Source organism: Vulpes lagopus, chromosome 10 (genome assembly GCF_018345385.1).
Source record: "Vulpes lagopus strain Blue_001 chromosome 10, ASM1834538v1, whole genome shotgun sequence".
NCBI lineage: Eukaryota > Metazoa > Chordata > Mammalia > Carnivora > Canidae > Vulpes > Vulpes lagopus.
The window spans coordinates 15116347-15382924 of NC_054833.1; the positions used below are offsets into that span (position 1 = coordinate 15116347).

The window sequence follows — 266578 nt, forward strand, 5'->3', positions numbered from 1 at the left end:
TAGAACTCTCACTGTGCCACGTGAGAATACAAGAAGGTGAACCAGGATGAGGGTTCTCACATAACCTGACTGTGGTGGCACCTTGATCTTAGATTTCCAGCCCCAGTACTATGAGAAATAAATGTTTCTTATTTAAGCCTCTGAACACGGAGTGATTTGTTTTAGTAGGCTGAACTGACACACTGTCTTTGTGTGCCTAACTTCCACTGATCCTCAATTTCGGCTTACTGGGCACTTCCTTTGAAAAGTTAATGGTTGACCCTGCCAGTCAATATTAGGATCCTTTATATGTGAACATATCCTCCTCTACCATAACACTTATTGCATGTGTTTTGGGGACACTGTATTTTCCAAAGATGGCCACAACTGTGACTCCTATCCCACGTGCTTTTACTTTGTTGCCCTTCATTAGGAGGTTGAGGGGACAGGTTGGAGGAGCCTAATTCTCCTTCCCCAGGATCCAAACTGGCCTTAGTAGCCAATAGAACGTAGTAGAAGTGATGGTTTCCAAAGCTGGATCAGAAAAGTCCCTGAAGCTTTTGTGTGTTTCTATAAAGACACTTGCTCTGGGGAAAGCCAGTTACCATGTGGGAAATCCAATCGCCCTTAGACTGTCAGACTGGAAAGGACACATATAGGTGTTCCAGACAACAGCTCTCAGAGACAGCTAAGCAAGAACTGCCACCAAGAGAGTGAAGACATCTCCATATAATTTCAACTCCTGGCTATTAAGTCATGTTCAACGATTGAGTCTTCTCAGCTAAGGCCCAGACATCATGGAATCCTGCATCCTGTTTAAATCCCTGAGCTGCAGAACCATGAGCATAATAAAGTAGTGGTTTAAGCTGCTAGATTTGGGGGTAATTTGTTATGCAGCCATGAATGATCTAGGCTGTGAGATCTTGCACCAGACTTTACAAGCGTGAGGACAGGGATTGTATCTGATTTGTTTACCATTATAACCTCAACTTTTGGCTCAATGCCTGGCATATAATAGAGTACTGAATAAATAATCTGAACTAAATAAACAGGTGAATGGAAGGATGCATGCCATCTTCCGCTAGCTTTGTGTTTATCCACCTCTTTCTCATATTGTAAGTTTGGTGATCTAGTTACAACTGGTTTGCCCAAGACACCCTTTTTCTTCTCTGTCAAGTTCTGTATCATTAATTCCTACAGCGTTCCTCTCAACCATTTGTTGACTAGTGTTTGGAATAATTCAATGGCTGTTGGAAAGGCCTTGTAGCATGTAGGCCTCAGAAAGCCCATCTGGTTCAGCCTCCAAATGGCCCTACTATCCTCAGAATTGGACTGAGGTGAAGCGAGGGATGACTGGAGGCCATTAACCCTCCTAAGCCCGTAAACTTGACAGTGGTCTTCATGAGGATGCAGAACCATTCATTCGCAGGGTACTGCCTCTTTCCACTGACCTTCCCAGGGCAGGGGGTAGAAGAGGCTGTAGAGAGATAGAAATCATACCAAAAACACCTTTAGCTCTGTGCTCCAGGAGTGTTAGCTGGTGTGGCAGGAGGTTGAAGTAAGAAGTAGTGAATTCAGACACTCTGCTGTATGAGGTAATATCCATGCCTTAAAAAGTCTGTCTTCTTCCCCTGCCACCCAAAACCTTTCCCCACTCTTACACTTGTGTGTGTGCACAAGTGTGCATGCATACTTGCATGTGTGTGCATGCACGTGCGCACACACACACACACACACACACACACAGCCAGGAGGAGGTCTAGTGCCCTGAATCCCATCTGGTTGTATGTAGGATGGGTGAAGCCTTCCACATATAACCCGGTCATAGAGATAAAATAAAAATAAGAATAAGGAGAATGTGAAGAGAAGGGGGAGGAAAGGGAGGAGGGCTTTTATTTCAGGTCTGCTATATGCCATAAATTAAAATACAAACTTTTGGGGAACCTGGGTGGCTCAGTGGTTGAGCATCTGCCTTTGGCTCAGGTCATGATCCTGGGGTCCTGGGATTGAGTCCTGCACTGGGCTCCCGATAGGGTGCCTGCTTCTCCTTCTGCCTATGTCTCTGCCTCTCTCTGTGTGTCTCTCATAAATAAATAAATAAAATCTTAAAATGGCATAATGCCATTTAATTTGAAACAACAATTCACAAAATAGGCGTAATTTCTTACTTGCAGACAAGAAAACTACTGTTCTAACAGTTTAAGTAACTTACTCAAGATCACATGGTAAATGTGGGAGCCAGAATTTTTACCAGATCTGGGTATCTCTGAATTCCATGCTCTTTCCATTCAACCTGTCTACAGGGGGTTCTATTATCACCAAAAAGTATCCAAATAGCCTAGAGGGAGAGTGTTCAGGAAGCATCATGACATGCGGTCACTTTGATTCTGACTCTGTCCAGATTTGGATCCCATGTTACACCAGCTGCTTGAATTCTACTGCCCCTTACACAATTACCAGGGTGTCTAAACATGGTCAGGAACTCTTAACTGATTTGGAGTACAGCGTCTTGGCTGCGCCATGAGGGTAAAGAATTCAGGCCATGAGATTCCAACACAGGGCGTTGCACCATAGAGGAGAGGGTTGAGAAATCGAGTTGATGGCTTTCAGCCATGCATTGCTTTATGCCCAAGAGTGCATTTCTGTTTCTGGCAAAAGAAACAGGACTCTCTAAGATCCATTCTGGTCCACCACATTAGCTGTTCTCATCATAGCAGACACTGTGAGTTGAACTGTCTTTCTTAACTCCCTTTATACAGTGTATATACAAGCTCCGTTTGCTAAAGTAACACACTGTGGGTCATTTCTTCAACATTTACAGTAAATGATAAGAAAACAGAGGACTGGAATCAAGGGCCTTGGTTCCGGATCAAGTTACTCAAAGATTACAAGGAATTCCCAGAAGTTTCAGGTGTATGCTTCCTTGAAACACAGGCTTGAGCTGCTGAGAACATGGCCAAGGATCTATGATGATTAGCCACATCCCAGAACTGTAAAATAAGGAATGACCCTCCAGCAATTACTTTTGTTTGTTTTAGTTTCCAATGCAGCAAACATTTCCTGATCATCTGCTGTCGCAGAGCACTCTGCCTGGCCAGTGAGCCCTATTGAGAACATCAAGACGTAGGAAACGTGATCTGTACCTTCAAAATATTACAATATGTGGACAAATGATAAGTAATCAACTAACATATGTTCCAGTATTTTTTGCCCTTGTCTGTTTTCATTTCCACTTGAGACATTGATTGTATTTGTATGGGGTATTAGGGGAGCAATGAGAGATACAAAACTGGGGGAAAGACACCAGATGTTGCAGGTGCCCCCATAGAACTCCCCATTCTCATCCTCACCATCCATAGACTCTGCGCCCACTTTGTAATAATCCTTCTCCAGGGAAGCCGGGTCCTGCCCTAAGAACATTTCTGAAATTCAAGGGAAACAAGTGGAAGGGAGAAGTCGATTACAACAGTTACATATTTGATTTTGATCAAGGGTTTACTCCTTCAGTTTGATTTGGTTCAACTTTCAAAGCCTCATTGTAAACTAGACATTAAGCTACAGAGTAGAAATAAATGGTCCTACATCCTGAGTTTAGCTAGCTCACCGCATCTGGTGATTATAGAAAAGAAGTTCCATATTTCAACAGATTGATTTATCATTTACTACTTTTCGTTGGGTCAAATATAATTGTTCATAACATACGCATGGTGCTTTTTAGATCTCAATGTCAGACAATACGGTTGAATGTGTAATTATCGATGACAACTTACCTATCAGTGACTGTGCTAATAAGTGGTGTTTGGCCCCTTCTTTTTTAACACGTTTGACATGGTCACTTTCTCCTACATTGGGGGAAAAAATTCAAAGCCTTTCTCTACAAATCCTACTCTAGAGTATGCTGTAAGAAGTTGAATTTTACCCTCAGAGTTGCTTGACTAAGCCATATTACTCGATGGAAAATTCTGGACTTCGCAGGGGGGGGGATGGTTCACATTAACTCCAGAGAGAAAAGGGACATATTGGAACAAGTGAGAAGGAAAGAAACAAAAGAAAATAAAACGTTGGCTCCAGAAGAAAAGGCAGAGGAGGTAGGGAATTTCAAAATGGAAAAGAACAGGGCACCCCAGTGGCTTAGCGGTTTAGTGCTGCCTTCTGCCTGGGTTGTGATCCTGGAGATCCAGGATTGAGTCCTAGGTCGGGCTCCCTGCATGGAGCCTGCTTCTCCTGTCTCTCTCTCTCTCTCTCTCTCTCTCTCTCTGTGTGTGTGTGTGTGTTTCTCATAAATAAATTTTTTAAAATCTTAAATCTTAAAAAATAATGGAAAAGAACAGATGGAACACTATTAGAAAAAAAAGCCAATCTGACCAGCAGCCTGATTTATTATAATCCATCATATCTTTGCTCATATCCCTAAAATAGGACTCCATGTAGCTCTGGGCAAATGACATCAAACACCAAAAGCAACAAATGACTCATAACTTAGAAAATCAGTTGAATGAGCTATAAAAATGGGCCCAAGTTTGTTTTTAGAACTTCATGGGGCGGTTTCATTTTCTTTTAATAATATGTCAGAATATACAATAGTATTCTCCAGGGTTCCGAAAAATATATTTAAAGATATGGTGAATTCTATTGTAACACGGCACTCCCCTCTTGTGAAATATTTTTTCAGTTGAGCGTGGTGTGCATCACAGAGGCACTCAAAGAGCCATCTAACCGTGGTGCTTGAGAAAGAGAAATGAGGTGTAATTGTGGTATGATGGGAGAATGAAACACAGAATTAGTTACTCAGTGGGGACAGTATCACAGATGGTGCTTCTCACTGTAGGGCCTTAGTAGTTTTCCAGAGTTCATTGTCAACCCCCCGACTGTGGCCCACTGTGGTGGTGGCCACATTTTAATGGGTTCTGCTTTCCTGAGCCTGTGTTTCATTTCTCCACCGATGCCTTCCTCGCTTGACTTTCAGCTTGTAGTCATTCACCACATAAAAATACCAGAGCTAATAAGATGATTGGATGAAAATGCAGGATAATAACCATGTAATATGTAATGTGCCATAAATGCAGCGGACACATATTATATATTACGGCAATTGCCTGTCTGGTTTAATTTTCAGCTGAGTAAAGGGAAAAAAATCTGAGGCTGTGCTATCTTTTACTCTACTACTATTATTATTATTATTACAAATAACTGTATTGGTCAGGGAACCACATAAATCCATCACTGAGTTTTATAGTTTTCAAAGATTCTGGAATTAAAAGCTAACCTAAGGTAAAATACTTACCCGAACACGGCTTTCCAGAGCTTTCTTACTTTTCTCATCCGAAATGAATTTCAAGTTAACCTTTAAATAATAAGAAACAAGAGTTCCCTAGGAAATTGTGGGGTAGCGAAACCCCAGGGTAGGGAGGAGGCGGGACACAGGGTGAAGACATCATGTTCTTACTTATCCCTGTTAACAGATGCTTTGAAGACAAATGGCCCTGGATCCTGGCATCTTGGAGTCTTTCCTCTATGTCCGAAGAAGGAGAATATCATGATTTAGGAGATGGGGGGGGAGTGGCAACAGTTAAAGCTTGGGCAAAATTCTGGCTTGTACCAATTCCAGCCTCTCACTTTTCTATCCTTTCTAGCTCCTATCTTCCAACTTAAAGTCCAAAGAGAACTTGGCCTGAGAAGGCAGCTTGAGATTTCTATACACGTCTGGTGGGTATGCCAACCTCTAGGGATTTGAGGATAAAGGACCCCAAGTCCCTGCCTGCAGGTAATTTAGAGTTTAAGTGGAACAGTTTGTACCAGTTCCCCAGAGTTTTCAGTAACAAAGCACCACAGACGGGTAGTTTTAAGAACAGAAATTTATCCTCTCACATTCCTGGAGGTTAGAAGGCTGACACCAAGGTTGGCTGGGTTGATTCCTTCCCGGGACTGGGAGGGAGAATCTGTTCCACTCTGTTCTCCTAGTTTCTGGCAGCCGTGGGCATTCGTTGGTTGGTTGATAGTCTTCTCCTGATGTCTTCACATCATCTCTCTGGGTCTGTTTCTGTGTTCAAATTTCCCCATTTTAAAAAGACACCAGCCACATTGGATTAGGACCCGCCCTAAGGATGTCACCTTAACTGGGTCATCTGCAAAGACTCTGTTTCCAAATAAAGTCACATTCACAGGTGCCGGGAGTTAGAATGTCAACATCTTTTGAGAGGACACAATTCAACCCAAAACAGAGTTGCCATTCAAACGAACAAAAATTCTACAGTCTCTGACCTTTCACATGGAACTTCCTCTCCTCCTGAGACCCTGAATTCTAAGTTTCTACAACCCGGTTCCATTCCAAACCCTTCTGTTACTTTCCTGTGTTTGTCTTCAACAATTCCAGCAGGGTTTGGGGGTCCTGTTCTGATTTGCAAGTCCACACTAAACCCCTGGCTGCTCCCTAGTGTTTGCCAGCATGTCTTCCCCCATCCTTCCCTGCAAACACTACTTTACACTGACAAGTTAAGATCTCTATTCAGAAGGATTTTCTGAAAAACATATTTCACTCAATAAAGTGCCTACGGCTTCCACTCCAGGTTCGCTGCTTGAACTCAGCACACACCCTTGCCTTTGATGAGAAATTCAGTCTATGGAGGGACTGAGTAAAAAGTAAAAAGCAAAAAAAAAAAAAAAAAATAGAGGCTTTGGTAGGAGCTACCATAGGCAGTGCATAGAATCCAGACTGGGGGTGAAGGAGAGGAGGGCAGGGACGGCTCCATGGAAGAGGGGGCACTTGAGTTGAGTCTTGACATACGTGGAGTAGCATTTAGTAAGGCAATGATGTAAAAGTGAAAAAGGTGGGCAGTGGGGTGGAAAAGGATATTGGGACAAATAAAAGAATACAGTTGACCTCTGAACAGTGTAAAGTTTAGGGGTACTGACTACCCCCCATTGGTTGAAAAGCATAACTTTTGACTCCCCCAAAACTTAACTACTAATAGCCAGCTGTTGACCGGAAGCCTTACCAATAACATAACCAGTCAATTGACATATATTTCATACACTATATGTACTATATACTGTATTCTTATTTATAATCAAGCAAGCTAGAGAAAAGAAAGTGTTGTTAAGAAAAACATAAAAAAGAGAAAATACATTTATAGTATGGAACTGTATTTATCAGAAAAAATTCACAAGTGGACTCATGTGGTTCAAACCCATGATGTTCAAAGGCCAATTTTATACACTACAAGATACTAATTAAATACTGGAAATATTAAGTAAATATGGAGAAGAGAGGTTGGTACATTTAGAGTTGAGTATGAGCAGTTTTCTATTCAACGAATACAAAGAGCCTGTCTTAGCATGGGCTGCTACCACAAAACACCATAGATTGGACAGCTTAAACAATAGACATTTATTTCTCATAATTCTAGAAGCTGAGAAGTCTAAGATCACCATTCTAGGAGATTCGGTGTGGTGAGAGCTCTCTTTCTGGCTTATGGGTGATTGCCTTCTCACTGTGTCCTCACATGGTAGAGGGCAAGCTCTGGGCTCTTCCTCTCACAAGGGCACTAATCCCATCTTGGGGGCCCCACCCTCATGACCCCACCTAAATCGGGTGACCTCCTAAAGGCCCTACATCCAAATACCAACACATTGGGAAATAGGGCTTCAACATAGGGGTGAAGCACATTCAATCCCTAATAATAGCTTCTGCTGATGTTAAGAGGAGAAATGAATGCATATTGCAGAAGAATTGACTGACAAATTCTTTTGTCCCGCACCCCTATGCCCACGGACCTGGTCAAAATAAACCCCAAGACTACATTTTAGTGGGTCAAATGTCTGATCAGCTAGCAGAGCTCTGATAATGGTCCATCGCACAATTTAAGAGTAGACCTATCAAGACCACCTTTTATTATTTAGCCATGCCAACAGAAGCTTCTCCAGAAACCCCTGGTTTGCCCGGCTTGTTGCTACAGAAGGGTGGCACCACTCTTTCCCAGTCTGGGCATTAACAATCTCAGTTGGATTTGGGAGAAGTGTTCCATTTCCTCCCCAGCTGTCACGTGAGTCACAGACTGCTATGGCCCCTCATTCTGGTCACCTGGTGCCATGGACCCCCCCCCACCAGGCCTCTGATGTATGCTAATTTAAGATGGAAAACCTATCCCATATGGCCTCCTTCACCTCACAACTGAACTCATCATTCCCTGATGCCTTGAAATGCACACCCAACCTCAGGATGTGATACAAGTTCACCAGATTGTCCAATAAACCACAAAGATTAAAGAAGATTATATGAAGGCCATGAAGTTTAATTGAGCCTGCACTAAACAAAATAAGGTAGGTCTCACTGGTTACATAATCATCAGTGTATTTTTACAAACAAAACCTCGGCATTCCTTTAAAGTAGTAGTAATCAGGCAGGAAATAGACACAGTCATCTGTTTTTCTTTTACATCATCAAGAGTCTTGACTGTGCCTTAAGCCATAGAAAAATGCTAGGATACGTGCCATTTGCCATCTTTTGGTATAAGCAGTGTTGGTGGGAAGTTGGAGACTGGTCAGAAAAAGCGAAGATACAGTGTACCCATAAAGCACTACGTGCCAAAGAAGAAGGTCAATAATAAAGCCATGTGGCTAACCATAATTTGGCTTCCAAGTTCCAGATTCTGGGCTAGTGAGCAATTGTGTTCCCCTCTGCTGGGTCCTGTCTTTTTCCATCCCCTTTGCTAGTGGTTTGTGGGTTGAGCTACCTCCTGGTCCAGCACTAGGCATCACGCAGAGGGTCTAAACACACAAATGCCCTCCCTCAGGGCTTAGCTTCCCTTCCATGGGGAGGGAGCAGAGAACTGGTATTTCGCAGGTCAGGGCTCTGGAATTCCGCAGCTTCTCAGCAGGAAGAGGAGATGTTTACAACCCCTGTCTGCTTTGGAGGCTGGGGTGTTTCTCTGAGACGTGTGTTTGATAAAACCGGAATTCCGCATTTGATACAGAAAACAATCACTTGATGTTTTTTAATAAGAATGGAATGTATTCCTCTTCTTACCCCATTCAGCCTCAGATGTTTAGAGGGGTTATTTAGTGTTGATGCAAACTCTGTATGGCATCGAGGGAAAAGATGAGTGAATTCATTAATCAGTTCAGTACATTCAAATGGATTCTTACTGTATTCTGGGGGATCCAATGAGTGTTCAACCCAGGTCTCCCCTGTAAAGAACCCACAAGCAGGCAGGGCACCAACCACAGGACACAAAGCTTGTTCTCTGTCTCTGTATCTCCCACACTGGGAGCACTGTTTATTTAGGGCCTTCTAGGTGTTCAACAAATATTTGTCAAATGAATCAATGAGATCAACACTGCAAGGAAGGCAGTAAGTCCTTCTCAAGCTGAGAAGTGAGCATTCCTGGCTTAGGTGATGAGGGCAGGACACAGGACGTGGAATTTCAGCAATGCTTTCAAGAAGGGGTAGGATGCAATGCAGCTGGAAGAGGGTGGGCAGAAAGGGCTCCTTCTTGTAGGTAGGAGACAAAGGTGAGTCAAACCAGGGAATGGGGAAACACAGAGAATTTTCTGGAGGGGGAATGGCTGGGGCCGCGGGGTGCGTGGGAGAAAAGCCTGCTCGGTGAGGAGGGCACCTGGAATCACCTCTGGATTTGACTTCACCACGTAGCTGAGAAAGGCAATCATGGATATAGTAGGTAAACCACCGAGAGCTGTGGTGAGGGAAAAACACACAGACAAGCAGCCTGGGCCTGGGTGTCCCCGCTGGGCCCCAGAGAGTAATGTTCTGCTCCTCCCTGCTTTAATTTTAACCTTTAGAAAAAGGAAATTGAAAAACAAACCTGACTTCCTATGTACTTTTGCAAGTGAGTCATAAGGATTATTAAGTTCATAGCCAGTTTTGATGAAAAGATATGAATGGGAATGAGAACAGATCACACCCCCCCCCCCCAGGAGGCTGCTCTTAGCCATAAAATGTCTGAGGTCAGAGAAACAGCCTCCCCGTGTCCCTTCTTCCCATAGTCATGTTATGGGATGGAAGGCGCCTGGTCAATCAGGTCATTGCATATTAGGACCTCCCAGCACAAGGCATGCTCAGGTATTCACATGTGTGTGCGTGCGTGTGTGTGCATGTGTGCATGTGTGTGTGTGTGTGCATGTGTGTGCGTGGGTAGAGGGACTGTGCAGGGGTGTCCAGGCACTAAAAGGGTTTGGGGAAGAGCAAAAGGGACATGGGACTCAGGCTATACCAAGTTTCTCCAGAGCAGACTCTGTGTATGATAATCCCAATGACAGTTAAACACACACGCACACCAGAGAAACAAATTAGTCAGGAAAGGGACAAAAGAAAATCCTCGTGAGATTAGATTTCTCAATAAAATACTTACAGGAAATTGTTTATATTCCAGGAGAGATGAATTTTTCTATAATTAGCTTTCACGTCAATGTTGTAATCATCTCGTTCATCTCAACGGGAGCTGTCTACTCCCCTCCACCCCCAGCACCACACACCGTGCATCCCTCTGCCTTCATCTTCTCTGGCCTCCTGGAAGTCTGTGACCTCCTGGTTGGGGGGGGGGACGCATTCACTTACAGGGAACACTAACTTGGCACAGAGTGGGTGCTCACTGAGTGTTTTGACTGAATGGGATCCAGGAGGGGCTTTAAAGCAGCGTGAGCCACAGATAACCCCACAGATAACTCTGGAATCAATTGCAAGTATGCACGTGCATGCACGCACATACACACACACACACTTCTAAAAATAACCATTACTCTTTGAAGTCATGTGATCCTTTTCAGTATCCAGGAATGAGCATGTTTTCTGAATACAGCGCAATCCATTCCATGCTAATGCAGTATGATTTTATTTTATGGAATTTGTGCCTGACATCAATGTACTGAAAGGTGTCAAGTGTCATCCCCCTCTGCTACCCCAACCCCCCTACTCTGTTCCCCTCAGATGGACTCCTGGCCCCTGCTTAAGAAACCACGAATCAGGGGCGCCTGGGGGGCTCAGTGGTTGGGCTTCTGCCTTTGGCTCAGGTTGTGATCCTGGAGTCCCGGGATCAAGTCCCGCATCGGGCTCCCTGCATGGAGCCTGTTTCTCCCTCTGCCTGTGTCTCTGCCTCTCCCTGTGTGTCTCTCATGAATAAATAAATTAAAAATCTAAAAAAAGGAAAAGAAAAGAAAAGAAACCAAGAATCCGTCTGTCTAATCATGAATGGCTACAGCTTTGCAATGCTGCTTTAGTGTGTTAGGCCACATCGCCGTCCTAGGGGGTATCTCAGACTTTCCATTAGAAAAAGAGGGGGTGTGGGCAGCCCAGGTGGCTCAGTGGTTTAGCGCTGCCTTTGGCCCAGGGTGTGATCCTGGAGACCTGGGATCGAGTCCCACATTGGGCTCCCTGCATGGAGCTTGCTTCTCCCTCTGCCTGTGTCTCTGCCTCTCTCTCTCTCTGTCTCTGTGTGTGGGTGTGTGTGTGTGTGTCTCTTGAATAAATAAATAAAATCTTAAAAAAAAAAAAAGAAGGGGGGTGAGGATTTATGACCCTTCTGTGTAAGAGCCACACACTGCAGCGCTGACTTCATTAGGGTGGGAGCAGTGGGGACAGTAGAGTGAAGAGATGGTTTATTCCACTCTTCTAGGTACGAGAAGAAACTTCTGATTATAAAAATGGATTAGCACAACATGTCACAGATGTTTAGAGACAGCACAACGTGGAACACTGTGAGATCTATAGGGACGAAGTCTCCAGGCGCCGGGACTGGAGCCCAGATGACTGGCCAGGAGGATTGCAGGTAGGTGGGGTAGGAGCAGGGAGTAGGGAAGGGGAGGGAGGCATCCCTAGCATCCCTCTCGGAGGGTCAGCTGTGATGGGAGCTGGGAAGGGTCTGGGCAGAGTTCATGGGGTCAGTGATCCTGTGGGATCCAGAGAGGAGCGGTTAGAACATGAGAGCCGTGCAAAGGCAGTGTACACAGGTGTGTGCACACATGTGTGCAAGCCGACCCTCGCATGCACACACACGTGCTTTAGTAGAAATCTATCTGCTTGCTCTGCCTTGGAAATCTTTTTACCTCCTTTTCTTAATCTGAAAAAAAATGTCTGAGTGATAACAGTATCTCAGATGTGTGAAAGGGCAAACAACTTAAAAATGGCTTTTCATACCTTTGTGTCGTTTGTTAGAGTATATTATTAACTCGTTTGAAGTGCTCCTACCCACTCCTGGAGGCGTCAGGAATGCTCATCTGAGTAATCCTGCATTTTTGCTGTGCCACTTATTTAAAATGATTGGTAAAATAGCCTTTTGGTGCCTTGAGAAGCAGATAAGATTATGCACTTAACACTCACTCGCTTTCAGAGATATGCTTCCTCCAAGGAGGGTCTCTGGAAGAGAAGCAAGAATGCTGGTATCTCTTCTTCTCCGGGAGGTAAGGGGTTGGTCTGGGCTGTTGTCACTCTAACTCTGCTCTTGCCACACTAGGGCTGGGAAGGAGCTGGCAATCAGGGGTGTAGAAATGAAACCCCCACCATGTGCCCCCACCCCAGCCCTCTTTGACCAAAAAAGGGCAAAACCCATTTCAGCAGACAACTTGGTAACACCCAGCCAGAGGGGGCTAAACCAAACTTTTCCCTTCTGTTAGTTGAAAGCCACAGGCCGTGGGGTATCATGAGCCCCCTCCCCTGCTCAGACACCGTCTCCACTGGGCTGGGATATGAAGCAGGCTTGCAGCTCCTGTGTATGGAACAAGGGATCCCTGACGACTGTGTTTTGATTTGCTGGAAAGCACTACAGCAGGTTCCTGCAGCCCTAGAGGCCCTTGGCACCTGTAACCACACCCAAATCTTGGTCCTCAACCCTTGAAGGAACAGAACTTAGCCCTGAGGCTTAAGCCTCCATGGGTGAAGTTAAGATTCTGAGATCTAACCACCTTCCAGGTAAGGAAACCCTGGAACAGTGATGCTTTTTTTGCTGTTGTTCAAATAGCCACTCTTTCCCGAGTGCTCACTGCCCGCCCAGCCCCATGCTTAGCTGAGCATTTGACATCATCTAATCCTCAACCAGCCTGTAAGGTACAGAGGATTGCTCCATTTCATCCCTGAAAAACCTGAAAACCAGAGAGCTCCAGCAGCTTTTTCAAGATCTCACAGCCCATCAACTACAGGGATGGTAACCGAGGCTTCTCTGACTCCACTGAACCCTCTGGAAGAAGGTGGGGTTTTTGCATATGTGGCACGGAGGTTACATGCTAGTGGGTAAAGACAGAAAAGTGACAGATATGGGACACGCTATGTGGTGATGAGCACCATGGGGAAAAAGAAGCCGTGGTAACCAGAGAGAAAGGGCTGGGGGTGGGGTGGCTCCACTTACATAGGAAATGACGTATTCCTGGTGTGAGGACATGAAAATGCTTCCCACCACGTCAAGAACAATTTCTAAACTCCTGGAACCTGTCATATCCAGCTGTGATGACAGTATGATGGCTCCCTGGCCAGCGTGAGAGAAGTCCCTGCCAAATAGGTGCATTTCAGCTTATTGGAACATTGGGTCTGAATGGAAGTGATACAGCCCAGATGGACTGAGTGACACTTCCTCCCCCAACCTTGATAGGGAACTAATCCCCTCCCCCTCTTTCCTTACTGGGAGCTTTTGAAAACTGACCCCCCCCCCCCAATCTGGAAGCCATTTGGAGATTTCCCAAGAGGAAGGGGCTACGTACCAATGTGATTACTGGTACTGTTTTCATTAAATATGACATGATTGGGAATTCCCGGAGAACATTCCTACCCATGAAGGAGGGGGTTTTAAAAGATGTGAGAGATTAACATGTCTGAAGATTGCCCATAAAATCAGGAGGTTGATGAACTATTAGTGTTTCTAAGCTGCATAAATAAGCAGTTTGATAAAGCAATGTGATTTATTTAGAGACCTTGAGAGATGGTGGTCCCATGCTTTAGGAAGCAAGTGATTTAGTAACGTAACAATATACTTCGAGAGGATTATTTTCCCTGGAAGTAGCAAGTATCATTAATACCTACACAGCGGACAAGGAGTTCTTGCATTTAAACAGATCTATCTGTCTGCCAGAGATACTTGGGGTGCCAGACCGTAAACAGCCTATCAAAACCATTGCTACTGGGATCCCTGGGTGGCGCAGTGGTTTGGCGCCTGCCTTTGGCCCAGGGCGCGATCCTGGAGACCCGGGATCGAATCCCACGTCGGGCTCCCGGTGCATGGAGCCTGCTTCTCCCTCTGCCTGTGTCTCTGGCTCTGTCTCTGCCTATGTCTCTGGCTCTGTCTCTCCTTCTATCTCTCAAGAATAAATAAATAAAATCTTTAAAAAAATTTAAAATTCAAAACCATTGCTACAACACTCAGTAAAACCAAATACCTTTGTCTAAGGGGGAATTGAAAATTAATCTCAACCGAAGAAACTCCGTGTAACCCATGAAACTCCATCATATCTTAAACTTCTGATTTTTTTCCAATCCTTTCCAGCACCCTCCAATGTCTTTTTTTGAGCAGGAAATAGAGTTTAACTCCTTAATTAACTGATAGGTAATTAATGTGATGACTATTTCAAACCTTATATATTGTCATTTCATGTCACTCAGAAAAACAAAAACTTTGATTTTTCAGAAACCAGTTTTCCAAGACTCATAGCATAAATAGTATTTGTTTATACTGTATGTTTGCACACATAAGTCTTCTTGCTTTCTCTTCAAAAAGAGAAAATAAGAGTTTTCCAAGTGTACTAGCATTGTGATGACAAATAGAAGAGAAGAACACACACCTTTTGAGGCCATCTAGATTTTGCTTTGGCGGGAGTGTTTTAATTATTTAATGAAATTCTTGGAACAAAAAGGGTGAAAAATCCAAAGTGGTACGTGGTGCTGACTAAATTTACTATCGTTTTAATACATGCTATAAATCTGTACCGTCCAATATGGAAGCCACTTAGCCACACATGACTATTCAAGCATTTGAAATGTGGCTGCTCTGAATTGAGGTGCACTGTAAGTACAAAATACACACCAGATTTCAAAGACTTGGTATGAAAAAAGAATAAAAACATCCTATGAGTTTTATATTGATTTCATTTTGAAATGATAGTATGCTGGATATACAGATGGCCCCTGAACTATGAAGATTCAACTTACAGTTTTCAATTTTATGATGGTGTGAAAGTGGTACACGTTCAATAGAAACTGTGCTTTGAATTTTCAATTTTGATCCTTTCCTATGCTGCCATTTGCAGTGAAATAGTCTATCATGGGCAGCTGCCACAGCTCCCAGTCAGTCACCCAACCAGGAGAGTAAACAACTGATAGACTGACTACCATTCAGTCCCCGTAAAACCATGCTGTTTTTCACTTTCAGGACAGTACTCAGTAAATTACATGAGATAGCCACTTTTTAATAAATTAGGCTTTGCAGGGGTACCTGGGTAGCTCAGACAGTTGAGCATCTGCCTTTTGCTTGGATCATGATCCTGAGGTCCTGGGATAGAGCCCCTCATTGGGGGTCCTTGCTCAGGGGGGACCCTGCTTCTCCCTCCCCCTCTGCCTGCCGCTCTGCCTACTTGTGCTCTCTCTCTCTGTCAAATAAATAAATAAAATCTTTTTAAAAAAATAAATAAATAAATTAGGCTTTGTGTTAGAGGACTTCTTCTAACTGTAGGTTAATACAAGTGTTCTTAGGACGTCTGAGTTACAACGTTCTGTAGGTTAGTTGCATTAAATGAATTTTCAACTCGTGATATTTTCAACTTAGATGTCTTATCAAGATATAAGCTCATCATAAGTTTGAGGAAGATCTGAATGGGGTTAAATAAAACATACGAGAATTAACTTTCTTTTCGTGTTTTTGTTTCTTTTTGTATTTTTAGTGTAACTACTAGAAAATTTTAAAGCATATATGCGACTTGCATTTTATTTCTATTGGACAACACTGCTCTAAAAGAAAGGGTTCATTTTGGTTGGGCTGAAGTTATTTTTAAAGCAATTTGGAGGGATCCCTGGGTGGCTCAGTGGTTGAACATCTGCCTTTGGCTCAGGGCATGATCCTGGAGTTCTGAGATCGAGTCCCACGTGGCATGGAGCCTGCTTCTCTTTCTGCCTATGTCTCAGCCTCTCTCTGTGTCTCTCAGAAATAAATAAATAAAACCTTTAGAAAATAAAGCAATTTGGAGATTGTATTTAAAAATAATCACCCTAAGGAGGCATCAAGATTAGTTCAGTAAGTACATGCTTTGTATGCCCACCCCCTTCTTCAAATGAGAACAATGACAGGCACAGTATAAATAAATAAGTAAAACAATATAAGCGGTTCAAACCATGATAAACATCTATGTGGATCAGGTACATGGTCCAGAAAAACAAGGCAACTGGTAGCACACAGCACAGAGATCCGGACTTGCTTCTGGGGCAGGAAGCAGGCCATGACATCTGGCAGTTTGGATGATCTGAGGTAATGGTAACTAAAATTACTTTATAGAAAATGGCAATAGGAATCGAGCTGGAGACCCGGTGGACCTCCTTCTGAATTTTTTTTTAAAAAGTGGAGGTGCGGGGTTGCTGAGAAGAGCTCTGCTAATTGTTGCCTGGCAATGTTGCTTCCTCGTATGTACTGGTAGGACATAAGAACAGCCTCATCGCCAGGTCTGAACGACACTAACTGCTGGTCCTAGGATCAGATTGGCCATGAACCTTAATGCTTGAAGCCACAATCCTTAAGGTATGTGAGCTCCAAACCTTCACCCTAAGACTTACTTGGTCAGCAAGCCCCAAGGAGCCAGATGGGGGCAACTTAATAAGCTAGAAAAAGAAGAGCAGTCCCAAAGGAATTAAAAATAAGGAAAGAAAGCAGAAATCCAAAGTATATAGAAAAGAGAAACAGTTGAGATGATGAATAGAATCAAAATCTGCCTTTTAAACAACTCTACTAAAATTTACATACCGTATGGCTCAGTCACTTGCAGTGAACAATTCAATGTTTTTACTATATTCACACAGTTGTGCAACCATCACCACAACCTAATTTTAGAATACTTTCATCATCCTAAAAAGAAGTCCTCTGCCCCCTTGCCACCACATGGCAATCAGTCACTACCTTGTGGTCATCAGGCAACTGCCAAACTACTCTCTTCTTCTCTGCACATACAGTCCTCAAAAAACTCCATGAGAAAAAGCCTGGGTCCAATGGGTTCTATCAGATGTTTAAAGAAGAAATGGCTATCCTTCAGAAACTTCTCCAAAAAGTGAAAGATGAGAATCCACTTTCCAACTCATTGTATAAAGCAATTCTTACCCTGACAGCACAAGCCGACAAAGACATCACAAGAAAATAAAACTCTGTGTGCAAGTGTTTGCATCACCAGACTCAAAAGTCAAATCTGTAACCAGCAGCAAGGAGGTTGCCACGAGCATTTGTAAGAGATACAACTAAGACCTCTGAACGGAAGCCATGTTGGCTTGCCCACATTGACTTCCATTGGTGCACACCCACAAGTGGGGGCTTCCAGAAATGCAAGCTGGTCTTGGATTCTGTGACACCCTAGATTCCATTCCTAGCTACAGAAAACATACTCAAACTTTGGAAGTTCCTCCTCTTTGAAGAATCTGCCCTAGTTTCATCCTGAGGGCGAGGCCATCCCACACACAAATCTGAAATTAAGCAAAGTTGGGACTTACTCATTTTCACTTTCAGAGAATCTTTCCTCATCATCACCCATAGCAACCCAGTACACTGAGCTCTCGTCTCCGCTCTGCACCACCATCTTTCAGAATCTTCATTCCCATGAAGGTCAAAAGGAAAGGTAACAGTATAAAGAAAGTTTCAATCAGACTATGTGCATTTTACCGGAGAATCGAGAAATTGGTCATTTCTTGTCATCAGACAGTTTTTTGGGAAATAATTTACGGTGCAAGATCTCACGAGTACAGAGGGGCTCTGGATTTTCCGGGCCCCTTAAAAGCAGTGCATATATCAAGAATCCCCTTGAACTCTTATGTCAAGTTCTAGGCTGTGAGAAAGAAAGAAGTAAGCCCTATAAGTATGCCCGTTTACATAGAGTTCCTGAAATTTGTCCAGGATATATGGAGAGAGGTTCTGTAAGCCAAGTAAATAGGACACACTAAGGAAATATATCTAAACACAGGTTGTGCTTTCTAGAAGTAAATTTGCTTTTCCTTCCAGTGATATATATATATATATATGGTCAGCATTATTGAAAACCTCTGTAGATACAGCTTCAGAAATGTATATAAATGACTTTAAAACTCATTAATTCCAGTAACATGGAACCCTTAAGAAGACCCTTAAATCCTTTCATGATTTAGAAGATGTTTCTAGTATCTGATAACCAGTCACTTTGAATCATGAGTATTTGGGACTATAATCCCTGGGGAATGTGTGGCGAGGCCTCAGAAAGCCTTATTTCCCTCATTTGCCTCTGAGATTAAGAGCATCCAAACGACAGGTATTGTGTTTGCTCTGGGACCATGCAGTGCCTTAATTCCCATTGGCACCATCTGGGCTGATTCCATTTTAAGACCAACTAGGTGAGGTCTTCTAATCACTGGCAGGTCTCTTATCACCAAGTCAGATCTCTGTAACTACCAGAGCCTGGCCTTCCCTACAATGCAATAGAAAGTTTTCATCCTTAACTTTGTCGTTGGAGAATGAGCAGAGGGTTATAGTATAGGAAATCTGATGAATCATCAGGGTGAGCTCATGGGCTAAATAGGGACAACTAAAATCCTAAATGAATGGTGGAAAGAACTTAAATTTCTCTTCACATCCTTAGGTTATAAAAGCGGGGCATGTGAATAAAAAAGGCTCTTACAAAAGAAGGCAAACATGAAGGTAGAAGCAGAGAAAAAGAACGTTCAATTGAGGAATGCAGCCAAGAGACGACACTGGGAGACTGCTCATTTTATTTTATTATGTAATAAAAAGGAAAAATGAAGTTTTTTTTTTTTTTTAAAGATCAGGCCAAAGGACTTTGTAGCATGTGTGATGAACTCAGTCATAGAGGCACCAACATATTTTAGGGCACAGTTGTCTAAAAATAACTCATTTCGTCAGTTCTGGGACATTTTTGCAGTTGTTTGCCAAGAATCCAATTAACGTGTGTTGTTTTTTTCCCCCTTTCAGCAATTTCATGTGACTTTCATATTTTGTACTCTTTTATAAAGAAAATTCCTAAGGCCAAGTGGATGTGAATAATATGATATGTGAGTAGGTAATATGCTAAGGCTCCTAATGCTATTACTTGAGTCCCGCTGGCCCAGGACATTTATAAAGATCAATTAACTCAGCTAAACTACTCTTAATGAGCTCTTCCTCTCTGCTCCAGGCCCCACCATACTTCACTTGCATAGACAGCTGGTGTTCAGACTCCCTGCCTCTAGGAAGCTGGGAGTGAATGGGCAAGAGAAGCTGAACCAGGCAGTGGGAGCCAGCCAAGGACTCTCATCTTTGGTCCAAGCTTATGGAAGTAACTACCTGCAAATTTTTAAATCTAAAGGATGAAGCTGACCTATCTGATTTGGGTATCAAAGAAAAATGATTAAACATTTTAATAATAATAAACCATGTCCAATATATTAAGGACTGGGCTGCACATGAACTTTTAAGGTAAAACATAGTAGACTGCAAGGATATTTCATGATTATTTTTTTCTAAGTGGGTCACTTCAGCTGAGCCTCTAACCTCCTAGAAGCTCCTCACCACACAAGATAATTATAGGAAACAGCTGTGGTGCAATATTCATGGGGAAATATTATTTTCAATCCAACAAAACATTGAAGATGTTAGAACACAGGAAAGGAAACATTAACTCTACCTGGGTGAGTAGAGAAAAGTGATGAGGATGCAGATCCTCATCAGCTATGGATTTTAATATTGGAATAGACTTTAGAGATAATCTGGCCTAAGCTATTATTTTAAAGATGAGGGGCACCTGGGTGGCTCAGTCAGTTAAGCGTCTGCCTTTGGCTCAGGTCACGATTCCAAAGTCCTGGGATTGAGCCCTGCATCAGTCTCCCTGCTCAGCGGAGAGGCTGCTTCTCCCTCTCTCTCTGCCTGCCACTCCCCCTGCTTGTGCTCTCTCTCTCTCTCTCTCTGTGTCAAATAAATAAAAAATAAATAATCTTTAAAATAAATAAATGAAGATGAGATGGAGAGCAAAGACAAAAGGTAGAGAAAGGTCTTGGGTGGATTTTCCCTTCTGCCTAACAGAATCCAGGGTTAGCATTTGCCATGCCCTGAGCTATAGACCATTCTCCAAATGCATCATTGTGTGTTTGCTTGCAATCTTCCTTTTGTATGCAATGTCTTCTTCCTTTGGAAAAGTTTGACTTGCTACTCAAGACCCAGCTCAAAACCATCACTTTTCTCTACTCACCCAGGTAGAGTTAATGTTTCCTTGCTGTGTTCTAATAGATATTTAAATATAATTTTGCTTTAGTCTCTCTCATCTTAAAATAAATATAACAATGTCCCTTTCTGATCTCCCTGTCCAGGGCCACCCCCTCTATTTCCTCCCCTTCCCAGCCATAAGTCTCAAAAGAATGATTTACATGCTCCAACTTCACTTCTTCACCTCCATTTACTCCTCAATCACTGCAACTGGCACCTGACATCTCTCTCCTCTTCACGGAGGTTATTTGTGGTAAACGCACCAATAACTTTTGTGTTGCTCATGGCTGCTTTCCAGTTTTTATCGTACTTGTCCTCTCTTCAACAATCTACACAGCTGACTACCTTATCTTTGAAATGCCCTTGGCTTCTGAGACACTACACTACTGGTTTTCCTCTAATAAGGCATTTCTCTCAACTTCCTTGGGAGTTTACCCTCTTCTCCTGGATCTCTTGTGTTAGAGTTCCTCAGAGCCAAGACCCTAGTACTCTTCTCCTTCTTTGCTATCTTCCTTGGTAAATTTGCCCACTCCTTGTCTTCAATTTCTATATCTATATCAACAACAACCCTCAACAATCTAGAAGTACGATCTCTTTCACTGGGTTCTAGATTGTAAATCCAATTGCCTACTTACATTACTAGCATTGTCATGATTTACAAGTGATAAAATTGCACCAGAAACTAGCTAAGATAAAAAAAAAAAACATACAGAGAAAGAAAAACAGAGAAAAAGAGGCAGGGACAGAGACAAGACAGGGAGACTGGTTAATAAACAGATACGATAGATATGAGACCTTTACTTCATGTAACTAAAGGGGTGGAAGCAAGAGGACTCCAGTATCCTCAGGATCCTCTCTCCTCTTCTCTGGTTGTATATTATCTTTATTCTTTTAAGTCAACACGATTCCCCTAAAGGGGCCATATTCATCAACAGCTCTGAACGGAGCCTCACAGCTCTACAACCAGAGTGTAAAACTCTTTCTTCTGCCCACTCAGATTAAGAGAAGGAATTTGGTCTGATGAGGCTCCCAGGGCTTTCCCATGAATCAGTCACGTGACCTGGGAGTCAAGGCATTATGATTGATTTAGATTGGATCACGTGCACACCTCCTCATTATCAGATGTTGGGCCAGGCAGTCACACAATATGTATCATCTGTTAAACTATTCGACATTTCCATTTGGATCTCTCACACGTATCTCAAGATGATAGTATCCAAAACATAACTAATAATGTCCTTCCAAAATGCATGGTTCTCCTCCTATATTTTCAGAAAATAATACCGACATTTATGAGTTAGCTCAGGCAAGAAACATAAAAAGTTATGCTTGACAATCACCTGTACTGTCATCACCATCCCATCCTTAGTCCAATGATCAGAACCTATTGATTCTGCAGTCAACATGTATTTTGGATCCATCCACCTTTTTCTGCCTCCAAAATCACCTTTCTAGTTCAAGTATACATCATCTCAGATCTGTAGTACTGCAATAGCATCCTAATACTGTCCACTCTTGATCTCCTTCCATTCTTTATCCTCAAAGCAGTTATTTTCTAAAAATTAAAATTCACTATATTTTTCTTCTGCTTAAATTCATAGAAAATCTTCTCATTGTCCTTGAGATAAGCCCCGACTCCTTAGCTTGCCCCCAAGCTCTGAGAATCCAATATCTGCTTTATTTACTGGCCTCATTTCTTCCCACTCTACCCTTTCCCCCTACTCAAAATATTTCAACCACATCAGTCTTTTGGTTTTTCAGAAGCAATTTGAACCTTATTGGCCTGCAGGGCTTTCACATGAGCTTTATGCTCTCTAAACCCTGCACTTCTTCACGTCACTTAAAACATCTCTAATACTTACATGGATGAATTTTTAACTGTAAAGTTCATTAAGAGAAGGACTGTATCCTGTATGTTTGACATAGTACTTAGCACTTCGGAAACATTCAAACAATATTTATTGAATGAATGATCACTCATTTTATTATAGTTTGTATATCTGTCTTTTCTGTCAAAATATGAATTTATTCTTTTATTTCACAAATATTTATTGAATTCCTACCTGGTATGAAGGAGTTAAGTATCAGGGACAGAGGCATGCAAAAGATAGATGGGGTCCTTACCTTTGGAAATTTATAGTCTTTATACTGCACAGAAACCATGTGTTTTCCCTTTCTACATTTCAATTCCTGGAAGATACCAGCTATGTAATGTTTACTGAATGAATAAATGAATTAATTAATGGATACTCTGAACTTGACCATCAATTAGTCTCTGCTCTAGTAGCTGTTTTTAATTCTGTGTATTTGGAATAACCGAAAGACTTATGGCAAAGAAAAATGGATCCCGAGCCATGGATTTCCTGGCTGGCAATGAGCCGGGCCAAACGTAATCATCACCCACTAGGCAAAAGTGAGACAAGGACCTTCAGGACAGCATACTGGCACAAGGGAAGAAGGGAAGTTCTAGATACACGGCATCTAGAGACCTGGGACAAAGGGATGGGAGAGAAATTATAGTATCAACGGAGTAAGGAAGGAAGAGGAAGGAAAAGGACCAATAGGAAATGAGATCTATTTTTCTTGAAGCTTCTTACCAATGTCTGTCTCCAACTCCACATTGTGAGCCCTGTGGCAGCAGGAACAATGTCAATCTTGATTATCAGAGTGTTTCCAGCACCAATTCACTTGATCAATAAATGAGTACGTGCTCAGACACAGTAGGCATTAGCTCCAGGAAGCTAATGAGGCCACGACACCTGTTCCTATACCTCACATCTTCCAGAGAACACACATCTGGTAGCTGGTTCTGGAGCTCGCCCTCTCCAGATAAGCAAGAAGCCCTTGTGAGTAAGTTCTTACACCCAGCTATTTGAACCGGTCACCAGCCAAAGACACTCCCAGACCATAGTTAAGAGACAAATAGACCCTTTATTTATGAGTTGACAGCCAAAATTTTTCAGAAAAAAAACCAATCTCTTTATATTTAGAGGTAAAATGTTTCCTAATGTATCTGTGCCTAGAAGACATAGATAGATAGTAGTAATAGTATGAATGAGTGAATTACACTGGGTAATTTATTCAGAAGAGAGGGGGTAGCTATAATGAGATATATACAGTATAGGAGGGCTATGGGAACCTAAAGTAAAGAGGAGATGCCTTTAGGGAGAAAAGGGAAGCAAAAATTAAGGAGGCTAAAGACCTCAAACCTATGGAAACTATGCCCAGAGCAGGTATAATTTTGTGCATTTCCTGTCTAAGTAAAAGGCAGTATCACATGATGACTAAATACAGGATCTCTAGAATCCAGTGGCCTGGATTTGAATTGTACCCTGTTGATTCTGGACAAACCACTTAGCATTTCCAGGGTTCCGTTACTTTATCTGAAAAGGACGATACAAATGTGACCCATCTCTTGGGAGCATTAAATGAGGAGATTCCTGTAAAACGCCTGGCATGTATTACATGCTTGGTAGATATTAGTTATCACTAATGCACAAATGACTCAGCAGCAGGTGTGTTCACCATAGGGGCTGGTCTCAAGTACTAGAGATTCAAGGAGAGGAAGAAGAAGAGCCTCTGAGATACTGTTCATGACAAGTGTCCACACAGACGTGGGCACACTCAATATGTTGGTACTCAATGAGTGATGGCCTTCCTTCTTTCCACTTTTGTTATCTCTCTATTCTATGAAATTGAATGTCAGTGCACCTCCCTGCTCTACCTTTGAGCCCCCCTGTGCCCACGAAATCTTTCCTGGTCTGGAGAAGGCTGAACAGAGCCCCGAAGATACAAAGGAAAGGGGTTAAAATGCAGAGCAGAGTTTCTCTTTCTCTCTCTCTTTTTAAAAAATTTGTTTATTTTAGAGATGGGGCGGGGTGGGGGGGAGGCCAAGGGAGAGAATCTTCAAACAGAATCCCCACTGACCTTGGAGCCCAACGCAGACTCGATCCCACAACCGACCCTGAGATCATGACCTGAGCTGGAATCAAGTGTTGGATGTTTAATGGAGCCACTCAGGGCCCCGTTCCCTTAAAAAAAAAAAAAAAAAAAAAAAGCATATTTGAGGGCAACCAACCAGATGTGTATAGGCCCCATTAGAATCTAATCAAGCACAGATAATGCAAAGTTATAAAACCAGATTTTTCTTCTTCCTTCAGCATTTTAAGAGCCTCTGCTCAGGAAGAGGGTGGGCTCCTGACAAATGTGGAAAGGAAGTCAAGTTCAGTGCTCTGGTGCGACCTCCTTCCCCTTTCCCTTTCTCCGTTCTACTCCCATTTGCCCCCAGTTCTGGGCCCAGAACCCTCCATGGTTTCCCAGCCCAAAGTTCCTCTCAAGAAGGATCTGAAACTCATTTACATTAAAATACAAATGCAGATTGTAGCTTAAAGCATCACACCAAGATTTGCCTTCACCTTAACACCCCCAGCAACATTTCACACCACCCCCAGCAGGGAGCAGAGATGCTTCCTTAGTAGACTCCCTAACCTTGCTGGTTGGTATTTTTAAGGTGGATTCATCCTGGAATTCCTACAATGTCACTCCTTGGGTTGTAAGTTAATCAACAGAGTTTTTTAAAAAGGCAGGAAGGCTTATGGAGAACTACTTCCATTCCTTTGAGCAGAAAGATGGAGCCCCACACAAAGGTCCCAATTGCCCTTGAATTTAAAAATCACCTGAAGCATTTATGTTTTGACAACCGGATGCCCTTGGATCTCTCTTTTCCATTAAGTCTGAGCTGAAACCCCAGAAACTGATTTTTGTTGCCAGCACTGTGGCAGGATTAAATGAGGGTATTAGTGAGAAAGTCCTAGCCTCTGTGCCTGGCTTAAGAGAGTTGAGTATTATTTGAATTTCTCTTCTCACTTCCCACTGCCTCATTTGGAAGCCAGAGTCTGACTTCCCCAGTTCACACTCTTCTTAACAGTCAACCACAGCCATTTCGGAAGAGCTACTCTTGCCTCCCTGAGCTACTTTACATGTTGCTAACAGATTCCTCTTTCTAAAGCACAGTTCTGAGCATGTCCAAAGAATCCACACTGCACCTGACCTGCAGGCATACTCACAATCCCATCTTTACAGGGTCACAAGAGTTCTTTTTTAAAAAGTGGATTGTTTTACTCCCACATTTAAAATGGAGGGGTACCCTGGTGGCTTGGCAGCTGACTCAGGTTGTGATCCCGGGGTCCTGGTAGCCTGCTTCTCCCTCTGCCTATATTTCTGCCTCTCTCCCTATGTCTCTCATGAATAAATAAATAAAAATATTAAAAAAAATAAAATGGAATGCAAACTCTTCACAGCTTTCAAAGCCCCTGCATGCCCCTGTTCATCTTACTGACCCCATCTTCTACCCTTTACCCCTTGATCACTAGGCTCTAGTCACACCAATTTGATTGATTCTCCCACCTTACAGCTCACTCCTGCCCAAGGCCACCATCCTGCTGCTCCCTCTACCCAGAATGTTCTTGCCCCAGATCCTTGCAGGACTGGCTCCACTGCAGGCTTAGTTCTGAGCTCAGCAACTACTTCCTGCTAGAGCAGTCCCCTGAGGCTCAATCACATCAACCGTTATTATATTTTTACAACACTTCTACAATCTAAAGTTACCTTATTTGTTTGTTTTCTTATTACTACCTGTCTAACCCTTCCAGGATGTAAGCTCCCTGAAGACAAGACCTTGGTTGTCTGTTAACTGTTCATTCTCTACATCCACTGCCTGAAGAGTAGTTGACACATGGTTGACTTCCAAAGTGCATTTTGCACCCCAATGTTCAAATGACAAATGCTCAAGCATTGTCACTCCGATGTTCAAATCCTTCCATGGCTCTATATCCTTCTCAGAATGAAGAACACATTCTTTCATTCGCAAGCAAACAAATCTCCATGGTTTTGCCTTATCTATTTGCTAACCTATGTTCATATAGCTCCCTTCTTATTATAGCAATTAACACATTAAATTGAAATAATCTGTGTGGGTTACTGTCTCCTAACCTTTAAACCTCAAAGTGAGATTTGTGGACCAGTATCATTGGTATCATTTGGGATCTTTTAAGAACTACAGAATCTGAAGCCTGGTGTTAGACCTACTGAATCACCATCTGTAGTTTGATAAGAGACCCAAGGGGATCAGAGGCACATTAGGCCATATGCAGGCCTCATAACTACCAGAGGAATAATATCAGGCTGGGTAGTCAGTCATTCAATGTGTATCAGCTAAACTGCTCACCACTCCCACTGGGATCTCTCATAGACAATTTGGCAGGAATGTCCAAACTGAACGAATAATATTCCTCCAAAAATCATGATTCTCCTCCAGTGTTTTCAATTGCAGAAAAAATATATATGTAATATATATATATATATATGTATTGTCCTTCACTAGTGTATGAGCTACTCAAAGGTTTTATTGTTCTGCTTTGGAAATGGGGGAGCAGAAGAGCACTGGGTAGAGGTGGGCAAAGAGATAAGAGCTTTAATTTTCTCATGAGAAGGCAGGGGATAAAGATCAACAATAGGCAGATATGTGAGCTCAGAATTCAGGAAAGATATCAGGGTTCAAAAATAGATTTTGAAGCCAACATACAATAGCCTCAGCCTCAGTTCTCACTGGGTTACTGACCAGTGATCCCACCATATCTCCCAAGTTCATTCGTCTTTCAAGATGATTATCTCACATCCTACCCTTTCTCTTTAAACTCCCTTCCAGACTTCTGTCTTAGCTGACAAGCTTATTTCCTATTTCTCAGAGATAATAGAAACAGTCCACAGAGGTCCTGCATCTACTCAGACCCTGTGCCCATAGTCTGCCCTTCTTCAAGAGAAGCTTTTTGACTTTGTTAAATTACCATTTGTTAACGTGGAATACAGGATGCAGGATGGTCAGCCACGGTTCAATAAAAGAACACAAGAGAAATTGAAGGCAAGAGGTTTATGACTCATTGGTCCTGGGGCAAGTACAAGGCAGGAAGGTCAAGGCAGAGAACCTAGGGCACTACCTTTATTAGGGTCAGGGTTTGGGGTTCTCAAGCTGAGAACAGATTGGCCAGTTCAAATCACAATGAAAAGGGTTTTGGTAAGATCCAGGGGGTCTTATTTAAGGAACACAGAAGAGGAAGGCTTTGGGAGGTGGGGGGGACTTGCTCACAAGGGCTGTTGGGGAAGTCATATCAGGAACTTGCATTTGCTTGTGACTGCAGGCTGCTATCTAGGGTATGCGCTTGCATGAGGGGCTAGTATCAGTTCAAGGCCCATACAGGCTGTTGGCCAAACAAAATGAATGCCAAAGGGCGCCTAGCTGGCTCCGTCAGGAAAGCACGTGACTCTTGATCTCAGGGTCATGAGTTCAAGCCCTGCATTGAGCTTACTTTAAAAAAAAAAAAAAAAAAGAAGCGAATATCAAAACAGCCATACTGTGAAGCAGCCACGCTAACCCCCCCAGTGGAAGCCAGCCTCTCCACTATGTCCTACTTCCCATGCCTTTATCCTGCTCAAAGACCTCATTCCAACAGTTCACTCCCCTCTCTCCTGTGTCATTAAATTGCCCCTTTCTATTAGATTTTCAATTATCATTGAAGCACATTAAATCTATCTTAAAAACAAAAGGAGCCTCAGAGCATCTGGATGGCTCAGTCTGTTGAGCGTCCGACTCTTGATTTTGGCTCAGATCATGATCTCAGAGTTATGAGATCAAGCCCCTGGTTGGGCTCCATGCTCAGTGGGGAGTTTGCTTGAGATCCTCTCTCTTTCTCTTCCTCTGCCTCTGCCCCTGCTCACACACACTCGCTCTCTCTCTCTCAAATAAATAAATAAATCTTAAAAAAGAAAAAAAAAGGAGCCTCCATTGACTCTGGTCCCTCCTGCCACTCTCATCCCATTCTGTCATTTTAGAGCAGAGTTTCTTGAAGAAATTGTCTACACTGCTGCCTCCAACTTCCTTTCCCATTCTCACTTGCACCCACAACCAAAACTGCTTTGTCAATGTCACTGACAAGTTCCACATCACCAAATCCGTGGGGCAATTCCCAGTCACCATTGTATTTCCCCTCCCTACCAGTAGCTGATAACCCTCATCGCCCTGGACACTCTTCACTGGCCATCCAGGACCCCACACACTGGGAGTGGTCCTCCCTCCTTGGGCCACCCCTTCTCAGACTCCTCTGTTGGTTTCCCTCCTCTCCTGACCTCTCCATGTTGTTGTGCCTGATTCTCAGATTTGAGTTTGCTTCCTTTCTCCATGTGTACACTCGGGTGTTCTCATCTAGTGCCACCACTTTAAATGTCATCTGTGTGCCCAGACTTCTCCCCTGATCTAACTTCTTTCTCAACAGCTGCCTCAATGTCTAATGGTAGCACAGAGCTTACCAGCCTCCAATATAACTCTTCGTCCCCATCCCTGCCAGCTCCCCCAGTCTTCCTCATCTCTGAAAATGACAACTCCTTCTTCTTGCCAGAGCCAAATCTTGATTTCTTTCTTTTCTTTCTTTTCCAACATCCAACAGAAAATCCTATTGGTCTCACCTCAGATTAGAATCAAAATTCAACCATTTTTTCACCACTACATCGCAGTCTTCTGGAGCCAAGCCCTCATCATTTCTGGCCTTGATTATTGCAGTTGTCTCCTAGCAGAGCTGCCTGCCTCCACTCTGGCTTTCTAGGTCTCTTAGCACAGCAGTCAGAGTGATCCTTTAAGAGTATAAGTTAGATTACAACACTTCTGTCTTTGAAACCATTCACTGCTCTCCATTTCTCCAAAGCCCTAACATTGACCATGAGGGCCTCCCTGACCTGCCCTTGCTGCCCTCTGGTCCTTTCTCTTTCCCTGGGATGATTTCATTCTAGCTATGTGAGGATCTTTCTTTTTTCTTCCTTTCTTCCTTCTCTCCTTCTTCCTTTCTTTTTCAGAGAGAGCACAAGTTGAGGAGGAGAGGCAGAGACTCTTAAGCAGGCTTCATACTCAGCATAGAGCCTGATTCAGGGCTCAATCTCATGACCCTGAGGTTATAAGCTGAGCTGAAATCAGGAGTCAGATTCTTTTTTTTTTTTTTTAAAGATTTTATTTATTTACTCATGAGAGTGTGTACACAGAGAAAAAGAGAGGCAGAGACACAGGCAGAGGGAGAAGCAGGCTCCTCGCAGGGAGCCCAATGTGGGACTCGATCCCGGGTCTCCAGGGTCACGCCCTGGACTGAAGGCAGTGCTAAACCACAGAGCCACCCGGGCTGCCCAAGAGTCAGACTCTTAAACAACTGTGCCACCCAGGCTCCTCCACATGAGGATTTCTTGAAGATGCCAAGCACAGTCCCAGTCCTGGGCATTTGTGCTCATTATTCCCTCTGCCAAGGCTGAGGTTGGGTCACTCATTCCTTTCAGGGCCCTGTGTAAATGTGTCATCAAAAAGGCATTCCTCGATGCCCTAAAGGAAGAATATAAGTTAATAAAGGCAGGGGTTGATCTGCTTGATTTATTATTCTATCTCTAGCAAAAGTACCAGGCATATAGTGGGCATTCGGTCTATACTTGTTGAACAAATGATTGAATAAAAAAATGGATTAAGGAAATACACATTAATGTCCAATATGTGTCCTAAACATACGACTAGGAATTGAAGGTATAGGAAAGGATGAACGCTTACCTCAGGAATTGATGGGTGAGATTATACCAGAGGGAAAGAACATGCTTCTGGGGTAAGCAGCAAAGAGGAGCTTATAAGGGGGCCTGGGAAGAAATTGCTAGAGAGGCAGGAGGGAAACCTGGAGAAGGTTGTTATAGAACGTGAGAAAGACAGGATTCTAAAACAGAGGGAATTGTCAAGAGTAACAGTGCTACAGAAAGACAGAGAAGAAAATGCAAAGAATCCATTGCATGTAGCAAAAACCTTGGGGTTCCTAGCAAGTGTGATAGTATTACCTCCCCCCAAAATCTTCGTACTCCCTCAAGTTCACAGTGCTCATTAATCAGAACACAAGCTGCCCGACTTCTCAGTTACCTAGCAGTCTAGACCATATACAGCCTGGGGGGTTGAGGAAGGGATTCCTACGGGCCAGCCATGGTGCTAAATTTTCTGTATATACTCATATGCTTGACCCTCCCAGCAACCCAGTGAGACACATATGATACCCCATTTTACATATGCAGAAATTGAGGTCCCCAAAGGTTAAACTAACCCAAGATCTTGCAACTAGGATTGCAAGAAGGAACAAAGTGGATACTGAAACACGGTTCTTTTGGACTTGATGAGCAAAATGTGCATGTCGGGAGTGTTTCTCCTGTGCTGCTGGGTCATCTGGAAGTCCCATACTGAGGTAGACCCGCTGGTTTCCTATAGCTAATCTCTTCCTCCTGCTAATGGAGCTGGGTTGTATTTGTGTGGGGGGCAGTCTTGTGCTTCAGGAAAGACTGAGCCTCTTCCTAACCTCCAAAGGCAGCATTTTACTGGTTAAAGACAATTATGACTATTTCATCTGCCTTGCTGTTGAGGCTTAGAACAGGCTTAGGACACAATTCTGCTTCCTAAGACATGAGGGTATTTCTGCTGGGGGATGGTGCAGAGAGAAGAATATCCTTCTTGGGAAAAGATCATCTTCAGAAAGAGGCTGAGACCAAAAGTGGGGAGTGTCTTTATTCCGGTTTTATTTTTTTATTTGAATTTGGATGTGGTTGAGAATACGCTTCTAAGACACTTGCCATCATGAGATCAAAAACATGGGAACGGAGCTGACACAAGACCTTTATTGATCTACTGAATTAACCAACCTTAACCTTCTTGCTTAGTGAAGCAACAAGTAACTGTTGTTCAAGTCTTTAAAAGCTCTATGTTTGTGTTATCTGTAGCCAAAGTATTCAACATACACAACCTACTCTGTGTATTTTTACCAGATAGTTTGTCACCAGCTCCTAACACAGCGGTCATGGCTCAAAATCAAGGTTTTGGTTGACTGCATAAAGAATGTTCTGTACTTCGGAGTAAAAAAAAAAAAATGAATGAATTCAATGAATTATCGCAGGGTGTAGAAAGTTGAGACATCAACATGCCATTGGCATTCTCTCTAAAAGCACAAGAGGAGGAGAAAAACACTATACCACATAGAAAAAGCCCTGGTCGTATGTAATGTGGCAGCGCCCCATTCCTCTGACACCAGGGAAAAAACATTCATGCTAAGATCCTGTCTGTCAGATGGTCCTCTCCTCCCATGTAATTAATTGAAATTTGAAATCAGCTTCTGTCCCTGGTCACTGTGGTCCAGACCAAACCAGCCCAGATTGTCTTCTCAGTCAGGAGGTGGCTGTGTTTGAGATTTGTGTTGGCATCGCTGAGCTGTGACCACAGCACACATTTTTGTGGAAAATATCAGATGAAACATTCTTCCATTAGGAAGGGGGTGGGTGGTGGCGGCAGGGTTCAGCATGCCCAGGAGAGCTTCTCGCCTTTTGAAACTTGTTTAGACTCATTCTTTCCAAGTTATTGAGACCGCTTTTTCCCTTTCAGAGCAAATATAGCTGGAGAAATGGGTGAAAATTTTAGAAACATCAGAATCTCCTTTCCAAAGCCTATTTTGTAAGACCCTATGCGGTTTGTGGGAGCAACTTGAGGTCTTGGTTACTGATAAAAATGATGCATAATTTTAGAACTTTCAGAAGCCTTTGTGGCCACTTTGTTAAAGATCAGCAATTAGAGTCTTCAAGTCCTGAAAACAATTACTGAGACCTTTTCAAAATGTCCATATTCAGTCTTAGTTCTGACCGATGTTGTCTTCCTTTCATTCATCCCTGACTTACGCTCTTTCATTCAGCTAGATTATTCTAGTTTTAGTTCCAAGATTTCAACTGCGGTGTGTAATCCAGGGGTGCACTGGGAAGACATTCTGGCCTAGCTTTTGGAGAAGAATCTCTTTGCACCCACTTGTTTGTGCTCCTATTCGGAGGCATGTGATCTGCATGATTCCTTACATACAGATTGTGGTGACTGACTCTGTGATTCTCGCTGATGGAACCAGGAAGTGTCCATTGTTTTTAAAGACAACCACCCATAAACTGGCAGGCAGCCAATGAGATAACCCAGTGGGAACCCCCTGTTAGATAGGGATGTCCAGTGCCCTATAGTGACCAACAGACTCTTTCAGATTCTTTCTTTTGGGAAACTTGAAGGTGACACAAAGACAGAAATACAAGTGACAGAGGGTGACAGAAACCGAGACACTCATGGAGAGAAGGCCCTGGACAGAAACCATGATGAGTCAGTAGAAACTAGGATGCTAAGCAGTAAAGGAAGGCCATTGGCGAGAGCGAGAAGGGGGTTAAGAATGGCAGCAGTGGGGATCCTCGGGTGGCTCAGCGCTTTGGTGCTTGCCTTCAGCCCAGGGCCTGATCCTGGAGACCCAGGATCAAGTCCCACGTTGGGCTCCCCTGCGTGGAGCCTGCTTCTCCCTCTGCCTGTGTCTCCACCTCTCTCTCTCTCTCTCTCTCTCTCTGTGTGTGTGTGTGTGTGTGTGTGTGTCTCCCATGAATAAATAAATAGAATCTTAAAAAAAAAAATGTTTAAGAATGGCAGCAGTTTTAGGCAGTGGCTTTATTGGTACCATGGATGCCTGCTGTTGCGAAATCAACAAGATCATGGCATCTATAGACTAAGAATGAGGTGCCAGTTCCTGAGAAGCTTGGTTCTATGTTTATTGAAACTCTTTGCAGTTCTTCCCTACATCTCTTTATCACAAGTCTCCATTGCATCAGATTCTTGCACTCTGAAAGAGTTTAATAAATCTTATTATTTACCAGTGTGTGATCTTAGGTAAATCACTTAACTTCCATGCACTTTACTTGTATAATTTCTATATGCAATATGTAGAATAATGGCCATGTCCTAATTCTAGGAACCTATAAATATATTACTTTACACAGAAAAGGGGATTTTGCAGATGTTATTAAGTTAGTGACCTGGAAATGGGCTCCTGTTTTATCCATGGGGATCCAATCTAATGACATGGACCCAGAAAATCAGAGAGGAAACATCCCAGCTGTGGTCGGAGTAGATGTGGCTATAGAAGAATGGTCATAGGGATTTAACTGCTGGCTCTGAAGGCAGAGGAAAAGGCCCTGAGACAAAGAATATGGGCAGCCTCTAGAAGCTGGAAAAAAGTAAGGGAACAGATTCTCACCTAAAGCCTCCAGAAGAATATAGCCCTTATGAGCATGCTATCTTTTGGTCAGTGAGACCTGTGTTGGACTTCTAACCTAGAGAACTTTAAGTTAATAAATGTATTTTCTTTTAAGCCATTAAGTCTGTGGTACTTTGTGATGACAACAATAGGAAATTAATCCAATATAATATCATAATATACATATACAAGAAAACATTTAAAAGAGTATATGCTACAGTGTAACATTGGTTAGGTCATCCTTTTAATTATTTTTTTGGGCAATGGATATATGTCATTTGTGTAGTAAAGAAGTAATGAATATATTAAAGAATAAGGAATATTTTTAAAATTACCTTCTAAGGCTCAGTCCAGCTGTGACATGATATGAACAATCCAGGAAATGTCTCAGTTGTCAACCTATATCTTCCTTCTTCTTGGGTGCTATCCCCAGGTCCCAATTCTTCTACAAAGGACCACAAATTTCACATAAGTCTTGATGTCTAAAATATTCTTCTATGTCACAGGTACATATGTTTGTTTCAACTACCTAATGATATCAGTGTGTTTCTACATTTTTGTTATATGCACTTTTGGAGATATTTAATTATTTAGTAAATAACAAATCCAACAAATATTTATGGAGGATACTTTGGGTGGTCATTCACATGCTGCATATTAGTCTTCGTTAGGCCAATCTTTTGGTAGAGCTCAAAATCCACAGAAGAAATTTTAAAAGAACATTTTAGAGACCTTGTGGCCCAAACAAGGCTTGCTTGCCTTCACAAATCCATCGGTCCCAACTAAGTCTAAAAACCCTTAGAGTTCATTCACAGTCCACCCAATGTCAACACGGGAGGACTATTAACTGACACTAGAGTTATCCATACTGGTGAGAAGCACAGCAAATGAGACAGCGAGACTCCTTAGAAGGTACTTATGAACCACTGAACCCTAAGCACGTGGTTTTAGTGAGTTAAAAATGTAGAACATGCCCACAAATACCAGTTCCCACTTGAACAAGAATTTGCTAGTTCTTATCACAGCCAACCATCTTCAGGGCTTTGAATGACCCTAGACTTCATTTGGCATTTGGACAGGACAATAGGTACTTTGCATGACCTGATTAGAGAATAATGCAAGGCTGTTTCCCACTAGGTCACTTTGATCCATGGCTGAGCCAAATTCCCCAGAACTCTCTCCAGCCAAAATATACCTTCAGATAAATGAAGGATATAGAGCAGACTCTTCATTATGTCTTTATTCATCAAATATTTGTTAGATACTGTAACCATATTCTCAAACGTTCATATGCTTAGGAATTACCTGGGAGGGTTCATTCTCCAGCAAACTAATTCAGCAGTTCAAGGGTGGGGCCTGGGGGATCTCTATTTAACCAGCTTCATGGATGATTCTGGTGCCAGGCCTTCATAAAGCACTTTGTAAAATGTTTAGTCCCCAGAATGAATAAGCAATGGTTCCTGGCTGTCAGGAGTCTCAAAGTCCAGGAAAGGTAGATGCATTATTGTGATGTTATACAATCAATGTAATGGAAGTCCTGGTGACAGAGAAAAGAGGAAAAATACTCTGTCTGGAGGAGTACAGTCTTAAAGGAGGCTGCCACAAGGAGAAGAAGGAAGGGCATTCTAAGCAGGGGAAAAAACTTTACAAGGCCAGTGTCATGAGAAGACATGAACCATTAGGGACCAGTGACGGGAAGGTGAAGGGCACTCTAGGTGTGGACAAACAGGAGAGAATCCAAGAGAATAGCATGGATCTTGATCTGCCACCAAGTCATTTCAACTTTATTTCATAGGCAACAGGGAGCTGGTGGAAGCTTTGAAATTTGCCTTTGAGAATATCTAGTACTGGGAAGATGTTTACTCAACTAATATCTCCTGAGGACCCAGCCTGTGCCCAACAGTGTGCTAGAACAGGGTTGTCACAGTTAGGAATTGTGACTCTCTAAGCAATGAAAGTCGAAACTAAGATGGTGCCAGTGAGTGTGTACAGAAATAATTGGTCAACAAAACTTGATAGTAAAAAACAAACAAACAAACAAACAAGAGTTTGGTGACAGGTTAAACCGAAGAAGCAAGGAAAAGGAAATTTGCAATGTTTGGAGGCAGAGAGACTGCTAGAACCTGAATGTTCATGTCCTCCTCCTCCCTGAATTCATATGTTGGAGCCTAATCCCCAACAGGACTGTATTAGGAGATGAAGCCTTTGGTAGATAATTATTATTAGGTCATGAAGATGGAGTCTTCATAATAGGATCAGTGAGTGACTTCATGAGAGGAGACACAGAAGAGATTGTCTCTTCCCCATGTGAGGGTGGCCATCTACAAATAATCGGAAGGCTCTAGCTAGAAACAGACCATGCTGGCACCCTGATCTCAGACTTCCAGCCTCCAGAACTGTGAGAAATAACTATCTCTTGTTTAACTGCCCAGGCCCCATGGTATTTTGTGAAAGCAACCAGCACTGACTAAGACAGAGACTAAGTGTTTGATGATGATGCTACTGGAGAGTCCAGGGGCTGAAGGCTGGCCCCACACCCAAATGGGAGCCCATTCAGAGAGAGCAGAAGAGTCACAATGTATGCAGCCCAATGGTGAGACATGGTGGGGGGCAGCAAGTGGAGGAGGTGCAGTGAGCCATGAAGTGAGCCGGGGCTGAATGGGGTCCCCCAAAGAAAGAATGAAGAAGACTGGGCAGGAAGAGGTGATCAGTCATTTTAAATGCCAACAGTGGGAAAGACTTTGTATTGGCTTCATCACATAGGATCCCTGGATGACATCAATAATGACAACCTCCACGGAGGGCTGGGGTGGGATCCAGGTGTCTGAATGGAAGAAATGCAATGGGGAAGGAGGGGATGGAAGGTGTGAACATAAAGGCACAGGATGTAGACTCCTCTATCAGGAAAGTTGAGCCTGAAAGGAAGAAGAGGGGAGGAAAGGCAAGGGGATCTGCCTTTTGAGGATCTGAGCTTTTGGGCTTCTGTGAACATGTGGACTCAAGGCTTTTGCTTATATAATAGGAAGTTGTGGTGAAAATAGAGAAAGAATAAATTGGAGTTCTCTTTTAAATTTTATTGTATTAGTGGAAAATAATTGTCCAAGATCTAGAAGGAAAATAAAACAGTGCTGAGGTTTCAAGTACTGGGAATCAGTAGAAAGTATTTCTCAGTCTTTGAAGTAGTCATCTCTCCCTATGTGGTTATGCACGGAGGCTGCTCTGACAGGTGAGAAGATAGAAAATGTTCCAGGAAGAGGAAGGATAAAGAGCCAGCTAGTATAGAGAGAAAATTGGCTAGAAATGATTACAAACAGTGCATAGCAGTCCCTGCCAAGGCCTGGGCTTGTGGTCAGGAGCCACACACCTACCTAGGGAGAGACATGATTTGACTTGAGTTTTAGCTATGGGATCATGTAGGCAGAGAGGAAAGTCCAGAAATTCACCTTAACAAATGACTACTGGACCTTAGGTATTTGATCTGGGAGTCTCCACTCAGAGACCAGCTGGGCATAAATCCTCGTTTTTCTATATTTAGAACACAAATGAGCAAAAGTCTGACCCACAGAGGAGTCCAATTGCTTCAACCATCCACGGCAGCCACGTTGTTTTATTTTTTATATTCTCATGAATAAGATGTTGTTTTCAAATTGCTATTTGCATGTGAAACCAGAATAGCAGTTTATACAGTTCCCTCAGAAACCGAGTGCAATAGAATGGTTTCAGTCTCGTGTTCTGTATGTGTGCACAAGCACGCTCAAGGGCGGGGTGGCACGTGTGCCCAACTGCAAACTGACAGTGCTTATATATATTCACATAAATACTCAAAAAATGTCTCAGAAGAATACATCCCAGACAGATAGCAGGGATTCACTGCGGGCAAAGCAGGGGAGGGAATTGAAATCAAAGCTGACGGTCAAAAGGCACCTTAGTTTTACTTGCAATATTAGTTTTTTACCATATAAATTTATTACTTTTAGATTTAAAACATGAATTTTAAAAATTATGAAAAAGGGGCACTTGGTTGGCTCAGTCAGTTAAGCATCTGCCTTCAGCTCAGGTCATGATCCTGGAGTTCCAGGATCGAGTCCCACATAGGGCTCCCTGCTCAGTGGGAGTCTGCTTCTCCCTCTACCCTCATCCCGCTTGTTCTCTCTCTCTCTCTCTCTCTGTGTGTGTGTGTGTGTGTGTGTGTGTGTCTCTCGAATAAATAAAATATTTTTTTAATTATGAAAAAATTAATACTAACAAGATTTTCCCAATTATTTTGGGGGGAAGCCAAAAATGGTTACCACCCAGAAGAGGGATAGGTAGTCAGGATACAAGTTATGGAGAAGTAAGTGCTTGCTGTTTGACAGATGTCTAAATGCAACGAATGCTTCCAATAAATTGGAACCTTTTAAATTTGCCATCAGTGACCTCTTAAAAATAATTTAGTCTTTCTTCCCTTTGTCCACATTTCTTCAGACAGATGTTCTGCGAACTAGAAGAATGGTTTCATCTTTGCAAATGTCACTTTACCTCCTAAGGATAAACATAAAAGAAGGTAGTTCTGACTCGTATTATTAGTCAGGTGGCAATGCTAGAAGCTATAATTCAAAGGGTTGGAGAATTTGCAGAAAATGAGGAACAGGAGGATGTGAGAGCCAAGGTCTGCAGAGACCATGCAGTCGCTAGAACTCACATCAGCCCTTACCCTCCACGTGGCACCAGGTGAGGGCTGGTCACAGAGCTGATAGAGGGTGGGTGGGGAAAAGAATGGAAAGAAAACTTCACAGATAGTCTGTGGGAGATGCACGAGAAGATTCCCAAGCTGCAGAAGGGCCTCAGTGGGGCTTGTTGGGGGAGAATCTGCAAGGAGACAAATCAGCCTTTCTCAACTTCTGCCAGCGAGGCTGGGTGACTCTGGAGCATGAAAGTAGACTGAGCTTCCACTGATGGCTGGAAATGCACAAATACCCAGAAGAATAGGAACGAGGAAATCAACATTAATGCATTGCCAAAATAGCTGGTCGTGAGGTCCTGGGACTGGGGACTGGGGACTGGGGACTTGGTTGATAAACTGGGAGAATGGGTGAGGGGAAAGACAAAGATGTCCTGTGATAAGGGCAAAAGAGGGTTGTTAAGTGGCAAGAGAGCAGAAAAGGAAGATGGGTAAAATTGTTTTGCTAGGCCTACTAGCTGGCAGTCTCTCTTAAGGGAGGAGCTGATTGTCATTCATTTTTTTATTTATCATAGCACTTGCTCAATTAATGCTTTTAGTATTTGAGTGAACCAATTCATGGGAATGGTTTTCTCACCAGATTATCTTGAGGGCAGGCCCTGTGTCTTGGGACTAGTGTACCGAACATGCCTGGGAAAGCTCACGGAAGTGTGCAGGTAGGCAACAGCTGCTGAATGGACAAATGAACTGGATCTTTCTGAGCTCTGATTTCTTCATCTAAAAATGAAAACCACAAGATTGACTCCCATTCCTGAGAAGGGATGAGGCACACATTATAATACCAGTCAAGTTTGCTCTTAAAATTTGCCAAACCAACTCTTGGGCATATTCATTTAAATTCCTCAGTGGGTAGCTGATTCCCTATGGCTAATACTGTATTCAGCCATGGAGGGAAATGAGTCACACAAATGGAATCATAAATACACACACACACACACACACACACACACACACACACACAAAAAAAAAAACTTGGCCATAGATTTTTTTTTTTTTTAACTTTTTATCTTCTCTAATACTCCTCCCTTCTGCCTTCCCCACCCCTTAGACTCCACTCCATACAACAGTCTCTCCTTGGACCAAACACCCATGACAAATTCAAAACAGTTGCCTGGGATTTGGCTACTGCTTAACAGGTAGTTATAAACCATTCTGTGGTGCTAACCGAGCCGGCATGAAGAAGCTAATTAAAGTAGTCAAGAAGATTGTTTAAATAAAAATGAAAATGTAAACACGGTCTTCATTGGTTAGAGTGATTAGAAATTACAGTTGTTTGTTTGTTGTCAGAACTCTCTGGGCTTTGTCAAAATCCTGACACATGATACAACCTGTCACTAATCAAGAAAGAAGAAAATAAACCAAGAAAAAAGAAGAAGGAAAAAATTCTAAGTAGGAAAACAGACATAGGAACCTTCATCTTTCCAAGTGGGAAAAAAACATCTCACTTGTTTTTCTAGAACAAGTGTGATCTGTGTTTGGACAAAGTCTGAGCTCCTCCATTTGCCTTGACAGACATGCTCTCTCTCTCTCTCTCTCTCTCTCCATTCTGAAGCCCTCAGGCATGAGATATGCAGGCAGCTCCAAGTGGGAAAGGAGGCCATAAGGATGTAGACAAAAGAACAGAATTAAGGATAATCAAGGTGACAAATTCAAATGTTTTATGTATAAAAAGTCAAGCTCCACCTTCTTGTATATGTAGGGTGTAACTGACTTATGGAGACAACTCGATAGCATTAACCTTTTAGGTATTATGTATAACTGTAAGTTATTTTTTCTGAAATTGATACATTTAAATTCAGACTGCTTGAATATCTAATGGAGAAAATATCACAGGTTATGGAAGAATGGGAAATGCATGGAGGGACATGTTGGAAAAAAAATATGTACAGTCTATGCTTCTGTTCCACTCGATTTAGTATGGATACGCTGCACTATAAAATAAAAACTTGAGAATAGGATAATTCTACCTCTAATCTGGAAACAGTTCCTGATATGCAGCATGTACACAAGAGTAGTTTGTTTTTTTTTTTTTTTTAAGAAAAAGAGAGAAAGAAAAACAGATGATATTTTTACCATGAATATTGCTAATTACACCTATGGATACAACATGTGTATGAAGATTGCCATAGATATTCTTCTTATTGATTTATTTATAAATCCTAATTACACAAGGCATTGAGCTGAGGGTTTGTTTCTTTGTTTAAATGTGGCATCTTGGGGATCCCTGGGTGGCTCAGTGGTTTAGTGTCTGCCTTCAGCCCAGGGCGTGATCCTGGAGTCCTGGGATCAAGTCCCACATCAGGCTCCCTGCATGGAGCCTGCTTCTCCCTCTGCCTGTGTCTCTGCCTCTCTCTCTCTCTCTCGTGAATAAATAAATAAAATCTTTAAAAATAAATAAATAAATGAGGCATCTGCTTATGGGCAAGTATTTCCTTAATATGATTCAGACCAGCTCGACATTTAAAATAAATGACATGGATCTGAATTTCAGAGGATTGCAGAAAATTCAAACAAAACAAAATGACAATAACAAAACTGAAGTTGCTGGTATGCAATATACAGCATGAACAGAGGGCGAGGATGAAGGGAGGGCCCAGGACAGTGCTTTCCTTGTCTTGATACTAGAGCAAACAGGAGCATCCCATGCCACTTTTGTTCAAACCGTCTCCCTCTCTCCTCCATCTTCTCTGTCCCCCAGTCATTTCTAGGCATCAGCAAGGGATAAGGAGGGGGAAGAGAAGGCAAAAAAAAGCAAAGAAAGCTCATAATAATAACATTTGCCACTAATGATAATAGCAAACACTCATATACTTGTGGCAGCCACTCCTTGAGTGCTTTACATGTAACGCCTCACTTAATTCCCACAACAATCCTATGACTACTCCCATTTTACAGATGAGGAAGCTGAGTCACAGAAAGATCAAAAGCATTTAAAGGCAAGCACCAGGTGGTTAGCTTCAGACCATACCACTTGGGTGCTACTCCAAAGCACACAGCAAGAAGACAAAAGGTTTGAGACTAAGTAGCTGGCAAATTCCCTTCCAAATGCACAGTCTCCAGTTCTATACCACCCTGGAAATGGGAATTCTCCATGTGGGTACTCAAAGGCTAGCAGGTACCGTGCATAGAATCAATAAATACTGGTTAAATGAAAAGATGTTTCATGTCAATCTATAGTGGAACTCTTTAGAATACATTAAGTCCATAAAAACCACAAAAAAAAGTCTGCTTCCATGCAGCCTAGGAAGGAGCTTATGGCACTCCCCTGAATTTCATCGTGATAATAAAGATCACCTCTAGTTCTCAAAGTAGCAAGCAGTCCAGATCAGAGCTAGACTTCTCACCTGTCCCTAAACTACAGATCACCCTCAGTGTATCAGAAAAAAAAAAAAAAAAAAAAACAACTGTGGCACAGAGAGGAAATGAACCGAGACAACATCACTTGCAGCAACCGGAAGGAAAAACACACGTAGGGACGCCACACACATTCTACGTGTGTGGTTGCCCAGTAGGGAAATGCTTGCAGCTGCCTTTAGAAGCAAGTCTGGTGGCTGCAGCAAGAGAGAAGCGGGATCATGAGGCGGGACTGAGCCGTCACCTCCCGCCTGCCTGGCCAGAGAGAGAGAGAGGGCCAGAACATCAGGGAAGACCAGATGAGCCAGCACCAGTGGGCCTGCCCCGGGTGAGTCCCCAGACACTCACTGTGGCCTGGGGGGGTGGGGAGACTCACTCACACTCGGACTTCCTGAGTTGGTGTCAGACATCTGTTAGTGCTCCCCACTGCCGACACCCCTTGACTGGAGCCAAGAGGGACTCAATGCCCCCAAGCAGGGAAGAGTGACTCCAGGTTTCTTTCCAGTTGACCTGCAGGCAGGGGCTTGCATGCAACCCCAAACCTACACGATTGATTCTAGCCTTGAAATCAACCTGGGTAGGTGCTTCCTGGTCTAGAAGCTGGACGGCTCCTCCCCTCTTGCTGCCCTCCTCGGAGAGCTTACCTAGGATTACCTTATGCTTTGGCTTCTCCGACACCATTTCAGGGCTTCCAGGTGTGGGCTGTCACTTAAACCTTATGGTGGATGCGAGTCATTTCTAATGCCATTTCAGCCCCTCTGGGAATGACCCCTGAGGAGCAGGAAACCATGATTGAGAACTGGAGTCGTGTCCAGCTCTGCAGAGACCCCATCATTAGCATCATGTCTAAGGGCCTGGGGACAAATTGCACTGTGTTCTACTTGTCCACACCGGGCCCCCCCAACAGCTTCGCCCTTCCTTCTCTCAATACTTACTAAGTCACGCGTAACTCATTCATTCATTCGATTTCCTTTCTTCCATAAAGGGTTTGAGGCAGCCTTTTTATCTTGCTGAAATTCTTTCAGAATGAAGGAAACGTACAATGTAAAAGGGCTAAAGCCATTTCTAAAAGGGTTACATGTTGTTCAAACTGTGTGGACATGGGTGAGCAGTTTATACTTTTCCCTGTGCCAGTGGTGAGAGCTGGGAGTGGGTTCTCTGGTCTTCTCTCCCCACCGAAGCTGGTTCCCACCCAGGAGTGAGTTCAAAGAGCAGTTGCCCATGACAGAGCTCTGGGAACCAGCCAGATGGTTTTCAACCACCTTTTTTCTGTTTTTCTGTTTCCTTCCATGTTTGGGAGGAAATTCCGCCCAATTTTCAAGGACATTCCTGTTTTAAGAATAGGGCAAAGGGGAGCCATGGAGAGAGAAGAATGTGAAATCAGCCTTGAGGTGGAGTTCCATTTCTCATTCATTAGTTAATTCACGTAGTTAACACCTATCTCGTGAGTATTCACTGTGTGGCAGCTGCGTTTAAGTCCAAACTTAACATTAGATGGAGCAAAATTGATGTTGTCCCGCTTCCAAAAAGCTTACGGTCCAGGGGAGAAGCAGACGTTAATTACTAATTACACAAATGTGATAATGATCAGAACATATTGTGGGGGAAGCTGATCTCATCTGAAAGGCAGGGAGGTTTCTAGAAGGAGGGGGGAGACTAGAACTGAAAAAGGCGTAGGAGTGTACAAGGCTACGCTCCAGGTAGAGGGAACAGTGGAGACCACTTCCTGAGGTAGGAGACCACAGAATCACCTGGCAAAACCAAGGCCAGTGCAGCAGGAGGGAAGTGGGAGTGGCTCAAAATGAGCCCAGAGGTCCAGCAGAGAAGGTGCTGCTTACTCTAAAAGCCATGGAGAAGGTAGAGGTGTTGTGGTCAGATTGGTCTGCATTCTTAAGAAATCCCTTTCGATAGGTTTGGAGAATGGATGGGAGGGGGCTACACCTATGGGCAGGGAGACGGATGAGAAGGTGGATGGAGTCAGCCATGCCAGCGTATCTGTGTGAGTATGGCTAAGAGAGATGGCAGCGGACAGAGGACTGCACAAAGTTAAAAGTCATTTAGAAAGGAAAATCGACAGTGCTTGGTGGTAGACAGAAAAGGGGAGTCGGGAGGGAAAGTGTCCAAGACAACCCCAGTTCCTGGTTTGCACATCAAAGTGGATGCTGATGCTGCTTGGCGATCACAGAGACTGGTGAAGCTGGTCAGGACCAGGCCCAGGTTGGTTCAGTTCTAGAATAGATCCAGTGGCAGATGTCAGCCAGCCGGTTGACACTGACCAATATTTAGAGCTCAGAGCAGAGGTCTGGGGATCCTTGGCGTGGGGTTGGTAAGTGTAGCCGTGGGTACGGGTGACCTGCAGGAAAGTATTGAGTGAGAAAGCAGGAGAGTGGCTTAGAATTGAACCTCAAGGAAGAAGCACCGGGGGGGCTCAGTCACTTAAGCATCTGGCTCTTGATTTTTGGCTCAGATCATAATCTCAGGTTCATGGGATCAAGTCCTGTGTAGGGCGTGCTCAGCATGGAGTCTGCCTAGGATTCTCTTTCTTCCTCTCCCATCCCCCTCCCCACTTCTTGTGCTCTCTCTCTCTCTCTCTTAAATAAATACAATCTAAAAAAAAAAAAAGGAAAAAAAGAAAAAAGAATTGAATCTCAAGAAATTCTAACTTTTTTTTAAAAAAGAGCCTATCTTTATTCATTCATGAGAGACACAGAGAGAGAGGCCGAGACATAGACAGAGAGAGAAGCAGGCTCCCTGTGGGGAGCCCGATGTGGGACTCAATCCCAGAACCCCAGGATCATGATCTGAGTCAAAGGCAGATACTCCTTTGAGCCACGGAGCCACCCAGGTGTCCCAAATTCTAACATTTAAATAGAGGAGAAGGGTCCCTCCAAAAAGAGTAGGATGGTTCCTTGAAAAGTTAAATACAAAATTATCACACATGGCCCGGCACGTCCACTCCTAGTTTTATATCCAGAAGAACTGAAAACAAAGATTCAAATAAATACATGTACGCACACTTTCATAGCAGCACTATTCACAATGGTCCAGGAGGGGAAACAGCTTGTGTGTCCGTCAGCGGATGAACGGAGAGGCAAATCGTGGTATATCCATGCAACTGAGTGTGACTCGGACACACACAGAAAAAAATACTAATACCTGCTGCTCCAGCATGGATAAGTCTCAAAAACACCATGCTGCAATGAAAGAAGCCAGGCACAAAAAGCACATGATTCCATTTATAAGAAATATCCAGAATGGGCAAATCAATAGAGACAGATGTAGATTGGTGGCTGCTGGGGGCTGGGGGAGGGGAAGTGAGGAGCAAGGGCTTCATGTGTACAAGGCCACCTTGTAGGGTGATGAAGATGGTTTGGCTCTAGATAGAGGTGGCGGCTGCCCGGTACTGTGGATATAGGAATATTGCTGAATGGTCCTCTTTAAATTGTCTAATTGATGTTACGTGAATTTACTTCAATATTAAAAAAAAAAAAAAAAGTCTAGGAAGGTGTAACCAAAGGAGTGGAACACAGGCTGCATGACTTTGGGCAAATAAAGCAGCTCCCAGTGCCTCTTTCTCTGTGTGTAAATGAGAACTGGCTCTCTTGGATGCTCTGGTAAGGATTAAACAGGACAGGGTTTTTAAATTTCTAGCAGAGGGAGAGTGTAGTAAGAGCAGTCAGTTTCCTACTTCTATTCCTCCAGCCTCATCAGGATTGGACTAACTTCTTTTTTTTTTTTTTTCATAGTTAAGAGGATGATTACTCCTTTAATAGTCTTTCTTACAAACTGCTCACCCCTTGGGGACATCCCTTTATTATTGTTTCCTTTTTTAAAAAAATGGTTTTTTCTTAGATTTTATTTTATTTATTCATGAGAGACACAGAGAGAGAGAGGCAGAGATACAGGCAGAGGGAGAAGTAGGGAGCCTGATGCGGGACTCGATCCCAGGACCCCAGGATCACACCCTGGGCCAAAGGCAGATGCTCAACCACTGAGCCACCCAGACGGGCGTCCCCCCTTTTTTAAAAATTCTTTATTTAAATTCAATTTAGTTAACATATAGCGTATTGTTAGTGTCAGAGGCAGACTTCAGTGATTCCTCAGTTGCCTGTAACACCCAATGCCTGTAACACCTCACGTACCTTCCTTCATGCCCATCACCCCAGTTACCCCATCTCCCACGCCCGCACCCCCTCCAGCAACCCTCAGTTTATTTCCTAGAATCCAGCATCCCATAGTTTGCCAGGACTGGCCTAATTCCTGATAGCCTGAATCTTTATCTCAGGACCTGAGAACTCTCTCTAAGCCAGGTAGCGCCACTGTAATCGCTTAAAGGCAAATGAAAATGCCCAGAAACTGTCCAATGGGCCATAAATATCCCAGCATCCTCAGGCCCGAGCAGAGTGACTCCAAGACGTGTCTTTTACCTTCACCCCAAAGCTGTTACGTGAGCTCACGCTCAGTTGCCCACAGTGGTAGCTGGCTGCGTAATGCGCCCTTCCCTTCTCCCTACCCCTCCCCTACTCCCTGCTCCCCGACAGGCTGTCCTGGCATCATTTGTTAAACCACATGCACTTGAATCTGAGTCAGGGTCCGCTTCTGGAGGGAACTGAAGCGGACACAACCTGCTACACAACGCTGTGGATACTCAGGTCATGTCATCCCTTGTTCCCCATTTCATCTTAGACACCTGCGCTTCGTTCTCTCGCGTACCCATTCAGGGGACTCCCCATCCCCTTCTGAGATCCCACCTAGAGAAAGGACCCAGTACGACTACAGTGAGAGCCCCCCCCCCTTTTTTTTAAGCTTTTGTTTTTGAGTATCTCAATGTCCAACGTGGGGCTCGAACTTAGAAGGCAGAGATTAAGAGCCGCGGGCTCCATGGACTGAGCCCAGCCGGGCGCCCCAGGGAGAGCACCTTTGGACTTAACACATCCTGTGCAAAACTGTACCACATCTTCACTACAAGCCTCCTCCATGTGCCTTCTGCTTATCTGTCTCCCTGCAACTCATTTGATCAAAATTTCCAGACCATAGGGCACCATCTGATAATCTTACATGGTTCACAACACACAGATGTGGCCTGAAATCACGCTGAGGCACTAGACTTTGTCACAGAAAACTTTTCCATTTTCACTCTTTTGAGCCTCTAACTGTGGTCTGATCCCAACATTCTCTAACCCCGGACCATGTATCATTTTAGACAAAGAGCAAGTGGGCCTTGGGCTCTGAGCCGTCCGCAGGCAACGCTCGCTAGCCAAAACTCCACCACCTGCTTTTGTTTTCCTGCATCTATTTTTCATGACTCCCTTCTACTAACCTTTAATATCTTTAAGTTTAAAAAAAAAAAAGGAGTGAGGGGCGCCTGGGTGGCTGAGTTGGTTAAGCATCTGCCTTCGGCTCAGGTCATGATAGGGGGTCCTGGGATCAAGTCCTGTATCAGGCTCCCTGTTCAGCAGGGAGTCTGCTTCTCCCTCTAACTTCTGCCTGCCCCCCCCCTCATGTTTTCTCTCTCTCTCTCTCTCTCAAATAAATAAAATCTTTAAAAAAAAGTGAGTCGATTGAAAGGAAAAACCGTGTTAGTAATTGTACGAGGCAGCAGACCCTGGGAGAGAGGATTGAGAGAGAAGACCAGCAGAGCTTCTCTGGAGCAGGAGCTCCTCATGGTAACAGCCGTGTCTCACTCCACCCAGCACCCACTTAGTGAGTGCTGCAGGGCTGGGAGTGACCGGGATGTCCTGGGCAGGGGGTGACCACGCCACCCTTTGCTGCAGATTATTATTATTTTTTCTTTAGAGAGAGAGAGTGTGTGCAAGTAGGAGCAGGAATGAGGGGCAGAGGGAGAGGGAGGGAGAGAATCTTAAGTAGGCTCCACACCCAGCCAAGAGCCGGACAGGAGACAGGCGGGGTTCGACCTCACCACCCTGAGATCGTGACCTGAGTGGAAATCAAGTCTTTTCACTTAAACCACTGGGCCACTCAGGCGCCCCCTGCTGTAGATCTTTTTGATCATTCAAATAAAAACTTCACTGTGCCCACTTGGCTGGCAAATATCCAGGCTGGGATGGTAGATTTTGAAGCTCCCTTGCCTGTCTGGTAGGACTGCCCTGGGGAAGCACCCCATGGCTTCAGGTGTGACCCCGCCACGGTGGAGGGAGGTGTCAGTTGCATCAACGCTCATCTTCACACTCGCTTCTCATTAGTAGCTTTGGTTAATGGAGGTCTCTAACTCAATTAAATTTCTCCTTAATTTTCATGCTAGCTGTCATCCTTTCATTTCCCAAAGAAGATAAATGAGGATTGATAACCCAGGCAGGGGATCTCTGGGTGGCGCAGCGGTTTGGCGCCTGCCTTTGGCCGAGGGCGCGATCCTGGAGACCTGGGATCAAATCCCACACCGGGCTCCCGGTGCATGGAGCCTGCTTCTCCTTCTGCCTGTGTCATTGCCATTTTCTCTCTCTCTCTGTGACTATCATAAATAAATAAAAAATTTTAAAAAAATTAAAAAAAAAAGATAACCCAGGCAAATGTCACTTGAGAAACATTTATGAATATTGTGAAACATTTCATACCACAAAGAAGCACATACGATGTAGACACCTGTTCTCGGTAATAACAGAAATAAAACAGATGCATGTTTACCTACTGCTCACCTTACCAACCCTCGGATCCTGATTCATGCCCCTTACCAATGGCATCAGTTTCTACCTATGCCCCACCCCCCAACTACAGGGAACCATTGTCTTAAATTTTGTATTAATCACATCCCCTTACTTTTCTTGTTAGATTGGCCTTATGTGTCTATATGTATATGTATGTCACATGTGTATGTGCAATTTGTGCATAAGTATATTTATATAAAAATTAATTTACGTACAATTATGTGTACTGTATATGCTTCTTATTTTTGCCTGTTTGGGAATTTTAAACAAAAATAATCATACCATACGTATTCTTTGGTAACTGGCTCTTTGGCTCTCAACATCGTTTCTCAGGGTTATCCATGTCAATGCAAATAGGTGTTGATGAGTTATTTTGACTGCAGAGCATTTTTTGGCTGTACAGCATTCTTTTGTGTAAACATATGACAGTCTATCATTTCTACCCACTGACAGGGCTGGGTAATTGACAAAGATGAAGGCTCAGAGGGTAATTTCAGGAAGGCACAATGCTCCCCAAATGTCTCCCTGTCTCATGCACAAAACACCACCAGCAGAGGTGTGAAGCTTTGCCTCCTGTTAGAAACAGGTTTTATCTGGAGGTAAGAGGCAAATGAACTAGAGAACTGAGAGCCAGAAGGAAAAAGACATCAAAGGAGGGAAGGGGCCTTCCGTGGAAGGAAGAAAGAGATAAAAATGACTCGCAGAGATAAAACATACTCCTGCACGAGAACTGTGCTTACTGTAGGCGTGACAAGGAAGGCTTTCCCTCTCAAAGTCCACTTCTCCTACCGCATAATACCTTGATGGAAGGATCTACATGAATACTTACTCTATAAATGCATCCTCCCCTAGGTCAGCAAACAGGCTCTGTGACTGCTAATCTCTTGCTAGATCCGAAGAGAACCAAATTTCATACCACGCTCCCCTGGAGGCTTCCTGCTGATATATTTTTAGAATCATCTTTTCCCTAGCTTATACGGGACCAATTAGCTACCACACAGTCATCAAATGGTACAGTGCCCATGAACCTTTTATAACCTTTTGGCTAGTTTCCATGACGGAAATCCCCCACCCTCAGCTTCACTCATAGAGAGTGGAAATACTTAGAGGAAGTGATACTATTAATGGCTCAGCATCACCATGGGAAGTATTTTCCCCTAAAATCACAGTAGTAAGTTGGTACCTCCCATAGCACCATCACGACATGGCTTTACCAAGTACAATGTTCTCTGGGCACCTGTTTCTTCAGAGAGAAGCTGCACAGGTGTGTTGTATCACAAGAGAAATGAAACTTTGAGGAGATAATGCTCTCTGGCCCTCCGCCAGAGTGGAGAAGTTGAGGTCAAAAGCTATCTGAGGTTGTGTCACTGGTCTGGCTTTGGGGGCTGTGGGACGATGGTGGGTGAGAATGAGTCTTGGTAAATAAAATATATTGATTGACCCACTGAGAGAGTAAATGATTAAGGCGGCCTGAATCAGTCAAGGTTCTTCAGAGAAACAGAACCAATAGCATGTGACCATATAAATATGCATATTAGAGAGAGAGTGATTCATTTTAAGAAATTGGCTTATGTGTCTATGGAAGCTGGCAAGTTCAAAATCTGCAGAGTAAGCTGGCAAGCTGGAGACCTGGGAAAGAGCTGATGTTGCAGCTGAGTGCAAAGTCAGTCTGCTGGTGGAATTCTTGCTCAGGGAAGATCAGTCTTTTTCTCTTAAGACTCAACTGATAAGATGAGGCTCACCCACATTATAGACTCTTTACTCAGCGTCAATTAATTTATTTTTATTTTTTTTAATTAACTTTTATTGGTGTTCAATTTACCAACATACAGAAAAACACCCAGTGCTCATCCCGTCAAGTGTCCACCTCAGTGCCCGTCACCCATTCCCCTCCAACACCCGCCCTCCTCCCCTTCCACCACCCCTAGTTCGTTTCCCCGAGTTAGGAGTCTTTATGTTCTGTCTCCCTTCCTGATATTTCCCAACATTTCTTTTCCCTTCCTTTATATTCCCTTTCACTATTATTCATATTCCCCAAATGAATGAGAACATACACTGTTTGTCCTTCTCCGATTGACTTACTTCACTCAGCATAATACCCTCCAGTTCCATCCACGTTGAAGCAAATGGTGGGTATTTGTCGTTTCTAATTGCTGAGTAATATTCCATTGTATACATAAACCACATCTTCTTTATCCATTCATCTTTCGATGGACACCGAGGCTCCTTCCACAGTTTAGCTATTGTGGCCATTGCTGATAGAAACATCGGGGTGCAGGTGTCCCGACGTTTCATTGCATCTGAATCTTTGGGGTAAATCCCCAACAGTGCAATTGCTGGGTCGTAGGGCAGGTCTATTTTTAACTCTTTGAGGAACCTCCACACAGTTTTCCAGAGTGGCTGCACCAGTTCCCATTCCCACCAACAGTGTAAGAGGGTTCCCTTTTCTCCGCATCCTCTCCAACATTTGTTGTTTCCTGCCTTGTTAATTTTCCCCATTCTCACTGGTGTGAGGTGGTATCTCATTGTGGTTTTGATTTGTATTTCCCTGATGGCAAGTGATGCAGAGCATTTTCTCATGTGCATGTTGGCCATGTCCATGTCTTCCTCTGTGAGATTTCTCTTCATGTCTTTTGCCCATTTCATGATTGGATTGTTTGTTTCTTTGGTGTTGCACAGGCAACACCCTTTTTGAACTCAGCCACAGTAACTTCTTGCAAGATACATCCACAAAGGCAAAAGAAACAAAAGCAAAAATGAACTATTGGGACTTCATCAAGATAAGAAGCTTTTGCACAGCAAAGGATACAGTCAACAAAACTAAAAGACAACCTACAGAATGGGAGAAGATATTTGCAAATGACATATCAGATAAAGGGCTAGTTTCCAAAATCTATAAAGAACTTATTAAACTCAGCGTCAATTAATTTAAATGTTAATCTTACCAAAAAAATAATTTCATGGCAACATCTAAAATATTTGATCAAATATCTGAGTCCCTTGGTCTAGCCATGTTGACATGTAAAATTAACAATCACAGATACCATATGTCACTTCAGAAAATAAGATAGTTATTTATTCAACATTTGTTAAGGGACCTCTATGGGATGGCACTGTGCTAGGTGTTGAGGATTCAACAGCGAGGCTAAGCAGACAAAATCCCCATCTCTAAAGAATCCATATGTAAGAGATATCCAAGTAATTAATAATACTTGTGGGTTTTATGTCCTCAAGAAGCGTTGCAAATACAACTACAACGCAAGCCCACCCAATCCAATTTTCCTTGATGATATGATATTGGGATATAATGAGGTTGCAGCTTCACAGACTTTGTGGTTTACAAGGGGCCTCAGATGTAAGTAATATAATGACCATAAACACATTTCAACAATTATACACAACATGCTATTCATTATACAGCTTCCAAAAGCACATATAATTCAGTTATAGATGACAATGAGAATTAACCAATTGTATACAGTTGTATTAAGATAAAATGACCAAGATGTATTTTGTGCATAGTTGATGGATGTTTTTCATGACTTCTTTATTTTTACGGCAAGATGGGGGAAAAGAACCATGTAATCAAGGAGTTATGACTGGAGAAGTATTGATTTGGAAAGACTTAGGACTGTTTGGTGATGGTTGTTTCTTTGGTTGCTTTGAGTTATTTACTTTATTGGCCTCTGTTTTCATGTGTTTTTGGTATTTTGTCTGAAGCAAGGGCAGGCATTAGAGATAAAGCCATCAATTAGTTAACACTATTTCAAACTGAGAAATAGTATTATTTTTTTTAAAATGATAAGGTTAACTGTGCCAGCTTGCTAAGTGCTATATGTGGCCCTGGGCATTTGAGGGTCACATGCATAACTTACGCTTTAAGAGAGCATCAGTATTTTATTAGAATAGTCAAGTGCCACAAGCTAGGGGTAATAATCCAATCCAACTTAGTGGTAAGGGCTGGAAAGGGCACAACGATATATACTACAGATTGGTGTATTGCAGAGAGTGGAATTTTACTAAAGAAAGCATCACCTGTAATCTCCACCATGGGCTCCTACTCTCAAAAAGCTTACATGTGAGTTGATGAGAAAACGTACATTTGCAAAAACAAAAAGTCACATTTACAAAGCCTCCAAATGGCCTTCTTGATGCTCCCCTAAAAGACCAAGTGTGCATCCGACTCAGGACCTGTGCACTGGAAGCGCCTTCCAAGACTCACCTGTGATGCTCCTCCCTTCCCTCAGCTCTCAGGTCACACGTCACCTTATCATGCTGTCCTCCCTTCCCACGTTATAGTAAGAGAGCCACCTCCCCGCCTCGAACATCCACTCCATTACCTGCACTTACCACCACGGGGTGTAGTAAATACTTGTGCATTTGCTTTATTTTCTGTTTCCTGCCCTGGAATGCCAGCTCTGTTGGGGCAGGAGTTAGTTTTGTTCGGTGGTGTATCTCTGGCACTTGGTAGGTGCATAATAAATACCTGTTGAGCCTATAAACAAGGGAGGGAGGGAGGGAATCGCCAAGTGAATGGTGGAGACAAGTATCCTACTGTCCAGGAGAAGGAGAGCTGTTTAAGCCTGGCAGCCTGCTCGGGAGAGCTGAGGCTCAGGTGGCCCATATGGAAGATCAGAAAGTGACAGAAAAGCATGAGGAGGAGATCTTGAAGGGAAGAACAGGTGCTCTGAGCAGAGGAGCAAGGTGGCTGTGCCCCAGTGCACTTCCAGGGACCCGTAAGCCTCTCTCTTTGGCTTGTGCGCAGGTTGTAGGAGGGGAGCCACCCCTTTGGCGCATTGTCCCTGGGGAGAGGCCAAAAGCCCACCCTCTGGCACTGTACAAGTTGTGGGCAGAGACAGACTTTTCCTCAGAAAAGCAAATCTGGGTCTGCTCCAGTATTTGAATAACAGCCTGATTGAAAAACAGAATTCAACTCAATATAGCCCACCAAAGAATATTTTTGGCCTGAGTATTTTTCAGAGAAAATCTGGCCAGCTCCTTGCTTCAGCCATAGGGAAACTACAGAAATGCTCTCATGTAATACCTTACCCCACTGGCCCTCCCGGGTTCCTGCCAAGGTTTAGCAGCAAAATGTGTCTACTTCACAGTTAAACAATATTAGTCTCATCTATGTTGTATTTTCTCTCTGCTGAACAATTTATTTCTTAATAGCAGAGAAATGCTCCCTGACCCCACACTCTTTATATGACTCCAACGTAGCATGTGCTTCTTTCTTTTGCGGTGATTCGAATGCAGTTGTGCATGAGGATAGCTTTTGTCATCATGTAGACCCACACGCCTATCAATCACCAGTCACCAAGTATTTATGAAGTCCCTGCCCCGTCCTGGGCAATAATGGGGAAGAGCACCAACAGGCCCTGCCAACACGCGCAACCTTTTTCAAGTGGGCTGAAAGTCAGACAAGGTTGGGGATGATTTCTTTCATAGTATGTTGATTTGTAGTTATGGTTATGGTAGTTTCCTCAGTGTGACAAATAGGAAAAAAACCCAATCAAACAAATAGGAAAAAAAAATACTGTAAAAAAAAAAAAACATATGACTTCTTGAGAGACACGGACAATTTTTCTGTGCTCATGAGGAATCACAAGAATGCCTATAGTTGATAAATTAAATTATGTGTATTTTCCTCTAAGTTAAACAGATCTTCATTGTTTTGCTTTTCAAGTTTAAAATCTTTCTCCATGAGTTTGGATTCCTAGCAATCCTTCATCGCTAGCTCTCCCTCTCAACTTGCAAGGGTCCCCGCGGGCCTAGCAGAGAGGGGAGAAGCAGCTTCCAGGAGATACACAGCAAGTTCCACGTAGCCCCTTGGTCATTGGGCTGCAACACTGGCAAACACCTTATCTCTCTCACTCAGTCCATAAAATGCAAGTGAGTTCCTGAAACACGAAGGCTTTGGCTTACCACCCCAGACCACACTGAAGGGGCCTTGTGAGAACCAAGACCCAGCCTTGCAAATCTCTGAGGGTTCAGACAGGGAGGCCAGACATTTCAGAACTCTACAGGATTTATTTGCAAGTGGTACTGGGTGGAAGGTGCCAAAACAGCTAGTAGCTAAATTTAAGAAATTACCGTCATTAATCGGCCCAATGGGGTATCGTTCACTCTTAGAATCACATTGCCAAGAATTGAGCTCGGGAGTCTGGTCTCCAGGGAAGAGTTAAAGATCAGACCGGAACCATTACAAAAATTTCCACTGAAAAATAAGTTCCCTGTAAGAGAAGCTGACAGACTTGCTAATTGCAGCTTACTCTGAACCTAATGACAGTCTGCATGCAGCATTTGTGAAGAAAGCACAGAGCGTTTGAATGATGGGGAGCAGAGTGGGGGCGGGGTGGGGGGAGGACTCCAAGCAAAATCTGAATCTAACAGGCATGACGAGTCCCTTAGAATAACGATCCATTTTAGACTGAACTGCATTGGGAAGTGCCTCAAATTTGCTTTCTCCGTGATTCTTACCAACAGCAAAGATCGATAAAACACATTTATGCTGCTGTGATTTTCAGAAGTTCCACCATATAATAACTGTAGCAGGCACACCAGACTATGCTGTCTAAATTTCATACATTTCCTTGATGTAGGATGATCATGATAGAAAGGAATGTTATTTTCATCCAGCAATTGGTAAGATTTTTGTTTTCCTTAATCCCCACAACTATATCACTGGCTACTTAAGAGACTCTGACCTAAATCTTAACTGATGCCCATCACCTTTGTAGACCACTGCATGTGACTTTCACCAGACCAACCCAGGAGGAAGGATTCAGCTGCTGCAATGGGGAAAGTTGATATTTTGACTGGTCATATAAGTGAGTTTATTGCAATGCCCATTCCATATGTAATTTAGCTTTATAAGGTTCTCTTCTTGAGGTAACCCTCCTTTCTGAATGTCTAGTACAGTGAAAATTAGATTTTTATTATTAATTTGATTATTCTTCTCAATATTGGTAATAGCAAACATTCTTGGAATAAAGTATTCACAGCCAACATTTACTGGCTTACAAGGGCTTTGACCCACATCATCTTATCCAATGCTCACAGGGGTCCTAGGAGCATTATTATATCCCCCACTCTACAGATAATGAAATTAAGGAGATGGAGGTAAAATAGATGAGGTAACTTATGTAAAACTGGGGAACTGAGCAAAAGACCTAGCAAGGACTTAACATGAGTCATTGGCTCAAAAGAGTCTGTCAATGACTAGGCAACTCCTCGCAGTAGATCCTGACATGTGAGGACATTGATTTTTCTTAGATAAAAATGGGTTTTATTGCAAGATAAGAGGTTTTTGTTTTAATTTCCATGTCTCCCAGAATGCTTTCATCATGCTGCCCACCAAAGGCCAAGATTTCCCATGAGAAAATCTACTGTAAGGGTGAAGTAGCCCTTCAGCTTCTCTTCCTAAGTCCCATCTCCTTCTTTTGACACTCATTCTGACCAAGTCCTCTTTCCAACTGTCTGATAGCCATGGGCTCCTTCCAATTTGACTTTATCAAAATGTGCTCACAGGGAAGGATTTGATCTCATTGATTTAGATTTTGGCATTGCCAAGCCACTACTCACCTGCCATTTACATTTTAAGTCATATTTCTCACTATGAAATAAGAAGTTTGTTTCTCTAGTAAAAGGCATTTTGGAGAGTAGATGGAGATGAAGTTTCTACATAAGGGACATCTTCCTTTACTGTCTAGATTTTACTCTTTATGTGCTGCACTTTAGGCAATTCAGCTCTAAGTAGGACATCTTGATCTACTAATTAAGGCAATACAGCAACTTGCCGTACATTTGCTATGACATATAGCAAACAGACATTTGGCAGGAAGAGCTGTTTTTCTTTGAAATCAGTGTAAGAGGGACGCCTGGGTGGTTCAGTGGTTGAGTGTCTGCCTTCAGCTCAGGGTGTGACCCCAGGGTCCAGGGATCGAGTCTTGCAACAGGCTCCCCCACACGGAGCATGTCTCTGCCTCTCTCTGTGTGTCTCTTATGAATAAATAAATAAAATCTTTTTAAAAAGAAAAGAAATCAGTGTAAGAATAAGTCTGTGAAATGCTAGGGTCATCTAGTTTCCTCAATGGAAAAAAATTGGATATTTCTATATTAGCTAGAAGATTTGAAAGGTAGGAAGGGGGTGAGGGTGATTGAGAAATAATATTAACAAGCAGAATGTTAAGTATTCTATTGCAAAACTGGTGTAGCCACTCTGGAAAACAGTATGGAGTTTCCTCAAAAAGGTAAAAATAGAACTACCCTACAACACAGCAATTGCACTACTACATATTTATCCAAAGGATACTAACATAGTGATACAAAGGGGCACATGCACCCCAATATTTAATAACAGCACTGTTCACAATAGCTAAAATATGGAAAGAGCTCAGATGCCCATAGATGGATGGATAAAGAAGATGTGTAAAAAACATATATAAAACATATATAATATATATTTCATTATGTATATATATAATGAAACATTACTTATCCATCAAAAATAATGAAATCTTGCCATGTGCAATAACTTGGATGGAACTAGAGCATATTATGCTAAGCGAAATAAGTCAGTCAGAGAAAGGCAAATACCATATGATCTCACTCATATGTGGAATTTAAGGAACAAAACAGATGAACATAGGGGAAGCAAAGGAGAAATAAGACAAAATCAGAGAGAGAGACAAACCATAAGAGATTCTTAACTATAGGAAGCAAACTGAGGATTGCTGGGGGAAAGGTGGGTGGGGAAATAGGGTAACTGGGTGATGGGCATTAAGGAGAGCACCTGATGGAATGAGCTGTGGATGTTATATGCAACTGAGGATTCACTAAAGTCTACCTCTGAAGCTAATAATACACTATATATTAATTAAATTGAATTTTTAAAAAATGGTTTCTACAAAGAAAATGTATTCTGTTGCAAGACATGTTCCCATCTGGGGGGTGGGTGGTAGAAAATAGGGTTGCCATAATGAAAGGGACTCAACCAAAACTGCCCAGCCCCTCTCCTGCTTCTGCCTCAGTTCTCCTAAACACCCAGCCAGTTCTGCTGATTTCATCACCATCACCACAGTGACCAGCCCCTCCCAGCTGGGCCCAAGGAGACAGAAAAGGCAAGGAAAGAGGAGAGGAAGCATAGAAGCTCTATTCGGCTTAAAAAGAAAAGGTCTTGTGATAGATATTATTGTTTTAAAAAATAGCTATTGAGTTGTATACCATTCCCCTCCATTTCCCTCCTCATGCATGTTTCAGTTTTTTGGAGACATTCTACTTATCTATCGTTGGCCTATGGGAGATTCATGGTAGATTTCCTGATAAGTAGGTGGAAGGGATAGAGGACTGGTGCATAATAGTATAACAGAGTTTCTCTGAGCACTTAGTGTGTTCCGAGCAAACACACCTCCTTTGCCTCACAATCACACAATGAGGGAGGTATTATAAGTTTAGAGACTTCACAGAGGGGAAAACAAGGGCTCTGGAGCTAGCCTGACTGGGTTCAAGTCCTGGTGGTGCTGCACACCTGCCGTGCAACCTTAAGACAGTTACTTAACCTCTCCATGAAGCCACCCCCTCACCTTTAAAACTGAGATGATAATAATGTCACACCCCTGTGTCATGGGTCCTCAAGCCCACCCTCAGTTTGATGACTCACTAGGGGGACTCAGAAGACTCAGCATATAGTCATACCCACAGCTATGATCTATCACACCCAATGGAATCAAATCAAAATACAAAGATAAGAGCACAGGGAGTAAAGTTCAGACAAAACCAGGCACAAGGTGGCAAGAATCCTCTTCCAGTGGAGTCACACAGGATATGCTTAATTCCTCCAAGGAGTTACGACAGGTGTGAAATGGTGTGTCTACCAGAGAAGCTCATCAGAGACTCATGGCTAGAGTTTTGATCAAGGGCTAGTCACTGAGGCACCCTCTGTCTGCCCCATACCAAAATTTCAAACCCCCAGAATGGGAGCAGGTGTTAGCATAAACCACATGGTTTGTACAGTTAGATACAGTGAGTAACCCTTCTCAGGGAATGGTTGAAACTCTGGGAAATCCAAGTTCCCAGATGCTAGCCAAGTGCCAACTTTGCAAGCAGGGCTTTCTAAGGATGGCAGCCTCAGCCCTGCTGTGTTAACTCATTTCTGCACATCAGCTCATTGGATTATTGTGAATTTAGATGAAGTAATAGTGTCTTACACTTGAGAAGCCCTAAGGATTTTTTTTAGCAATTACTAGTCAATGGGAAAATTTGCTAAGGTTTACAATTACTACAAACCCGAGATTATCCTACTCAAAACCTGAATTCACATCTGCCTGACTAAAAAAAAAAAAATCCATGCATTTATTCACTCCATTTTAGTATAATCAAAATAGTATCCTTCAAACTCTAGCTAGGAATGGAGAAAAGTGAACACCTTCCTTCTCAGGCTCACAGAAGATGGAGCCTTGAAGTGTAGCCAACTGTTCTGAAAATGCAACTTTGCTAAACTACGTACAAATATCACGCTATGATGCAGGATCCTCCTTGGTTAAACATATTCCCAGAGTCTAGTACTCTAATGTCCCAAATGAGCAGTTTGGACTTATCCCAGTCTTTCCTTCCTACTCAATTAGGCATGCTTTGTTGACGTCCCTCATTTTTTTTTAGGATATGGATCCACAACACTCTAAATTCTCTTTTATGAGATCTAGGTGGTGAATCTTCACGTGATCATTGAAATCATCCAATTGTACATCATTTTTAGGCTTAAAGAACTAACAAAGACATTTCTCCTGCTTGTCCCCTCCCAGTGCTACCCCATTAATCACCACTTCGCATCACAGAATTCCCTCTACCTCATCTTTCATCAGGTTTTTGTGTCTTTGGCTCTGTCCGTGGGATGACTATCCCACTTCTGGTTGTGAATACAGTGTAGACAACTGGGGCACCTATTAATTCAGCTGAACCAGAGAAGTCTCTTCATTGAGATGTAGTCCTTCTATTGAAAGGGATCATTTAGTCAAAAAAAAAAAAAAAGGATTTGGACATTGGGCAGAGCTTGCAGAACCCTTTGAATCTTGCCTCAGTAGTTAGATCCTATGAGAGAAACTTTGTAAGGAAAAAATTTCAAGTTAAAAAAAAGCACATCAATGGAGATTGCCATATCATCCTAGAGTATGATGAAACAAAGAATCTTGGCTCAATAGTTTATTTCAACAGTAGCATAGTTAGTTGTTACGCATCTGTCTCTTCCAATAAATGAAGCTTTTGTAAACTTCTGAGTCATTTCTGTCCCCTAGAAAGCTTTGCATAGAATTTACATATTATGAATGGTCAATAAAAATCTGTTCCTTTCACATTCAGCTCTTAATGTATTGCCATTTAATAAAAGAGATTCACCTTTGACTCGGTGGTTTACGACATATCCCAAGTGTGTAGGTGTGTATTTCCTGGATGACTATAGTCAACCCAGTGCCAAATTTTGACACCTACACAATCTCTTCCTCCAGTGAGAAATGCAAGCAAGAAAAGGAACGTAAAGTGAAAGAATAATGTGACTGGGGTTGTTCAATATCATAATTTGAGGAATAAATCATGGGATCTAGAAAAAATAAGAACAGAAGTTCATAGAATATGAGGGTCAAAGCATTCATTGTAGCTCTGGTTGCTAGTAGCTGGGCCCAGGGATGCTACTGTAGGACTTAACATACGCAGAGAAGTGAAATGTAGAACCCGCAAAATAGGACAAGAGATGACATGGAAGACGGTCAGCATAACATCATGCATTAAGACTTTGTTTTTCTTCCTTTACAATCTCCCAGCAGTTACTCGAATATCTGTGCCTTCACCATTGCCCAGACTAATTTCTCCTACCCGTGTACCAGACTTCGCTCACATACTCTTTCCTTCTTGATACTCCTTCTCTTGATTTCCTTCTCTTGACTGTTCCAGTCCCCAGGGCTTTCTCTCTCCTCCAAATGTATAGTTTCCCTTATTAATGTTAAATTTTGCTTTTTAGGATATTTAGATTATATACACACATACATGTATATGTGCATATATAATTAGATCATATATAATTATCAATGGAGATGATATATATTTATATATAACATTTTTGTACACATATAAAACTTGTAGGTTTTTTTTAACAGCAACAAAAGGTTCTTTAAAGAAATCTCTTCATATAATTGACATTATGAATCTTTGATTATAACATTTAAATTATCACATATGAAACAAAGCACTTCATTCTTACACTATTAATTGTTTAAGATTATTTAAATCCACATGATGGGTTTTCTTTTCTTTTTTAATTTTTTTTTTAGATCTGGAATTTTTTGTTTAATTGAGGTACAGTTAACACACTATGTTCCTCTAAGTTTCTTCACCAAAACTGATGGGGTTTTTTTGTTCTCTCTTTTTTTTTTTTTTTTTTTTTTTTTTTTGAGATTAGGTTGTGCTCTTTATTGTCAAAAATAAAAACTTTTAAAAAGACAACTCCTGTTAATAAATATCCCTTCCTTTCTGTACCAGATATCTGGTTTGCTCCTGGCTTCTCCCACCAGCTAATTAACTACTTTAGGCCACAGAGTCAAGGCCAGACCTTCAGTAAGGGCCTTGCTCCCCAACTCCCAAACTTAAATCATCAGGCCACTGGGAGAGAAGTTCGTAACTGATGAGTAGAGAATGAAATACAGGGTTTATCTGGGGTGGGGGGGCAGCCAGAGTCTAATTTTATTCTTTAAAGGTAAAAAGAGGGAGCTATCTAGGGTTTGGTCAGACTTTAACCAGGGTCCCCTTTACTCTGATTCCTACCCCAACAGTACTGCTATCTAAGCACAAAAGTTTCCGTTAGCAAAACCCCAAACTAAGCTTGCTAAAAGAGGTTTTTCTTATTTCCAGATCAAGCAGCTTAATTCTGGAGATTATTGCCTCCACTCCTTCCCTGGATAAGGCTTGAGTACTCCAAAAGTAAATGGCAGTAAGAAAAAGTGCCTTATGCGCGTACATACAAAAAAAAGCTTGCACGTGGGTAGGATTTGGAGTGAGAAACTGTGCCGTGTACCCTCTCTGTTCCTGCCACACGGCTCTCCTCTTGTGAAGATCTGTCAGCTTCTCACAAAAGGTCCCTGCAGGCAAGGGGTGGTACCCTTCCCTGGCTAAGCAGGGACACACCATTCTTCCTTGTGAGGATTATTTCACTTTCTTCTCTTCCCTGGACTCTTCAATTTATCAGCAGACTCTTGATCATTTCCCCCTTGGCTGTTATTTTGATGATTTCTGGTGCACTTTGTGGTTCCACCATTTCTCATATGTCATGCCCTCTTCACCCTGAGTGAAGAGTTTCTTTTGCTTGGTGTCTCTTTAATTTATCCATATTTTCCTGTTGGGTGGCACTGGAGACTGAGGTTTCTTGTAACATTTCCCTGCAACCAGAGAATTTGGAGCTGGAAAGGATGATTGTCACCTCGCCCTGTGACACACTGGCAACTGAAGGCTGAGGAATTCTAGCATATGATGGACAATTTTGTTATGAATCCCACACCAACCATAGAAGAGCATCCTCCTATTGACATATGCAGAATTGAAGAATTTTTCAGAATAATTTCAGAAAATTATTTGATAAGGCCTATTCTTTTCCACACTGCCTCGAGATGTGGTTTGTCCCTCAGTGGCATGAGACAAGTCTCATGGGAATAGGTATCTGGAAACAAAATGCCACACCACCATGGTAAGCTCTTTCAACTAGAGAAGATCTTCATCTTTCAACTAGAGAAATCCAATGGATTGGATGCCAACTTTATGGGATAGATCTCTTTGAAGCCTAGCGTCAACAACATGTGGGAATTTATTTAGAATATTACGAAAGGGAAAATTTTTCAACTTTGTCTAATGATGGCTGAAGCAGCTCTTGAGAAGCTGCTATAATGATAACCAAGCATCAATATGGAGGAATATGTCCGAAGGGCATGAGGTAAAAGTCAAGTGTATATATAGGGGAATGAGGGGTACTCACAGATAACTTTGAACTAGCTTAGATGTAGTTAGCTTTCTAATGTGAATTTACCAAAAATTAACTCACCAATATGGACTATTGTGAAATACAGACAGTCAAGTACTTATTTTGTAAAGCCTGTTGGGTATGTCTTCATGATGCTGGATCATAAAGCAGAAACTTCCTCCACCCTCTTTCTCAGAAAAATCTGAAGATGGCCAATGACTTCTTAGACCCCTGAGCAAAGGCCCATCTGCTTCTGGATTTCAAGGGTAAACAGGAAGGCCTTGTCGGAAACTTCAGTCTGCTTCTTCAACCCTCTCCCTACATAAAGATACATGTATATATCCTTATCCCTGTGCTCCTCCACCCCTATCCCAACATGAAACCCTCGCTGGCTCTCTTCCTGTGACTTGTCTGACTTAGATTGCTGAGGACTTGTCTTTCCACGTGGTAGGAGTTTTGTATTCTCCCTGTTATCTACAGAAGCCTGTTCAAGTCACTCTAAGTTTTATGAACTCGTGTGTCTCATCCAAAATACTTGGTCCTGATACACCTTTAAAAAGATGGACTTTGGGGACGCCTGGGTGGCTCAGTGGTTGAGCCTCTGCCTTTGGCTCAGGGCATGATCCCAGAGTCCTGGGATCAAGTCCCACATCGGGCTCCCTATGGGGAGTCTGCTTCTCCCTCTGCCTGTGTCTCTGCCCCTCTCTCTGCATCTCCCATGAATAAATAAATAAAATCTTAAAAAAAAAAAAAAAGATGGACTTTGAGAACTGCCTAGTTTCCCAGGTAGCAGTGGCAATATGCATAATTAAGCCAAGATACTTTAGCTTTCTCACTCTGTTGCCTGCAATGGCTTGAACCTGACTTCTTAGTGTTTGGGTCTCCTTGGTCTCTGGGAATGGTGGGCGTTGTTTTCAATTTCTCCTTGTAACACCCTTCCCTGACCATCACACACACACACACACACACACACACACACATATATTTCGTAAAGTGGAAAAATATCAACATCCCAATTCAAAGACAAGAAGCAATTATTAAGAGTGACACATAGTTCGTGTTTCCTCCCTCCGCCCCTACTTGCCCACCACCACCCACCGTGTTTCTGAAAGCCTACAAGGAAAATACCCAGTTCCCCTGAGACTGACTTGACTCTCCAAAGGGAGAGTCAAAACTTTTTCAGTCCTCAATTTTATTTATTATTACCAAACTCAATATTTTCCTGTCAACCGGTTCAGAGGTGTTTCCCCAAACACAAGTGTCATTAGAATACCAAAGAGTTTCAGAATCGTCCAAGGCGCACAGAGCCAAGCCTCCCAGACCAGTTTGCACTAGAGAAGAGTTCTACATTGACAAGCATTTCTGCCACCATGGCAGTGGGGGAAAGGCAGCCTTCTGTCATGCTGTTGGCACTGTGGACCAGCAGAGTGACTGCTCCTTTTAGTTGCTGACTAGTCAGCTCTGGAGCTGAGACCCACAGTGACAGCCTGGGTAATGGGCAGAGAAGCCTTTTGTTCATTGCCTCAGACTTGGCCACTTAGCTAGGCTGATGTTATAGAACTGATCTAGAAGGGATTATTTCTCCATAATTATATGCTCTGACCAAAAGCAAACCCTATTTCCAGGGAGGAGCTGGGATGGTCCTCTGTTGCCTGCATTTGGGGCACATGTCTTGTTTTCTGGGGTAACTAGTCTGTATACCAACTGAACAACTATCTGTTTGAAATAGTATCGTGGTAGCAGGAGTCTGAAATAAAGAGAAGGAATCTTTAAATTCTATTATTATTATTATTCGTGTTTTTCTGGGTTCTGCTTCTTATTTCAAGTTGTCACATACAACTTACAAAGCCACTTAAACATCATCCAAATGTTCCTGCAGAACTTGGATCATGCACTCCCCGTACTTAGCAGCTAATAATGGTCAGTGGCTTTCTTTTTTTTCTAACTTTGTTTGGGGCGTGTCTGGGTTGAGGTCCGGATTGTGGCCATGTGTAGGTCTCTTCAGTACAAGAAACATTTCGTGCACTAATGAGGATGGGTGGGAAGACGGTGCCAAGGTGCCCGCAGCTGTTCCAGCACCAGCAGAGAATAAACACAGACCAAAGGATGCAAGCATGATTAGGGGCCCCCACACAGCCTAAGCAGGGATTGGAGTAATTGCTCTTGGGCATCTAGAGGAATAATGACAAGTTCATCCACAGAAATAAAGAGTTACAGCAACCAGAATATGTTTAAGTAACATCCCAGCAAACCAGTTTAAAAATTTAAATAGAATGACAAGCTAAAGAAAGAAAGAAAGGAATTGGTGGGTGAAAAGCAAATCTGCCAGCTTCAGAACGTGACAAACAAGCAACATGGAGTCTTGGGGACAGTCCAGTGTGCATGTCTGGAGGCCTCAGGGCAGAATGTGGCAGTTACTTCATTGTATTCAGCACAAAGCCCCTAAAGCCCAGAGCAGGAAATCCTGTTGTTCCCACCCTGTCCTCAGAGGAGGTCCCATGAGACAATATTCCTTAGATAACCAACAGAAATCTTTCTTACATGCTAAGGATAGAGCTCACAATATTCTTTAGAAAGTTGGTCGAAAGATCGCCATCATTGAGGCCAACAAAACATTTATCCCCATATTGTCTCATCAATAATTTCCTTATACTATGCTGGGGGTGGGGGAGGTGAGGGGGGCATTTTGTAATAATTACAAAGATTAAAGAGACCAGACAAGACGCTCAACTAAGCTTATAATGGTCTATAGTGATGATGCCTACCGGGAAGGAAGGACCGTCTCAGAAATGCAAATTCCCTACCTGGCCCCAGCCCTACTTGAAACAGAAACCCTGCAGGTGGGTTCATCTAGCTGTTTGAACAAGCCCTCCTGATGCATGGAAAGTTTAAGATGTAATGGAAACAGTACCTCAAACAATGGTGTGTCTTGGCCATTTGTGAGGTGTGTGGAAAGTGATTTATTATTAATGATAGTTAACATACCAACATTTGTGAATAATTTATATGTATGTCACCTGCAAAGATTTTTAAAAACACAGATCTCTGACTCCACTTGATTCTGGCTGAGTTGGAATCTCCAGGTGTGGTAGCCAGGAATGTATGTCATTTTAAAGTTCCCCAGGTGACTGCTATGATCAGCCAGGTGCACGAACCACTGGTCTCTAAGAGCCATTTGCCTTGTAACAAAGAAAATTAAATCATGGAATTCTAAAGGGAGGTCCCTCAAAAAGCAGGTTTCCCTATCTCCCCCCAAAATCTTAGGCAGACTCTGAGTTTTTAAACATATAGAAGAGAAATTGCTCTGATTGAAGCAAAAGGGGTCACTTGATCCCCTTTCCCCTTTTGCAGTGAACGCTGTAGTCCTTTATGAAAATCTGGAACTTCCTAAGATACGGCATGATGGACCACCCAGGTTTGCCAGGGACTGAAGCAGTTCTGGGCACAGGGGACTCTCTATTACCAAACAGGGAAAGTCCCACCAGACAAACCAGGACAAGTGGGTAGCCCTAGAGCAGAGCCCAGATGAAACCCACACCTCTTGCCTCTGGGAGGGTCTTTTGATAATGATGATGATGATGATGCCATATTACTATAAGAAGGATTCAGATTACTGTTTGTTTGTTTTTTTTTTTAACTTTGATATATTCTCTAAATCCAGAAGGATTTAAAAGAGTAATACCATCATTTTATGTTTGGAAAAATTCTGAAGTATTCTAAAATGGTCTCAATGCTACTCCTATGATATCTCTACCTCACAAGCCTTCCGGTGCAACATACCACACATTATGCCTGGTATATTCTGTCTTCTGTATATTTTGGTGGCATTTTCTGTGGTCCTATTTTGCCTTGCTGAGGTCTGTGTATTAGAACTCTTCAGGTTTCCAAGAAACCTAACTTCTAGTGGCCTAAGAAAATAAAAGACTAGAATGTATTGGTTCATGTAACAAAAAAGAGCTTTAGGCACAGCTAGAGGTAAGGGCTCAGTCTCATGAGGACTCTCTCTCCACCCCTGAGCTCACTCAGACCGGCTCTTCTAAGATGGAACCAAGATGGCCCCAGTGGCTTCTGATGTACATCTTCACTCAACAACCTAGCTGACTGCATCTTGTTCTCAATAGTTTTTGTAAAAGTCCCCAGGATTGACTGACTCTTGGGGCTGACATGTGCCCATTCCTAAACCAATTACTGCGGGGCCAGGGCAATTGAATGTCCTGACTGGCAATAGCATGGCTATGTGCCTGCCCCTAGCAGCTGGAACTGAGAAGAGAGAAAGGTTGAGTTTCCAAAGGAACATCAGAACATGGTCCCCAGAAGCAAGGGACGAACGTGTGCTAGGCAACTAAAAGTCCACCGTAGTCTTAAACAGAGCCAAGAGCCACCCCATCCTCATCAGATCTGATCAGCCAATCCACAGAGTGTCAACCAGTTCCCTCCATCCCCACCCAGCTGAGATCTAAGTACTATTTTACCTAAAACACCATGCTGTGTGCGTCCAAGGCCATCATCACTGGTTCTACTTTTTAAGACCTGCACAACATTTGGCTGAAGCTCATGCAGCCCCCAAACCAAAGGGGCTCCATCAGAATAGTGGTAAGTCTTGCTGGGCTCCCAAATAAGGAGCTTCTGAAAGTTGGGAGCTGTGACTCATACTCCTTGTGCCCTGTCTGGTCCCACGTCCTCCAGCTGGGTCTGTGACATGTGACAAGTCTTTTCTTCAATGTGTCCCATAGAAAAGGAATAAATAGCCCAGAGCCCTTTCTTTTTCTTCCTTCCTTTCTTCCTGTAATTCATACTCAGGCCAACTTGGCTTTGTTCAAACCACAGCGTTTCACACTGCCCTGCAAGTTCTGGCACGGCGGCTAGCTTTCTGCCTTTAGTTCCCTGTTAAGCCAGGAGTAAAGTTTTACCCTGTGGCTAATTTTCATTCTGTCAGCTTTATCCCTTGATAAGCTGAAATCGTAGATTAAGTCAGCACAAAAATACCAGCCCCCCCCCCAACCCCAAAACCTGTGAATTGTGGCCTCGTGACTCTTCCCACTCTGGCCCTCACTTCAGACCTTCCCTACTTTTGCAAGTTGCTTTGTCTTATTATTCATTAGCAGGGTGGTGCTTTGAGTCTTCTAGTGGCTTCTTTCCCTCCATCACACTAACCCTGCTCCTTTTTATCCATTTTATTTCAAATATAAGCACGTAATATATCCCTTATTTGGGATATATTAAACAGCTTGTCAATTCTAAAGGTGGGCTTTCAGGATGTTTATTTCACAAGTTAATAAATCTCTTGGTCAAGTGGACCCTCTAGCAATGGGGGCCAGGGTGTCAATTTCCTGTGACTGCTGTAACAAAGGAGCACAAAGTGGCACAAACTGGGTGACTTACCATGACAAATACATGTTCTGTCGCAATTCTGGAGACCGGATGTCTGAAATCAAGGTGCAGGTCAGGCTTCATTCAAACCTCTAGAGGACCCTTCCTTGCCTCTTCCAGTTTCTGTAGTCCCAGCTTCCTTGGCTTGTGATGGCATATCTCCAAGCTCTGTCTTCACAGACTGTCTTCTATGTCTTCGTCTCTAAGTGGTGTTCTCTTCTCTTACGAGGACAACAGTCATGTTGGATGAAAGCCCACTCTAATGATCTCATCTTATCTTAACTTGCTTAAATCTGTAAAGACCCTACTTTCAAGTAAGGTCACATTCACAGGTACTGGGGGTGGGGACACAATATCCTTTCCACCCCCTGAGCAGGGGTAGGGAACATACAATTCAATCCATAACAGGCCAGAAAGAGACAACAAGAGAAAAATACGGGACAGAAAAATGACTCTGATTTTAGGCAAACAAAAAGGAAAGCCTCATCTTCCCAGAGGCTGTTTGCCCAGAAAGAGTTTGTCACCCCTGACAAGAACACCCAAGGTGGGGGTAAGGGTGTCTAATGATGGAGGGGGTGGCTTAAAGGGAAGGGGTCCCCTGGAGGGCAAAGAGCACATTTCTGTGTTCCGAGGAACTACCTTGTACTTTGCACATTTTTATCACTTGGGATCCTCAAATAACTCTACCAAATAATTGCTGTTATCCTCACCCAAGAGATGGGAAAGCTGAGGCTTCGAGTAAGTCAGGCAGGCCCAGGGCATTCAGCTGGGAGTGGAAGATCCAGATGGTCATCATCGTTACCACGGTTGTTTTTTATCGCTACTAGCCATCAGTCCCTGAAAGCCTGTGCCCACTTTGTATGGATGACACCACCTAAATGCACTCAGGTCTTCATAGCTCAGAAGGACAGACACTGTCAGCATTATACGGACAAAGAAATCAAAGCTCGGACAGGCTGGGTCACTTTCCTGTAAGTCCCACAGTTATGAAGCAGCTGAGCCAAACTTCAAACTTAGGTCTCTCTGCCCCTGAAGACTGTTCTTACCATTGGGCCACGTTGCCAGCGGAGTGTTAAGACATCCCAATTAAGATGTACCTGGCTTCAGAGAAAGAAGCTGCAAGAAACTGAATAGTTATATGTGAAGCTTAACAAAACAAAGCACCGAAAAAAGAGGACTTTCCTGGGAGAACAGGCAAGAGTGGAGAGAAACTGGTTGGCCAGCTGAGTGGCAGTGGGAGAGTCAGCTGATCAGAGCAGCAATGCCAGAGACTGAATGTTATTATAAGACAAAGCAACCTGAGCTGAGTGTCTGTACAAACGTCTCTACTGCCACTAGGAGAGGACTCATCTGCTTCATTTATGTCCAGATAGCTAAAGGGTGTAGACAACTCACTTTCCTCCAGAGGCAAGAGTGGAAAAGCTGGGATTCCCAAGGCCCATGCTTCCAAGGAGAAGCTCTTCTATGTCTATGAGCAGAGGTAGAAGGGAGGAGGAAATGTGGGACGCGGGTGGGATAAGACGTCTTCCAGTGTTGAGAAGAGCAAGCCGACTGGCGAGGGCAGCACCAGGCCCATGTTCCTATGGATGAGCTCTCTGGACTCCACTTGGACACACATTTTGCCAACAAGCTGACCTACCCGCCAGTGGGCTGAACTGTCTGCTGGGGGGCACCACTGAAGAAACCTTAGAATTTAATTCACTGTGCTATTTAAAACTTTCAGAGTCACCTTGTCACCTTTGGGATAAAGTCGCACCTTCCTACCTCCTTCCCAAGGACCAGAAGTCTTCTGATCTGGCCTCTGCTTACTGCTCAGCCTCACCTGCCACTGTCCCCCACCTGGACCTTCAGGCTGCAGCAGGGGGCTCCCGGCAGCTCCCTAAATAGGCAATGAGCTCGGTCACATCTCCTTGATCCTGCCTGGTCTCCTCCCACTCCTTCATCTTGCCTTTTCCATCTCTCCTTTTCTTCTACTCACCTCTTTCCTTTCTGATCTCTCTGCCCTGCATACACTATAAACTACCTAGAACTTCTTCCTCCCTCCTCCCCCCCACACTTTGATTTTCCTTTAGCTCATTCCTTTTCTCCCTTCAAGACCCCACCTTTCCTGGGGTACCTGGGGGGCTCACTCAGTTGAGCATCTGACTCTTGATCTCAGCTCAAGTTCTTGATCTCAGGGTCCTGGCTTCAAGCCCTGAGCTGGGCTCTGCACTGGGCATGGAGCCTCTTTAAAAAAAAAAACTCTACCTTTCCTGAGAAGCCTTTTCTGATTCCCCCACCTTGGGTGACATTCTGTGCATGAATGTGCACGTTCAACCTCACTGTCTTTATCTGTGTATCCCAACCTCTTGTCTGTCTACCTGCCTTCCTCCACAGGGTTAGCCACTGTGCCCTGTTCAGCACCCTGATCCTACCTCCTCCACTACTCATCCAGCATCTGGCACAGAGTAGGTGTTCTATAGGCATATCCCCTGACTGGTGGCATCGAGGGAGGCCAGGCCCACTGACCTCTAAATTCCCATCTACTCCAAGAGGCTCTAAGTCTCTATTTCTCTCCCACAAGTTGGTCACAGAGGAGAGGAAGTTGCCAAAGCCAGATGATGTGACTTCTGTTTGGGGTTGCCCAGGTCGGGCTGGTCTTTGCAATTTGTAATCAGGGGACTCGAAAGAGAAAACAGGCCAAGAGAAAAACATAGTTTTGATGAGGCAAGAGTTGCAAAATAACTAGTTGTGTAAAGGTGATGGTAACCTCTGAGGCCATCTTTGGTCTGTCCAAATTACAGAAGATTTTGCATGCTCAGCTTTGTGTATGAGCTGAGAGGACAATCATCAAAACTAGGACCTGAGTGTTTAAATGCCCCTTCTCCCTCAAGGTATTGCCTCTAGAGGTCAGCCTGACACCTGAAATCCTCACCTTGAATGACTTCTTAAGACTGTATTTACCTGAAGAAATTGGATATAAATGAAAATACATTACTGATGTAGGAATGAGTTAGGGGCAGACAAGGCTAGGCAGGGAAAGATAAGGGAGAGGCCCCAAAGTCATGCTCCTACCCATCCCAAAGAAACTGAGATAAGACAGTAAAAAACAGAAAACTAAACCTGGCTCCCTAACTCCAAATTGTTAGGAAGTATTGCCCTTTAATGGCTATTAGTCTCCCAGAAAGCCCAGATGCAGAGAGATATTATGGAGGAGATATTATCCAGAGAGAAGGGAACACTGTGCTTGTGCTCATAACATTTACAAAGAAACATCTTGTTGGTCACAAGTCCACCATGTTTGTTCTAACTATAGACATGAAACTTACAAATCTACCCTGATATTGATAAGAAATTTTCCAAGTTCTCTGGTCTGTTTCCTATGAAAGACAGACCATGAAGGCCCTCAGTGGCAACCTTGTTGGCCCCCCCCCCTTTTGAGACCTTTCTCTGTATTTCTGCTTAATAAACTTCTCTTGCTTTGCTCGTTCTCTGTTGTCTGCGAGATTCATTCTTTGACTTGGTGAGACAAAACCAAACTCTTCCTGTATCACATTACCTCAATGGTATCACCCTTAAAGTCACTTTTGACTGTTAAGATCCAACTATAAATGCGTTTATTGTTCTGTAGATCAAACTGTGCTGCCAAGACTAGTTCCTGAAAAGCTGTAAACCATTTACTTCTACACAGTGCTAGTGTGATCCTCTTAGTTTAGAAGGTTGGGTAAGTTAAAGAAGATGGGATATATATATATTACATGTATATATATTAAAAAGGATGAATACCTACCATGTACGTCAATGTGGATGGAACTGGAGGGTATTATGCTAAGTGAAATAATTCAATTGGATAAAGACAATTATCCTATGTTTTCACTCATATGCAGAATATGAGAAATAGTGCAAGGGACCATAAGGGAAGGAGGGCAAACTGAATGGGAAAAAATCAGAGAGGAAGACAAACTATGAGAGACTTCTGACTCTGGGAAACACTGAAGGTTGCTGCAGGGAAGGTTGATGGGGGTATGGGGTAATTGGGTGACGAGAACGTGATGTGATGAGCCCTGGGCACTATATGCAACCAATGAATTATTGAAAACTGCATCTGAAATGAATGGTGTACTATACATTGGCAAATTGAATTTAAATTTTAAAATAATAAAAAATAAAAAGATTTTAAATTTGTACTCCCATTACCTCTTTTGAAACTAGAGATACTCTGAGCTAGATAAATCAGGGGTTCCATCACAGATTTCCAAAGAAATAAACTGAGTCTCCAGAGAAAAGTGATATGCCCAGAATTGCAGTTCATAATGATAAGAAGTGACCAAGCATTGCCATCTTCATTCCCCCAGATCCTCTCCTCACACTGTACCTCCCAGCCCCGATTCTTTGATGGAGAGGGCTGCACCTTGGATTGAGGCTAGGGGGTAGAGGGTGAGGTGGAGGCTGGGTTGGGCAAGGCAGGCTGGCTAAGTCATGCCCTTGGGCCCCTTAACCTGAACAGAGATCCGTGAAGGATGAGGGGAAGGGGTTGAGGCATGGAAATGCAGTTGTGAAGACAGGGGATAGAAAAGATTGGTTGAGGGCAGCCCGGGTGGCTCAGTGGTTTAGTGCCGCCTTCAGCCCAGGGCGTGATCCTGGAGATCCCAGATTGAGTCCCACGTCGGGCTCCTTGCGTGGAGCCTGCCTCTCCCTCTGCCTGTGTCTCTTCCTCTTTCTCTGTGTGTGTCTCTCATGAATAAATAAATGAAATCTTAAAAAAAAAAAAAAAGATTGGTTGACCCTCCACAACTCAACTTTGGGTCAGCCCTGACTCAGTAGCTTTGGGTTCTGAAACTGGCTGAGTGTGGGCTTCCACAGAGAAAAAAGGTTTTCACACCTTTTCTACATGAGGACCCAAGAGCTGAGACCCTACTGAGCTCAAACTGCTGCCTGCAGCAGCTAAAGGGCAAGTGATCAAAGCAAGTGGAGGAGCTTTGAAAAGCTGAGGTGGTAGCTGCTCAGTTAGCAAACAGGCCAGACCACCTCTGCTCCCAGCCCGACCCTTGTCCCCCAAGGAGAGTTATACTGGTCACAAACAGAAACTAAAAGGTAAGTCCAAGAGAGCCAAGTCCTCTCTGCCTGCAAATTCTAGTGTGTGCATCATAATAAGATTGAGTCTACCAGTAAACAGAAGGGATTTGAACTCATGTGGGGGCCTCTGAGCCTTCTTAGGACCACACAACAGAAGTGAACCACATTTGCTTTTTTACTAAGGAGCACTGCTGTTTCACTGGGTCCTTCACAGCTAACTGGTCCCCTCATTCTTTTGTCTTTTCAAGACTGTCTCCATCGTTGAATGCAATAGTAGGGCTGGGAAAGTCTGCTGAATCAGTAGCCAGTGCAGAAAAAATACCTTCCGTGTAACATAAAAAATACAAATATTATACCAACCGGCATGTTTATTTATTCCACGAGCATTTTTTGAACACTTTTTGTGTGCCAGACAGTGTCTTTAGTGCTGGAAAAGAGGGGCAAGGTCCTTAATCTCATGGAGCTTATGTTCTAATGATAAAGACACAAATAAGCCAAATTAATAAATAGATACCCTAGATCACATCAGAGTGGTAAGTGCCGTAAGAAGCCGAAAGTGGGTGATGCAGGTTAGGAAATGCTTTAGATACGGAGGCCTCAGAAGTTGTCACCCTGGAGAGCTGGGGTCAAAGCCTTCAGGCAGAGAGCAGATGTAGAAGTTGTGTTTGAAAAACAGCACGAGGCCAGTGGGCCTGAGCTGGGGAAAGCGGTGCAAGATGAGCTTGGAGGTTGAATTATACCCTCATCCATCACACTGGGTTGGCCTTTTCTGTCTGCCTGTCTGTCTGTCTGTCTTTCGCCGAAGCACAACGTGTCAGCTGGGTTGGCCTTTTGATCTTAGATAAAAATACCTTTCAGTAGTGTTTTGCTTAGTATTGTACCGGTATTTGCAACCAGTGCATGATGCACTGTGCACTTTCTACTCAGACAGAAATCCTCTATACCTGTTTGTGGAGTTGAAAAGAAGATAATCTCTCCTTCAGAAAGTCTCTTTGGAAACTTGGCAGTTGGGGACAGGGGACTAAGAGCAGATTCAATCTTGGGTGGTCTGAGGTTCACCTGGAAATGAAGCCATCACCCTCTGTGGCTGTGACAGTAGGGGAGGAGACAGATCCTCTCTTCACATACAGAGCCAAAGTTGGCAGGAGAAGAGTCTACAGTAAGGTCTCCAAATGCTGTGGGCATGCTCCAAATGCTGTGGGCATGCACGCATGCGCACGTACACACACACACACACACACACACACACACACACACACACACACCCCTATTGTCTTGGTGCTTGCTTCTCCATCACATCTACTGCTGTCCTGTATCAAGATAATTCCATACACGAGTAACATGAAACCCTGAAATTATGCTGTCCAAAGCTGCACACTGCCCAAATAAGTCACAAATGCATGGTCTCTTGTTACTCAATTTTTTTTTTTTTTTTACTCAGTTTTCTTGGCTTGGGTTCAAAATACCCATAGGCTCCTCTTCTCCACCCCTTCCCCCAGCAACTCCCTATTAAATCTTAAATATATTCCTTCAGGTGGATTTCTTCTCACTCTTTCTCAAGACCTTCATGTTTATTTTCTCTCCCACTCTCACCCGCTTCCCATCGTGCTTTACCTTGATCCCCCTTTCCAGGCAAGAAGACCTCTTACAAAATATCTTTCTTCTTTCATATTTTCTCTACTTCCACAGAATGCCCTCAGATTCCTTTCCTTTCCATTGAAAGGACTTACTCCTGGGACTTCTAATTCTAGCAGTCAGAGGAACATGGAATGAGAAGTATGACTATCCCCCTCTACTCCCCCACCCTGGGTCTCAATCCCCAGTTTCTTTGAGCATGAAGTCTCTAATGGGGGCAGGGATAGGAGTAGGTGGAAAGAAGGGAGATTTAAAAAAAGAGAGAGAGAGAAAATTTGTTGCTGTTGTTTAATGATAAGAGTAAGCAAACTAGGAGACAAGGTACCTGTTTTCTGAACTTTGGAGCTGAAGAGATGGATATTCATGCCGGGGTGGGTGTAGGAGGTGCAATATTGGCCAATGACCAGTCAGAATGTGGTCATGTGCTGGAATGTATGCTATGCGATGTCAATGCAATGAAAATCACAGCAGAGTGAAGTTGGAGTTTGCCTTGGGGGAGGTGGCACTGAGACGATGGCTGTCGGAGCCATCCAGATTGGCTCTGCATGTTGGAATCTTATTTTATCAACTATGAAATGAACGTGCCCTTATCTAGATTAGGAACCCAATGGATCTTTTCTTTGGAAGGGTATGATGTTCAGGACAGGAGCATGATGCTGTTGACACTTTGTGTATACCCCTTCCTAACTTTCCCTATCTTGATGAACTCTCTCTTCGATATAAATATCTTCAGTAAAGTGGACCAATAAGAAATAGACTACGTGGGTTTTTCTCACTTGTCTGAAATTTGAGGCTAAATGAGGTGCCTAAATTTCTGGAACTGAGGTCAAATTTGTATTGACCAATATTACACCCACTGCAAGTGCTTACCAGCAGGGCACCTGGGTGGTGCAATCCATTGAGCATCCGACTTTTGGTTTTGGCTCAAGTCATGTTCTCAGGGTCCTGGCATTGAGTGCTGAGTTGGGCTCTGTGCTCAGCATGGAGTCTGCTTGGGACTTTCTCCCTATGCCCCTCCCCCACTGTGCTTTCTCTTTCAAATAAATAAATAAATCTTAAAAAAACAAACAAGTGCTTATCAGAACTTTATAGCAAGAGATGGGCCAGGCCCAGATGTCACAAGATCTATGCACTTAAGAAGCTTTACACTTACTGACTCCTTGGAAAAACACAAAAACAAAAACAGAAAAAAACCTTGAGGTAGTGGGTCTTGGGATGATAAGCAGCAGGCCACCCACCCCTGTCTCTGCCAATTACAACCCGACTTCCCTCATTATTATCCTCATTTCCTAGTTATATACACTTCTATCTTCTAGTGGGTAAAGTACAGAAAAACATCTGATGTTATAATTGTTGTAAACACACATAGTTCATCTGAGAGCCCAGGTCAAGTATCTCACATGGCATGCCAACTACCTGCACAGGTGTTTAGTCCACATGTAATACCTTCTTTACTCACATTTCTTGTCTTCTCCCTTTGAGTTGGGCAGAAATCTGGTATCTTGAGTTTCATGACATACTAGTGTAGCATTACCTTAGTTTACATACGCAGTCTCACTTTTGATACCTGTAAAGAAAGACAGTTCATTGCCTCATTTATTCATATTGTCTATTCATTTATTCATTCACATAGCATTTACTGAGCAGGTATTATGTGCAAAGTACTGTTGTTGACAATGTTCAAACCAATGAAAGAAATGAGCAAAATTTTGCCTGCCTGGAAGCTACGTTCTAGAGGGGAAGATAAAACAAGGGAAACAAAATGTTTAGTGTCAACTACACTTACAACTATTTAGTTAAATTAAATTTAAATTTTAAAAATATATCTAGTGTATTGGTGATATAAACTAGGTATAAAACTATCTGCTGTAAAATTCACACATCTTAAGTGTACAGACTGATGACTTTTGACCAATATATTCATTTACTACCTCATCAAGATATAGAAAATTTCTATCCCCCTAGAAAGTTCCCACTTACTCTTTGATAGTCAATGTCATACCCCCACCATAAGATACCATTGATATGATTTATATCACTATATACTAGTTTTTCCTATTTTAGAATGTCATATAGCAGGAATCATACAGCATGACATCTTTTGTATGTGGCGTCTTTGAGTCACTTTAATCCATGTTATTGCACTTATTAGTAGTTATTGTTTTTTATTACTCTTAGTCTATTGCATAAACATGCCACAACTGGCTCATTCAATTATTTATTATTTCTGGTACTTTTCCTTCTTCGTGTAGTTTCTATCTGGTATTATTTCCCTAAGGACTAAAGGACATCCTTTAGCATCTCTTGTAGTTCAGGACTTCCAGTGATTTATTTTCTCAGATTTTGTTTATCTGAAAAATGCCCTTATTTGACTTTCGGTTTTGAAGAATATTCTTGTTCAATATGGAATTCTGAATGGACAGAGTTTTTCATCCAACACTTTAAAGATGTTTTATTATCATCTAGCCTCTCTTGTTTCTGATGAAAAATTAATAATTCTTAACTTTGTGTACCTGTGTCTTTTTTCTCTGACTGCTTCCAAGATTTTGTCTTTATGTTTAGTGTTCTGTGGTTTGACTATGATGTACCTGTGTGGGGTTTTCTCTATCTTTATCCTTCTTGAGTTTCTTGGATTTGTGAGTCATTTTTCAAAAAAATTTGGGATGTTCTTGGCCACTATTTATTCACATTTTTTTTTTCTGTTCTTACTCTCCTTTTCTGGGACACCAATCACACATGTGTTAAACTGTTTGATACTGTTCCACAGGTTCCTGACCCTCTGTTCATTTCTTCTTAATATTTTTTCTCTATTTGATCATTTCTACTGATCTGTCTCCAACCTCAATGAGTCTTTCTTCCACCATCTCAAGCGCCTCAGTGAATGACTCACTTTAGGTCTTGCATAATTCTAAAATTTCCATGTGGTTCTTTTTATGGATCCTCTGATAAAATTCCTTATTTATTTACTCCTAATTTATTAGGACCTTTTTTAAAAAATAATGAATATATTTTAAATTCTTTGTGTATTATAAAAGATATATTTTAAAGTCTTTATTTACCAAATACCACATTTAGTCCATCTTAGAATCAGTTTCTTTTGATTTTATTATTTACTGTGGATGACATGATGCTGATTATTTTTTTTACATGTCTAGTGATTTATGATTGACTACTGGACACTCTGAATTTTACACTGTGGATCCTCAAGATCAGCATTGTTCATTAGAATTTCCTGCATTTAGGAAAATGTTCATGTCTGTACCTTGCTATATGGTGGCAGCTATTGAACACTTGAGCATGACTAAGGAACTAAATTTTAAGCTTCAGTTAATTTTCTTCAATTTAAGTTTAAATACTCACACATTTACCCCCAGGACTGCTCAACCTTTCTTACATTTGCTTCAATCTCAAGTCCATAGTAGCTGATATTTGGTAAGCCTTGGATGGTTTGCACATGTACAGTCCAGCCCCTAACTTTCCCTATTGCATTGCCATGGATTCATGGAGGACCTCACCATCCATATATATAGACCTCTAAGGATTTCTCCCTGCACAGATTCTAGCTATTTCAATTGCCTTGAACTCTGATTCCTGCCTCTTCAGCTCAGTTTACATTGTTTGCTCAAATTCAGCTCTCCAGGCAGATCACCTCATGCTCCCTCCTCCCAGGTACTGAAGTCTTGCACTGTTTATTTTACATTATCTGAAAATGATCTTCCTCACATATCTTGTCCAGTTTCCTAATTACTTATAGAAGATGAGCTAGTCTGAAACCGGCTACTCCATCAAGGTCAGTAGCTTGAGAAATTTCCTTTTAAGGAAATGAATTTTAAGGAGATGAGGAATATTTTGGGAGAAGATAGCTTCAGAGAGAGGGAAAACCTATAAGAAGGGCTGTGAGACATGGGGTGCCTGGGTAGCTCAGCGGTTAAGCATCTGCCTTCAGCTCAGGGTGTGATCCTGGAGTTCTGAGATCGAGCCCCACAGTGGGCTCCCTGCATGGAGCCTGTTTCTCCCTTTGCCTATGTCTCTGCCTCTCTCTCTCTCTCTCTCATGAATAAATAAATAAAATCTTAAAAAAAAAAAAAAAAAGAAGGGCTGTGAGACAGAGGCACACCTGACTTATTAGTAGAACAGAAAGGAGGCTACTTGCTTGGAGTACAGTGAACAAAGGAGAGAGAGAAAATAGGGCTGGAGAGGTTGTGGGGTGGTAAAAAGAACTTGTTTAACCTAATAAGCCATTATGAGGATTCTGGCTTTTCCTCTTTGAAATGGAAGCTATTGAGGGATCCCTGGGTGGCCGAGCAGTTTAGCGCCTGCCTTTGGCGGAGGGCACGATCCTGGAGACCCGGGATCGAATCCCACGTCGGGCTCCCGGTGCATGGAGCCTGCTTCTCCCTCTGCCTGTGTCTCTGCCTCTCTCTCTCTGTGTGTGACTATCATAAATAAAAATAAAAATAAAAGAAATGGAAGCTATTAAGAAGTTTGAGATCCAAGAACTAATTTGAGTTAGCACAGAATCACACAGTCTGTTGAGAACAGACCTCTAGGACAAACAGAAAGGAACAAGGAAAAAGGCAAGAAGTGTAATTGGGAGGCGATTGAAATACTCAAATGACTAAACATGCAAATTAATTAAAATTCTATATTATGCAAGTCTGATGGCTGTATTTTTATCAATTTTGTAGACTTCAGGGCTCGCTAGGAGATAGGCATCTTAGTGCTTAGGTGTCTACAGCTAAGTTAGCTATATGAGTTTAGGCAAGTAGCTTAAAATGTCTTTCTATAACATGGAGATTATAATATCACACAAAAGATATTAAGACAATTAAATTACATAATTCATGTACAATTTTTTAAATGATGACTTATGTGTATTAAGGAAGTGCTCCATATGTGATTACTATTACTATCTGATAATTTGTGGGGTTTTTTTTTTTTGCTTATCTGATAATTTGAATGTATGATGATCATCTATTCACAATAGACATTGGCTGATCTCCTGCTCTATGAATGAGAGGCACAGTCCTTGTTGTCAAGGTCTAGCTGCCCTCAGTAAAGGAAACCAGAGTGGAAGCAATATCTTGAAGCAATACCTTATAACAATCCTGAAGGAAATAAGAGCTAAGTAGAGATACACATTTCCAACTCTTAAATAAGGAGGGAAATCTATTCATTCCATTGGGGGGATCTCTGAAGACTTCTAGGAAGCAATCAGTTAAGACTTTGAGGGATGAATGGGATGGATACTCTGGAAAGGAATGGAATGTATATCACACAGTCATGCTGCCTGGCCTATTTGGAATTCACAGACCTGCAGGGAATGATATTCTAGGCACTTAGGGCTTCTCCAAATCACTTGAATTTTGGCCACTGTGAATGTGTAAAGAGCTTCTTGGACTCAATGTGAAAAATAATGAGTTTGGAATGGCTATTATCCCCTTAAGCTCACACTCAGAATCAACCACATAAAGTAGGGTGTAGTTATATTACAGATGAATGACTCTATTAACTTATTTTGGGAATTAGATGACAAATGCAAGCAGAGTCTTATTGAACCAGAAGCATTTACCATTTATCTCTGTGAGAAGTTAGGAAAGGTCCAAAAAAAAAAAAAAATGCAAGCAGAGAGAATTCAGGTGAGTCCTAAAATCCCAGTGCAGTAGCATTTGGGAAGTGAATGATGACACATGGGTCACAGGAAGGTAATGGATACATTATTCAAAGGTTTTGATTAATGCATGTGATGTCACATTTCATCCGGCCCAACATGTATCCAATTGAGCCTTTCCAGCCTAGTCCATGGAGGAGGAAAATTTGATGACGTAGGATCTAGCAGGCCAGCATGAGCCAGTCCCATACCTAACACAAGCTGCTTGGCTTTGGAGACACTCATATAAAACCTAAGGGAAGTCCACTTTGCACAGACTTTAACGCATATTTGCCAACCTCTGGCGGCAAAGAGAGTATCCATCTCTTAAATGGGATAAGAGCAGAGGGCAGGCTCAGCCTTGCCTGGGCTATGAAGGAAACTTTGGGAATGCTTCCTGTTTATTTTGATCAAGAAAAATCAGCTAATAATTTGTTAAGAACAGGCTAAAAATACCTATCAAAAAACACCATGCAGTCATCAAAAGAATGAGGCATGTTTGCATATGCCAATGGAGAATTAGCTCCCACATCCACAGTTATGTGATAAAAATCAAGGCAGAAGATGTTTATAATATATGATCACTTATGTAAAAAGTGAAATATATATATAGGCACAGACATAAAAGAGATTGCCTCCAGTGAGGGGAACTAGGTGGTGGGGACTAACAGGAAGCAGGGGATTTATTTTTCAGTCTATCCTTCTTTGTCTTTTGAATTTAGCTCTATATATACCTAAATTCAGACAAGTTTTTCTCAGTTGAAAAAAGAAAAAGTAAAGGGGAAAAGAAAATAATATCCACAATTTAAACAGCTAGAATAGGACCTTCCTTTCCTTATTTGCAAAAGGAGCCATAATCATGTCAGATACCACAATGATAGTTCAATAGAGGACATTTAGGACATAATGCTCCCCTCTGATATTTGGGCCCCTCGTTTCTGATTGTGACCAGGGTCCCTGGGCATATTAGTTAACCAGAACTGCTGTTAAAAAAAAAAAAAAAAAAAAAAAAAGTACCACAAACTGATTGGCTTAACAAGCGAAGTTTATTATCTCATAGTTCCGAAGGCTTATTAAAGTCTGAGATCAAGGTGTGGACAGGGCTGCTTCCTTCCAAGAGTTCTGGGGAAGGATCTGTGCCTCTCTCCTAACTTCCAGCAGTCACTGGCAATTCTTGGCTTTTCTTGGCTTACAGAAGCACCATCAAAATCTCCACCCTCATCTTCACAGGGCATTCCCCCTGTGCGCAGGTGTGTTTCTTTGTCTAAATCTCCCACTATTACAAGGAAATTGGTATTGGATTAGTCATCATGGATTAAGGGTCCACCCTAATAACCTCATTTTAACCTAACTAATTATATCTGCTACAACCTTATTTCCAGATAAGGTCATATTCTGAGGAACGGGGGCAGGGTGGTGGTGGTGGTGGTGGTGGCTAGGACCTCAACATATGACTTTTGTGGGGACATGATTCAACCCCCAACACTAAGTAACATTTCACTTATCCAGAATTTTATTGCTTACATAGGGAAATTATTTTGTATTTTGCAGTGTGTCTGTAAGGCAGCTAAGGGGATACATGTTCTCATACCCCAAATGGAGAAAGTGGATAAATGCTGAATGACTGAATACCTTAAAATTTTAGTGTGCATTACACCCCTTAGAGAAAAGAGAGAGTCCACATGTAGTTAAATAAGAATCACAGCTTCCATTGTCAGAGTGGGAAATCAATGAAAAGTGGTTCAGATTCCTTCTCCCCTCCTCTATCCACACCAGCTAAGGGTATATTCACTTCATAATGTCCAGTAAGCACCTACTAGTGTGTGCCATGGCCCTGGGAACTGATCACAGAGCACAGAGATCCTCCTGCCCTTCAGGTGGAGAAAAGAGATGCATAATGTAATAATTATATTGCTGTGGAAAATCCTAACGTGAAGACATGAACAAAACCCCCAATTACCTGGGGAGGCCAAAGAAGACACTTCCTGGGAGAAGTGACACAAGAGCTGACTCTCAAAGGCTGAGTCAGAGAGTATATGAAGTGGGTGAAGGCAAGGGAAGGCAGGAAGGGGGGAGCAGTGCTCACATCAGGAGAGGCCCAGACAGCCTTCAGGTGACCCAGGGTGGGGACACAGGAGTTGGATTTGAATCCAGGGTGCAGATGAGCTTCTGAAGTGTTTTGATTTTCAGCGTGAGGATTTGGGGCCGACTACTTTGTCCTACAGGAAGCCCTGGAGGATTTAGGGGAGCCGCTTTTTCAGATTTCCTTTTTAGGAAGACGTTTAGGAGAGAGAATGAATTAAGGGTGGGAGAGATTAAAGAGAGAGGCTATGCAAGGAGAATTGTTTAGGTGAGAAAAAAATGAGCAGTAAACTCTGGTAGTGGTGACAGAAATAGAATATATGGGGAATACTCACTTTCCCCTCTTTGCATGCATTCATTCATTTTCTTAACATTGTGTATTAATTTTTCAGACTATAAGTTAGTACATGCTCAATGTAAATAATTTGGGAAAAAATTACACATACATGGAATAAAATTAAAATGATCCATGGTGGCTCAGTCAGTTAAGTGTCTGACTCTTGATTTCAGCTCAGGTCTTGATCTCAGGGTTGTGAGTTCAAGTCCCAGGTTGGGCTCCATGCTAGCTGTGGAGCCTACTTAAAAATAATAAATAAAATAAAATTATCCTTAATTCCACTCCAAGAATAACCGTTATTATTTTTTTATGTGTATATCCTATTAGGTTCTTTTCAAAAACATATATATTTATGTGTGTGTGTATATATAGATGGATAGGTAGATATCTATATATATGTACATATGTAGTCATTTACTCAAACTGTTTTGTAACTTGCTTTTTCCACTTTCTATATCATATTTCCCTATTCCATCAAGTAACTTTGTATGACTTGATTTCTTTTTTAAAATATTTTATTTATTTATTTATTCATGAGTGACACAGAGAGAGAGGCAGAGACATAGGCAGAGGGAGAAGCAGGCTCCTCAAGGGGAGCCCCAAGTGGGACTCGATTCAGGGACTCTGGGGTCACACTCTGAGCCCAAGGAAGACACTCAACAACTGAGCCATCCAGGTGTCCCTGTACGGCTTGATTTCTAATGGATATGCCATATTTATTTAGCCAGCTTTGAAAACTGTTAGAGAATTCTAATAGCAGCAGGAGGGGATTAAGATTGGCTCATGGGGTACGAGGGAAAAGAGGAAAACCCAGCATCTCCATCTTTTGGAGAAAGGCTACAGCCTTTCTGTCTTCAGCAATCTGCTTGCTTGTTACGGCCTGAAATGAAGGGTATGTCCTCTGAAAAAGACCCGGCAAAGGGTATGTGACTATATATATGTTCCATTGGATCTCAACAAAGGTGCACATAAGTGCTGTTCAGGGCATGCAGACACAGCTCCAGATTCAGAAACTGCCAGAGCATTCATTAAAGTGGATAAAATGGCCTGCAATGAAATCCCCAAAGGATGTAGTAGATAAAGCAAAGGCGCTCCTAAAACACAGCTGCCGGCTGCCCAAATCCCGGCGGCACTTGATGAGCAATCCCAGAAAGAAGCAAGTGGAGACAGCCTTCTCTGCCAAGAGGGAAAACTTCTCCAGGCTGCAGGGCCTCTGCACCTGTCACTCACCTGATGTCTTCCCCACATCCTGGGAGGGTTTGTTTGTCCTAGCACTCCCTTGGTGTTTCCACAGCAAGAGGAGGAGGAGGCGGGGGAGTGGCTCTTTCCAAGAGAGGCATCTATGTAGGTGAGATACCCTCAGTCCAATGGAGGTGAATAATAAAGCTTATTCACTTCCGAAGAATGAAAAGAGGAGGTGTTGGGAAATAGACTAATTAATCAGGCACTTCATGTTAGGTTCACTCTGCTTTCCATTGTCTAATGAACTCCTACACTCCTGAGTGGCTCTAGAAAATATTTCTAGTTGAAATACAATTTGTCTTTTGAAGGATTGGGAGCTGAGGACACCCTCCATCTCATGGATGGAACATAATGCCTCTGTCACTTTTTTTTTTTTTTTTTGGTTCATGGACCAAGCCTCAGATCAAAATATGAATAATCTCTTCTCTTGCATTTGAGGTGAACTTTCAGAAGGAAAACTCTTCCTTCCTTCCTCCTTTCTTCCTTCCTTCCTTCCTTCCTTCCTTCCTTCCTTCCTTCCTTCCTTCCTCCTCCTTCTTCCTTCCTTCCTTCCTTCCTTCCTTCCTTCCTTCCTTCCTTCCTCCTTTCTTCCTTCCTTCCTTCCTTCCTTCCTTCCTTCCTTCCTTCCTTCTTTCCTTCCTTCCCTCCTTCCTCCCTCCCTCCCTTCCTTCCTTCCTTCCTTTTTTCCCTCCTTCCTTCTTTGCCTGAAGTGTATGAATTGTTTCTGTTCTTTCTCTTTTCATTTATCTTAAGGGAAGCAATGGACTTTAGACTATATCTTTAACTAGATGGAGCTAATATGAGGGAACTGTTAACTGTGTTTTTAATAAAGATTTTATTTATTTATTTATTTATTTATTTATTTATTTATTTATTTGACAGAGAGAGAGCTCACAAGTAGGCAGAGCAGCAGGCAGAGGGAGGGGGAGAAGCAGGCTCTCCCCTGAGTGGGGAGCCCAATACAGGGCTTAATCTTAGGACCTCGGGATCATGACCCGAGCTGAAGGCAGACACTTAAGTGACTGACCACCCAGGTGCCCCTATTAACTGCTTTAATAGTGTTTATTCCGTCAAAGAGAAAACATGGGATGCGATGCACCTATGTTGAAAAGATCCCTATCATTTACATTTTACTAAAACTCACCCATTCCGTCTATTGACCTGCTACTACCTTTGTGCCTGGCGCTGGGCTAGGCATGGGGAAAGCCAGGATGACATAGCACCACCCCCAGCCTTCAAGATCTCACACTTAAACTGGGGCGGGCAGGGAGGGCACGGATTTCAATAGGACATGGTGTGTGCTACAAGGAAGTCAAACACGGAGTGCACCAGAGAATCTAATTCAAGGGTTGTCGAGGTTGTTTTCACAGGGAAGCTGCATACGTTTCTGAGGGAATAGCATGTGTGGGGGCAAGGAGTTCTAGGAGAACATGGAGTATTTGGAGAATCGGAAAGACCTCAGTGTGACAGGAGCACAGGTGAGAGGTGTACACGTGGACAGAGAGACCCTCTCCCCATCCTGGAGGCTATAGAGACCACTGATGAATTGTAAGGATTTTAAGAAGAAGGGCAATAGGCTCAAATTCCTACTCAGTGAAGCATTCCTTGAACCAATATCCCCTGAACAACTCCATACAAGTGTCATCATCTCACATAGCTAAAAGCTGAAGCCTGATTGAAAATACGACTCCACAGGCCTGGTGATGGAAACAACAAAGGTAACTCAGGGCTTCCAAGCCTGGGATGAACAAAGATCAAGGCCCTTTCGTAGATCATGTTGCTCTGCTTTTTCTCTTAGGGCCAATGCACGTTAAAAGGACCCTCATGTGCTGCTCACTCTTACGAACATTTTCTTTTTTCATCTCATATCTTTCATCCTAAATGCTCATGAAAGACATGTTGCTTCTGGTCCAAACGTGAGCCAGTGACAAAGCTTTTCATGTTTGTTGACCCAATAATCAGCCATTACACTCTAAAGACTTAGAGAGGATCAGTTTAAAAATAGCTATTAGTGTATTTGGACGGCAGTCCCCTGCCCCATGTCTGGGCTTGCTGCTGCCACAGGGAAGATCCCACTTCTACCCGGGGAGCTGCCGTGTTTCTTGGGCTGTTTCAGCGCCAACACATAAAAGCTGCTTGTGTCAAATATGGTTTAATCGCAAACTGAGTTATGAGGTTTAGCAGGCATGGCCATAGGAGGTGAAGACTGGTGGCAGGATTGGTCCAGGGTTGCATTTTGGAGAATAGCCCAAAATGCATGGGGTCATGATGGATAAGAGATAAAGACCCTCTTGTACGTTTATCTCAAGAAATTAGCTTAAACACCTTAGTCTTCTTTAATCAAGGATTCATTATGGAAGTGCCCTTTTATATTTAAACATCTTTAGAACTCTTTATTTTTGCAGCCTTTGGCATTGGGATAAAAAGCTCTTAAATCACCACCACCCCCACTACCACAGTTACTATACTAAATTAAGTAATTGCCATATAATGAATCTCTGTGTCCCGCCTCCATTCATATGATGAAGGCTAACCCCCAATGTGATGGTGTTAGGAGGTGGACCTTTAGAAGGTGATTAGGTCATGTGGGTGGAGCCCTCCATGAATGGGATTAGTGCTCCTATAAGAGATCCCAAAGAGCTATCTTGTCCTTTTGGACATGTAAGGACACAGCAGGAAGATGTCTATGAACCAGAAAGAGGGCTCTTTCCAGACACCAAATCTGCCTTGATCTTGGACTTTCCAGCTTCCAGGACTGTGAGAAATACAGCATTTTTGTTATAGATAACCCAAACGAACTAAGAAATTGCCACTGAGAAGTGGAGCGCTGCTGGGAAAAATATCTAAATATGTGGAAACATTGGAATCAGGTGATGGGCAGAGGATGGAAGAGCTTTGGGGTGCATGCTAGAAAAAGCAAACATTGCCATGAATGGACCATTAAGGGCTCTGTGACTTAATGACCAGGGCTCAGAAAGAAAAGAGAATTACAGAGAAGGCCTTGATCTTCTTAGAGGATATGTCAGTGATCCTGGCCAGAATGTCAGCAGAAACATGGTCAGTAAAGGCCATTCTGATGAGATCTCAGATGGAAATGAGGAATATGTTATTGGAAACTGGAAGAAAGGCTGTCCTTGCTACAGACTGGTGAAGGACTTGGCTGAATTGTGTTCACTAGTGTTGTGGAAGGTGGCACTAGTGAGTGATGACATTATATTTAATGGAAGCTACTTCTTTTTTTTCTTTTCTTTTCTTTTCTTTTTTTTTTTTTTTTTAGTGGAAGCTATTTCTAAGCAAAGTGTGGAAGGCATAGCTTGGCTCCTTCTGACTGCTTATAGTAAAATTCAAGAAACAAAAGAACTATAAAGATAAGATTGTTAAGCAAAAAGGAAACAGAACTTAAAGATTTAGAAAACTCTCAGCCTATCATTGATTGCAAAAAGTGAGAACACTGGATGTGTGGCCGAGTGACGATTCAGTGAAATTCAGTTAGTATGGACCAGCCACCTCAACACAAGCCAGGTGCTGTTCTCTAAGACAATGGAAGGATGACCCTGAAGGCAAGTCAGAGGTCAGGGATCCCATTCCTACCACAGGCCGGGGAAGGGTGGTGGAGCAGGGGGAAGGCAGAGTGATTTCAGAGGCAGGGACCACCTCTCTGGTCCAGGTGAGGCAGGAAGCCCCCACTCAGGACTTCAGGGGTGAGGTCCCCATGGAGAGCTCCCTACTTGGGCTGCATCCAGTGGAACATGGCATGGACAGAGCCACCTGGGCCCCAGCAGAGAACTGTGGTGGAGCAGGGCTTGGAAGAGAACTGTGGCAGGGACAGACATGGAACCCTAGCCAAGAGTTACCCCAGTGGGCTGAAAAGCAGAGCATTGAGCCAAAATGTATTATCCTTGAGACTTACGGTTCAATGCTATTTGCCCTATTAGGTTTGGGGCTTCTCTGGGACCTGACACTACTTTTTTCTTTCCTCTTTCTCCATAGGAATGGCAATGTCTGTCCTATGCCTGCCCTAACACTGTCTTTTGCAAGCATACAACTAACTCATCTGATTTCATAGATTCACAGCTAAAGAGGACTTTGGCTCAGGATGAATTGTACTTTGAGTCTCACCCATATCTGATTTAGCTGATAGTTAGATAATACTTTGGACTTTAGACTTCTGAATTGCTGCAGAATAAGTTAAGAGTTGGGGCTATTGTCACAAAATGAAGGCATTTTGCTTGCAAGAGGATATGAAGTTCAGGGGGGCAGGGGCAGAATTGACGGTGTGACGGTGTTTGGAGGTGAAGCCTTTGAAAGGTTGTTAAGTCATGGGATGAAGCCCTCATGAATGAGATTAGTGTCCTTTAAAGGAGAGCCCAGAGAGCTCCCTTGTCCCTTTGCCCATGTGAGGATATAGCAAGAAGAGGTCTATGAATCAAAAAGAGGTCCTCACCAGATACCAAATCTGCTATGCCAGTCAGTGCCTTAATCTTGGACTTCCAACCTCCAGGAGTGTGAGAAATAACTTTTCAGTTGTTTGCAACTGAAAATACCAGTTTGCAACTGAAAATTCAGTTTGCAACTGAATACCAGTCTATGGTATTTTTGTTATTTTTTGTTTATTAATATTTTATTTATTTATTTGAGAGAGAGAGAGAGCACTAACAGGGGGAGGGGTAGAGGGAGAGGGAGAAGCAGACTCCCTACAAGTGTAGAGCCTGACACGGGGCTCCACCCCAGGAACCTGGGATCATGACCTGAGCTAAAGGCAGATGCTTAACCACCTGAGCCACTCAGGCTTACCAAGTGAGGCTGGTGACTTCAATAGGAATTTTTACAGTGAATATGCAACAGCTCATCAATGCAAATCAGTACCAGAAGCTAGCTATTCAATGGGTTATATAAAATAGGCCCTAAGACACCCCCCGAAGCACTGCCAGATTAACAAGGAGGCACTTATTCGCTTAGGGCATCAGCAGAAATCCGAACAAGTGGCTTTGATGGACTTATCCAGAATTTTGTAATCAGATCAAAGGGGGAAAAAAACTCACCCACATTTTGTGTTCTGTGGTTTAGTGTGGCTTTTATTTGGGCTTCCATACAGGAGGGGGCACCGTAATGTTTCTGTGATCAGAAACTTGGCCGAAGCAGTAAAGGCACGGAGAGGAACAGGAAAGAGTCTGGCCTTTGTCATATACTTTGTCTTTTCTGCCTCCCTTTGGCTCGCATTTCCATAGAATGTGTGTCTGAATGAGAACTGGGAGCATTTGGCCTCTGTTCACAAACCGAATTTCGATGATTAAAGCAGATGTTGCTGTTGCTACCTCTAGCCCATGCCTTCGGGTCTCCAACTTACCCTAGATACCTCCCTTCCCCTAGACTGCAGCTCAGGCTCATCATGGTGTCCCTCCCTCGGCGCTCTGGGTTCCTGTCAGAACATCATCCAGGTGCGTTAGTCATATTAAATCAGTATCAAGTCTTTATAAGTTAAAGGTTATCCCCCTTTCAGGGTAATGTCATGTCAGTATGGGTCAAAGTCTTAGCTAAAGAAGGAGTGTCTAACTGTGGAATTTTAATTGTGAACCAGCAGAGTAGATAACTGGCTAGGGCAGGCTATCTCAGTGCTTCTAAGCTCCCCTTTCTGGACCTGCCCTGTCTAGTATAATAATCATTAACTGTATAGGATGATCACAATTTAATTAATTAAAATTAAGTAAAATTTAAAATTCCATTCCTCAGCCCACATTTCAAGTGCTCAATAACCATATGTGTCCCGTGGCTACCATGTTGGGCAGCATAGATATTCAACATTTCCATTATCCCCCAAAGCTCCACTGGATAGTACAGGTTCGGACAATCACTTTGTTGGCCTGTGCAGAGGTGGTCTATTCCTGCCCTAATGCGGGATTTCTCAACCTTGGCACTCCTGATGCTGTCGGCTGGATCCTTGTTTGTCATGGGGGGCCATCCCCTGCATTGTAGTGTGTTCAGAAGCCCCTCTGGCCTCTATCTCCTACATCCTAGCAACACCCTTCTCCCACTTGTGGCCATCAGAAATGTCTTGAGACATTGCCAAATGTCCCTAAGGGGGGACACAACTGCTTCCAGTTGAGAATTACTGCACCAAAGTTGGCTGATGTTTTGGGGTGGGAGAGACATCTGTAAGCACTCTTGTGAGCAACATAGGTTCAGGAAGTCGTGAGCTCTTAGAAGGTGCGGACGCTGCAGGGGGCAGGCCGTGCACATTTCAAGTGCTCTTGAGACATTACAGATGAGAACAATGTCAGAGTGACATTTATAGCCAAGAAAGATATTCTTCCCCCAGTCTTGGGAATTCCCTTGATGCTAAATTGTCATGTGTGTCAAAGCCCTAAAGAACTGCAGGGAGGGCTATAAATCCAAAGGAAGGCAGAGAAAAGGCCCAAGGGGCAGACTGTGGGTGAGTTAACTTATCCCAGCAAAGGTGAATGGGGTTAGCCCCAGCTTCACTCTGAGATTTTCAGCCTGGTGTGCTAAGCCGCCTGTTCCCAAAGTGGCCATTCATGTACTAAATAGCCATTACTGCCTCATCAGCAGCTTGTCAGCTATAAATTCTAATCCCAGGCTGGGTCTCTCTTCCCAGGACCAAAGTCATAAAGATGTTTGCCCTCGTATAGGTCGCTGACATGTGCCAGGTCACATGTGTGTATTTGTCTTCGGGCCCTCTTGAGACCTTAGCACTTCTCTCTGACCCAGGCAAGGCCTTCCGTGTGTGCATTGCTCCTGACCATGACGTCATGCTTGTACCTCACCACGGAATTCCAAAGCAACATGCTAGAGGTGAAATGCAAAGATTGGTAGTCTTAGAGGTCTTAAACAAGCAAATGTTTTTCATTATTTAAGATGCGAAGGAAGCCAAATTCTGAAATATTTATGGCCACAGCCTCCTTTGGGTGTTGTCAATGACCCCTTTCCTTTTAAGAGGCATCTTCTGGAGAGGAAGCCCTTGGCCTGCTTCCTCTGGGGCCACTAATTCACGGTAAAGCTGAATCTCCCATTCCAGGGGAAGACTGGTGAAATGTTTACTTGCTACACACTTCTGGCCAAAATGAATGGAACCACACTCAGCAGAAGTCCAAGTTTACCATAGAAGGCAAAGCAGAGACAAAGGACCACTATGTTAGCTGCATACTTGCAGGTTAGATTTAGCTCAAGTTGTTTTTCTCTTTTGAGGGACAGCGTCCATCATCTCACCAATAAATGAAGACAATTATTCAGCAATTCTGTTGACATTGAGAGAAAAGAAAAACCACCCCATAAAATACTTTGTATACTCTACCTTAGGGTGAGGATGAGTTGCACCATGTCTTCTGGGGTGACTTCTGCTCTTTGCTTTTATCCAAGGGCTATCGAAACCAACCTGCTCCATCTGGAAATTCTGCCCAATGGTCTGGCACCATCAAAAGTTGTCCGGGATAACTGGAGCCCTCTAAAATTCTTTATGTATAAGAACTCAAAACCCATTCTTTCAGTCAGTGTTGCTCAGTGGGGATACTTTTAACACTTTGGGTGGGATGGTTCTTCATCATAGGAATGGTCTCATGGCTCATAGCAGGATATATGGCATTTCCAGATTCTGGGCACAAAATGCTAGTGCTGTCTGCCTCCAGTCACTGGTCACAATCAACCACCTCCTAACACACTCATTTCCCAGCACCATTTAGTTAGTGGGTATCTCTAGCACCACTGAGCACATTGCAAGATCTTGAGACCTAGAGATACTAAGTGACTTGCTGCAGGTTAGACAGCTGGTTGTGGTGGCCACACCATACCAGGATAGTCTCAATCTGTGTCTCTTGTCCCAGCACACTTATATATAGTAATCCCTCTCACTCTCAAAAAAAAGTCCCAGTTTGGATAATAAATTAGGTGGTCACCCTGCCTAAAACACAAGTCTCCCAACTGTCAATTCATTCCTATTCCTCCTACACAACCCTTCCTCTTTCTCCCTTTTTTTGTGGTTCTCATAAACTTTTCCTCCTTTCTGCTTCCATTACTTATGCTTTTGCAACCTAGTCATCCTCAGGTCCAGACTACCTGAAGTCAGGGACCCTTGGTTCCTGAGTGGACATGGAAGCAAGAAACCCCAGGAATAAGGATCAACCAGACCCCAGGCAAGCCAACAGTCTTGACCAAGCTGTAGACAGCTACCAATGTGCTCCCACATTCTCAGTAATGAAGGCTGGAAGGGAGGCAGGGGCAGGGAAGCTATTGAACTTTTGTGATTAAAAAAAATAAAATAAAAGAATCCACATTGGATTGAAAAGAAATGCACTGTAAAACATCACCATTAGGCTATGCACATCCAGCATGTTCAGATAACTCAAACATGGTGTCATATTCTTTGGCAATGCTTCGATATATCTTTGTGAATAAACAAGAGTCAAGTAGAATCGAGAAAGTGTTTTTCAACAAAATAAATTCCTTTTCCTTGTCTTCCCCAGAGGGCAAAAATACCAGTGTCTTTAATTGGTGTATCAGTACCACTCTCAAGAATTTCTTATGTGCTAGAAACACACGATGCAACTTTGGTGGAGTCCTGCAACAAGCTGTAATCAGGAGCTGAGAGCAGCCTGGATCTGCAGCTGTGCTTGGTTTCTGTATTGCTTTTAACTTACACAGGAGCACAAATACTTGTGCAACAAGACTGTCTGATAACAAAGCTTGGGGGACTTGGGAGACGCTAGTGAAAATGAAAACTGTTCCGTACAGAGCTGGGAGGTAAAAATGGGTTCTTTTTCATGTAAGGAACTTGGCCGTACTGTTTAATTAAGAGGCTGTTGTACAGACAAGTCTTTCTAATGAACACTTTTCCTGACGGCCTTGGAAATACCTACTCACCGACTTCATTCACTCCGCGGTGAACAGTACAGGCTCTGGTGCTAGCCAACCTGGGTCTGACTCCACTCTATTCCTGAGCTCAGACAAGTTCCTTAACCTTCCCAGCCCTCAGTTTCCCCAACTGTAAAAAGAAGATACCAGTACCCACCTCATAGGTACTAGTTGTGCTGGTGTGAAGAGGGCAGACAATAATGCATGTCAAGTACTTAGCATAGTGCAGGGCTCACACCAGCTGCCATTATGGTTATCTAATCAAACACTTTTGAGATCAATCATGTGCCAAGTGTTGCACAAAGCAGTGAGACTTCAAAAATTAATAAAATTAAGATTCTGATTCAAGGTCTCAATAACCTAAGGGTGGTGGATGGTAAATATACACACAAATACCTAAGTTGGGACATTATGTGGCATGGGAAGAGAGGCAATTTGCATTTGTGTTGAATTTTGGAATACAGATAAAAATTCTCCAGGCAGAGAAGGCGAAAAGGCACTCCAAGATTGCTCAGGTAACCATTTACCTAGATGAGTAGAAAAAGATGAAGACTTTTTTTTTTTAAAGTATAATTAATATACAGTTTTATATTAGTTTCAGGTATACAATGTAGTTACTCAACAGTTCTGTACATTTTTCAGTGCTCGTCATGGTAAGTGTATGCTTAATCCCCTTTATCTGTTTCACTCACTTCCCCCACCCCTTCCACCTCCCCTCTGGAAACCATCAGTTTGTTCTCTGTATTTAAGAGTCTGTTTCTTATCTCCTTTTTGTTTGTTTTGTTTCTTAAATTCTACATATGAGTGAAATCATAGTGTAATTGTCTTTTTCTGACTTGCTTATTTCACTTAGCATTCATTGTACCCTCTAGCTCCCTCCATGGCATTGCAAGACAATATTTCATTTTGTAAGTCTGAATAATATTCCATATATATATATATATATATATATATATATATATATATATCCACATCTTTACTCATTCGCTTATCGGTAAATTAGTGTTTTCATTTTCTCTCAGTAAATACCCAATAGTGGGATTACTGGATGATATGGTAATTCTATTTTTAATTTTTTGAGGAACCTCCATACTGTTGTCCACAGTGTCTGCACCAGTTTGCATTCCCACCAACAGGGCACGAGTGTTCCTTTTTCTCCACATCCTTGCCAACACCTGTTGTTTCTTGTGTTGCCAATCTTAGCCATTCTGGCAGGTGTGAAGTGATATCTCATTGTGGTTTTGATTTGCATTTCCCTGCTGGTGAGTGATGTTGAACATTTTTTCATGTGCCTGTTAGCCATCTGTATATCTTCTTCAGAGAAATGTCTATTCAGGTCCTCTGCCTATTTTTCATCAGATTATTCATTTTGGGGGTATTGAGTTGTAGCAGTTCGTTATATATTTTGGATAATGACCCCTTATAAGATATATCATTTGCAAGTATCTTCTCCCATTCTGTAAGTTACCCTTTTGTTTTGTGGGTGGTTTCTCTCACTGTGAAAAAGTTTTTATTGTGATATACTCCCAATAGTTTATTTTTGCTTTTGTTAGACTAGCCAGAGGAGACCCATCCAGAAAAATGTTTCTATGGCTGATGTCAAAGAAATTACTACCTATGTTTTCTTCTAGGAATTTTATGGTTTCAAGTCTCACATTAGGTTTTTAATCCATTTTGAGTTTATTTTTGTGTATCGTGTAAGAAAGTGGTCCAGTTTCATTCTTTTGCATGTGGCTGTTCACTTTTCCCAATGCCATTTGTTGAAGAGACTCTCTTTTTCCCATTTTAGTAACTTTTGTTTTGGTTCCAGCCTAATTTTCACAGAACAGATTATGACTAACTTAAAAAGGTAAAATGAAGACTGTTGTTGATAAATTTTATTCTCCTCTCTACCAAAGTGGGAAGAGCTAGGGACATTGTGGCATCAAGAGGCTCAGTAGGTCAAAAAAGAACATTTGTCTGAGGTCTGAGATATCCAGTCTTCTCTCATCCAGTCTCAGCCCAGATCTTCCCAGAACATAGCTTGGTGGTAGAGTGTCCTGTGATGGGCCAGTTCTCCAAAGTGCTTCCCAATTCTCTCTAACTAGCACAGAAAGATTTTTGTATCAAAAGTTTCAGTATAAACCTCAGAAACCAACACATATAGAAGACGCCTTTGGGCATGTCTGTAGTTGGGTTTCCTGCCACATGACCTGATCACAGGCTACCACTGACACCTCACAAAAACCATTCATGGCCTTGGCAGAGACAGAACTGGGAAGGACAGGTGAGCTTGTCTACAGCATACTCAAATGTCTCAGCTGGGGTGTCTAGGTGGCTCAGTCAGTTGATTGCTTGACCGTGGCTTGAGTCATAATCTCAGGGTCCTAGGACCGAGCTCCACAATGGACTCTGTGCTCATGGAGTCTGCTTGACCCTCTCTCCATCTCCCCATACTTGTTTGTGCACACTGTCTCCCTCAAATAAATAAATAAAATCTTAAAAAAAAATGTCTCAGCTGGCAAGGTCTCAGGTTTCAGGAAACATAGAGAAGCTGCTTTAGTTTGAGTAAAAGTGATTATTTCAGAAATCTCCCCAGGAAAAACTGGTAAAGCAGGAGAACCATGAAGGTAAGGAGCAGGCAAAGGTGTGCTACCAAAGTCCTAGAGTGGCTAGCTTGGTAACCACAGGGGAGCCTGGAGTCAGTGTCGGCCCCCTTCCAAAGCTGTCCTGGAGGGGTGACACAGGAGCTGCAGATTTTATACCTCTGAATCTGTCAGCCATTGGTTCAGTGCTGCTCCCAGGGAACATCCATTCCCAGACACTGCCTGTTCTCTGGGCACAGAGGCTAAAGGATTCCTATAGCCTGAGCACAGTCTACCAACAAAGAGACACTGGTTCTGGCCTTAGGAAATAGAAGCATACAGGTGGAGCTCAGTGCGAAGTGGAAATGTGGGCACCCTTTTTTTAAAAAGCAAAAGAAGGGAGCCATTAGAGGCACTATAAAATAAAAGCTTCCTTCCTTTCATCCACAGTCTCTCTTTTCACTTGTCATGGCTTGTTTTATTTTTTTTATTTTTTTTTAATTTGCTATTTCATGCCACTCTAAGTAAAGGAAAATTTAAATTTTAAATTATTAGCATGAAATCTTACCTTTCATCTCTACATTGTGCGGTGCTGGTTTTAAATGCAAATATAAGGGCATTTAACTCATATGCTAATCACCAAAATTACACAATTTGCATATTTTGTTCTTACCATAACACTGGAAAAGCTGCACAACACTAACTCAGCTGCTTTTATGTCATCTCTTGATTGTGCACATTGTACTAGCAGTCTTTACCTTTGAGTAAGGAAGGATAGAAAGAAAAGGAGCTAGTGGTTGACCAGGGCAGAGAAGCAACATGAGTAAGAGAGGACAAAGGGTTTCTTGGTCATTGGTGTTTCTTAGCATGCCATCCCTTCCTTTCTGTGTTGGAAGCGAGTTTGAGTTCAAAAGGAAAGCATGGCCTCTGGGGGCAGCCGGTGTCCCTCCCACTCCCTGGCTCACCCGCTGTTGGACAAAGCACACTCACCTCGCAGCATTTACTTTGAATCTCCAACAACTGCCACACACTGTGAGCCCACTGGAATCCTGCGTTCACGGCAAGAATGGAATGGTGAGAAAAGGCAGACATGCATACTGTAAGCATCTTCTCTGTTCTGTGCGTGCTCTGTTGTCCCAACAGAGTCCACTTACAAAATATAACTCCAATGAAGAAACCATTCAGAATTTTAATATGGTGACAGCAAAGCCTTTAAGCCCAGCCTGGGGTCCTTCTAAGCGTGATCATTCACACCATGATGATGGTCCTGCAAGCAGGAAGAGAGCATGCCATAAGAATGCTAAAGAGATTCCAGGGCACGTGGGTAGAGCAGGAAGAAAGAAAACTAGGAAGCCAGGCCTGAGCACAGGGCAGCCTGTGCAGGAGGAGCCCAGGCAACCAAAGAGAGTGGTTCCCAGAGGTTACAGCCCCAGAGAACAAGTCATGTCAGGAAAGAGGAGACACGAAGAAGCAGGGGATCAAGTGGAGGGAATAAAGCCAGAGAGCTGGTTAACCAAGAAACCAAACTGGAAGCACTGGGAGAAGTCCATGGAGTGAAGCAGAGGATCACATAGGGGAGTAAGAAAGATATTAGCAAAGGGTTCTCATAAACCGGTGGCCATTTGGATCTGATCACATCCCCGAATGCTGAGTGCCCTCCTGGCATCCGTCATAGGGCTGGGAGGTACTTCTCCTGGGGCCTGCACTGAGCTCCTTAGAGGGGCAAGCCCTGTCGGACAGTGTGGCCTCTCAGTTGCTTCTCACTGCCCTACCCTCCCGGTAAGAAACGAGACAACTGCCAGGAGCGAGGTGGCCTCCTCCCTCTCCTGTGGAGGGCAACACTCTCTCCTCCAAAGCCTTAGGAATGCTTCCCCCCTCATTTCATTGTGAAAATGAGCAGGAAACTGGCTCCATTGAGCAGGGGACATGGGGAGTGGTTAATGGTGACCAGCCAGCTTGCAGGATGCTGGGTCCCGTCATTCATCTGTAAGACTTTTCAATACAGTAGCAGGAGGTTGTCACTTGGAAGGTGTTTAATGGCCTGGAGGCCTCTTTCTGTCACCCATGACTCAGTCTTCTGTGTTATAGCAGGGTTCTAAACTGGGGTACTAGTAACACTGGAAGCCAGATAATTCTCTGTGTGAGAAACTGTCCTGTGCACCATGAGATAGTTATAACACAGCATCGTTAGCCTCTGCCCACTGGATACCAGTAGTATCTCCCAGTTATGACAATCAAAAATGTTCCCAGACATTGGCCAGAGTGCCCTGGGGGATGTAATGATCCTTGGTAGTCAGTGATTTAGAGCATGTGGTCCCACCCCCATTGAGGACCCACCTGTAAAGACACCACTTCCACCATATGCTCTTAGCTAACTTATTTCATATTTATATGAGCCCAGAGCTGCTTTTCTGAAAGTGTCCATTTATCACCTCGTCTTCCCAATAGCACGATATCCCCCACTCCTGGGTATGTTAGTAGGGCCTTAGCAGGTAGAAAAGCCACTTGGTGGGTAAGTCTCCATGTTCTGTGTCCATCCAAAAGGAGTTACAAAGGAGCCTTTGATAAGTGCTGCAAAGCACATACATCTCAAGGTCTACAAAGATGGCTTGAGTGCACCCTCCCTTTTCTCTCTCTCATAGGGTAAGTGTACTAATAGCTAGCAAGAGCTCAGTATTTGCCAGCCTTGTCATATGCCTTACCTCATTTAATCCGCAAAAAGAAAAACATATAACTCCTATAGAATAAGATATCCATTTTTACATGTGGGGAAATGAGGCTGGTGGTTAATAAGTAGCTTGCCCAAGACCAGCCTGGGAGTAAATGGACTTAAACTCCAGTGTTTTGGCTGCTTATCTAAGACTCTTTCACTTCTACAAATGCCTCTTAATTTTAGTGCACACAGGAATCAACTGGAAATGGTGGGGGGCGGGCGGGTGGGATTGTGAAAAATGCAGGTTCCCAGACCTCCTCCACAGGGATGTAGTAGATAGCTCTAGAACAGATCCTAAGAATCAGGATCTTAAACAGGTATTTCCAGTGATTCTAATGCAGGTAATCTAAAAAATCCTTGGCCTTCCCTGGAATCTTTGCCCACCTTGGCTAGATCATGAAAAACTTGGATCAGCCCAAAAGTTGGATGTCTGCATTCTTTAGCTTTCAAATAGTCTGGGAAAACAAAGGGTACAAGACATCTCAGTATGATGTGTTTCCAGGAAAAAATGTCAGCAAACCATAAGAAGAATAATATTTGGAGGGCTAGGTCCCATTAGAATTCAGCAAATGCTCCAGAAGATCTCCTGAGGCCCAGATCTAGTGTAAGTGGGAAAAAATGGCAGAGGCAGGTTAGAGTTTCAGACTTGAGTTTCTCCTAGCTCCCTGGAGAGCCCCAAAAGAAAACCTGCAGAGAAACCTGAAACGCTGCCCATTGTGCCTGCCATTTGTTTGCAAGCAATTGTGTGTCTGCCCTACAAACCTCACTGGGTTCATGGTAGTTTAAAATCTGTCTCTGTGCTGCAACGTACCTAGCCATGCCCTCACGGCGTACATGGAGAAGTCGGTGCCTCGGAGCCATGACCTCAGTGGCCACTCGAACCACTGGGCCTAGTGGCTTTGGCTTTTATTTGATGAGCTGCAGCTTCAGGAGACAGCCAGAGCCAATTCCTCCACTGAGGCCCTGATTCTGGCACAGCTGTTGTTTTTAATTGTTCTTCCATGAGCCCAGCTCTTCGAGAAGGCCAAACCCTATTTACAATGTACCTCAATCCTCTGGATGATTCAGAAGATGGCCAGACTGTCAACTCACCAAGAACTCAACTCCAGAAGGAACAAGGTTCAGAAAAGACGGGCCTACCATCTATGGAGTTTACACACCTTTCCCCACTGGGAGGGGAGCTGCTGGGAACCGGGTCATTATGTCATAGGGCCTTGCGTGTGTGGTAATCACAGAGCTGGCTACGCACGGAGACTGCACGTAACCTGAGGACCAACATTCCCAGTGGTCTTCCCAGGTGCAAGGTTTTCCTCCTTGACAGGGAAGGAACCTGAGCAGTATTCCGTGGGCATGATCTGTGCTCGCTCTCTTCCTCTGTCAGGGGTCCTGGCACCTGAGCCGGCCACCTCGTCACTGGAGAGATGGTCTCTGCTCATGGGAGAGCATGCTTCAGCAGAGTCACCCCGCTGCACAGGTGGAACGGTGTCCTGATGGTCTCCTCCCCTTTGTCCTAACGTCATGCTCATTGGGTGACCACCACCTTCCAGGCTCACCCCGAAATGGGGAAGGGGCTTCCTGGAACGACACTGTGGTTATTGGAGATTTCTTGACTCCATTTAATACACTGGAGGTTTAAGCTCTGAGCATGGGCAGGCCAGATGAGAAAATTCGGAAGATCGGCACAAATTCATATTTCTGTCAGAAACATGAAGCCAAAGTCCTTCTGCTGGCAGAGCAGGACATGTCCCCTGTCCATGGAGAAGGGGCACTGGTGTTTCATCCGTGGGACCCATAGCAGTAGTGTAGACCGGATGACATCCATCCGTTAGGATGGTGGAAAAGTCGAGGTGGATGTCATGCTTGGAACCTGCAGTCAGGGGCGTCTGACCTGGCTCTTGGAGGAGGGGCTGTTTGCTTGTCATTTCCTTGAAATGATGAGGACAAATGGGCCTTTCCCACCCGTGCATTAACCCTCAGAGGGTTCCACTCTGCAGAGATTCCATAGAGATTCCACTCCTGCAGGCCAGTCTCCCGGGCCCTGCTTGAAGTGTTTAGCAAAATAAAAATACAGGACACCCAATTAAAGTTGAATTTCAGGGATGCCTGGTGGCTCAGTGGTTGAGCACCTGCCTTTGGCCCAGGGCGTGATCCTGGAGTCCCAGGATCGAGTCCCGCATCGGGCTCCCTGCATGGAGCCTGCTTCTCCCTCTGCCTGTGTCTCTGCCTCTCTCTGTGTGTCTCTCATGAGTAAATAAATAAAATATTTTAAAAAAATAAATAAAAAATAAAGTTGAATTTCAGGTAAATAATGAATGATCCTGAACGTAGTTTGTAGTATGTATTTTTGGTATACAAATTATTCACTGTTTATCTGAAGTTCAAATTTACCTAGATGTTCCTATATGTCCCCAACAGTGCCTGCTGGAGTCCAAATGAACTCGCAGGTTGTTTTCTTCAGGCCCTATCATGGGTAATGAGGCTGAGAAACCTGCTCCCTTATGAACATCTATCTTAAAGGAAATAGCAATTTAAGGTTTCTATACCTTAGTATGAGTTTTGAGTCACTGTTTTCTCCCTCTCTCTCAGACACACTGATATTTTAAGCCTGTCCTCCAGGGCTGAATATTGAGGAAGAGTAGACTATCCACAGGGAAGGAATCTCCAGTCTCCTTTCTATAATGTTTCACAGAGTTTCAAGTTCCTCTCATCTTCATCCATCAAAGGAAAGGCTGTTGTATGAAGTGGACGTAGCTGGAGATGGTGGAGGTTCTAGGTCTTCCCTGATTCCTGACACCAGGGGATAGTGGGGCGTGATGAGGGAGGAAGCCACGAAGCCACGATGCTATGGCCACAGCCAGACCCTGTCCCTAAGTGTCAGTGGGTTGGGTTTTTTTTTTTTCGTTTTGGGTTTTTTTCCTCAAGAAACAAGAACCCCAAATATTTTCTTTACTAAGTAAGAATAACCAGCTAAGAGTCTGATGAAATAAAGGTTTGTCTCTGTTGATAGCCATGGAATCGCTTCCTTCTCTCCCCCCTCTCCCTCTCTCTCTTTCTTTTGAATAGTTGACAATACATAGTATAGCATTTTTTTTAAAATCTTGTAAGAATTATGCAGTGAAAGTGTTCTTCCTACGCCTGTCTCCCATCTAAGCAGCCTGCTTCTCCGCACCCCTGCCACACACACACACACACACGCACAAATAAACCACTGGCATGAACTTATTCCTTCTTTTTCCCGAGTTTTTTTTTTCTTTCGATGTATACACATATGAGCAAATTCGAAGAGATGTCATCATCCCCCAAATGATAACCTGAGAACCCCATTGGTCTGTACCTTGCTCTTGACACTTACCGTCGTATCTTAGAGTTCTTTCCCCACATGAGCACCTTATTCATTTTTTCACATCATAATACACCAATTGTGCAGGTTCACATGATTTATCTAATCAATTCTACATTAACAGACATTTTGGGTGCTCTTACCAACAATGTTTTACCAAGGGCCCTTGTGCTAGGTCTTTTTGCCCCTGTGCAAGTGTATCTGTTACATTTTTTTGTACAAGTGTACCTATAGCATACACGTCTGCAAATGGCATTGCTGGGAATGGATCTATGCCCGTGTAATCCTGACAGATTCGGACAAATCACCTGTCATAAGCATTGTGCTAACCATACTCTGCCAACAATTGTAAAGGGTGTGGCAGTCGCTGTTTGCCACCAGCTCCTGGGGCTTTCCTGGAATAAGGAAGGGGTGAGAGAGTATGGGTGGTTTTTAATAAAAACACTGAGTTCCCCACTGAATGTCCATGGCTATTATCATTGAAATTCTTAAACTTGAGGGTTTTTTTTTAAAGATTATTTATTTGTTATTTGAGAGAGAAAGAGAGAGAGTATAAGCGGGGGGAGCAGCACTGGGAGAGGGAGAAGGAGACTCCCCATTGAGCCCACGCGGGGCTCAATCCTAGGACTCCAGACCATGACCTGAGCCAAAGGCAGACGCTTAACCTACGGAGCCACCCAGGCGCCCCTTGAGTTTTTATTATACAACCCAAGGACAGAATGTTTTTATGTTATTTTAAAATAATGAATACATTAGGACATTTTTGGCTGTATGGATTAAATAAAATACAGGTCAACTCCAGCATGGTGTGGGGTGGCAAGCGCTAGTGGGAAAGGAAAGGAGGTGGTTCATTGTAAGGACAAGGCCACTGCTCATGATGCTAGAGGTAGAAATGCAGTCATGCTTCCAAGTTCACACGTGGAGAGGGGCTGTGTGAGTGACTCAGTGTCTAGAGGTAGGGGTGGGGGTGGAGGACTTTGAGTCTAATGTTGGGTCAGGTGCTCATCTCATGTCCAGGCAGCAGTGAACTTTATAAAGCCTGACCATGCTGTTCACACCGAAATCTGGAACCCACCTTTCTGAGTGAGCAGGACAACCGGGGGCATCCTTCTGAGTTGGGGAAATGTTTCAAATGGCATCTGCCACAACCACAAATAAAACGGTTTATTGGGCAGCCCGGGTGGCTCAGCAGTTTAGCACCATCTCTGGCCCAAGGTGTGATCCTGGAGACCTGGGATCGAGTCCCACGTCGGGCTTCCTGCATGGAGCCTGCTTCTCCCTCTGCTTGTGTCTCTATCTCTGTGTGTGTCTCTCTTGAATAAATAAATAAAATATTTTTTAAAAAACGGTTTATCACTACCACTTTAATATTATAATGGAAAAGATTATAAAAAAATAGAGCGAAAACAAAATAAATTCTACATGCCCAATAAACCTCTCATTTAAATCACTCAGTGGTTTCTGAGGCTATCCCATCGCTGGGTCAGAAACGAACTGGGTATGAACTGGGCAAATTCTCCCCTCTGTCTCAGCTTCTATTCATCAAGAAGTTTCCTAAAAGCTGGGTTACCAAAGATCTCTAGAGTAAAACAAAGAAAAAAATTTTTTTGCCATTTTTTAAAAAAATAAAAGCTCCTCTTTTGTGAGTATAAAACAAACAAACAAACAAACAAACAAAAAAACCCACCAGATCTTAGGGCTGGCCCATAGGGCATATTTCAAAGTGATGTGTAATGTCACTTTAGAAAAGTGAGCTGTTTCTTCTTTTTTCAACCTAAAGATAAAATGGCCAGAGAAAAAGCAACAGCCAAGTCTCTGAGTAATCTTACTGAGGGGTTCAATTTTCTAAGCATGACCTTATGCTAGCAACGGCTCCTAAGTAACGAGAAAACAAGCCAAGCTAGGAAGTCCTGCTTTTATGAGACAAAACCTCCAAGACAGCAAAGTCTGAAGGCTGATTCTAGTTACATAACACTGATGAGTCATTGATGTCATCAGATATTACAGACAGTCAGACGGTCACCCGCCCTCTCCCGTTGTCTTCAAAGCACGTAGGCTATTGAGGACCCGTTCATCCCACACCTTTCACTCTCCCTTCCTTCTGATGTTTTTTCCTTTTCTTTTCTTTCATTCTGTGCTGTATTAGTCAGGGTCCTCCACAGAAACAGAAGTAGTAGCATGGATATATATATATATATATATATATATATACACACACACACACACATACGTATATTATATATATATATATATAGTTTTAAAAGTGGCTCATGCAAATATGGAGATGGAGAAGTTTTAAGTACTGTATTCTATTTATTGAAAAAAATCTCCACATAAGGGAGGCACCTCAGTCAGTTAAGCACCTGACTCTTCATTTCGGCTCAGGTCATGATCTCAGGGTCCTAAGATCAAGCCCCAAGGTGGGCTTTGCATTCAAAGCAGAGTCTTCTTGAGATTTTCTTTCTCCCTCTTTCTCTGCCCCTCCTCCCATTTGCATTCTCCCTCTCTAAAATAAGTATGTCTTTTTTTTTTTGAACTCTCCAAATGTATTTATTCTTCAGTCGTAAGTACGTCTTAAAAAATATTGCACATAAGTGAACCTGAACAGTTAAAACCCGTGTTATTTAAGCATCAGCTGTATATATAACTGCTTACGGATTTTCTTTTTTTTTTTTTTTAAATTTATTTTATTTATTTATGATAGGCACACAGTGAGAGAGAGAGAGAGGCAGAGACACAGCCAGAGGGAGAAGCAGGCTCCATGGACCGGGAGCCTGACGTGGGATTCGATCCCGAGTCTCCAGGATCGTGCCCTGGGCCAAAGGCAGGCGCCAAACCGCTGCGCCACCCAGGGATCCCTGCTTACGGATTTTCTCCCCACATGACATCCCCCACGAGACTGGAACCTAACGCGTCACATTAAATTCATCATTTCTCAGCTACTTAATTCTTAATTTTGTCTTTCTCAGAACAGTACTATCATCTACCCAATCTCCTCCACTTCTATCTTCAAGATGTTTATTATAAACACCTCTTCTCCCTCAGCTTCTAGCTCCAATCGGATATTATACTTTATCCATTGACTTGCTAAATAGCCACTTGCTCTCATCTTCATTGTTTCTGTCTTGAGCTTAATCCAGACTCTCTCATTTCTCATCTGGATTCTAGCACCGCTCTGCAATGGATTTCATGGCACCTCCACGCCAGGCATCTTTCCAATTCATCCATGTGATTTTTATGACAAAGAAACGTGATTGAGTTACTTACCAGTCAAAACCTTCCAAGGCTCTTCCGTTGCCTTGAAGATAATGTGAGATGAAAATGTCACTGGTCCAGTGGCGACACAATGAGTTAAGATGGGGGTGACTGAGATGTGGCCGCATGGTGGAGAGGGGAGAGCAGGACATCTTAAGGAGCTAGAAAGGACAAGGCCCCATCACTGATGAGATGTGGGCAGTGAGAAGAAGCGAAGTGCTGAGAAAACCTCTCCATTTCTGCCTTGGATGACTGAATGAATCACTATTCCATTCTCCGAGGGTGGGAAGAGAGACCGTTCTTTCTTTGTGGCAAGTTGCATTACCTGGATGGGGCGCCATGTCGGGGGACGTGAGCCTTCAGGAAACCTGAAGGTTTGGGTGGGGATGAGTCAAAGCCTGGTAAAGAAGAAGAAGCAAAAATTAATACCAGATGGGGAACAAAGGCAGTTGCAAGCCCCTGTAAACAGTCAGCGTCCAAGAACTCCACAGGAGTGGAAGATGCAGCAAACAATGTCCTCTCTTCTGCTAAGAGATTCCTGAAAATTTGCTGGCAAAGACCAGGAAAAAAAATCAGGGCCATGAGCTCCGCAAGACATTACCTAAGCACAGAAGAGTTATAAGGACTTGTAACTCTGACTTCCACCCTCACTTATTTCATGATCATTGCCATGCCCTTTTACTTGGTCAGGGTTTTGGCTGTCCTGTGGAATATCTTGATGTTTGTAGAAAATCTTCAAATTTGGATTACTTTGTTGCTATGCCCTCAGGCTGCACATTTGGATGTGCACTTGGATGAACAGACAACCCTGTTCATCTCACTCTCTTTCCTGAGTCTGACCCATTTCAGACAGAGAGAAGGCTTGTCTTGTCAAGCTCTGAAACATACCTGAGAATTTCCAACTCACTTAAAAGCCCATCCCTTCCAGGGATCATTCCGAAAGAACCGAGGTCGCTGGGAAAGCTACACCCCAACAACATTTAAATTGCTTGCATTGAGCCAAACCACCCAACTGGAATGTTTAGCCAAGTGCAAGTGTGTCCAATGCATTAAGGTATTAAATCCCCTACAAATTCTTCTTTGGCCTGGCCTGATGAGACCACTGGTATTTATTTACTATTTTTACACAAATGGAAAAAATATATACCATAACTAAAAAGAAGTTTCGTAGGTAACCTGGTTAGAATCCTAAATGGGGCCCAAGAGGAGACTGAAGGACACAATCCTTCTGCCAAAACACAGCACATACTCTGACTTTTTGCTCTGCAAGCAGGTGGCTGATGGGCTGTTTTATGAAGAGTTTAATTAACTCTGTCTTTCTGTCTTAGTTACCTACCAAAATGACCTGTGAGGATCCCAGTGTGGTTGGAGGCCTCCATCGGCTGGCAAGCAACATCTTAGCAAGGCTCCACAGCCCAGGGAAATGCAATTCCCAAGGAAGACAGCTTAGTCAGTGTGTAGTTGTAAGAGGCCTCTATGTCAGGGGCTGTCGGTGGCCAGACAGTGGACAGCCACCATGCTCCACTGAGTACAATGGGCCCCGGCCTAGAATTGCCCTTAGGCAGAACCACAAGGGGCACCCAGCTGGCTTTAGCCCTTGCCCTATTCCTTCTGCTCCTCTTCTGGGATAGTATTGCCCAGCCCCTGATGAGAATCTTTCTGACACCTTTGCCCATAAATCTGATCCAGGTCAGGCTCCATTCTCTCAGGACACTCCCCAGGTAGTGAAGGTGTGACATCTCTGATGTGCACAGCTGATAAATGCTTCGCTTCTGTGCATTTTAATTAAATAGCACTACAATTTCAGCATCCCCTTCAAGGCCTTATCTCAAAGGCACAGCCACGTGGAAATATTGTGATATTTCCTATCAGGATCAGGCTGAGAGACAGAGACAGAGAAAGATGGACACAATTTTTGGTCAATCATGCATTTCCTGGTGCCCCACCAATTACACATCCAGGTGATAACCTATATGAGATATGGAATATCATGGACATGATTTTGTCTGACACTTCATTTATGCAGGATGAAACTGGAACTGAGAAATAGTTGAGTTGCCCAAAGTCACCCATCTAGGACTGGGACCCAGGTCTCTTGATTTCCAGGGCACTTCCTGCCATGAACATTGCCAGTTGCATATGGCCAACTGGAAGGCAGAGAAGGTTGGAGAACCTGGTTTATCCTAGTAGCTACCCAGGTGCTTTCCCATCAAGGATCCCATTAGGGGTCCTTAAAAATAAGGATCAGATACCAACTAGAGAAACATCCAGGGAGAAAGAAGAAAAATGTAGACTCAGTCCACTGGCTTCCATGTAGGAATTGAAATGATTTGCCAGGAACCAGGAACCTTGCTTGACTATTCTGAGGGGGCCATAGAGCTGTGTTCCTCCACGGTGCTTATCCGATCCCACAGATAACTATTCCACAAGCAGAAACCCTGCCACGCCTAGGTCAAGAGCACCGTCCCCTCTTAATCTGTGTTTGTGGATTCTACTCCACTCACCCCTTCCCTTAGAAAGAAGTTCTATTTCATTCCTCTCACCAAGAATTCTCACGGACCTTCAGGGACTCTACTTTAGCATTCAATAAGGGCTAACTGAGCACCCACTGTGTACCAGCTAGGTCTTGCAGAAACAAAGATGAGCACCTACAGTGATTCTCCTTAAGAGCTCATCATCGGAAGGTCTGGTTCATGCACAAGTGCTCCCTTGCACATGGCCTTAGAGCCCCAGGTGGACAGTAAGCATATTTCAAAACCCCCAAATTCTAACCTAGGGTGCCCCCGCAAAGATCACTTTTCTAATCTCTGAATGTTTTACATGAGCATCTTTAAAAGGCTTAAAAATTAAATTGCATTAGGCAGTCTTATCAAATCTCTTTCCCTTAAGAAAAAGTAAATTTTATTAAGTCAAGCTTTTTAAAGAATAATCTGGGCAATATGTTCATCAAACCCATATGCTTTCATTTGCAAAATCTTATAACATAGTCTATTGCTGTGAGAAAGGATCTGAGATATCACCTAAGCCAGGAGATTTAAAGTTTGCATTTTATTTTTCAAACAGTAAAACGCTTTTTTAAGCGAAATATTACCAAGAGTTCCAAATTGTAAACCAGTTATCACTGGAACTGCTGTGGTCAAAGACAAGGTGCAGAGCTCAGAACCCTCCCTCTCACATCCACCACCTCTGCTCCTGCAGAATATAGAGCTGCCCACCCCAAAACTGATAATCTGACTATTCCTGTGTCCCAAGTGAAGAAAGTGAGATCCAGCGAGAGTATGACTTCATTTTAACTCATTATATCTTCAGTGACCCTATTTCCAAATAAGGTCACATTCTGAAATAGAATTTGGAGAGGGAGACACAATCCAACCTCTAGCACTGCTTCTTGCCCTATTTGGATGAGATTCTTAGCCAAGCTAAGGTTCTTAAGGGAGAGACATGAGCCTATCTGACAACTCCAAGGAGAAGTCAGGAGAGAGAGAGAAAGAGAGAGAGAGAACGCATAGTGAGATGTTCCTGAGTAGGCATTGAGGCCAGATAGAGGGATACACTTGGGCCCAAGAGAAGACGCTTCCTTTATTGTCACAAGGAGACAAGAAGGAGAAAGGGATGAGTCTGGATGCAAAATGAATCCACAGATGAGGAGGAGGGACATGGAGAAAGTTCCTGGAGGCGGCTCTAGGTTTCTTTATGAAGCAGGAGGATTAACTGCCTATGGGGCCTGACGGTGGAGTTGGGAACCTGGGCTCAGTAGAGGGACTGGTGCTAAAACCAGGGACTTGAGAGTGGAGAAAGTCTGAAACAGACCTGTGCATCATGGACAACAGCCAGCCGAGTCAAGCATAAGCATCACCTTGTCATTACAGGAGAGGACCTATTATTAGAATAGAAAAGTGGAGAAATGGGAGGGTGAGCTTACCTGGGGAACAGAGAAGGGCTGGCTGACATAACAAGAGCCCAGATGGCACTGGTCATCACGAGTGTAGAGTGGCACCATCTGCAGGGTGTGGGGTTTTTCCAGCAATGCTCAACAGCTGGGTGATTGATGTAGAGAAAGTAAACAGTTGAGTACATTCAGAGCTGGCCTTTGGCTGGGAGGATGCATTAAAAGGACAAAGGCATAAGGAGGTTGAGGATATAGGCAAGAGGAAAGTGCAGTGAGAACGCTCAGGGACCAAGTAGACGAAGAAGAAAGTGGGCTGTGAGGAGGCTAGGCTCATGGCTGCAGAAGAGGCGCGTGCAAGTCCCTTGCTTTCTGTTGACCAGAGCACATGGCTATTGCCACCTCCTGGAGGAACAGATGCTGCCAGATGTGGCATGCTAATGAGCTGCGAGCTGACGGCCTTCCTCAGCTCATATTCCTCTTCTGGGGTGGCCCCAACAGGCCCCAGCTAGACAATTCCACAATTTGTGCCCAGTGCTGCCACAGCGGTCAGAGCATGCTCTGGAGACACACACACCTCTATGAAAGGAAAAGGTCAATACCAACTGCATGGCTAGGGGGGTGGTTTACTCCCCCTGCCCCCAGGTCGCTCTGCTAATCAGCATTATTTCAAAATGCTGTGTGGGCCAACCCTGTCGGCTTGGATTTTTTCTTTCTTTCTTTCTTTCTTTCTTTCTTTCTTTCTTTCTTTCTTTCTTTCTTTCTTTCTTTCTTTCTTCTTTCTTTCTTTCTTTCTTTCTTTCTTTCTTTCTTTCTTTCTTTCTTTTTCTTTCTTTTTCTTTATTTATTTTTTGGCTTGGATTTTCTTACTGTGAATCTTCCAAGGCTACAGATCTTCTCTTAGTTGCCATATTTCAAATGAAAACCATGGATATTACTATAAAGTAGTAGTGTCCTTATTATTATGCACTTCCACTGATGTTAGCAGCAATTTGAAACTCTAAGTTCTTAGAATCACTTTAGTATCTTCTGACACAAATCAAGAGGAGAAAAAGAAAAAGAAAAAAAAGAAAAACCTCTTGAGGAGGATACTAAAATATTCCTAGCACAGAATGGGTAAAACTAAAAAGAAATTACAAACGTTGTCAGGAGCAGCAGGATGTCTCATACCCTGCTGGTGAGAATATAAATTAGTACAAACTCTTTGGAAAACAATTTGGCCTTTTCCAGTAAAGTTGAAGAAATGTGTATCTATCCAAATTCCATTCTTAGGTATATGGACAATAGAAATGGATGAAGGTCTCCCCAGCAGTATCTTTCATAATGGCCTCATGCTGAAGACAACTCACATGTCCCTCAACATTAAAATGGATAGATAACAACACAATGAAATACTATATGGCAATAAAAAATTGCAAACTATAGTTGCCGACAATAACATGGATGAATTTCATGAACATAATGCTAGGTAGAAAAAGTTAATATATAAGAGTATATACTGTGGAATCTATTTATTCAGAGTTCAAAAATAGGGAAAAGTGACTGTAGGGTTTTGGAATGCAGACTCAAAGGGGTAAAGTATAAAGAAAGGCAAGGAGGGGATTACCAAAATAGGCAGGATCATGACCTTTAGGCAGGCTCACCCCTAACATTTGTGGGGCTTAAATGGAGAACTGTATATCATAGTCATAGGCTTAAATATTTTATTTTATTTAAGATTTTATTTATTTATTCATAAGAGACACGCAGAGAGTCAGAGACACAGGCAGAGGGAGAAGCAGGCTCCCTCTGGGGAGCCTGATGTGAGACTTGATCCCAGGACCCCGGGATCATGCCCTGAGCCAAAGGCAGATGCTCAACCACTGAACAACCCAGGCGCCCTGGCCTAAATATTTTAAAGTAAACTAAACTAGCACTAGATTGAATAAAAGCTATTTTATCCTCCTACCTCGACAAATGTATCTTCATGGCAACCTGGAAGACCAGGTTGGATCCTAGAATACTTGGATTGCTTAGAGCTTCTCCCTGGAATGTGTGGCACAAGAAGAGGTGGCCCCCAGACTCCCGGACCATCCACCTTTTCTTCCCATCCTCTGTTCCATCCCATACCTCAAGGGCCTTTGTGTCCATGTACGTTCATCCATAGCCTCCTACAAATATCTGCCCCTGGGCCACCCCTTGGGCAGGTGGACCTGAGGAAGAGGCCAGGGAAGACCTGGAAGTGGACTCAGAATCATTTGGACAGGGAATCCAAATGTCCTGGTACTTGGTGCATGATCTAGAAAGGGAGACATGGGTTCTAGGTGGACATGACCTCTTGGCCTCAAAGAATCCTCTCCCCTTGGAAAGGGACATCAGTGGAGGAAATCTAGAAGCCCAAAACCACAAGGCCCAACATACGGCCCCCTGCAAGAGGCTCAAGGCAGGACTGCCTTTGAAAAATTAGAAAGGAAGACAAACCATTAGAAATTCCTGACTCTGGGAAACAAACAGAGGCTTGCTGGAGGGGAGGTGGGGAGGGTGGGATAACTGGGTAACAGGCATTAAGGAGAGCATGTGATGTGATGAGCACTGGGTGTTATACTATATGTTGGCAAATCGAATTTAAATTTAAATTTAATTAATTTTTTTTAAAAAAAGAAAGGGGTTGTATTGGGAAGGGCATCTGGAAAACTTTGGGGTCCTGACAGCATGCTGTGCTTTAACCTGGAAGGCAATTTATGACAATTTATTCAGCTCTACAGTTGTTTTTTTCTATGTGTGTTACATTTCACAAAGAAGAATTAATGAAATCTATCTATCTATCTATCTTTCTATCAATCTATCCATCTATATTTCTATCAAGCCTAGTACTGTTGTTTACGGGATCCTCACACTTTGGGCAGTTAAAATGCCTCAAGGCACGAGTACCTCAGGGGGAAATGGATAGAATTCTGGAAACATAGTGACTCTCACTGCTGGTTTGCTCCCCCACCTGGCGCTCAGATCCTCGGGTGACCATGGATAGGTCAGGCCGAGCAAATGAGTCATGGGCCTGTGTCCCCTTGCCTAGCCACTGCAAGTGCCTCAGAGAAAATTTACTTTGCCCCATCTTAGCCAAGATCTTAAATACTGTGTTTATCAAACCAAAATTACAGGAAGCTATTCCCATCCTAGCAGAAGTGAAAGGAGACCAACTCCCAACTCCCCTCTGTTTGGAAAGTGGTTCTAAAAAGACATCTCTTCCCCCTAAGGGCAGCTAGATAAATTCCTTACACAGTTTGCTGAGCTTCTACTATGTGCCAAACACAATCCTGATTTTTCTGCTCCACGTTTCCAAATACCCATTTGGCTTTGACTTCTCATTCTTGATAGGAAAAACATTTTGCTTTTACAAAGATTCAGATTCTCGGTTCTCAAAGAGATTTCTGTGCAGCCCATGTGTTTTAAATATTAGGATTTTTCTAAGAATATATATTTCAACAATGGTCCATAAGGATACACACACACACACACATGCACATGCACACACACACACACACACACACACACCATCCCAAAACTGAACTTTATAGCTCTGAGATCATGAAAGGGAAGTGAAGAACTGGCCTGTACTAACTGACCAAAAGCCCAGTCCATTTTTTCCCCAAAAATAAAATTCTGGGCTTCACATTTAAGCTGTTTAAAAGCCACACTGCCAAAGCACTAGTTTTCCTCATTTTAGGGAAACAAGAAAAGCATATGGCTTCAGTGACCTTCTCAAGCTGTTGATGAGAGGTAGTCAGGCACATCTGGTGGTTTCAAAATGATAAAAGCAACAACATAAAGGGGAATAATGAGGCAGAGGCACCTGGGTGGCTCAGGGGTTGAGCATCTTCCTTTGGCTCAGGGTGTGATCCTGGAGTCCTGGGATTGAGTCCTGCATCGGGCTCCCTGCAGGGAGCCTGCTTCTCTCTTTGCCTGAGTCTTTTCTCTCTCTGTGTGTCTCTCATGAATAAATAAATAAAATCTTTTTAAAAAGAGAAAGAAAGAAAGAAAGAAAGAAAGAAAGAAAGAAAGAAAGAAAGAAAGAAGAAAGAAAGAAAGAAAGAAAGAAAGAAAGAAAGAAAGAAAGAAAGAAAAAAAGAAAGAGAAGGAAGGAAGGAAGGAAGGAAGGAAGAAAGAAAGAAAGAAAGAAAGAAAGAAAGAAAGAAGAAAGAAAGAAAGAAAGAAAGAAAGAAAGAAAGAAAGAAAGAAAGAAAGAAAGAAAGAGGCAGTGGGTGGAAGGGTGAAAAGACAAGTTAAATCAATGACAGTCAACTACAGAACTAAAATTATAGACAATAGACAATGAAGAAATGTTCCCTTGTACCATTCTGCCCCAATAAGAAACACCTGGCAAATATCTACCCACCTCTCAAGACTCCACCCAAAGTTTACCCTCTCCCTCTTCTAGTGCCCTCACCAGCTCCACCTCACCTCCTATCAGGGTACCTGTAACATCTTATGGAACTGCATTTTTTTGGTTTGTCCTATTAGACTGTGGGGTCATTGAGGACAAGGTCATATTTTATGAAGCTCTGCAATTCCTGCTAACGAATGTGAAAGCACCATAAGTGCTTTCCTCGGTGGCATGATTGAACGAACAAATGAATGAATGATGGATTCCATTCATGGGACTATGGATCTGGCTTTTCCAACCGCTACGATGCAATCGTTAAGTGATAAAAAGTGTCTCTCAGCCTCTGCCAGAGTTTACCCACTTTCACATTTTAAACCTCTTTTCAGATTCAAGAAGCTGTGAATTTCGTACAGTCACCCACCGGCATGAGAAGATCGCGTGTTATTTAAGCAGAGTTATGAAAAGAAAGAAGCTGGGCAGCAGACTAAAACGGGAATTGTCTTTTCCAAGATCCAGAGCTCCGACATTCCTTGGCGTAACAGAGAGAAGCACCTGGGAAAATGTGGGCAAGGGTGAGTAGTGATGGGAAAAACGTACATTTCATGCACTTCCCTTTTGTCCCAACTGCTTGAGACAACACTCCAAATGGCATTCCACCCTCACTCAGGATTGTAACTAATATTTGGAATTAAAGGGCTACTTTCAGGCCACCCGATTTTGCTCTGGCAGGTGAATCTTTTGAGCTGGATACCCTGATGCCCACAGGAAATCCTCTTCCTTTCAATCTCAGGGAAGCAATCTTCTGGGATAAAAGGAGAATATTCCCCTTTGTATAACTAGTCCTTGAGCAAGCCTGGAAGTTATCCTCACTGACCTGTTCAGAAGCTGGTCGTCTAGGTTAGCTTAGCTAGTTCTCTGGCTCCAACCAGTATTAGATTGTTCCTTTTTCATTTAGCCATTCTGCCAGTCAGTTTGGCCTGAGGTGGAAATTCGGGTTAAAACGGTCCATTCACCTATCTTTTTAAAGGTTTTTTAAAGGTTTTATGGAAACTAAGTCAAAGAAAGGATATGGAATGCATCGGTTAATTGCCTTTTAATGGGAGCAAGTAGGATGGCTTGGTGTGGTGGCATTGGGGGTCAGGCAGAGCTGAGGCTTCACAGCTTCTGTGAGCCAGTTACTCGTCTCTTAATCTTTGTCTCTGAATTTATAAAATTTGAGCTAGGAAGATTGTCCTGAGGATGAAATGAGAAAATGCATATGAAGTAACTTGTGCTCAAAATTAGAAAGGTTAAGAGGTGCCTCAGTGGCACAGTCATGTGAGCGTCCGACTCTTGGTTTCTGCTCAGGTCATGATCATGAGATCAAGCCCTGCAATGGGCTCAGCACTCAGCATGGAGTCTGTTTGAGATTCTCTTCTTCCTCTATCCCTCCCCACCATGCTCTTTCTCTCCCTTCCTATCTTTCTGTCTCTGTCTCTGTCTCTCTCTCTCCAATAAATAAGTCTTTTTAAAAAAGAAGAAGAAGAGGGCAGCCAGGATGGCTCAGTGGTTTAGCACCACCTTCCACCCAGGGTGTGATCCTGGAGACCCAGGATGGAGTCCCATATCAGGCTCCCTGCATGGAGCCTGCTTCTCCCTCTGCCTATGTCTCTGCCTCTCTCTCTCTCTCTGTTCATGAATGAATAAATAAAATCTTTAAAAATTAATTAATTAATTTATTTATTTATTTAATTAAATGAAAAAGAAGAAGAAAGTTCAGTTCTTTTACATGCTGAGATTGACAATCTGTTGTCTATAACACATGGAGAACTAACCATCAGTACAAATAAGAAAGCAAGTAGGCAGTCATGTCAATCCAAAAAGGGCCCTATTTCATTTGCAGAAGAAAGGTTATAAGTAAGTAACGACCAATGTCTTTAAAAACATTTTGATGAGAAATAAAAGGATTTGCGTGGAAGTCTTTAAAAACCAGATTGCCCCTATCACTGCAATGTTTTAAAATAATGACCTCTTAAAAGTCCCCCTAGACCCAAGATCCCATGACAAAATCCATCCCAGAATTGGACACTTCAGAAGCTTCAAACCAAACCAAATGACAGTATCCCCGCCCCCTTATCTGGGGTTTCACTATACACAGTCTCAGCTACCCATGGTCAACCACATTCTGGAAGCAGATGATCTTCCTCCTGAGTAGTATCAGAAGATCAATAGTCATCCAACACCATGTCACAACACCTGCATCTCACATGGGCATTTGATCATCTCACACCATCACAGGAAGAAGGGTGACACTATGATATTTTGAGAGTGAGGAGACCACATTCACATAACTTTTTTACAGTTTATTGTTATAATTGTTCTATTTGATTCCTGTTATTGTTCATCTCTTGCTGTGTGTAATTAACAGATTAAACTTTATCACTGGCATGTACGTATGGGGAAAAGCATAGTTGTATATAAGGTGCAGTCCTCCGCGTTTTCCACCATCCTCTGTGGATCTTGGAATGTATGTTTCATGGAAAAGGGAGGATTACTGTACAAATTCAAATTGGAGCAAATTACATTTATTTGTGATTCAAGTCACTCGGCATGAATATTAATTTCTTAATGAAGACTGAAACAAAGTCTCTTTTCATTTTTTTAGACCTACCAAGTCAGTTTCACTAAGATGAGACAAAAAAAAAAAAAAGAAAGAAAAGAAAAAAAAAAAAAGAGAAGTTTGGCATTCTCAAATGCAAGCCAGTATTTCATTCCATTTGAGTTCCTGCAATGAACATTAGCCCTGTGGTATCTCAAATACATGTTGATTCTCAACTTTTGGTATTTTAGATCTGAAAACCAGACAACTCTATCACCTGAAATCTTTAAGTTGCTTTTGAATCATGTATGTTCAGAAAAAAAAAAATAGAATTATGTATGTTCAGAGTCCAGAAGTCCTTGAGGTCCTTACTTCCATCACTTCTGGTTGGGCTTTTCTTTTTTTTTTTTTTTTTCATTATTGAACTCTATGTTGATATTACACACACATGTACACACGTGTGTGTAACTTCACACCAGACTAAGTAGAATGGAAATATTTGGCAATTATTAGTATCACCTAACAGCAAAAAGGAGCATTGATTCCTTGTCATCAATGGTTTCTGGGGATACAACCCTACTGCTCTTTGGGGGGTAGTGTGCTGCTTCAAGATCCAGACCTGAAGCCATGTTGCCTGATTTGAATCCTACCCCTGCCGCTAACAAGTAGTAGGAACTTGAACAAGTTATTTAACCTCTGTGTGCCTCAGTTTCTTCATCTATAAAATGGGAATGAAAATAGCGCCTTTTTGGAGAGGTTGTTGTGACAATTAAGTATGCAAATTGCCTTTGACTGTGTTTGGCACATTTTAAACCCTGGACAGAGGCTTCCAGTGAAACCTGGAGTCATACAGCACAGAGGAAGTGAAGTCTACGTGGCTCAAAGGAGTCACTAAAGGCAGAAGATGGGAGAAGTAGAGTGTAAGGAAAGGCCTAGGGAGAGATTGAGCCTTTAGGAATCTGGGTCAGCCTAGACTTGGCTGCTCTCCTGAGCCCCCTGTGCTGTGATTGTCTGGTTTGGGGAGATGCAATGAAGATACACCCTGAGGTCACGGCCAGAAACATCCTTTCAGGAAACCTGTGCTAACCTTATAAATACTCTTAATAGTAAGTGCTTTACCAAAACACTCAGCAAGTGAAAGCAAGCCCTGAGCTAGCTAATGTGGAGGGAAGGTGGAGAGCCCATGTTCCCGAGGGTGGGGGGTGTAGGTGGCATCTGAGAGCTGCAGAGAGGCCGGGCAGCAGGTGGCCTTCCTTTGTGATTCTGTAGCAACCAGTGGCATGTTGGAGGCAGCTAGTTCCAGCTCCCCAGAGCTGACTGCGCGTCCTTCCCGGTGAATTCACATAGGTAACTTAACAGTGACCACAGAGTGGGTATTTACACCACAGAAATTGGCCAACTACAATTCAAGGTTGTTTCATTTTGTTTCACTGTCAGAGAGCTGGAAGGTAAACATTTCCCAGTGCACCACTGGTGATGATAGAGGGGCTGGCTCAGAAAAACAAGAATGCTGGGGGAGAAAAAAAAAAAGATCTTCTAAACTGCAAAACTGTTTCTTTGGCATTCCTTACTCTTCTCCTTTATACAAAGGCAGGAAGCTGGCAGTTGGACATGGTCTGTTATGATTTACCTAAAGAAAAAAAGTCCAGCTGGACTATTGCTTCGCAAATGGCCAAAACATGTTGACTGACAGGACTTGCAAATTTTGTCCTTTTTTTCCCATTAAATCCAAGTTCACCTCAGGTCCAAGTCATCATCAAACTGTGTATTTACACCTGCCATATGTTTATGAGGTCCTAAAAAGGGAGATGCAATAAAGAGGAGGAATTCACATATTGTTTTCTCAATATGACATATTTCAGGGAATATGAAAACTTTATGCACTGAGAATTATTACCTTTCCTCTTTACACTTAAAGGATAATTTAACTTGTTCAGATTTCCAGGTTGTTCCTTGAGAGTTAAGATGAAAGAATAGGGACTGAAAATGAAGAACACCTCTAAATCTGCCTTTGTTGGTCTGCGCAGGCGGCTGTGACAAGTACTGCACACTAATGGCTTAAGCAACAGAAATTTATGTTCTCACAGTCCTGGAGGCTAGAAGGCCAAGATCAAGGTGTGTCAGCAGCTATGGTTTCTCCAGAGGCCTACAGAAGGTTGCCTTCCTACTGTGTCCTCATATGGCCCTCCCTCCGAGTGTGTCTGTGTCCTAATCTCTTCTTGTTATAGGGACACCAGTCATATTGGATTAGGGCCCGCCTACATGTCCTCATTATACCTTGAATGCTCTTTTAAAGGCCAAATCCAAACCAACTCCTAAAAGACCAAATAGAGTCACATTCTCAGATTCTGTGGGCTAGGACTTGAAAGTATGAATTTGAAGAGGGACCCAATTAAGCCCATTACACTGCCCAAACATAACCATAATTTATCCACAAGGAAAATCGGATTTAACAACATCACAGGTCAAGTGCCCGGAGAAGCAGACTCTGGAGAGATGGAGGTTGGCATGCAGGGCATTATGGGAGGTGCTCTCGGGAATACCTGCAAGCAATGAAGGTAGCAGGATTAGGCAGGAGGGGAGCTGGACTATAGTAGAGTCGTAGTTAAGGCCCAGGCTGGCCTTATGGCCCTCCGAGCATGAGAGAATTGTCTGGAATGGAAGTAAGGGTGGTAGGCCTTTATACTCCTGCCTGGGCCAATCACGGGATGTGGTGGGGCGGGAGTGGCTGGGTGTGTGACATGCATGAAGAAGCTCTCTTCAGCTCAGGGCAATCTCAGGAGATTCAGTTGAGAGCCGTCGGTCACCTAAGCTTCGGGAGCTGACAGATGATTGGTTGCTCAGTCTCAAGTGGGGTCTCTGGTCAGTGTACTAGGTGTTCAAAGTATAAGGCAGCAGAACTCCCCCCGTGGATGAAGATTTACCATCATCTCCTTAAGAAATTTCTCATAATATCTCTCAGTAGATTAAAAGGTGACCTATTATGAACCCTAAAACATTTGGCTCAGTTCTGGGTGCATAGAAAATGTCCAGCAGAATGGTTTCGAAATGTGCCTTCATGGGAAAAGTATGCTGGTAGAAGCCAAAGAAATCTGGGTTCAACTCTCTGCCCCACTATTTACTGACATTTTTTACCCTCTCTGAAATTCCAATTTCTCTTCCGCAAAGAGGATAATTATGCCAACATTGTTAGACTGCTGGAAATTTTTAAATAATGTGTACTTAAGAGTGTCAGGCACAATGCTTGACACAAAGAAGGCATTCCAAAAAAGCATGAGTTTCCTTCCCTTTCTTTCAGCAAAAGTTAATTGGTGGTGACTAATTTCCAACCAGAAATAAAGGTTTGATCTCCTAACCTCAAGGAAAATGTTTCTCAAATTCTGGTGTTATCAGAAGCACCAGCAAAGACTGTCAAAACAGATTCCTGGACCCTATTCACAGTGAATCTAAATCAGGAGATCTAAGGTGAAGACCAGGGATACATAATTTTAGCAAGTCCCCTGGGGGTTTCTGATAGCCAGAGAATCTTGAGGTCCCCTGCGTGGGGCTGTGGGTGCTGTCTCAGTAGGAAGGGGAGTCCAGTGCTTAGATGCCTGGGGACATTTCCGCTCTCCCTCATTGTCATTAGTTCTGTAGATGTAGATATACACATCACATCACAAAGACGTCCCCCCTTGCATAAATACTGTGCATTCCAAAACTAAAACATGCATAAATTATGTCAGTTACAGAATCAAACCAATTCTCCTTTTCAAGACGTAGTTTTATTGAGGTATAAATCACTACTACAAGGCAATTTAGTGCAGATGGGAATTTTACTGGAGGATGCAGATCCCCTGAGCTTGTCTGGAAAAAGGGAAGCACATCCAGAAATGAAGTGTCCTGCAGGTGTAAGAGCTGCCGGGCCTGTAAAGAGGCACCGTCTGGACAGAGATTTAACTTTCTCATTTAAATCAAGTAAAACTGAGTTCCCCTGGATGGGATTGCTGAAGGCTTTCTGTGTCTGATTATGGATCACAAAGCCCAGCTGCGCTGCAGAAATTATACTGTCAAAAAGACACCTGACCAAGGTCCAGAAAGTAAACAGGAGCTGGAACACAGAAAGTGACCCCTGAGCAGAGACGGGCTTTCACATCCCTACCAGACTTCCCCTGATTTAACATGGGGCCATGTGGTTTCCCAGTGTCTTCTGTGGCTTTCTTTTCCCACAGAAAAAGGCCTCATTTATTCTAAAATATGAAGCTTTAGGGGTTTCTTGAAAATGGTACTTTCACTCAGTAAAAATAAGTCAAGATGAAAACACTCTTGTGGGAATCTGTTTTGGAAAAGGATTAAGCTGAGAACATGAAAGAAACAGTTTATTTTCCCCCAAATGATCAGCAGCCACCTAGACCTGGTCACTTTCCCTATGATTAAAAAAAAAAAAAATTCTAGAAGCAGCACAATGAAAGTGTTATCACCGAGAAGTCCAAGGTGACTCTGTACTCACCGTCTCCGTACTAACACCACAAGTGCAGGAGTTGATGAGCTTCTTCTGTCCTTAGACCTACTCTGAGTTCTTATAGATGAAGGGGGTCTCTGTCCTCATTTCCCCTCACCTTGCCTTTATTCTCTTTTAAAAAATATTCCTCCAGGTGTGACCAGGGCCCTGTAACACACACCAAGTCATTGTTATACCAAGGAACTGTGCATCCCCTAACCTTTAAGTATTACCCAGAGCCCCTTGCTCTTTTCTCTCGCTCACTTACAGAAGCATCTTTGCGCACAACATCGAATTAAACAGTAGCATCTAGTGCTTCTTTCTTTGTTCAAAACTCTTTCAGCCTCAGCCTTGTATGCTGCCCTTCCTCAGATACACAGATTTTTGGGGCTAGAAGAACACATTAGCCAGGGGAGCATCGCAGTGAACCATGGTAATGAGTAAGCCCTATAATCTTGGTATTGTAGCACAATACAGGTGCGTTGTCACTCCCAAGACCGTCATTGGATCTCTGGGGCAGCTGTCCTCAGGCATGTGGGCTTCTTCCATCATGTGGTCCCACCACCATCTCAGGGTCCTTCACTTCCGGCAGTGTAGAGAAAAAGAGAGAAGGTCTGGGACATCTTAGCAAGCAAGCCAGGAAAGTGGAGAATTGGTCAAGCTGCATTTCACCAACCCAAAGAAGACTGAGAAATGTTGACAAGTACAAAAATGCTAATAGTGTTTGTTTCTGAGAGTCCTTAGATGTCTCTTGCTTTCAGTCCCTTCAAGTGTTTCTTAGTTGAAGCAACTGAGACCCAAAGAACACATTACACAGAGCTAATCAGTGACAGCTCAGTTTAGTGCTGGCCAAAAGGCCTCTTGCTCTCCTAGTAATTACAATTAATGTATAAAAAGGCTCATAAGAGCTCAAGATACAGTTGAAGCATTGTTTCTAGAACTTTCTATCCAGAGCGAGAAGGACTATGAATACTCTGCTCCAAAACCCACAATTCTGGTGCAGTCCTCTCAGTCTGAGAGCTGGACAGATGACTGTTTCAAAGAGCAAGTGCCAGTAGCAAACCCTAATTACGGGAAATGCTTCTTGGCTCCTAAGGATATAAAATTACTTTGTGGAAAGTCAAGAAAAATAGAAATAGAATACCCTGTAATGCTCATTCAGAGGCCAAAAGTCACCTATTAAGACTTGCATATTGTGCTTGATTCTGTCAAAATAGCTTACAGGGTGGAGACAGTTCATATGGAGAGAAATTCTGGATGGTGTCAGCCTGGTTTGCAATCATCACATTGGCTCATGGAATACACATCTTGAAAGATTGTCCTCCTCACAGTTGAGTTCAAATGTGAGAAGAAACAGAGATTTCCAGAAAATACCTAATAAAGGATAAGGAAATGGATGCAGGCAAGGATAGTCTCCTTGACACATTGAGAACACTAGTGGAAAAAACGCCTGTGTGGGAATCTGGATGAACCTTTGCCACACCTCTGACCATCTAGATCAATGTCTATTCAACACGCCCCTGTCCCACCAGCCTGCTCTCTCTCAAGTAAATAAATAAATATTTAATAATAATAATAATAATAGATTTATAGAGTGAGCACCATATTATATTACTTCATTCAACCAAAACATAATCACATTTCCTAGATTTAGAGATCAGGTTTTAAAAATAGTCCAGAAGATAATTAGGTATGCCTTTATTTTTCAATCTTTCCACCTCATTCTCAGTCTTTCATGCCCAGTGCTCCCCCTTTGAAAAAAAATTTCCATCCTGGTGAGTTGGAGCAATATTGTGCCCAAGTTAACGGTCATAGCGAAGACCTGAGACAAATGGATTTGCTAAATCACATGCTAGTTTCTGGCAAAACTTGGACTCAAATCAATGGTCAGCATAGTGAGCAAGAGAGATGGAGGCAAAAAAAAAAAAAAAAAACTTGGAAATAAGGCTGTTCTCAGAGTTAAATAGTAAAATGCATATAAAAATGCACACATGGGATGCCTGGGTGGCTCAGTGGTTGAGTGTCTGCCTTTGGCCCAGGGCATGATCCTGGAGTCCCAGGATCAAGTCCTACATCAGACTCTGCATGAAGCCTGCTTCTCTCTCTGCCTACATCTCTGCCTCTCTCTCTCTGTGTCTCTCATGAATAAATAAGTAAAATCTAAAAGAAAAAAAAAAAAAAAGGACCAAACTACTAAAACAGAATGGATATAATTAGCCAGTTATGGAAGGAAGCCAAGAAACCATCCATCTATATATAAAATAAAAGTGTGTGAAAGCATCTCAAACTTCAGCCCCACTGATCTAGGGCTACAGTAAAGAGGAGGAGGTACATGTGATTATAAGTGAGAAAGCAAAAAACTAAATGGCTGCATTTTGCCTGTTTGGACGAAGGCTATGTGAATGAAGGAGTTGGTTGGCAAAAAAAAAAAAAAAAAAAAAAAGGCAGTAAAAAGAACCAGAGGGTCATAGAAGCCCTCTGGATGGCATGGTCCGTCAACATGGAAGCATCTAAAGAAGACACGATCTTGGCATTGGCACTGTTGGCCAGAGCATTACGGTTTCCTTGATGAGACAATCTTTACTATGAACAACAATGCCTCAAGCCATTGGCAGTAACATTCTCAGATCAATTAAGAGCCTTTTTTCTGATTTCTGTGGACATCAAGCAACCCTGAGATCATCTGGCTCCTCATGACGGAGCTGCCTCAATGCTTTCCGGTCTATTTGCCAGTTATATCTATTATTTTAAATTACTATAATTGCACCTGATACTGTGAGTTGGTTCTACGTTAAGCACGCCAACAAAATCGCTTTTAGGAACTTGACAGGCCTTAGAGCATGATCTCTTCTTCAGGGTAAGCCCCGCTTATGGAGTGCACCTGGGCACGCAGTCCTGTTACCTAGCAACAGCTCAGCCTGCACTCTGCTCTTCCTGAACTGTAGCTGAACCAGCCCCGTGCAATTTTGACTTGACCATATATAAAGTCAAGATCAGGATGTTCTAATAATATTACAGCCTTTAGTGATCTGACAAAACAATTGCCATACGGTAAGCCAGAAACAGCCTGCAGAATAAAGGGATGGAAAGAACCTAAACTGTTTTAACAGGCCGCGTGTTGATTTTCAATTGTATCTGGGACCCCGCCACAGACAGCTTCATCAAAGATAACCAAGTAGTTGACAGAGTAATGTTTTCCAGGTTTTTTCACACCTTATCCAATTGCAGTAATTGTTAGGTGATAAAGACAGTGACAGCTCATTACAAAATTCAGCTTCTAGAAGCTGAAAGGTTAGGTGGCACCTCTCACCTGCTGGGTGATAGGTTAGCCTCCTACCCCTGTCCCTTCTCTACTACCCCCCGCCCCCAATTCTGTCTGGAATCTGGTGCACTCAAGGCATTAGATTTCACACAGAGCCTTTTGAAGTGAAAATAAAGCCAGAAGGCTCTACCACAGAACCTCAGGAATAGGTAAAACTGTACAGAGAAGGCAGAGAGGAAGGGAAGAAAGAATATGGTCTCAAAACTCGAGAGCATTATCCCCAGTCTCTACAAGTTTTTTGATCAGCGTGTGTGCGTGTAGGTGTCTGTCTGTCTCCCTGGGTACCTAGGGAAGGGTTTGCATACTCTTGTGCCCTCACACCAGCTTGTCACACACGTATAATCCTACGTCCACAGACGTTAACTACTTGGGGCTTTTTTTAGCAACTTTATTGAGACATAATTGGCATACAATAAACTCCACATATTCAAAGTGTGAGTTCTGATAATGTGGACATACATAAACACCTGTAAAACCATCACCACGATCAAGGTAACAAACATAACCATGATTTCCTAAAACTTTTCTCGTCCTCCTTCATAATCCCACCTTCCGTCCTTTCCAACTCCCATCCCATCCCCAGGAAACCATCAATCTGCTTTCTACCATTATACATTAGCTTTCAATCCCTAGAAACTAAAAAAATGAAACAGACACTATGCACCTTTTATTTTTTTCGGGCTTCATCCATGTTGTGGTGTGAATCAAGAGTTCATTCTTTTCCACTGTTGCTCAGTAGTGTTCCTTGTATGACTGGACCACAGTGTGTTTATCCACTCACTTGTTGATAGTTACTGGGGTTCTTCCCAGTTTGGAGCGATTAGAAATAAAGTTCAATTATCATTTGGACAAAAGTTTTTGTATGGACATGTGCTTTCTTTTCTTTTGGGTAAATTCCTAGGATGGATGAGTACATCAGATGGTAGATATATGACTGACTTTCTAAGAAACTGGCGAACTGTTTTCCAAGATGGTTGTGCCATTTTATGTGTCCATCAGTAGTACGTGAGCATTCCAGTTCCTCCACTTCCCTGCCAGCACTATGTTTGGTTGGATTTGTCTATTAATTTTAGCCATCCAAACAGGCACACAGTGATATTTTCCCATGCTTTATTGAGCATCTTTTCATGTGCATATTCAACATCTGTTAAGTCTTCTTTAATAAAAGGACTATTTATGTTTTGTCCATTCTTTTATTGGGTTGTTTTCTCATTATTAGTGTTGAGAGTTTCTTATCTATTCTGGATACAATTACTTTGTCAGATGTATGTACTGTGAATGTTTTCTTCCAACCTCTGGCTTGTCTTTTCATTCTGACAACATGATTTTTGGAAGAGTAGACATTTTTAATTTTAGTGAAGTCGTATTTATTAATTTTTTTATAGATCATGCTTTTCAGTGTGATAGCTAAAAAAAATCTTTGCCTAATCCAAGGTCACAAACATTTTCTCTTATATTTTCTTCTAAAAGTTTTAGTTTTAGGTTTTACATTTACCTCTGACCCATTTTGAGTTAGTATTTATATGATGGAAGGTGTTAGATTGAAGTTCATTATTTTATATATGGATATCCAATTGCACCAATGCCATTTGTTGGAAGTAACATGTTTTCCCACTAAATATTCTTTGCACCTTTGTAAAAAAATCAGTTGTCCAACATCATTTTTGTTCCCTTGATCTGTCTGTCCTTAAGACAATACCACACTGTCTTGATTCATGTAGCTTTCTAGTAAGTCTTGAAGTCGAGTCTTGAAATTTTAGTCTTCTTTTATAAGAGTTTTTTTCTTTCTTTAATTTCGTTTTGTTTTTCCTTTGCTATTCTAGGCCCTTTGTGTTTCTATATGAAGTTTAGAATCAATTTGCCAATTTCTACAAAAAAGCTTACTGAAATATTGATCAGGATAGTGCTGAATCTATAAATCAATCCGAGGAGAACTGACATCTTACTAATATTGAGTGTTCTGATCTATGAAAATATTCTATCTCCTCACTTATTTAGATCTTTAATTTCACTCCACAATGTTTTGTAGTTTTCAGCGCATAGAGAACTATAAACATTTCTCAGCCACAAATCATCAAGGAGGATGACCAAAGTCTTCAAGACTAACAACCTAAAGGCACCAGAGGCCTAAATTCCCTTATTGTTTGGCAATATAGTGCAAGGAATATAAAGAAGGGAGAGTAGTACCTATTTCCTAGAATTTCACGCATTAATTGAGAGAGCACAGTATGCAGTTTAATATAGCACAGGCTACGGTTCACACTGCCTGGGTTCAAATCCCAGCTCCACCACTTACAGCTGAGCAATCTTAGGGAATTCACAGTCCCTCTAGAATTTAGCTTTTTGATCAGCAAATGTAGAAAGTACTACCGCCTTCTTCATAAAGGTCTTCATAAGAATCAAATGAGTTTGTTAAACACTTAGAAATATTCTTATCATGTGATAAGCAACAATTGAATGTTAGCAATGGGTATTGGTTTTATCATTAATAGCACTAACACAGCATTTGCAACTGATAAAGGGTAGATTGAAGTATTAGCTTATATAACAAATGAGGCTACTTGGTTTAACACCTTCACATATGCATCTCATCTGATTTGACTATCTCAGGCCGACCTGAATTTGCTGGAAGGAGGTTTGTTCTTAAAAGATATGATCCTGATACTGAACCCAACTCCCCATTCTACCCTTTGGATGTCATATTTGAGAGTATGTATCAGACACACCCATGCAGGATCTCAAGATGATAGGCAAATTTCCCACAACTAGCTTTACTATTGGCTTTCTTAATTTTTCTTCTACCCATTTTGAGATCTAAAAGTCCTGAAAAGGTTATATGAATCACTATTTCTTATCAATCCCAAAATCCTTAGAAAGCTCACCCTCTCATAAAGATGCATCTACTCAACCTCTGGCTCTTGCTGTAGAGCAAAGATTTGTCCAGGTTGCATATAGACTGTTTTTATGGTGTGATACGATTTCCAAACCCAGGAAGGCCCTGTGCACCTCTCATCACCTCCCAGCACTACCTTCCACCCTTGGACACATATACAAACACACACACACACACACACACACACACAATCTTCCTTCAAGCTTGCTGACACAAGTTGCCTAATTAGAGGCCCATTTCTCAACTTGATAACTTTGTTCCCTACAAAGCTGGAAATTAGTTTTGAAGAAAAAATAATCATGGTCTTATTCACATATGTAGGTGACAATATGAAGTAATAGAAAGAGCCCTGGACCAGAAGACTCAAAGTTTGTGTTCTAATCCTAGCGGCCCTTCTTCCTCCTCTGTAACCTAAGATTCTACTTCAGCTCCCTGCTATATTGTAAGGGGATGGTGGCATTTGAACCATTCATTCACCCAGCAAATCTTGCCACTGCCAGGTGTTGTTTTTAGCACAGAAGACAAAGCAGTGAGCAAAACAAAATCCCTGCTCCCATAGAGTTCATATGCAAGTCAGAGAGACAGATAAGCAGTAAATACATATGTAATCGATAGTCGAGGAGTGGTGAATTGAAAGAATCAAAATACAGCAGAGTAAAGAGACAAGAATGAAAAGGAATGCTAGTTTAAGTAGCGGTAAAGGAAGTTCTTTCCGAAGCAATGGACAGTTCAGTAGAAGCCTAAAGAAAGTGAGTGATGTGACATGATGCTAACTGGCAGCAGAACATTCCAGAATGGGGAGTGGTAAGTGTGAAGGTCATTTTCCTTGGCACATTTGAGGAAAATAAAGAAGCCCATATGGTAGCAGTAAAGAGCTGGAAAGCAGTCTAGGAGCCAAAACATATGGGGCATCGGAGGCCAGCATAATGACTTTGGAGTGTGTGTGTTCTAAGTGACACGGGAAATCACTGTGGGGTTTTGAGTAGGGGATTCAAAGGTCTCACTTATTTTAGAACGCTCACTTAGGCTGATGTGCTCAGGACAGACTGTTGAATGGCCAGAGGGGAAGCAGGAATAGCCAGAAAGAGTTGCTGCTCCCCTAAGGAGAGAGATATTCATGGCTGAGACTAAAGTGGGTGAGGTGAAAGATGTAAGAAACAAATGTTTGGAACATAATATTAAACAGTTAGATACAGGGTAAGAGTTTCATGCCACAGAATAAAAAAAGAGTAAAGGCTAACTCCAATATTTTGGCCTATACAAGAAGAGGATGCTATTACCTGAGATACAGAAGCCTGGAGAAGATGGTTTTGAGGGGGGGGAACCCAACAGCTTGTTTGGGATATGTTAAGGTGCGGTTGTCCATTAGCTGTGCCAGTGAGAGGTGGAGTAAGCAGTTGTGTACACAGGGCTGGACAGTCAGGGCTAAAGAAAACATATTTGGAGTCATGAGTGTCCACATGGTAATGGAATTTATGGCACCAGGTAAGGTCACCTGGGTGGTGACTCTTGCTAGAAAAGAGAAGAATTGCAACAAGAAAAGGAGGATCCAAACGAAAGATTCCAATTTATTAGTGAATTAAATGAGATGAGCACCTGGAACAGTGTGTTGGGGTCCTTTCGGCTGCAGGCCAAGTACCAGAAATCTCAAGTAAAATTAACTTGAACAGTAAGAACATTTATTGTGTAACATAATTCTGGAAGAAGAGTAGTTCTGAATTTGGTTAGTTCATTGGCTGAAAGATGTCATCAAGGACCTAGACTCCTTCATCTTTGGACTCTGCTATTCCTCATAACAACAAGATAGCTGCTGCAGCTCCAGATGTCACACCCTCTCAGAGTGTCCAGAGGTGGGATAAAGGGAACAACATTTATCATCTCTTTTTAAGAAGAAACTTTACCAGTAGCCTCCGTGCAGAATTCCTTTTTCAACTAAACCAGAATGGGCCACAAACCCATGCCTAAACTAATCTTAGCAGGGAGGTATGCACCTGTGCCTGCCATAGCACCACAGAATTTTGCAACGGGCAGGGGGAAGAAACCTTGAAAGACCATGTATTCTCAATATCAAATCCTCATGACTTTGTGCATTAGAGAAGGTTCCAGTGAGAAATACAGGACCTATTCGAACTATTCCAATTTAATAGGAACCCAGAGGATTTGACGCCAGCACCAGCTACGAGTGAGGGCAGAACATGGCAAAACCACAGGGTAGAAAGCAGTCCAGGCTGGTGTGAAAGAGGCCTCCCTCACCACACCCGACAGGAGCTGAGATCTTTCAGCCAGCCAGCCCACGGCGACTTTGCGGGATGAGGGATGCTAACCAACAGATGCTCTGACCTCCCCTCCTTTCTCCCTCCAACTAGAAAATAGAGATGAGACTCAGGCACAAAGCAGAAAAGAGTGGAGAAGGGTCTGGAAGAACAAATAGAAGCTATCTTAACTGCCCCATGGGGAAGCTCAGCTACTCCAAGGCCACTCATTTCATCTTGGGACAACCGACTTCTGGAAAGATCTCAGTCAACCCAGGGGAGATCTATACAGAACAGACCTAATTCCTCATTCTCATGACAACAGCTCACACACCTCACAACCAGGTATTAGGGCAAAAGTCCTTAAGATGAGTTCAGTCCTTGACCCCAGTGTCCACTGGAAATGGAGGGTTAGTGTCTCCATGTATCTTTTCCTCAGCACAACCAGGGGGAGTTTTGCCCATCGGGAGACATCGGCGATGTCTGGAGATATGTCTCATTATCACAAGTTCGGGGAGGAGGTGCTCCTGGCATCCAGTGGGTGGAGGCAGGGATGCTACTGAACATCCCACAGGGCCCAGGGCAGCACCCGCCACCAAGAATGGTGTGGCTCCACATGTTGGTAATGCCACAGATGGGAAACTCAGCAAGTGCAAGACCCTCCTCAGGAGCCACGGCCCAAAGTTCCCCCAAGTACCTTGGGTTGAAATCTCTGGCTTCAGGGTGAGCTAATCAAAAACAGCACCAGGGCTCTTTGAGGGCAGGGGGGCAAGGAGTTAGTGGGAGCAGAGTTGCAGGGGGGAGGCGGGTGGAGAGAAGAGAGGCTCTGTGCTCGCAGGGGAACGGCTCTTGGTGATCTCCCCTCAGTCTAATGGCTAATGTGGGGGGGAGCCGAGTGGCCTCGAGCCACGGTGGACTCACGCCAGCTGCAGGGCTGCGTGCGAGCCATATCACACCCCAACACCCGCTCTTCGCAGGCAAGCATGTAAACAAGAGGGCCAGCCACAAGAACATAAGAAAGAAATAAAAGTTGTTTGGTCTGCCGTCAGGAACAGATTGTTGGAATATTCTAACCCCAGTCCAAAAGGAACAACCAACAATAACAATTAGGAGACCACGTCCGACGTTTAAATAGACGAAGCCTGCATTTTCCTTGTGCCAGGACCATTTCCAAGGGCACCAGCCGCTGGCCCCGCCCTGTGCTCTTACCATGGGCCCATGAGGCCTCCTCTCTGTGCAAACACCCACCATAGGACTAAAACATGTACAAATGTCAACTGTAACCACGAATCTGGAGCAGGTGAACTTGGCCTTCTGCTGAAGAGCAGCAGGTAGGAGTAGTTTGATAGACATCTGCTCTCATACCTCCGTTCGTCATTCACTTGCCATTTATAGATGAATTGAAAATATTGTATTTTAAGTGAGTCTTCCAGATAACTGAAGTTACCCTATATAAGAATAGCCCAGATGATGGAATACTCGGGGGCAAAAAAGCTTTCTAAACGGTATGCACTTTCGTTGCTTCAATAAACAAAGTATATACTGACACTAATTCTACCTATTAAAGTGACTCAGGACAATTGCTATAATGTAATAAGAAGAAAATAAGATGTCCTCAGACCTTGGGTCACTTTGTGCGGGCATTAAATGAAGCCAGATCATGCTCTTTTTCCCTTGGGTTCTCACGCAAACTCCCATAGCTTCTCTTTATCCTCCCTTTGTGTGGCTGTCAGCTGTTACTCTTTAGTATAGCACCAGGCCTGTTCACCCATAATCTTTGCCTTCTAGCAACTGCTGGTGAGTGCTAACACAGTGGACCTCAATTTTTTTGCAGCATACTGAAACCTCCTGGGAGGTTAAAAAATTATCTATGTCTAGGTCTCATCTCCAAAGTTGTGATTTCATTAGTTAGTCTGGGGTCTGGCATGGGCACAGGGATAGTTTAAAACTCTCCCAGGCGAGTCTGTTGTGCAACCAAAGCTGAGAACCCCTGGAATAGGAATATTCTTTCCTATTAGAATTAGGCATAAAATATGAGTTATGACCTGAGAGATTTCCCTATGAATAAGCTTTAGTATATGAACCTTTCAGGCATGTAATTTGGGGCTCTTCGGGTCTCATGTTCTCATTCTTAACTGTGCTCCAATGAAGTGATTTAAGGAGGGAGAATGGCAGGATGTATCAGTGGTTAGTACCCAGCATCTAGCACTCAACTGCAAAGGATCACACCTTGACTCTGCCATTTACTGTGTGACCTTGGGCAAGTGGCTTAATCGTTCTGTGACTTGACTTGATCAATAAAGTGTTGGAAGGATTAAATGGGTTAGTGCACAAAGAGGACAGAGACTAGTGCCTGGCATTAGAGCCTGACACAACCCCAGAGACTGGCAATGGTAGGAAGCTATCACCAGCCCAGGCTGGAAGGGGCAGGGGAGGTAACAGGTAGTGTTACCAGAATCTGGTAATAGCCAGGGCTGTGGTAGAGACACAGAGCCAAAGATGAGCCAAAGAAACAGGGAGGGAACAGGGAAGAAATACCCCGACCTCTCTCTACTTCCAACCTCTGATCTCCTGTCGCTGCTTTCCATTGGCTGAGCCCCCAGGAGAAGCCAGGGACTGGCAGGAGAGCAACCCTCTGGGGCAGGGTCAACACCCCAGGACACAGAGCTAAGTAGAAAAGGAAGGACAATGGATTAGAGTAGGCAGGGAAGTAAATAGAGAATAATCAGCACAGTTAGCTGTTACTAACTATTGTATGTGGGGCGCCTGGGGGGCTTGGGTGGTTAGGCATGTGCCTTCCACTCAGATCATGATCTTAGGATCCTGGATCGAGCCCCGCTGCAGGCTCCGGGCTTAGTGGGGAGTCTGCTTCTCCTTCTCCCTCCGCCCCTTCCCCAGCTTTCTCTCTCTCCCTCAAATAAATCAATAAATAAAATCTTTTTTTAAAAAAAGCTAAGTATTGTATGAGTTGGGAAATCAGCAGAGAGAGTCCTTGTTGTCTAGAGCATCAGCTATAGAATCTGGAGAATTGCCCCTTACGCCTCACTCATCCTGAAAAAAAAGGTACTCTCATCCCAGGCTGCCCCAAAACAGGGGTGGTTCAACGTGGCTCTGGGCAAAAATCCAATTAGAACAAATGTCCTGAGCTCATTGGGGATTTCAGGGCTTGGAGAGCCCCTCATCCTACAGACCGGCCAGCACTCCCCTCTGAACCTTTACCTCACTTGCTCTCCTCAGCTTCCTTCCCACCCCAGCCTGAGTGTATCAGACACAGCTCCGAGTTCACTTCCTCTGCTCACTGAAACACATTCCTGAGCCTGATTTGCAGCTGGCTTTGGAATTTCTCCCTTCACCCCTTCCCTGCCCCCAAACACCTCCTCTTTCCTCTCACTCATGAATGTTGACCTTTTGGCCATAAAGACTTCAGTCTTCTAACCTCCCACTACCTCCTCAAGTGGCCACTCTCGGCTGTGTTTGTATTTGCCCTACAAAACTGTCCTTGGAGTCTCACTACCTGTCAAGTGCTGAGTGATGTAAGTGGAAGCAGAAGCCCCTATCTTCCAGCAATTTCCATTCTAAGTGTAAGGGGTAAGAGGCACTGCTCCAGGTGACCCGTGGCTTTCCCTGCAGACATCTATACTGTGTGACATTTTCCTCTCTGTGTTTTGTCATGGCACCATATTGCAAATGAAAATGATGAACTTGGGGCACCTGGGTGGCTCAGTTGGTTAAGCGTCTGCCTTAGGCTCAGGTCATGATCCCAGGGGCATGGCATGGAGCCCTGCTTCGGGCACCCTGCTCAGCGGGGAGTGTGTTACTCCCTCTCCCTCTGCTTGCTGTTCCCCCTGCATTTGCTCTGTGTGTGTGTGTGTGTGTGTGTGTGTCAAATAAATAAATAAAATATTTTAAAAAATGATTAACTTTTAGATTCATGCCCGAATGCCTTGGCAACTTTTTCATACTGTACTGATACACTGGGAGCCCTGCTGTGACCCTATCTTCATTCACATCAAGATTTTTCCAGATCCTATGACTAGATGTTCCTTTGCCAGAGCTAATTGAACTATTCATCCTTATTACTCCATCACGTGCATTCCAAATTCCTTTGGATTCATGCTTTCCATCACATACACATTGTATGCTATCATAACAGCTATCCTCCTTCACAAGCCTGGCAGATGCTACTATAGGAGTCTCCTGAGGAAAAGAGAGGAGAGACCCTTCCTGCACCCCTCTTAGGACTCAGGAGCCCTTAAGCAAAAGCATCATAATGAGGTTCCAGGGCCCCCAGAAAGAGCTTGAAGAGATTGAAGTTAAGAAGCGATACCTAAAAAAAAAAAAAAAGAAGCGATACCTGCTTGGGTCTGAGTTGACAAGATTTGAACCACTGACTTGGGTTCAGAGCAAGCAAAAGAAGCCACAGAAATACTAGCACTCTCTGAACACATAGGTTTTAGGGATTTAATACATCCCTGCCCTCAAGGAGCTTACATTTTATTTTTTTAAATTTATTTTTGTTAAGGTTGGTACTTTCCTTTTTCTTTTATTTTTTTGATATAATGGACACACAATGGTATGTTAGTTTCAGGTATACAACTTAGTGATTTGATAAGTTTAGACCTGCTGCTGTGTTCACCACAAGTGTAGCCACTATCTGTCCCATTACATCACTGAGGGGCGCTGGGGGACTCAGTCAGTGGAAGGTCTGCCTTCAGCTTGGGTCAAGATCCCAGGGTCCTGGGATGCAGTCCTGTGTTGAGCCAAGCAGGGAGGCTGACTTTCCCTCTCCCTTTTCTCCTCCCTGCTGCTCATGCTCTTTCTCTCTGTCAGATAAAATCTAAAATCTAAAAAACAAAAACAAAAACAAGTGAAATCAATAAAATCTTTAAAACAAAAAACAATATCATTGACTGTATTCCTTACCAAGAAGCTTGCATTTTAGATAAGGAGGGAGGATGTAGTTTGTGCATGCATGTGCAAATGCACACTCCTATCCCTAATGATGCCGGCTAACAGAGGATGAATGTCAATTAAGTAGTACATAAATAATAATAATTGAGATGCATTTTAAAAATCTGTAATGCAGGCATTTCCCTTAATCAAGATTCATTATCTACCCAGGTAATTTCCATTTCAATTGGTATTGGTGGGATTTTTACTATATTTCTTAATCTGCCTCTATTTCCATATGCATAAATTTGGCGGCTGAAAAATTTCTCCCACTTCCAAATCCAATGTACTGTCTGACATTTTGAATTCATGACACATCCACAAATTCACTAATGATTTATCCATCCATATATAAAGACATGTCTTGAGATGATGTTTTCAGATTTAAATACTTTTAAAGTAGAAATTATCTAAAAATAACACCCTCCTTGAGTAGGTTGAAGTGTATGCTTTACATCTTCAGTTCTCACTTTCTTCAGGATGGGCACTATACCAAAGCCAATGCCTCCAAGAACACCCCCTACCCTCCTGCCCCAACCTGAAACATACATTTGTCCACGTGTGTCACTAACAAAGCAAAGGCAAAGTCCAAGACTGAGTAATGAGTGATTTTGAAGAACGTCTCAGCTTTTGGCTCACAGTGGTAGACGTTATTACAAATAAATCATTAGTCTGTCATACTGACACTTGCTCTGTTTGCTTTGATGCTCTATCCATATCTCTATCATAGCACTTCTCAAAGAGGCTGTGCTCGCTTGCTGCCTCCGCACACGGAGGCCTCATCTCATTAGACTGTGCACTCCTGGAAAACAGACAGTGGGTCTTATTTAGCTTGGCATTTCCAACACAAAGCATGGTGATTTGTGGGCAGCAAGCCAAGGGAAATGGGGATGGATGACTTGATTAAATAACTGATTAACAGAAAGTGAGAAATCATAGGCATTAATACTCCTGGAGAGCAGGAATGGGCCAACGAGTCATAGGAAGCATTGTCTATGGGGTCAATCACCTTCTCTGGCAAAAATCACACCCCAGAGTGTAGCCCCATTTGCATCGAAGGTCAGTGACAGAGCTGGTGATTGGGGTGTCCTTTCATGGTCTGGGGAAGGATCTTAGGGGCAAGGCCTTCATCACCATTTGGAACAACATGGCGCAGACTCTCCCTGATGATAGGGCAGCCTAGACTCCTAGACTAGGACCAGCTTGCTTAGCTCCTATATCAGGTCCCTTCTTAGTAAAATCCTTTATCATTACTCCCATAAAACTAGAAGACCAGGTTATATGCAAACGAGGGTGCATTAAAAAATTTCCTAACAAATAGTTACTCTAATCCTAACCTACTTCTCAGGTTTGACGTAGGAAGACATGAAGACTTTAGTCTCCAAAGGACATTTGGATTTTGCTTGGAACCCATTTTAAGAAAATTATCAAAGACAGCAAGGCCTGTAGTATTTTGTGATTTAATTGAAGGCTGTGGCTAAGTTCCATCATTAGAAAGGGGGAAAAGCACATTTGGATATTGAAGTGTCACCAATGTTGTCAGCCTCCTCTCTTGGTTCTACCTGGCAAAATGCTAATGAAGAAGGAACCCATCCAGCATGAGCAGTCAGAGCACTTCAGCGTCCCTGCCCCGCACACAGCACTTCTCCCTAATCAGACATTGGGATCACACATCCACGAAGACCAAGTTGTCTAGATAGACAGCAATATTCCGGGGAACAACCCCGTATTGAACTCTGTGCTAAGAACTACTCACAGGTGTTCAATAGGCCATGGGGTGTGATTCTCCGCCAGTAGTATGAACAATGCCTAGAGTCATTTGAGCCTTGACAACATTTACTCAAAACTTCAAATAAATGAAATCATACTGAGTCACTGGTAGGCGGACTCTGCCAGCAGGACAAGGGTAGAGCACTCTGGGTGACACCAGTTGGCGACTATGTTAAAAGCAGCCCCAAGTAAACAGATACAGATAAGCAAGCACGGCCATGGGGTATTCACTCCATGGCTTTGGTGGCACTGCGTGACACATGTCACAATTCAGGTTGCCCTTGCTCCAAGCGAATTGAACCTTTAGTATACTTGTTTTAGAGAAACTAAAGAGGGATTATTCATTTGTAAACTCTTTTTTTCATGTACCTGGTCTTAAAGAGCCCTCCTGTACTAAGTTATAATATTTTTTTTTAATTTCAGTGAAAATACACATTTTCAAGAACATACCTATCATAAAGCACACTCATAAGATAGGTAGTCGATGGCTATGCAATTTACAATATCATAATCTTGGACACTCCTTACAATAAAACTTCACCTTGTCTGTCTCGAAGAAAACTGCTTCTATGACTGAGTGAAATGAGACAACAATTAAACAATAGGGATGTCTTTTCTTCATACCACAGCACAAAGCCAACAGTCCCTCTGATGATCGGTTACTAACAAAGACTAGAAAACAAGGCGTACTGTGTGGCAGCTCTATTCATTCACCAGGCCCCAGCGCTGTGGGAGTCAGCGTTTTGGCATGAACAGGCCAATGGTTTCAGGGTCAAGGAAAAAGCAATTAATCAAACCAAGGGGAAGAGGAATGAAAATCAAGCAGACAGTTATGAAGACCAGATAAGAACAACAATCCAATATCTGTATGGATAAACAAGGCTTCCCTTTGCACACTGCAGAGTGTGCAATCAAGTGTGAATCTGGGAAAGCCAGAAATGGTGCTCTCAACCGCAGTTCCCTCAGGCATGGTCTTTTTCCTCCCTAACTTGGAGGCCCCTCTGCAGCCTCATTCCTTGGGCTCTGCCCCTGAGTCGCCCACCTCCAGGGTCTGTGGAAGCCAAGGCCAGTGCAAGGATCAGAGTAACCTGGGGAGACAGAGGAATGAGGAAACACACTTGCTGCCATTGGTGAAAAATGGGACTTACCCAGTCAACCATCTTGAAAGTAAATTCCTCGGGCGATGATGTTCTCCTCCTCTCTGTCCTGTGCTCACACATCGTACCTTAATTTGAAACATTGCAATGAAAGATGGAGTAAAAAGCAAATCTAGATCAACTTGCATTCAATTGTGCACATAGCAAAAAAATATGAAAAATAGGAGATGATCATTTTGTTTTAAATTTCAAAAGCAATCAAATGTTCTGTCAAGTGCTGCGTGTCGCTAGGACCCCTTATACCAGCCTCACCTTCCTTCTGCTGGGCTTTGGTAGAAGTGAAGAGTCACAGCTTATGACCAGTGAAGAAAGACTTGAGGGTGGACAGAGTGACTAGATCTGGCTTGTGTCATGCACAAAACGAGCAGTCTGTGAATGGTGGAGATCCTTTGTCTTCAGCTCCCAGAGAAAAGGGTAAACTGAGTCCCGGGCTCAGGGCCAGTGGAAGGAAAAAGAGGCAGACAGTCTCCTGATCTGGCGTGCCTGTTTTCACCGGACCGTCCTTTGATATGACAGCTGCCTTCTGTGGTGGGGCCACCTAAGAAGCACAGGGGGAAATATCTCAATCTGAGAACCAGACCCAGACGGAAATATGCTTTCAGGGAAGGGATGTGTCTTGTTGCTCATTGTGGTTTTACAATACACGAGCCTAGTTTATATAGCAGCAGCAAAAATGCGGCTCTGTATAATATTGTCATACTTAAGCTATGTGCATGTTTATCACTCCCTTACCAACAAACAGCTGGAGAAAATGGCTAAATGGGATGGGAGGAGGGAAGGGAGATGGAGGGGGAATCAAAACACCAGAATGGACAGCCTACAACCTCCTTGATAATGAAGCTCTAGGTACAGTCATATGTCATTGGTTCAAAATGTCATGACTCCTCCTTTTTTCTTCCAAACACAGAAATAAGGGTGGACATAAACCAGCACTGTGAAAACAAAGCAGATGAAGCTCAAGACTGTCTTTACCTTGATTTCTTGAAGTTCTGTTTTTTGGCCCCTCTCCACATGGGGTCTTTGTTTTCTCTTTGCAGGTGCAAACTTGTAACTGCTTAGATTGCATCTACTGACTCTTCTCTTGGGGGGACTTGCCCCCCAAGAAGTGCAAGAGCTCAGATCGCACCTGCTAACTATTAAGATCCAGATCCAGCTTTGCTACCAAATCCCTCTGCAACCTGGGACAGGCCCACACTGCCTGAGCAGGTCTTTCTGCCCTGCCAAAGGCTGCTAAAGCAGGCAAAAGGGTTCAGTGGAGGTTTTGGGACTCTGAAAACTATGTCAAGCAAGAGCACTAGTCCATTGCTGTTTCTCAATAACTTATCTTTGCTCCTACCACCACCCCCTTGGCTGGGGATGATGTTTCCTCCCTGCTACCTACACACCCCCCTTCCCCTCTCTTCCTTAAGCCTTTTTTCTACAACACTCAGCTAAGGTATTGCCTCCTCCAAGAACCCTTCCCTGAAATCCTCAAGCAATCCTCTCTTACTGACTTCCCTCTTTGGATTCCTCAGTATCTCTTCCAGTTTGCCTGTTCAACTAAACTGAAAACCCTTTGGAAGCAGGAGCAATGTTCTTTCCAACTTTGTATCTCCCAAACTAGTCACCATAGTAGGTGCTCAGCTAATGAAGAGACAAATAACATTCATATACATCCGTAGCCACTTCACTAAACTGATGATACCTGCAAGATCAAGGTTTAAAATCCTATGTTAGTCCAAGAGCTGACCACTGGACACTGGGCCCAATCCAGGTGTCTTACAAAATACATACAACACCCAAGAGGGAAAAGAGCAATAGAAGGATCACTGTAACCTCGGTTTACTATTGGAAAGTCTATGTGTTTGGTCACACTCATAGTGTGTCAGTAGCAAACCTTTTGGATGAATGTTAAGATACCTGTTCATGTCATATATATGGTATATACTGGTATAAATATTATATGCTATTATAAAGCTTCCATACTGCACTAAACTCCACTGGATCCCCTAAATTGAGAGCACTGAAGACCACACAGGCCTCAGGTTATACTCCTCTACTTCTAGGAGTCTGGCAGTAAGTCCTGGTATTACTCAGGAATATTGGGGGGGGGGGGGAGGGTCTCCAAATCTGTTTATTTCACTACCTGAGTTTAATCAGAATATTCAGTAGAGACACACTACCTTTTTGGTTAAAAGGGACAACAGGATGCAGAGATGCTGAGAGGGCCCGAGGCATTCTAGGTTATTCACAGTTAGCAGACACCAGTCTCTATCTACCTCCCACAAAACGAATCCTGAGGCTAACCGCAGGAAGGGTGAACCAACCCTTCCCCACCACCTTGTTAGTCAGATTACTTAACCTCCTTGAGTCTTGAGGACCCTTTGAGCTCATGAATGCAGATGTGACACCGTTGCTATTCAGGATAAAGCTAAGTGCCCAAGGGTTTCCTGGCTTCTCCTCTGCGTCACTAAAGATTCAACTGTGGTCAAGAGTGTTCCACAGTTGTCCTAAGGGTGTCTGCTGTTTATTTTGGGTGGGTAAGTGCTGCTATCATTCCTGGAAGCATAGGAAATGCTGGGGGTGCTGGGGATCACCGGGGACTCTTTAAATTAGAACAGTGTGAAGATATGTTGGAAGCCCTGGCACATTAAAGTGGGGGAGGAGGAGAAGCACCATAGTCTGCTCTGCATTTGGTGATAGAGGAATTAGAGCTCCCCGGAAGAGCAGTTAATAATCACTTTCCATGTTGTAACCTAAGAGTAATGAACGTTGCAGCTTTGCTTGTTAATTGAAGTAAACAGAAGGCTAGAAAAGCCTCATGGTACGCCCCTGACATCGGGGGAGTATTTCCTCTTTGCTTATCAATAAGGGAGCGTCCATTCATATCGTTATGGCTTATCCTAGGTTTAAAGCAGAGAAGTAGACAATATTCCTAAGAAAATCCTTGGGGATTAAATCTCCAGTCATTTATCGTGAACATGATTTCAGTGCTACATCTGGCACAAACCAATTAATGAGTGATCCATTTTGCCATCAAAATCTGAATATATCGCTGGGAATAAAAACAGACCAGAACAGGGGTACCCGAGTGGCTCAGTCTGCCTTGGCTGGGGTCATGATCCCAGGGTCCTGGGATGGAGCCTCATATCTTATCAGGCTCCCTGCTCAGCGGGGAGTCTGCTTCTCCCTCTCCCTCTGCCCCTCTTCCCACCTCTTTGTGCTCTTTCTCAAATAAATAAATAAAATCTTTTTTTTTTAAAAGTACAATGGACTAGAATAAGCAATCATATGTGTGTATTTCTCTCCCTGTACTCAGGCTCTTATAGGAAGCTCTGGCATAACCAGGAGCCAATTTATTGGTTCATCTTGAGAAACTGTTGTCATAAGAAACAGAATGCTGGCCTTTCACAACATCCCTACCTGAAAATTCACAGGGAAAAGCCAAGAATTAACAGGAAGTGGGTTTGATGTTCCGGGAATCAGAACAAGAGGCTTAAATCAATAGAACATTGACAGAGTCAAAACAGCCCAGGGCATCCATCTGATAACAGGAATAATTTTACCAACAATGGCGAAAAGAGTCTAATGACTATAGTCTTCTCATCAGCTGTTCCTGTTATGAATTTCTTTGCAATTGAAAAGTCCCAGCATCCCGGCTGTTTGCCTCTTCCCCTAGACAGTGGGCCCATCCATGGGATCATGCTCCTGATTGTCCTTCTACTTCTCTAAGACGAATCAACCTCCTTCATGGGGCCCTCTGAACTATTCTCTTCCAGGTGCCTTTGCCTTAGATTCCTTCATCCACGTACCCTACTCTGAAAAGGGGGTGCCCCAAACAACAGATAAGCCACGGAGAAGGAATAAACACATAGTAAATTAGTAAACTGACATATTGGTTTATGTCTTGAGTATGGGGGATCTGTTGAAATATGCCCTAGATTCATTGGAAAATTGAAAAAAAAAAAAGGTTTCTACCTAAGAGATAAATTATAAGATCAATATATAGAATACAGAATACTTGAAAGTATTCTTAGTTCTGTGTTCGCCAGAGACCTACCAGAATAGCTCAAAGATGCCATGTAAGATTGCCTTTTCCCCCCAGCTGCCAGGCAAGGAGCTGGAACAGGGCTGAAGGGTGACTGCCTAGCCTGAGGGCAGGGGCAGCTGCTGGTACAAACTCCAGGGCTGATGGGGAGAATGGCAGGATTGTCCTACTTCCTCTCCCATTTCCCTATACCCTGATATAAAATCAGAGAGCAGGAAGGCCCAGTTGTGAAAATGATTCATAAACAGTAGAGTGGTCTCCAAATGCAACATAATTAGTGATAGCTGAAGTCTTCATTAGTGATCGTTTAAAAGACCTAAGGTTCCAAATAGTACAAGTGCTTTAGATCTTTATTTATTTATTTTTAAAGATTTTATTTATTTATTCATGGGGGTGGGGGGCAGAGACACACGCAGAGGGAGAAGCAGGCTCCCTGCGGGGTACCCAGGACCCTGGGATCACAACCTGAGCCAAAGGCAGATGCTCGACCACTGAGCCACCTGAGCCAAAGGCTCAACCACTGAACCACCTAGGGCTTTAGATCTTTAGATCTTTAGTATGAAACTAACATTTTTTTGTGAGCTAGTCAGGCCAGAGAGGACTATGATAAATGAATCCAAATTAAGGATAAAATCAGGAAAGGTGATCTTTGTAGAAAATCTAGTGAAAACCAACACAAAATGCTTGGACTTACTCTTGACTGGGAATAACCATCTAATAACCATCTTTGAGGAGGTTTGTAAATGTGTGCCAAGGGAGACTTCAGTAAGTCCATGGAGGAAGTATTATTCTGCAATTAATGGCAATTACATTGCCTCTTGCCTGGGAAAAGGCTAGTCTTTAAAAGAATGGTAGACTATGTGGGGTCTGGATGCAGGGACTGGAAGACTGTGTCCATGTCCACTCATGGGGACCAGGGGCTACACTGGGTAGAGATAAAAGGATGCCCTAAGAATTTGTCTTAAGGTTCTGCTCAGATATATGACTGGAGGATACTATCTCAGTGGCTTTCAGACCTTTCAAGTATGGAGAAAACTTTTGAGAGAGAAGTAGCTTTTTAAAAATTTTTATTTTATTTTATTTTTAAAAATATTTTATTTATTTATTCATGAGAGACACAGAGAGAGAAAGAAAGAGAGAGGGGTGGGCAGAGACACAGGCAGAGGCAGGCTCCCTGCAGGGAGCCCAATGCAGGACTCAATCCTGGGACTCTAGGATCATACGCTGGGCCGAAGGCAGGCACTAAACTGCTGATCACCCAGGGATCCCCGGCTTTTTTTTTTTTTTAGATCTAAGAAAGTTCTAAGATTCCCCCCCACAGGTAATATCATTGTTCCTAAAAATTATATGCAAAATTCTCAACATTAGATTTGTGTCTTACAAGCAACAAGTTGTTCCCAAGGAGCTGAAGTTTACTACAAAAATGCTTTGGCACAATAGCTGACAATATATCTTCAACATTTCATGCAGGGTCTTTAATTTCATTTTTTCTCATGACAAGCATCTACTGGATACTTAAGATTCACCACTCTGTCCAAAGACTCAATTGCATTAGGTAAATGACATCTATGTTTCTGGTTATTAGTTTGAGCATTTCATGTATCGCTTAGTTTTCTGCTCCCTTATATAAAACAATCAGACTGAAAACAAAACAAAACAAAAGTCCAATAATTGCACAAGTATTAGAGCACAAAGATGACAACACAAAACCTGAACAGCTGACTATAGGCAACATCATAGGGCAGTAGCCGGAAGTGTACTAGTTGGTTAGTGTCGAAACTGAGTGCCTGAAAGGCCGCTTAGGAATGCCAAAATACACTGTAGAAGAGTAAAGGCTAATCAAACCGTTCTCTTAAGATTGTTTCCTTGTGAAAAAATTATAGTAAAAAACCCCCACAAATATAATAACGTTTTGAAATAAATGCAGCAACATGGATCCACGAAAGAGCAAAGAGCAGATGTGAAACACGATTTATTCCATCTCCAGGTGTGATGCACCTGTAGCTCATATGGAATCCATGATAACATTAGTGTCCTGACTTATGCTGCGATACTATTTCTCACTCTAAATTAATTTTCATTCTGTCTTCTGACCTGTCATCTGCACCTCATCGATCCAGGAAGAATGGAGAACGTCTAGTTTCAGAGCCTGCTGAGCTGAGCCCACTGCTGTGGTCAAGGCACCGACTACTCTAAGGCAAATCCTCAGGGGTGGGGGTCCCATTTTAACATTTCTCTAAATGCAGCCTATGGTTATGGCCTATGCTTAGAAATAAGCTTTATTATAAGCCTCAGATAAAATTAGTTTATGGAAAATAATTGAAGAAAGGCAATTTGTCTCCCCTGGACATGATTCATATCTCAATAATCATTGATAACAGGTGCATGTTTTTTCTTGTTGTACAACCTTGTCAGTGCTGCGAGACACCCCATGCTCTTACCCTCTAGGACCTCTGTCGTAAATTGATAATATACACAGCAATTGGTATATTTAGCTGAAAGCCAATGTCTCTAATAGCCCCGGATGCCCACCTTGCTCCCCAGTCCCAAAGGACGCTATATTACTATAAAGCCGAGTCTACATTTCACGATAGGGTTAAGTCAAAGTACAAGTGTTAAGGCATTATGGAAAAGTACTTGAAAACTACAGCCCTAAAGCCAAGGAAGTAGTAGCTTTTTATTTTCGCAAAGATGTCTAACCTTATCAAAGTTTCGGACCAAAACTTTGGTTCATCAGTTCATCTGGCATCTAATGAGCAGAAGAACCAATGGTCTTTGCACGATAAAGTCAGATAGTATGTCACAAGCCATTTCCACATTTACTCTCTTGAAAAGACGTGTTTGCAGGAAACACTGGCCAGAGAAAATGTGGCTAAGATGAAGGAACTGACAGCAAGGAATTCTGGCTTTAGGAAGAGGTCCTGAAAATAGCAGCCAGAGATGCTGAGCGTTTTGTATGAGGGCTGTTTGTAGTCAGGGGCCAGACAGGTAATTCCACTATGTGTAGATTTTCTTTGGCGTGGGTGCCAAAAAAGCTGTTGGGCTGAGACCAAAATATCTACTTGTCTGAAGCCAACCCTGGTCCCATCCATTGATGGATGGTCCTTATAGTAAATGAGAGGGGGTAGTTCATTTCCTACATGCTTATATAGCAGGAGGAGTCCAGTCTTCCCGCATTGACTTCCTGCTTCATGCAACTAACCCAGACCATCCGCTGGTTTCACAGACTTCAAATAGCCTGGCTGGGCTTGCTCATCTAGGAAGGATTAAGATCAGAGACTGGCTCAGTCAGGTTGGTAGTGAGGATACCCCTGAAAACTACATCGATCTTTTGTTACACTTATGTCCCTGAGTACAGTTACAGTTTCTTGACCCTCGGTGACAAACGAATTGACAGTGTAGTGGAAGATTAACTAGAGCCCAATAAAAAGCAGAGAAGTTGTTTTTGATGAATGTACTTTGGCTAAAAACTCTAGGAGCCAGGAGGAATAAACTTAGCTTCTTAGAGAGGTTACATCTCCAAAATAGGACCCTTTGTCTCCAGGCTCACTCTTGTGAGTGAATTCATTGTCTATATAATGGTTTCTTCTGCAAGACTTTAGGGCAGGTTTTCTTTACACTGGTACTATGAACATTTGGGGTCAGAACGCTTTTTATGGTGGGGGGGGGGCTATCCTGTGCATTTATGTTCAGCAGCGTCCTTGGACCCCATCTACTCAATGCCACTCCCCCCACACCAGCTGTGACCAACTAAAATATCCCCCCGGCGGGGGGGAGGAAGCGTGCAAAATCATACCCAGTTGAGAACCACTGATTTAGGACATTACTTAATAAATACATTTCATCTGTACCAATGATATCTCTTCTCCAATTCCTAATTCTCAAGCCTTCCGAAAGAATTACCTCTTGGGACGCCTGGGTGGCTCAGTGGTTGAGTGTCTGCCTTCGGCTCAGGTCATAATCCTGGGATCCTAGGATCGAGTCCTGCATCGGGTTCCCCACAGGGAGCTGCTTCTCCCTCTGCCTATGTCTCTGCCTCTGTGTGTCTCATGAACAAATAAAATCATAAAAAAAAAAAAAAAGAATTACTTCTTGTTCTGTAAAAAGAGACCAGATTTAGTTTAAACCACTTCCCCACCGACATTACTGGTCGTAAGGACAACACATGAATTGATTCAAATTGTGATCCCAGGATAGAGGTCTTAGAGAAAAGTGTTCCCATCCACACCTCCTGGAAAATGAAAACTGAAAACTCTTAAGTAGAGATCTGATGGAAGAATAAAGTAAGTTAAATCCCAGCAAATGCTCTTGAAAAATTCAAGTCGTATCAGAAAAAAATGTAGTAACACTTACCCGTCACCAAAAATCCCACCACACAGGAATGGAAGTATTCCTGATGTTTGGCAGGCATTTTTCCAGACGCCTCTCATGTACTTAGACAGGGATAAAGCCTGATGGATATGTGGAAGTTCCTTGACCGAATAACCCAGGATAAATTATCCCATGATTCCACATTGACATTTACAAAAATGAAATTATACTCATGCAATTTTATTTTTTTATTTTTTTTTTTAAAATTTTTTTTTTAATGTTTTTATTTATTTATGATAGTCACAGAGAGAGAGAGAGAGAGAGAGAGACAGAGACACAGGCGGAGGGAGAAGCAGGCTCCATGCACCGAGAGCCTGATGTGGGACTCGATCCCGGGTCTCCAGGATCACGCCCTGGGCCAAAGGCAGGCGCCAAACCACTGCGCCACCCAGGGATCCCCACTCATGCAATTTTAAACAAAAAGAAGTCAATTGAATTTTCTGAGGAGACACTAAAAACTGAAGAAACTGATGAATTTCAGAGAAATGCTGCTTCACCACTAGAGAGACTGGTTCTTAAAAGATCTCCCTGAATTAAGAAAAGGTTTATGCTAAATTTTAAGGGTTGAAATTATTTTTTTTTAGATTTTATTTATTTATTCATGAGAGACACACAGAGAGAGAGGCAGAGACACAGGCAGAGGGAGAAGCAGGCTCCATGCAGGGAGCCCGATGTGGGACTCGATCCCGGGTCTCCAGGATCACGCCCTGGGCCAAAGGCAGACGCTCAACCACTGAGCCACTCTGGCGTCCCTGAAATTATTATTTCTAAACTGGAACTTTCAACATCAGGGAGTAGCTACGGATTCTCTAACAGAGAAGATGAGGAAGGAAGTTAGCATATTTTTTCCCACCCCTGTTCCTCCCAGCCCCGATTGGATTAGTAATAATATTTACATGTGACCTTCAAGTTCTGTTCTCTAGCCATACTTCCTATGGTTGTTGGGTCTCAGTTCCATTTTAAATGAATCCACAGCCTCTCAATTCCTGAATTCTTTATTTTGATTCATTTTTTATTTGGCTGGATTGGTTTTCAAGACACAGATTTTATTTGCAACAAGGATCCACAGATGCTGTATTCCTTGAGCTTTTCCACCCTTGATGATAGTCTCCCTGCTGCTTTCATACTCAAAGGACAACTTGGCCAGGGAGTCAGTTCTTGGGTGACCGTTCCTTGCCCTCACGGCTGTGTCTACACGATGGTTGCTGGAGAGATGGCTGGTACCCACGGCAGCAACCTGAGTCCATGCGAGGTGTTGGAGCACATGGCACCACCCAGCTCCCTGGCCCCTTTCCTCAGGGAGTCATTAGGTGGCCTGTCGCTCTGGGGCCAGTCTCCTCTGGCTTCTCTACATCACCCACCAGGAACACAGCCACCTCTACATCTCTCAAAATGACAGCAGAAGCAAATCCTTGATCTTCTCCCACTGCCTTTGTCCGCCTCCAGGGAACTCTTTTGGCCACTCTTTCCCTTCTGCCCAGTGTCTTCCCTGGCATCTAGAAGGTACAAAGCCATCTCTTTCTTCCCTTTCACTCCATAAGCCACCATTTCCATCTCTTCCGATCTTCTTTTCTGCTGAATTACCCCACTCAGGATCTGTGACCGAGTTCCACCCTTCGGACACACCTAGCTATTCACCAGGGTGCTGAAGAGACCTCCTTGTGTACTCTCAATATCCCCACTGACTCCAAAAATGTGCATATGAAATAACTGAGGATTACTTATCCCATTATTCATCCTAACTTTCCAGTATTAAGCTATCATCCTTCAAAGCAGATAATCCCAACTTCTTCTTCACCTCGAGTACTCTTGCCTGCTGTTACCCCTCCCCCAAATTTTGACTGTCCTTTCAGTCTACTAGACACATTTGAGCACATGAAAAGGCCAGATGTATGAATAGTCATCTTGTTAGAGTGTGTCGAAAAGCTTCTCAAGGGACACCTAGGTGGCTCAGTCGGTTAAGCATCTGCCTTCAGGTCAGGTCATGATCCCAGAGTCCTGGGATCGATCCCAGCATCAGGCTCCGCAGTTGGTGGGAGTCTGCTCGTTCCTCTCCCTTTCCCCCTGCTCTTGCTCTCTCACTCACTCTCTCTCTCATATAAACAGATAGAATCTTAAAAAAAAAAAAAACTCTCTAAATGGAGTACCCTACACATAATGGTATTCGGTAAATATTTGTTGAATAAAGGGATATATTGAGAATTCTATTAACATGTTCCAGGAAAGAAAGAATGCATTAGGGAATACAAAAAGTACATGAAAGATCAGGATATAGACATGTAATAGTAATAACAATTATTAGTATTATAATAAATATTAAGTGAGTGCTCCTCATGTACATGGCAACCTCTTTAAGTTGTATGTGTAAGTGGTCTTGGTCAATCTTTACAACATTCCTAGGACAGAGGTACTATTATTGCTCCTGTTTTGTTTTGTTTTTTTTAAAGATTTCTTATTTATTTATCTAACATAGAGAAAGACAGCATGTGCACAAGCAGGGGGAATGGCAGAGGGAGAGAGAGAAACAGGCTCCCTGCTGAGCAGGGAGCCCGACTTGGGGCTCCATCCCAGGACCCTGGGATCATGACCTGAACCAAAGGCAGACGCTTAATCAACTGAGCCAGCCAGGCAAACCTATTGTCCCTGTTTTAAGGTGAGGAAACTGAGACATAGAGAAATTAAGGAATTTGCCCATGGCCAGAGCTAACAAATGGCAAAGTCTGGCCCTGAACCCAGGAAAAGCAGGAGATGCTCTATATGGACTATTTTGAAGGAAATGGGCTGCTCTTCATCTTGACAAAGGTTCGCAAGGGCTTAAGGAACCATCAATTAAAGTTTTGGTGAGAACTACTGAGCCACCCGTCTGTGATATGAAAGACCTCCAACCACCCCAAGATTTAGAGGGTTCCCGTGTAAATGTCCCAGACAGAAATGCACCTATCCACATGTGACCTTAACGCACACTCTTCCAATCCAACCAAGCGATGGCCTCATGATGTCGAAGGCCAGGAATGTGAGCTGGGGAGGAGAATATAACAGCCCGCTTTCACTTTCCAAGCACCAGCCCGCCAGCCCAAGACGGCTCTCTCTGCTGTGCACTCTCCACAGCCCAAGAGGGCCATCCATGTGCCAGACAGATTAAACACTCGGGGAATTTGATACGATCACTCCTGGGAGGGGTTTTTTCCACTACTCTCTAATCCAGTGAAGCCCGGGCTGGCAAAGGCAGTTGAATTGAAAGAGTGACTAAATGTGCAGAGTCCTTGGAGGTTAGAATACAGTCTGTCTACGAGAGGAAGGCATTTTGCCTTTAGTCTGTCTGGATTTCTAATATCCACTGCAGACTATTAATCATGCAGACCAGACTCTTGAACTTCTTTGAATTGTTTTACATTTAATCAGAACCACCGGCACCAACCCCCCCTCCCAAACACACACACACACAAGCTACAAAATCCTGCCTGATTATCTGAGTTAAATGATTTTAAACATCGAAGCAATGGTTTATCTGGAACACATACCCCACATTGAGCATATGTTTAATCACTTTTAAATGGCCTTGAAACCAAAAATGCGATTGCTATGCAGCGCATGAAATCATGAGAATTAAAAATTAGCCAAGGACTTATCGTCCATTTCCTTCAGATTCCTTGCTAAACTATTAGTTATCCTAGATTTTTCACCATCAGGAATACTATGGGGGGCGGGGAATGGAATTAATTTCTTTTCTACAGGACCATTTCCATGTAATTTTATTGGGTGAGAATCTGGCACAGAGTCTACACTTCACTGGAAGATTCCGTACGGTAACATGTCACCTGATTTTATTTGTGACCTTCACATAAAGCAGATGTCATGCATCTATCTGAAGTCCAGGAGTATTGCTTTCCTTTGCTCCTCCAAAACCCTCTTTTCCATGTACTTGCGAGGCTTTACGTTATTTTATTCTGTTCACAATCTAAATTGTGTTTAACTCAAAGAGTTTTCTATTTTGGTTTTCTGGGCTGCGCGGATGGAAATGCTTTTTTCTATCCTGAGATAACAATTGAAGCCAAATTGGAAATGTGGAGTGCTAGCCAGGTTCCAGAATAGTCTTAATTCCCCATTCCAACCACACATAAATTCCTACACCCGCTTCAAGCAGGGAATCTGGGGAGCGAATGAAGTCCATGTTTTCCTTCGTCTACCCTCAGAAGGGTAGATTGCGTATTTCCACCTAAGGGCAGGGAGGGAATCAAGACCCACATGCTCTTGAATGCCCGGTGTGGGAAGAAAAAACAGAGCAAACCTTTACCTGGGCCAAAAGAATGTTGCCACAAATCTGTCAGCAATACAGCCGCCAGGAGTTTTCAAGGTGCAGAAAAAGTAAATCTTTAAAGCAAAGCCTCTTTCATTTTCTTTTGGGAAGTTTCTGTGAATTTTCTCTTGCCCTGCCCTGGTCATCTGAGAGCTGGATCGACTCACAGCTAACAGCATGTGGGCCAGCGGGCTGCCTCTGCTCAGGCGGTGATCCTGGGGTCCCAGGATCGAGCCCCGCATCAGGCTCCCCGCGGGGGATCCTGCTTCTCTCTCTGCCTATGTCTCTGCCTCTCTCTGTGTGTCTCTTATGAGTAAATAAATAATCTCGAAAACAAAACAAAACAAAACACAGCCCTTTGCAAATCTGGTCTAAACACACGTTCGGTGCTAAATTTCCATGTTGGAGAATTCTCCAGAATACTTAAGAAAAACCTTGTCCATTTCTTTGTGAGAAATGTTTCAAAGTCAGATTAAGTTGAGGCACTTGGGAGGTGGTTAAGATGAAGGTTTCCTCCAAGGAGGTGAGCTCCAAATTGAACATAGTCAGGGTGAGACAAGAATCTAACATATCACAGCAACCATTGTGTGGTGGTCCGCAAGCTTCACCGCTGAGCCAGTGTGATCTTTCACTGCCCAGGCTTTGTCTATTTGGAGATTTTATTGGAGCAAGAATACAGGGGAAAGAGATAAAAATGAGGTAAAAACAAAGCGTAAGTTATCAACAACCACCGTATAATCTGGATTTCCCGTGACCTGTGTTCACATCATCTCTGCAGTGGTTTCCATAAAATAGTCATACTGGCCAGGTAGGTTGTCTCTATTTTAATTAGAAAAATTGAAATTATAAACTAGGTACAATTTATAAAAGAAAGGATACAATTTAACTGCTCTTTGAGGGCAATGATTGTGACACATTTATCTTGTATTTCTAGTGCCTTCTATGACATACAGGAAATAAAAAGGGCTGTATGTATGTTGAATTAATTAATTAATTAATTAATTAAAAATGGATAAGCTATTTTTCCCCTATTACTGGCTTTTAGGCATAAACTAAGCATCTAAAGATCCGAGTTCTAATCCAGCTCTGCAAAGCACTATTGAGAAAGTCACTAAGCCTGCTCAAGACTCAGTTTTCCCATCTATAAAATGGAGCTCCTAACTTCTTTTACTCCGCTTATATTACAGTTGTTACACAGACCAACTAAGGTGCTGAATGTGAAAATCCTAGGAGACCAGAAAAGACGAATGCAACTGTAAATTTTATCATACTTTTAAAATTTTTTGATCATTATTTATCTTTATTATCATTAATTATCACTGCTCTAGTACTCTAGGTTGCTCAGGCATCTCAAATCTCACCATAAAGGAAGTTGCAAGTAGCCACAACAAATCTCACGTTGCATCTGAGCTTACCTTTCAAATTGGCTTAATTTTTATAAAAATTGAAACATTACTCATAACGTTGCATGCTTTGTCCCCATAGTGAGTCAACCACAGCACAATCAAATTCTGGAAATTTGATAGCACCACCCCCAGGAAGAATTCATCAGCAACACACACGCACACACACATACACAGGTATGTGCACGCCGATACCACATATTCTTAGGCACTGAGAATGTTTGATAGGGGGGTGTGAAGAAGATGTACCTCCAGAAAAATTGAGAAATCGTTTGTCTTCTGTGACTAGCAAACTATCTTCTTCCTCTTCAATACCAACCCCACTTCCTGATGCCCAGGATCCTCAAGGTATTCAGGATCTCCAAACGTGTTCCTACACTTGGACGGCTCCTGCCAGTCACTTTTTGCTCAAAGGCCACAGCTGGTTGGCAACGAGTGGGGCAAGAAATCATCATCTTCTTCATCTCTGAAATCTTCATCATGTATTAAACATTTACTGTGTGGCTTTACATTCATCATCCATTTTTTTGACACTTTTGACAGAGAGAGCTCGAATGTGTGAGCGTGCGTGCACACGTGTGTGATCTCCCATTAGCAGAAGAAGGGGCAGAGGAAGGGAAAGAGAGACAATCTTAAGCAGGCTCCATGCTCAGTGTGGCGCCCAATAGGCTCCATCTCACGACTCTGAGATTATGACAAGAGTTGGACCCTTAAATGACTGAGCCACCCAGGCAACCCACATTCATCATCAATTTTCATCTTGACAGCAACACTATGAAATAAATATTATTGGCCCCATTTTACAGATGGGCAACCTGAAACTTAGAATGATTAAGTAATTTACCCAATGGCTCATGGCTTTCAAATAGTAAGAGTCTGGATTTGAAACCTATTCCAGCAGATTCTAAGTCCATCTTACTCTATGACTGTCTTCCCAGGTGTTTCTCTTACAGGACAGTGTTGGTGTGCTAGGGCAGAGATTTGCAAGGAGGAAACAGGCCTTTTGGGAGCTCCTCTGTGTACATTTTTTTTTTTATGATAGTCACACACACAGAGAGAGAGAGAGAGGCAGAGACATAGGCAGAGGGAGAAGCAGGCTCCATGCACCGGGAGCCCGATGTGGGACTTGATCCCAGGTCTCCAGGATCGCGCCCTGGGCCAAAGGCAAGCGCTAAACCGCTGCGCCACCCAGGGATCCCTGTGTACATCTTTTACTCTGTTCATTACTATTAATCCTCCTGTTAAACTCTTCCATAGGTGGTTCAGTCAGTTAAACATCTGCCTTTGGCTCAGGTCATGATCTCAGGGTCCTGGGATCAAGCCCCACATGGGGCTCCCTGCTCAGCAGGGAGTCTGCTTCTCCCTTTGCCCCTGCCCAACCCCTGTGCACATGCTCATTCGCGCGCACACACACACACACACTCTCTCTCTCTTTCTCTCTCTCTCAAATAATTAAATACAATCTGTAAAATAAAAAAAAAATACCTCTTCCATACACATGGTTGACAAGGCTAGACCTGGAGAAATACAAAGGAGTTAATATTTCCATAATGTAAGTGACTACTAATGATTTAATGCCCTTTTACAAGGTTACCTGTGTTTTAAAAAAAAAGCTAAATTAATGAGTTCCTAATGGTACCATTTCTGCCACTGAGGCAAGCAGATGGAGAAGCAGCTTTGTTTCTTTGGGGCTTTTTGTTCATTTTTGTTAGTGTTTGAAAGGGCCAATCACTGCAATTACGCTCCTAACACAACACCACTTAGGTGATCATCCAACCTGATCCCTCTAAGGTTTGACAGGTCGGTATTGTTTTCAGTGTCCTCATCCTAGATGTAATACTGACTGGTTAATACCAATATTTGCTCAGTCTTTCTTAAAACAATACCTACCTCTATTATTTTGCAAATCAGAAATTATGTTGATATTCCTAAAGTCGTGGCTCGTTTTTCTAACCCCAGGGAAGGTGAGGGAGTGTGTTTCAGACCACACATGTCTATGTGTTCTTTTTTTTTTTTTTTTGCTTTGAGTAAGAGCATACAAAATTCCATTGTATATGCACAGTTGATTTTGCTAATAATAATGCAGGCCTCAAGCTCTAAGATTAAGTTACTGTATGTACTCATAACATTACTCACAGGGGCACTCCTTCGTAAGGCTGATTTTGGGAGGACAGAACTAAAACTTACCTTCAAAGTCCACCCCTATCCCATCAAGCTTTCGTGGGCTCCTGTGGGTCTCAAAGATATGATCAGATACTTAATGCACAAAAATCTGAAAAAATAATTTGCCTTTTAAAAAACTTAGGACTAATCATTTCTGCCCCTCTTCCAAGTCGGCCTTTGGAGGTGAAAGGTCATTCAGCTTAGGTCAGCTGGGAAATGTTTTGGAGTAACCAGGTTCCAGGTCATGTGTACCTTCCACAAATACCTTCCTTGCAGAAACGGTGCTCTCTGCAAAGGCTCTCAGAGCAAAGGCAACGGGAGGAGCCCTCATACTGCCAGAGGATTCTATTTTGTAAGGCTTCTCAGCTCCCCCGGGGTCACTGGGTGAAGAGAGGAAGGGATGCCCCATCTGATGTAGCACAAAGACCAAGCATGTTTCCCTCCTGAACTCCTTCGCATGTCTGGCTCCTTCACACAAACTGTTCAGATCTGGGTCATGTTTCCAGGTCTCCCTCCATCCAGCACCATGAGACACTACTGGAACCCCCTACACACACACACACACACACACACACACACACACACACCTCCAAAACACCAGCAGCATCAAGTGCTAACAGAGAGGAATGAGGTGTGCATTTTCTGGTTTCATATTGTAGCTCCTCTTGCTCCTGTTACAGCCGAAATAACATGTGCAATGCCAGAAGCCTATGAAGTAATAAATAACCTCTCCCCCAGACGTTCACCAGCTTTACATTGCTCTGAGGCATCATCAGCCCTGAGAGCTTTATGACTCCGTGTCCTCAGATCTGAATGGACTTCTCCCCTTCTGAGAGTTTAATGACCTCACTCAGCTTCACACTCACTCCGGGAGGGAAGTGTGGGCATGGTCAGCGAGGAAGGGAGGGTGTTGTCACCACCTGCATGGCTTGAGGTTGTTCAGGAACTCGACCTTTAGTCCAAATTCCAGAAGAACACAGATAGAGAACTGGCTTCGAAAGCAGGTCAGATGGCAAAAATGCTGCTTCTCATCCATAATTGAATGACACAAAACTTCGATGTAAAGAACACATTAAAACCCACAAAACCACTTCCCTTCAAATTCTTGAGAGCAAACATGGTAGATTATTAAGTGAGGCTTGCTGTAAGTAAAATTCAGAGAAGAACATTCACACCTTCCATGGCAGGGCCCATCTGGGGTGCAGGGGCCCAGCTCTCACATTGCTGTCTTGTGAGGAAAATGTTAACATGCAACTAGCGTGGCCGGGGTAAACCCCTGAGCCTCCCCGGTCGGCACACAGCACCCTCAGAGCATCCTACTGCTCAGGGCTCAGAGTCCTGTAGATATGCGGTGATGCCTAGAAATGGAGTGTTGTACCTGCCATGGGATGCTGCGATGTAGTTTGGGTTTGTCTGCATTCACTTGGGATTTTGTTACTACATGATTCGTTTAGAAAAAGGTCCATGGTTGTGTGCTACAGGAAGTTGTGTGCTTCCTCTTTCAGGATATGCCAACTCTGTAGAAAATTATCATTTGTGGTTATTACCAGTTATTTATACCTTGGTGTGAAAAAAGGCTGAGAGAATCAGGTTTAAAAGCAAAAAGATGGACAAAAGGACACTTGTCCATGAGCAAGGTATTACTCACTAGAATAGGAGAAAAGGGATAAAAAAGATAACCTTTTATGCTACTCGATGAAAACACACACACACACACACACACACACACACACACACACACAAAACATCTCCATTGTGCCCAGTGCTCCACTGGGCTGCTGACAAGGCAGAAATGAAGAGCTTAAGTTCTCATCCTGTTGAGAGTTTTGCTTGGGACCTGCTCTATTGTTGGGTTGAAATTCGACTGAGCAAATGTCTCAGTGAGGGCTTCCAGGCAGGCCTCAGGAGAAGAGGTTGCAAGAAAGAAGTAGAACAAAAGGAAAGGGATAAGGAGCAGTGTCTAGAGAGGAGACATGGATAGAAAGACCTGACATTGGTCAGAAAACCAGTCTGTTGATGGGGGGCTGTGGAGACAGACCCAGACTAGAGTTCCAGAGGGTTCCTTCCAGGGTTGTTTCTATAGAATTGTGGACCCTCCAAAGCATTCTTTCCTCTCAAGGTCCTGATTTTCCCATTAGATGAATGAGAAGGGTAGAGTTCACTGGGGTTCTCATCTAGGGGCAATTCTTCCCTCTTGGGTTATTTGCCAATGTCTTGAGACATTTTTGGTTGTAAAAACTGGGGGGAGGCCAGGGATGCTGCTGAAGACCCTACAGTGCACAGGACAGCCCCCAGTAAAGAGTCATCCCGCCCAGAAGGTCAATGGTGCCAGGGCTGAAAAACTCTGGGCCACACCATTTGAAGGGTCTATGTGGTTAAGATAAGATCCATGTGGTTGGTGGAACCGCCCACCCTAGGACTGGTCTGGAACCAGGAGTTCAGCGGCCATGTTTTGCATTTTTCCAAGGGCCTGAGAGCCGACGTTGACCCATTATACTTACCTAACCTGCCTCCTTTGCTGGCATTCATGAGCACGTGTCCAACATACTCAGAGCTTGACCAATGCTATTCAAAGGGAGGTTTGGTCTATGGTAAAGTTGGAAGGTGCATAGAAGTGGCCAGTCAGCATATATGCCACCCACCTGGGGGTGCTCTGAATGTGCCCAACGCATGATGTCACCTACACCCATTCATACTTGTTGATATTAAAAGGATACTTCAAGAATAGTCTTTTGAACTCACAGAGTTTATAACAAGCATACAGTGCAAGAAATAAATATCAAAGAACACCATGGAAGAGAACACCATGCCACCTACGCTTCTTGGTAACTGTTCGGTGAATACGGCCAACCACAGTGGGGGTACCCCTCTGCTTTTAGAACTGGCTGGAGAGGTTCCAAGTGTCATAGAACCATTCCGCTCTCCTGTCACAGGCACACTGGGAAGAGAGGAACAAATGAGAGAAGAAAAGTGCCAGTACTCCGAAGGTCTCAACAGGAAGACTCCAGCTGGAGCAGCTGGAGCTCTACCTTGTCAGGTGTTCGGCACAGGAAAGGTGGTTCTAATGGCCAAGGTCGGGTGGCTTTTGAGTTGGCCTGCATTTCCCTACTCCTCTTAGGCCTGCAATATCTACACGGGACTCTGCGGAACTGCCACTGTTCAGTCAGGATACCCTGTGTCCTCCCTCTAGCAGTATCAGTACATGGTGACAGGTACTCTTCCCACCTTGCTGCACCATCAAGACCCCCATGCTCCGGGATGCCAGGGTGGCTCAGAGGTTGAGCGATCACCTTTGGCTCAGGGTATGTTCCTGAAGTCTCAGGATCAAGTTCCACGTTGGGCTCCCTGCATGGAGCCTGTTTCTCCCTCTGCCTGCGTCTCTGTGTCTGTCTCTCTCATTCTCTCTCATAATAAATAAATAAACAAACAAACAAACAAACAAACTTAAAAAAAAAAAAAAGACCCACATGCTTATTGGAAGCTAGGGCTGCTCCTCTTGGATTTCTCTGAAAGGGCAGCAGAAAAAGTCATCAGGAAGGATGGGGAATATGGATTTCCCTCAACTCTTGCCCAGTTACTAACATAGCCTCCTAACTGGTCTCCGCACAGCTATCTGGTTTCCCTCTGCTCTCTTCTGACCTGTATGGCCAGTGATTCTTCCACACTCAACATCAAGTATGTTGCATTCCTACTTAAATGCATGGAATGGCTCCATAGGGCTCAAGGTGTTAGGATAGAAGTCCCTAAAAGATTCCAAAATGCCTTGCATGGATCCAACTGCTACCTACTATCCCTCAAGCATGATATCCCTCCATGCTGTCTATGCTCCAGACATACAGGCTTTTTTTCAGTTCTTTGAATGCCCCCTGCTTCCTTCTGCCACTGGGCTTTTGCACATATTATGCTGTCTTCTATCCTCTTCCTATCAGGCCTTCACCACCCCCTTGTCACCTGGTTAATTCTATTTTCCCTGCAGAACTCAATTCAACCACTGCTTCCCTCACAAACACCACGTCCAACCGCACCTACTAGGTCATTCCTCATATACTGCCCTTCCTGGGACCAGGTGTCTCTTCTTCATTGCTCTTTACACAATTGCAATTTTACATTAATGTATGCATTGGTGTTTAATAAAGATCTACTCAACAAACAAATGAATAACTTATTCCCTCCTCAGGTGGAACAGGGGCTCTGACTATGCATTCCTATTTCTGTCTCTTTGATGGTTCAATCTTTGCAGCATGGGAAGCTGCTGGCTTATATCTGCCCATCAAGAATTCCCCTGCTCTGCCAGCCCTGTTCACCCACTCTCCTCTGTGAACTCTTCTCCCATCTCCCACTCCCCGCAGAATTTATTCATCCCTGTAGTTTGTTATTGGATCACACCTTGCTTTGAATCAGGATCAGTTGTCAACATGTTACTCTTCATTTTTGGATTCTAAACTCATCGAGAAAAGAGACTCAGCCTAGCACACTGTTCTGCAAAATTGTACGTGCTCAATAAATCTTCATTAAGCCGGAATGCTGCTTGTTAAAGCTCTGGTGATAGGAATAATCTCAAGTAGCAACTCTAAGATAACACTAATGCCAATGGTGTTCCACTCACTCAGCTTCTCAGGGAGGTTATGGAACAGAGATGAGTTCTGTCTCGATGGGGGAAGAAAAATTAGGTATGTTGTGTGCATCTTTTATCAGGAAGTTGCTATTATCTTTGAAGCCCAGTTTTCTCCTCTTGTTTCAGATGGCTGTCCTGGCAGTAGCACTGGTTCTCTGCACATATGGTTGTCATATTTAGCAAATAAAAATACAGGATTTCCAATTACATTTGAATTTCAGGTAAACAAATATTTTCTTGTGTAAACATGCCCCCTAATTAAATGGGATATACTTACACTAAAAAGAATTGCTCATAATTTATTGGAAATTCAACCATAACTGGTCATCCTGTATTTTATCTAACAACCTGAACCACATGCTTCTAACATATGGTTAAAGATGCCATGATATTAACTGGTGGTTCCAAACGACAACCCAGGAAAAAAAATGAATACCGGTACAAATAATCAGATGAATCTAATTCAGCCTCAATGTTTATTCATTATGGCATCTTATCACTGCCTGAGTCATCATTGTCTGAGAGGAAGAGTGATGGATCTATTTTATTCTTTGTATACAATCCTTAGGATGCCATTGCATTGACATACGTACTCAAAGCCTACTTGTGTCACTATTACATTCAAGAAGAAGGAATAGACTTTGGTGATCATTTTTATAATGTTCCCACATAAGATTTATTTTTTAAAAAATATTTTACTTATTTATTCATTAGAGACACAGAGAGAGGGAGGCAGAGACACAGGCAGAGGGAGAAGCAGGCTCCATGCAGGGAGCCCAATGCGGGACTCGATCCCGGGTCTCCAGGATCACGCCCTGGGCCGAAGGCAGATGCTCAACCGCTGAGCCACCCAGGCGTCCCTCCCACAGAAGATTTAGAGTTAAATTCTAAAATAATACCATAGTTTCCTATGCACAAAATTCTACATTAGAAGAATGGAAAAGTGGAAACCAATTTTGAAGATTTTAGATAAGTTGCCATGAATATTCACGGAGTAAACCCACATCACATGTGTTTGTCCCAAAGCACGGGGTTGTGCAGGGAAAGGAAAAAGCATATATTCTCCAGCAATTTTCCTGGAGACCTAGGACTATTCGGGGAAAAGGACATAAAAGTGAAAAATGAGCCATCTACCCTGATCAAATTTGTCCTTCAGAAATCACAACCGCTACAGAGCACTTACTCCCCGCAGCCTCCGTGGGGGAGGCCAGATTCTTGTAAGTGGGGAGGTTTTGTTTGATTTCATTACATCTTTTCCTCCCTGACAATCCTGCAAAGTGAGACTTTTCTTTTTATCATTATTAACAAGACATAAAACTCAGTTTGATGTGACAAGTTTTTATGAGTTGAGTGACTGCCCACATGTGTGAATGTGACAAAAACCAAAATAGGACATTGGCTGGAAGAGAAACGAAATGGGAACTTATTAGGACTAAAGTTGGAGCCTTTCCCTTGACCATAACCTGATCCTTGTCTACAAGTTCTTGAAAGAACATGTCCTGGCTTCCTCAGGACTCAGCTGTTTGCAAGAATTCTTCTTAGATAATTAAGACAAACTTAAACATTCCTGTGTTCTTACTATTTCCCTAGAAGATAATTAGGTGACCGTTGGTAAGCATTAAAAACATTAGTTCAAAGCCTAGTTTTCCAAAAGAATGATCTCTGTGTTGAAATTCAATGTATTCCTATCATCTCTTGTTTGTTTCTTCTTTTTCTCTATTTCTTTCTTTCTTTCTTTCTTTCTTTCTTTCTTTCTTTCTTTCTTTCTTTCTTTCTTTCTTTCTTTCCTTCCTTCTTTCCTTCTTTCTTTCTCTCTTTCTTTCTCCCCCCACCTCGTCCTCCCTCCCTCCCTCTCTCTCTTTCTTTTTTTTAAGGATATGTTGGTCCAGAGTACAAAACCAATCTACACACAAAAACAAACCAGATATTTGAGAGACAGAGCTTTTTCTTGGAAAACAGAACTTGGCCAGGCTAGAGATGAGTTTCTCTTCAATATTTGCCACTTCCAACTTTGCATATTAAGACAGTAATGCCTTGCATGTGTAGAAGGTTCTGCATAATTAAACAGTGTAAGTGACGTGTAACTAAGATAGCTATTTCTCTGTAGCGTTTCTTTGACCATGGAAGGGGTTGCTTCCAGGAGGCCTGGGAAAAGGTCAACCATAACTTCCAGGGTCTTTAACGCCAATTTGCAGTGAATCATGTTTTAATGTGTGTCTGTGATTGTGTGTGCGCTGGGGCAGGGGGAGGGGATGCAGGGAGTGCCTGTGTGTGTTAATTCATCTCACTCCGTCTAAAGGCAAGGACTGGCCCACTAGGACCCTCAGAGAATTATATTAGCACAGGTTTGCTGAGGCATTCCAATTAAGAGGAGATAAATGAGTTACCATGAGATGGAGACGCGAGAGCTGGTTCAGATATTTCAAAAGGAACCTCCCGCTCCTTCCCTTGATTGGCACCCTCTTAGAGCCTCCAAGGGCCTTTTCGGATTTTTGTGTTCATCTGTATTCTCAGCTGCCACTGGGCCAGAAAGTTCATGACATGTTCAGGCTGGTAGGAAATGAGAACACCAGTTGTCTCTGGAGAGGCCTTGACTGCCACTGCCAAGGCTCGCAGGCCAGACCTGAACCGAAGATCTAGCGGGGGCGGGAGTGATGAGGGGTGCGGTGGGGACACTGCAATAGCAGATGAGGCTCCCAATCAGGGCCTGGGAGCAAAATGCAACCTGTGGTTGACTGGAATCAAGTAACAGGGCCTCCAACCAAGGGGCAGAGCAGCAGCTCCAGGTTTGAGAGGCATTATGTGACATGAGAGCTGGAGTAAGGCGAGAATCATGCCCTTTACCCCCGCCAGACACACGCATATTTGCACAGATGCATGAACATGCGCATGTGCACGCATACATGCACACACATACACACACACACACACACACAGGCTCAAGTTGTGGCAGGAAGCAGCACAGAGCCCACGGCAAACATACCCCTGGAATTGAGCCATAGAGAAATTAGTGGAAGAATCTGGGCAACCAGAATACAAAGGGTCACTTCTTTGCAGAAACACCCGAAAAAAAAGGACCATAGTCTTCTATGAGACCATGCCTATTCCCAGTTTTGCTTTGTTTCCCCCTTGTAGCCCTGCCCCTAAGTCCCTGGAGGGGTGAGCGCCTGTCTCTGGGGTTTGAGACTTTCACGGGTCACTGGAACCTACCGAGAGGGAGGGAGCCGAACACATATCGGGAAGCCTGGAGTCAGGGTCCAACTGGCTCTGCTCCCGTAACAAATCACTTCGACGGGAGCAGCCCTCCACCTGTTCCACCTCCACCACCGGGCTCCTCATCTGGGTCTTGCCTGCCTGGGAAGGGAGAGAGAACCAGGAGAGCTGAAGGTACTTCTGAACATAACTTCTTCACAAGGAGGGGATCTATTTCTCCTCCAGCCTGGAGTTGAGCTCCTCACTTGACTACTCAGCACTTTGAGGTCCGGTTTCATCTCCCTGAAATGTCCCCATCGCAGTTATCCCATTAACAGAGGGCAGCAGCCCAAAAAAGGTGATTTTTTTGCAAAACAACAACCATTAACAACAAAACCCCTTTAATCTTTTAAAATCCAAATTAAGAAGATGCCAATCTCTCACATAACCCATCATCTCCTTAGATCTCCTTAGAGCAGGAAACTTCTGGAGACATTTCCACAGGTGGGAGACCCAGACACAGTAGCTGGAGAAACAAGAATATGGCACATGGACCCACAGTTAAAGATCAGAGTTAAAGTTAGCAAGGAATTTGCAGGTGTGTGGTTTTACTCCTTAATCTGGCGAGAAGCGCCCCCTGTGAGGTTGTTAACCAGGGGGCTGGGCCTGGGGCCTTATGACATTGATTTGCAAATGAGAACTCTGAAAGGTGGTAAAGTTGAAAGGCAGATGCTTCCCTGCTCAGAGCAATGAGGGCGGAGGTGGGGGGGGGGATGGTGGGCTGTGCCCACTTCCAGAATCTCAGAGCTAGAGTCACAGTACGTTCCCCAACACACTTACCCTCAGGGGACCAAGACTGGCAAGCTTAAAGACTCTCACTGGACTTGGCTAACAGGTCTCTTTCAGGGACCAGGGGGAGGAGGGATCCCTACTGGGGGAACGTTAGCACCCTGGGGAGGAGACACCTGAGCACTTAGGAGCCTAAGGCTGGCAGTGGAAAGCTCTTTGGTGGATTCAGAATGATTCTAGGCACTAGCAGCCTCCCTCCCCCTTGGTGTGTTAAGGACGCACATAATGATGCTGAGGAGGACGGGAGATGCTGGAGGCCACTTTGAGAAGGACCCTCACCGAGGGCGGCCGGTGGAGGTTCCAGCAAGGCTCACGTACAATGGTCTTCTTTCCATGGTGTGTCAAATTGAATTTAGGATTTGGCTACTGTGCTTGTCGTGGGGCTCTAATTCTCATCTGGAGCCAATATTTTGCAAAATTTTACAACTGGACACCGTCCTTCACCCCAAGGACAGTGGCCATTTGGGAGAAAGACCAGCAGGGGCTGGTGGTGGCGGTAGGCTCTGCGGTGGGTTGGAGAAAGCCTGAGTCCCTGCAGACCTCGCCCAGCCCTCAGCCAGTCCTGGGCTGCTTTCCTCCAGACTCTTAATAAATGGAAAGGAAATGAACTGCTTTGTTTAAACCTATCTTAGGGTTTTTCTGTCCATCACTCACAGTCAAACCTAATGCCACAGGACTCAATAAATACCTGAGTGGGGACACCTGGGTGGCTCAGTGGTTGAGTGTCTGCCTTTGGCTCAGGTCACGATCCTGGGGTCCTGGGATCGAATCTCTCATCAGGGTCCCCACAAGGAGGTTGCTTCTCCCTCCACCTATGTCTCTGCCTCTCTCTGTGTGTGTCTCTCATGAATAAATTCATAAAATCTTTAAAAAAAATACTCCCTGAGTGACCAACTGACCTATTGGGTGATTCAGTGAAAAATAAAAAATGAATGGATGGATGGATGGATGCAGCCCTGGGTGGCCAGCTCTTCGTGCTAAGCCCTACCCCACAACGAGGCAGTAACAAGACAGACATGGCCCCTGCTCCCATGTGTCTACAACCTCCTAAGAAAGCCTGACTTTGAACAAGTTGTAACAAGTATGTTGAACTGTTAAGAGAAGTGTGGTGTGCAATGGTGGTATATAACCGGGCAGCTCCAGCACGATATGCAGAGTGATATTCCAGATGAATCCTGAACACTGAACAAGAGTCAGGAGGGAGAGTGGTGCCCGCCTTGCGGTGACGGGCAGCATGTGGCACAGAGGAGCTATAAAAGGCCAGTGTCTGCAGCCCTGCATTCCAGGGGACTCACAAGGGGGAGAGCCAAAGAGGCAGGCAAAGGCCCAGCCGTGCTGTGTCCTCTGTGCCCTCGCTACGCCAAGAGCGCTCTATGGACCAGCAGCTCCATCGTTCCTGGGAGCTTGCTGGGAACACAGATCCCCAGCCCCCACCCAGGCTATGGGACCAGAGCTGCATTTTTTTTTTTTTAAAGATTTGTTTATTTGAGAGAGAGAGAGACAGACAGAGAGACAGAGACAGAGAGACAGACAGAGAGAGAGAGAGGAGGGGGAGAGGCAGAGGAAGAGAGAGAGAATCCTAAGCAGACTACTGCTGAGCATAGAGCCCTGCAGGGGCTCCATCTCACAGCCTGAGATCATAACCTGAGCTGAAGTCAAGAGCCAGACGCTTAGCCAACTGAGCCACCCAGGCGCCCCCAGAGCTGCATTTTAACAAGACCTTCAGGAGATGGGTGCGCATGAGAAAGTTTGAAAAGCACCGGTACGGGTCCCACTGGGGATTTATGTCTTATTTTGTGTCGTTACTTTTTCCTGAGAAAATTAGGAGGCGGCCTTTTGAGCATAATCAGGTTGGCTGCTTTTAAAAAAAAATACGAAAAAAAAAAATACGAAAAAAATAAAAAAAAAAATAATAAAATAAAATAAATAAAATAAAATAAAATAAAATAATAAAGTAAAGAAATACATTGGAGGCCCAAGGGGAAGCACAGAAACTCAGGGAAAAGGTCAGGGAGTGACCACAGTGGCCCGAGCTGTATGGCTGGGGACAGATAGGACAAAGGGATGTGGATAGTTTGAAAGACGCATGTGAAGCATAAATACGAGGACCAGTGGTAGGTTGTCGGCTGGGTCAGGGAGATGCCAGCTCTCTGGCTTGCTACCATAGCTGGATGCAGAGCTTTGTCTGGAGGACGAAGGAGAGCCGGGAGCCCATGACTTGCGGTAACCAAGAAGATGTCCAGTAACCAGATGTACACTGGAGTTTAAACCTCTGGGACTGTATTCATCAGGGCCCTACCGGAGGCACAGAACCAACAGGATATGTGCAAATAAAGAAAGAGATGTATTTGAAGCACTTGGCTCCTGTGTTTGTGGAGGGTGGCTAGGCCAAAAGCTGATGTGAAGACCCTTAGGAAAGAGTTGGAGTTCAAAGACAATCTGCTGAGAACCAGGAAGAGGCAGTGCTGCAGATAAAGTCCAAAGGCAGTCCTCAGAACATCCCTGTTGCTCAGGAGAGGTAGACCTGCCATGTTCAGGCCTTCAAGGGCTTAGATGAGCCCCCACCCACAAAGTAGACACCTTCACAGAAAAACCCAGAGTGATGTTTGACCAAGCATGGAAAAGGTGGCCCAGCCAGGTGAACATATAAAATCACCCATGACAGATGAACACTGGCAAGTCATTGGCTTGTGGCTGGGGAGCTACGGAAGCATCATGAGTGGGTGGCACTGCCTGGGGCGGGAGGGTGGGGAGAAAACAAAGGGAGACAGGCAGAGAGAGCTGGGGAGCGTCCCTATTGAATGGTCAGTGGGAAGAGACAGCAGGCAGCCGGCAAGAGAGACTGCAAAGACACTTGACCGAGTCCTCAGGTGGCTTTTCCATAGAGGCCACCGAGACTGGGAGCCTGAGCAGCCTCACAGCACAGCTGGCGCCCTTTCTGGTGCAGGCTGGGAAAATGTTTGTATACCTGTCCCTGTATTCCAAAGAACAGCAATTTCCTCCTCGGGGTACTTTCTCAGGACCAGCTGGAGGATCCTAGGTGCACAGTGTTCAAAAGAAATAACAAAGTATTAACAAAGCGTGGGATCCAGCAGCCTTGCCGTGTGGTCATTGACCTCTCTGAACATGGGGTTCCTTCCTCAACTACAGGGTAGGATTTCTGCTCCTGCCCGATTGCTACAGGGATCAGAGGATGTGCTTGCGTAAGCTGTGTGGGGCATGTGCTAAGACCCCACGATGTAAATACGAACAGGATAACCTCCCAGTGTCTTTAAGACAGTATTTCTCTTTTCTCTCTATAGCCTTTACTCCCCAACTGTCTTCTACTCACCAAACACTCCCTCCCCGCCGCCCCCCACACACAATTTTTGCTTTCCTTTTCTGTATTTAATTACCATTTTTTGGTTGTGATCACCCCGCATTCCCTCACAAGTATTAAATATGGATGTGTGTTCACACAACCGAGGCGATCCTTTTAAATGCACACAGAAATTTTAATGAGCCACCTCACGCTTGTGCCAGCTTTTGGAATTGTGCTGGGGAAAAAAAAAATGCATGAAGTCAGTTATAATTTGCTATTGCCAGACAGAAATTAGATTGCTGCTCGTGGTTGCCAGGATTCGGAGGGAAGGGGGATGGCGAGACTGCCGATGGGGAGTGGGTTTCTCTTTGAGGTGGTAAAAACGTGCTGGAGTTAGTGATGATGCTGGTACAAGTCTGTAAATACACCAAAAAGCACGGAATAGTTGTACACTTTAAGATGGTGAATTATAAGTATGCGAATCGTGTGTCGATCAGTGCAAATGGCTATTGCCTAGGTCAAAGAGGGGATTGCCAGGGTCACCTGTCATGCAGACATGAGGCACCTGCCACCGAGCAAGGCACACTAGGGATCCACAAGTGATTCACGGCAGCACCACGATGCCAGCCTCACGCCAGGCTGCGAGTGCAGCACAGATGCAAGAGGACTCACCAGTGGAGCCTGGAGTACATTTCAAGAAGAAGGTGAGGCTTGAGCTGAGTGTCAGGGAGAACGAAATGCATTTGAAGAGGTGAAGGGAGACACACTCCAGAGAAGACTCCAGAAGGAGTGAGAAATCATGGTGTGCCCTTTACTTCAGGAAGACTGGCTCCAGGGCAGAGGAGTGTGGAGCACAAGTCTTGACCAGACTCAGAAGAGCCACACATGAGAGTTTCTTGCCAAGCAAGCTTTGTCTGCACGTGGGAGGATCCAGGACAGAGTTCGAGGCCCGTGAGCCACCCTGGACGTTCACCTGTCATTCATCCCAGTGCCCCTGGACACCTGTAGCCTTCATCATACAACAGTGTAAGGATCGCCTGTTGGAAAGGCCACGTTCTGACGGCCTGGCCTTTGCAATTTTGCATTTAGGAGAGTTGACTAAACTCTGCTCCAGAGAAATGAGGTTTCTTGGTTTTAAAGAAATACAAAGTTGCAGAGCAGATGGGGAATTCCTAGGCAGCCATCTTATTTTATGTGGGCGTGAGGTAGCAAAACCTAATTTTTTTGGTAAGCTGAGTGAAGCTGGGGTAAAGCAGGGCACAAGATGAATATACACAGGCTTTAAATAGCACTTTGAAGATTCAGGGCGGCCTTTGTAGGCATGCCTGGGAAGCTTCAGTGCAAAGGTTGACACAAAGTCTTGATTTTGTGAATCAAAGTAGTGGCCAAGTGTGAAATGTCGCAGGGTAGCTGCCAAACTGACCTGCCAGGTGAGCTGGTCAAGCCCGGAGCCCAGAAGGGGCTCACATGGAGGTGGTTCTTCCCAGGCCTCGTAGCAGATCTACCTTTGCCTCTTCAGTGGGTGAGCATGTGAGGGAGGGTGTATGAAATGAGAGCAAGCCTGGCATCTCCTGAAGCCTCATGCCCCTGCCCTGAGGTGGGTGCAGGGCCCTGAGGCAGGTGCAGGGCCCTGAGGCACAGACACCGATGGTATTTACGTCCATACTCTTAGATTCCATTTTGCTGGACTATTCGGTAAGCTCCTCCCAGGAGTCTATGACATTCTGTGCCCTTTGGTATTCACATTATTTTGTTAGCAGTGTAGTAGAGTGTGACTGCCATTTAAGTACTCCCCCCATCTCCCCCCCACCCCAAAGTACTTGTTTGTCCTGAGAAGGAGTGGTTTGGCATACAGTGGAAGTTTTTAAACATCCATTTTCCAGAACTCTCTGTGAAATACACACACACACACACACACACACACACACAATAAAAAAAAGCTACACCATGTGGGACGCTCCTACGCAAGTATTATTGTTTACTAGACTTCTTATTCCATCTTATGGCATTTTATAATAAAATATCACCAAGCTCATAAAGAGGGCTTTTTTTTTTTTAAGATCCATAATCTTTCTAACCATAACAAAAGGGCGGTAAATATATTGTACAAGAGTGCGATGGAAAAATGTGCTAAAGTATTTCCATAAATCAAATGTAGCACTTTGGCATTGACTCTAAAGCATTAAATTTAGTAAATTAGAACCAGATGATTTTAAAATAGAAACTTACATAACTTTACGGTGTGATTTTTTTTTTTTTCTACACAAGTTTATCTTCATGAAGTTCCCTTGGCTGCTACCGTAATAGGTATTTAAGAAAGAAGGGCAGCATCTGGGTATTATTCAGCTTTGTAATCCCCATGGTGCCTAGCATTCTGTTGAGCAATGAGTTAGTATTGGTGGATGGATGAGTAAAAGCTCAGCGGTGATTAACAAGTACAAGCTAATTGGAAAGACAATATAATATAAATATTTACGCGGATCTATAGGTAGACAAAACACTGCTACCCCACGCTTCACAATAAAACTATGTCTTGCTGTTCCTTTCGTTGTGAAATCTGTGCCTCTCAGTCAATGAATTTGAAATCAAAGGGTGGATCTGTTTTTTGTTTGGGCCCCCATGACCCCAGCTACCATCACCCTGGGACATTCCTCTTTCATAAATCTCTATTCTGTTCCTGCCATCATAGGAGCAGCAGAAAATGTTCCTTCTGTCATTTCTGCCTCTCCCCCCACACCCAATTTCACAATGTGGCTGATGACAATCTAGGAATCCAGTGCAACACACAGACCAAGAAGATTCTTAATGTGGTGGCATATTTAGGAGACACACATGAATAAAGTAGTCTTTGCCCTTTAGGAGATTACTTCCTGGTGGAGGGTTAGTCAGGACACTGTAGTTGCAAATGAAAGAAGCTCAATTCCAACTAGGTTAGGCAGAAAAATGTGTTCATTGCCTTATGAATTGAGTTATCTAAGAATGGGCACCAGGTATAGCTTGATCCACAGCCATAGACAATAGCATCCATGTCCTCTCCATTCCTCCACTCCAAATATCTTTGCTTCTCTTGGCATCTGGACTCATTCTCTCCTGCTATATAGATACTCTGTACAATGAGGAAAAGAGGTTCGCTACCAAATATACATTTATAGATTATGATCCAAAGAAAGAGAGATCCTCTGTCTCCCAAGCCTCACTTACAAAATCTCAAAGAAGATCTCAGACTGACTCTGTGAATCACATGCCAATGTCTTAGGCCTGTCTCTGTGGACAGGGGGCGGATAACCTTCTAGGATAGACCAGGCCTAAGCAGTGGTTTGAGATCTTCATTAGCAAATGAGTGGAAAGGAGGCTTTTTATGCCATAAATATTGAGGATGTAGAACTGACATGGCTGATCCATGAGGGAGAGCTAAGAGGATGTGTGTGTGTGTGTGTGTGTGTGTGTGTGCATATGTGTGTATGGAAAGACAGAGAGAGATTTTATGGAATTAGCACGTGATTGTGGAGGCTGACAAATCCAAAATCTGTAGGGCAGGCTAGCAGCCTATGGACCCAGTGAAGAGTTGAAGAGTTGATGCTGCAGCTCAGGTTCAAAGGCAGCCTAGAGCAGAATTCCCTCCTTCCAGGGGGACCTTTTGTCTCTTAGGACCTTCAGCTGATTGGATGAGGCCCACCCACATGATGGAGGATAATCTGCTTTACTCGAAGTCTACTGATTCACCTGTTATTCTCATCTACAATATAGCTTCACAGCAATGTCTAAATCCTACATGACCTACTATCTAGGCACTGTGGCCTACCCAAGCTGACATATAAAATAAACCATCACAATATGTGAATAGTCCAGAGACTCTTTGGGTGCGGTAGCAAGTGAGAGTTTGGGACTCAGAAAACAGGTCAGGAGATGTGATTGTCATCAACGTAGGAACGAGAGAAGTCACTAGAGAGAATTATGTACATAACGGGAAAAGTACTGAAGAAAACAGGCGGAGGGTGGAACCTGCCGGAAATCCTGCCTGGAAAGGAAACTGACACAGAAGAGCAACGAGAGCTTGCTGCCGTGGAGGCCAGAGGAGGAGGCCATTTCAAGAGAGGTGGTGGTGGAGAATGTCAGAAGCCAGAGAAGGGGACAGGCCCAGGGGAGCCCCCCACACGGGCAATGGAGGGCCCCTCCAAATATGACCTGCAGAGCCCGCCCGCCAGGCCACATCACCCCCACGTCCACAGCAAGAGTGAGGTGGAGAGCCAGCACCTCACAGCCCTGACAGTATGAGACAGGGGCCGTTTTATGTCGCTGGATTCCATAATAAAGACAACACACAAGGGTTGTATTTTTTTTTTTTACTCCATTTTTCTAGTAACTTATTGTTAAGTATTTTATGACCCCAACTGCCTGGTGATGGACTGGGAATGGGAAGCTCTCCCATCCCCTTGGAGAGCCCGAGAGGTACTGGCCCCAAACAGTGGTCCACAGAGTGGGCGGCAGAGGCAGAGGAGAGGAGGCCCAGATGGGAGGCCGGGCTTCGGACTGGTCACTCTGACCCTCTGGTCGTGGCAAGCAGAAGGGAGAGAGCAACTCGGCCTGATGTTGGGGGAAGGGGACTTGCCAACGGAAGGGTCCGAAGAGACTCATCCACAATCATGAAGGAGAAAAGTGTAGAGTTCTTTCACAACTCATTTGGCAGCAAAACCTGACCTGGGTTGGCCCAACCAAAGGTAATGCACACTCTTCATTTACCCGACGTGGCATGAATACTCATACATCTTACTGCTGAACTGTGAATGAGTTTGCACACTGCATGCTGGTCTGGGTCCCGCTGGGATCCGTGTAGTCTGGGGGACAGGTGAACCGGTTCCTAAAATCGAAAGATTCGGAACTCCACCACTCGTCTGGCCTCCGGATTTTTGAACAAGGAACCGCGGATCTATATCCAAGATAAGGAAGACCTGAACGGACACGTACAGAGCAGGATATGAGAGATTAGGGGAAAAAATGAGAAAAGGGAGAGGGGGAAGCGGAGTCTCAGAGTGGGTTAGAAGAGGAGGAAACACAGCACTGGCTGGGTAAGAAGGAAAGAGACCTGCTCTCCTGGTGACCAGAACGGCACAGGAGATGGCTTTTGAAGATGTAGATGTAGAGTGATTTCGAGATGCAAAATCTGAAGCTGGGAACACGTGGACCCCATCTTCGAGGTGCAGAGAGAGCCTTGCTTCTGCCCCCAGCTCTCCACCCTTCGAGGACCAGAAGCTCCCAAGGCGGTTAGAGCAGGGATCATGAGAACCGCAGCACTGGAGTTCAGGAAAAGCTTTGCCAAGCCCCTCTGCTACGTCCCCCACCCCCCAAGTTTGAAGTCACAGGTGCCAGGACATGAGCAAAGGAGCTTCAACCCAACATCTATAAACCTCAGTGGTGTGAGTGACTGAGGCTCTGGGTCCGGGGCACACTCATGAATTTGCAGGGGTCCCCCTTGGCTTTCCTTATGAGGAAAAGAGCTGCTGTGCATGGCTTGGCCTCAGTGGGGGCAGCAAGGGACACACCATCCACGCTCCAAGGGCAAGTGAGGGGGGCGGGGGGGCACGCAGGGGTTTCCCGGAGTGCCCAGTGCCCGGCCCTCACAGGAGAGGCATTCCTCTTGCAGACAAAATAAAAGATTGCTGAGAGCCAGAGCGGTGTGTTTGCTTTTGAAAATGAATCAAACTCTTCAAAAGCTCGGCTTGAACAGGGCTGGGTGAGCTGTGTCCCCACACCACATTCCTCCTATCCTGTCCTCCCCCCACCCCCCAAGGCCCTGCATTGCTCGGATTCCTTCCCCCCTTCCCGCTCATCAGCGCCAGCTGGCGGCTGCCTGGGCTGGCCGGACAGGCCTGATGCCCTGGGCCAGGGCCTGCTGGACACTCGCTGGCCCCAGCTCAGGACAGCAAGGGACCAGGGCAGTTGGGCCCTCTCGGGGCGGCGGGGGCTGGGAGGGAGGCATCTCCAAACCCTCGGGAACTGCCTCACCCCATGCCTCCAGGAAAGCGGGTAGCTGGTGTTTAGAACAGCCACCCCGCCTTGCTCCCCGATGCGCCCCTGTCCCCCCTCTACTTCCATTTCCGGCCCCCTCCCCACCTCCACTGGGAGCCATGCAGGATGCCAGATGCAGAAGGTGCATTTTAGTGGCCAAGGTGCCTGGAGGAGTAGCCTGGAAACAGAGCACCCGGCCCCCTCCGGACACGTCAGGCCTGCAGTCCCCAAGCCTGGCTGTTCCCTGCACCTGGACAGCAGCGCACCTGCGGGAGGGGACGGCAGGGTGCCCTGCGTGACTGCGTCACATCATAGATGCAGGTGCAAGGGGAGGATGGGAAGAAAGTGAGCAAGGAGGAAGCCCAGTGCGCTTGTGGCCTCCCAGAGAACACCTAGGACAGGCAGTGCCGTCGGGCGGCGCCTTCAGGAAGCACAGGCCACCCTCCGCCCGGGCATGGGAGTTCTGGGCACGTGGTCGTGGCAGGTCACCTCAACCTTTGTGAAGACCCGCAACCTGCAGTCTCTACCAGCAGAAGCAGCTTCCGTGACCAAGCAGGGGATGCTCGGGGGACAGAGTGCACAGTGGTTAGGACCCACAGCCTCAGGAGCCAGAGAACCCACCTTCACACACCAGACCCGCTCTCGTAGGCTGTAACTTTGAGCACGTTGTAGGACCTCTCTGGGTCTCCAGTTTGGGTAGGTGTAAAATTAGAACACTCCAACCTCACAAATTGTTTATTTGGACAACGTGAAGCATGTGATAACACAATACCTCGCGGCTGGAGAGAACAGGAGAGAGCCTTGCCAGGCAGCCTGCACGATTTTACCAGTAACATCCTCTTGTTCCACTGAGCATCATTCCTGTGTCCAGTTGGATATATATAAACAGCAGCAGTTTGAACCTTTGCACGTTCATCTTTCTCATAGTTGCACCCCTACATTGACTCCCCAGAACCTTCATAAGAAGAGAACACCCAATGCCTAAATGGAGCTTCATAATTGCTTGTCATATTTGACTGAAGTTGAGCAAGTTTGGGGCACCCGGGTGGCTTAGTGGTTGAGCGTCTGCCTTTGGCCCAAGGCATGATCCTGGGGTCCTGGGATCAAGTCCCGCATGGGGGTCCCTGCTTCTCCCTCTGTCCGTGTCTCGGACTCTCTCTCTCTCTCTCTACGCCTCTTACGAATAACTAAATAAATTCTTAAAAAAAAAAAAAAGTTAAGCAAGCTTACTTGACATATAATTTAATCTGTTTTGTTTTTTAGTTCTTTGGGGAGGGGGGAAAGGTAGTAATTAAGGATTCCAAAGTTATAATAACACTATGATGAATGTAGATATAAAACATCAAAAACTTCACAATGACACTGTTTTACAAAAATCAGGCCAAGGTATTGGCCATAATCGCCAGGGGCAATTTACAGGGGTACGTGTAGGTTTTTAGTAGCGTGTTAAGTGACACGGTATGCTATGTGTTCCTTCATGGTTTATCAAGGATTGATGGGGGGTCTAAGACACGCCAGTTTAGCACTTCACCCTTGGGAAAATTAAAAGCCACCTCAAAGAATCTGTGACGGATGGCAAGAGGAAGTGGGAAAGAGGAGGGTAGATTTTTTAAAAGGAAGGTCACAAAGACACACTTACAGACTTGGCTCAGTAAAATGGGGCAGTGAGACCTTGTAAAGTCGTCACAATGTGGGAATCCACCATGTCATGCTGTAAAGAGAACTCTAGAGGAATCATCCCTATTCTCTGTTTAGAGCCCCACCCCTCCCCGGGTGGCTCGTCACTTCGTGAGAATAAGAAGTAAGTCAGAGGGCACCAAGTCAGATGCAATTTTGGGATCATGAGTCAACAGGCCTTTTTAATAAACAACACCCTCCATCTGCAGAAACAAATATCATAAGACAGTGTTCTTAACAACCTTTCAGAAAACAGTTTATCCCTCAGATGCTATTGTTAAAAGGGAAGGTAGGAAGAAAAACTTAAAAAAAAGAAAAGAAAAGAAAAGAAAATCATTGTTGAGAGAGGGGGTGGGTGGGAAGGGTGAGGATGGGGCTGGTCTCATGAGTCTCTTTGACCAAAATATGAGCAGCTAGAAATGAATGAATGCCGCATTCCCTAGCACATGAAGAAACAAGTGTTAGAGACGGTATCTGGAGCTTCTCTCTAGTAATAGACTTTCAGTCATTCCAAGAGCTTGACCAGCTCAACAGATTTTTTTTTTTTTTTAACAGCTATTTCCTAGAGTGAGAGGTGTTCTTTGTTCTACCGGCTGAAAAGCGACTTATTTTTTTTTCCATGTTGACGTCAGTGAAGGCTGGGAGCATGGACAAGACACAGGGCTCTGGGAAGACCTACCCAGAGACTCAGTTGACTGCGTAAATGCAGAAGGGTGGATAGAGCAAAGAAAAGATAGGATCCCCTTCTGCGGGTTGCTTGAAATCTCACTGGGGAGAGGCAGTGCTTCCTCATAGGAGAAAACGATAAAGGCAATACCCTAAGCACTAAATGCTGAGCTATACACATAACACTTCATACATAATCATCTGGGGGATTTTTACAAGTGTATTAGATTCCAAGTCCCCAAGTCCCCACCCCAGGCCCACTGAGTGTTCATAAGTGCTTTTAAGGGAGGTTAGGGATCCATGGGTGGTGCAGCGGTTTGGCGCCTGCCTTTGGCCCAGGGCGCGATCCTGGAGACCCGGGATCGAGTCCCACATCGGGCTCCCAGTGCATGGAGCCTGCTTCTCCCTCTGCCTGTGTCTCTGCCTCTCTCTCTCTCTCTGTGACTATCATAAATAAATAAAAAATTTTTTTTTCCAAAAACAAGGGAGGTTAGCTTTGGGAAGCACTGACCCAGGGCAGAGGTAAGGAGAGACACGGGGGGGTGGGGAAGAGAGCAACACTGGAAAGGGAAGGTCTCATGAAGGGGACGGGGTGGAGATGGGATACAGAGAAGCACGATGATTCGGGGTGGGGGGGGCAGTCTAGATGAGCGGGGCTTGACAGCACGAATAAGGTGTGTCACAACTTGAGAACTTGCTCTTCAGTTGGGTTTAGTCCCACCCGGATGGAGAAGCTACCTTATTGAACGGACAACTGGGGACTCAGATGACAGAGGCTCACCAGGGGATGCTCGGGGGACAGAGCGCACAGTGGTTAGGACCCACAGCCTCAGGAGCCAGAGAGCCCACCTTCACATACCAGACCTGCTCTTGTCTGCCTGTAACTTGGAGCATGTTATAGGACCTCTCTGGGTCTCCAGTTTGGGTACGTGTATAATTAGAACATTCCAACCTACTCACGAGCCTGTCATATCAGATGCATTTTTTTTTTAACTAGAAGTTTGTACCTTTTATTTATTTATTTATTTATTTATTTATTTATTTATTTATTTATTTTATGATAGTCACAGAGAGAGAGAGAGAGAAAGAGAGGCAGAGGGAGAAGCAGGCTCCATGCACCGGGAGCCCGATGTGGGATTCGATCCCGGGTCTCCAGGGAGAGAGACCTGGGCCAAAGGCAGGCGCCAAACCGCTGCGCCACCCAGGGATCCTCTCAGATGCATATTAAATGAAATCACACTTGTGACATGTAGCACAGGGCCCAGCATCTGGTGGGGGGTAGGGGGTGGGGTTCAATCAAGGTGGGGTACATCAGGAGTCAGTTGGAAAACTCTCAGTGGCTCGTCTCTGTTTGGAGACGTTTCTGGAGATTTACAGACTTGAAAAGTTGCTGCCTGTTTTTGAAATAACTTCGGTTTTTATTAATTTTTTTTTAAGATATCAGACTAGAAATGGTAAAACGTGGCTCTAGGATGGGTATTTCTAGAGTGTTTCTCTACAGATGTGGAATGATCAATGCGTTAGTCTGAACTCAGGGATAGATGTATCTTACGCTATTGTAGAGCAGGGAGTGAGCAGACATTTCCTGTGGAGGGCCAAATAATACTTACTTGTTTGGTTGTTGTTTTTTGTTTTGTTTTGTTTTTTTGTTTTTTGTTTTGTTTTTGTTGTTGTTGTTGTACAGCCTTTACCACTTCAAGTCACAACTACTCAAGCCTGCCATTACAGCCCAAAAGATACCGCGTAAAGGAAGGGGTGCCTGTGTTTTCAATAAAACTTTATAGACACTGAAATTCGAATTTCACATAATTTTCACATCTCACAAAATAGTTTTCTTTTTACTTTTTTCCAACCATATCAAAATGTAAAAGCTATCCTTAGCTCATCGGTTGGACAAAAGCAGGGGGCCTACAAAGCTGTAGTTTGCGGACAAACCATGTCCAAGAGGCAGAACTGGCTACGGGCCTTGAGTAGGTTCTGAAAAGTTGCATCTTTTTTTTTTTTTTTTAAGATTTTATTTATTCATGAGAGACACACACACACAGAGGCAGAGACACAGGCAGAGGGAGAAGCAGGCTCCATGCAAGGAGCCCAATTCGGGACTCAATCCCAGGACCCCAGGATCATGCCCTGAGCCAAAGGCAGATGCTCAACTACTGAGCCACCCAGGCGCCCCTGAAAAGTTGCATCTTAGTTCGGGTTCTTATGTGTGTAAACCACACCACAGCCTTCAAACTCAAGTTTTCTACATTCCCTTCCTGGGCATCACACCGAACCTCAAGATAATGTGCATTCCTTGACGTTACTTCTGTCCTCTCCTTCATCCATTTGTTCAGCCAGCGTTGAAATATCCATGAGATGGTATAAGGCTGCAGGGGACACAGAGATGGACAAGACACCACCCTGTCCCTCTAGAGCTCACTTTGAAGATGGGGCAATAGCGATCCACCAATATTATGGTACAATGTGGAAAAGCCTTATAATAGGGCCGTGCTCTAAGTACAATAGGGGCATAGTGAAGGGAGGAGGAATTCATGCCGAAAGGAGGAGGTGGCCAGAGTAGGGGTTGTAGACAAGGAAGCACAAAAGGGTTAGTGTTGGGGCTCGGTTAGATAGCAGAAGCGTGAAGGGAGGACGTGCTAGGCAGAGGGCCCCATCTGTGCAAAGTCAGGACAGTACAAGTGTGTCTCGGATTTGGTGAGTACCCCCAGTGCGGCCAGAGTGTGGGATGTGAGGTGGGGGAATGGGGGGAGATGAGGCCAGAGACGAAGGGTGGGCTCAAATTGTAGTCCATGCCCGAAACCGCAGATTTTGTTTTTAAAGGCATCGATGTGTCCTTTGAGGTTTTAAATCATAGGAGCAATGTGATGCGCTCTGAACTCTAGAAATTAAACGGGATGATGTGGAATACAGATTCCAGCAGGGAGAGACTGCAGGCAGGGAAACTACAAAGGAATGACTGGAATAGATCAGACAAGGGAGACGGAGAATGAACCTGAAGCCGCGATTGCTGTCTTGAGCCAACCTGGCAGCAGCCGGTGCAAGGCACCCAGCCCTCGGAGCAGCTTTGTCCTCCTTAGAGGGGCTGCACTAGGTTCCCCAGCTCACTTCCTACCCTCGTGTGTTCTGACCTTGCCCTTCACCCTTAGAGAGCAGCCACATGGGTTCCTCCAAAGTTGTGCATAGAAGAACCTCTTCCCTCTGACGTCCTCCTGATTTCTTGTTGTATACGTGCCCGTGTCCAGTGGCAGCTGGAAAATTCTTTGGGCATCTGGTGCCGTGTCCCTTGCTCCTGCCTGCATCAGAGTCTGGGGAGATAGAGCCCTTGGCAGACAAGCAGGCAGGTGGCAAAGCTGAGGGGCTGACAGGATGTTGGTGAGCACAGGGTAGGGCCTGACCCCCAACGTCCTGGTCCATTTTAGGAGGCTACCCACGGGAGGATGACGGCGCCCCCATTCACCAACTGACAGTGTTTACATAGCATCATTTGCACAGTATTTTTTGCATCCAAAAATTTCAGGTAATAGATGGGAATGGAACTGTTTTTTCTATTCGGTGGGAGAATTTGTGTTCCCCCAAAGGGTTTTGAAGGAAGCATACTAAATGCCTAAATACTAATATACTTAATACTGAATATGAATAAAGTATCACGTAAGCTGCAGTAAGACCAGAGCTCAATGTTTGAACCAATGGCCTGCCGTCCTTGGGTGTTTAAACAAAAAGTAAAAACACAGAGAAGCAGATCACATCATTCTGTGCTCAGGTCACTCCGCTGACTTCCTCTGGCACTCAGGAGAAAATCCAGCTCCTGGCACCCACCCATCTGTGTCTCCTTCACCCGAACCCCAGATGCCCGACTCCAGGAACCCTGGCTTGTGTGCAGTTCGTAAACACACCAAGCTGATTTCTACATTAGGCCCTTTCCTCTGTCTGGAATGTTTTTTTCTTCAGATCTTTGAGTGGATCCCTCATGTCCTTCAGATCTCTGCTTCAATGTTACCTACCGCCTGAAAGGGGCTCACCTGACCACTCTCTGAAATCAGACACCCCCCACCAACACACGCACACAACCTTCCACCTGTTTTCCTCTAGCAATTTTCCCTGCTTGATTTTTCTTTATGGCATTTACCACTCCAGAACTGTATTACCTATTCATTGAATTATTGTTGCCTGCTCCCAGGAGACTAAGCTCTGTGAGGGTAGGAGTTTTGTGTGGGCTGCTGCTGTACTTTCCCCACCTGGAACAGTACCCGGCACGTGGGAGGTGCTCAATCAATATTTGTTAAATTAGAAAGCTGTCCTCCACCTTTTTCTGAATTAAGCTTATCACACTTAAAATATTGACAGTAGTCTAATAGTCATAATAGTTATAATTAATAGAATTAAATATTTATGTCATAATGTTATATGGCATAGTAATAAAATAATATATAATGAAATTTTTAAAGACTTTATTTACTTATCCGTGAGAGACACACACACACACAGAGAGGCAGAGACATAGGCAGAGGGAGAAGCAGGCTCCTTGCGGGGAACCAGTGTGGGACTCAATCCCAGGACCCGGGATCATACCCTGAGGCAAAGGCAGACGCTCAACCACTGATGAGTCACCAGGTGCCCCAATATATAATGAATTTATGATGAAATAATAATTAATAATGGAAATATTAATAAGCAAATATTTATTAAGATCTTACTATGTACTGGGTACTATTAACTTCTATGCATATGATCTCACTTAATACTTACTCTAACTCCAGCAAGTAGGTAGTATTATCTTCCCTAATTTATATTTCAGGGCACCAAAGTCAAGAAGTTAAGAAATTTGTCGAGATTCTAACACAGTTGACCTGACTCCAAGGTAACTAATGCCAACCCAAACTGCCCTGAAATGACCTTCAGGAGGATTTGAGGTGTCTTACCAAATAGAGAAACAGGAAAGCAAGAGGGCCACTTAGTATGAATCAAACTTTCTAGCTAGAGAATGAAATGACAAAAAGCCCTAGCAAATGCTTTGGGAAACAGTCTGAAAGCATTAAAATGGGATGAGATAGTGTTCACCTACTCAATGGTACTCATCAAACAAAACAGAAGGCGGATTCAGCTTTACTGCTTAGGAAGCCAGAGGAATGTTATCTAGATCTTCTGGAGGCCACAAGACTCATCTTACAGATGAGAAGGCCTTTGACTGATCCAGCAAAAACAATTTCCTGCAAACTAATGACTAGCCCATAAGACTGTGGGACTGTCAGGAAGATCCTTTGCAGAGCAATACGCTGCATGCTTAATTTGTGTTCAGAAAGACCTTGCAAAATCACCCAGGCTCATTTTCACTGCAAGGCTAAACGAGCAGAAGCAAAGTCCAAGCTGAGGCCTAAAGGGGTGTGTCAACCTCGTTATGATGGCTGGTGGGGGTGGGAGGTGGGGGTGGTCACGTCCAGGGAATCAGTGCCATAGTAAACTGTGTTCTAAACTATGAGCCCTGTATCTGGAAACCCCTTTTGCAGGACAGCTGCCCTCCTATTCTTTTTGTTTGGATCATAAAAGTAAAATTTTAAGCCACTAGGAGTTTGTGGGGGGGGGGGGGGGAGGGGAATCAAACGGATTCTGATCCAACTAGGTCAGGAAAAAAAATAAGTCCTGTTTTTTCCATCCCAGCCGTGTAGGCTGGTTGGAGTCCACCCCACTCAGGGACAGCTATTGTCTGCAATCACAGAGCCTTGATCCTGAGACCCAGTGCAAAGGAATTTCCCCCTCCATGAGCTCTATCCTTCAGAGGAGTCGCTAAAGGTGACTGTTTCTGTCTTCTCCTGGGTGATCTCTTTCTCTATAGAAGTCACGAGGCTGAACCAAATGTTCTGTGCTTCGCTGCAGAGACTGGTCTTTTTTTTTTTTTTTTTTTTTTTTAACCAGGCTCATCAAACAGTGGGCATTTTTTGTTCCCCCGATAATAAGTGTCGGTGGGTTCATGGGTCATCCTCAGGAGAGAGGTCAGGAAGAAAACACTGCAGTGTTCAAAGCTGGAGCTAGAAACTGCAGCCATCAAAGAACCACAGTACTCAGTGGACAGCGATGATGTATAGGACATGCACTGGCCGGCCTCCTCTGAGAGGTCACATCCAACCTTTATCCTCAGCAAAGCCAGGGAAGATCCCTGAATGTGTGGCTGACACTCAACTCTAGGAGGCCCTGGTGAGAGGCAGGCCAGGGAAGCCCTGGTGCCCCGTCCTGGGGGAATTCCTTGTCACTGAGGGAGAATTGTATTCAGGCTCCTCGCAGACTGACGTTGCAAGTACTTTGAACATTGAAAAGAACAAAAAAAGCAAACAGCCACAGAAAGGGGGGAGGAGGGAAGGGGGGGAGAGGAGAGAAAAAGAGAGAGACAGAGAGATATCAGCAGGGGTAGTTAGTAAAAAGAGGCCCGGGAGACAGAAAACCTTTTGTTCCCAGAATTCGTTTCATGTAGAGATTGGGAGGTGAATGGCTTTGAAATGAAATGGGTTTATGAAGGGGTTGCTAGGTCACAGGAAGCAGGACTGTCAGGCTGCTTTGTATATTCAATTTCCTTAAAACTTAGGTTCATCTTAAAAAGAAATTTCCTTTTTCTTTTTCTTTTTTTTTTTTTTAATCAGGAGGGGGAGGACGAAATGGGGAGTAGAGTTCCAGACGGTTCCCGACTTTGTTTCATTTTCCACCCTCTCTGCGAGACGTGGAGAGAAATGACCGCATCCCAAGTTCTTTTGTCAGTTTTCCGAAGTTGAGGGGTGGGCGGGGCCTCGCACTACCTTGGCCCGGCAGCCAATGGCGGGCGGTATGCAAATGAGGAGGGGGCGGGGCCGGCCGGTCGGGGCGGCGAGCGGAGGCTGTGCGGGAGCTCGGCGCGCAGCCCCCGGCGAGCCCGCCCCGGCCCGGCCGTCCCCGCTTTCATTTAGGGCTGCGGTCCATGGAGGGGCGGGCACGCCCGTGCTTGCTGCAGTCTCGCTAGTGCAGGAGCACGGCTCAGCCTACCGCCGCCGAGATGAAGTATAAGGTAAGCGGGGGGAGACCTCTTCCAGCGCGCGCGCGTGTGTGTGTGGCGTACGCGCGTGTGTGTTGCCCACTGCGGCAACTGCTCTCCAGGGACCCTTTTCGTGCATCCCGAGGTCGGCATACAAGGAGGCAGGACACCCAGTGTCTCAGACCCGCTCCGGGGGAGTTCATAGCACAGCCGTGGGCCATCTCCCCTGAAAGCCTTGGGAATTTAGAGCTGCCCCTGGAGCCAGTGGGATTCACAGGGTGACTAACTTGGGGCGCACACAGGTCTGGATTCCGCAGCCCTCTCCGCGGCTCCCCCAGGCCCGGCCTCCGCTGGCCCCCCGAGCTGTAATGAGAGAGGAATGAGAACTGCTGAGTTTTTCAGACTGGCTCTTAAAGCAGTTTTAGCCTTTGCTGTAAGCATTATGTATGGTAGGAGAGGCAGTTTGCCTTAGGTAGTTTGGGTGGGAGGCATGAAAAGCCCCAGGTACTGTTGTGACACAGCTGATGATGGGGGATTCTGACATCCTGAAAGGATACTGGATGTGAGAACAAATGAGTGTGTGCCACTTCTCGAAAGCACTTTTAACTGGCGTTTGAATGGGCTGAGGGTCTCAAGTGTCCGGCCAGCTTACTGTCCCTGCAGTTTGCGGAGTGTCGTGATACCTTAGCTTCCCATGCATTTTGCTCCATTGCCTTGGGGTGTTCTTGGCAAAAGGATGATAACTTGCTCGCAGTATCCCTGTTCTGTTTAAGGCACCCCCATCTAACCAGGCAAGCAGCTTCCAGAGACATTGTACTTGGAAGCACATTGCAGGCAATTGGGTGTGACTTCTAGAATAGACATGAGACAAAATGCTTTTAAACAAACATGCTATTATTAAAATGACGGTTGGCAAGGTGTCTATGCTCTTGGATTGACAATTTGTATTACCTGTCTGACCATCAGGATTGTGCTAGCTGGGGGCTACGTTGCTTCCTTTCCGAATTATGTAGTTTCTGGCCCATCCTTTTTTAATGTGTGGTTGTAAATACTCGGTTCTGGCTAATAGTCACTGGCTAACCTCAGTGATAAATCTTTTATTCAGAAGCTATAAATCTCGTTCAAAAGCTCTAAAGCAAAATGCCGAAAGTCTTTATTATAATGCGTGAGTTATGGTTCTCCTTGGAAAGGTTACAACCGTCTGAAGATACACACATCAGTTATCCCTGTGCTTTCCATTATTAGTAGTAGTATTATTCCACGATTTCTCCAGAGGAAAGAGCAGAGGAATGGATAATCCTGAAGATTCTTAATACTTTTGATTTTAGGATACAACCAGCAACAGATCCTTCTACCTGGCAGGAAAGTTCCCATTCCTGAAGGGGCTCACTCCGTATTTCCACAGTCCCTTGTTTAGAACAGTGGTTGGTCCAGAGATTCCTGAGCCTGCAGTGATTCTTTGCCCCTCCAATTCCTACTGCTGAATGCCTGTAGTCTTATAATAACCAGCTTGCGGGGCCGGGGGGGCGGGGGGGTGCGGATACATTCATATGTTTATGATTGGAAAGTTTAAGTGCCTGAAATCAATGCTGAGTACCACGATCTAGAAAGCGACAGGAGTCACAAAGTCTAAAGTCACTTTTATTCAGTGACCTCATCGTGTTTTGTTTTACTCTTATGGAGAGAAAACGTCATGGCAACTGACAAAATAAATTGCAATTGGTGTGCACGGAAAAAACCCTCCTCTTTGCTGGGTCTTACCAATGTCAAACACCCTGCCAGGTGGTGTACATATATGGTTGTTATTAGCTCATGGGCACCTTCACCAGGGGAAAAAAAAAAAAAAAACTGATTTCTGACTGACCAAATGCCAGATTTACACCTTATGGTGGCTATAAAATAAACTAGTGGCTGAAGCAACCTACTGTCCTTGTTTTATAAAGTCTGTTTTCTCTCCAGTGAATAATGGACAACTCTATTGCAGGAGATGATTTTGTCATTTTAAGTAGAAGAGATGATGCGGAGGTAGAGGGATGATAAATGCTATTAAGATTTACCGTGATAACACAGCATGGTCTTGTTTAACACTTCCAGAATCTCTGTGAGGTGGGTGTTATTATTCACTCATTTTTAAATGTGGAAATTGTGGCACAGAGAGGCTCAGTGATTTATCCAGAGCCACACAGCAGACAAGTGGTAGAGCTGTTAACTGAACCAAAGCGATCTGGCTTCCAGAACTTGTGACTTTAAACCACTATAATAGAAAGAATCATCTGTGACCTCCCTAAAATGCCCTGTGTGACTGGTGGTTTTGTCCTCCAGGGAGTTTAAAACTATTTCATTTCATCTCCAGTATTCCTGCAGAATAGATGCCTTTTTTTTTTTTTTTTTTTTTTAGATATAACTTGACAAAGCGAAGTCTTAACACACGTTTGGCAGTTATTTGTTTCATTTGAGCCCCTTCGGTAGTAAAACCAGATAATTATTAGATTGTAAAACCCTGGAGTCAGGAATTATCTTTTAAATACTGTGTTGCTCTACACACTATAAATGTAGCACAGTCAGACTTCTGTTTACCAGGAGAGATTTATAATTCAGCCGCTATAAGAATTTTTTTTTAAACCAGATTATCTGGTTTGGCTACTTTAGGAACCATAACCAGAGGACAACCAAACCCACACTCATTCTGCACTCCTCCAGGGCTCCAGGCCAGCCAGTCATGTATTTATAATAATCTTGAGAACTGTGGAATACGAGCTGTTACTTACGAACTTTTTTGGGGAGCACACATCGCATCTAGCTTTATTTCATTTTATGGTTTTTGTTGTTGTTCGTGGAAAGGCTGCAGTTTCATATGAAATGAACTTTATGTTCCATTTCTCTTAAAAGGCTTCAGTCTGCGGTTCTGGGATAGTAGACAGTAAATCACGGGGCCTGCATGTATTAAGAGTTGTCCATGAGCTCTTCTGAATATACAAAGCGCATCCTGAAGTCGGGGGGTTGGATGGTGGGGGGCACTGGGTCTCAGTGGCAGTGGCTTGCCCAGGGAGGGCTCCCCTTCTGAGGGTCGAGAGGCAGGCTGCCAGGAGGGCGATGGAAGCATCCGTGCACAGCTGTGTTGAGCCAAGGCCCGAGACCTGACCCCGCCCACTTTGTGCAGGCCCAGGCCTGGTCAGAGCCCAGCCGGCACTGCCTGTCTGATCTCTAATAACTGAGCAGCTTTTGTGGCTTTGCCAAATTTCAGAACCCTGTGTGCCTACCCTGAAGTTCTAAATTATGTATCTAGTCTACCATTCAACAAATTCTTTTTTTTTTTTTTTCCATCGAAGTATGGTGGACAACAAATGCATGCTTGAACGTTCTGAGCGAAGAGAAAGTCGAGGTGGGATGTACAATGCAAGTAAGAAAACTGACCTCTGAAAGGCAGATCTCTGTGTTCTGGCTGGATGTGGGCAAACAAAGTGTGTACTGTTCAAAGCCTTTGAAGGGACTTTGAAAATACTTTTATTTTTTTGAGCTACATTGAGAAAAAAATGAGCAAGGGTCTTCAGCCTCAGCAACACAGTCACCTGTGACTTAATACAATTCCCAGTTCTTTCCTTGCTTTGACACTTGGACTTTGAATTCTATATTTTCTTGTAAGTGATTTGTTGAGCTCAATCCAATCTAGAGACTCCTGTCCCCCGTGCTCCTTTGCAAATCTTCCATGAGAGCTATGAATTCAAAACCACTGAAAGATGTTTTAATATTAACTCGGTTGTTTAAGGATGGTTGTATTTATTGGGCAAACCCATTTTGAGAGCTAAATGACTTACCCATTGCAGACAGGAAAGGCTTTGGAGAACTGGAGGTGCTCAAACAATATGAAATGGAGCAAGTTGTGCAGTGTGGACGTACCAAGAACTCCCTTAGCATCCTTTCCTTACTGTAATGTACATCATTCCATTTCTCAGAATTCATCAATGGCTTCCTGTCTGCTGCTCCAACCCCCCCCCCCCACCAGACCTCTAAAGACACTTCCTCTCAACTTTTTCCCCTTTACAAATTCCCTCCCCCTTTTGTGCCCTCATGACCTTATCGTCTCTCATTTGTGCATTCAAGCTATCCTTATGCAGCCCTGATACCAGACTTGTGTACAGCTCAGCCTTCTCTGCCCCACGTAGGCATGACGTCCTTAAAGCACATCCTGAACCCCCAACCTCTCTCTTCTCTTTTGACTCTGCCGTGGGACATCTCGGTCTCTCCCTGCTCTCACTCATTTGCCCCCCGTCTCTCTGTGCCTAACCTACTTGCTTATATTGTCACTTCGCACAGGCCAGGTCTCCTCATCCACCCACTCTATAAAACGATCAAAAGCCTACACCTTTGTCTCCTCTACTGACCTCTAATCCCTGTGACAGCCTTCATGTTTTCCACCCCTGCCCTGCTCTGTTAGCACTGCCTTACTTATTAACCCCTCCCAATCGAGTCACTCTCTAAAGGATGCCTATAACTCACATCCATCTCCCAGTCGGGCCATCCAGTTTTAAGTAAGCTGCACTGAAAATGAGAGACCACCCTTTATTTGTGTGTAAAGGTAGACTGTTGGACAAGTCCTTGAATCAAAAAGTGTGATTTGGGATCTGTTAGAGCCTTGAGGGGGCACAGCCTTGATCCTGTATGTTCTTGTGGCAGATACAAGCTAGTGTGGGCTCTGAAGAAAGGCATTTCTGTTTCTTGGGACTTACTGCTCTATAGAGCCTCAGGCACGGTAGGCTCTCTGAGCCTCAGTTTTCTTATCTGTAAAATAGGGATAATAACTATCTCAGACTATTGTTCTAAGGCCTAAACAGGATAATACATGGATATAAAGTACTTACCATGGCTCCTGGCATATAGTGCCAAGATAATGCTAGTCAGCTTCGGCTCTCTTTGCATCGATAGGTGTTGAAAGGATAGTGTGGATGCAAGACTTGGTGACAGGATTATATCAAAATCCCAGTTACTAGGTTAAGATGGCTGAGTATTTTTAGTGTTCTATGGGCCTGGATGTGTGGTGTGGAAATGCAGATGCCAGACAACAGGGGTCTACCAGTGAGCTATGTGCCCTCTTACTAATATATTTGGTATCTTCATTGTTATTAATAAGATCTGATATTCCTGAAACTACAGGACCTTGCTCGTAGTCAACACTCAACAAATATTGAATTGAATGTTGAATGACATAAAATACTTATACAAGTAGCCATTAAAAAGAGGTGGGTGGGGTTTGTTTTTGTTTTTGTTTTGCCACTAAAAAGAGTCTTAATACTGTATGGCGTAGTGGAAGGGACTTGGGTTTTGTCGCAGATACAACTTTTGCTACTTCACGCTCTATTTCCTTATTTATAACATGGAAGTAATAATACCGATCTTATCAGATAGTGGTAAGGATATAATTTATGAAAATCATTAGTTTTTAGCACCCAGGCATATAAAAATGGCAGCTGTTATATGATGCATCATAAGACATATAACGAATAGATACAGAAGCATTATATAGATAAAAATTTAAGAGGAAGCATTTGCTAGACTTGCTTCTCCAAAACAAAAATACTAGTGAGGACAAGAGAAAGTCCTCAGTGTCCAAAATCGAAGGTAAAACTTGAAGGAGGTGATTTGGGGGGTAGGGAAGTTCAGAGGAAATTATATCTCTTACCCGATTACTGGAGATGTAACGTAAGAGGGCTTGGTGATCTATCGTTAGATCATTTTAGGGTTAGAAAGAAACCTAAACAAATTGGTTTGCGATGCCAGCCACTGAGCCCGTGACATTACTCCACAGTAACATACAGATTTAATTACCAAGCCTCCTTGCCAAGATACAGAAGAAGGACCCCTGAAAAGAAATGCTATATTTCCAAGGTAAAGTGCAGAGAATAGCTGCTGGTTTCCTAGGTGATGGATGATTGCAAAGAATATGGGCATGGAAGAGGACTCCCCCCCAAGAAAAACCCCCCTGTTTATACTCCATCAATGGCACCCCCCCCCCATCTTATTTACTTAGAGCATTCCAGTCATCCCCCTGCAGTCATTCCTACTGGTTAATGAGGACGATGCACGCCTGGGGAACATTACAGCTCAGCTGCAAAAGACTATCTTCCCGAAGAATCTTCAATTTAAGAGAAATGGCCTTGCTGATGACCCCTGCCACTGTCCACCAGATAGAGTGAATCTTTTAGGAGGTAGCTTTAGTAGACCATGAGATCCAGGTGAATTGAGGCATATGCTTTGAGGAAGATGGAACAGGCATTCCAGAAAATATGCTGAGTTGTGACAGTGTGTGACAGTGATTTTTTCATGTCTGAACGGGGGCTGGGGCAGCTGATCATGGAGATACTAAAATTGCCAGTCAAGTGTCTTCAAATAATCTGCCTGTTTTCAAATACCTCCTCCCCAACCCTGAATGGTGCTAAATGGTGTTTTAGGAAGCGATTCAGGATCCTTATTCAAAGGCGGGGTCCATCCCCATGGAGGGAGGTGTCTCATCTCTCATGGTGTGTATGATGCAAATGAGAATTCCTCCCAATATTTCTAATATGTCAAGGTCATACTTACATCACCAGAAATGTTTCTTAGTGGGATGTTGATCCTTCCGATGACCAGAAATAAAGACTGAGCCACCATGAATACATAAAAGTGCAAGCATTGCACAAAAATGTTTGATAGGATCTTTTTAATTGAAGTTTAATTCCTTTCTTTAGTCTGTGTGTGTGTGTGTGTAAGTATGTGTGTAAGTGTGTTTCGGGGGGAGTTATTTGGGAAGCTCAATAGAAAGCTGTAGCAACCAAAATGTACATAAGGTTAAGATTTAAACCAGATCTTTCTATTTATTAAAGCAATATGTATTTAGACAGAATGATGTGCCCTTCATATTTTTTCGATTTTTTTTTTTTTTAGCTATGTGGTAACCTTATGCTCTGATATGAATTAGCCTTAATCTCATTGATTTGTAGTAGTCAGTTCATTATTGTTAACTTAGCACCTCACTCCCACAGGGTATGTGGCTAACTCAGGACTCATCTAGGCTTCTCTGTCACCAAGCCCTGTACTCTACTAAAAGAATGAGCTGGAATTCACTGCCCTCCCCTTCAGCAGCCAATAACCATAACACTGGGAAGCCAGGAAAGTCGACTTCTAGACACTCCAGTCTTTTTGGTGTTCAGTCTTTAGTGTCTAGCAGGACATGTCAGTAATCTGTTGGTGAATTTTTTTGTTTTCTGGGTTACCAATCATTTGTGGTTTGAGTCCGAGTTTGGCAGGAAATGGGTTAGTGGACCAGCAGTATTGCATTTCTATCACAACAGCATTGGCAGAGTAAAATTGTGAAGACCTCTCTCCCTTGAATGGTCCAGTCGGCTCAACAGCATTCTTTCTCTTAACCCCACTCACTGTGAAGCTAGACTTCTAGACAATCCCACAAATGCCCAGATGGCCTTGAAATGTATCTCATTTCCTAATAAAAATCATCTTGTCGATTTGAGAACATGTCCATTGACTGAGTCAGAGACTCTTATCAATACCTATCTTTCTTTTCTCCCGAATCCTAAAGTCAACCAAGGCAGACCCATTAGCAAGATATATACTTGCACGCCTATCATTTATTTTTAGCTTAAAAAATAAATAAATAATTTCTGTGGATACGCATCCATGTTTCACAACCCAACAATAGAACATATGGTCTGATAAACGGATACTTAAAACTGGGACTCTTAAAAAGTTCAGGAACACATGGCCACTCTAGACAGTCAACATAAGCTGCTCCAAAGATCAACTGTGGAAGGCATTATCCTTTTTCCGTTGTGTCAGCCTTTTGACAGGTAATTATCTAAGAAGTGCTTTTTTTTTAAAGTGAATTCAGGTAAAATTTTCATATAAAGTCATAAATAATATTTTTTTTTAATTTTTTTATTTATTTATGATAGTCACAGAGAGATAGAGAGAGAGGCAGAGACACAGGCAGAGGGAGAAGCAGGCTCCATGCACCGGGAGCCCGACGTGGGACTCGATCCCGGGTCTCCAGGATCGCGCCCTGGGCCAAAGGCAGGCGCCAAACCGCTGCGCCACCCAGGGATCCCCATAAAGTCATAAATAATATTTACTTGTAAGTTCTTGGGGGCGCCTGAGTGGCTCAGTGGGTTAAGCGCCTGCCTTTTTGGCTCAGGTCATGATCACAGTGTCCTGGGATCAAGCCCTGCATTGGGTTCCCTGCTCCGTGGGGAGTCTGCTCATCCCTCTCCCTCCGCTTGCTGCTCCCACTGCTTGTGCGCTTCCTCTCTCTCTCTCTCATAATTAAATAAGTAAAATTTAAAAAAAATAAATAATTAGTTGTGACTTTGCTTTCTCCTTGCAGAAATAGGCATCTCTAGAGATGAAGGAAAGGCCTTGCTTTGAAATAAGGGCTTGTGCAGAGAACACCTGAGAGCGTGAAGCGGTGAGGGAGGTTGTATTTCAATTGTTCCTGCTTTAAACTCGGCAGGGCGGCTCTGTGCCTCATGGCCTGCAGCGGCTGCATCAAGCCTCCTGCCTCCCTTATTAAGATCTTAATTACAGACACAGCTTACTTCATGGCTGCAGGGAAAGAATTTAGTTTCTCTGAACTGTGTCTGTTTTTTGGTGTGGCAGGTGTAATCATGATGAGATCATTTCTGGTTTGTTTTCTTTTCCTGAAGGAATTTTTTTTCCAAGGGAGGGGGAGTACAGTTCTTAAGGCACAATTTCATGAGCTCATAATAGTGCAGTAATAATGACTGTGCTTTGATTTTATAGAGACCCTTTCTTCTGAAGGAATCAGACTGTTCTGCATATATAATTTCATGACTTCTCATAATATTATAAAGAACGTGTTCATTATCCCCATTTTGCAGGTGGAGAAACAGAGGCACAAAAGGATTTCTTTGCCATTAATCTTACAATATGAGGACTGAGGCTAGATCCCATTAATTCAGCGAGCGTCCATTCCTCTCTCCAGGGTTCTCCACTCAGCACGGAGGAACTTTTAGAGCTGATCTTTTCTTTTCTTTTTTTTTTTTTTTAATGATGGGAGACTGGCCTGTGCTTTACAGGATGTCTAACAGCATCTGGCCACTACCCACCGGCTGCCAGCAATACGCATGCATGTCACGTGACAACCAAAAATGTTTCCAAACTTTGCCAAGTCCCCAAATCGCCCCTAGTTATAAATCACTGGTCTAATCTCCCCTATTTCTTTTTTGCTTAAATAAAAAATTGCCTTGTTGGTTCCATGTGACAGAAGCACAGAAATACAACCATAGAGCGGTTGGCCATAATTGTACCATACTGATGTGTGCTACATGTCACAGGGCCTCAGCAAGGGGAAACTTCCTCTTACGTATATAGCCCCAATGTGTTCAATTGAATGCCACAAAGTACTGAGAAGCATGAGGTCTCAGGCCACCTGTAAAACCATCAGACTGTTTCTAAGGCAACCTTAGTTCTCTGAAGCCTTCCTCTGTCGTGTGTGTGCTCACGTACGTGCACTTGTGTGCATGTGTAATGGATCTATACTATTTTATATCGACATATAAAATAATGGAACATGCATTAGAATGGAACTTTGAAGAAATCCATTTAATTCTTATAGACTGGTATAGAATACATACATGTAGGAGCTTATCTCTCTACCCTATCTAGCCACTGAACAACTTCATTTAGAGGTTCTCTTCTGTTCCTTGTGCTCCTGCCATCTTTCCTCCCTCTTCTAGCTGAGAAGCTACAGCATCTGAAGCTTCTTTCTTGAGATCTGTCTGCAGGTGCCAGGCTGATAGCATATGGTTGTAGAAACCCTTTCAGCCAATGGTGTGTTTTGAAAAACTCAAGTAAAGTGGGATAATAGCAATCAGACAGCAAGCCTAGGTGACATCTGAAAGACTGTGGGGGGCAACCAAGGTATGTCAGCTGGGTCTGGCTGGGGGGCAGGCCGAGGTTGCTAGTGTGTGTACGTACTGGTGTTGGTGGGTGTAGATATTACTTCGTACCTTGAGAGCTGCATACCTTGATGCAGGAAGAGAGATATGCAAGAATGTAAAAAAATAGGAAGATCTTTCCCTTCCTTCAAATACTTTATTAGATGTTATAACTTTCGGGTTTTGACTTTTGAGAAATGATGCTGTTTTTGGAAATAAACTGTAATATAGTGGGCTGGCGTCTCCTACTCCTTCATAACTTAATTCTCATTTCACTTCCCCGAGTACCTGGATGTTGGAGGGATTTGTCTAGACAGGCAGATAGATGTGATCCAGTGCCAACACTGTCATGTTGGCTGAAATCCAGTTGGTTGTTTCATTGTTAATAAAACCTATCTTTTGGGTGAGTGGGTGTCAGGCCTTCATCATTATATGGCGCCTGTCAGATTTATCTAGGGACAGAACCCTGAAAAGAGTTTGTGCCTGCCCCATGGTTTTGATCTTTTGCCAACACACTATACTTAAATCTATCAAAACCAGGCAACCCAGGACAAATGCTTATAAATTCCAAGGCTTAATAGCAACAGTACTAAATTCTAAGATGGAGAGGTTCTCAGGAAGCACATCCTGGTCCAGTGGAAAAAATCCTAGATGAAGAGGGGAACCAGATGCTAGTTCTGGCTCTGCTGCTAATCTAATAGATGACCCTCTGGGCTGTAAAACAAGATTGGGTTAGAATGATCTCTAGAATCCCTTCTTAGTCTAAAACTCTAGTCTAATTGGTTTTGGTCAAGCTATAGGTGACTACTGGTTCTAATACATAGACACCACAGTGTTCTTCTGCCTTCTTTAAGACCCTCAGGAGTTGCTTTAAAAAATCTCAAAGACGGGATCCCTGGGTGGCGCAGTGGTTTGGCGCCTGCCTTTGGCCCAGGGCGCGATCCTGGAGACCCGGGATCGAATCCCACGTCGGGCTCCCGGTGCATGGAGCCTGCTTCTCCCTCTGCCTGTGTCTCTGCCTCTCTCTCTATCTCTCTGTGACTATCATAAATAAATAAAAATTGAAAAAAAAAATCTCAAAGACTACAGAGTAGTGGAAGATTGAACTCCTGAAGAACCATCAGACTTGTTAGGAAATTCTACCTTCTCACTACTGTCAGGATTCAAATTCATTCTCCACAACTGGCCAAGAAATAATAGACGTTGACTATGACGTCACACACACATGCACGCATGCCTCCCTAACAACCCCTTTTGTAATTTTTTTTTTAGATGAAACAAAGGATTTGCTCTAGGCTTTCATTGGTTTCATGGTAAACAGATCTCATCGTATGGATGTTCTTATCCTGCATCAAGCTTAAATCAAGGGAGAATAGGTGGCATTAACTCTAATGCAGAGAAGGAAGGAAAGCCAGCATTTTGAAGGAACACTTATTTAACCTCACATCCATGCTGTCCATATGAGATGACCAAATCTGGCCAGGTGGAAGATTCTTTCAGAGGTCCAAATATTCAAATTGGCCAAGAGCCTCACCTCTTCTCACCCACTCCCAAGAGGTATTGATACTCTGGCACATGAACCAGCAAAATAATTCAGGGTTCTAAATGATGCCTCATCAAACAGGGATAGGCCAATAATGGAAGAGATGTTAGGATTCCCAAATCTCAGTGCCTTGGGTTGGCCACACACAGGATACAGCCTCACAGTGCCTGTCAGGGCTGCTGTGTGTCAGAGTACCTTTGGGAGACAAGTGCCTAATGCAAGATTTCTTAAAGCATCTTCCATTTAGAAATGCTCAAAAGAGAATACAATGGGTAAAGTTCACAAGGCTAGAAAATCTAAGAAAAAGTCTGGACTTGGGGCAGAGTGAAGGGATATGAATATTAAGAAGGTCCAAGATACTCTTGTAAGCTTTGTGACCACCATAGGGGTTGAGAAACACTTTCCAATAAATGAAAATCATTGGCTGAAGTGTGGTCTTGGTGCCAGAGAAATCTTTGTGGCACACATTGGACACCCCTCACAGGGTATCAGAAGTATGACTAGGGAAGTTCTCCTGCTGCCTTTCCATGGCTAGTTCAGATCACCTAAAGATTACTGAGGAAAAAAAAAAAAAAAAAAAAAACCCTGGAAATGATACATATCCTATCTTCTGACTCCTGAACTTTCTTCAAAACCTCACGTCCCCTACTTAATATAACCTCCAGAGGATTTAACTCTAAAAATTCAACAGTCCAAGCATCCAATGAAAAGACCCAGGTGTAGACCCAGTATTCCAAGAACAAAAATCCAGACACTTGTAAATATTCATGTTTTCTGATTCTTACCTTCCTTGCGGAAATCCCACATTTCCCTATAACCTAAAGGTGATGGTGGGGTGAAGCCAAAGTGGTTTGATTACCCTCAGACCAAAGCTGATTGTTTGTCAGCAGGCACGAAAGCCTTTCTTTCTCTTCCCCAGTGTGTCCTGAGACTGACCTTCGTGATGCTCATTCCTTAGCTACTTCCTTTAGGACTAATTTCCTCGATAATAGCCATTTCCTTCTTTACTGTGTCTTTTTCTCAGGATCTGTCCACTGTGTGTGCGTGTGTGTATGCATGTGTGCATGCACGCGAGTGCATGTACCCCACTAGAGTTCAGGGCAGTTGGGTACAGGCAAGTCATGTGGTTGAGAATGTGGCAGTCCCAAGGTCTTGGCAGGAGCTCCTCCATGATAAATATAGAATGAAGTAAAAATAATAAGAGGAAGTCGGGCCATTGATGATGCTATCAATCCTGGTGGGGTGACACATCAGCCATTGTAATGTCTCATTTCTCTTCAAAGACCAGCGTGAATGGTCATGGAAATTATACGTCACACCTCTCTGTATTTGGAATAGCATAGAGTTTCCCTGGCAGTGGGAGTAATAAGCTTTCTTGACATTGGCAGGGAAGAGTGGGTGACGGTGTGGAAGCTGTCATATGACCTAGAGCTCTCTGCACCCAGTGATCTGGCTAGTTGTATGGTATTTGATTCCCACTCCTCAGGCATAGCTGAACCCGGAAGAGCAGAACCCAACATCTTGGCAAGGCATGAATGGTGCCCAGTTACCTGCTGCCGGATGGAGGGAGGAAAAACTCTTCCAGGGATGATTATATTTAATCTGGCTGGGACAGTCAGCTCCTCCTAGCCTTCCTGTTTGCTCAGTGGTTGTGGACACCAGATTCAAGCTCCCCATCTGCGTCATTATCCTGTTTAATAGAGAGGGGCGGGCACTTTCCTGCTTGCCATCTCCCACATGCTCTGGCTGTGAGGTCTGGCCATGCCATTTATCTTTCTGGTTCCGTTAGCTGATCTTCCCATGTCCATCTGAAAACTTTTACCAAATATCCTGCTGACGTCTCTAGAAAACAATTTCAAATCACCTTCGCTGTAGAGAACCAGGAAATCAGAGTCCAGAATCCATTGTAAATTAGCAAACATATAATGATGCGCATTTTGCTTCAGACGCTGGAAAGTTCTGGAAATGCCTAAGGACTAGGCCATCCTCCCTGAACTTCAGGAATTCACGGTCTTGAAAGGGATATTACAAGTCACACTGTAAGAAATACTATTCCAGGGGCAGCCCGGGTGGCTCAGTGGTTTAGCGCCGCCGTCGGCTCAGGGCGTGATCCTGGAGACCTGGGATCAAGTCCCACGTCAGGCTCCCTGCGTGGAGCCTGCTTCTCCCTCTGCCTGTGTCTCTGCCTCTCTCTCTGTGTCTCTCATGAATAAATAAATAAAATCTTAAAAAAAAAATAAATACTATTCTAGAGAACTGGAAGGGGAAAGCATCAGATAGGATTGGAAAGATAACTCTTCTGGGTAGGGGGGGGATAGATTTTGAGGTGCGAGAAGGTGAATGCAGGAAAACCAGTTGAAAAGCAATTGTCAGCCTCCCAATACCAGGTTGTTGAAGGTCTGAACTAGGAGAGGCAGTGAAGAGGAAGACAGGGGCCAAGCTGATCGGCTTCCAGATTGTGAAGAGACTCAGCAAACCTCCAAGGCTCCTATCTTGGGCAGCTACATGCGTGCTCTTAACTAAGAGAAAGCAGGAGAAAGGGCGTTTTGCACTTGTTGAGTTAGAGGTGAGGATACCTATTAGCCAGTTGGAGATTTGGGACAGGAGTGCAGAAGCGTCTAGGCTGGAGCTATGGATCTGTTATCTGGGTGGGGTGGGTTTTTTTTCCCCTTTTTTGAGTTTTTATTTAAATTCTAGTTAGTTAATATACAGTGTAATATTAGTTTCAGGTGTAGAGTTTAGTGCTTCAGCACTTCCATACATCACTTAGTGTTCATCACAACAAGTGCCCTCCTTCATCCCTATCACCCATTTTACCCATACCCCCTCTCACCTCCCCTCTGGTGACCATCAGTTTGCTCTCTTGGGTTAAGAATCTGTTTCTTGGTTTGCCTCTCTCTTTTTCCTCCACTATGTTCATCTGTTTTGTTTCTTAAATTCCACGTATTAGGGAAATCATATGGTATTTATCTTTCTCTGACTCATCTTGCTTAGTATAATACGCTCGAGCTCCATCCATGTTGTTGCAAATGGCAAGATTTCATTCTTTTTGATAGCTGAGTAATATTCCATTGTGTGTGTATAGATATAGATATAGATATAGATAATATACCACATATATGTGTTTTATATACCACATCTTTTTTATCCATTTATCATCAGTGGATGAACATTTGGGCTCTTTCCATAATTTGCCTATGGTAGATAACGTAGCTACAAACATCAGAGCACATGTATCTCTACTTCTGAAACCAATAATACATGATCTATTAATTAATTGAATTTAAATACAATTTTTAAAATAATATACCAATTTGAAGGGATATCTGTGTGTTTCAATACCATTGGTACGGATGAGGTTTCCTCTAGAGACTGAGCATGTAAAGAAGAGCAAAGAACGAAGGAGGGTTCCCTTTGAAACATGATTAGTCCATGAAGAAGAAGGTAGATAGATGAGTGGTCATGCGAACAGAGGGAGGAAACCAGAAGTGGAATCATGGAAGCCAAACGAGAGCTTCAAGAAAGACTGGGGTGGGAATCAATGCTAGAGGCTGCTGTTATTAGGGTTTCCTCAATAGGATTTATAACTCTCAATGCTGATTTCCAATCCTTTTTATTTTTATTTTTTATTTCCAATCCTAATTAGAACCACAGCTTTGGTAGCTGTGCATTTGCATTTGACTTTGTTAAAGTGTCCCCATTCTGGAGCTGGAGACCAGAGACCTGAATTTGTGTCCCAGTTCTGTGACCTTCTTGCCAGGTGGCTTGGCAAATCATTAACATCTTGAGCCTCGTTTGTTCTCATTTGTAAGGTGAAGGAGCTGGAGTGTAATTGTTTGAAGTTCCTTAGGCTTTCAACTTCTGTGCCCCAACTGTTCTGGCACTTAGCCAAGCCCTAGCTACATTTCTAACTGCCACCCTCCAGAGGCTAACCATCCAACTGGCGATAGAATGACATAGCTCTCTTATCTCTCCTGGATTTGTTTCTGTGTTGACCTTTCCTGCCCTAGAGATAAATATCCTGGGGTGGGTGGGAGAAAGAGGAGATCTTGAATAGACAAACTGCCTCTCCTGGGTTTTTCTAAGATGTTCAGATAATCACCCTTCTGACTTGGTGGCTTTAAGGCATCACACTTCCCACCCTGAATGAGAAGGTCCCTCCACCTTCTTTCTACCCAATTAACCCTTGATCTGCCTATAAAGTAGGTGCACTTTTGACTGAGACGGTTTGTGTTCTGGCTGACGTTCATTTTGCTGTTATCTTCTCAAATGAACTCTTGCCCCCAAAGCACCAAGTGTTTTCAGAAGCCAAGCTCCTCACCCAGTTTTTCCCCCCACTTTCTGATAGCTTGGATTCTGCTGGAATCTGAAGACATATATCCATAATTCATTCAGTAATAATCAGAGCAGTGATAATAATAATATTTTGTCTCGGTCTCTTGAGGCCAGTCGATAGCTTCATATTTGCTGTTTGTAAGCAAATATTCCACAAGGGGTAGCAGTGACCATGACTCATTTTTTTTTTAATTTTTTTTATTTATTTATGATAGTCACACAGAGAGAGAGAGAGAGGCAGAGACATAGGCAGAGGGAGAAGCAGGCTCCATGCACCGGGAGCCCCACGTGGGACTGGATCCCGGGTCTCCAGGATCGTGCCCTGGGGCAAAGGCAGGCGCTAAACCACTGCGCCACCCAGGGATCCCACCATGACTCATTATTAATTCAGAGAAATACTGCAAGATGCAGTTCTCCTGATATGTAATTGAAAGCAAGAGAAATATCAGCTGTGTATAAATATATGTGTGTATATATATATATATATATATATATATATATATATATATATATATAAATTCTAGCATAACTAACCCAACCCTTGTTGAGCACTGACAGGAGGCTGAGTGAGGAGGGAGCCCAAGGCCAAAATGCCATCCAGCAAACTAAATAAATTGTCACAATAGCTTCCTGAGCCCTCTAGCAGTGTTAAGGTACTTGAGTTGGATTAACTCAGCTCATCCTCACAGCAAACCCATGAAGTAGGCGCCATAGGTACTGTTACCCTCACTCCCATTTTTACAGATGAGGAAGTTAAGGCACAAAGGGAAATAATCTATTTATTCTATAGATACGACAAGAATTGTCATTTTCAGAACTTCCCTATATAATGGAGTTGAGCCCAGTTGGGAAGACATTGTGTAGTTGAGCTAAGCTGGCTTAGAGTTCTAGAAAGAGATCTGAACCAAGAGACCATAGTTCTGTTCTCATCTCTGACACCAAAATTGTGGCTTTGAGCAAAAGATAAACTGGCCTCCCCAGACCTGTTTCTTTATCTATAAAACTGGGTCCAGTTCTCTAAAGGTCTCTGGAACTGCATGCATGTAACCTTCCATATGGGAGAGTAATGGGTGTGTGTAGACCGTGTGTAGATGCTGACTCTCTGGAGCTTGCACCGATATTAAGTAACTCACTCCTGGTCAGCCAAGGCTGTAAATATCTGTCAGTATGTGAGGTGTCAGGCTAGCACTGGGGGGTGCATGCCACCAGTGGTCATGCCAAACTCTCTTCCTAAATCCTCATTTCTCAGGGCAGCAGGGAAGACTGATGGGGAGTCATGGACAACCAGTCAGGAGGACTCACCCAGGGTTTCTCTGTTAGCGAGGACAACAGTCTCTGAAAGTTTTCCCAGAGACCCAGGTCTTGAGGCACATCTGAAACATTCGCATGCTGCTAACCAGGTGGTGGGAAGGTCACTGGGATGGGAGACAAAGAACATCCAGAACAACTCTCACATGGGGGTTTCTATCTGCCTCTAATCAAACACGGCCCAGTGCTCCACTTCAGTGCTTGGAGTCCCATGGCAGTGACCCAACTCCACATGCCTCGAGTTTATTTATGCTGATTAGGTCCGTAGTCCCTTGCCTTTCTGCTGTTTTCTGTTTCTTTGCTTTCTTTGTAGCCCCTACAGTTGTCCAGTGACCCACCCTCAGCCTCCATAGAACGGGTCCTGACTCTCTTAACTTCTGATTTAATCTCGAGGCTTTCTTACCAGCCATTCCCAATCATGGAATGGGCCCCAGCAAAAGGGATAGAGACCACAGTGCTCAACTCTCTCCCTCCTCTATCATCACAATACAGCTCTTCTTGAGTGGAGTGATCTCCATCAGATTATTTTGGTACAAAGGCCCAGAACCTTGTCGTCCGTAACTCTGACTTTTCTTTTTAAGTTACAGAGCACTCAAGAGATGGAAGAAGAGAAACAGATTTTAGGATTATGACACATTCTTAAGTGGTTCCTCAAGACAGGATAGTAAGCTGCATGATTTTATCTTTGTGTATGTGAGTTTCTGTTAGGAAAAATCCCAAAGCTTCCTAGCATATAAATACTAAGTAAAACTTTCACTCAGAACACAAATCCCTCAGTTTCCCATGAGCTTCCCTGTCTACATTGCAGACTTCTTGGATCCCCAAACTGTAACCAATAAGAACTTCAACCTTATTCTTCAAAAGCATCATCTGGCTCCCTGGGTACTGACCTCTTTTTTCTTAGGTTAAGTAGTAACACTAAGAGGATTAACAGTAAGAGTAGGACCCCCTCCCAGGTACTGATGGGAAGGGAGCTGCTTACATAATGCAGCCCCCAACCCCAACCCCCACTCCAGAGGGGAGACCCAGCACACAGCACAAGACTGTGGTTATGGGGCATAGTACAGGGGGAGATGATTAATGTATGTCAGTTCTAAAGGAATGAGAAGCACGGGGCTGGAAGATCAAGTCCACGTTTCTAGAGAAGCAAACAGGGGGCAGAAGTCCAAACAACAACTGCCAAAAATTCCACGAATATGTAAAGTCCCAAACATGCTCCACCCAATAGGCAGTCCCTCCTCCCACAAATGATCAGCATCCCGGTGACTCAGGTGCATCCAGACACTTTCGTGAAGCACCGAAGAGATCACTTTTAGTTTTCCAAGTGCCTGTGATGAATTTACAGCGTCCCGGCCCCTCTGTGTGCTGGGAAGGAGCAGGCATGTGGTGATGGCTGCCATCGTACCGCGAAACATGACTAACGCCAAGAAATGAAGTCTTCGGAGCCTTTGAAAGGCGTCCAAGAATGTCAGCACATACCGCTTGCCCACTCTCTGCTGAATGCCTACTTGGGCTGTCTGCTTAGTACTGAATGTGCCAGACAGGCCTTCATACAAAGGGGGAGAGTGTTTGGGGCCCCTGAAAGGGGGAGGCAGAGCCTTTCTGATGTGAATGGAGAGATTCAAGGAGTGGGGGGAAGAGGTGGCAGGGGGAGGAGGGGGCTTCAGGAAAGGTATGAATAAAAGACCAAAAAAGGAAAGAGGTGGCATCTACCTACATGCAGTAAACTCTTCGTAGCCCCCTGCCATCAACTCTGAAGAGAGACCACTGTCACCCTGTGCTCCATGCTTGGTTATCACGTAAAGAGCACTTGCTTGTGGATTCCCCCTGTATCCACAACTTGATCGACTGGGAATAAGAATTTGGAAGGCCTGCCAAGGCATACATAAGTCGACTTTTGTTTCCACTTTAACGCCAAATATAAATGCCATGTGTCCCGTTTGTCATTTGGGATTGTCTTTGACTCCTCCTGCCTCCGATATATGAAAAGATTGAGAAATGTCTGCTGTGGCACATCTGAGTATCTTGGAATGTCTTATTCTTCGAGCTGGCTTGAGGAAAGGAAGAAAAGTGTTCTGTATAGTGAACTCTTTACCAGTGCTACTCGTAATTCCTTGGCACGGCATCCCCTGCTAGAGGGAAGAACTCTTGTGGTGTTCGGAGCTCCGCCGAGGAGGCAGTCTGACGTCACTGGTGGCAGGCACAGTACGGACGTATCTGTGTTTTGTCTGCATCCATCTGTTTTTCTCCTTACAGGCTATTGTTCACATTTGTTCTTCTCCCCCTTCCAGGAAGTGTGCTTCTCCAGAAGAGCACGGGCTTTAGGTGTTTAAAGGACTGAGCTAGCATTCTAACACAATTTCCCTCTGTTCTCTTCTTCCTAGAATCTTATGGCAAGGGCCTTATACGACAATGTCCCAGAGTGTGCTGAGGAATTGGCCTTTCGCAAGGGAGATATCCTGACTGTCATAGAGCAGAACACAGGAGGACTGGAAGGATGGTGGCTCTGCTCCTTACATGGTCGACAAGGCATCGTCCCAGGCAACCGGGTGAAGCTTCTGATTGGCCCCATTCAAGAGACCCCCTCCGGTCAGGACCAGCCTACTTCAGGACTAATGCATCAGACCTTTGGCCAACAGAAGCTCTATCAAGTGCCAAACCCACACGGTGCCCCTCGAGATACGATCTACCAAGTTCCACCTTCCTACCAACATCAGGGAATTTACCAGGTCCCCACTAGCCATGGTATCCAGGAACAAGATGTGTATCAAGTACCACCATCAGTGCAGAGAAGCATTGGGGCGGCTAATGGTCCCCACTTAAGCAAAAAGGTGAGTGAGTGACCAAGATTTCTGTTCCTACTTGTTTCCGTTGTACTCAGAGCAATAGAAATGTTCCCAGAACAAGAACTTAAAACTTTCAAGAGGTAAATATATCTTCTAAAGAGTAAGTATAACTAAATACTTGACCTTGAGCATTAGTTTTGCATCATTTTTCCATTCATTGGTCAGCAAAACTTTGTTCCCATGTCATTATAAGTTCTTGTGTCATTCCAAATCAAACTGGATCATTAAGTTTTTTCCGTCTTTCTGATATATCTGCTTTTAGACCTAGGTTCTAGACTCAGAAATAGTTTCCCGTCTTTTCTCTTTCCTCCTTGAGTGGTACAAAGCACCAAATTTACACAAATACAATGATGCAGAAAGGACTGTCTTCTCATCAAAAGCTGAATCGTGTCCGCATTGAACTGGCTGCACAAAGAACCCACCAGAGAGCAAAGAAGCTGTTAGTGGGTCATGCCAACCAACTTGTTCTGCAGAGTTGTTAGTTTCAAGGTTGACCCATTTAAAATAATACATGGATACTAGTGAATTTAGAAAGGAGCCATCCTCTTGTCCTTCAACTAATTCCTATAATAATGCTGGAGCCAGTGGGTGAAAATAGTAGAGCTGGAATACTTAGGAAACCATCATGGTAAAAAAAAAAAAAATTTAAAAAGGAAGGATCTCGTCAGCACTTTATATAATTCCAGATGCCACAACAATTTGACATAAATAGAAGTCTGTTTGTTGAATTAATTTTAAGCATTTCATATATATATACATTTATTTTTAAAAGAGTTTATTTTTTAAAGATTTTATTTTTATTAATTCATGGGAGACACAGAGAGAGAGGCAAAGATATAGGCAGAGGGAGAAGCAGGCTTCCTACAGGGACCCTAATGTGGGACTCGATCCCAGGACCCCAAGATCACGACCTGAGCCAAAGGCAGATGCTCAACATTGAGCCACCCAGGTGCCCTTGTTTATTTTTTTTTAAGTAATCTCTATACCCAACCTGGGGGCTCGAACTCACAACCCCAGGATCAAGAGTCACATGGTCATGGGATGAGCCAGGCAGGCAGGCAACCCTTTATTTAGTATATTTTTGATGCTTGTGATACAGGGATGAACTAGAGTGGACAAGGATGAACCTTCATGATGCTTCATTGTAGTGGGGAGAGAAGCAGATGCTGTAATGTCAGGTGGAACTACACACTGGAGAGAAAATAATGTTAGTGAACTACTGGGGTGATAGCCAACACCAGGATCCTGCTTATGGGAGCATTACAAGGGAGGGCTTTCCTCTTTCATTTCCCGGCAAATTCCAAGGCTCTACAATGGGTCCTTTGAGGCTTGAGATTAAGAATGGACTGAATTTTCCCACATATATGAGTGAAACCATATGATGATCGTCCTTCTCTGACTGACTTATTTCACTCAGCATAATACCCTTCACTTCCATCCATGTCAAAGAAATGGTGGATATTCGTCTTTTCTGATGGCTGAGTAATATTCCATTGTATTCATAGGCCACATCTTCTTTATCCACTCGTCTGTTGAAGGACATCGTGGCTCCTTCCACAGTTTGGCTATTGTGGACATTGCTGCTATGAACATTGGGGTGCAGGTGAGGTGGGTGGGGGGATGGGGCAGCTGGGCGATGGGCACTGAGGAGGGCACTTGATGGGATGAGCACTGGGTGTTATACTATATGTTGGCAAATTGAATTTAAATAAAGAAAAAGAATGGACTGATTTAATGGAATAAGAAATAAGGGAAGATGCAGTTAGATAAAAGATGGAGCTTGCTGGCTCTGAGAACACTACATAGGCATGTGCCCTGGCTCAAGAAAATCTAATACAACTGCTGAATTTACAAACCCAAGTCAATTATGAAATAATCTATTCTCATGATAATGGAACTAACTCTCCATTGGACAAAAAGAAGGGGGGTAGGGGGAGAATCACTGCTGGATTCCTTAAATAACAAAACCATGAGTGTATTTTCGAATCACCTTTTATACAAAAGGTACGAATTACAAAATACTGCTCAAGAGCACCTGTGTTGCATAAGCCGAGGGCATGCCCAAGAGGAGAATTCCTCAAGAAGTGGCGACTTGTTTTGCCCAGAACAGTGATCACTGTCTGGAGGCAAAGTGACTCCACCATGACCTTTCAAAGGCCTTCTTACCCCAGGGATTTTAGATTCAAAGGGAAAGCCAAACCCAGCCTCTATCTCCAGAGGGGGGAAAAGAACAGTTGAAAGGTGTAACTATAAATAAATAACTTCTCATTCTTACTCCTGGTTGTTTGCACCTTAAAAATAGCTCTCCCTCATCTGAGCTAGTATGAAGCAGACGAGGGAACAGACCAGAACAGGAAATGCTTGGCTGAAAGGTGGTGGGGTCTAAACTTTCATCACAGTTTATTTTGGCAGGAAGGTGACATGTTTTCCTTTTTAGACTCAACCTTTTGAGTTCCAAGTCTGAAAAGTACATCAGACTTCTTCCCGTTTTATTTGCTATAACTGCACAGGAGATTTGCTCCTTGACCCTCCATCCCTTTAAAGGAGAGAGACTTTGGCCATGCCTTCCCTTGGACTGATGTTGGGGTGCACGCTTGCAGTCAACGTTTTGTTTGTTTAATTTTAAAAGCAGTAGAACATTTTGTGTTTACCAAAAGGTAGGTGATTCCTGTAGGAGGAAGCCAACTTCCGAATCAGACCTCTGCCAACGCTTACAGGGGGGTGATTTTACCAGAACTGAGTAGATAATGCCTGCAGTGCCAAGTGTTGAGCTTTTGGGGTTCAAGGTGGTAACACTGGCAGCAAGGATGGGAAGGGCAGGAGGGAATGGTCCTGGCTCCCCCCCTGCCAAACACCAAGTGTTCTGCAGGATATCCTGACCTCACCTTGAAAGTCATCTGAGTGCCTGTGGTTGCCTAGGCTGTCTGCCTCCATCGTGTCCACTGGGCCTCTGCTGGAACCTCCATGGGTGTGAGGAAGAAGACCCCTTCCTTCCTTTCCTCATCTTCTTTTCTCTCTCCCTTCCTCTCTCTCTCTCTCTCTCTCTCTTGCTCTTTCTCTTTGCTCTTTTCTTTCCCTTTTTTCTTCCTTCCTTCTTTCCTTCTCTCCGTCCTTCTTAGTGGAGATGGCTTGGCTGCAAAAAGGTAATTTTAACCTTCTAGATAATAGTTGCTTTAAAAACTATTGTCAACATCTTCCTCTCTGTAGGGACCTTCTCAGTGGGTGAGAATCACACTAATGACTTAATAAGCCCAGGCCCCAAGAGTTAATCTCAGTACAAGAATCAATCAGGCAGGCTTTTAGGGTTTTGCTTTTGTTTTTGTTTGGTCTTTGGGCTTTTTTTTTTTTTTTTTTTTTTTTTGAGTTCTTATTGTAGCTGACTTAGTGAATAGCCCTCTACCCATTTTTCTCTTTACTTTCTCATCTGTAAAATGGTGGTGAGCCCACAACTAGACATTTCTGGAAGTTTAAGCTACGGTCTGGAAAAGCACTTAAAGAAGAAAAAGAGGAGGAAGTGGATCTTATCCTAAACCATGCAAGTGTGGTTCAGAACTTTAAGAGAACATAAGAATCCTCTAGAGGTGAGCCGAAATGCAGATTTCCAGGCCTTCCCCACCAGAGATTCTAATCCTGGGACTTGGGAATCTGCCTTGGGGTGAGCTCATTGGCTAGTCCTGGGGGAGGTGATCCAGGACTGCATTTTGAGAAACACTGTGAAGTGACCATTATGGGGGGTTGGATATGTTCCAATTTGATTGTGATCTGGGACTTTCCATAGTTAAAGATTCCCTTGATGTTGCTACAGAGTGTGGGCTTCAGGAGTTTTATCCACCACAGTTTTTTCCACGAATGAATCATTTAAGAGAAAAGAAAAAATTCTCCCTTCTATCACTTCAATTTTGCTCTTTGGGAAACTTCAGCCTCTACCCACCTAACACGCCTCTACCCATCCTGACCACATTAAGTGACACGTATCACTTAATACATCAGCAGTTAGAAAAAGAAAGATGATCATATGATCCCCACCCTTTTATAAAACAAGACAGTATGAGTTTTGTGCAAAGAGCATGGACTTTGGGGTTAGGCGGACCCCTGGCTCTCTTCCTTCATAGCTGTCAACCCCTTGGCAAGCTGCTCAATTTCCCTAAACTATGGTTTCTCCATCTGTAAAATGGGAGCAATCACAACTACCTCTTAGAGTTCTTGTGAGAATTAAATAGAACAACCTGCAGAAAACGACCCAGCCCAGGGCTTAGCATGGCAGGGGCCTAAAAAAAAAAATTAGTTCCTCTCCCTTATTTGTCTTTCCTTTCTCAGAGTTTGTTTTGAATGCCTCAGCCCTGTTTGTGTTTCTGATTGTACACCAAACATGCAAATACTTTACTGCCAACACCTAAGCTGTTCCCTTTGAGCCTGTAGCACTCTCTCTCTCTCTCTCTCTCTCTCTCTCGTTCTATGAGAATTTTGCACAGAGTGGAAAAGAACTCTTAAAGTTATCTGGAAACCATATACACTGACACCTTTCTTAATTTCATTGGTCTTTTGCACTCTGGGTTTTGTGTGCAGTGCCGTTTTATCCATTAGGCATTATGGGCAGAATGCCCAGGGCCTGCAAGAATGTTTAAGGGCCACCCCCCCCCCATTTTTTTTAACTCCAAAGCATGAAACACAAAAACTGCAAAATATAAATTAATAAACATCGAGACAAATGAGTAGGAAACAACATAAGGTCAACCTCATTAATTGTTACATGGAGGGCTCAGAGCTATTTCATTACATTTGAAAACAATTTGTAAGTTAGATTCTTCTCACTTTGCAAAGATTTCTAAATATGCCCTGTGGTTGCCAAGAACTCACAGGCAATCTTAAATTAAAAGAGCTACTCAGAATCCAATAATTTGAAGAGCTAAATTATGTATATTTTTTAATGTTCTCAGTTTTTTTTTAAAGAGAAAATTCTGGGGATCCTTGGGTGGCTCAGTGGTTTAGCGCTTGTCTTTGGCCCAGGGCATGATCCTGGAGTCCTGGGATCGAGTCCCACATCAGGCTCCCTGCATGGAGCCTGCTTCTCCCTCTGCCTGTGTCTCTGCCTCTCTCTCTCTCTCTCTCTCTCTCTCTCTCATGAATGAATAAATAAATAAAATATTTTTAAAAAGGAGAGAAAATTCTACTTCATAAGGGACTGTGGTTGGGAGTGGAGCCCCCCAAACGTCCAAAAGTCTAAGATTCACAAAGGTCTAAAATAGCCTCATTTTTCTGCTTCAGAGATTAGTAAAACTGCCACCTGAGTTCATCCATTCTGTGCCTTGATCTGCAGAGAGACTGATCTGTTTTTCTCTGATTATTTTTCCGACATGTCACTTTTATTTGACTGATGTAAGTAGGTTCGTTTTGCATTCTTCTAACGATCAGTTTTGAGCTAAATTATAAGTCCCATTAAGGGGGGCAGCGGCCAGAGCTGTCATCGACATATGGCATTTAATGTATGGCATTTACTGCTATAGGCCAAGCTCACAGCAAAGTGTCAGCATACGGAGGACCGCCAATGAAGGAACGAGCAAGCCAGAAGCAAGAAATGAAGCATTTAATTTGAGTTGACCTTTAAGTAAACTGAAAAGTGGTTCTGATCTTATCACCCATCAGACTATCACACATTGTTCACATCTCATTGCCCAGCTCATTACAGTTATGATGTATGTCAGATTCTACAGGGTTGTTTCCCCTAAGAAGGGTGTTGGGGAATGCCAACATCTCTTCTCTGTAATCATAACCATCCATACACAACTGAGCATTCAAAGCATGACTGATGTAAAGTTCAGCATGTCTGAGGGGCTAACATTCATTCATTCATTCGTTTACTTTTTTAGTTTTTTAAAAGAATTATTTATTCAAGAGAGTGAGCACGAGGAGGGAGAGGGGAAGGGGGGAGAGAGAGAATCCCAAGCAGACTCCCCACTGAGCACAGAGCCTGATGTGGGACCCTGAGATCATGACCTGAGCCCAAATGAAGATTCAGATGCTGGGGGTGCCTGAGTGGCTCAGTCGGCCAGGTGCCTGCCTTCGGTTCGGGTCATGATCCCAGGGTCATGGGATAGAGCCCTGCTTTGGGCTCTCTGCCCAGCGGGGAGCCTGCTTCTCCCTTTCCCTCTGCCTCTTGCTCCCCCTGCTTGTGCATGCATCCTTTCTGTCAAGTAAATAAAAAACTTTAAAAAAAAAAAAAAAAAGAAGAAGAGTCAGACGCTTAACCAACCGAGCCACGCAGGCTCCCAAGAGCCTAACTTTTAAATATTCTGTCCAACGTAGACAAGATTAGTTGACTCTTCCGTGGTCACCTAAAGAGGAGAATATACTCTTTTTTAACTGGGGATCAGAGCTTCCTTTGCATAGTCTGTTATTTACCTAGAATAATTTTTCTCCTCCATTCTATCTGTAAACTCCTATTCATACTTGAAAGCCCATTTCAATGTTCATCTCTTCTGTGAAGTTTTCTGTCTGCACCACTGCAGTTTTCCCCCTCCTCTTTGGTCGCCAAATATGTCATACTCTTCACTTAATCTCAAGGGAGCTCATGGGTTCAATAAAACTTCAATAGCCTTTACAGTGTGTATGATGGGATAGGCTGGGGCAAATACTGTGTGGGGGATGGCACTTAGAAAACTCAAGTAACATTAAAGTTTATCTAGACCCCATTACATCATCTTTAAAGACCATATCCTACCTTCCAAAATGGGACATGGCCAAATGTTGGCAGGATACGCTTATGAGCTTTTAGCCAGGTCTTCCAGGCCCGTTCTTGAAAGGTAGCATAAGAAGCAGAAATAGATTTGCTATAATATTTGTACCTTCTCAGACACTGAGTCACCACAAATTACACACACATACACACCCTCACCCAAAGCCATTGGTTAGGGAACAGAGGACTTCCCTTATTGGGATTTGAAGCATTGTGAAATCTGGTTGCCCAAAGCAACACTCAGTTACCAGCCAGCTAACTGCTATATATTAGCAGTAAGGTTTGTCTACCAACAAGTAAAAATAGATATAGAGGAAATGAAAGTGCCCGAGAAGATAAACTCTGACTTCACCCACTTTCCTTTGTTCCCTTCCTATATACACACACACAGACACCCACCCATCCCTTGAAAAATAGCAGGGAGACTCAGAGTTTGACAGGGCACAGGGTGCCTCTGGTTTCTTCACTTATAAGCTCAATAAAGTATGACCATGTTTCAGAATTGTACATCTCTCTATAAAGATAATCTGGATTGAAATGATGTTCCGCCTCAATATGTGGCTTTTGGGCTGTGTGGAGAAGTGACCTTCCATCTAAATGGCTCACCCTCAAGAGTCAAGATGAATTCTACATCCTGGGGCAGTCTGGGTGGCTCAGCGGTTTAGCGCCGCCTTCAGCCCAGGGCCTGATCCTGGAGACCCGGGATCGAGTCCCACATCTAGCAAACTGCATGGAGCCTGCTTCTCCCTCTGCCTGTGTCTCTGCCTCTCTCTCTCTCTCTCCCTCTCTCTCTCTCTCTCTGTGTCTTTCATGAATAAATAAATGAAATCTTTAAAAAAAAAATAAATAATTCTACATCCTACACAGAATTTGAGGTCCTTGAGCGCTTAGGGGCAGGACTTTATGAGATCATTTTGGAAATGAGAAGTCTCCCCTCCCAGCCAAGCCACCCACGCCAGGGGAATGAGCAAAGTGTAACACCTCCCTAAAAATGTACAAAAGTCTTTTTTGTTTGGTCAATGCCAAGGCCTTCTAATTCAGTTGCAATTTGTCATAAAGCTCATAGATAGTGTGTATTTCTAAGAGTGCATTAGTAACTTCTTATGAACCCACACCAGAGCAAACAGAGGTAATCTTCCTTCCTTTTTCAATGATTTCATGCTAAGTGACTGTGCTTATCAGAGTGAATAGGTCAGATATTGTGTGTGGTGTGATGTCTGGCTGAGTGGATAATGCTCTGTTTGTGAAGGAGATAAAAGGAATACATTGATTTATTTGATTTGATGATAGAACTCAGACTTAATATTGGTGGGACACATCTTTAAAAGCAGGCTTGTTTGAGCACTTTGTGGAAAATGCAGAGCAAGATCCCATCACAAGTGGACTTGGTACTAAATAGTGCCATACACCCAGCTGTCGAGGCATGCTTCTAGAGAGGCATGCTGTTCCTGTTTACAGAGTTGCTTAGGACAGTGTGTCTTCTCCAAAAACTTCTATGTAATTCTGGTAACATCTGAAAAATACCAAGGAATCCTCTCTTTTTAACGGGGTTCCACAGTAGATCAGTTTTTGGAGCAAAGAATCTTCAGCATGCCACAATCACATCTGATTTATTTGAGTAAATTTTATTTGGTTTTCTTAAAGCAGGGCGTGCTTAAACCAGTTATTTTTTTTTTTTAAACCAGTTATTTTTTTTTTTTAAACCAGTTATTTATCAGAATAGTTATTTATTTTCAAATTTACCCACTAACTGACTGTGTAGTCCTTAGCACGCTATGAAGTTACTCATTTTTCACCATAGCTTTAGGACTAAAGTGAGGGTAACCCAAAAGCACCCTGGAGCCCTGGCTCCATGTTAGGGACCTTATAGCCATAATCTCATCTGATCTCCTCAACAGCTTCAAAGGTGTTCCTTACAACCCCCTTACTTTATGGGGGAGGGATCTGAGGTCTGAGAGATTAGTTCACTTGCTGAAGGACGTACCTCTGCTAAGAGGCGGTCTCGCTAGTTGAACCCATGCCTGTCTGACTCTGAAGCTAATGATTTTTACATCCTGGCTAATGGTTGATGTTGCCAAGTCCTTAAAGTAAGAGGGCATGGTTAGGACAATTCACTAGCAAGTCCAGCTCATCGAGTCCTGGGTGTCCAACAGTGTCGCCTTGGCCAGGAAGAATTAAAGTCACTTCAGAAAGCTCTCACCCCAGAGCTGAAGAGTAGCCTCTACGCTGAGACACTGTGAGTTGAGCTGCAGCGGGCATTTTCATGGCAGGCTGATCTGGAAGTCCTGAGCAGATGATTAAGGTGATGTAAAGACCGTGGTATCATTGAGAACATTGCTATGTTGGCTTTCTCTACCATTGGAAGCACTATCTTTTCAAATGACTTCAAATTGGTCCAGATGGATAACATCATTTAACCAGACACAGTAGTCCCAGACTCCCTTATCTCCAGTTTTGTTCTCACAGTTTCAGTTATCCATGGTCAGGCAGGATCCAGAAGCAAATGATCCTCAGAAGGAGGATCCTTCTGACATACTGTCAATGCCTAGGCCACTCACCTCACTTCAGCTCATCACACAGGCATTTTATTGTCTCACATCAATGCAAGAAAGGTACATATAGTACAGTAAGACATTTTGAGAGAGAGAGAGGCACCATGTTCACATAACTTTTATCATAGTATATTGTTATAATTGTTCTATTTTATTGTTAATCTCTGTGTTGAATTGATAAATTGAACTTTATCATAGGTATGTGTGTATAGGGGAAAACCATAGTATATATAGGGCTCAGTACTAACCACAGTTTCAGGCATCCACTGGGGGTCTTGGAACATATCCACCATGGAGGAGGAGAGACTACTGTACGGTCCTATCTCCCAGAATGAGCTTGCCAGGGAAAGGGGCACCCCCAAAATTTAAGATGCCCAGATTTCAAGTTTTGCTTCTCATACAAGGATGTGAGTTTCTCTCTGAAACCAGGAAAGTAATAAATTTCTAGTAAATTTCTAATCTGTCTTGCGAATGTAAGCACCGGGGCATTGAGAAAAGTATTGTGGACCGTGGGACCCAGCCAACCAGATTCTTCTTGACTTCTCTGTCATTAACCAGCTGAATAACCTCTCTGAACTTCAGTTCCCTCAACTGTGAAATGGTGAGTAGGGCTGAATTATGTCTAATGGCCTTTGTTAAATTTTTATGATCCAGATATCCTTATCTGATTCTTTCCCAGAGTCACTTGAAAAGTGTAATAAAATGGCTTGACCTCAAAATGCTTAAAAAAAAAATTAAAAAAAAAAAGACACTCAGGCATTGGTATAAATTTCAAGCTGACCCCGTAAGTTTTGGCAAATCTTCCTCCTCTTTTAGGATGCAGCCTGCCTTCCCATCTGGAAACCGCAGTCACCTTTACAAGACTGAGCTGTGGCAATAGAAGGCAAGGAGCAGAGCAACACAGGAGGGAGGGTCGGGTATGCTGAGCCAGTGGAGACTCAGAGCTCGCAGTCCCATCCCTGAGAGTGAGAGCACTTTCCAAAGAGCAGCTTATGAAGGAGAACTCTCTCCCCTGCTTTGTACCATAAGATAAGAGAGTGTTTCATCCGAGAACTCGTTATTTTCTGTCCATTTTCCTCTTTTTGAGCCTCTTGAATATGGCAGAGACGCTTGGTGGGTCAGGTGTGTCTCGAAGCAACAACCCTGTCGCAGCACCACCTACTGCCATGTGACTGGTCTGTCCCATCAGCTGCTACGTCTTGTCTCCCAGTGAAGCCATGAGAAGAGCTGAGGGCTCTATGTCCTTGGATCCAGAAATTCTCATGCCTGGCCCCCTCCTTTCCATGATCACGTCCCATTTCAGGCAGTCTGTGGGCATCTCTCTGAAATCCATTTCAAAATCTAGATGTAATGGCTTGTGTCCTGTTGCATTTATTTGGACATCGAAAGAACCAAAACGCTTATGGTTCTCCAAGAACATTGCACCATGAGATCTAAAACATGACTTCGCTGTACCCAGCTCCGTCACGGGTCCCATTCAGCTTTGTCCAGAGAAAGATCTCAACCACTGCAGGAACCCAGACGTCATTCCCTGCCATGCTCTTCCACGTTAAATGCTCGGAGCTGCTCTTTGGCGCTTGGTGGCCCCATAACTAAATATTGCTTTAGCACTTGCTGCACAAAAAGCTTCCTGAAAGCAGCAGGGGAGGCGCGCTAGAGGCTTGACAATCGGGGCACTGTTTCCATTGAGTGGCTTGCCTCCTGAATGCTGTGTCAAATGAAAGTGACCCAAGAGCCCCGTTCCACTTCTGAGCCTTCAGTGGTGACTTTTTTCCTCATTTGGAAAACAGAGACCAGCCGTGAGGTAGATGTGGCGAGCAAAAGGCTTAGTTCTAGCATAAAGATCAGACATCAGAATGTCTTTGATGGAAAGGAAATCACTGCCCAAAAACAGAGGGGGAGAAGCCTCGCTGTGCAAAAGAGGGGCTTTAGGAAGGGTAAACCATGCACTTGGCCCATTGGGGTGTATTTTTCAGGCCAGACTCAAGTTTTCATTATATTGTTGCTATGCGAATAATAAATGAGCTCACTGCTACACCCAAGCTGGGCAGAGAGAATTTATAGAGGATTAATAAATCCAGTGTAGGCAACATGTGCCTTTTCCTCTGGTCATAGAAAAGAAACTAGTAATCTTGGATTTTAAACAGACAAGTCTCTATAACTTTGCAGTTTCTGAAAACTGGATCCAAGTTCTAACGGGCAGGCGGTGATAATAGTGATGTTTCTCTTCCTAAGGGTTTTCTTTAAAGGGAGAGGGTCACACAGTTCATGGGCTTTAAGACAAAGAGGTTATTATAAGGTCTAATAAATACCATGGTGGTTCTGTGAATGCTTTTTAAGGGCATTTACGTGAAATAAGTCCTTTCCAGCAGGCAGTTTTAGAAATCTAAATACTCTTGTTAAATGCATGAAACCCAGAGATAGTATAAATAAAACAGGGGGGCTAGGGGGATTAGCAATAGACAGTAAGCCATCTGATTTTTCCACGTATGTCAAGAAAACTGCAAATGGCTGATTTGCTAATCAGTGAGGCCTACTTTTGAATTCAGACAATCTTAGGTGCTGTTAATGGCAGGGTTATAAATCTGAACTTAATTATTATGGCACAGTGGCACTTTTTAACTTCTCGTCAAGTACTCATTATATTTCCTGAGCCACCTGGTTGCCCAGTTCTTGACAAGGCCCTGGGGCGGAACACCGGGAGCCGGTTCTATGTGTTCCTGCTCCACTGGACTGATGGGTAAACTCCAGGGGTCAATTATTGAGCCATTATCTGGATATCAGAAGAAAGGATTGCGTCATTCTGGCCATTTCTGTGTTGCTTTGGAATGGAGAGACTTAGACCCCGAGAATTAAATCACAGGACACAGAAACTCCCAACAGTTCCAAAAGACTCCTTCTTGCCCTTCCAAGTGGGATTTTTTTGTTATTTTTAAAAATTCTGTTAAAATTATTTTTTAAGAATTCTAGTTTTGTGATCTTTTGTAATTGTTGCAACAGGCTTCTAGCAAATGGAGAAGTATGAGCAGTAATAATGATGGTACCCGAGACTGGTTAACCTGTGCTCTTCCTCATCCCATCTCTGCCCCTCTTCTGTTCCACCCAGCTTTCTGTCAGAGCGTAGGGTTTTTCTGCTTCCTTCGTACTGTTTTTGCTCTTCTTTATGGTTGCTGCTAGCATGGCAGGAGGGAAGGAGTCAAAACAGGGTGGGTGGTGGAGGAGAGAGATGAAAAGTTGCCGTAAGTGCTGAGTGGTTGAGCTGGTGTCAGATGGAAGCATGGCACAACACAGCAGGACCTGAGACCCTACTAGTTGGCTTTCACAGGATTCTTGGGGTGGGGAGGGTCTGGCTTCATGGATGGCACAGCCTGCCCCCCTCCCGCTTCCCACAGCACCCACTGAACTGGTAGCATGCAGCTGAGAAGCTCAAGTCTTCCTGACCTCAGGCCTCCACAGCAGTGAGGCCCCACTCCCAGGCACTCAACAGCGATCTTGGCTCTGAGGAGGTGAAGTGGGTGCCCAAGGAGACTTGCTGAGACTTTGGCCCGAGTGGTACCATGTGAGCAGGCGTTGTCTTGAAAGTATTTTGCTTCTAGACATTCCAGTTGGGTATGTGCCCTACTTCTTGGTGAGATCCTCTTGACAAACCCAGCTTGTGATCTTCCACTGAAAAGGCCTTGTCTGAAGAGAAATCCAATAAAGTGTCCTGGGTTTGGGACATTGCCATCTTTGTTCTGGATAAATAGGTTTATTTCTATGCCTCATAGAGCACTTTTTCTCCTGGGGCTTTCCACTGGAGTGTCTTGGGCTGTTACGGTGATAACTGTGACAATGGCAATGCTGATATGACCTGAGTGAAATGGTAACCCAAGTCAGTCTACTGATAGTCATCAAGAACCAGTCTCTTGTCACTTAACTGCTTTGATGTGAAGTTCCCATCGCCTCATAGACCTCACTGGGAACACTGTATGCATTTGTAAAGATTAATTTCTTTCTATTCCAGTCATATCTAAATGATTACATTTTGTTTTCTCCCATGGCTTAATCACAAAACATTTTGAAAGCAAACAGCCTTGAGATCTGTGACCACGAAGACACACAGACCACGTCCTCCTCACATTAGGAAGAAAGCAAAAATTGGCTGTTGTTTGTTTTTTTCCGCTGTCTCATCTCCCACGTTGTTGGGTATCTTTGTATGGTGGACACTGTATTTTTAAATATTTGTAAGAAATAACTTAAGGCCTATTAAGATGTTCTCTACATCCAGAGAGGATTTTATTTCCTTCTGCCAGCCTCCCAGTCACACATAAATCTAATTTCAGGCTTTGAGATGTTCTTACCAACCCTGATGAGTTAAAACCTGGCTTCAGCCCGTGCAAGGGTGGCTTCCCTTCTAGTTAATTCTCACGTTCACATGCAGCTTTTAGACTACCAACCCAAAGTGGGGATGGTTATCAGGGTCCCAACCTCAGTGAGTCCTTGTGTCCCATATTCCTCCCATACCTGAAGATGCTGTAAAAAGACACAGTGTGGCCTCTCAGACATCTGTCTCGGGTCAGCAAATGCCCCCAGGACAAAAACAGCCTTCGAATGGGAGTTTACCTCTATGAATTCATCTCTACTCCCAAATTTGGACCTGATCATTCTTTACTATCTTTTAGTGCTTTCATGCAATGAAGAAGACTTTTGAGTATCTTTTGCTCATCTTTTTAAAAAGCTGTCTTCAGTAGGATGGTTGATCTGAATTACCTGGTTCAAATTTAAGTCCAAAAGTAAAAGCTGTATGACCCAGGTGACAGTCCTCATAGAAATAACTAAGGCTGCAGGGGTTTACTCTATGCTGGGCACTTTCTGTACTTGATCTCATTTAATACACCAATAGCCTGTAAGTATTATTATTTCCATTCTCCTAATGAGGAAACAGGCCTAGAATGGACAGATGCCTTGGTTGTGTTCTCACATGTGGTAGAGTCAGCTCTCCCTGAGCCTGGCTTATTTTCTCTCATCACTCTCCTCATCAGACCTAATCCTTTCCATGAGCTAAAGACCTAGTGTGGCTATGGCCTCTACTGTACAGCTTCTCGAGACCCATGTCAGAATTCCTGTTCCTTTCTGTTGTGTTTTATTTTTTAAGATTGTATTTATTTATTCATGAGAGACACAGAGAGAGAGGTAGAGACACAGGCAGAGGGAGAAGCAGGCTCCATGCAGGGAGCCCTATATGAGACTTGATCCCAGATCCTGGGATCACGCCCTGAGCCAAAGGCAGACACTCAACCGCTGAGCCACCCAGGCATCCCTCTGTTGTATTTTCCTTCTGATATTAAGGTAAACTGCAGAGGCTGCTTTGATTTCTTCTTGCAAAACTCCCTGGTCTGTTTCTAGCTTGTGGCTGAGAACAACACAGATGTTCATGTTGCACGCAGGCTCTAGAGTGAGGAAAAGGAAACCATCTAGCAGCCTCTTTTGGCCTCCACAGGTAGTTTGCACCAAATACTGGTGCAGGTGATCATGCCTCCGTGGTTTCCGACTTCTTGATTTTATCTAAAATTCACTCTGGTTTTTTGGCTTCCTCACTTGCCTGATCTTACCACACATGGCTGATGAGAGCCAGTCCAGCCTCTTTTCCTGTGGGTCACACTCATCCTAGAGCTGAATTCACCTGGAAACCAACCTAATCCTAGACAGCCAGATCTTGTTTCCCATCCAGTCCAGTTCCACACTATCTTGCTTAAGAAAAGCCTCGAGTTTTCCTTTAGTTCACAAATGTATTCAGTCAAGGCATTTATCCAAGCCCTACTACAGTCAAGGCACTGTGCTAGGTCCTGACGTGGATCTACAAATGAAGAAGAAATGGGCTCAGTCTCCACTGTGCCAAGAGAAGAAATGGAATGCCCTGGAACAGACCACAAGTGATAAGGACCATTAGAGATGTACAGATAACATGCTTACAGCGTTCTGAAGGGAAAGGTATTTTATCTGTTTGGAAAGGCCTCATGAGAGAGAGGCACTCAGCTTGGCCTTGAAAGTCGGATAAAATTTTAAGTATGAGGAAAGGAAGAAGAGTATCTTGGACAAAGCAGTGTGAGGAAAGGCACAGAGGTGTGGCAGGCAGGGCGCAGGTATAAAATGGTACAGTTCAGTCTTCCCAAGGAATGGGATTGGTAAAGGGTTTTCTGGGGCCCTGGCCTTAGAAACGTTGAACACATCCAGGGAGGAGGGCAGAAATAAGTAGATGAAGGCAAGACTGGCACCCTGGGGGCCACAGATAGATTTGGTTTGGCCAAGATGCTGTTTGAAATATTTGAGCCAATTCTGGAAATCAGATTTCATATTTTTAAAAAAGTCCAGATTTCTGGCTTCTCCTGAAAATTTAAGAGACTTAGCAACACAGCGTGTATTTTTTTCAGGATGGCAGTTGGCTGGAGCTGAGGAGTGGCTGCTTTCTTCTAGGAGGCTATGAGTTCTGTCTCCCCAGCGCAAAATCCCAGCTCGTTTCTCCCTTGGCCTCACCTGCTCGGCCCCGCAGGTATCTTAAGCATCAGGCCCTTACTCGGCTACAGGTGCAAGGCCTGGCCAAGGACTGGGGAGGTGGGAGCGGCACAGCCCAAGGGCCTCTCTTCCAGCTCACTGACTCACACACGTAGGTTGTCAGTGTCCCCTGGCCCTCCCTGCCACCCTGGACACGTGCTCCTCTTCTTTAAAATTTCAGCATGAGGGACTCCTGGGTGGCTCAGCGGTTGAGCGCCTGCCTTCGGCTCAGGGCGTGATCCTGGAGACCCAGGATCGAGTCCCACATCAGGCTCCCTGCATGGAGCCTGCTTCTCCCTCTGCCTGTGTCTCTGCCTCTCTCTCTCTCTCTCTCTCTCTCTCTCTCTCATAAATAAATAAAATCTTTTCAAAAAAAAAAAATTTCAGCATGCACAGCTCTCAAAACGATGAGACAGGGAGGTATTTAAATCATCTCGTAAAGCAGCTAGTGGTGTGAATCAAACACATCACAGTGCGTGGTGGGGCACGCTGTGCGTGACGGCCTACTTTAAGGCAAGCACATACTTAGAGCACTAACCTAACCCCAGTCTCTGGACTTTGTGGATGCCAGGATGCCACCCCCCTGCGAGACTTATTAAATGGACTATTCCTTTCCTCAATTTCTACATCTGCCCTTCTCATCTCAAAGTGCCCAACTTCAGACTTTTCAGTTAGTTGGCAAGAATAGCATACTAACATCTGAGGAACAGTCAAGATTCTTCCCTGGGGGGGGGGGGGGGGGGCAGAAAATCCACATTTGGAAAATGCTAATCATCTGCCAGGGTCATCAGAACAGGGGTTGCAGGAGCCCCAGGAATCCCCCTTCCTCGCCCCATTTGCATCAACTCTAAGGAACTAAGAGGTCAGTTTGGTAGTTCCCAAAGCGAAGCCTTTGTAACTATAAATAAATACACAGAACACAAGGAAAGCACGAAAGAAAAACAAACGGAAGGAGAAAGGAAATGAAAAACCTGACTTCAGTTCATTGAGAAAATTAGGTTTGAAATGCCCTTTCTGTAGCGAGTCCCTCAGCGCCTTGCTGCACAAACGCCCAGGAGAACCCTTCCAAAATTCACTCCCCCTTCGCTCGGCCTTGGTGTTCCTCGTAGGCTGAGGTTCAGTATTTCTGGGACAGTAGGAAGGTTTTTGTGGACTTTGTCAAGCAGGAAGAAAAGGTCTCATGACCACAAAACTGGATACTTTCTAAGGTACAGAACAGTCAGCACTCCCCCCCCCCCCCCCGAGGAGAACACACAGTTGGCATGAGAGACACCCAAGCGACAAGCGACGGGTGGAGGAAAAGAATGTGCAAAGTAGAAGACTTCCCGCTCCTCGTTCCTTCAGATGTTCACACAGTGCATCGCTCTACGCCAGGGATGCATCTGACCAGATGCAAAACGCTGGTCCCTTTTAAATGCTATTTGTGGACCAGCGTGCATTAGATGGTACCGTCGGGAATGCTGGAATCGGGGAGAGATTGTATTTTGTTGGCTTTCTCCCTCTGCGGTTTGCGCCATCTGTTTCTTTTAATGCATAAACAAGGAAAATGACTGGCTTGGAATGCAAAGTTTTTAAAAACCAGATGACCACAGGCATCCTCTAAATGAGAAAGAGAGAGCAAGTTGAGGTTCTGTGACATTTGTCAGGAAGCAAGATGTTAAATACCGGGAAGCACGAATGCTCTCTGCCAGGGCAGATCCACCAAGGCAAGGAAAAGCTTTGCCTATGACCCTGCCTTTCTGAGGTCTTGCCATATGTTTACATTTCACCAGGGACTATTTTCAGATCCCGGCACCCCCGCCTCTATCTCCCAGCCCCTCTTCCCGTGTTTAAACTAAGGATGGAACCGCTCAGCTGGCCTTCAGCATAACCAGCCTTGGTTTTCCATTAGCATTATTACTGGCTTGGCAACCTTGGACAGAATCCGCTCTTAGAAACTTTCAGACTGAACAAAAGCTGTGCTGTGTGCAGGTTCTCTTACGAAGCCAAAATAGAGAGCTATAAATAGAGGGGCTGAGGAGATAAACTCAGAGAAGATACTTTACTTCTCTCCTGGATAATAGCGAGTGGGAAAAAAAAAATCCTATAAGGGCAGGAGGAAGACGGTGCGTTTTTCTTGAGCAAAGGGCATGCTGCTTTTAAAAGGAAGATTTGCTCTACACAATCCAGTGGCCAGTGTATAAACGGTTCTGTATGCTCCATGCCAGCAATCTTTAAAGCCATAGATGCCTTAAAAAAAAAAAAAAAAAAAAAAACCATGGCAGTGGAGAGATCTGATGGGATAGTGGCTGCGTACAAATCTTTACCTTCATTGCAAGAAGTAATCAGCTGCAAGCACCGGGGATTTCAGCATTTTAGAGCTCCCGGGGAGAGGGGGCATTGGTGCATCTGGCTGAGTTCCACCTACTTCAGCATGAGACGGACACCGAGCATTTTTCACATAGTTTTGTAGGCAGCCCAACGCCAGAATTTTCACATTAGAGAAAGGATCAAAGATGATAGTTTCTTAGGGAAGAACCAACTCTGCCTAATTTACAATGCCCCTTCTCCTATAAAAAAAATAAAATAAAATAAATAAGACTTCATGGGCAATACTAAGAGGGGCTTTGTTAGTCATTTGGAAGGGCCTGCATTAGATAGAAACAAGACCCTGGTCATTTAGAAGTCCTTGGAGGACTAAATATGTTTCCAAATGAGTTTAAGTTCAAATAATTTCTCTACCCGAACTTAGGACATGGTGAAGGATGGTAGATAGGAAAATACGAGCCGGTCGGGTGAGGTTCGTTTCATTGGCATTGGTTCTAGATGCCAGAGTTGTGATGAGTGCGTTTGACTTCCCACATCCCTTGGACATAGGTACTGTCTGGGATGTCTGCTTCCCTGGTGGAAATGAGAAAAGGGTTAGAGACCTTGAACTCTGTTCCTGGTGACTCTCAACCCAGTCTGTCATTTGTTTCAAAGGTTAGATTGAAAGCTCCTGGAGGCTTCTGAGAGCAGCACTGCTTGAGTGTTGGCTTCATATAAGTACTCTAGTGACCTATGGAATTTTAGTTATAATAATAATCATGTCACATGAAGAGGCGTCCTGGGGAAGGTATGAGAGGAATTTTAAGTAGTTCAACTCTCTATTTGCATTCTTCTCTTGACAAATAGTTTCAGAGCCTTTAAAAAAAAATCGTGGGTTTTTTTTTCCCCATTAGGCTATGTTTTTGGTGCTCCTAAGGGATGATCTAGGACCTTCATAATTTAAAAATGATTCTCCCCTAAGGTACATACTTGGGATTGAGACTTTGACCAACTTTGTCATTAGGAGGAAGAGGGTTGGAGCTGTTTCAGGGATTTGTTCTTTATTGGGATTCAAGAGGGGATTTAAAAGTGTTCCGACCTGATGTCTCCTTGTCTCCTTTTTCTCTTCCCTTCCTTGTTTTTCTTTCTTTCTTTTTATGGGAGATAGGTGACGGAGGAGTGCCTGGTTAGGAGTCTAAAAGATTCACTCAGGACTGTGGTTCAGAAGTTTACACCCTCTTTGTCTTCCTGCCCACAGGTGGTAACCCCAGTGAGGACAGGCCAGGGCTATGTGTACGAGTACCCGTCCAGACACCAAAAGGACATCTACGACATCCCTCCTTCCCACACCACTCAAGGGGTACGTACCAGGACCGTGGTCACCGGGGGAGGGGAACACTTCAGGGTGGCATCCCTCAGGGCTTCAGAGCAAAGGGATGTTCACAAATTATGCATGTTTCACATGATGCTCTATTTAGGTTATCATCCAGAAGCCATTTTCACCAAAGCTGTTTAAATTATGTTTTCGGGATTTGCCTTCTCAGGAGACCCTAGGCTTTTATCTGACAAAGCTTTTGTTGCTTATCATTTTCCTTCGGGAAGTGTAAGATTTAAACTATAGTTCAAAGTACAGGCAGTGTAGATAATTTCACATAGGGTCACTTTTATACTCAATCTAAGTCAAAGTATATGAAATATAAAAAGAAAAATCCTATCAACCCCTTATGACATAGAGTGCGGCTAAAGAGCAAGGTTGTACACGTAACGTGGCAAATAAACCCATAATGAAAGGCTTAGCAGATTAAGAAATGACAAGGATACAATATTTCTATTCTGGGTAAAGCAAGTGTATTCTCTTCAGGTGTATGACATCCCTCCGTCATCTGTGAAAGTCCCTGTGTTCTCACTGCCAGTGGGAGAGATAAAACCTCAAGGCGTCTATGACATCCCTCCTACTAAAGGGGTAAGTGAATTTCCTACGAGCAGCAAAAAAAAAGGTGTGTGTGTATGTGTGTTTGTGTGTGTGTGTGTGTGTGTGTGTGTGTGTGTGTGTTTATTGGGATGAAACAAGAAGGGCAAACCAAAGGGGAAAAACTAGTCTTTATGAGAGAGTGAATGGGAGGAAGGAAAGGCCATAGTTAGTCATAAGTCTAAGGATTCCAGGGGTGCCTGGCTGGCTCAGTCGGTGGAGCATTCGACTCTTGATCTCAGGGGCATGAGTTTGAGCCCCACAGTGGGTACAGAGATTACTTAAAAAAAAGGAAAAGAAAAAAATCTCAAAGAGAAGTCTAAGGATTCCATATTTACGGGATTCCGTAAAATAATTCAGTTTGGCAAGCAATGAATATATCTCATATTTATTAGAAGTGTTACAGCGTCCTCAGTTCGTAGACTGGGGTTGCTGCGTCTGATGCACTCTGTTACCCGCTGGGGTATTACTGCACAGCAAGCGTAGTTATCCTTATCGTGCAGAGAAGGGAGCTGTGTGTGGAGACATTTAAGCCACTTATTCAGCATCTCATGGCCAATAGATGCAGGGAGAAACCTCAGGTCTTCTGACACCTGGTCCTGTGTGTGCACGCACAGTCTGCCTCCCCGGCTGGATCAGCCGAGGAAGGAGACCCCAGGAGGTGGTCAGACACGCGGGGCTGGGCCCCAGGGAGAGCAACTCAGCCAGGAAGGTTCCACACACAGGCAGCACTGAGGCCATGGGAAGGACGGTCCTGTCAAAGGATGAAGGAAGTGAGAACAGAACAGAGCGGAGCCTTGGGAACCACCGGCCGTAAGTGAGTAGAAGGTGGAAGACAAGAGCCAGTGATTCGGACTGAGAAATCGGGCCTCGTTTTCACGTCCTTTTCAGTTTCTGCATGTTCACATGAGCCAGCTGAACTAATACTAACTCCTTTTCCTACTCACTTTTCAGTTATATGCCATTCCACCCTCTGCTTGCCGAGATGAAGCAGGGCTTCGGGAAAAAGAGTATGATTTCCCCCCTCCGATGAGACAAGCTGGGAGGCTGGACGTCAGGCCCGAGGGTGTTTATGACATCCCCCCAACCAGCACCAAGCCCACGGGGAAGGACCTTCACATAAAATATAACTGTGATGCTCCGGGGGCCGCCGAACTGGCCACACGAAGACACCAAAGCGTCTTGCTGAACCACGCGCCCTCACAGCTGGGACAGTCACCGGGCGCCCAGAATGATGCCTACGATGTCCCCCGAGGGGTTCAGTTTCTGGAGCCGCCAGCAGAAACCAGTGAGAAAGCAAACCCTGAAGAAAGAGACGGCGTCTACGATGTCCCTCTGCACAACCCACCCGATGCCAAAGGCTCTCAGGACGTGGTGGATGGTATGAACCGGTTATCTTTCTCCAGCACAGGCAGCACCAGGAGCAACATGTCCACATCCTCCACCACCTCCAAGGAATCTTCGGTGTCCGCCTCCCCATCTCAGGACAAAAGGCTCTTACTGGACCCAGACACAGCCATTGAGAGACTTCACCGGCTGCAGCAGACCTTGGAGGTGGGCGTCTCCAGCCTCATGGCCCTGGTCACCACGGACTGGCGGTGTTACGGATACATGGACCGCCACATCAACGAGATCCGCAGCTCGGTGGACAAGGTGGAGCTGTTCGTGAGGGACTACCTCCATTTCGCCAAGGGGGCCGTGGCAAATGCTTCCTGCCTCCCCGAACTCCTCCTCCACAACAAAATGAAGCGGGAGCTCCAAAGAGTGGAAGATTCCCACCAGATTCTGAGCCAGACCAGCCACGACTTAAATGAGTGCAGCTGGTCCCTGAATATTCTGGCCGTCAACAAGCCCCAGAACAAGTGTGATGACCTGGACCGGTTTGTGATGGTGGCAAAGACAGTGCCCGATGACGCCAAGCAGCTCACCACGACCATCAATACCAACGCCGAGGCCCTCTTTAGACCAGGCCCTGGCAGCTCGCATGTGAAGAGCGGGTCTGAGAACATCATGAACTCCACGGAGTACCCACACGCTGCATCCCAGATGCCTCTGCTGCATCCTGGGGACCACAAGGCTCAAGGCCTCAACAAGCCCCTGCCCCCAAGCCTGGGTAAGGACCAGCCTCCTGACTGCAGCAGCAGCGATGGCTCTGAAAGGAGCTGGATGGATGATTATGACTACGTCCACCTACAGGTAAGGAAACCAGGCTCATAAAGCGCCTATATTTGCATTCAAGGAGCCTGGGGCTGATGGGTGTTCGGCTATTAGGCTGACCTGCCAGAGGCAAGAACGTGATTAACAGTTCCCAAGCGGGATTAGTAGTTCATGTATGGAGGCGACATTGTACAGTAGGAAGGGTGCGGAGTCCTGAGTTCCAGACCTTTCCCTGACACTAACTGTGTGTTATTGAACCTCCCTGGGCCGTTATTATTTCTTCATTTGCAAAGTGAATGAAGCACAGGGTTGGAGTGACCCATTGGTATGCCCCAGGCAAGCAGGAGGAAGACTCCCCAAATAGGAAAGTAGGCCCTCAGATAAACACGGCAGCTCCACCTCTATTTGCATTTTATGGTAATAGAGTTCTGCATGGTATTTTATTTGAAAAGGGAAAGAGGCCCTGATAGGAAAAAAAAAAAAAAATGAAAACCCTAGACTAGAGAATTTCTAGGTCCCTTCAGCTCTATAATGTGTGTGTGTTTATGTGTGTTTAATTACTTACAGAAAAACTTCACCTCACCTCAGGTTTAGCTTGAGGAACATTGGGCATTTGTCAATTGACCTAGAACTTCACCAGCACATGGAAAACTGGGCAGGCACAGTCTACCTCCTACAAGTGGAAAGTCTGCCAAGTTGACCTGGGATCACTGTCACTTTGGGAAATTCAAACATTCAACCAAGATCCATTATTTAGAACTTGGCGTACTATCTCCTTTGGCCATTCTTTTCAGTTGACTGAGAGGGATGGATCATCCTGGGAACTGTGCATTCAGGAGACTGGGGAAGGGAGAGAGCTGAGCCCCCTTCCCACAACCCCCACTGCTAAGGAAAGGTGTAGGGAGAGAGTAGATGGGGGCATGCACCATTCCCCTGGTGGGTTGTTCAGCTCGCATATTGGGAAATACTAGAAACCAGGGATGCAGTGTGGACCCCATTTAGACCTGTATTAGGAGGCTTATGGGTTTGCAGATAACCTATTAGAAAAGAACCCTGAGAAATAGTACTGCTTAAGGAGGTTTGAAGGGGATTGTGGATCTCCCAAAACGGTAAAGTGGTGCAGAGATGGTGGCACACCACATGGAAACAGATTTTAGTTTTCTGCCCTTTCCTTACACAGCAGCTCAGAAAGTCTGGTAGGGAAGTCCACCCTCCCAGGCTGGTGTTCACAGGGCCTAACAGGGCCAAGGCAATGGAAAACAAAAGAGTATTTACACATTTGTCAATGGAAATGTTAGCACAAGTGAATCACAGGGGTGATAAAATGTTTTCTTTATTTTGAAAAATAATAGGGTAAGGAGGAGTTTGAGAGGCAACAGAAGGAGCTGTTGGAAAAGGAGAATATCATCAAACAGAACAAGCTGCAGCTGGAGCATCATCAGGTAAGCCCAGCCAGGACAGAACCTGCCTGGTTGTACGGATTTCCCGCTTTGTAGGAAAGGTAGCACTCCAGAAGATTCTGATTCTGATCCTTCCAGCATACATGGGCATAAATAAGCTCCAAGGCTCGAAGCGCCTGAGTGGCTCAATCAGTTAAGCATCTGACTCTTGGTTTCAACTCAGGTTGTGATCTCAGGGTTGTGAGATCAAGCCCCACGTTGGCTCCGTGCTCAGCATGGAGTCTGCATGGAATTCTCTCTCCTCTCCCTCTGCCTCCCTCTGCACTCCCTTTCTCTCTCTCAAATAAATAAATGCATCTTTAAAAAAATAATAATAAGCCTCAAGGCTGATAATAGGAGATAAGAACAAAGAGAAAATTTATGGCTTTAGTAATCCAAATAGTTCTGTCCAAACAGCCATTTCTCCAGGCTACTTCTGTACACTTAGCATATTAGGACTCATGGGACACCTTCAGCTCAGGGTGTGATCCTGGGGTCCTGGGATCAAGTCCTACATCGGGCTCACTGCAGGGAGTCTGTGTCTCTGCCTCTCTCTCTGTATGTGTCTCTCATGAATAAATAAATAAAATCTTAACAAAAAAAAAACCATATTAAGACTCTTTATGTTAATGTTCTTGGTCTCAAGAAGCAAGTCCTAGTCAAGCTAGCCCAAGCAAACAGGTTTTATAGTAAGGCCATAGTAGGGGAATACAGGAACAGAAAATACAGATACAGCCAAGTCCGATGAGAGCTAGAACTATAAATTCTCCTTCCTTCTTATACTTCATTTGCTTTGCTCTAAATCTGCTTCCTTCTCCTCTATTTTCTGAGAGTTTCCTCTGCGTATCTACTCATTTGGCCCCCTTGAGCTTTACAGAACCCATCAGTGGCCATTCAAAGTCCTTTCCACAGATGGCTTTTCATCTCAGCTTCCTCCGTTGGATAGCCCCTTACTGTGGTTCATCAAATTCCCTAAAAAAAAAGAGTCATATTGTGCTCTATCTATTTATCTATCATCTCCTACAACACAAGCCTATGGCTAGGCTATTCTCGGTCCCATCTAAAAGAACAAGGGCAAGATCAAATGTGTCCAAGCCCTTAAACAGGGGATTTTGGCAAGGCAGTTTGTTCACTCAAAAGTTGGCCATAAATGGGGTTGATAAGGTATTGTTGATACAAGGGCATAAAAATAAAGGGTAATGGATTGAGGATTTAGATGCTTTCTAAGTTGAAATGGTATGTAGAGACATGAACTGTCACACTCCACTCAGGAAACTCATTTCCTTTTTTTAAGATATTTTATCTTATTTTATTTTATTTTATTTTATTTTATTTTATTTTATTTTATTTTTAGAGAGAGAGTACAAGAGTGTGAGAAGGGTTGGGGGAGGGGCAGAGGGAAAGGGAGAGAGAGAATCTCAAGCAGACTCCTTACTGAGTGGGGAGCCCAATATATGGGGCTTGATCTCACAACCCTGAGATCATGACCTGAGCCAAAACCAAGAGTTGGATGCCTACCGACGGAGTCACCCAGGCACCTCAGGAAACCAGAGTTCTAACCCTTGCTTTCTGACTAGCCAACTGTGTGACCTTAGGCAAATCTTAACCTCCCTGAATTTGTTACTTCTCTATAAAAATAGCCCCATGTCTCCATCTAATAAGATAATATATTTATGAACATATTTGCAGGAGCATAATTGAAATATCTTCAAACATCATCCTATATCTGTTTATGTCTGCTTTGGCATTTGGCCAAATGCCCTTCTGTAGGGCTTTAGGGAGCATGTTGAAACCACAGCAATTCCTAAGAAGAAAGCAGACTCTGTTGAAAAGTAAAGCTCGCTGTGTCTTTCTTGGAGGAGAAGCGGGATGAGCCTGTCCCTACTCTGACTGAGCTCTACCTCAGAGCACAAGCCCTGAGCCCTAAGCTCACATCACAGGTCATCCTACCTGCAGAAGAAGGTCTCTCCTCAGACTTGGTGAAAGAGTATGAGAATATTCTACCTGCAGTCTAAATCCTACAGCAGTTGGGAGCAGTGAGGAAAGAAGAGAGCTAACACACTGAGTCTGACCGCATGTGAGGTTCTTTTCTTTCAACAATAGGGTGACTAAGTGCTACGATGCACAATTAGCATTCAGATTCCCTTAGAGATGCTCTTTTCCACAATGCACAGATTTTTTTTTCTTTTTTTTTTTAGATATTTATACGCAATAGTCTCTCCCATAGGGCTGCATAGTAACATTTACAAATCTTGACTCAAAAAGTAGGAGAAACAGAGAGGGATCATGGATTGTCATTTATCTAAGAGTCTGGAAGGGATAGAGTCATGACTTTCCCAGAGAAGGAGCCAACGGTCAGTGATTTACCTGATGAAGAGATCCCTCCATTTGACTTTCCCTCGCCACCACTCAACGTCAAATAAACATTTACATGGAGACTATGATATACCAAATGCCATTCTGAGCACTTTGTAAATGTTAACTCAGGGAACTTTCATAAAGGTGCAGGTAACAGAGCTGAGTAGCAATGCAAGCTGCCTTCCAGCCTTAGGACAGAAGAGCCAACACCCAACCACAGGGGCCTGCGCTGGAGGATTCCTTAGGGATCTTCTTTCTCAGCCTCTACATTTTACACTTTAGGAAAGCAACACCTCCCATCTAATGAGCACTTGCTTCTTAGTAGGGACTAAAATCCCTGGCTAATGTCCAGCACAGCACACTGCCTTCCCCCTTCACAAAATCTGCTTTTTTTTTCTCCCTTTGCAGCTAAGTCAGTTCCAGTTGTTGGAACAAGAAATCACCAAGCCCGTGGAGAATGACATCTCAAAGTGGAAGCCCTCTCAGAGCCTCCCGACCACCAACAGCAGCGTGGGCGCTCAGGATAGGCAGCTGCTCTGCTTCTACTACGACCAGTGCGAGACCCATTACATCTCCCTCCTCAACGCCATCGACGCCCTCTTCAGCTGTGTCAGCTCAGCGCAGCCCCCGCGCATCTTCGTGGCCCACAGCAAGTTTGTCATCCTGAGCGCACACAAACTGGTGTTCATTGGGGACACGCTGACGCGGCAGGTGGCTGCCCAGGACATTCGCAACAAAGTGATGAACTCCAGCAACCAGCTCTGCGAGCAGCTCAAGACTATAGTGATGGCAACCAAGATGGCGGCCCTCCATTACCCCAGCACCACGGCCCTGCAGGAGATGGTGCACCAAGTGACAGACCTGTCCAGGAACGCCCAGCTCTTCAAGCGCTCTTTGCTGGAGATGGCAACCTTCTGAGGGGAGGAGGAGAAAAGGGGGACTGAGTGCGCTACTAAGGAAAACTGGAAATGCTATCTGGTTTTTGTACATGTTATCTATTTTTGTAGATAATTTTATATGAAAATGAAATATTTTAACATTTTATGGGTTAGACAACATTCAGAAATTCAGGGAACTAGAGGGGGATTTTTTTTTTCCTGTGTGGTTCTTACATAAACACATCTAAGGCATAAACTGTACAGAAACTTGTCCACGTGCGTGTGTATGCCTGTGTATTCATGTTCGTCTGTAGATGTTTGTCCGATACATTCCATTAGAAAACATGAATGAAGAAGCACCTTAGTAAGCACGTCCTAATGCTGCATCTTTTTTCTTTTTTTCTTTTTTTAGGAAACATACCAGCTAGTTGTAATATTGCTCTACATATACTAGCAATTATTCTGAGCCTGTCACTTCCAAGCCTGGGAAGCACAGTATACATATCAGTGTTCACCCTCCAATAATAAGGCATAGTATGAACTTGCTCTTGTTCTGAAACCTGTTTCAAAATTGACCATGTTGGGCCCATTGTGGCAAAATGCCTCACTTCTGATTGAAAAAGCCCTTTTATAAAAGAGAAGTTTCAGGAAGTATATGTTAACCCAAACGCTGATATAGGCAGAGACCATATCCCTAGGTAGGGCCGGGTTGTTTCAACACAGAGAAGACATTGCACTAGAAGGAGTTCACATGGTTCCCCAGGACTCTTTGACTGCATTTATGAGACACTTGGCCGAGAGGTTTTCTAAAGGGTGTTTCAAGATTTGCAAAAACCGTATTACTGGGCAGCCCTGGTGGCGCAGCGGTTTGGCGCCGCCTGCAGCCTCGGGTGTGATCCTGGAGACCCATGTCGGGCTCCCTGCATGGAGCCTGCTTCTCCCTCTGCCTGTGTCTCTGCCTCTCAATCTCTCTCTCTCTCTGAATAAAATAAATAAATCTTAAAAAAAAAAAAAAACCCTATTACTTGCAGCAGGAATTCATAAAGGCATCAGACTATGATTGTCCATAAAAAGAAGGGATGGTTACATCTGCCAGTTGTAAACAGAGGCCCTTCTGACTCCCAACATTCACTTCAGTGCTATTACCTCCATTACCTTAGGAAAATCAGCCAGTTCCTTGGTCACTTAAAGGTTAGAGCCACCAGGCCACATCCTATTTCAAAGGGAGTCATTGCCTGATCATGCACCCTCCTTAAAACATGCAGCTGCTGACCTGACAGCCCATCCAGTCTTTATAATTCTCCCTGGCCCATGACCCTGTGTACACAGCCCACCACCATCTTATAGTTCATCACAGCGCCCATTCCAAGTGTGTCTCTTACACTGCGGATGTTGACACAGCACAGACGCACCCAGAAGCTGTCAGATTCGTTTTGGGGGCAAATGAAATACTTCCTACCTAGTGGGTTAATGTAGCCACATATTATCAAGTCAGGAAGCATGTTATCTACAGACTTTCAGTCCAGTTGTTTTTTAATGGTTTTAGCCTAGCCTATTTGAAAACATTTTTATTTGCAATATATTCCCTGACTTAATCAAGCTTGCTTTAAACAACCAAACAATTGGAACAGGAAAGGATTTAAGAGAGAAGAACATGTGATCTAAGTGTGAGAAAAAAAATCACAGAAGGTGCTTTTTGGAACAACTGTTATTGTTGTTCTCCGAGTTCTGCTCTGTCAAAAGATGATTAAAAGTTGTATTGTTATATGACAAGCAAGCATGGGGGGAGAAAGGAGATTGCTGAAAACCAGCTAAGCAGGAGTTGAAAGGTGTCCCTATAGGGCTCATTGTATAACGTGTGTTTCTTAGGTGATGACAGACTTGTTCTAAGCTAAGTGGTGACATTTCACGCTTTCAAAACCAAAACGTTCAATCTGTATTATTCTCTTTCCCATGTTGTATATAAAGGATATTTTTAAATCATTAAATTTTTAGATCTTGATTTCCATAGGCACTGGGTTTTCTTTTCTTTATTCCTCTCTTTGTCACAGCATTGCATGCTGGCTTAATTGAGCCCTTTTAATATAGAGAGTTAAGTTATGGTTACTGTATCAGTACTATAGATCTAGATTGTTTAGGAAAATTGAGAGTCATTTTTTCATTTTGTATCACTTCAGAGTACATTTACAGTTGAAGAAAATTCTGGAATCTGTGAACATTGCCAAACCCAAATATCTGGAACAGGCTTAGCTTCAGCAGAGAGCCTATATAGGTAGGATGATGTCTGCTATCATAATATAGGTGTCACCACTTGTGAGGTTTTAGGTTCAATGAGAATTACTTAATTCATTTTGGAATACACATAAAAAATCAACAGTTAATGTGTGCCTAGGTGGCTTGGTTGGTTAACTGCCTTCAGCCAGGGTCATGATCCCAGAGCCTCAGGAGAGAGCCCTACATTGGGTTCCCTGCTCAGGGGAGAGTGGCTTCTCCCTCTGCCCCTCACCCCACTCATGCTCTTTCACTCTCTCGCTCTCTCTCTCAACTAAATAGATAAAATATTTTTTTAAAAAAAGAAAAAGAAAACTATATTTGATGAAAATTAGATTCATAACTACATAAATTATTTTTAACGCTTAAACCACACTTTCACACAGGTATACTACTGAGATTTATAGATAAAGTATTTGAATATACTCTGTATCATTTCTCCCACATCCATAAACATGAATTGATTTTTAAGAAAAGTGTCAAGACACTTTAATGGGGAATAGCAGTCTTTTGAAAAAATGGTGCTGGAACAACTAGCTCTTTCCATGGAAGAAAATGAATACTTACCTTACACTCTACACAAAAAATGAAATGGATTATAGACTTAAATTTAAGTTTCTAGAAGAAAACAGGAGAAAGTTTTTATGATCTTAGGTAGGGAAATGTTTCTTACATAGAAAAATAAAAACAAAGAAATAAGTAAGTCATAAGAGAAAAAAGTTGATAAACTGTATGAATGGGCAATAAGTAAATGAAATATAAACACACCAAATAGAATCACTAAAATTAAAAAGGCAAGCTGTACCAACTGCTAGACAGGGGAGTGAATGGAGCTCTCACACATTACTGGTGAAATTGTAAAATGGTACAAACACTTTGGAAAATAGGCAGTTCCTTAAAAAATTAAATCTGTACCTACCATACAACTTAGGAACTCCCTTCCTAGGTATTTAAACCCAAGAGAAGTAAAAGCATATGTCCACACAAAGGCTTGAAGAAGAACGTTCACAGCAGCTCTATTTGTAATAGCCAAAAGCTAGAAACAACCCAAATGTTTGTCTGTGTAAATAAATAAAACCACTGTGATGTATCCACACAACGGAATACTACACAGAAATAAAAAGGAACAAAAAGATTGAAACAAAAACAACATGAATGAATTTCAAGCATTACAATATGTAAAGGAGGCCAGATAGAACAGAATACACATGGTATGTTTCCAGTTATACAAAATTCTAAAAATATAAACTATAGTGACAGGGAGCAGATCAGTGCTGTCCTGCAAAGAAAAGGGGTAGGAGGGATTACAAAGGAGTTCAAGGAAACTTTTGGAAATGATGAAAATGCCCATTTTCATGATTGTGGTGATGGCTTCAGGAGTACACACATATCGGGACGCCTGGGTGACTCAGCGGTTTAGCATCTGCCTTCATCCCAGGGCGTGATCCCAGAGTCCCGGGATCGAGTCCCACATCGGGCTCCCTGCATGGAGCCTGCTTCTCCCTCTGCCTGTGTCTCTGCCTCTCTTTCTCTCTGTGTCTTTCATGAATAAATAAAAATAAAATCTTAAAAAAAAAAAACCCACAAGTATACACACATGTCAAAACTCATCAGATTGTACACTTCATTCTTTTGTTAATTATGACTTATTCTGAAAGTAAATGGTCTATAAACACTCCAGTTAGAAGTCAGAGATTCTCACACTAGATTTGTTTTTTAAGCAAGACTAAACTATATACTATTTAAAAGACACCTACATTAAATAAAAATATGCAAATAAGTTTAAAAGCAAAGGGATAAAAAGAGATGTATCATGCACAATGTGATTTAGAAAAGAAAAATCTGGAATGGCTATATTGGCAGACAAAGTAGAATTGAGTACAGGGACAAAGGAGGACATTTCATGATAAAAGGGTCAATTCATTAAAAAAAAGAAGAAGAAGAAACAGAAACATTACTAATTGTGTATGTACCTAGTCACAAAGTTTCAAAATACATGAAAAACTGATACAACTGAAATGAAAATGGAAAATCTGTAACGATATGTGGAGATTTAGATACTCCTATCTCAGTAATTAATAGAACAAATTTAAAAATATCAGTAATAACTGGTAAAGATGGAGCAACTGGAACTCTCCTACACCACTGGTAAAAATGTAAAATGGTGCAACCATTTTTGAAAATAGTTTGGCAATCTCTTAAAAAGTTAAACATACACTAACCATATAACCCAGCAATTCCAATCATAGGTATTTATTCAAGAGAGTTAAAAAATATTATGTCCACATAAAAAAACTGTTTTATTCATCATAGTCCCAATGAAAACAATCCAATGGCATCAACAGGTGAGTAGAAAATAAATTATGGTCTATTCATACAATGGAATACTAATCAGCAATAAAAAGGAGTGAATGGCAGTAATTTCTTTGACATCAGCCACACCCACATTTTCTGGCTATGTCTCCTGAGTCAAGAGAAACAAAAGCAAAAATAACTATTGAGACTACATCAAAATAAAATGTTTCTGCACAGCAAAGGAAACAATCAACAAAGCAAAAAGGCCAATCGACAGAATGGGAGAAGATATTTGCAAATAACATATCCAATAAAGGATTAGTATCCAAAATATATAAAGAACGTATAAAACTCAAAACCAGAAGAGCAAATAATCCAGTTTAAAAATGGGCAGAAGACATGTACAGACATTTCTCCAAAGAGATACAGATGGCCAACAAACACATGAAAATATGCTCAACATCATGTACCATCAGGGAAATGCAAATCAAAACCACAATAAGATATCACCTCACACCTATCAGCATGACTAAAATCAAAAACATAAGAAACAACAAGTGTTGGTGAGGATATGGAGAAAAAGGAACCCTCGTGGGGCCCCTGAGTGGTGCAGTCTGTTGAGCCTCAGGCTTTTGGTTTCCGCTCAGGTCTTGATCTCAATGTGGTGAGATTGAGCCCTGTGTCAGGCTCTGAGCTCAGCTAGGAATCTGCTAAAGTTTCTCTCTCCTTCCCCCTCTGCCTCTATCTGCAGTCTTTCTCTTTCTCCCTCATGAATAAATAAATCTTTAAAAAAAATTAAAATTAAAGTTAAAAAAAGGAACCCTTGTGTACTGTTGGTGAGAATGCAAACTGGTGCAGTCACTGTGAACAATGTATGGAGGTTCCTCAAAAAGTTAAAAATACAATTACCATATGATCCAGTAATCACACTATTTATCAAAAGAATACAAAAACACTAATTCAAAAATATACATGCATCCCTATGTTTATTGCAGTATTATTTAATAGTCAAATTATGGAAGCAGCCCAAGTGTCTACCAACAGATGAATGGATAAAGAAGGGTGATTGTTATATATATTATATAATGGAATATTATTCACCATTAAAAAAGAATGATATCTTGCCATTTGCAACAACATGGATGCAGCTAGAGAGTAGAAGTCCAGGTGAAATAAGCCGGAGAAAGACAAACACCATATGATTTCACTCATGTGGAATTTAAGAAACAAAACAAATGAACAAAGAAAAAAACAGACAAACCAAGAAACGGACTCTTAACTATAGAAGACAAACTGATGGAGTAGGTGGAGGGGATGGGTGAAATAGGTGAAGGGGATTAAGAGTACACTTATCATGATGAGCACTGAGTAATGTATAGAATTATTGAATCATATTGTATACCTGAAACTAAATAACACTGTAAGTTACCTAAAAAAAAAAAAAAAAAAAGCCAGGCAACCACAACAACAACAAAAAAAAGGAGTAAACTAATTATACATGTAACAGCATGAATAGATCAACCTTAGAAACATTTTGCTGAGAAAAAAACACACAAATAAAAGAGTACATATCTGAAGCTCTAGAAAACACAGATCTAAATTGTAGTAACAAATCAAATCAGTGCTTTCCTGAAGTCAAGGGGGGGGGAGTTGGGAATAATCTGGAAAAGAACAGGAAGGAATTTTCTGGTGTGATAGATGTGTTTTATTTCAGTGCTATATATTTATGATGAAAATGTTTTTGCCATTTGCACTGTCCAACGCAATACACAATAGTCACATGTGGCTATTGAGCATTCAAGAGGTGCTTAGTACAACCAAGGACCAGTTTTTATTTCAGTTCATTTTAGTTAATTTTAAATAGCTACAAGTGATGGGGCGCCCGGGTTGCTCAGTTGGTTAAATGTCCAACTCTTGATTTCGGCTCAGGTCATGATCTCAGGGTCCTGGGATCAAGCCCCGCATCAGGCTCCTGGCTCAGCGCAGAATCTGCTTGTCTCCTTCTCCCTCTGACCCTCCCTCTGCTCGTTCTCTCTCTCTTTGTGTCTCTCTGTCTCATAAATAAATAAATCTTTAAATAGCCACAAGTGGTTAGTGTCTACCATATCGGACAAGTACTATATCCACATCTTGAGTCTCTGGGTACTTATGCAAATGCAGGTATTTGTTAAAATTATAATATACATTCAAAATGGGTACATGTTATTGTAGTAAGTCATAGCTTAATAAACTTGATTTTAAAAAGAGGTAAAGCATTTCCCAACTAACTCTAAATAATGTTCCATATGTTTTTAAACCGATATTACCAATTAATCGACAGAAACATTGGAAGGCCCACAAAAGTAAGGTCAAATCAGCAAGTTCAACTTTTTAGTGTCAACCCAGAGGCTAGTTCAAGAGCCACCAGGAAGACAGAGGCAATTTCCTGCTCCCCTAGCCAGTAAAAGTCATAAACCACATCTACTTTCTTCAGTTTTTGAGGAGATATGACAAAAGAACTGCTGCCATTCATCAAAGGAGATTCATTTATTCACTGAACAACAAGGATTCATTTATTCATTGAACATTTCCTGCCTGGTCGCCAGAGCCAGAGGATGGGCTGTGCCATCAAGGCAACAGGGGTCCCAGCCCCAGGAGCCACCCAGCCTCCCAGTCTCCCACCCACCTAGCCTCAAGCCTCCCAGCCTCTCAACCTCCCAGCCTCCCAGCCTCCCAAGCCAGCGTCTCTACATGCTCAGCAAACCTGTGCTGCTCCAGCAGGGGCAGGAAAGAAAGACAGAACCTGTTCTCTGCTTTTCTTTCTTTGAAACCCAAAGTAGGGATCCCTGGGTGGCGCAGCGGTTTGGCGCCTGCCTTTGGCCCAGGGCGCGATCCTGGAGACCCAGGATCGAATCCCACATCAGGCTCCCGGTGCATGGAGCCTGCTTCTCCCTCCGCCTGTGTCTCTGCCTCTCTCTCTCTCTGTGACTATCATAAATAAATAAAAAATTAAAAAAAAAAAATTAATTAATTAAAAAAATTAAAAAAAAAAAAAGAAACCCAAAGTAAACATGCCTCTTCAACAATTTAAGGCAGATTACAGACAAAAGCCCAATGGAAGGTCAATCTTGTATGAGGAGCTTTAAAACAAAAGCACTTTTCCAATGCGAACCCAGGAAGTGACAGAAAAGTAAAATACATATAGATAGAAAGAGAAATACAGTCAATGGTAGGTTGTCTGGACTCTCCAGGGCTTTAATCTAAGAAGAGGTGCTCAACACAGGTGAAGCCTTCTTGAGAAGGCTGCCATAATGATACAGACCAACACCTACTTTGTTCTGAAAACAGCTCTCCTAGTGAGGAGGCATCTTGAGGATCCTGGAAGCTCGGCTAGGAAGCACTTGTGTCAGTCCTAGGAGAAAGGGTAAAGGTAGCCTGGGCTAAGGAGACAGATGCAGACGGATTCCAGGTGTATAAGAGAGGAACTCAGTGCCATCGATGAATTGCACATGGTGCCTGCTGGAGAGGGAGTGAGGCTGAGACTGAGGCTTTGGGCATCAGGACAGATGCAAACCCCTTCTGAGCTAGGAAGCATCCAAGTTCAGGGAAGCAGCCTGTGGTCAGCACTCTCCGAACCTGGCTCTTGAACCCAAGGCTGCACGAAGAGTAACACTGTACAAGAAACCCCAAACCGTATCAGGAGAACACTCGGTGGAGCCCACTCTCTTTCCTCCCAGGTCCTGAACATGTAGGCACATGCAGGTCTTGTGGTTGAAAAAAAAGAAAAAGAAAAAAAAAAAAACAACCTTGAAAGGGTTTTAATGAGTCGAGAACAGTACACAGGGGGAGAAACGTTTAAAAACGGGGACCTGAAAAAAATCGAGCACATTGACTTTTATCTCTGGGTTTACTGTTACGGGTCCCTAAAACAAATTCCTCTGCAGCTTGGAGGGAAGAAAGAGCCCATACCTCACAACGCGATTTAAGCCCAGGTCCTAACAACTATAATTAAGAAAACTCAGTTAAGAGAAAGGGCACCCTCGTTTGTCTCCTCCTGGACAATTTTCCAGGGAGACCAGAGTCAGCAAGGAATGATGTTAAATGGAAACATACCCCTAATTTTCTCTGGCCTGCCTGCCAGTTAGGATACCATCAGACACCAGACACCATCTACCCCTCCCCTAGCAGTTACCGAGAAAAGGCAGTTTATGAGTCTCCTTTATGACCCAGGGAGCATAACAGAGGTTTTTCAGAACCGCCTGAACTCTTTGTGATTTAAATCCCTATTAAAGAATCCGAAGTCTCTAAGAACAATGGTTGTGAGTGGGACATTTTTCAACAGGGCAAAGAGAAGCAACATATTCCAGGGTCTTGCGCAATGTTGAAATACCAAGACAAAGGACTGGTGTGGGTGTATTTTTAGGACGATGTAAAAATCTAAATGGACAACTTAGTTAAGGTTGTCCTTTCCCCCCGGGGCAATTATTTCCACCTATCTGTCTAGACATCCAATCAACACTAGGGGGAAAAAAAAATAACCGCAAGATTTGACAAAAGAAGGTTTTAGTTGAAGAATGGGCCCCCCAATCCTGTTTGCAAAGGGAAAATCAACAAGCAGGAAAACAAAAGGTCTGCAAAGAACATTCAGAAGAGTGCCTGTGGGGGCTTGTTGTGTGGAGGAAGGCATTCTAGAAAGAAGTCATCAAGTCCGGTTGCTAGCAAAGTGGACTGGACTTACGTGTTTACACTTCCCAGGCAGCTGCCCATTTTGGAAAAGCAACCCCCCCTTCCGAGAGTCCTCCGAGAGGAAAATTATTTCCCTGCCACTGCAAATGGTCTACACTCATCTCTCCAGGTAACAATGTCTTCATCTGAGCACCACCTTGGAGGGTTCTGAAGCTTTTCATTATTGCCCAGTATTTTGCTGATGGAAAACAGAGTTCACTCGGGGAGCCCTCGAGGGTTAGCCTCACACGGCACCCCCTTGGGGTATTGGGGCCTAAGGAGGACAATTGGGTTTTTCTAGTTGGTTCTTCCACCAACCCGCCTTTGAAATGGGGATGCTGATGCAGACCTTGCTGGATGTTACAAATACAAGCTTTAAACATAACCTAGAAGTGGCAAACACACAACAGTACTATTATTTCTTTGTCTGCACATCTCGAGTTGTGTATTTCAGATCTGGGGCATCTCTAGTTCTTCATCTTATGGCCTGACTCACACAAGGAGTTCAATTCCTGTTTGCTGACTGTCTAATTCCCCAAATGAATGAATCCACTCCCCAACCACCCCCTACCAATCCCACACTGGAGAAGCCCTTTGAAACAAAAGGACTTTGCAGGACCCTTAAAGGTAACAAAAAGTGAAATCCCTCCCAAGTTTTGGTTGCCTTATTTCCCTTCATGTGATTTTCCATCATTTACCCTAGTGCCATCTTGTGCTGGTGGCACTGGTGGTCTGTTGGATGACTGCGATTTCTCTGCCTCCAAGTTCCTGAGGTGGGATTTCATGTTTCATAGCTTCCTGTGGGCACAGCTCCAGGGCACTCCCTTGCAAGGTTGACGCAATGAGACCAAACCCTCATCCCCTCATTTAGAAGCCGTGGCTTTGGATAACTGTATTGTTACATCACCCTATGTGCTCTCTGGACCAGACTCGACACTTGTGTTTCTTCCCCATCCTTGATACTCAGATCTTTATACAATACAGCATTTACAGACCTTTCAACCATGGGGCCTATAGGTAAAAATCAATTACAGAGAAAACTGACAAAAGCCTAAATGGAAGAAAAGCTCTATTACCAGATGTGGAAGCATCCATCGGGAATGTTCTGTTTCTCCTGAGTAACTGATCAGCTTTTTGTCATGGAAGTGGGATTTTTGTAACCAGCCCATCATGTTCTCCTTTTTGCCTTTCTTACTGAGAAGTTCAGAGACAAATTTGATATCCAGTAACTAGTTAGTAACCTATGACTTGAGTATCTGGGTTCTAAATTTTCTCTTTGTCTGTTCTCTTTAACCTAAATTATTCCTTGTCCTCTCTTTTTAGCCTACTGTCTTTAATATTATAAGAACTCATGGGAAATACTTTGACTATGTAACAGCTCAGATGTTCATGGGGTGTGTAAACTCACGGGCTCTGCTCTTCCTTCTGCAGAATCAGGATGTTCTCCAGGAGGATGGACTGGGCCAGTCCTACTGGACTCACAACCAATCTGCCCACTGCCAGGGTAGCCAGGTGGGACAAGGTCTATTGGCTATTTCTGACACCCTAAATCAATCTTTCATTGCAAATATTCCCAGGTTTAAATGTAAAACCAGTCTAGATTTCTATTACTGCTGCTGTTGCCTTTCCTCAAAGAACCAAAGCCCTTTCCTGAAATCCAGTGTCTGACATTAAAGGTGAGGATCCTATTCCTTGTTCTTTCAGGAGGTATCTCAGCTACTTTATTATTTCATAGATGCAAGGCACTCATCAGTGCACAGAAACACCAAAACCCCAAAGCTCTACCTGCCAGCAGTGTCTCAGCTCTAACAAAATGCCCTGTGACATCTGGAAGCTTCATAACAAAAGAGTGCAAACTTCCCAGCTGCAGTTGGAGGGAACACATATCCCCCGTCTCATCACATTCCCATGGAGGGAAGAACTTCCTTCTACTCTCTCTCTCTCTCTCTCTCTCTCTCTCACACACACACACACACACACACACACACACACACACTTCTCCCTGTGACTAGTGTTTCCAAGTGGCAGAGACATATCCTTCAGTGTCCCCACAGACTGCTTATTAGCAGCAACATAAAAATAGCAATTATATGGTGGAGAAATCAGACAACCACTTGACAGAGCAGGGTGATCAAAACACCACCGGTGAGGGGCAGACGGACATCGTGTGTCTCCAGAGATGAGATCCTGAGACGGTCACAACATACCTCTGTAAGACTGAATTTCCTTAAAACTAATCATGACAAAATATCAATCACAAGATGAAGGATGCTCTTTCTATTTTTTAAAGGCAGGAGGGGAAACATACTCTGCAAAAATATCAATGTTACACAAGACAAAGGAAGGCGATAGAATGTTTTCAGATTAAAGGAGGCAAGAGAGACCTGACAACAAGAAAGAATACCTGGTGCTAGTCTGAATCCATCCCATCCCTCAAGGAAATAAGAAACGACCCAACACAGGGCTCAAACTCATAACCCTGAGATCAAGACCTGCGCTGAGATAAAGAGTTGGACACTTAATCAACTGAGCCACCCAGGTGCCCCAATAAAGGATTTTATTATTGGGTGAACAGTCAACATTGAAATCCAGACAGTACATTAAATACAGACGTATCTCATCAATATTAAAGTTACTAATAAATATGCTAATCTCATAAGAGAACAGCCCTATTCCCAGCAATTACACACTGAAGTATTCTAGGGTAAAGAGGCACAACATAGGCATGTGTGTCTCAGAAAAAGAATGTTATACGTGCTAACGACAAGGAATCTCAGGAAAGTGTGCTATTCTCACTCCTATAGCTCTTCTGTAAATTTCAAATTATTGCCAAACAAAATGCTCTAAAAACAACAACACTTCAATCTTACCTGTAAGAGCTTGGCCTCAGCTACACAATCTGGGTTTAAATCTCATCTCTGCCTCTTAGTTGTGTCATCTTGAGCTCTTTTACTTTCTGTAAGCCTTGATTTCCTTGATGAGTATATGAGTATAATAATAGTATCTGTGTCATAGACTCATAACACAGCTCAAAGTTACAAATTAAGATTTATGAAGCATTTAGAACAGGTTCTGGCACAGTCTGCATCATGCAATTGTTTGATAAATGTGTGGCTACAATTCTGAAGTTAAAAACAAAGCAAACACACAAAACAACTTTTCCCAAACCTAAAAATCCCTCTTAGGATCCACCGATGGGCTAAATTAGTATGTCAATGTTTTCATTGATTTAGCATGAACTGTGTGTATTAACTGTGGGGTAGTCAACTAGACAAGCGTGGCTCATCGAGTAAGGTTAGAAATGTGGGGGGAGCTTGAGCTATCTATGTGATTTTGTTTCTGTAAAAAAAACAGTAAAATATATTACAAATCAGATATTCAGTTAAAAATAAACAGAGAGAAAATAGTTATTTATTTATTTATTTATTTATTTATTTATTTATTTATTTAATTTTTGCCAGAGAGAGAACAAGAGAGAGCATGAACAGCGGGGAGGGGCTGAGGGAGAAGCAGACCCCCCGCTGAGCAGGTTGCCTGGTGTAGGGCTTGATCCCAGGACCTTGGGATCGCGAGCTGAACCGAAGGCAGATTCTTAATCGACTGAGCCACCCGGGTGCCCTAAACACAGAGAAAATAAGTGGTCATTGAACTGAACACATCTTTGAATATTATAGAGTTTCCAAGAAATAAAAGGGGAGAGGAAATATAGCTTCCTAGATGGCCCAGCCTTCTTTGGGGACCACAGAGTAAGCAGAAAATCACAAGGAGTCCCCTTCAGAGCCATGATTTATTTCATACTTCATAGGAGAATGTCCTACTACACACCATAAACCCGATGAAGGAAAGGTAAGAATCTCCCATTTTTCAGCCTCTACTGTAATTTCTCTTGGAAAAGAGTAGAGTTAGGGTAAAAAAGAGACTTTTTTTGCAAAGCTCCTGAGGACTCTTGTCAGGAAAGCCCTCATGTCGGCACACGGCCAGGGCCTGAGCAAGTATTCTCTCCGACCATCTCTGGGCTTCAGGGCACCTCAGAAAGGCATCCGGCTCATCTTCCAGGTTCCAGAAAAATGACCACTGACAGCATCCAAGGGGAAAGCAGTGCCTCCAAGCCCCAGGTCAAGGCGACTGCAGTGTGGAGACAGTGCTGAATGTTCACTTGGGGTGACCCCGGAAAGAAGCACCTCTTCCACACTTGCAGCTGTGCCAAACTTTATCCTGATCAAACCCTGATGGAACAGCCTCACTGTTCTACTGCTGGCACAATGGATATTATTATTATCATTTTTAGAGTGAGAAGGGGGGAGGAACAGAGGGAGACAGAGAGAGAGAACCTCAAGCAGACTCCCTGCTCAGCCCAGAGCCCAACGTGGGGCTTGATCTCATGACCCTGAGACTGTGACCCGAGCCAAAATCAAGAGTCAGTCATTTAACCAGCTTAGCCACCCAGGCACCCTCATGATGGATTTTTTTAGTATTATTATTTTAAACAAGAAGCTCTATAAATAACAAGACACTTGGCCTCAAAGAAAAGCTGCTTAAGTTTCATTTTGTTCAGAGAAATTTATTCTGACTCACAGATTGTCCTATATGTAACAGCTCTGTACAAAAGACTACACAACGATTAAAAATACAAACAAACAAACAAACAAAAAGACTACACAACGATTAAATTGCCCTTGGTTTTACAATGATAAATGAAATGCGTTGGAATTCTCCAATCAAATAAAGTATGCAAAGGATTTTGTTGTCATTGCTTGTCAAACAATGAGAGCAAAAGAATTTAACGACATATAAAAATAAAAGTTGAGGGGCGCCTCAGGTCATGATCTGATCATGATCAGGTTGTGAGATCGAGCCCCAGGGGGAGCTCCAGGCTCAGGGCAGAGTCTGCTTCAGATTCTCTCCCTCTGCCCCACACCCTGCTCTCTCTCTCTCTCTCTTTGTCCAATAAATAAATAAATAAATAAATACAATCTTTAAAAACCAAGAAAATTTTAAAATAAAAATTGAGTGAGCATACCACTAAAGGGTCCTTTTACAGAAAGCTTTCTTTCTCCACTCCATTTCCTTTGGGTGTCAACAGAATACATCAATGACCATTTAGTAAAAAAATGAATAACGACACAATAGACCTGGTCACAAAAGCCAGTTGCTTTGTGCACGACAAAGGAAAGGAGACAGGAAAGGACAGTCAACAGCATCAAAGTCAGAGTGCAGTGGAATCAAGTTCCGCTCTATTTTCTTGTCTGCATTCTGCGGCGATGCAGCGCATCACTTGGATTGTTCGCCTTCAATTACACCGCACAGGTGCATCGGTTTCATTGATTCTCTGCCCATCAAGCTGGAATCTGACCTTCCTGGGCGCCAAACCCTGCCATTCACACTAGGTTTTCATCCACTGGCTAGTGCTGCATTCCTCTTAATCTTCCACAGAACCACCTGCCCTGCCTCCTTCAAATTAATTCGCTCCCCGTCCTCAGTCTCAGCCCCTCCTTGGGTGTTGCCTGGCCTCAGCAAGGGCTGGAGGCACCAGGTGTGCACCCCGCCAGCATGCAGGCCGCGTGGGAGGGGCAGAAGCAGGTGGCAGCGGGTAGACAGGAAAATGCTTTTGAGAATTCTGCCGTTCCCAAGCACCACTTCCTAAGGACCCCCTGAGAAATTTCTCTCGGGTCTCAGACCTAGAAATGCTAAGCTCTCCTGAACAGCAGGTTGGTTGATGGAGGGCCCCAGGGCTTGGTCCCACGCCCTTCTCTTCTCTGTAAGGCATCTGACCCAGTCCTATCAACCTAAGCCAGGCTAGAGTCATCTCTCTCCTGGATGTAGCAGATGTCCTCGAACGGGCCACCCGTTCCCACACTGGCCCTTTACAATGCAATTATCACATAGCAGCCAGGAAAACCTTCTAGAAACATCAATCACAGTCTGATACCCACCTACTCAGTGCCCTCCAGTCCTTGTCTTTGCCCTTTGATTTGAACCTTGACTTGTAAAGCCCTTCGTGACCAGGGTTGACCTCTGACCTCAGCTCAGACCACACTCACCCTTACCTCCCATGTTCTAATGACAGGAATGTCTTTTCTGTTTCTCAAATAAGCCAAAGTCATTACTTGGCACCAGCTGTCTCATTGCCCTACGGCTCCCTCCCAGATGGTCAAAATCAGGCTATTTATTGTCCCCCAGAGCTCAGCTGCTGCAACCTCCCAACCAACGTCCCTTCCCAGCCACCTTCTAGCACATTCACTCCTCTTAACCCTCTCAGAATTCTTGTTTTTAGCTCTTATACTTCTTGCCTTTTTTCTCTAATTTTACCTAAAATGTGATCCCATGGGAGAAGCAACCCTTTTTGTCTTGCCCACTGTTGTGCTCTCAGAGCCAACTAGGAGCTGGGGTAGGATATATGCCAGCAGGTATTTATTAAAAGAGTTTTGTGAACACAGCAGACTTTGCAACCACAAGTTTTTCTCACAGCTGTGATCCCCAGAACTTTCAGAGTCAAAGGCGAGGTTCACGTCTACCTGCACCAGACCTTACAACACGCATTTCAGAGAAACATCCTTAACTCTCAACTTTCCTAATGCTTCTCTTATTTTCCTCTCGCACTGCTTTGTCCATCTTAAAAAGTAGATATAAAGGGCTAAATGCGCTGCTAAGCTTCTCTCAACCCTGAATCATATATGGTGATGCGTCAATGAATCGTGGAGGAGGACTTCTGCTAAATGTGACAAGATAGGTTTGTGTGGTGAATGAGGGGAACCAGTCACCTGTATCCTTCACCAACCACAAGCTGCTGAGAACAAAACCCCACCTCCTCCCTATCTGAGTCAGTGCTAGGAAGGCAACAGGAAAAATCAAGTGCCTTGTAGAAAGCCAGTGTGAATCCTCAGGTCATGGCCAAAGTCAGTTTCTAGGTGTCAAGAGAGCAGACACCAGGCTGAGCAGGCCCCAGGACCAGCGAAGGTGGACAAGGAGAGAGGAAAGGGGTGGATGACCCTGCTCAGCCACATCAGATGGAACACCTTTTTTTAAAATTGTAAGTCAAGGGTCGCCTCGGTGGCCAGTGGTTGAGCATCTGCCTTTGGCTCAGGTTGTGATCCCAGGGTCCTGGGATCAAGTCCTGCATCAGGCTCCCCTTGGAGAGTCGGCTTCTCCCTCTGCCTGTGTCTCTGTCTTTCTATGTCTCTCATGAATACATAAAAACTTTTTTAAAAATTGTAAATCAAGCTAAACATCGTTATTGCTTAGAGTATGTCTTTTAATTGTGGCAAAACATACCACAAACATAAAATTTAGCATTTTAACCATTTTTAAGTATATAGTTTACTAATGGGAAGTATATTCATACTGTTGTGCAACAGATCTCTAGAACTTATTCATCTTCCCATACTGAAGCTCTGGACCCATTAAACAACTCAGCACCTCTTGCTCCCCCAGCCCCTGGTCACCACCTTTCTGCTTTCTGCCTCTATGAATTTGGCTACTCTAGGAACGTCATATAAACAGAATCACACGGTATTTGTCTTGAGACTGGCTTATCTCCCCCAAGGTCCATCCACATTGTAGCATGCATCTGAATCTCCTTCCTTTTTAAGGCTGAATAATATTGCATTGTACATATCTGCCGCATTTTGCTTATCTATTCATCCATTGATAAAGACAGTTGGGTTGGTTGTTGGTGGTTATACAGATGGGACACTGTGTATCTATCTATGCTCCCTGCTTTGGTCTAAGGGACATATGATCATGCCAAGGCATCAGTCAGCACCCAAATCTTTCATAAGCTCAGGGAAAAAAAATCATATAGTCATGCAGACAGTTCCATTCATGGTCCTCACCTCCAGGTGGACCCAAATGCTGCTTAACAAGTCTCTGGTCAGCCCTCCCACTCATTTTGCACGTGGCTAGCTCAGGCCTTCTCCAGTTATCTCATACCTTTCAACATGCATACCCACTCTGCTTGGATTTTACAGACAATGTCTGTAGCTATGCTCTGTCTCAGGAATGGCATTACCACCTATGCTGTTCGTGAAGCCAGACGTCAAAAATCATTCCATTCTTTCAAGCTCTATATCCAACCAGTGATGAAGAGTAATAGCATTTTGCCTCTGGTATCATAGAACCTGTGTGCTTTTCATTCCCACTCCTAATGCTTGTCCCTTATTGTCAGGTACCATCTTCATCAGCTAGACTATTGTAAGGACCTCCTAAATGATTCTCCTCCATGCACCCTTCCCTTTTTGACCCATACTTCGTCCTGTGTTCAGGGTGACTTTCCCCCAACTCCAGTGTGATTAGGCCATCTCTTGGGGACACCCCAACTTCTTCTGGGGTGGCATTCAAGTCCCTCCTTAACCAGAGACTTGTCTCCTGCATCCTGTATTGTCCACACTTGCCTCAGCCATGCCTCTTCACACATCAGCCAATTCACACCTTAACTTTGCTCATGCTACTCCTCCACCTGGCACACAACTGCCATGTTTCTTCACTGGCCTAATTTTCTTCTTCATTACTCAGGAATTACTCATGTCTTCATCCAATGCATAAGCCTAGGCTCCTTCCTCCTGTACATCCTCTCTACAACTAGAGCACCTGTTTTATCTCTCAGTTTCTGGATGAATCACTCCTTTCCCCAGATTCCCACTGTCACTCACTCTGAGTTTCTTGAATATGTTCTCAGGGCACAAAGTCACATTCTCCATCCCCTTGCTGCCTTGTTTCCCATGCTAAGGAGACATTTGGCAGTATAATAGCACATAGGAATTTCTCAAAAGCCCCAGTGTTACGCCTGAGGAACATATAAACAAATGCACTTTAGAATGTTTAAATTGTGAATTATAGGTACAAAAGAAACTATAAACAATTTAAACTAGTGAAGAACTCCCCTGCTGTGTGCCTCTGTTTCATGCAAGTATTCATGCATGAGGGCTGAGTCACAGAACAATAAAGAATGGCTGTTCAGCTCCTCAGCAGAAACCACAAACGCTAAGGTCACAGACAGACATCCATTCTGTGTCCCCTTTTCAGTAGTTTATGAAAAATTAGCCTTTCTGTCTGAGGCTTTCTTTGTTTAAGCTCAAATTTCATTTCAGAAATTCTGAACAAGCTCTCTTCAATTAAAATGAATCACTTTTCCACATTATAAAATATTTAAAATGTTTAAGCCCAAAGTTGGTTGAACTTGGAGAACTGGTTGGTCAAAAAGGAATGAGAGCTGTCAAATAACATTAATAATAAGGATTTTGGTTAAGCGGGGTGAGGTTTTTAAAGGAAAGATGTTCCTTGGGGGAACATACCTTTTTTTGAATTAGCAGTTTTCAGAAAATGGGAATTTGAATAATCTTAGGTTGAAGTGGAAATAACAAGAGTAACATGGCCACTCATATTTCTTGATGTTTTCATAGAAAGACATTTTTAATTTGTGCGACTAACAGCAAGCTTTTCCCTCTTACAGATCTAACTGCATCTTTTCATGTGAATTCTCTCAGGTTGATTCTTTGAATAAGATAATACAGTGCCATAGCTAGGATTTATAATGTTTTCAGTTCTCTTGAGAAGGTATCGATCTTCATACTCATGCATGTTTTAAATAAAGAACAACATCAAAATAAAGCAATGAGAAATTAAGGAACTAACTAATTTTCATTCAAAAATAAGAACAAAGTAAACTGAAACAAAGTAGAAAAAGAGGATTGCAAAAAGCAAAACAAAAAGAGAGAGAATTGCAAAAAATAAAAGCAAAAAGTCATGAATTAAAAACACAAACAAAAAGTATAATTGATAAGTAAAATCAAGATTTTAGATTTTTAAGAGTCCGGCAAAAAAGATAAATCCCTGGCAACTGTGTGCAGGAAAAAAATAATAATAACCAGGAATCTATAACATTTGAAATGAAGAGAGAGATAATCACAGCACAGAGGAGAAACTACTATATACAACTCAATGTGAATGTATTTGAAAATCTGGATGAAATAGGATCGTGCTTGGAAATTTTAAATCATCAGAGCAAAACCAGGAAGAGATAGAAAACTTGATGGAAAATAAGCTTTATTAGGAGAAAAAAACTGAAAAAGTTTCAAAGCACTATCCTCCAAATAAGGCACTGCATTCAGATGGATTTTTGAAGAGACTCTTATCAAAGTCTTAAGGGATATATAAATAATCCTAATGTGAGTTAAAACTACACAGAATAGAGAAAAAGATGAAGAGTTTTTAATTCATCTTATAAGCATTACATAAGTTTTATTCTAAAACAAGAGAAAAAAAGAGAAATAAGAACTAGTATCCAAACGAATGAAACAGGCACAGATTCTAAAAGGATATTTGTAAATTGAAAGACTTAACATACTTTAGTGCATTAAAAGAAAATATGCCTGGGTGGAAGGATGGGTTAAATGAGAGATGGGCATTAAGGAGAGCACTTGTTGGGGATGTTATATGTAAATGATGAATCACTAAATTCTAATCCTGAAACCAATACTACATTTTATGTTAACTAACTTGAAATTAAATTTTTAAAACTTAATAAAGTAAAATAAAAATAAAAAATAGAAGAATCATTGTGTCATAATAAGTAAGGTTTAGTCCAGTTAGATAAGATTAATATAACAGTAATCTTCAGTGTAAACTATCACAAAAATAAATTGATATAAATAAATCCATGTGACCATCTCTATAATCACTAAAAAGATATCCAATAAAATCCCACATCTATTCCTAATACACAAAAGATCTTTGTATCTGGGAATAGAAAGATGGTTCCATAATCTGAAACCAAAAGCAAAGAGCGTGCATGCTAATGAATCAATAGTGTCCTTTCAACAAAGGTCTAAAACAAGAGAAGGTGTCTAACCAGGGTAATAAAGTAATAAAAAGATACTGTTTTTGTCTTTTAAAACATCAGTTTAAACAAACAAACAAAAAAGCTTAAGTGAAGGGGAAGTTATTATAAATATTAAAGAAACCAGAGAATAGGAAATATAAGTGGACATCACTAGGGACCAGAAGTAAGATCTGAAAAAATTCCTAGATACAGTAATACTGTCTTTAAGTCTCAGTGTCGATCTCTCTAGAAACAGTATGATCCTAGATTTTATTCATTCTTCCTCCTCAGAAAATCTACTACCTTATCTACTTCTATATGGCCCCGATGTTTATGCAAAATGGCAGCCTATATGATCTTTCAATCATTATCTTTTAAATTAGTATTATGCCCCATTCACTCTCTCCCCTCCTGCTGGGACACCATTTAAATGTATGTTAGGCTTTTTCATTTGATCATATATATCTCTTACCCTCCTGTAGGCACTTCTCATTTTTTTGTCTCTCTATGCATCTTTCTTCTGACTTGCTGTTCAGTCTGCTAATTCTCTCTTCAGCTATATCTAAACTGCTATTTTGAGCTCTTAATTTTAGTTAATTATTTTTCAGTTTGGTAATTTCAAGTTAGTTTTTCTTGTGAAACTAAAATACAGTTCCTTTTTTTCAGTTTCTTCTTGAAATTATTCATGAGAGTTTCAATATGGTGATTTTTCTATTTCTTTCTGCCTTTATGAGACATAATTCTCCCATAATGAATACTTTCCTATCATCAACTATTTTGTTACCCAAAAATGCAGTTTGAAAGGAAAAAATAGGAAAATGCTTGATTCTTTCCAGAGTAAGAGTTGATATCTTTCCAATTTCCAATGGTAATCAACATTGTTTTCAAATGTATACCATCATATACACTCATGAAATTTTAAAACAACTTTGCTGACACATAATTTACATGCCATAATGTTCACAATTTAAAGTATAACATTCAAGGGTGTTTAGTATATTTACAGAGTTGTGCAACCATCACCATAATCTAATTTTAGAATGCTGTCATCAACACCAAAAGGAACCTTGCACCTATTAGTAATCACTCACATTCTATGAGGTCCCTTCCTGAAAGTCCTCAGCAACCACTAACATATTTTGTTTCTCTGTAGATTTGCCTATTTTGGATATTTCATATAATGGAATCATATAATATGTGGTGTTTTGTGACTGGTTTCTTCCACTTAGCATCATGTTTTTTTTTACTTGCATCCATGTTGTAGCATGGATCAGTATTTATTGCTAAATAATATTCTATTGTATGGAGAGACCACATTTTGCTTTTCCATTCATGAGTTGATAGACATTGGGTTGTATCCACTTTGGGCTATTATGAATAATGCTGCTATGAGCATTAACATACAAGATTTTGTGTGGATGCACGTTTTCATTTCTCTTGGGCAGATATCTGCCCAAGGGGATTGCTGGGTTATATGGTAACTTTGTGTTTAACATTTTGAGGAACTATCAAACTCTTTTCCAAAGTGACTGCACTTTGTACACTTATACTATCAACATATGTGTTTCTAGATTCTCCACAATTTCATAATTTATCATTGTCCTTTTTATTATAGCCATTCTAATGGGTGTGAAGTGATATATCATTATGACTTTTATTTGTATTTTTATAATTACTAATGATATTGAGCATCTTTTTACATGTCATTCACCATTATCATTTCAGAGAAATGTCTATTCAAATTCTTTGTCCATTTTTTTTTCTTTTTTTTTTTCTTTGTCCATTTTTAAATCGAATTATTTACCTATTATTATTGAGCTTTAGGAATTCTTTATATATCTTGAATACAAGCCCATTATCAGATATATGATTTGAGAATATTTGAGAATGAAGGTCCACTAGTTTTGTTCTTTTTCAAAATTGTTTAGGCTATTCTGTTTCTCTTGCATATCCATATAAATTTTAGAATCAGCTTATCAATTGCTGCAACAAAAGCACTTGGAATTTTGATAGAGATTGTGTCAAATCTCTAGATGAAATAGGTATATCTCAACAATATTAAGTCTCCCAATCTGGGGAAGATTGTCTCCCCCCAAAATGGGTATATTGATATCTCAACAATATTAAGTCTTCTAATCTGTTAACATAGATGTTTTCCCATTTATTTAAATCATCTTTAATTTCTTTCAACATTGTTTTATAGTTTTCAGTGTTTAATTCTTGCATAATTTGTTACATTTATTCCTAAGTATTTTATTATTCTTGCTACTAATGTAAAGGTAATAATTTTCTAATTTCATTTTCATATGTATTGCTACTGTATAAAATGCATTTTTTATACTGATCTTGAACTTGCTTATTAGTTCTAACAGTTTTTTAGTAGTGAATAGAGATAGTTTTACTTCTTTCTCACTAATAGGGATGCTTTTTTCCTTCCTTCCTTCCTTCCTTCCTTCCTTTTTTTCTCCCCAGTTGCCCTGGCAGGAGCTCTAGTACAATACTGAAGTGGCAAGTTCAATGCTGAACTTATGCATTTTTATATATTTTATATGTTTCTATCAATTGCAGCCTTTATTCTCTTTTTGAGCTAAAATTATCCCATCTTTGGTCAGTGGGAGCCTATCCTACTAAATTTCTGTGAACTTTTAATATGATTTCATTAGTTATTGATTGCTTTCTCACTTTCTGATATGAGAAGATCCCTGATCCAGCTAGTACTTCCCTGCTCTGGTCCTGGAATAATTAAGTTTTCCAAAAATGTTCTCCTTTAAATGGGAAATGGTATTTAGAAACCACAATCTGGGCATAAGGGTAACCACTGCCTTGAGTCATCATTTCATCTAATCTTCATATTTGACAGAATTAGGAAATAAGATTTTCTTTATACAATAAAGGGAAAAGTCACAAATTCATATTTATATTTTTAATTTAAATATAAAATTACAAAGCTTTACTTAAAGTCTTTGATTTTATACTTTTTTTTTAAAGATTGTATTTATTAATGAGAGACACACAAAGAGAGGCGGAGACACAGGCAGAGGGAGAAGCAGGCTCCATGCAGGGAACCTGATGTGGGACCTGATCCTGGGACTCCAAGATCACGCCCTGGGCCAAAGGCAGGTGCTAAACTGCTGAGCCACTCAGGGATCCCTGATTTTATACTTTTATCTCATTTCTCTTACACTGAGAATCCTGATTCCTTTTAAGGATGATAGAATTAGATATTATATGAATATTGCTTTATTCATAACAATATTCATGTAACAGTTTCAAAGTAATAATAACAATAGTATTACTAAAAATTAAATGCTGAAGAGCATTTGAGCTTTTGAGAGCTCTGTTATTTTTTTTTTAAGATTTTGTTTATTCATGAGAGACACAGAGAGAGGCAGAGACACAGGCAGAGGGAGGAGAAGCAGGCTCCATGAAGGAGCCTGATGCAGGACTCAATCCCAGGACTCTAGGATCACATCCTGAGCCAAAGGCAGACACTCAAACACTGAGCCACCCAGGCATACGGAGGGTTTTGTTATTTTTGTCATTAGAATATATCCCAAGAGATGTACAAATTATTGTAATTTATAGTCATGTAGAGTAATTCTTTTCTCTTTGTGATTATGGTACCAGTTTGATATATTTAGGTTTATTTGTTTCAATTAATTCATCATTTTTATTGCTTGCTTTCCCTTCTTTTTAATTTTTGTATTTTAATTATATAAAACATTTATAGTTCTCCAAAGTCCAAACTATCTAAAAAGGTATTTTTACAGAAAGTTCACTTCCATCCATGTTGCCTCTACCCTACTCTGTCACTCCCTGTAAGTAACTATATTAGTTTTTGTTTAGCCTTCGATTTTTTTCCTTTGAAAATCATCCCTATACAGTATAGAAAGTTAACAATCTTGCATTCTTATCTAAACTCAATAGGCTGAGTTGCATCATATTACTTTTTCCTATACCACTGGTTTCAAGTTGCCAAAATTTTGTTTAGAATTTTTGCATCCATGTCTGCAAGACAGACTAACTTGTAATCTTCTTTTCTTGTAATTTTCTTGTCAAATTATGCTGGCTTTGTAAAAAGAGTTCACAAGTGTTTCTTCTTTGTCCATTCCTTTTATGCAGTGAATTAAATTAATTATTTTTAAAATAACAACCAAGCATTATTCTTGGAATAAATCCAAACAAAACAGCAGAGAGTTATGTTTAAATCTTTCTGACAATCTTATCTTTTAATTGGAGTAGTTTAGTACATTCATATTTACTGTAATTACTAATTATCTGTTGGGGTTTTTTTTAAAGATTTTATTTATTTACTCATGAGGGACACCGGGAGAGAGAGAGAGAGAAGCAGAGGGAGAAGCAGGCTCCATGCAGGGAGCCCGACAGGGAACTCGATCCCGTGACTCCAGGATCATGCCCTGGGCTGAAGGCGGTGCTAAACCGCTGAGCCACCGGGGCTGCCCTAATTATGTTGTTTATTTACCTTATCTGTTATGTTTCTTTTTCTTTCCCTTCCTCCACTTCTTTTAAATAGTATTTACTATTTTTACCTCTACATTAGTTTTTCTTTTTTTTTTTTTAAAGATTCCATTTATTTATTCATGAGACACACACAGAGAGAGAGAGAGAGAGAGATAGAGAGAGAGAGGCAGAGACACAAAAGGTGGCGCTAAACCGCTGAGCCACCCGGGCTGCCCACCATTAGCTTTTCAGTTATACATTCTTTAACTATTCTCAAACTGCTTCTTCTACCATTCTTATATAAAGTGTTTCTTAGGTTATTTTTATATTAAGTGTTTTCCTTCAAGTTTGCAACATGAATCCTTGACTTATGAGGGTCTAACATAAATTGGTATTTACACTTCTCAAAAATGTTCATTTCTTAAAACACTTTTCTCTATTTACCCCATCCTGCTTTATGTATTATTATATTTTGATTCAACGTAACTTTTAAAAGAGCTGTTATTATTGCTGTACAGTCAATAATCACTTAGATTTTCCTATATATCTATTTTTTCTCTTGCTCCTCATTCCTTCCTGCACTCCTGGATTTCTCTCTGGGACTATTTGCTTTGTTTTTTAGAATATTTTTTTTTTACTTTTTGATGTACATTCTATGAATCTTAATGCCCATATAGATTTGTGCATGCACCACCACAATTGTGATGTAAAACATGAAAACTCCATTTAATACTTATACTAGTAGACACACACATATGTATGTTATATATATATATATATTATGTAGGTAATAGCTTCTATTTTTCTGGAAATACCTTTATTTTGCCTTCATTTTAGGTAATTATCATGAGGTATAGAATTCTAGACTGGCTATTATTTTCTTTCAGGCTTTTAAAAATGTCATTCTGTCATCTGGTTTCCATAATTTCTGCTGAGATGTTAACTTTCAGCCTTGTTGCTTCTTTTGAAAGTAGCATCTTTTTTTCTCCTCTATTTGCTTTTATCATTTTCTCTTTGTCTTTAATTTTTAGTAATTTGATTATCATGTACCAATGCATAGTTTTTTTTGCCTTTATCCTGCTTAGGGTTCATAGTAATTTTTGATTCTCTGACTCAAAATTTTTTATCACTTTTGGGAAACTCTTGGTTATTATCACTTCAAATATTGCTCCTCCCACATTTTCTTCCTCCCTCCAATTACATATGTTGGAATGTGTCATATGATAGATCATGTCTCTTATACTCTTTTCTGTATTTTCCATCCTTTTAGTACTTTAGTCGAGATTTCTCTACTTTCCTATCTCCAGCTCACCAGTTCTCTCTTCAGCTGCATCCAACATGCTGTCAAAACCCATTTATTGAGTTCTAATTTTGATTACCATATTTTTCATTTTTTAAATTTCTATATACTTATTAAAATACAGATTCCTGTTCTTTAGCAAAAAGTCTTCCTTTTTCCACTTATTTTCTTGATAACAGTAATTACAGTTATTTTAAAATCTGCATCTGATAACTGTAATAATCTGGAACACCTGTGAGGATATTTCTATTATGTTTTTCTCTTGGCCTAATTTCTTAGATCCTAGTAATTTTGTATTAATGCACTGTGCCTGAAAAAGTGTAAAGGCTCCAGATGAAGCGATTTTCCTACAGGGAAGAAAATCTGTCTGGCAAGCAGCTAGAGAGTAAGGACAGTTTGTCTCAACACAATGAGGTACTAAGATGAGTCAAGGCTGAGTTGTAAAAAAGCTTGATCTACCCTAATGTGCCCTCTTGTAAGGGTCTCAACTAAGTCTGTGGCATTTACTCGATGCTGTCTGCTGGTCAGTCCCAGATTTCTAGTTTTCATCTCCACAACAACCTAAGACTGCTAAAAATTCCACTCTGTGTTCCAGCTGCTCTTCTTGGCTTCTTAGCCTTTCACTTTACAGACTAAGAGTCATCAAGTGCTTCAAAGAGAACATCATCAAATGTCAGGCTCACTTCTGCACCTCCTTTATTTTCTGGAACTTTGGTTTCTTGAGTTTGGCTGCTTTGGAAATCTACTTCAAGGGCTCCTCAGACCCAAAAGACTGTCAGGAGCTCTGCTGCTTCTCTGCCTCTTTGTGTCCCCACTCTAACAAAGCTCTCAGCTTCCTTTTCAATGCTAAGGATCACCAATGCCAAGAGAAGAAAAGCAGCTTTCAGGATATCTGGCTTATTTCTGAGGTTTCCTCACTCTGATATCTTGACCTCTTCACCTCCAGGCTGCAGCAGTGGTTCTCTGAAAATTTCAAAGAGGTTCATTTCAATTATATCCATCTTTTTCGCATTGTTCTCAGTAGAAATCGGCAGTTTTCCAACACCTACTCCATCATATTTGGAAATAGGAATCTCCTTTGACAACTGAATAGTACTTCACTTAGTAGATATGCTATTTAACCAGTTCTCTGTTCAGAAACATTTGGGTTGCTCTAGACTTCTGCTGTAACAAATAAGGTCACAGTGTATATATCTTCACATATTTGCAGTTGAATATTTGAGAAAAGTATATGAAATTTTGCTAGATATCCCAATTTCACTTCATAGACATTGTACCATTTTGCATCCCCACTTGGACTTTTTAGCATAGCCTTGTCGAAATTTGCGTTGTCGAATTTTGTAGATTCTGTTTCAATCTGATAGATGACAGTGTCTCAGTAGTTCTGACATGGCATTTCTCTTACCACAAATGTTGGCTATTAGTGTACCTTACCTGTGAACTCTCTATTCATACCTTTGCTTATTTTTTAAATCAAGTTGTATATTTTTTTCTTCTCAATTTTTTAGGAAATCCTTATTACATTTAGCATGTTCGTACTTTGTGATAGAAGTCATCAAATTTTTCCTAATTTGTAATTATCTTATTATGACTCTGTTTTGTTTGCAGTGTTGTCAAATTTCTTCTTTTATTGAATCTTTTTTTATTGTTCAGTTAGAAATTTTCATTCAGGTTATTAAATAAGATTCACTCATAATTTTCTTCTCGTATTTGTGTTTTTTCTTGTCTTTGTTTTGTTTTCATTTAGATCTCTAACACATTTGTAATTTATCCTGGACTATCTTATGAGAAAAAGATCCCCTTTTTTTTTCTTTATCCTTACAGTTATCTATTTGCCCCACAACTATTTTTTTTAAGATTTTATTTATTTATTCATGAGAGACACACAGAGAGAAGCAGAGACACAAGCAGAGGGAGGAGCAGGCTCTCCCTAGGGAGCCTGATGCAGCACTTGATCCCGGGACCACGACCTGAGCTAAAGACAGAGGCTCAACCACTGAGCCACCCAGGCGTTCCAACCCCACCTCTCTTTAAGGTAAATTTTCCCCTCTGATTCAGTGCCTCTTTTGTTATACACTACATTTTTCTTAATTATATTTCTGGGCAATCTATTATGATCCCTGAGTTTATAAGTCTTTTCCTGAGCCAGTACCTCAATGCTTTAATTTAGAGGATTTTTAAACTTTTACTATATTCTAAAAGGATTAGCCATGCATTAGATGTTCATTCCAACTATTTCCTGGCTATTCTCAGTTGTTTATTCTTCCATATAAACTTCACAATCAACTTGTCTACTTCTGGGGGGAAAAAACCTGAGGAAATTTTTATTGAGGTTGCATTAAATTTATAACTAACTTAGGAGGAAATAACATCTTTACGATGTTAAGTGTTCCTATTGAAGGATGGGTATTTTTTTCAATTTGTTCAAAGCTATTTTTATATCTTTCAAGAATGTTTTACAATTTTATTACTTTTGCATATTTCTTATTAGCTTCTTGTCTAGGTGTTTAAATTTTTGTTACTGTATCCTCTCATTTTATCTTCAAATTGCTTATCATTTACATATGAAGGCTAATGATTCCAGCGTGCTCATATTTCATCATCATACTACTTTATTATGTCATGCTTGTACTTTTCCATTGATTCCTTTGGTTTGTCCAGATATGCAATTATATGACCAACACAGGGCTTGCCTCTTCCTTTCCAACTCTTATGAGTCTAATTGTTTTCTCTTGTTTAATGGACGTGACTAACATTCAAATGCAACGTTAAATAATTGCAGAGGTAGTGGTCATCCTTGTCTTCCTCCTGACTTTAGGGAAATGCCTCCCTAAAGTATTTGACATGTGACAATCATATAGGAAACTGGCTTTTGGACTGATACGTACACACACACACGCACACAATCTTATTAGGCTAAAAAAATTTTTTCTGTGCTATTTTTTTCATTGTATGCTAGACACAGACATAACATACTTTGAAAACTTACGTGTAGAAATGAGGCCAAAGATGATATAGCTTGCTCCAGAGTTTTTGTTGCTTATGCCATAACTGTGGGGGCATTATTGGCAATCCAGACTAATCCTATTCTAATTTTAGGTTTTAGATTTCCTAAGTCTTTCAAGTGACTTGAAAAGAGGCTTTGCTCCATATGGGGGCCCATTTAGTTCTACTCCACCCTTAGTTTTAGGGGGCAGCTTTTCATGCTTCTGACACCAAAGTACAGGGCATGTCCCAGGGCCACTAACCTTGTCAAGCCCTGGATCCAGAGCTCTTTCTCTGTAGCATCAAGAAGTTTTTAAAAGCATAGCTCAATATTTCAGTTCTCCCTTCAAGATCTGCAAATGTTGCCCAGACAAGAGCAGCTCCAATACCACTCACACTCTTGATTTCTGTCTTCTCCCGTACCCTGACCATTAATTTCTCACTACCTTAATTCTTTGATGATTTTAAAACTCAATTTATATTTTATCTAGCTTTATTTTAGTTTTGCCTTTAGCAAGAAGGCTGGTCTGAATCATCTCATCCCGTTACCAAAAGTAGCAGTCCTAGTTGATGACAACAAATTAAAAATAAATTTAAGAATCAATAAAGAGAAAAATGAAAGAAAGCAGACTTTTTGAAAATCACATTTTTCAATGTGTAGAAGATTTCCAGATGTGTCTGGACAATCTTTTAGAAATAGGTACTTCTCCACAAACAGATAACAGCATGAACTTCTTAGGACTAAAAAGTAATAAAATAATAAAGTTTATTTCCACAACATGCCCCTCAAAGTAGCATAACTTCACAGTCTTATTTTACATTTTATTCAATTTACATATCATCTAAGCTCTGCTAAGCTTACTTTAAGGCACATGAGATGTTATGAAACATCTTATGCTCAGAAAATGCAGAGTTACTCCTTGTTTCTTATCTGTTGCCTAAGCAAATTTTTTCCAGGGAAATCATCTCCTCGTATATATAAGCAAAAAATAAGCAAACAACAACAACAAAAAAGCATAAGGCACTTTCAGCTCCTTGTTCCTTTACTGCCCCACCAAATACAATGTGACATGAGATTTCTTGGACTGGATCACATACTCTGTGGGACTATCCCACAAGTTCCTCAATCTCATTTCTTTTAGTCCATCAGAAGCATATCTCATTGGTTTAACAATAGTACTTAAAAGTTTGAACCAAGTACTTTTGTAACAGTATGAAAAGCAACTACCCAGAAGATTATGAGTCTCTTGGGCAGGTTGGCTAATATACTTGGAACAGGATCTGACATTTAATAAGAACTGGCAATGCTGAAACAGCACTTGAAGGCAGCCACTGTAGGAAACTTCAGGAGGGATGGAAAGGTAGACCCATTTCATACAGGGCCCAGAGGTGCTATATATTTGGCTTCAAATGTTCAAAATATATATCCTTTATTGGGGATCTCTTCTGGGAATAGAACAGACTAAGGTGATGCAGACAGGCCTCTTTTCCACTGCAAACAAACACATTGACTAGTTGGACATAATAGTAGTTGTTTTTAATAGCAGTATTTCATAATCCAGCTATAAAGAAAGAACTGGAGATGACCAGGGGCCAGGAACAAAGAAATCAAACTGGAGCAGTGAGAGGGAGCTGAGGCAGCATGGGGGTAGAGAGGCCCACCACGGACAGGGTACTGACAAAGGCCCTGGGTCCTGGAGTGTGAAGGTCTAACATGGGCAGTAGACTTGGCCTCCTAACCACAGGAGGTGGAGGGACTGGAGACGAGCTCGGGCATGCATCACTGAGTCTCATTTATAAAAGGGGGACTAGAAGTTTTTGCTCACTGACCAGGAAGGAGATGAGAAATTTAGTCATATGTGCATATTGGGTAGGGGAAAACTATTGCCCTTAGGGAACCAAAACTTCAGGCATCTGCTATATATAGGTATGAAAGAACATAAACCCATAACACTATCTTATACCATATAAAAATAAGTTCAAAATGGATTAAAGACTTGACTATAAAAATTAAACAAAGATCCTGCAAGAGAATTGAGGCAACTATGCATTCAGAGTAAGTATGGCAGAGACCTTCTTAATCAAGACTAGAAACCCACAAGTTACTTAATAAAGATTGGTATGTTTGATCCTGTAGTCTTTTAAAATGCTTTATGGCAAAAGATTCCATGAACAAAATTAATAAAAATAGACTCTGAAAAAGTGTCAATGCAGACATTAAAGAAAAGGTTAGTATCTGCAAAATACAAACACTCCTTACTCGTTGGCAAGAAGGGAACAAAAAACAGAAAAGGGCAAATAACATGGAGATAACTCACAAATGATAAAAATTTAAATGGCCAACAAACATATGAAACAATGGGCAAACTTACTAATACTAAGAGAAAAGCAAATTAAATTTACAGTGAGCTATTTACTTCATATCCACCAGACTGGCAAAAATTTTAAATATTGATAATATCTATTTGTTGTTGGGATTCAGGGATAATGGTAATTTCAGATATTGGTGGGGGACATGAATGATTATAGCTTTTTTGGAAAGTAATCTGATAATTACTATTACCATTTTTTAAAATATACATTATATCTCACTTCTGATAATCCATCCCCAGGGCCAGCAAACCATGGCTATGGGCCAAGTCTAACCCATTACCAGGTTTTACAAATTAGGTTTTATTAGAACACAGCCACTCATTTGTTTATATATTGTCTACAACTGCTTCAGGGCAAAGGCAGGGGAAAGAGAAGACTGCACAACCCACCAAGCCTAAAATATTTACTATCTGGCCTTTTTCAGGGTAAGTTTGCTGACCCTTGATCCATCCCATGGAAATAAAGGCACGAGTCTGTAGCGTTATTTGTACAACAGTGTATACTAGAACACTGCTTATAAGAACAAGCAAAATGAAAGTCAATTGTTGAAGCATGTTTGAATAAATTATAGTATGCTCATACCATGGCAATAGTAAGCAAGTCTTAAAAGCAATGAATTAACATTCTACCAGTAGATTTGGAAGGACTTCCATGAGGTATCTTTGAGTAATATATCAGGAAGCAAGTGTACAATTCTATTTTTGTAAAATAAATAATAACCATATGTCATATATATTTGTATAGAGAGGCTTCGTTTAAGATGATATGACCAAGGAAAACACATGTGACAACATACACTGTGTTGTTCACATGAATTACACAGAATAGGGACAGGATGAAGAGTATAGGACTGAAAGAAGGAGCTACATAAGACAGAAAAAGATCGCGTGCGTACACACACACACGTTTGACAAGGTCACACTGATATATTTATATAAAATATAATTTTGTGTATGCATATAAATAGACAATGAAATGAAAATTTAAATGGAACTCAATTGAAAGGTTAAGTCAATTAGACATGGGTGAAGAGAGAGTTAACAAACTGAAAGGGAACCATGAGGAAATACAATAAAAAGGAGCACACAGAGAAAGAGTTGAAAAGTACAAAGGATCCAGCATTAGTCTACTCAGAGGCCCCAGAGAGACTAGAAAGGATGGAGGACAAATGATTTCAAGGCAATGAATGAGAATTTTCCAGAAATAAGAAGGACCTAAGAAGCACCCAAGCAACATGAATCGAACACACAGGAACATGGTGGTATAAAACTGTAAGACAGCAAAGAGACTGGTGTATGTTGGGGGGCAGGGAAGGCAGCTTACAAAGGGATGATCATTTATAGCTTTCCTAATTTCTGCAACAATATTAGCCAGAAGACAATGGAATCATAACTTCAAAGTGCTGAGGAAAAATACTTCCAATCTAAAATTCTATATGCAGTTTGTGTCATGAGGGAAGGCAAGATAAAAAAAAATATATCCAGACCAAGATAGAGTGTGCACCATGTGAAGACTTCCACTGAGGGAATTTTTAAATTATTTTATTCATTTATTTTAGAGAAAGAGAGTGTCTGTGAGAGCATGCATGGCGGGGTGGGGGGGGCAGTTTGTAGATTGAAAGAGTGGATCCCAAGTAGACTTCCTTGCTGAGCAGGGAGACTGGTGCAGGGCTCATTCCAGAACCCTGAGATCATGACCAGGTTAAGTTGGCCACTTAACCCACTGAGCCACCCAGGAACCTGGCAAGGGAACAGAATTCTGAAGGAGGTAGTCTTGGGTGAAAATAAATTGAACCCAGAAAGAAGAATGGATTGCAAGAAACAATAAAGAGTAAAAAACTGGGTAAAAAAAAAAAAAAAAAAGAAATGAGTAAATATGCTGGCATAATGAAAGAATCCTAAACTCTTGAAGCTATAATAATGATGACTAATAATAATTTCTTTGTTAAAATTAGGGGGGAACAAACACACTCAACCACCATAGCATGAAAGATGGAGAGGATGGAATCCTTACCGACTCCCAAGGTCCTGCCACTGAGGAGGGAACATTACTCTCTATCTTTATTTAGATTTTGTTGAACACATATCCTTGTTTTTTTAAAAAGGAAAAACAAAAGAATACAAATGCCCACTCACCACAATCAGGCCTTTTAGCTGCTGGCAACAAAAGCCACCAGGGGCTGATGGAACTAGGAAAGAGATTCATTAAAAGGACTTTGGGTAGGGGCACCTGGGTGGCTCAGCAGTTGAACACCTGCCTTTGGCTCAGGTTGTGATCCTGGGATCCTGGGATCAAGTCCTGCATCGGGCTGCCCACATGGAGCCTTCTCTTTCTGCCTGTGTCTCTGCTTCTCTCTCTCTCTCTCTCTCTCTCTCTCTCTCTCTCTCTCTTTCTCTGTCTCTCATGAATAAATAAATAAAATCTTAAAAAAAAAAAAAGTCAGGTAGCTCACAGGTAGCTGGGGCATCTCAGGTAGGCCCAGCACTGCAGGCAGGCTGCATGTCCCCTTCCCCACCTGCACTGCTGTGGCATGACATCGCAGGCAGCACCCTAAACACCCTGCCAGCACTGCCTGGAGCATCACACTGGCAGGCAGCACACAGGGCTGACCCAGAGCAAGGTCGCCCCGGGGCAGTGGGGAGTGGAGAGGGGTGGACGGGGTGGGGGGGGGCACCTGCAGTGGGGCCCCCAGCTCCTACCCTGGTGACAATGCGAGCACAGGGCAGCTGCCCAGGAGGCAGCAGGTTCTTTCACTGTTACAGAGAGAGGTGGGCTCAGCCTCCCAAAGACAAGGGAGGAAAGGGATGTCCCCCAAGAGATCTTCCACAGGCCCACTGAAAACTTCACATAGGTGCACACAGCACTGAAGCAATCTGAATAGGAAGTGTAACTTCCTGTAGCAGGAAAGGGGAAACAAAGACAATTTAATCAAGACAATGGAAGGTAGCGGAGGGGAGGCTGTTATTTATTTCCTAGGGCTGCCCTCCCAAAGGACCACAGACTCCAAGGCTTAAAACAACAGGAACACATTCCTTCAAGGTTCTGGAGGCTGCCAGTCCGAAGGGCAAGGTGTGGGCAGGCCTGAGTCTTTTCTCTGAGGCTCTGAGGGACAAGCTGTTCAGTGCCTCTCTCTGAGCTTCTGGAGGTCGCAGGCGGTCCCTGGCGTTCTGCAGCGTGTAGGTGCATCACTGGGACCTCTGCCTCCACCTTCACGTGGTATTGCCTCTGTGCCTTGGTGCGTGAGAGTTTCCCTCTTCTCACAAGGACACCAGTCCTTGAACTGGGGCCCAGCTTCATCTAGCATGACCTCATCTTGGCATGATGACATCTGCAAAGATCCCACTTCCAAAAAAGGTCTCATTTTCAAGCCCCAGGTGAAACGTGAGTTTTAGAAGGACATGATTTGACCCAGTATGGGGCAGGGCGGTGGGGAAAGGGCGGTGGTTTAAAAAAATAAAAAGGATAGTAATCACCTGGGTGGGGGGACCCTGCTAAAAATGCAGATTCTCTGTTCCAACCTCCTCGAGGTTCTGAAGTCAGTGGACTGAAAAGAGGAAGGGCCAATAATCTGCATTTAGAAAGCATCCCCATGGTTTTCCTTGTTGAAAACGCTGGTGGAGCAGGACCCACCGGTGAGAAGTACTCTCCTGGAGGATCCCACGCCAGGCCACAGGAGCACAGGGGACAAGGAAGGCTGCATGGAAGAGGCGGTTGTTCAGGGGGGAATTAAAGGACAGAGAAGGTCTCCGGGCACAGTGATAGGTTTTTGCAGCAGCACAGAGCACAGTGCTAGAGAACCAGTGGTTTGGGATGGAGAGGAGGGTGAGAGAGGCCAGGGCCCTCGGTTTCTTTCTGTTTCTTTTCTGGGTCTGAGCAGGAGGGCCAAGAGCCTGTTGGTACACGTTATCATTAATGGCTATGAAGTAACGGGACAGCACTCAGGGCAAGACTCCTTATGTACTTTGTTTTGAATTGTTTTGTGTCTAAATCAAATGAACTTGATGCTCAGTCTATTTGCCAGGGTCGGTGAGACATTCGGCCTTAGTCATTATTGGCAAACACATCTCCTCCCTAAGAGCCCACAGGGTCCTCCACGATCCCGAGAAGTTAGCAAAGGCCTTTAAGCTTCAGTCCAACAGGGCAGCCTTTGAGAATGCCCATGACCATGGGGCGCCTGGGTGGCCCAGTCGGTGAAGCACCTCCCTTCAGCTCAGGTCATGATCTCGGGGTCCTGGGATCGAGACCGGCATCGGGCTCCCTGCTCAGTAGCAAGGCTGCTGCTCCCTCTGTGATCTCTCTGGCTCTCGCTCCCTCTCTCAAATAAATAACATCTTTTTAAAAAATGTTTTAAAAGAGAGAGAGAATGCTCATCATTTGGCCCCCTGTGAGAGCCACACACACAGCTTCACTATGCACCACGGAAAACCTGGCTGCAGTTTTCAAAGCCGGGGCTTAGGGCTCAGATTCCAAGCAGTGGCCAGCATCCCCCACACCTGCTACCTCCCCGGGATCTGTGAGAATCAGGTGCACGTTTCTGCTTCCAATCCTTGGGAACCCAATTGTGTTTCTCCACAGGCCCCTGGGTCACCTTCCTTGAATGTCTTTTCTCTACCAACCCTTTGCAAGTCCTGCTCCCTGGTGGACAACCCGGAGTTAGAACCCTGGGGAGCCTACACCTGCTGGGAGGGAAAGCCAGCACCAGGACACAAAGGCTCATTGTCCTGTTGAGGAGTGGGGGAGGAAACAGAAGAAGAGAGACAGCAGGACTTTCTCAATCCGTCCTGCTATGTCTGCTCCCATAAATGAGGGCTTCACCTCGTGTTTGCATTCAAACACGGATTCATTTCCCTTTGTACTAAATGACCTCCCGGGTGACTTGTCTTTGCTCGTTTGGGTTTTGTTTTATTTGGACATTTTATGTGAAAAGGCAATTGTGCTTCCTTTCTCTAAGCAACAAGGCAGAAGCGGAGGGTTTGGCACTCACCACATCCAGGGCCAAGCGACTTTACCTCTCTGAACCTCAGTTTCCTTCCCTGGGAGGTCCAGCTAATGTTTCCCCTGACTTCCTCACACCTCACAAAGCTGCGGGGTTGGAGGAAGGCCATACATCAAGAAAGGATGGTGCACATGGAAGGCGCCACCAACACAGAGCCTTCCGATTTCCAAGAACATCTCACTCATCCATCACTCATTTTCTGAAACTGCCTGGTTTCGGGGGCTAGAACTTTCCCCACTGGGAAGTGGGGTTCAAATGCCATGTACGAGCGCTCCTCTTTCTCTGCCTTCCAGCTCTCATCAGTTGGAAGCAGCGGGACGATTGTCGCCTCAGCTTTAGATGAAGAGGAAAGATGTCCCTGTGTGGCCAGGACAGCCCTGGTTTCTGTCTCGTGTCCTGGCCCCATGATGACTATAACCCGCTCCCCTCCCCTTCGCTCTCCAAAGTGCTTCCGTTTGATCAACTTATGTGTTCAACCTTAGCTGCTTTAAGCAAAGGGGATTAAGTAAAATATCTGTGATGCGGAGCAGGATGCCTTGTAATTATCAAACCCATCAACGCCAGCCCAAAGGAACACACACCCCAGCCAGGAATAGAAAAAAAAAAACAAAAAAAAAAAACCACTCCCCTAAATGCTTGAAATCTGTCGCCATCGTGTGGCCAAAAGCTGCTCTTTCAACAGGATCTTTGGGTCTCAGGAGGGATGGAGGAGGGACACAGAACACACAGAATTAGGGGCTTGCGAAATAAGCATCTCATGAACATCTACTTTGGTGGTTGGCGCCTAGAGATAACAGTCACCGTTTTCAGGACATGGATAAGGCAGAAATTAGGCCTCTGATTTGAGGCTGAGATTCCAACTAAAAGATGGAATGTTAGGCAGCTTGCCGGTTAGAACGTAATTAATTTCCCTAGAGGTTCGGCCTTATATTGAAATATGAATTCAACACAGTGGGGGTGATGGTGATTAATCAAATAAATATGCCAGCGAATGTTTAATTGGGTGGGGCCTCTGGGGGAGAGGAAGACTTCTAGGTAACAAATGAACTGCCCGGAAAGGGGAGGAGGGTGATGTTGAGAGGAGCTTCCCTGAGAAGGGGACCTGTGAGGGGAAATATGGTGAATGACCAGGGCACCGAGGGGAGGGGAGGCAAGGGTTCAAGTCAGGGCCAGGATCATGAGACAGAAGAAGGGGTGGGGTGCTGGGGGGCAGCCCACAATGCCATAGGGAGCAAGAGAGTGGGGGCCGTGCTGGGAGATGAAGCTGGTAAATGAGATCTGGTAGCGGGTCACTGGGCGTGTTATGGACTTTTAACCCTAGGGGTAATGGGAAACTGTTCACATCACAAGCAAGGAGACTACAGGGTCACGTCTGAGTTTCAAAATGCTCATTCTGGTGATGACAAGGAGGAAAGACTTGAGAGGGACTATCCCGGATTTAAGACAAACCATCATTGCAGTGATCCCTGTATTATAATGGTAGGGAACAGTCGGGATACACTGGGCACTGTTTTTTTCTCACTTTTCTTTTTTCCTTTTCAAGTAGGCTCCACACCCCAGCATAGAGCACAACACGGGGCTCGAACTCACACCCTCGAGAGCAAGACCTGAGCCAAGAGCAAGAATAGGATGCTTAACCGATTGTGCCACCCAGGCGCCCCCATTGGGTACTGTTTCTAAACGCTTTGAGCGTAATCACTCATTAATCCTCACAAAAACCCAGTGAGATAGGTAGGTTTACTACACCCATTTTACAGATGCAAAATGAGGCAAAAAAGTGTAATCCCAGAAGCCGCCCCCCCCCCTTGTGGCCAATACACAACAATGCTTATGGATGGTAATATAAGAAAATGGAGAACAGGCAGTTTCAGGACTATTTCAGAAGAAAAACCAACAAGACGTGATGTGCTAAATATGGGGCCCGAAAGAGGGGTCGGGGGTACGTAGGCTGTCGACTTTAGCAGCTATTACAGGGATGCCAAAGGAACAGCAGGCTGGGAAGCAACCACGGATCTGACCTTGCTGGTGTGGAGTTGGACCAGCGTTTAAGACAATCCGAGGAGATCCTGAGCCGGCAGCTGGCTCAAGAGATAGAGATAGGAATGTGGTCCTGCTGGTGGAAGAGATGGTAACTGAAGTCACAAGTAGGACTGCCTGAGGACACGGCACAGGGTGAGGACGAAGGGGCTACAGGTAGCCCAGGGGAACTCGGACATTTAATTGCAGGATGAGACTGCAAATGAGATGGAGGGGGCAGGGGAGACTGGAGGTGCTGAAGCCTGCAAAGCCAGAGAATTTGGTATCGTGAAAGCTAAAAGAAAGTTTCAAGGAAGAGAAGAGCAACCACAACAGATGCTGTCGGGAGGTCAGGCCACGTTGAGGGCTGGGAAATGCCCTTTGGATCTTGTGTCGGGCATCCCAGAGGCAACTCCTCAGAGAAGTCTGCTGTCTGGAGGGAAGAGGGGCTGGCAGCCCAAGGGAGAGAGCAGAACAGGCCTTTCCTTCTTCCAAGATAGACGATGCGTAAACACGTACGTTGAAATGTAGAGGAGAGTGATGCGGTTGACCAAGTGCCTGAATATGGAGAGGAAATACAGCTTGCCCTTGTACAACCCGGGTTTGAACTATGCGGGTTGTCCACTTCCATGAGGATTTTGTCAAGACACACAGTACCATAAATGTATTTTCTCTTAGGATTTCATTACCTTCCCTCTAGCTTGTTTTATTATAAGAATGTCGTATATAACACATGGAACATATGGACAAAATATATGTAATCGACTATGTTATTGATAAGGCTTCCTGTCAACAGGCTATTAAGTTTTGGGGGAGTCGAAATTTAGTAAGATTTTTGATTCCATGACACATTGTTCAAGAGCCAACTGTACTTTACAGTGTCAATTTGCTGAAGAGGGAGGAGGAGAATAGGATCCAAAGCAAAGCACAGGAGGAGGGATTATTTCAGATAAGCAGAGGGGTCTGTCCTTTAATGTACCAGGAGGGAAGGAGAGGGTGGGAACAGACACACAGGCATGAAAACTCTGTACAAGGGTGCCAGGCTCGTAGATTTCTCTTCTCACTAAATGACTTCTGTTTAACCAAAATGGTTCCCAAACCTGCTTGCTTCTGCTGTCTCTAGTTCTATAATTAAATACTACAGTGAAATGAGAGTGTAAAAAAGGGTTGCTATTTCTATGAATGTTTTGTGAAAATCTGATAAAGCCAAGATGCTAAAAATCCTGTCCATCTAGGGACAAGTGAGGCAGCTGTAAAAAAAAAAGGGGGGGGGAATAGAGTCAAAATCTTTGCTCTGCAAGGTTCCGTTCTTGTTCCGATTTTGAGAACAAAACCAGAAATCACAGAATTGTAAGTCTAAACTTTTACAAAGAAAATGAGATTGAAATTCTAAGGGATCTATATTCAGTGAGAAAACAGCCGTGGTCTCACCTCAAATAGTGTAAGATGAATGTGTGTTTTGATTCCCCATTTCAATGGACTTTTTCAATGGCCTGACCAGCTCCTAGACCAAGCTGGCATCAAGGAAGGCTTCTACAGTTACAAAGGTAAATATGAAGAGGAGAGGGAGGGTAAGTTATGGCTTGCCTACTCTACATTAAAGAATATGCTTCACTAGGATTTTTTAAAAATATACTCCTTACAGTAATCCTAGATGTTATCATTTCCATTTAGCAGCTCAGGAAACACGTTAAGTAACCACCAACTATGAAGATAAAGAGCGTAGGTAGGAACTCCATCCTTCTGACTTCATCCTAAGTTCCAGATGGGCCATTTCCACTGGTCTTACCCAGACCTGGACTTTCCCCCAAACTACACTCCACCCACATCCTCCATCAGCCACACCCTTGGGGCATCCTTCTCCTTGACCTTCCATTATCTATTCACCCACCAAATCC

At 43.3% G+C, this 266578-nt stretch overlaps 1 protein-coding gene across 3 annotated transcripts; it reads left to right on the forward strand.

The window, feature by feature from the left end:
- Positions 1 to 41751: 41751 nt before the first annotated feature.
- On the forward strand, positions 41752 to 228473 carry NEDD9 (neural precursor cell expressed, developmentally down-regulated 9). Of its 3 annotated transcripts, none has more exons than XM_041770806.1 (8): positions 41752 to 41937; positions 113005 to 113190; positions 199099 to 199545; positions 218921 to 219022; positions 219524 to 219625; positions 220586 to 221827; positions 223141 to 223230; positions 225994 to 228473. In XM_041770806.1, the coding sequence occupies exons 2-8, from the start codon at positions 113179 to 113181 to the stop codon at positions 226501 to 226503; spliced, it is 2505 nt and encodes an 834-aa protein (XP_041626740.1). In that variant the 5' UTR covers positions 41752 to 41937; positions 113005 to 113178; the 3' UTR covers positions 226504 to 228473. The 3 variants fall into 3 exon arrangements, with proteins under 3 accessions (XP_041626740.1, XP_041626741.1, XP_041626739.1); XM_041770807.1 differs by lacking the exon at positions 41752 to 41937 and adding an exon at positions 43257 to 43340; XM_041770805.1 differs by lacking the exons at positions 41752 to 41937; positions 113005 to 113190 and adding an exon at positions 179430 to 179617.
- Positions 228474 to 266578: the final 38105 nt, after the last annotated feature.

Bases quoted from the DNA above. Each gene is read 5' to 3' on its own strand.
- NEDD9 (XM_041770806.1), top strand. The intron at 219,626-220,585 runs GTAAGTGAATTT...CTCACTTTTCAG, and splicing joins ACATCCCTCCTACTAAAGGG to TTATATGCCATTCCACCCTC. The intron at 223,231-225,993 runs GTAAGCCCAGCC...CTCCCTTTGCAG, and splicing joins TGCAGCTGGAGCATCATCAG to CTAAGTCAGTTCCAGTTGTT.